The sequence below is a fragment of the Aotus nancymaae genome, unplaced genomic scaffold (genome assembly GCF_030222135.1).
Source record: "Aotus nancymaae isolate 86718 unplaced genomic scaffold, 86718_ANA_hifiasm-v0.15.2.pri h1tg000040l, whole genome shotgun sequence".
NCBI lineage: Eukaryota > Metazoa > Chordata > Mammalia > Primates > Aotidae > Aotus > Aotus nancymaae.
In genome coordinates, this window is record NW_026988454.1 from 316,607 (window position 1) to 604,964 (window position 288,358).

General features: G+C 44.7%; 2 protein-coding genes and 2 pseudogenes across 14 annotated transcripts; 1 reads left to right on the forward strand and 3 right to left on the reverse strand.

The window, feature by feature from the left end:
• Positions 1 to 13,909: 13,909 nt before the first annotated feature.
• Positions 13,910 to 77,127, reverse strand: KIF25 (kinesin family member 25). The gene is given in 21 exon segments (XM_064361252.1): positions 13,910 to 14,081; positions 15,693 to 15,846; positions 16,281 to 16,457; positions 17,475 to 17,555; positions 17,558 to 17,625; positions 26,750 to 26,896; positions 29,956 to 30,030; positions 38,604 to 38,664; positions 45,464 to 45,470; positions 54,058 to 54,094; positions 59,654 to 59,742; positions 61,877 to 61,992; positions 64,595 to 64,645; positions 64,648 to 64,732; positions 67,421 to 67,511; positions 67,513 to 67,526; positions 67,674 to 67,814; positions 67,957 to 68,205; positions 68,821 to 69,000; positions 74,749 to 74,945; positions 77,022 to 77,127. Coding segments are annotated over 21 exon segments (2,298 nt in total).
• Positions 62,094 to 62,696, forward strand: LOC110568247 (putative uncharacterized protein KIF25-AS1; annotated as a pseudogene).
• Positions 77,128 to 88,396: 11,269 nt separating the features above from the next.
• AFDN (afadin, adherens junction formation factor) lies at positions 88,397 to 231,919 on the reverse strand. Of its 13 annotated transcripts, none has more exons than XM_064360458.1 (34): positions 231,815 to 231,919; positions 197,845 to 198,040; positions 191,811 to 191,923; positions 189,924 to 190,087; positions 186,800 to 186,960; positions 181,235 to 181,392; positions 170,420 to 170,531; positions 168,632 to 168,799; positions 165,206 to 165,250; positions 162,140 to 162,234; positions 160,958 to 161,220; positions 157,028 to 157,097; positions 147,905 to 148,023; positions 144,007 to 144,068; positions 143,675 to 143,880; positions 140,816 to 140,961; positions 140,385 to 140,479; positions 139,699 to 139,964; positions 137,934 to 138,077; positions 136,235 to 136,433; positions 132,380 to 132,483; positions 130,876 to 130,962; positions 116,953 to 117,018; positions 116,672 to 116,745; positions 116,084 to 116,202; positions 113,274 to 113,468; positions 112,540 to 112,631; positions 112,011 to 112,196; positions 108,379 to 109,380; positions 106,054 to 106,086; positions 98,088 to 98,216; positions 94,826 to 94,922; positions 91,057 to 91,141; positions 88,397 to 90,504 (listed from the first exon to the last, which is right to left on the reverse strand). In XM_064360458.1, exons 1-34 carry the CDS (start codon positions 231,917 to 231,919, stop codon positions 90,351 to 90,353), a joined length of 5,310 nt encoding a protein of 1,769 aa, XP_064216528.1. In that variant the 3' UTR covers positions 88,397 to 90,350. The 13 variants fall into 13 exon arrangements, with proteins under 13 accessions (XP_064216528.1, XP_064216526.1, XP_064216527.1 ...); XM_064360456.1 differs by having other exon boundaries at positions 98,088 to 98,222; XM_064360457.1 differs by having other exon boundaries at positions 106,054 to 106,089.
• A 29,426-nt stretch (positions 231,920 to 261,345) lies between these two features.
• Positions 261,346 to 262,354, reverse strand: LOC135268407 (uncharacterized; annotated as a pseudogene).
• Positions 262,355 to 288,358: the final 26,004 nt, after the last annotated feature.

Here is a 288,358-nt window from a genome sequence, read left to right on the forward strand (position 1 = left end):
CGAGAGGTTGGCAGGTAGGGCTGGGGCCAGCGTATGCCAGGGGAGCCCGTCCGGGGCAGGCGGCAGTGCACATCGGCGCAGGGCGGGCGTTGGCAGGGAGGGCGGCTCTGTGGCCGCAAGCAGTGTGGCTGCTGTCTGCAGTGGTGGGAGCGGTAGGGGGCTGCAGGCTTCACCCCATGGCCTCTCCCTGCAGAGCCGGGAGATGAAAGCCGGGGTCAGTGAGGAGCAGCACAGCCGCAGCCTGGACGACACACGTCTGCGCCAGCTGGCCCTGCACCCAGAGCCCACCTCACTCAGCCACACCTTCCACTGCACCCTGGACCTCAGGCTGGCATCCCCCTGTGAGACCAGGGCCACTCTCCCCAGCAACAGGTCCAGGAACTGCCTGGCTCTGGACCTGCTCGGGGAGGCCCCGCCCCCACAGGAGTTTGTGGTGTAGGCACCATCCACCCAGCAGCACCGTCTACACCGCCAGCCTCAGGTGGCTCAGCCCCCACCCACCCACTGCCACATGGCCCTTGGCCCTTCCTGTCCACCGGATGCTGCCCCCACCTCCGCAGCCAGCACGCTCCACAGGCTCACCTTGGACAGGCGTGGAGCTGGCTCGGACATCAACCTGGGAGGTGACAGACAGTCCCACACCTCACGCCTGCCCGAGGTGCACCCGGGAGCTCCTTCCATTGGGATCTCCAGGGAGCAGGTTCAAGGTCTGGCAGGTTCAAAGCCATGGTGTTGACCTCAGCCCCTCACCTGTCCTACCCTGGGAGAGAAGGTGACAGCTGGGCCCCGACCCTGGAGAGAGAGCTCTGACGTTTATGCCAGCTCCCTGAGAGACAGTCCCAGTGGGCACCGGCTTCCAGGACTCCTGAGCAGAGTTCACAGTGGCCGTCGCTGTGCAGGACCCAGGCTCCTTCCAGACCTGGACCCTCCTGCAGTTCCCGCTTGCAAGTGCTGGGCCTGCCAGACGGAGGCCCCTCCTGAGATGCAAGCCCAGCACTGTCACCTCAGACCCAGCCCAGACCCTCACCCACCACGCATGTGACAATGACTGTGCTTTCCCTTCCAGGTAAGACCCCACTGCCCCCAGGCTGAAGCCAACTCTGCTGCCGCCTCAGCAGTGACGCCTCAGGTCCCGCTCTGCTCACAGGTGGCTTCCTTAGGTCACTGCCCTGGGCAGGGTGGGGCTGGTGCAGCCCAGATGGGGAAGGAGAGAGGCTTTGGTGACAGATGGGGAGTGGGGACTGGCTGTGAGTGGCACCTGCTCTGACCGGGGTGGGCTCCGTGGACCATGCAGCCTCAGTACCTCAGGCTTTGGAAGGCCTCCAGGGTGATGTCTCCCTCGGGCTCTGAAAGGCCTCTGGGCTGGGGTCTCCCCAGGGCTCCTCCTCCTCCTGCACAAGAGTCCAGCACACGTGCACAGCTGCTGTCCTCTGCATTTAGAGGAGTGGCACATGAGTCCCTGTTAGTCTCAGCCCAACACAGAGAACTGAGAGGCCACAGTGCCCTGAACACCACTGTCCCCTTCACTGTCAGTGTGTGATGAAGACCACGCCGCGCCACCCTTCAACTCACTGGAGACCAGGGTGAGCTTGAGCCCCGTGGCCTGCTGCAGGGCCATGGGCATGGTGGCCACCTCATTGACGGGTCCATCCAGGGGGGCGTCTCCTTTCTGTGAAAGGAACCGTGTGTGTGCCCCAGGCACGTGTAATAACCCTAATGGATGCCTCCTGTTTGAACCCGGGCCAGCCCGCCTGGGGGTCTGGTGAGACACCAGCTGTCACTCACTCAGGGCATCAGCCACCGAAGGCTGCTTTCTATAGGCAGCCAGGAGCCCCACTGCTGCGGAGGGCAAGACCGCCCACAAAGCCCGCGCAATGGGGAAGGGCACCGGGTGCTGGCTCAGGTGTGGGCGTGGGGGCGCTTCCCAGAGGCCCCTCTGGTTAGTACATGACTGACCTGCCCTGGTCCAGCGCAGGGACTATCTGCTTCCTTCCAAGAAACCAGGGCAAGAGCCCAGACCTGCGGACCATTAGGGAAGGTGCACACCAGTGTTGGGAGATGCAGCAGGTGGCATCCGCCATGAAGCAGGGATGAGCCAAGACCTACACACACACGTGCACACACACACACATGCACGCACATGCACACACCCGCACAGGCACAGGCACACATGCACACGCTCCCCACATCCAGGCATCCCCTTCTGGTCACCTTCGCCACACACCATAGACCCTAAGAGCAGCAAAAATCTGGCCAGCCCACCCCTAACTTGTGCAAGCGTCTCACTGCAGCCGGCCCAGCGCCCTGTGTCCCAGCAGAGGCGACGGAGCCCTGGCCCCTGGCTGACCGGAGAAGCCACTCGCGCCCCGCTGGGGATTCCTATTTCTGTCCTTCCTCTGGGCCTTGTGGACGGACACAGATAATTATGCCAGATGTCTGTTAACATCTGGCACGTGTAGAGGACAATTACAGGCCCGGCTGCCTGAGCCTTGTCCAAGAGGGGATGGCCGGGCAGGCCACACAAAGCCCACTCCGCCCACTGGCTCAGACACACCCAGCCAGGCCCGGGCAGGCTCCCCTGAGGCTTGGGTCTCAGCCATGCTCACTGCCCTCCCTACACCCACCTCCCCACACACACCTCCCCACATTCCCTTCCCCACAGCCGCTCCACACAGCCCCTCAACACAGCCCCTCCACACGCCCCCTCCACACAGCCCCTCCACACGCCCCCTCCACACGGCCCCCTCCACACGACCCCTCCACACGCCGCCTCCACACAGCCCCCTCCACACGGCCCCTCCACACGCCGCCTCCACACGGCCCCTCCACACGCCCCCTCCACACAGCCCCCTCCACACACAGGCCCCTCCACACGGCCCCCTCCACACGCCCCCTCCACACGGCCCCCTCCACACAGCCCCCTCCACACGGCCCCTCCACACGGCCCCTCCACACGGCCCCCTCCACACAGGCCCCCTCCACACGGCCCCTCCACACACAGGCCCCTCCACACGGCCCCCTCCACACGCCCCCTCCACACGGCCCCCTCCACACAGCCCCCTCCACACGGCCCCTCCACACGGCCCCTCCACACGGCCCCTCCACACAGGCCCCTCCACACGGCCCCTCCACACGGCCCCCTCCACACGGCCCCTCCACACACAGGCCCCTCCACACGGCCCCCTCCACACGCCCCCTCCACACGGCCCCCTCCACACGCCCCCTCCACACGGCCCCTCCACACGGCCCCTCCACACAGGCCCCTCCACACGGCCCCCTCCACACAGGCCCCTCCACACGGCCCCTCCACACGGCCCCCTCCACACGCCCCCTCCACACGGCCCCCTCCACACAGCCCCCTCCACACGGCCCCTCCACACGGCCCCTCCACACAGCCCCCTCCACACGGCCCCCTCCACACAGCCCCCTCCACACGGCCCCTCCACACGGCCCCTCCACACAGGCCCCTCCACACAGCCCCCTCCACATACAGCCCCTTCACATGGCCCCCTCCACACACAGCCCCCTCCACACAGCCCCTCCACACAGCCCCCTCCACATACAGCCCCTTCACATGGCCCCCTCCACACACAGCCCCCTCTACACGGCCCCTCCACACGCCCCCTCCACACGGCCCCTCCACACGCCCCCTCCACACAGCCCCCTCCACACACAGCCCCTCCACACGGCCCCCTCCACACGGCCCCTCCACACACAGGCCCCTCCACACGGCCCCCTCCACACGCCCCCTCCACACGGCCCCCTCCACACAGCCCCCTCCACACGGCCCCTCCACACGGCCCCTCCACATGGCCCCTCCACACGCCCCCTCCACATACAGCCCCCTCAACACAGCCCCTCCACACGCCCCCTCCACACGGCCCCTCCACACGGCCCCTCCACACGGCCCCTCCACACGCCCCCTCCACACAGCCCCCTCCACACACAGCCCCTCCACACGGCCCCCTCCACACGGCCCCTCCACACACAGGCCCCTCCACACGGCCCCCTCCACACGCCCCCTCCACACAGCCCCCTCCACACACAGCCCCCTCCACACACAGCCCCCTCCACACAGCCCCCTCCACACGCCCCCTCCACACAGCCCCAGCCCCTTCCACACAGCCCCCTCCACACACAGCCCCCTCCACACACAGCCCCCTCCACACAGCCCCCTCCACACGGCCCCTCCACACGGCCCCTCCACACACAGGCCCCTCCACACGCCCCCTCCACACGGCCCCCTCCACACAGCCCCAGCCCCTTCCACACAGCCCCCTCCACACGCCCCCTCCACACAGCCCCCTCCACACAGCCCCAGCCCCTTCCACACAGCCCCCTCCACACGCCCCCTCCACACAGCCCCCTCCACACAGCCCCCTCCACACAGCCCCAGCCCCTTCCACACAGCCCCCTCCACACACAGCCCCCTCCACACACAGCCCCCTCCACACACAGCCCCCTCCACACACAGCCCCCTCCACACGGCCCCTCCACACAGCCCCAGCCCCTTCCACACAGCCCCCTCCACACACAGCCCCCTCCACACACAGCCCCCTCCACACACAGCCCCCTCCACACAGCCCCCTCCACACACAGCCCCCTCCACACAGCCCCCTCCACACGCCCCCTCCACACAGCCCCCTCCACACAGCCCCCTCCACACAGCCCCAGCCCCTTCCACACAGCCCCCTCCACACACAGCCCCCTCCACACACAGCCCCCTCCACACAGCCCCCTCCACACACAGCCCCCTCCACACGCCCCCTCCACACAGCCCCCTCCACACAGCCCCAGCCCCTTCCACACAGCCCCCTCCACACACAGCCCCCTCCACACACAGCCCCCTCCACACACAGCCCCCTCCACACAGCCCCAGCCCCTTCCACACAGCCCCCTCCACACACAGCCCCCTCCACACACAGCCCCCTCCACACGGCCCCTCCACACAGCCCCCTCCACACACAGCCCCCTCCACACACAGCCCCCTCCACACGGCCCCCTCCACACGGCCCCTCCACACAGCCCCCTCCACATACAGCCCCTTCACATGGCCCCCTCCACACACAGCCCCCTCCACACGGCCCCTCCACACGGCCCCCTCCACACGCCCCCTCCACACGGCCCCCTCCACACAGCCCCCTCCACACGGCCCCTCCACACGGCCCCTCCACACGGCCCCTCCACATGGCCCCTCCACACAGCCCCCTCCACATACAGCCCCTTCACATGGCCCCCTCCACACACAGCCCCCTCCACACAGCCCCTCCACACAGCCCCAGCCCCCTCCACACAGCCCCAGCCCCCTCCACACACAGCCCCCTCCACACAGCCCCCTCCACATGGCCCCCTCCACACAGCCCCCTCCCCACAGCCCCTCCACACAGGCCCCTCCACACACAGCCCCTCCACACAGCCCCCTCCTGCGTCCCCCAACACCTGGAGGACAGGGTAGAGCTGGACACAGAAGGCCAGGCTGAGAGAGGCTCCTTCCCAGAGAGAAAGCAGCAGAGAGCAGGGCTTGGGGGGTCCAGGAGGCCCACCCTTCCTATTGTGCAGATTGAGTTCAGAGGTCTTTTAGGCCATACAGCTATTTTCCAGGAAAATGGACACTGACCAGTACTGACAGGGATGTTTTCTAAGAAGGAGGGTGGGGGACAGGGCTGGGGTGGCCTCAGATGGACAGAGGCTGTGTTGGGGGGGTGGTCTTGTGGCCCCCAGGTGGCATGAGGCAGGCAGGAGGGGGAGGGGCACAGGGCAAAGCCCCCAATCCCTGTCTCGCTCTGTCAGTGGGGAGGAAAAGAAACCCACCTGTCCCTGTCCCTGCAGATCCCCAAGGAGCAGGCCAAGGACCGCCAGCTATCACAGCCTCTCATGACCCCGGCCATGGGGGTCAGGTCAGAGGTCAAGCTGGCAGGTCCAGACTTGTGAGAACCGCCCAGAGGGCTTGCTCGGGCTGGGTTTCTTAGCCCCCACCGAGTCCGCTGGGACCTGGAACCTACATTTCCGCCACCTCCTCGCCAGCCGCCCCCGGGATCTAGGTCTGCGGGCGCAGCTCTCCCTGCTGGGTGGGGTGTGGGAGGCAGTTGATCCTGTTCCTGGGGGCAGTTGGTCTGGAGGGTGACAGGGTGGCCCTGGGCAGGTGGGGCTGGTTCCTCTGGCCTGTGTTGAAGCATGCACCCCTCTGGGCCCCGGCCATCAGCCCAGCCTCCCTGGTAGAAACGGAGAATTCTAGGCAGAGCTGGTCCTTCCTCCCGGAGAGCCTGCTCCAGCCACGGTGGCCCAGGACCTGAGAAGCTCTGCTCTTGGGCTGAACCCCAGGCAGGAGGAGGCCGAGGTCTCTGGGCTCCCATGGGCAAGGGGGCGCCCAGCCCAGCGCCAGCCCGTCGAGGCTGTGGACTCTGTGGTCCCAGGCAGGGGACATGTGCCAGAACCACCAGCAAGGCTGAGCTCTGGGACCCTGCCAATGAGCTCACAAAGTTCTGTCATCTTGTAAAACTCACAGAAGACTTAGCCATCTGTGTTTGGGACTGGCGGCCCCTTCCACTAGGGTCTTCATAACACTCCTTTCACCTCGAGGGTCCCTGAGGAGCTGGGGGTGTGTGGGGTCCCCCGTAGGGGAGGCTGAGCTGGACACGCACTTGGCTCCATCTGCTGGGAGCCGTTTCGGGGTTCCCAGTCACGGCGTCTCTGCCTGCAGGAGCAGCAGGGAGTTCTGGGACAGGATGGCCAAGGCCAGAGGTCACATGGCGAGGCAGACACGTCCTCCCAGCCTGGGAGGTGTGGGGACTGCAGCGGGAGGAAATGCTGCTCCTGCCGCCGGGCCCACGACCATCCTCAACACGGCGGGCTGTGACAGGGGGCGGCCTTGCAGGTGTCGGGGTTAGAAACAAGTCCGGGCAGCCCTGCAGGAGGAAGCGGGCATTCCACAAAGGCCGTGAAGAGGCCACCACGAAATGGGGAAATGCCGTGGGTCAATTGCTTATTCGTCACAGGCGCTTCACGAATAAAACACTGAATATTGTGTTGTGTTTTCCAGCTTTTTAAGCTTTGTGATGTGATGATTTTTAACGTTTCTGTGTTTATATTCATCTTCATTCTTTAGAATTTGTCATCTGATCTTTTTTTCCCTGAAAGAAGGCTCCCCATCACCATCTAACCATGGAAGTTTCAGGACCCAGTTCTGAGGCCGGGGGGAGAGGCCGGGGGGGAGAGGCCGGGGGGAGAGGCCAGGGGGAAGAGTGAGGGAGGGGCCGGGGGAGAGGCCAGGGGGAAGAGTGAGGGAGAGGCCAGGGGGAGAGGCCGGGGGAAAGAGTGAGGGAGAGGCCAGGGGAGAGGCTGGGGGGAAGAGTGAGGGAGAGGCCAGGGGGAGAGGCCGGGGGGAAGAGTGAGGGAGAGGCCGGGGGAGAGGCTGGGGGGAAGAGTGAGGGAGAGGCCAGGGGGAGAGGCTGGGGGGAAGAGTGAGAGAGAGGCCAGGGGGAGAGGCCGGGGGGAAGAGTGAGGGAGAGGCCAGGGGAGAGGCCGGGGGGAAGAGTGAGAGAGAGGCCGGGGGGAGAGGCTGGGGGGAGAGGCCGGGGGGAAGAGTGAGGGAGAGGCCGGGGGGAGAGGCTGGGGGCAAGAGCGAGGGAGAGGCCGGGGGGAAGAGTGAGGGAGAGGCCGGGGGGAGAGACTGGGGGGAAGAGTGAGGGAGAGGCCAGGGGGAGATGCCGGGGGAAGAGTGAGCGAGAGGCCAGGGGGAGAGGCCGGGGGGGAGAGTCCGGGGGGAAGAGTGAGGGAGAGGCCGGGTGGAGAGGCCGGGGGCAAGAGCGAGGGAGAGGCCGGGTGGAGAGGCTGGGGGGAAGAGTGAGGGAGAGGCCGGGGGGAGAGGCTGGGGGCAAGAGCGAGGGAGAGGCCGGGGGGAAGAGTGAGCGAGAGGCCGGGGGGAGAGGCTGGGGGGAGAGGCCGGGGGGGAAGAGTGAGGGAGAGGCCGGGGGGAGAGGCCGGGGGGAGAGGCTGGGTGGAGAGTGAGGGAGAGGCCGGGGGGAGAGGCTGGGTGGAGAGTGAGGGAGAGGCCGGGGGGAGAGGCTGGGTGGAGAGTGAGGGAGAGGCCGGGGGGAGAGTGAGGGAGAGTCCGGGGTAACTGCTCCCCCGCAGTGGGCAGTGCTGTCTCACTTTGGCTGTGCCAGCTGTCCACCAACGCTAAGCCAGAGTCCAGCTGCCTGTGATGGAGCTGAAGCCCTTGCGGAGGGCCAGCTGGCATCTGGCCACACCCACCTGCCTGCACAGTTCTGGCCCCCGCCCATCCCGGGTTCTTGGAGAAGAGGGTGGCTGGAACTCAGCGCGCCCAGCACTGCAGGGAAACAGCTGTAAAATGTCCCTGGGTTTTGGCCAAGCTCCAGCAAGCAGCGGGAAGGTCCAGGGAGCTATGAGACCCCCAGGGCATCGGTCACCGGGTCCTGCCCGCCTGGCCGACAGCTCTCCAGCCTCCCACAGCAACACCCCGGGGTCAAGATCCCACCGCCTCTGTCTCCACAAATGAGGTGTCTTCATGTTTGCTAACCAAGCACAGTCAGCGTGGATTACCAGTTCCCAGGCCCAGGGCCTTGGCCACGCGAGGCTGCCAGGTGCACACCGCGCTGAGGAGGCCGCGGCTGCCCTGGCCACACGTGGGCCCCGGCTTGCCCTCCCTGCGCTGCTCCTGCCTCCTCCCACCGCTGCTCTTTCCCGGAGTGTCAGGGCCGGGTTGTTCCCCAGGTGAGGTCTGCAGTAATGCGGATTCCGAGATGAGCCTGGTCCCGGACAGTCCTGAGGGAGTGTCCAGGGCCACAGGCCGCGCTGTGCAGATGCCCCCACCACGCCCGGGGGGCTGTTCCTGGTTACCGGGGAGCACGGGCAGCCTGCGGAGGAAAGGGCGCGCAGGAAAGCTCCGGGGCAGCCGCTGTCCCCAGCATATCCCGCCCCCTCCTACCTCATGCTGAGGATGGCCAGGGTGGGACCCTCGGGGCAGGAACTCCTGGCAAATACCAGCAGGCCCAGGGCTGGTGTCTGGGACAGTCCAGGACGCAGCGTGTGTCCCTCACAGGGTGATCATGGTACAGAACACATGGCCCCACACGGCCGGACACTTCAACACCCCCATTGCCACTGTTTCAGACGCCGCCCCTAAGGGAGGCCCCCAGGACCCCGAGATGGGGCCAGGTCCCCGTCGTTCCACTCTAAGAGGCGCCTGTGGCAGCTCCCTCACCCTGGGTGGCTGCGGCGCCTTCGCTCCCTCCCGTCTGGGCTGTGCTCCCCAGTGGTCTCCACATGCCACCTAAACCCCTGCTGAGTGTTTCTTCCCACAGATCACTGGCAAATGTCTTCAAAATCAGTGGCCTCTGACCCCTGCAAGCGGAGGAGGGCAGGGTGTTTCATTCTAGCCTTGCGGCGTCCTCCAGATGAACCACGTTTGGAGCTGCCCCAGCCCTGGGGCCCGGGCTCCTTCCCTTCCTCCTCTCCTCTCCTGAGCCTGCCCATGTCACAGGTTCTGTGGCCAAGGGGCCTGAGGGAGGTAAGGGGTGGGTGATATCCAGGTTCACGGTGCCCCTCCAGGCATGCCCCGTCCGGCTGTGAGTCCCACAGACATGTCAGCCCTGGGAACACAGACCTCAGAGTCAGGCGCTCACCCCATAAGGCGGCTCTCATGCACAAACAATCGTGCCCTAGGTCAGCGCCCAGGAGGCCTGGCTGTGCCATTTGCAGAAGCCACGAGTGTGTTCGGAGACACGTTTCTCTGTGGCACTGGGACTTCCCTCCAAAGGTCCACTTTTGTGGGAGAAGAAGCTGTACCATGACCGAGGGGCGGACGCCCCTTCCCACCCGCCCGCCGCGCTGCGTCGGTGAGCATGTCGGTAATCTCACTGCGGAGTGCGCCGCCTTACACAGCCCCAGCATCCTTGCCTTTCAGTGGGATGATCCTGAACACCTTCAAGGGCCCGAGCCAGGAGGAAGCAGCTCATCAATGTGAAGATACTCACCCCAGAGCAGAGCGGAACGTTGACAGAACGTCTGTGAGTTCTAGTCACTGACTAGTTTTGTCTTTTTTCTGTGTGTTTCCTGGGTCTTTCCCTCCCTTTCCCTTCTTAGGACCAGCGCCTCTGTACCACGGTAGTGGCCATCAAAATTGTTGGTGGTGGCCAGCGGTGGGGTGAGTGCCTGGAGCCCCACACCCTGGAGGCTGGACTGGTTTGCAGCCAGGTGTGTGGTCTGAAACCCTGGCACTCTGGATGTGGCTGAGTGGACCAGGCTGAAGACTGGACCCAGCCTTCCTTCTAGGAAATGTGGAGTTGGGAGTGAGCGGGGACAGAGCCTGGGAAGCGAGGGCTCAGCTGCACGCCCTGTGATGGTGTAGAGGGGCCCAGTCTGCAGCGTGGGGGCGTCAGGGTGGCATGTGGTGGGGTCCAGTGTCTGGGGCCAAGCACCCCTCCCGCCCACTGCCCCAACTCCGAGTCTGCACACATGCCCTGCCCTCGGCCCTGGCACCAGCAAGTTCCTGAGTCACTCGCACCTCTGCCATCTGACACGTCTTCACAGTTCGGGGCACGTCTCAGGGGCCCCACCGTGGGCCCTAGGCGGCATTAGGTGAAGCGTCCATCCATCCTCTACAAAGGCAGCTTGGTCACTGCAATGCCTGCCTCACTCAGAGAGGAACTTCATCAGATGCATGAAGAAGGCTTGGTGACTGTCACGCGGCTCAGCCAGGCTTCCCTTAGGTCACGGCATGGCAGCCTCTTGGGCCCCTCCAGGTAAGGAGGAGGAGGATCGCGGGGCCTGGCAGCGGTTCTCAGCGCCGCTGTTCGGTGTGGGCTCCTCGGAGAGGCTTCCATCTCACCAGGGCGGCCGTCTCACTTGTGCGCCGACATCTCTCTCCTGTTAAAGGAACTTCACGCCTTGTGAGCAGGTGAGGGGCTTCCTGAGCAGGGGGCGTCTGTCTGCTTAAGGGCCAACCCAAAACAGAAGGTTGATTTATTTTGGGTACTGAGGGAGCCTCTCAGAACTCGTGGGGTCTTTCAGTATATTTTTATTTTATTCATTTATTTATTTATTTGAGACTGAGTCTCACTCTATCACCCAGGCTGGAGTGCAGTGGCACAGTCTCGGCTCACTGCAACCTCCACCTTCCGAGTTCAAGCAATTCTCCTGCCTCAGCCTCCTGAGTAGCTGGGATAACCGGTGCCAGCACACCTGGCTAATGTTTGTATTTTCAGTAGAGACAGGGTTTCACCTTGTTGGCCAGGTTAGTCTTGAACTCCTGACCTCAAGTGATCCGCCTGCCTTGGCCTCCCAAAGTATTGGAATTACAGGTGTGAGCCACCGCGCCCGGCCTATTCCTACATTATATTATAGTTACATCGTTGTATTGATTTTTTTTTTTTTAAAAAGTGTGCTCTGTCTGGTAGATTATATAATCCATGTGTAATTTCACTTCAGGATAATCAAGGGATCCTTAAAAATTATTGTTAAGAAATGGAGGCGTTTGTGGGGTTCGGCGCAGGGCTGGGGCTGCTCACCTGTGGCCCCCACGCTCGCAGCCAGCCTGTGCTGAGGGCACTGTCAGTCAGCGGGAAACACACACCTATTCTGAAGACTTACTGTGACAAAGACTCTGCGATATCTCATCCGTGTCTTCATGTTGATTTCACATTGATTACACATTGAAATGATATTTTTGATATATGAGATTAAATCTGATCCATCTGCTGGTGAGTTTATCTGTCACCCACAGGTCTACAGATGTGTCATCTGCTTACTGAATGATCCATCATCTGCCATCTCGCTACCCAATTATATTAAAAGCCATGAGCTGAAGCTGGTGTCTCTGCTGTCAGCCCCGCTGTCTGCCTGAGCCCTTTCCTGGCCAGGCAATCTCTGTCCTCAGTGCATGACGCCCACACACCTGCCCTCCCGGCCGCCTGGTCCCCACCCTCAACAGGACAGAACGCTCCACCCTGAGAAAAGGAGTACAGGGAAAGGCCGTTAGCACACTGGGCTCTGAGCAGCCCCCACCTGTCCCCATGCCTTGCTCCGGGCTTCCAGGAAGGGACGGGGTTCCTGCCCTTTTGCCGCTAATGAGTCAGGCCACCGCAGCTCACGCTCCTCACCTGGGCCACACGTGGGCACGGGTCTGCTTGGTTTGTGATAACTACTAGAAAAGACATTTTCCCTCCCTCTCCCATCAGGAGGAGGGAGTCAAAAAACATTTTCCTGGCATTGAAACCATCTGTGCTACAAAAGCCACCAGCTGTGACTTCTCTCCAAAACCTGCTTCCCAGACTCCTTCTCAGGGCCAGAGTGATTGCTGATGGGAAGTGGAGTGTTATTCTCAGTCTGTGCCTGTGGCCCCCCCCATCCCTCCGCACATGCGTTCCTCCTGGGATCCTGCTCTTGTCCCCACCGGGTCCAACAGGGCACATCTGTCGCTGTGGGCCCAGTGGAGGTGGGGCGGCCCCAGCGGCCGTCCTTCCAGCAGAGGACGCGGTGGGCAGCTGCCTTCACCTCCATCCCCCTGTGAGGCGGAGAGGGGCTTCAACTTGCCAGCCCAGCCCCAAGGCAGGCAAGCCACAGGCCAGTCCCCATAGCTGTTCCATGTCTCCTTTATGGCTGAGATGCCTCCGGTCTCACCTGGCCTTGCAGAGGGGGAAGCTGGGCTTCAGAGGCCAAGCAAACCATCAGGAGACGCAGAACGGGGAGGTGGCAGAGCCACCAGGGAAACCAGAGTCCGCCTGGTCCCAGAGCCTGTGCTGGGAATCCTGGGGGCGTGCCTCGTTTGTGTTAAATGAGATGACAGGTGTGAGGCTGGCCCCGACGCCCCTCCCTCCCTGCCACTGTGGGGACAACCAAAACCTGGTGAAGAAAGAGGGAGCGGGGGCGGGAAAGGAAAGGTTCCAACTCCAGGAGGCACAGGCGGCAGCTCTGAGTGAGGCCGGCTGGCTCTGGGGCTGTACATGCCCAGCAGTGACTCCCCAGAGGTCACAGGCTGACCAGCGCCACCAGGAAGGAGGAGCCCCTCTGAGGCGCTCCCACCCCTGTCCTCCTGCCCACGTCATTTCTGCCACATCCCGCCTTTCCCAAGGCAGGGCCTTTGGGGCCCGGGGCGGCCTCTGGAAAGAGTCCAATGAGGACAGTGAGTGCCTGCCGTTACCCCTTGTGGCCGCGCCCCGCAAGGAGCTTCTCTGTGAACCTGCCCTGCCCGCCAGTCTCTATCTGTGAACCTGCCCCGCCCACCAGTCTCCCATCTGTGAACCTGCCCCGCCCGCCGGTCTCTATCTGTGAACCTGCCCCGCCCGCCGGTCTCTCATCTGTGAACCTGCCCTGCCCGCCAGTCTCTATCTGTGAACCTGCCCCGCCCGCCGGTCTCCCATCTGTGAAGCTGCCCCGCCCGCCGGTCTCTATCTGTGAACCTGCCCCGCCCGCTGGTCTCTCATCTGTGAACCTGCCCTGCCCGCCGGTCTCTATCTGTGAACCTGCCCCGCCTGCCGGTCTCCCATCTGTGAAGCTGCCCTGCCCGCCGGTCTCTATCTGTGAACTTGCCCCGCCCGCTGGTCTCTCATCTGTGAACCTGCCCTGCCCGCCAGTCTCTATCTGTGAACCTGCCCCGCCTGCCGGTCTCCCATCTGTGAACCTGCCCCGCCCTCCGGTCTCTATCTGTGAGCCTGCCCCGCCCGCCGGTCTCCCATCTGTGAACCTGCCCCGCCTGCTGGTCTCTCCCTATCTGTGAACCTGCCCCGCCTGCTGGTCTGGTGGGGGTCAGAGGTCCCAACCAGATTCATGAGGACGCTCTGCAATAAAACCAGGTGTGTGGAGTCCACATCAAAGTTCATTTCTGTGCACATATGCATTATAAAGCAATGACAAGAAACACATTTTTCAGGAGGAAAGCTCGTTGATGCGTTCAATCCGGCCACATCCTCCCCTCCGCCGGGGAGCTGGGCTGCCTCTTTCTGGCTGGGCCTCGCTGGACTCGCCGAGCACGGGTTCCGAAGCACAGCCCCTACAGCCCCTGCGCCAGGTGCCTCTGGCTGGGAGACACGCACAGAATCACCAGCAGCTTCGTGTCGCCTCCTTTAAACAAGAAGAACCGCACCCAAGCCGGAAAAAGGAGCGGCATCTTGAAGTGCCCAAATGCTATCGACCGGGGCCCGGGACGGGCGGCTGCAGAGAGTGGTCACCCGGGGCCCGAGCGGGAGAGTGGGCATGTCTAGCCAGCTCCTGGGACGCCGGGTCCGGGCGGGTCAGCAGCTGATCACGAGTACCCTTCACTTGCGGAAGCCGCAGGCCTTCTCCTCTCCCTCCCGTGTCCCGGGAATTACAGGGGTGAAAAGTCAGCCCTACAGTGAGTCTGACGGTCACCCTGCGGCACGCTCTCGGCCCCCCAGGGCTGCTCTTTCCAAACCTCCCTCGTGCCCATGCTGGCTGCTCACAGCCCACGACTCTGCGGCTCCCTTGGGCCCCACTGGCAGGAGTCGTGATCCCGGGGCTTGTCCTCCTGGGGAATTCTGTCTCTTCCTGTTTTCAGGACCAGTAGCGAGGGTTAAGCAGTACAGATGGAACCACAAACAACAGAGAAGGGAGAGCTAAGAGGGGCAGTGCAGACCCCAGAGGCCGGGGCCCAGGCTCCACGCGGGACCTGCTGCCCCACGGTGCTGCCTCTGAGCTCATGGGTGCGCTGCACACCCGGCCCAGGCCACCCCGTCTCTCTGTGGGGTCTGTGAGTTTTGGAATCCAGGAGTACCACGTGGTCTCTTAGAGGCAGAATCTAAACATGTGACCCCGTGAACAGCCCCGCTATTCACCATGTGGAGGAAGCCAGTTGGCCATGAGAGGGGAAACACCCCACAATGAGAGACAGGGAGAGTGCCTGGAACATTCCAGCCCCCTGAATCCCAAGCACTAGCAGTCCCTCCACCACCTCCCAGGGCGGCCCTTCCAGGAAAGAGGAGCCCCCACTGTGGTGGCCACATGCCCCTGCCACCCCTGCCATCCTGCCCTGGCCTTTCTCCGGGCAGGGTCTGCAGAGCCCAGGGCCGCCTCTGGGGGACTCTGCCTGGACCCTCAGCATCAGGAAGCCCGGCCCCAGCAGAGGCCACTCTGCAGCCGTGATGCTTCCTCGGGTGGGTCCTCCCTTTCAACCGGTCCAGAGTCTGAGTGGGGGAAGGGCACTAACTGAGCTCCCCCAAACCGCCAAGCCCAGATCTGGCCGCAGCTGGGTGTCTCCCCATAGGGGCCGCCTGCGCCCCACCCGGCATCGGCGCTTCATCTGCTGCATCCAGGCTCTGGCACCTGCCCCCAAAAGACCAGAGGAACTGGTGGCCTGAGCAGGTCCACCCGGCTGGACGACCCCAGGCCACATGTGCAGCAGAAGCCTAGGGATCCTCAGTCACCCTGGGGGACCCCCCTGGTGAAGAGAGATGCCAGAGCTGCCACCTTGAGACACTGACCCCCCACCAGGAGGCAAGTCACACACAGACCGAACAAGCGGGCAACCAGACCGAGGCGTGACGGCGCAGGACAATGGCCACCCGTGTCACGGGAGTGCCGGCCAGCCCCAGCGAGGGGAGGGGATGGGAGGAGCAGGGGGCATGGGTGGCCCTTGAGGACACGCAGGCTGGACGTGCGTGCACGTGTCCTGGGGTACGGGGTCCCCATCCTGGGGCATTTCGGGGAAAGCGTTATGGAGGCAGTCCTGAAGGAACTGGGTGGGTCTGCCGTTCCGGTATGGGATGTGGCCGCGGCGCTCCACAAAGGTCCCCAGGACGTCTGCCAGGGCTGCAAGATTGCAGTTGATGCACGCTGTCTCCCTCAGGGCCGCCCCGGTGGCCCCAGACACACCTGGAACAGGACAGGGACTACCACGCACCATCACCATTTGCACTAAGAAAGGACGCAGGAAAAGCAAAACCGGCTCCTTGGCAGGAGCGGCTTTCAGGCAGGTAGAGAGAGGGGAGGCCTGTGGACGGGATGGGACAGGTGCTAGAGCAAAGGTCCTTCAAGGCTCTGCTCACGGCTCAAAGCAAGCTCCTGCTGGAAACTCAAGTTTTCTCTTCCCAGAGGGCCAGTGTGAGGAACATGACTCCTGGGTTTCCGGGGTAAGAGAATCAAACCCTGAGAATGTAACGGGGATTTGGAACTCCTCTGTGGAGGGGGAAATGCCCCGCTCGCCCAGAGCTTCCCGGGCGGCCTGTGGCAGGTCCGGCTCCATCGGATCATGGGCTTCTGCAGTGCCTGTGTCCACCCCCTGGGAAACGCCTGCAGCCCCTGCTCACCGATGCACTTGCTGCCGGCCAAGTCCACAAGCTGCAGCCGGGCCTGCACCTGCTCCACGCACTCTTCGGGGTCTCCAGGAACCAGCTGTGCAGCCCTGAGAGAAGCGCTGCGGCTCCTTCCTGCCCGTCCTGCCTCTGTTTGTTCCCTGGGGAGGGTGGCACTGCAGGCTTGGTCTGCTGCAAGGGGAGTGACAAGAAGGGAAACCGTGGCACAAAGCCATGAAGCTCTGCTTTGCCTCTGTCAGGGCCCAGAAGCTTCTGAACTGCACCCTCCTGCCCACCCTCCCACCCAGCAAGAAGCAGGATCTCGTCCGGGTGTGGTGGCTCATGCCTATAGTCCCAGCACTTTGGGAGGCCAAGGCCGGTAGATCATTTGAGATCAGGAGTTCGAGACCAGCCTGGCCAACATGGTAAAACCGCCTCTCGGCTGTAATCCCAGCTACTTGGGAGACTGAGGCAGGAGAATCGCTTGAACCTGGAAAGTGGAAGTTGCAGTGAGCCAAGATGGCACCACTGCACCCCAGCCTGGGCAACAGAGCAAGACGCCATCTCAAAAAAAAGAAGCGGGATTTCAGCAGAGGGCAGGCGATAGCGGCTTCTCTGGGGGGCGATACGGCAGGTTGGAAAGCCGCTGTCTTCACTGTGGGAGGTTGAACTAACGCTTAATTGGCCCAAAGAAAATCGATAATGCTTCTTAGATAGACCTGGTAATTATGTTAATGAACTCCCACTCAGAAAATCTATGAGCCCTTTTAGAAAGAAATTCTACACTGTTTGATAATCTTCCACAAAAATCCTAGCAGAAGGACCTTCATTTTAATGCAAATGTCTTTGTAGTGTGTTATTCCGAAAGAAACTTCCTATTTTTAAGAAAGCAAAATAACATTTACTCACTGTGCCAAACAGGAAATACCGTTTTTTTAAAAGGGCATGAAATCCAGTCTTACACCCCCACCACCGGCAGCCACGCCTCCATGGTATCGGGGTGTTTTCGGTAGATTGTTGGTGCTCCCTAAACATCACGCGCCTGTGTCTTGCCAGCCCCCTGCAGATCCAAGGTCCTGTGCTCACCTGTGGCCTGCTCTGGGCACCTCCTGTCACCTCTCCTGTCACCTCTCCTTCCCTTGCTCGAGCAACCTTGGAGGCCACATCTTTCTATCACTTGCCACCGCCGAAGCACAGATGGTGACTTACCAGTGCTGTCAGAGCAGGTGACTGTGGTGAGAGTCATTGTAATTATCAGGTGAGACCGGGAAGAATCCACGTGCTCTAGGGTGGGTGCTTCGCCCTGAGCTGCAGACCTCCACGAACGAGCTCCATCAGTCTCGAGGCACTGCCAACCACCCTGCAGATGAGGCAAGTAGTGGAGAGCACGACGCGGGCGGGATAGCACGGCGCGGGCGGGAGAACACAGCGCGGGCGCCCCCCTGACCCAAGGTGACTTCTGATCCTCCTCGGCTCAGGGAAGCATCTCACATGAGCCACGCACGCCGATGGGGGCTAAAGCCCTCGGGCACAATAAAACATAGCAAACTTTTTCTTTTTGAGGCCTAACCAGCCTGTTACATCTCTAATTGCTTATCCTGAAATAATGGACTGTTTTGGAACAAAATCAGAGGTTGCTAACCTTTCCAACATCAACTATTCCTTCATTATAGCCTCCAGGAACAATGTTTTCAAAATATTTTGTGTATCAAATCTGATTTACAAAATAAAGGTTTAGCCCGTTTCCCCGTGGTAGGAGATGAGCTAAGCCTGCTGATCAGAGCTCCTTTTTTTTCCTTTTGTTAGACGGAGTCTTACTCTGTCGCCAGGCTGGAGTGCAGTGGCGCGATCTCAGCTCACTGCAACCTCAGCCTGCCAGGTTCAAGCGATTCTCCTGCCTCAGCCTCCCGAGTAGCTGGGACTACAGGTGCACACCACCACGCTCAGCTAATTTTTGTATTTTTGGTAGAGACCAGGTTTCACCAGGTTGGCCAGGATGGTCTCCATCTCTTGATCTCGTGATCTGCCCACCTCGGCCTCCCAAAGTGCTGGGATTACAGCCGTGAGCCACTGCGCCCGGCCAATCAGAGCTCTTAATCAGCAGGAGATAACATTTCCACCCCAGTCTGCCAGTCAAAGGCTCAAAGTTTGAGTGACTTTGTGTAACCGTATGAGCACTGCATGGATGATTTCCTTCAGCTCTGTGAAATATCCAGCATGGCCGGCAGGCCCTTCCCCTGCTGCCTCGGGCCCAGGATGGACAGCCTGTCCGGGCCCTCACTCGTGGGGAGTGCCCACTGGAGCAGACCCAGCACATGCGTGTGTATTTAAAAATAGGGAAGTTTGAGGAAAATAATAATACGGGGATCCTCACTTTTACAAGAGGATCCATTACCATATTCTAGAAAATACTGATATTTATAAATGCAAATGAGCTCCTCTCTCCTAGCCTGAGTGGTGTGGCAAGTTCTTTCACTGCCGCAAGCTGCTTCCTCATCTGTGAGATGGGATGACGCCCATCTGACCGGCTCTTATGAAGATTTTTTTAAACATACATTTGTTTGTGGCCGGGTGCAGTGGCTCATGCCTGTAATTCCAGCACTTTGGGAGGCCAAGGCGGGTGGATCACCTGAGGTCGGGAGTTCAAGACCAGCCTGACCATCATGGAGAAACCCTGTCTCTACTAAAAATACAAAATTAGTCAGGCGTGGTGGTGTATGCCTGTAATCCCAGCTACTCAGGAGGCTGAGGCAGGAGAATTGCTTGAACCCAGGAGGCGGAGGTGGTAGTGAGCCAAGATCTCACCATTGCACTCCAGCCGGGGCAGTAAGAGCAAAACTCTGTCTCAAAAAACAAACAAAAAAAACACAAACCGAAAAAGATACATTTGTTTGTTTAGTTTAATTTTGATTGTAAAAAATATTTTTTCTGTTTTGTTTTACTTTTATCTCTAACAGCTTTAAGATATTAATGACATATGAGAGGTAGGTTGTAGGGTGAATATGTGTCTTGGGAACAGTTATTTTATCAGAGTTATATTTAAACCAGCGCCTTTGCAGCCAGTACACTGAAGACCCACAGAGACTCAAGGCAAGGTGCAGAGACTTCCGGGCCTCTAGCACTTCCCAGTGATGGGGTTTGTTTATTTTAAAACGTTTTCCACTTCAGGGAAGCTTGAGTCCAGAGTTCTTCATTCCAACTCCACCTGAGACCCTCCCGCGAGACCCGTAAAACCGACTCGGGCTCTTTAAGAAGCAGCTGCACGTCTTATTCTGCTCCATGTTTTAAAGAACTACATGCTGACTGCAGGAATGTTTTTAAATAAAGATACTACACTTAGAGAGAGAGAGAAATCAAACCATAATCCCACAACAAGAAAAAGCTGAGCTCCGACCCCGGACTCCCTCCCTTCACTCTCTCCTCCCACGGGCTTTCTGGTTTGTGTCTTTGACAAAACTCCCCTCCCGACCTTGTCAGCAAGGAACAAACGCCTCTTTCCGTCTTCTGGAAGTGACCGCCTCTCTCCCACCTGCGCAGCAAAGGCAATCCGACAGTGAGCCCTGTGCTCTCCCTGTTCCTAAGGCTATTCTGAGAGTGCTATGTGGACCCAGGGAAAATCCGGAAGGGATGTTTCCCACCCAGGCGCTGCCAGGCTGAGCTTTTCATCCAGATCTAGAGGGGTTTTGTCTTCTAATGATAAACAGTAAAGAAAACATGAAGACTAAAATGAAAGAGAAAGTAAGTCAAACCCTCAGGTAAAAATCATGACTGGCAAAGCGTCAAGATTTGTATTACACAGGCTCAGCACTGGGGTTTGCTGAGAACATTCTAAGAAGAGCGTGTGCAACAGTGAAAAGTGAAGTTAGCTAAGCTAGAGATTTTACTTTACTTTTTATTTATTTATTTATTTTTGAGACGGAGTCTCGCTCTGTCACCCAGGCTGGAGGGCAGTGTGATCTCGGCTCACTGCAACCTCTGCCTCCCAGGTTCAACTGATTCTCCTGCCTCAGCCTCCTGAGTAGCTGGGATTACAGGCGTGTGCCACCATGCCTGGCTAATTCTTGTATTTTCAGTAGAGACAGGGTTTTGCCATGTTGACCAGGCTGGTCTCAAACTCCTGACCTCAGGTGATTCACCTGCCTAAGCCTCCTGAAGTTCTGAGATTACAGGTGTGAGCCACTGTGCCAGGCCTAAGCAGAGATTTTACGTTCCCCTCCTCTCCACACATTAGGCAAAACGCACCATATACCGGAAACTGAACCTCAGCACTTGGGCGTGTCCTTTAATGTGACAGTTTGTCTCTTTGAGTGTCACAAAACCTAAGTTACAAATTTCTCAGCTACGTAATACCAAGGAGTTAATTCAAAAGGTTCCCCACCAATAAGCACTGGGCTGCTGACTAGATTCTAGGGACAATGGCGAAAACCACAAGCTTCAGCCTTAGCCTTGAAGAAGCAAAGTGCTGAGCAGGCGAGGCACACGCACAGGACTCCGGGTTGTGTGAGAACCGCGTGATGGAAACGCACGGGGCTCCCCTGACCCTCCGGGGAGGGGAGTGGGGGCGGGGCCGTACATTGCCTCCATCCACTGCTCCTGCGCATTTCCTGCTGGGTCGTAATTACCACTCTAGACGACTCTTTAAGAGCACAAAGTTGGTCACATGCACTTTTGGATCCCAGTGCCTTTGCCGGTGCGTGGCAGGCGGAGAAACATCGCTCACTCCCGTGGATGAGGATGACAGTGGGCCCAGTCAGTCAGGGCGTGGTGTCACACCCAGGCGTAGACAGGAGGAGATGGGCGGGCAGAGCCAGGGAACCCAGGCAGTGGCACCGTATTTACTTTAAAACAACAGGAAATGCTTTCTCTGCTGACTTCAGCAACCTAAGGGCAGTCGTTTTCAGGGTAAAGGGTTCCTGACAGCACTGATGTCACTGTAGTTTTGTATAATTTTGGGCAGGGGGCCGTTTGCGCTTTGATTCACAAACACCCAAGCTCACCCCAGCCCCAGCCCAGCGCACGCCTCTCCGGGTCTCATGCGGGTCCACGTCTGCCCCGATTCTCGTTTCTGCAAACGATGAAAGTGAGGTTTCGGGAGGTAAGGGCCTTGCCCAGGGCCACTCACTTGGAAGAGCAGAGACTCAGACGGAGGAATTCCAGCGCTGCAAATCACTGTGCCGTGGCGGGAGGCACTCAGCACCACGACTCAGAAGAGCGAAACGGAAAAACCATTTTAGAAATGAGGCACTGAGACACTGGCCAGTAATGTCACTGGCCCGTTGGTAATGCTGATGAGCCGTTTCTGGAGAGGCCCAGCCGCCTGGCCGTCTTCCCGACGGATCTTGCCTAGCATTTGTAGGCAGCTAACACCCTTCCCCGTGCTCCCTCAGCGCAGTCCCCACCTCAGCAGCCCTCTGCTGTCCTGGATGTGCTTCCTGGTAAATGCCAGAGCCCCATGGAAATGCAGCCACAGGATGTAAGACGCCTGCTCTGATGGCTGTGCATCGTGCGTCTCTAAGCCCAGCTGAGGGTGAACCGACCTTAGAAGTACGCACGCAGCTCCCACTGGGAACGTGACGAAGCCAGCCTCCGGGACGCGCTGCCATGCCACATCTCCCCCGCCACCACCATGGTGTCCACGCTGTTACAGACGAGAAGAAACACGTGGGGGCGGGAGTTGGGGGGCATCTCTAAACTCCCACCATTCTCTCCTGCTTTCCACCTCAGTTCCCAGCGCTCTTTCCTGAGCCTTTGTTTCTGGGCCCTCAAGAGTTTACTTAGCAGAAGGAAGAATGACGCTTTGAACATTTAATGACATGCACCATCCATGCAAGCTGACTTTCTCCACTAATTTGGACAGCTGTCGCGTTGTCAGTGTGGATGCTAAGTTTAGGGGTGCACAGAGCAGGGTCTCCAACGTGTCGGGTGTGTGTGTGAGTGAGGGCGGCCGTGCAGGGCAGCCAGGGCCTCAGGGGAGGGGGATAGCCTCGTCCAGGGAGAGCCTTTTTCCAGGATTCCCTCCTCCATGCTCTGTTCTCCAGCGTCCCCCTTTCCAAACCAGACTGGGAAAGCCACCAGCAGCCGCAGCTTTGCCGTGTCTCGACAGGCTGACCCTCAGGCTCCCAGCTAATGGGGGCCATCACCCCCTAGTGAAGATCCTTTCCCTGGAGAAGGGCCCCGAGAAGAAATGGAAAGTGACATCCCCAGCAGCAACCTGGCACTGCCCAGCAAGTCTGTGACCCACGCCTGGAGCCACAGGGTCGTGAAATTGTGCAACTGAATCAAACCCATGACACAGTGCAGCACCCGAGACTGGACCTTGGCTGCCTAAGTTAACAGCCCTTGGCTGTGTGTCCACGGCGGGCTGTGTCCGTGGTGGTCTGTGTGTCTGTGGTGGGCTGTGTCTGTGGTGGGCTGTGTCCGCGGTGGGCTGTGTGTCCATGGTGGGCTGTGTGTCCACGGTGGGCTGTGTCCGTGGTGGGCTGTGTGTCCGTGGTGGGCTGTGTCCATGGAGGGCTGTGTGTCCATGGCAGGCTGTGTCTGTGGCAGGCTGTGAGTCCGTGGTGAGCTGTGTGTCCATGGTGGGCTGTGTGTCTGTAGTGGACTGTGTCCGTGGTGGGCTGTGTGTCTGTGGTGGGCTGTGTGTCTGTGGTGGTCTGTGTGTCTGTGGTGGGCTGTGTCCGCGGTGGTCTGTGTGTCTGCGGTGGGCTGTGTGTCCGCGGTGGGCTGTGTGTCCGCGGTGGGCTGTGTGTCTGTGGTGGGCTGTGTCCATGGTGGGCTGTGTGTCTGCAGTGGGCTGTGTGTCCATAGTGGGCTGTGTGTCTGTGGTGGGCTGTGTGTCTGTGGTGGGCTGTGTCCATGGTGGGCTGTGTGTCTGCGGTGGGCTGTGTCCATGGTGGGCTGTGTGTCCGTGGTGGGCTGTGTCTGTGGTGGGCTGTGTGTCTGCGGTGGGCTGTATCACTGTGGCAGATGTCTTGCTCCACCAGCCCCACGCCCTGTGGAATGCAGATGTGGCCACACGACACATGGGCAGGACTGATGCGTGGCATTCCCCAGCGGGATGCGTACACATGGGTATGTGTACCCTGCCCCAGAGAACGCATAGGCCTGCACTCCACATGGCCTTTTCACCGAAGGTCTGTTCCTATACACAGTCTCTCCCTCCGGGCCAGTGTCTCCTGGGCATGGGAGATAAGAACCGGAAACAGCGAGGTGCTGGCCAGCTTTGCTGTAGAAAGAGCGAAGAGAGGCAAATTCACACATACATTGGTTTCTGTGCACAAATACTTAAAGAGTATTGGTTTGAAGGGGCACTGAAATATTAGCTATAGCGGAAGCTCTCACATCTTGGTCTGGCCCTAGTTTTCAGATGTGAACGGGACATTTGAGGACACATAAGAGACAAGAATCGAATCTTGGAGGGTGTGGGCATGAAGGGCCAGCCGGCTCCACCGCCAGCGTGCTGCTCCGAGGGGCTGACCGCTTCGGGGACATACCACCGAGAAAGCCGCCACCCTGCAGTGCAGGATACACACACGCGTGAGTGTAAACATTCTGCCATGTCTCCACCAAAGGGCGAGAGGCCCCCACCCCCGGAGATGAGATCCCGAGGACATTCAGGCTTTCCCACGCCTGTGGACTGCTGAGACGACCTTTTGCTCTTTTTCCTCTAGGACTGATTTTGTTGGTGAAACCATGACACCAGCAGTGGGTCTCTTTTAGGAATGTGCTAACAGGTCTCGAGCCTCCTCACATGCCATGTTGGTTGGACCCTAAAGACAAGTGGATGCGTAGACTCTTGATGGGGGAGGGGAAAGGCAACCCGAGGACAGGAATTTTCACTCTGTGCTTCGCATTTCAGGACAGAAAACCTCCACCCCCAACATCCCGCACCATCCCGCACCATCCCGCACCATCCCCACCATCCCCACCATCCCCACCATCCCCCACCATCCCCCAACATCCCGCACCATCCCGCACCATCCCGCACCATCCCCACCATCCCCACCATCCCCCACCATCCCCACCATCCCCACCATCCCCACCATCCCCACCATCCCCACCATCCCCACCATCCCCCACCATCCCCACCATCCCCACCATCCCCACCATCCCCACCATCCCCACCATCCCCCACCATCCCCACCATCCCCACCATCCCCACCACCCCCCACCATCCCCACCATCCCCACCACCCCCCACCATCCCCACCATCCCCCACCATCCCCCACCATCCCCCACCATCCCCCACCATCCCCCACCATCCCGCACCATCCCCCAACATCCCGCACCATCCCGCACCATCCCGCACCATCCCCACCATCCCCACCATCCCCACCATCCCCACCACCCCCCACCATCCCCACCATCCCCCACCATCCCGCACCATCCCCCAACATCCCGCACCATCCCGCACCATCCCGCACCATCCCGCACCATCCCCACCATCCCCACCATCCCCACCATCCCCCAACATCCCCAACATCCCGCACCATCCCGCACCATCCCGCACCATCCCCACCATCCCCACCATCCCCACCATCCCCACCATCCCCACCACCCCCCACCATCCCCACCATCCCCCACCATCCCGCACCATCCCCCAACATCCCCACCATCCCCACCATCCCCACCACCCCCCACCATCCCCACCATCCCCCACCATCCCGCACCATCCCCCAACATCCCGCACCATCCCGCACCATCCCGCACCATCCCGCACCATCCCCACCATCCCCACCATCCCCCACCATCCCCACCATCCCCACCATCCCCACCATCCCCACCATCCCCCACCATCCCCACCATCCCCACCATCCCCACCATCCCGACCATCCCCACCATCCCCCACCATCCCCACCATCCCCACCATCCCCACCATCCCCACCACCCCCCACCATCCCCACCATCCCCACCATCCCCCACCATCCCCCACCATCCCCCACCATCCCGCACCATCCCGCACCATCCCCCAACATCCCGCACCATCCCGCACCATCCCCCACCATCCCCACCATCCCCCACCATCCCCACCATCCCCACCATCCCCACCATCCCCACCATCCCGCACCATCCCCACCATCCCCACCATCCCCACCATCCCCACCATCCCCCACCATCCCCACCATCCCCACCATCCCCCACCATCCCGCACCATCCCGCACCATCCCCACCATCCCCCACCATCCCCCACCATCCCCACCATCCCCACCATCCCCCACCATCCCCACCATCCCCCACCATCCCCCACCATCCCCCACCATCCCCCACCATCCCGCACCATCCCCCACCATCCCCCACCATCCCGCACCATCCCGCACCATCCCCACCATCCCCACCATCCCCCACCATCCCCACCATCCCCACCATCCCCACCATCCCCACCATCCCCACCATCCCCCACCATCCCCACCATCCCCACCATCCCCCACCATCCCCACCATCCCCACCATCCCCCACCATCCCCCACCATCCCCCACCATCCCCCACCATCCCGCACCATCCCCCAACATCCCGCACCATCCCGCACCATCCCGCACCATCCCCACCATCCCCACCATCCCCACCACCCCCCACCATCCCCACCATCCCCACCATCCCCACCATCCCCACCATCCCCCACCATCCCCACCATCCCCACCATCCCCACCATCCCCACCATCCCCCACCATCCCCACCATCCCCACCATCCCCACCATCCCCCACCATCCCCCACCATCCCCCACCATCCCCCACCATCCCGCACCATCCCCCAACATCCCGCACCATCCCGCACCATCCCGCACCATCCCCACCATCCCCACCATCCCCACCACCCCCCACCATCCCCCACCATCCCCCACCATCCCCCACCATCCCCCACCATCCCCCACCATCCCCCACCATCCCGCACCATCCCCCACCATCCCCCACCACCCCGCACCATCTCGGGATCTCTTTCAAGAAGTTGTGCCTTGGCCAGGCACAGTGGCTCATGCCTGCAATCCCAGCACTCTGGGAAGCCAAGGCGGGTGGATCACCTGATGTCAGGAGTTCGAGACTAGCCTGGTCAACATGGTGAAACCCCATCTCTACTAAAAATACAAAAATTAGCCAGGTGTGGTGGCATATGCCTATAATCCCAGCTACCCGGTAGGCTGAGGCAGGAGAATCGCTTGAACCCAGGAGGCGGAGGTTGCAGTGAGCAGAGATCGTGCCACTGCACTCCAGCCTGGGCGACAAAGAGAGACCTTGTCTCCAAAAAAATTGAAAAATAAAAAAAGTTTTGTCTTCATGATAGAATTTCAACATAATTTCATCACAGGAATTTGTAGCAATAATGCCCAGAAGTCTGGAAGTGCTTGGTAGTGTTGAATGTATCTGGGGAGATTATGGGGTTTGATCAGTTTCTTCAAATGGCAATAATTTTTCCCACGTGATAACCAAGGTGCCGCCCGCCTGGCTTCTGTGCCATAGTTCTCTGCCCCACTCATCACCATCAGTGGTACCAGAAGAGCTCCTCAGCCGCTCTGGGGATAATTCCTAAGTCCCTCTGTGGGAGGAGCAGCAGGACAGGGTTATCGTCCGAATGGGATCCCAGCATGTAGGTCTTCCCGCTGCCCGCCTGTCCATACGCCATAACGAAAACTTTGTACCTAAAATTCAGAGCAGATTCAGTCAGCAAGACACACCTGGGGCTGGTGCCAGGAAGATTCCAGGAAACATTTTTACTTGTATGAGAAATGCAGTAAGTTCATTTCCTATTCCCCTGTTGCTCCATTTCTTACAAATTAAGCTTTCATTGAACGACACCTATTTTTTGCATAACCCATTGGTGTTGCTATCCTGTTGTACAAGACTGGATTAAAGGGTGTTTGCACTGACACACGCAGCATGGGTCCATCCATCCCGATTTCTCCCGGGTGTTTTCACCTCCCCGTTCGACGGCTCAGCGTTCACATGGGGATTCTGACCTTAGCAAGGCCCACACCTACACCATAACTTTCTCTTTCTTTCTTTCTTTTTTTTTGAGATAGAGTCTCGCTCTGTCACCCAGGCTGGAGTGCAGTGGTGATCTCAGCTCAATGCAACCTCTGCCTCCCAGGTTCAAGTGATTCTCCTGCCTCAGCCTCCTAAGTAGCTGGGATCACAGGCGTGCACCACCACAACCAGTTAATTTTTGTATTTTTAGTAGAGACGGGGTTTCACTATGTTGGCCAGGCTGCTCTGGAACTCCTGACCTCAAGTGATCCACCTGCCTCAGCCACCCAAAGTGCTGGGATTCCAGGCATGGGCCACGGTACCTGGCTTCACTGTAACTTTCAGTGCAGCATCGGAGCTGCCCAATGCAAGTCCATCTCCCTAAAATCAGTTACTATATGGTGTGGTGGGTCCACCTGGCCTGATGCTAGGTGGGTTGGCGCCTCAGAGCAGGATGTCCAGCCCTGACCACCTGTCCAGCTCACTCGGGAAGATGAAGCAGGTCGTACACTCAGAAATTCTGACTTAACTGGTCAGCTGTGACTCCGACTTCAGCACATGCAGATCGACTGCGGACATGAAAACCTCCAAGTCCCTTCCCATAACAAAGCACAAAAATGGCTCATGCTTGCAATCCCAGCACTTCAGGAGGATAAAGTAGCAGGATCCCTTCAGCCCAGGAGTTTGAGACCAGCCTGGGCAACATAGTGGGACCCCCATCTCTATATTAAAAAAACATGTTACCATCTTAAATGTTACTATAGTTAACGATGTTAGTGCTCAGTTACATATGTTAAAGGAAATACTTTCAGAATACGAAAGAAAATATGTAAACTTTTATCTCATTTAACACACATTACATATAGTAAGTGAGATTACTAACACGCATTTAACGTGGTGTACCCACCACAAGTCAAACAAATAAAGGCTGTTGTTTTGATAAAATAGTTACAGGACAGTGTCCTGACTGACGTCTAAATCGCCCTAGAGCGGGGCAGGAAGCAGCAGAGGCCGGTCCTGCTGACCGTTTGGGTCGTAGCAGCAAGAGCCTGGAAGCCTCACGCTCCCGCAAAGCTGATCAGGCCTCTCCGTTACCAGCCCGGAGTGTTCCTTCCAGAATTAAAAACTCTCAAGGCATTCATAACAAAACCCCACTACATTTCCTGTCTCTTCCAGCTTCCCTGAGTTCATTTATGTGCCTTTCTTAGTGTGGAGATTATCCTTGACGACAACAGATAAATGGATTCTTCTAGGGGTCTTTCAAATCATTTAGGATGTAGAGGAAAAGGAAACTTCCCGAAGAAGGAGGCTGTAAACCAAAAATAAAATTCTCAGGCCCCCCGCCATCTGCATGGGCTTCCTTCTCGACCAGAGTACTCTAAAATTTAACTCAGAGTCCGGTCGGGGCCGTGATGGGAAGTGGGGCCCGGACAGGCCTCATCACACCTTCCGGCACTGACATCAACACCGGCCTGACGTCTGATACGAAACACTGACCGCCTGCTCTCACTAAGCCTGAAGGCTTCCTCTGCAAATGACTTTGTTCTCCACAATCCTTTGCCTTAACCAGAGGCCCCAAGCGATGCATTTCTTAAATGAATTTGACTGATGTCTCACGTTTCCCTAAAACGTGTAAAACCAAGCTGCACCAGACCACCTTGGGCACATGTTCTCAGGGCCTCCCGAGGGCTGTGTCACGGGCCATGGTCACTCACGTTTGGCTCAGAATAAATCTCTCCCAATATTTTACAGAGTCTGACTCTTTTCACCGACAAGACTCAGGACTTAAAATAACTCCATCTGTTTCGTGTTATCCTGGAAACGCAGCTCAGGCAGTGACCACTCTAACCACGATGTGTTTTTTATTTCAGGAATCTGCTTACTTAAAAGATGCCTACTTAAACCGAGACTACCCTATCATTTTCAAACACATTTTTTCAGATGGGTATAAAGTTCCAGCCTCTGGGGGAAGAGTGGAAGCAGCAGCGGTACCGTGATTGGAGGCGCGGCCCCGCCAGTGTGCACGCAGTCGGACTCAGCAGCTTCCTGAGCTGACCCCACTCATCGGATCACGTGCCTTTGGGGTGCACAGCACACTGTATAATTAGGGTGTCTAGTTCCTTGAGCGTGGCTGTGCAGAAGCCTTTGCTGGGCAAATTTCGAGTCAAGTCAGTCTTCATCAGGAACTTTATGGAGACTCCGCCACAAAACCGAGATCCTTCCAAAGGCCCAGGAGTAGGAAGTCTTGGCTTAAGGTGTCTCCATGAAGTAAAAAAAATCATCATCCCTGAATTACGACCCACTGCCTTTGACATCAGTAGTCGTGTACTGCAAGAACAGAAAGCAGATTCCCAAAGGGAAAAGTCCCTAGGTCTGACGTTAACATTCTTACAGATTTTACTAAAATTCTGAAACGTAAAAGAATCCCAGAGGGAATGGCAGCTGCTATGAGGCTGAAGCCCACATGCAACGTGACTAAGGTGGAGTCTGGAATCCCAGGTAGATATGTACTCAGTGAACAAGCATTCGCCAACTCATTCTCGCCCCTTTTCCTAGGGTGCGGAAATAGTCTCCCCGGATGCAGGCGGGCGTCCCGCTGGGTTACCGTGGGCGTGCTCTGCAGTCCTGTAAAACACTCAGACTCTAACGCTCCATTCTCACTCCACAGCACAATGAAGCGTATTTATATTTAAATGTGACTATGAAGACTGGCTTTAACAATATTTTAACTCACCCATCCAAGAGAGACGTGAGTAGGGGGCATACGTCTCCAAAGACCGAGCTCTGAGACGCTGCTGGACCAGAAACCCTGAGAGACCAAGTGAAAATGCTGCATTAATAGAAGCAGCAGAAAGCGACCCTACAGGCGGGCTCAGAAACCCGGGAACTCAGTGCCCTGTGTACCTCCCACCCCCCAACACCATCGAGATTCGTCAACAAAAGATTAACTTGTGTTATTTTTCAACATAACAGAGGTTAAGAAAGAGTAAAGATACTGCTTTCTGCTATAAAAATAAAATAAGCATAAACAAAGTGACAAGTGCTTGCAAGGGACGGAGGGAGGGGAAAGGGAACAGGGGAGGAGAGGGGAGAAGGGGGGGGAGGGAGGGAGGGAGGAAGGGAAGGGGGGAAGGGAACAGGGGAGGAGAGGGGAGAAGGGGAGGGAGGGAAGGAGGAAGGGAAGGGGGGAAAGGGAACAGGGGAGGAGAGGGGAGAAGGGGAGGGAGGGAGGGAGGAAGGGAAGGGGGGAAAGGGAACAGGGGAGGAGAGGGGAGAAGGGCAGGGAGGGAGGGAGGAAGGGAAGGGGGAAAGGGAACAGGGGAGGAGAGGGGAGAAGGGGAGGGAGGGAGGGAGGAAGGGAAGGGAGGGGAAGGGAACAGGGGAGGGAGGGAGGGGAGGAGGGGAGGGAAGGAGGGAGGGAAGGGAGGGGAAAGGGAACAGGGGAGGAGAGGGGAGAAGGGGAGGGAGGGAGGGAGGAAGGGAAGGGGGGAAAGGGAACAGGGGAGGAGAGGGGAGAAGGGGAGGGAGGGAGGGAGGAAGGGAAGGGAGGGGAAAGGGAACAGGGGAGGGAGGGAGGGGAGGAGGGGAGGGAAGGAGGGAGGGAAGGGAGGGGAAAGGGAACAGGGGAGGAGAGGGGAGAAGGGGAGGGAGGGAGGGAAGGGAGAGGAAAGGGAACAGGGGAGGAGAGGGGAGAAGGGAAGGGAGGGAGCGAGGGAGGATATAATTATCCCATAACTAAATTAGCTCTACTTGACAGGACCCAAAGATAACAAAGTGAAAATCACACTCAGCAGTATATGATAGATAACACTTGATTTTTATGTTCCAGCTCTTAAAAGTCTTGTTTTCCTCAGCTCCAGGTCAGTTCAGCAGAACTTGAGTGGATACCAGGGGACTAGATGTCTGCTCTGAAAACGGAACCTCATGTGGCTCTGGGTACAAATAACACGAAACAGGAAGTCACATCCGCAAAACGCAGCTTCCTGCCCAATCTGAACACAGACGGGAGTGCAGTGAGCGCGGACTCCCTGGCGGCTGCCAGCACTCCCGCTTGGTTGCACTTGGTCAAGCAGCTGTGATGTGAGCCTCCGTATCCTGAACTGCAGGTTTTGACTTAGCTGGAACCAAGTTTTTCCCTTCTTCATTTTCAAGTGTGTCCTGACGCTCAGTGGCTCCACGTCATCCCCAGCGGCAGGATTAATTTTACACGGAGGGAGTCCCTGATGAGATGTTGCCATATGCATGACGCAAAGGGAGACCAGTCCCGGCAGTGGGCGAAACCCCTTCTCAATGCGTGGGAAGATGCTCGGGGCCGAGATCTTTTTTAACTTTTAAATACAAATATAAAAAATACAAAATAACATTTTTTGTATTTTAATGTTGCCCAGGGTGGTCTCGAACTCCTGAGCTCAGGCAATCCACCCGTCTCTGCCTCCCAAAGTGCTAGGATTACAGGCATGAGGCACCGCCCCGGCCTCCTTTCCCCTTTTCTCTGCCTGGTCAACTCCTGGTCAGCTGAGCTGTGGAGCCCTGGGTCCAGGGCCTCCCCCGTCCCCGCCTCCCCCGTCCCCGCCTCCCCGTGTCCAGGGCCTCCCCCGTCCCCGCCTCCCCGTCCCCGCCTCCCCCGTCCCCGCCTCCCGCCCCGCTGCTGTGTTGGTGGCCTCCGTGCTCAGCGCAGCCTCCTCGGCACGGTCCCTACAGCTTTAGGTCTTGGTGGCAAAACTGCTGCCTTCGTCTCGCCTACATCCCTTGTGTCTAACAGGGTGCCTGGCACATAACAGGTGCTGAGAAAATCCTTGAACTTGAATGACTATAGAAATGTAACACAAATGTGTGGGTGAGGAACATCATACTGTAAATTCCTGTTCTGTGGGAACACAGCCAGGAGGCCGTCAGCTTCCTGATAAACGACTGTCCTCAGAACAATAACCATTACTTACTCTTTCTCTCCTTGCATTTCGAATCAATGGCATTACTCTTGGTTTTTCATTTTTTTAAATAATATTTTTATTTCACTTAGGAAATAACCTTCTTCTGACTCTGGGCCTATTAATATTTTTTTCCGAATAATAAGAATTAAACTTTTCCCTAATACAAATTTATTTTTAAAATAAGTTAAGGGCTGAAAGCGTTGGCATTTTTTTAATAGAAATAAAATATTTTGACATGTGTTAGTTCCATAAAAAGCTGTTATAAAAACGAACAGTGTACTGATTTCCTAAGAACCAGCTGCTCCGCCGTTTATAAAAACAAGATGATCCTGAATGCTAAACGATATCACCCCAGAATAAATTCTTGCGGAGACCTAAAGTCTCCCTTACTGCTATAGACACACAGCATGTGGCACAAACGCTTCCATTGTTCTGGAAGCACAATTTTGCCCTTTCCCTTCGACCCTGAGTGTCCTCGGCGTATTCATCTTGATTCGGAGCCTTCCGAGAAGACATGTGTCAACATCAACGATGCGGCTGTTCCACCTCCTTCCTCCCCAAAACAAGGTCACATGACCCGAGGGTGGTGTCCCTACCACAGCACCCTGGCCTGCACTGCTTCACTGGCTATGCAGCAGCCTGGTGTCATCCAAACACCAAGACCTTCTGCCCGAGGCCACCACTTACTAAAAGCATCTTTGAACTAGAGTTGAAGCTTCCCCCTCCGGCCCTCCTGGGACGGTCAAGGGCCTGGAAGTACTTGGAGACTGTCAAGGGCCACGTGACGGTGACATGTGTGACTAAATGCCACCCAGCTCAAGCCCTGGCAGCTCCGTGACTGTCCTGCCCACGGGAACTTCTCTGTCACTCGGCACTGAGCCATGCACTCCGTGGGACTCTGACTGCCTTGCAGGGGTGAACGATATTCACAGCCTGTGCATGAGCAGCGTGGGGAAAGGATCAGACTCTCAACTTTTCATTCCCAGTCCCACCCGACTTTATTCCTCCTCTGCAGCTTGGTGCTAAGCACCCAAAAGTGCTCATCAAATCCTTCAGCCCTTTTGTGCATTTGACTCTAAACATTCAGCCCAATCCTTTATCAGCAGGTCACATGCTTCCTCAAACTGGCTCTTTCAAGCACAGTCTAGGGTGTGTGACCGCAAAGTGCAAGGATTGGAGGTGGGGTCAGGAGGAAGGAAAAAGCTTTTCCCACAATGTATCCACCACTGATGCCAGCTGACGCGGTCTAGCCATCATCCAGCAAGCCACAGTTTTAAACGCGATTTAAATGATATCCTCATTTCTTGGGATTCAAGGTAAGACCTTGTCCCAGCCCTGCCGGGCTCCGGCTCTAGCTGCAAAGTCGACGGCGGAAGCAGATACTACAATGCGCCAAACCCTGTTCCAAGAGCTGAAGCAGGTGCAGGATATGAGAAGTCGTCCAACCAAGGGACGCAGGGAAACCGAGAAGAATTCGTCACGAAGGAGATGTTCCTGAGCGACACCTCCAGGTCCTTCGTCAGTGACACTCCCCACGTCTCAGATGAGTCTCCATCCTCTGTGGGGATGACTGTCCTACCTAAACCTCCAGAGCTCGAGGCCATGCTCAAGGCCTCTTCCCCAGAGGTACTTCCCTCATTAGCTCTGCTCCATTACAAACGTTCTTTCTCTCTCTTTCTTTCCCTTTTTCTTTCTTTCTTTTTCTCTCTTTCTCTCTTTCTTTTTTTTTCTGGAGACAGAGTCTCACTCTGTCATCCAGGCTGGAGTGCAGTGGCACATTCTCGGCTCAGTGCAACCTCCACCCCCCGAGTTCATGCAGTTCTTCTGCCTCAGCCTCCCAAGTAGCTGGGACTACAGGCGTGCACCACCATGCCCAGTTAATTTTTTTGTATTTTTAGTAGAGAGAAGGTTTTGCCATGTTGGTCAGGCTGGTCTTGAACTCCTGACCTCAGATGACCTGCCCACCGTGGCCTCCCAAAGTGCTGAGATTCCAGGCGGGAGCCGCCGCACCCGGCCCCCAACATTCCTTTCTTGTCCATCCTTGGCCAATTATGTCAGCTATTTTGATTGCTTTATCTTATCTGCCAATGTTGATATTACTTATCATTGCAAAGATCTCCCAAGCCCCCCATCCCAAGCCTAGTTCTCAACCACAGTATAAAACCCCTGGAAGGAATCAGGCCAATCCTCTTCCCGTCCTCACCTAGCCCAACACCAGATTACTCTGAAGCACAGTTTAAAAAAAAAAAAAAAAAAGATTTTTACTTAAATTATTCCCGTGCATAATAGAGTTACCAAGAGAAACCAAAATCTTTTTAAAAGATTTTGCCTGATAATTTTTCAGCTAAAGAATGACATTAATTCAAAGATTTAAAGTCCCAAGTGGTATTATAAAACAAAGTAAAACAAACAAAAAACTCAGAAACTGCAGAACGAAGCAGTGCAGTTTCACTTTGATTTGGAACACCAAAGTCAAAGAGAAAACTCTTAAATTCATCTAGAGAAAAAGCTGACAATGGTGAACTTTACCCATGCTCCAAGATCCTGAACAAAACTGTAAAGGCTAAGAAATCCCAGCACCATCGGTAATTTCCAGAATGGCTTACTGCAAAGAACCTCCCTTTGCTACCGGACTTAGATAAAATGCACAGATGCCTTAGATAGGACATCTCAGGTGAAAAGTGGAACAGTGGCTGCCAGCAGCTGAGGGAGGAGAAACGAACAGGTAGTGTTTAATGGGTATGGAGTTTCAGGATGGGATGGTAAAAAATGTTCTGAAGATGGATAGTGGTGATGGTGGAACCAGATCATACATTATCCCATTGAACTGTATACTTAAAAAAGCCTAAAATGGTAAACTTTTATGTCATGTATATTTTTTACAGTGAACTTTTATACAAAAAGCACATGAATTCGCTGGGCGCGGTGGCTCACGCCTGTAATCCCAGCACTTTGGGAGGCTGAGGTGGGTGGATCACGAGGTCAAGAGATCGAGACCATCCTGGTCAACATGGTGAAAGCCCATCTCTACTAAAAATACAAAAAATTAGCTGGGCATGGTGGCGCGTGCCTGTAATCTCAGCTACTCAGGAGGCTGAGGCAGGAGAATTGCCTGAACCCAAGAGGCGGAGGTTGCGGTGAGCCGAGATCGCACCATTGCACTCCAGCCTGGGTAACGAGCGAAAACTCTGTCTCAAAAAAAAAAAAAAAAAAAAAAAACACATGAATTGTATAAACAGAAGTAGGTTAGCACAGCGTGTAAACTCGCGGGTCATCTGAAGCAAAGAGAAAGGAGAAACGTTCACCACAATCTGCCTTTGCGGGAGCTTCTCTGAAGCAGCAGAAGCTGGGGAGGGAGGATCAGTTCTTGCTGCTGCTTCTGATGACTTTGGCTTTGGGACTCAGATGTTTTATAGAAAATAGGTTTCTCCAGCTCTTCCAGAAACATTCTCTCAACAGCATGGAAGGTAGACATCTCAGAATACTACCGTCTTGAGTTGAGAGGACAGCACCCACAATTAAAAGAGTAAAACTGTTAAAGTCAGCTGCCTGCATCCGTGTGGGTTTATTTCCAGACTCTCTGCCGTCCCATTCATGATGTGTCTGTTGGTTTGCCTCTATCACACTGGCTTAGCGATTTCATGTCTTTAAATCAGGAAGTAAGTCCTCCAACTCTGTCCTTTTCCCACGTGGTTTTGTTTATTATAGTTCCTTCAGCTTGTGTACACATTTTATCATCAGTTTTTCCATCTCCACAAAACACCCTGCTGTGATTTTGATTGCCATTGCACTGACCACCTTTCTTTCTTTACAAAACAGCTTTATTGAGATCTAGAACAGCATTCCTTTGATTAATGTTAGCATTCAGGTAAATATATTTTTTCTGTTGTTTTTCCATCTTTTAAATCCTTCCTCCTGACGTTTATTTTTGATTGAGGATTTTTTATAATTCCATTTATCTTGTTTTTAGCTTATTGTAGATACCTCTAGGCTTGTTATTGTTGCTTTTGGTGGTTATTTTAGGGTTTTCCACATGTAACTTATCAGAGGCTGCCTATGACCGGATTCTGTCGCCTAACATACAGAATAAAGACCCCACGAAGGTACACCGCACACCCACTCCCAGCCTTCGTGCTGCTGTTCACACACATCCTGTGTCTACATGTGTCATGAGCTTCACAGTATGTCGTTATTTTTCTTTAGTTAACTAGATTTGGAAGAGACTTTCTTTTAAATAAGAAAAGAGTACTTTGCATATGCCCACAGGTCCTGCGGTACAGATCTGGTCATACACTCCTCGTGGTGCGTCTCTGGCGATTAATCCTTTCAGCTTTCGCACCTCTGGAAACGTCTTTGTCTTTGAAAGACATTCTCACTGGCACAGAGCTCTGGATGAACTGTTTCCCTGTCCGTACTTTAGAGGTGCTGGTCCTCTGTCTTCCCATTTGCACTGCTCCGTGGAGAAACCTAACAATATTTCCATGTCTGACCCCGAGTCTTCGACGTGTCTTTACACGCTGTGATTTCAGGTCTGGTTTTAACAGCAATCTGACTAGGAGGTGCCTTGGTGTCAGTCCTGCCCCCGGTGTTTCTTATGCTCGGGATGTCTTGAGCTCTTTGGATCTATAGGCTTACGGTTTTTATCAGATTTTTTAAATCTGGGGACATGATTGCTTCAAACTGTTCTCTGAGCGCGCAGTCCCTTCACCTTTTGGGACCGCGATTCCCTCCGTATTCAGCTTTACTGGCGCCGTGACACTCTGATCACTTCCTTTTTAATTGTGGTAAAAAATACACACCGCGGAATTGATCATTTTCACCATTTCAAGTGAGCCATCCAGGGACCTCGGGTCCATCCCCACCATGGGCCGCGCCTGCGCAGCCGTCCCCGGAGCCCGCTGTCCGCTCGCCATGGAGCTTCCTGGGGTCTCGCGTTAGCCTTAGCCGTTTCCGCGCCGCGTCCGGGGTCTCGCGTGAGCCGTCTCCGCCGCGTCGCCGGTCACCCGGCTTTCTCCGCCATCCCAACCAGAACATTCGCATCTCCTCTGCGGTATTTTTTTTTCATCTCTAGAGGTTTTATTCGGGTCTTTTTTTAACTTTTCTTATCTCTTCTCGACGTGTTTGCATTTTCCTCTACGTCCCTGAACACACAGATTCATGATCACCGTTTTCGCCTCCCCACTAATTCTGTCATTTGTGTTACTTCTGGCTCGATTTCTGCTGCCGCAGTTTTCTCGTTAGAACTGATACTTTCCTGCTTCCTTGAGTCATGTCTGTAACTTCTGCTGTCAGACTTTGCTAGTCACTCCGACTTGGGCGAGCCATGTTTTGACGCCTAATCCCGGTCATTCTTCAGCTTTGCGATGGGATGCCAGCGGTTGCTTGGGAACAACCTGACCCCTGGAGCCTCGCGTTTCAGTTCTTCCGGGTGGCGCCGGGAAAGCAGCCTTTCCTCCACCCACGGCCTCGTGGATCCCGGGGTGTTTCTGCCCTGGCGGGAGCACTCGCAACCCCCAGACCTGTACAAACCCCGCAGACTTTCTCCCTCTGCTGGTTCTTTCCCGGCCTCGTCCTTCTTCCTGCTCCTGCGCTGGTCAGTGCTCAGCTGAGGCTTGAGGGGAACCCCCTGCCCATCTCCAGCTCTGACCCTGTCAGGCGACACAGGCTGCTGCCGGCGAGAGGAAGAGGCCGCAGGCACTGACGTCCCTCCGTGGAGCAAGAGGGCAGAGCCTGGGAGCTGGACCGCTCGCCCGCTCTTGGTAGCTGAGGGAGGATGGGCAGGGCCTTCCAGAGGCCACGCATGCCTCAGCCTTTCCAGGCTCTCCCGCCACCCTGGGAACACACCACGACCAGGTGCCGAGGAAGGCTTCTACCAAAAAGGCTTACAGTTAGTTGCTATCATCACAGTGAAATTACTGTCAACAAACTGGATATACAAGAAATGTTGATTTATGTAAAACAATGCACATATGGATCACAGATGTCCCTCAACTTATGATGGGGTTAGAACCTGAGAAACCCTCTGTAGGTTGAAAATATTGCACGTTGCAAATGCGTCTAATACACCTGACTTACCGAGCATCGCAGCTCAGCCTAGCCTGCCTTAAATATGCCCACAACACACACATTAGCTACAGGTGGGCAGAATCACCAAATGGAAAGCTCATTGTACACTGAAGTGTTGACTGTTTCACATAGTTTATTGAATACTGTATTGAAAGCAAAAAACAGAAGGGTTGTAATGGGTACGAAGGCACAGTGCCTACTGAATGTGTATCTCTTTCACACCTTCCTAAAGTTGAGAAATCTATGTCAGGAACAGTCTGTATTTACAATCACAATTAGTCACAATGATAGGACAAATTGGACATTTCATTACTCAAACCCCAAGGCAAAATTTGTATTTTTAATGTGGCAGTTTGCCTTATATGACATCTTGAAAAGCACTTACCTTTCGAAATGGTATGTCTTATTAATTGGAGGGTGACCAGGACGATCACATTTCACCAAAACTTTCCTGAAAGAAGTGAGTAAAATGATGTTTTAAGACTTCCTGGGCTGCATTAAACACACGCCCCACGGACCCAGCCATCCCGGCCACCCCAGCAACCCCAGCCGCCGCCTGTTTCTCTAAACAGCTCAGTTTGCCTGAAACCCATCCCCACCCTTTGTTTACATGCTGTGTTTGGCTGCTTTTTCCTTAAGGACAAAGTTGGATGATTGAGTTGGAGACCACGTGGCCTTCAGAGACGAGAATGTTAACTCTCTGGGCCCTTCCCGACCAGCTTTGCCAACCCCCATAAAGAGGAATAAACCACAGAGCTCCTCAATCTGCCACGGGCTGAGGGTTCAACACCCAAATCACTGCCTCTAAGGGCCCTTGATCGTGCGCGTGAGATGTAAGGTTTTCGTGTAGCTGAAGAAGTCACATCTCAGTCACCATCAGTTATAACTGGTGGAACTAAAACATCTGTTTGGGTTTTTTGTTTGTTTTTTTGACATGGAGCCTCGCTCTGTCGCCCAGGCTGGAGTGCAGTGGCGCGATCTCGGCTCACTGCAACCTCCACCTCCGGGTTTTAAGCAATTCTCCTGCCTCAGCCTCCCAAGTAGCTGGGATTACAGGCATGCGCCACAATGCCCAGCTAATTTTTTTGTATTTTTAGTACAGACAGGGTTTCACTATATTAGCCAGGCTGGTCTCAAACTCCTGGTCTTGTGATCCTCCTGCCTTGGCCTCCCAATGAGCTGAGATTACAGGTATGAGTCACTGTGCCTGGCTAAAACGTCTGTTTTAAAAACAAATTTTGATCTTGCTGGACTGTATTCTTCAATTATAGTGTGTGTAAGAGAAGCAAAGGCATTTTTCAGAAGAAATCTGAACTTAGTTTCACCCAAGCAAAGATGACCTAGCTTGGTTCCAGTTCTGAAGCAAAATGTGTACTCATGACAAAGCAGGGGTAATAAAAGAATTAAAACAATTCCAGTGGCGAACAACACACAGGCATTTGGTTTATTCCATAACAGTGTTTAGTGGATGACACCTGCACACCTTCTTTTTAGTTGTGTGTGTGTGTGTGTGTGTGTGTGTGTGTATCTGCAATAACAGGTCAAAGAAGTGGCCTATTTTGTAAAGACAAAAGCTGGAGATTCAACAGCTGTTTCTGGTTCTTGCTGCTGCTGTTTGTGGGCAGCTAGGTGAGCGCTGGGCGGGGCGATCGCGTGCGGCTGCGGGGTACTGGGGGGGCAGTCAGCGTTTGCGGGGGCACAGGGCGGGGCAGTCAGCGGCTGAGGGGGCACTGGGCGGGGCAGTCGGCGGCTGCGGGGGCACTGGGCGGGGCAGTCAGTGGCTGCGGAGGCACTGGGCGGGGCTGTCGGTGGCTGCGGGGGCACTGGGCGGGGCAGTCGCGGGGGGACTACGGGGCACTGGGCGGGGCGGTCGCGGGCGGCTGCGGGGGCACTGGGCGGGGCAGTCGCGGGGGGACTACGGGGCACTGGGCGGGGCGGTCGCGGGCGGCTGTGGGAGCATTATTGCATCTGGATTCTGTGAGGTCTCCGACGTGAAATGCTGATATGATCAGTGAACCTTTACCGTGTTGCCAAAGATGAAAGGCTGCAGGAAGCCCTGGCGTGCACCTGGATGGAGCAGTTCAGGAAGCAGTGACTGGACACCAGTCTCGGCCCCACGGTGCCGGGGGACAAAGCCTTGGCAGTGCCTCCGAGGCAGCCTTGGGTTGCTCACTGCTCCATGCCCGCTGCCAGAGTCCAGTCTAATGAAACAGCGCCCTGGCTTCCCCCAGCTGCCTCTGCCTCCAGTCCAGCACCCCTCCCACCTGTCCTTTATACCGTGGCTGTAGAAATCTTTCCCAAAAGCAAATTAGAAAAGAAGAAAGCAGATGAAGTCGCCGAAGCCAAAGAAAGAAAGTTAAGGGGTGGGGAGTGGGTGACGCAGAATGTCACCTGTTGCCGAGAGGTCGCTGGAGTCCTTATTTCAAATTCTTGATTGGATCTGGCAGACTGGGGGGCCACTTGTTACCATAGTTTGTATCCAGTTTCCTAGGATGACTCTTGAGAGAACGGGTGGGAATGCAGATGCGCCCGCGGTGGCTCTGGCAATGCCGGGAGGGGCCGCTGGTGGCCGTGGGGCCATCCATGGTCTCTGTCCAGCACAGCAGCGATTGCCAGGGTGTGGCAGCTGCGCGCGCCTGCGCTCCTACACAGCTTTATCATGGAAGAAGCTTATGTCTCCACTGAGTATTTGCTGGGCAGTTACCGTGTCCCAGAATCTGTTTGGGGACCTGCACGTTCTTCATGATAATGTGGCCTCCCCTATGCCAGAAGCAGCTCTTCAGTCCTTTCGCACTCAAGACACCAAAGCAAAAGCTCTGACATCCCCCAGGACCAGGCTCCCGACCTCGCCGCGAGAGCAGACCTCCCACTTCCCAATCCAGCCGCCGGCCGAGGCCCCGTGCTCCTTTCTCGTGGCATAGTTTCATTTTTCTGTTGTCCACTGAGGTACTGCTCCTTGATACTATGCCAGAATGTAATCCTAGTGCTCCCGTACGAACGCACGGGAATGCACACCCCAAAGCATTTCACTGCTGTTTTCAAATGTCCAAGTTTTAACCACAAAGAAAAGCACATGAAAAACACAAAGGGCCACGATGTCTGACCCGGAAGTTTAAGGGCCCCATACGAGAAACATGCTAAGCCGCAAAAACAAGCCTGAGTCCAAAAGGTCCCCGTCTGTTCAGAACTTCATTCCAGTGTGAGCTTCAAGTTTAAACGTCTGAAACTATTCCACAGTGCAGTTTAGTTTTTCCACACAGCTTAAATGCCTTCCTGCCTGTCCAAAAACCCTCCTCACTCATGCTGCTAACACCCCTGGATCTCACAGGAAGGATTCATTTCCCTCGGCTTTTTAATCAACTTCCTTTTATCCAAATTTCCAGGCTCTTGACAGCATCCTTCTTTTCAAGATGGGACTGCCCATCTGGAGCCATTTCCCTGAAGAGAGGCTGCACACACGCCTGCAGGGGGACGCCGTGGCACCTGCCTCAGGAATCGCAAGGTTCCCACGAAACAGCCTGTGAAAAGCACCTGGCTGAGAGTCTGCAGTCAGTACAGGCTGTTCTCTTTACATTTACCTGCTTTAGCATCTATTTTTAATTTATATCCAATTTCCTAGGATAACTTTAAAAGCATTTAGGGCATAACATTCTTTGTCATCAAATTTTAGAGCTAAAAGTGCTTTTAATTCACCCTCTCCATTTTAAAGAAAGAAATCTGAGATGAAGCGGGAAAAGCGTGAAACGAGAATCCTAAATTGAAAGGAGAATCTGAAGTTTTCACGCTGAATGTCATTCAAGAATCTCCGCTTCGACCTGTGACTGTGGCAAAGGGTGGTCCCGGGCTTGAGGGCTTGCAGGTGGGAGGAAAGTTAGCGGGATGGAAGTGCAGGGCCCATGCCATGAGGAGACGGCAGCCCGGGGCTCTCCCACAGCTCTGCCGCCCCCGCAGGCTGCTCCCTGGGCTCCTGGGGAATTATTCCTGCCTATAGGGAAGGCTGAACCCAGGAAACCGTTTCTAGCCTGCACCCTCCAATGGCACCTGCACATGGGCACAGGGCACTTCCTTTCTGAAGTATCCGTTAGCACTAACTTCTACTGCTTATTACTGAACTAACGAGGACTCACAGGACGAATGTCCATTTCCTTGTGTTGTAACAAAAAAAGGTGGAAGAATGTATTTGTTATTATCTTCGTGTGTCACTAATAAATGTTATCATGCCACCTGAGGCCTGCTATGATGTAACTTCACCGAGTCTCTGATTCCTTAATTTAGGTTAAATTAAGTACTCATGAAACAAGAAAACATGAGGAAGCTTTGCTATGAGAAAACTGGATTCCCAGGGACATTATGCAAAAGTGGATCATTTTCCAAACAAGACACAGAAGCAGTCCCCACTGTGCATGCCACACACGCGACAGACCCCGGCAAGAGCAAACGTGGCTTCGGAAAGCACAGGTGCCTTTTCTGGAAAGCGTGCATTCAGAAGCAGGTGATGACAGGTCGTTTCTGTCCAATCAGCTTCCAGGGTAAGAATAACTGATTGGTGAAAGAAGAAAATAAAATATAAGGAGTTGACGTAAACTGCTAGAAACCGAAGGACAGTTTCTTCCTTAAATCCTTGTACCCCCTAGGAAAAAAAATCCAAGTCTTTCTCTGACTATGAGTCTGTAAAAGCGACACAGATGTGGCATTATCACAATTTTAAATTCTTTACAATTGGTTCATATTGGCCAGGTGCGGTGGCTCACACCTGTAATCCCAGCACTTTGGGAGGCGGAGGTAGAGGTGGGCGGATCATCTGAGGTCGGGAGTTTGAGACCAGCCTAGCCAACCTGGTGAAACCCCGTCTCACTAAAAATACAAAATTAGCCAGGCATGATGGCACATGCCTGTGATCCCAGCTACTTGGGAGGCTGAGGCAGGAGAATTGCTTGAACCCAGGAGGCAGAGGTTATGGTGAGCTGAGATCGTGTCATTGCACTCCAGCCTGGGCAATAGAGTAAGACTTCGTCTCAAAAAAACAGAAAGCAAAAAACAAAAAACAATTGGTTCATATTTGTGGAACTGAACGTAGACCCTGAAAGAGCTCCTTTCAGACCCAGAATTTGAGGACTGGAAAGAACAGATCTTCAGCAGGCCTGGGGAAGTCCTGTGACCAAGGCCACACACACAGCCTACAGTTCAATTTCCCTCGTACCTCACCAGTCACAGCACAGGTCCCAGGCATGGATGAGACCAGCATCATGGAATGAGTTAGGAGTGCGCGTTTCATTAGTTTATTCACTCAGGTGACAGATACTATCGAGAAGGGACCCTGCCGGACCCTGCCTTGAGTCTGCGTGGTGAATGAGGAGACAGAAGTCCGGCCCTGCTGAGGCTTACAGTCTAGTGACTGGAACAAATCAGCCCACAGACAAGTACATTAAATACCATTAAGTACCTTGAGGGAAAATAGAGATGCGATAAGATTGCAAAAGGGCGTGGCTTAGTTTAGACTGTGACACCAAGAAGCCTTGTGGAGGAAGTGGGCTTCACCCTGAAAACTGAAAGGTGGGGGCAAATGAGGTGAGAGAGGCAGAGAGGAAGGGCAGCTGAGCAGAGGGAAGGGGGTCTGCAAAGTCTCCAAGGCAGGGACAAGGCCGCAGGACAGGATGGAGAGGCGGACAGAGGTCGGATGCCAGGAGGGGAGATGCGTTTCCTTAACCTCCTCTAGATGCCCTGAAGAATTCCAAGCCAGGAGGTGAGCTGCTGCAGTGCGGGATCACTCCTCACTGGCGACTGGATCAACAGTCCCATCCGGGAGGCCGGGAGCAGCCCCAGGAGGTGCGCGGGGCCTGGGCAGCGATGGGGAGGAAAATGGGGATACCTTAGACACACCCGAGAAAGATTTTTACTGCAGAATTGACAAGACGTGGTGAAGGATTAAACGAGGCCACACTTAACGGTGACCCAAGTTTCTGGCATGAAAAGGCAGGTGGATGGAGCTGCCTCTTGCTGAGCAGAGGAAGACAAGAGGAGCTGATCTAAAGAAGAAAACAAGAATTCAGCTTGTAGGTTCTAGGTGTGAGACATAAGCCACGCACACACGTCCAGTAGGTAGTGAGACACGGGAATTTGAAACTCTGAAAAGACACCGGAGTTGCTGATCTGCTTTTAGTCCACACAACAACTGCTCCTTACACCCACAGAGTGAGGGACTCTCCCAGAGGCAGAAACAAAGCACCCAGGAGGCACCGCACATCTGCACGCTCCCAGCACATCTGTGCGCTCTGTGCGAGCCGAGGCTGCTTGCTGTGGATATCAGCAGTCCTGCTGATGGTAGTTCAGGGCCCGGTGAACCTGAGTTAAAAAAGAACCAGTAATGAATTAAGGACCATGCAGTTTCACCATCAAAAATTTTGTCTTGGGTGTATCAAATCTATCAATCCTGCCAACTGCCACTACAAAAGCATACAAAATATGCTTTACATCGGCTGCAAATAGCTAAGTAAGTGTCATTTGACCCACAGGCTCTGCTGACTATATTCAGAAATTCGACTTAGTAACTGTCAAACTTAACAATAAGGGAGAATCACAGACCAACAAAGACAGTTCAACCCGAACTTGATACAGAGCCAGAAATGTGTTCTCTCATGTCGGATTATCAACTCAGTGGATATAAATTAAATAAAAAAATAAATAGCCTTTAAGACAGCCGCCAGGAACCAGAGCAGCAAGCCAGATTCTCCGAGATTGACTTTATTAATAGATGGAATCCGAAACGATTAAACGCTGAATTAGATTGCAAATGGAAATGAAATGCCGCGTTACCCATCCAATGTAAACTCAAACTCTCTTTAGACTTTGGAAATACAAACATAATGTGGGAGCCAAGAATCACAAGGTCACAAAACGGATCACTTGCTTTCTCAGCAGATTTGATGGCATGAAGCCCTTAACGAGCAGGCCTATCAAATTCAAACGCAGCATCTTGGATTATACTGATTAAAAAATATATATATATATATTTATATATATATATATATAATCCAAAATGCCCCAATAAAATTGTATTCTATTTTGACGGGTAAGATGGAAAACCTCAAATATCTGAATCTGAAGATGCAATGGAACTTTGGCAGGAACGGGAGAGGACTGCCCAGAGAATGAATAAAGGAACAGGGAATGGTAACAGCAAACGCAGCATGTTAATAATCCTAACAAGGCCTCCCCAGAGCGGCGGCCAGGCCTCAGCCTCGGGACGCGTTTCCTCACTGAAACACTCCTCCAGATTCACCAGGAGGCACACAGGCCATGGGCAGTGTAGAAAGGCAATTACTAGATAGGCCTCGGTGTGTTCACTTATAAAAGGAGAGGATTGATAAGGTCCTGTTAACTGCAAGTCCTGGTCTTGAAGATTTCATCTGTCTCCTTTTGTTTGACTCAGTAATACCGGTGCTTAAGGCATCAAGTGAGATAAAGAAAATATTTGCACGGTGGGAGTGAAGTAAGCAGGACACTGAGGAGACACAGCTGGTGCTCAGCTCCCTCTGCCCAAGAAAGGACCAAGGCAGTGACTACATAGCCAAGCTCTGACTGTGTGGAAGGAAGAGCTAAGATCTGGCCAGAGTGTGCACGCAGCATAGGAGCGGAGAGGCCCCTGTATTGATTGGAAGTCCAGGAGAGCTGAGTATACAGGCATCTGGCTGCTGCAGCCCCATCTCCCCTGCCTGGATCAGATCTGCCTGGAGTCAGGAGGGACTTCTCCTTGCAGGGAAAAGGGAAATGGCAGATCCCCATTGGGCCCTTGTCACCACAGAAATCACCCACAGTTCTTACAGCAGGGGAATCCTGCAGTCTTCACAAGCCCTGAGCCATTTGGGAGTGGCAGGGAATTCACACAGCTCCATCGCCCCAGATTAGGAGTATAGGTGTGCCGTGCTCACCCCCAGCCACCCTGTGAGCCAAGCTGTTGCAGCACCGTGCCATCTTGAGACCAGAGCCACCTCTGGAGCATGCCCTGCTCTGGGGTCAGAAGCCATGGCCGTCCTCTAGCCCTGGAGTTCCCTCCCCATGATGACAAGCCTAGACGGGTGGCTGAACGTCACAAGCCCAGCTGCATGGAGCCTTGGTCCAGGATCGGCTGTGACTCTGGCCTTGCACAGCAGGGAAACCAACCCTCATCACTGCCCCCACCAGCTAGAGGAGTAGCCTGGCAGTCCCACCCACAGCAACCCTGCCCTGGAGTTAGCCAAGCTGCTGCTCACCCTTCCCCAAGCAGGAGAGGCCCCTGAGCCTCCTAGTGGCTGATACACCTCCAGGCCAAAAGAGGAGCTGTGCACCTGTACTCAGGACCTGAGAAACAGCCCCACAGTACCCCTACCACCAACAGACATGCCCTTGACTGGCCCAACAGCTGTGTGTCCCCAGTAAGAGCCTGAGAAATAGCCCCTTGCACCATCATCAGTGGGCATATCCCCAAACCAGCCATGCAGCCTTGCACCTTTACCCCAGACTCAAGAAACAGCCACACAGGTCACCCCTGGCAGATATACCCCAGGCCAGCTGAGCAAACATGGGCCCTTGTCCCAGGCCTGAGAAGCAGCCCTGTGGGCCACCCCTGGCAAATAGCCCCCCAGGCCAGCCAAGCAGCCATGCAGCTGTGGCCCAGACACGGGAAACAGCCCCTTGAAGTGGCCCCAGCAGACACATCCCAGACCAGCTGAGCAGCCTTGCATCTGTGTCCTGGATCACAGAAACAACCTCATAGGTCACTCCTGGCAGACACACTCCCTGGCCACCTAAGCAACTGTGTGCCCACACTTCTGGCCAGAGGAACAGCCATGTGGCTCCAAGACCAATGAGCCAGACTCCATGTTGGGTGACCTACTGTGTGCCTATGTGTACCCCCAACTTGATTTATGGCCTGAGAGACTACCCTTGGAAAAGCCACATCACTATTGCCACAGACTCCCTCATTATAGGCCATTGAGAAACTAACAAACACCTCTAGTGTGGATTACAGCTAAAGGAACTGCATGGACATTACATTACTGTGTCCACCTAGAACCATGCACCCCAAGTCTTTCCTCCTGAAACCTACTCCATAAAACTGGAAGACACAATTTTTCCACCAGATGCATAGAAGTCAATGTCAGGGACATAGCAACCATGAAAAAGGAGGGAAATAATGTAACCTCCAAAGGGAAGTAATAATCCTCTAGCAACAGACCCCAATTATAAGGAAATATATGAAATGCCAGAAAAAGAGTTCAAAATAACAATCTTAAGGAAACTCGGTGAGATACAAGAAAATACAATTCAATGAACATAGGAAAACAATTCATAATTTGAATGAGAAATTCAATAAAGAGAATTATAAAAAATAAATCTTAGAGCTAAAGAATTCGATGAAATATATGATACAATAGAGAAATAAAAATTTTATTTCATTGAAATAAAAAATATAATAGAGAGCTTCAACAACAGACTAGACTAAATAGGAGGAAAACAATTCTGAACTTGAAGACAGGTCTTTCAAAATAGCACAGGCAGACAGAGGGAGAGAGAAAGAATAAAAAATAATGAAGAAAGGCCACAAGATTCATGCAACAGCATTAAGTGAATCAATATTTGTATTGTGGGCATTCCAGAAAGAGAAGAGAAAAGCTGAGGAAAATATGTTTAATAATAATATAGCATAAAACTTCCCAAGTCTTGTGAAAGAAATGGACATATAGGTCCAGGAAGCTCGAAGAACCCCCATGCAGGTCCTCTCCAAGGCACATTGTAGTCAAATTGTCAAAAGTCAAATAATTTTAAAAGCAGCAAAAGAAAAGCATTAAGTCACATATAAGTCCATTAAACCAACAGTAGATTTCTCAGCAGAGACTTTGCAGGCCAAGAAAGAGTGGGATAATATAGTAAAAGTACTGACTAAAAGAAAAAATAATTCAGCTAATAATATTATAACCAGCAAAGCTATCCTTCAGAAACAAAGGAAAATAAAATCTTTCACAGACAAGTAAAAACTAAAAGAATTCATTACCACAAAACCAGACTTACAAGAAATACTCCAAGATGTCTTACATCTGGAAGTGAAAAGACAACAACTACCATCATAAAAAAAAATACAAAACTATAAAACTCACTTGTATAGCCAATGCACAAAGAAAGCAAAAGGAATCAAACTCATTACAGAAAACCACCTAAATGCAAAAGATAACAATGAGAGGAAGTAAGAAACAAAGGATATATAAAACAATCAAAAAGCAGTCAATAAAATGACGAGAGTAAGTCCTCACTTATTAATAATAACCTTGAATGTAAACAAATTAAATTTCCCACTTAAAAGATACAGACTGGCTGAATAAAGACCAAGACCGAACTATATACCGTCTACAAGAAACTCACCTCACCTCACCTGTAAAAAGACACATAGACTGAAAGTGAAGGGATGGAAAAAAATATTCCAATCAAAAAGAAACCAAAAGCAATCAGGAGTAGCCTTCCTTATGTAAGACAAAACAGACTTCAAGTTAAAAGCTGTAAGAAGAGGATAAGAGGACATCATACAATAAGGGATCAATTCAGCAAGAGAATATAACAATTGTAAACATCTTTTCACTCTCTGTATAAAGCAAATATTATTAGATCTAAAGGGTAAGACAGTAATTACTGAGGACTTCAACAACCTACTCTCATCATTGGACAGATCGTCTAGACATAAAATCAATAAAGAAACATTGGATTTAAACTATTCCATAAGCCAAATGGACCTAGCAGACCCTTACAGAACATTTCACTCAATCAGCTACAGAATACGTTTGTTTTTCATCAGCACATGGAACATTCTTCAGGATTGACCACACATTAGAACACAAAACAAGTCTCAACAATTTTTTGTTTTTGTTTTTGTTTGTTTGTTTGTTTTTGGCGTTTTGTTTTGTTTTGAGATGGAGTTTTGCTCTAGTTGTCTAGGCTGAAGTACCATGGTGCAATCTCGGCTCACTGTAATGCCCACCTCTCAGGTTCAAGCAGTTCTCCTACCTCAGCCTCCCAAGTAGCTGGGATTACAGGCATGCACCACCATGCCTGGCTAATTTTTTGTATTTTTAGTAGAGACGTTCAGGCTGGTCTTGAACTCCCAATCTCAGGTGATCCACCCACCCCAGCTTCCCAAAGTGCTGTGATTGCAGGAGTGAGCCATGTGTCCAGCCTAACATTTTTTTTTTAATCAAAATCACATCTCATATATGACCATAACAGAATAAAAGTCCACATCAATAACAAGAGGAACATTTGAAAATATACAAATGCATCAAAATCACGCTACATACTCTTGAATGACCAAAGAATGAAAGAGGAAATTATGAAAATTTAAAATTCTTCAAAACAAATTAAAATAGAAACATATCATACCAAAACATATGGGACATGGCAAAAGCAGTATTAAGAGGTAAGTCTGTAGCAATAAATGCTTACATTAAAAACCTAGAAAGATTTAAAAGAAATGACATTATGATGCACCTCAAGGAACTATAAAAGAACAAATCAAACCCAAAATTAATAGAAGAAAATTAAGATCAACAATAATTCAGTAAAGTTGCAGAATATAAAATTAAGATGCAAAAATCAGTATTATTTATATGAACAATGAACTAAATAAAAAATAAATTTAAAACACACTCCCATTTATATACAATAGCTGCAAAATATTTAAAATACCTAGGAATAAATTTAACCAAGGAGGTGAAAACCCTCTAAAAGGGTAATTATAAAACGCTAACAAAAAACTGAAGGGGATGCAAACACATAGAAAAACACCACATGCTCAAGGATTGGAAGAATTAAAATTGTTAAAATGACAACACTACCCAAAGCAATCCAGAGATTCGATGCAATCCTTATCAAAACACCAATGACATTTTTCACAGAAATTGAAAAAAATCTAAAATTTGTATGGAACCACAAAAGATTCCAAATGGCCAAAGAAATGCTGAGAAGAAAGAACAAAGCTGGAGGAATCACACTACCTGCTCTCAAAATATACTACAAAGCTGTAGTGACCAAAATAGCATGGCACTGGCATAAAAACACATAGACAGAATAGAGAATCCAGAAATTAACCCACATATCTACAGCAAACTGATTTTTTTATGAAGATGCCGGGAACAGTCATTGAGGAAAGGATGGTCTCTTCAATAAATGGTACTAGAAAAAGTGGCTATCCATATACAGAAGAATGAAACTAGACCCTCGCTTCTTACACTATACAGAAATTAACTCAAAATGGGTCAACGGCCTAAATGTGAGACCCAAAGTGATTAAACAACTGGAAGAAAACCTGTAGGGGAAATGCTTCAGGAAAAGATTTTATGGGAATCTTTTTTGGCTTCAAGGAAGAAATTCCTTCATAAGGTAGGCCAAATCCATACAGTATTTGGACAGATGTAAACTAAAGAGAATGTTCCATCTCAGGCCATTTAAGGTAATCATATACATCTGTCTATAAAATCACCATGTTGTAGATGCTGAATGCATACAATTTTTGTCAGTTTTACCTAAATGAAGCTAAATAAATCAATCAATAGCTAATAATTTAATAATTTTAAAAGTTTTTTTTTTCCAGGGACATAGTAAGAGCAATTTTAAGATACAGCTTTAACATTTTTCTTGGCCTCTTTTAAAAATATAAAGCTATCAATCCATTAACTAAAAATACTTTTAAAAAAAGAGTTTCTAAAGTTTACAATACGTGACCATCATCAGACTGATGCAGGTGACCGCCCTTGTAGAAGAGCAAAGAGACATATGGTAATCAGCAGGACACAAAATCATCTTCCAAAAGCCCAGTGTGACCGACATGTCCTGAGGCTTTCATGTTAATTCAGAATTACCAATCTTAGTGAGGTGTTTAGCATTTCATATGCTTTTTAAATTCATTCTGCGATCACCGTAATAAGCTAAATGAAGGAGAAGCCCAGCATTTTTTAACTGTTCTCACTGGGGACTTTTTAACATACCCAGAAGTGGAGGAAACAGCATCGCGCGTCCTCAGGTGCAATCGTCCTGCACCGAAAGCGGTTCCCATTCAGCCAGTCTTTCTTGTTTTACAGATACTCCTGCACAACCACCTCCCGTTCCTCAGCAAACTTTACGTTCAAAACCAGAAAACTGATCATTTTGTCTGTAAGTACTATAGTCTGCATTTTTAAGTGATAAGAGCATTTTTAAAGCACAAATGGCCAGGTGTGGTGGCTGACATCTGTAATCCTAACTTTGGAGGCAAAGGCAGGAAAATCACGTGAGCCAGGAGTTCAGGACTAGCCTGGGCAACAGTGAGACTCCCCCACCATCTTCCCCTGTCTCTAAAAAGAAATTATAGAATACAATCACCATGTCATTCATCACACCTTATCAAATTAATGTCACATGGAGAGTGGCAGAATATGTCACCCTAAAATAAGCCACTTTGGCATGAGGATTATCTTTACTTAAAGGCTCAAGATGCAGGAGGCTCATGCAGAGTGCTCGGATTTCCCCAATTCCTCCCGCACTGAAGACAGGACCTGACCCTCCCTGTGAGAGCTCCCAAGCTGGGCCAGGGGCAGAGCGGGACCTGACCCTCTCCGTGAGAGCCCCCTCGCTGGGCCAGGGGCAGAGCGGGACCTGACCCTCCCCATGAGAGCCCCCTCGCTGGACCAGAGGCAATGCCCATTCTCATCAGTAGATGGGGTCTGTGATGGGTAATACTGAGGAGTGTCAACTTGATTGTCAGATTAAAACATACAAAGTATTGATCCTGGGTTTGTCTGTGAGGCTGTTGCCAAAGCAAATGAACATTAGAGTCAGTGGCTGGGAAAGGCAGGCCCACCCTTACTCGGGGTGGGCACCATGTAATCGGCTGACAGCTGAATATAGAGCCTGCAGGAGAATGTGAAGAGAGACAGGCCTTCTCCCATGCTGGAGGCTTCCGGCCCTTGAACATCGCACTCCAAGTCCTTCAGTTCTGGAACTTGGACTGGCTCTCCTTGCTCCTCAGCCTGCAGATGGCTATTATGAGACCTTGTGATTGTGTGAGTTAGTACCTAATAAACTCTCCTTTACACATACATGTCTATTTCACTAGTTCTGCACAGACACACCTGTTAACACAGCCCTTGCCTTCCCTCCAACTCCCATCTTGTTGGGTGGCTTGTCCACAGTGGCCTCTGCCCAGCCCCGCATGGCAGCGTGCAGGCTGTGCCACTCCTTGAGTCTCATTGCCTGGGAGGCTCTGTGTCAGGCAGACCTCACATAAGAGTCCACGCTCTTCCCATCAACCTGCCTGAGGCCAGTTTCATGCTCAGGCCCCGTCAGGGACCCTAGGAGGGCAGAGGAGAAGGTTCGACCCCCACACACTCAGGACACATTTGGACTTCCCCCAGTGTCCCAATAATGCCAGGCTCCAAACCAGGATGCGCGGGGGCTGACTCATGTCATTCTACTGTGTCCTCGTTCCGTTAGAACAAAGCCATCATTAGAGAAAGCGGGCAGTCTGCTCTGGGAAGCGTCCTCGTTCTGGATTTGGCAGATGGTTTTCTCTCCTGTAAAATGATCGTCCTCGAGAAGTGCCTCATCAGTCCCGCCCTGTCCCGCCCACCGCACCCATCGAGGGACACCACGTCTCTGCACCCCAACCTCAGGGAAGCCGAGAGTGTTTAGAGGGTTTGAGGCGGCTCCTGAACCCCCATCGTGAAGATCCCACCAACCCTCGACCAGCGTCCTCCGAGGAACCTGGACTCATTCTTTCATTAGGGTTTCAAATGATGGCTTTCCAATTTCATCATCTGCTGGGCTTATTGCCTAGAATCTCCTGTTCCCTCAAAAGCACGCACCTGCCCTGAGCATGTTTCCTCCAGGAAGGACCTCACAATTGTTTTTCTTTTTTCACCACTTTTTAGAATAATGAGTTGATGTTCTAGCACCCAAAACGGTAATGTGAGGTCTTTAAAAAAAATCATTATGAACTCGAGATTGTAAAGATAATGCTGTCTTTCAGTCTGCTCTCAGCCCTCCTCAGCCCCCTCGCTTCCTTCCTGCATGGAGGGAGCGCCTGCAACGTGCTCCACGTTCTGGGACAAGCCCACCATCCTGCGGCCTCCCTCGCTGTCCCAGATCCGCGAGTGCCCCAGGATCCTCTCACCCACTCCCTCTCCCAGCCCAGATGCGGGTTGTCTGCTGAGCGTTTCTCCAGAGTGAGCCTGGTACTCAGACCCCAGCCAGGGTGCTGGGTGGCTCCTTGTGACTCCTCAGCGTTCTCGTGGGTAAAACTAAGAAGCACGGAGGCTTTCAGGAGAAACGATCATGCCTGATTCCAGTTTAGAATCCCAAAGTTCATACTCGACATCACTGATTTTATATTTCTCTGTCTTTTCTTGGTGCTCTAAATTTTAGAACTTGTTCATATTCGCACTGATTGATCATTTGGGCTGGAAAACAAATGGAAGTGAAGTCACTCCCTCACATAGAACTACAGGTCAGGAGCTGACTTCCCACGAGGAAGCGTGTCAGATGCTTGATTGATTTCATGTTCCAAAGGAAATCAAGGGACAAAAACAATTCTTCTTAACTAAGAAAGCCTAAAGAGAACCTCTGAACCTGGGAGGCAGAAGCTGCAGTGAGTCGAGATCGCGCTACTGCACTCCAGCCAGGGTGACAGAGTGAGACTCCGTCACAAAAAAAAAAAAAAGCCTAAGATAAATTATGTTCTATTCAGTCTATGAGCTGCTCTCCGTAGGGATCTGTGTGGACTGTGGAGCCCACCTTGAAGGAAGCTGCACCCTGAACACAGTTTGCCAGAACGGCATACTCACGTCCTCAACAGCACGGGCCACTACTCCAGAGGTGGAGCTGAAGGAAGAAAACGACATTGAAAATACACATCACGAGATAAAAATATTTCTTCCAAGATGGTTGATCACTAGCAGCTGGGGCTTGTAGCTCCCAGAGAAAGCGCAGAGAACGAGAGGACGCCACACTTTCAGACGAATTTTTGTTGCTCACGGACCAAGAGCTTCCCAGCGGAGGAGCCCCACAGGTCGCCAGAGCGACTCTTGTAGCCAGCGCAGCGGTTTTGCTGGCACCTCAGCGCAGCAGTTCTTGGTGCAGAGTCCGGAGATTCCCGGACAGAAAAGCACCATCAATCTTAACACCACTGTTTTGGCCAGCGCAGTGGATTGCTCAGATTTTGGCGCTGGGAATCAACAAGTTGGACGTCAGCTCAGAGACCTAGTTAGAAAGTTGGTAATTACAAAGATGACAGAAGGATAAATATATAATGAAGGGAAGAAACCAGCCTAAAAAGGCAGAGAATACTCAAAATCAGAATGCCTCTCCCTCTACAGGGGATCGCAATTCCTCATCAGTAACGGAACAAGGCTTAATGGAGAACGAGTGTGTTCCAATAACAGAAGCAGGTTCAAAATGTGGGTGATAAGAAACTTCTGTGAATTAAAAGATCTTGTTCTAACCCAATGCAAAGAAACTAAGAACCAAAAAAAGGTTTGACGAAATGCTAATGAGAATGGACAATTTAAAGAGGAATATAAGTGAATTGATGGAGCTGAAAAGCACAACACGAGAACTTCGCGAAGTATGCACAAGCTTAAACAGTCGAATTGATCAAGCAGAAGAAAGGATATCAGAAGTCGAGGACCAGCTCAGTGAAATGAAACGAGAAGACAAGATTGGAGAAAAAAGGATAAAAAGGAATGAGCAAAGTCTCCAGGAAATATGGGACTATGTGAAAAGACCTAATTTACGTTTGATAGGTGTACCTGAATGTGACAAAGAGAATGAATCCAAGTTGGAAAATACTCTTCAGGATATCATTTAGGAAAACTTTCCCAACCTAGCAAGGCAGGGTAATATTCAACTCCAGGTAATACAGAGAACACCACAAAGATATTCTTCAAGAAGACCAACCCCAAGGCACATAATTGCCAGATTTATTAGGGTTGAAATGAAGGAGAAAATACTAAGGGCAGCCAGAGAGAAAGGTCAGGTTACCCATAAAGGGAAACCTATCAGACTTACAGCAGATCTCTCAGCAGAAACCCTACAAGCCAGAATAGAGTGGGAACCAATATTTAACATCCTTAAAGAAAAGAACTTTCAACCCAGAATTTCATATCCAGCCAAACTAAGCTTTATAAGTGAAGGAAAAATTAAATCTTTTGTGAACAAACAAGTACTTAGAGATTTCACCACCACCAGGCCTGCTTTACAAGAGCTTCTGAAAGAAGCACTATATATATAAAGGAACAACCAATATCAGCCTTTCCAAAAATATATCAAAAAGCAAAGAGCATCAACACAATGAAAAATTTACACTAACTAATGGGCAAAACAGCCAGCTAGCATCAAATGCCAGTATTAAACTTATATATATTCTAATTGGATAAAAAGCCAAAACCCATTGGTATGCTGCATCCAGACCCATCTCACATGCAACAATACACAAAGACTCAAAACAAAGAGAAGGGGGAAGATTTACCAACTAAACAGAGAGTAAAAATAAACAAATAAACAAAAAGCAGGAGATGCAATTCTCGCCTCTGATAAAGTAGACTTTAAAGCAACAAAGATCAAAAGAGGCAAAGGGGGACATTACATAATGGCAAAAGGATCAATGTAACAAGAAGAGCTAACGATTTTATAGATCAACGAGACAGAAAATTAACAAGGACATCCAGGACTTGAACTCAGACCCAGAACTTAATAAGTAAATTTAATAAACATTTATAGAACTCTCCACTTCAAATACACAAAACATACATTACCACCTCACACCTATTCCAAAAGTGACTACATAATTGGAAGTAAATCACTCCTCAGTAATCGCATGTGTTTAAATGAAATATTGGTTGGCTGCTTGTTTGTTATTTTCTTCCCTTATTCCTTCCTGTCTACATCATTAAGTATAATTATTGGTATAAAAGAGGTTTTCAATACCCATTTCTAAACTGCATTCTAGCCTGGGCAAGAAAGCAATACTCCCATTCTCTCTCTGTGTTTCTCTTCCTTTTTCTTCCTCTTCTTCATTCTTTTTTTTCTTTCTTTCAAAAAAAAAAAAGTTTGGGAAGGGAATACTTTGAAAAAAAGAAAATACACATCACGAGGAAAGGCTTTCTGAGCCTAACATTCCTAAAACACCCCTGCGTCTCTCCGCCGTCATCTCTGCCTGCGTCCTGCTCTCTCTAAAACCCCCCTGCGTCTCTCCGCCGTCATCTCTGTCTCCGCCCTGCTCTCTCTAAAACACCCCTGGGTCTCTCCGCCATCATCTCTGCCTGCGTCCTGCTCCCTCTAAAACACCCCTGCATCTCTCCGCCATCACCCCTGTCTCTGCCCTGGTCTCCCAGGACCCTGGCGTGGCTCCCCTTCCCAACCTCTTCCTGTGTGCATGGATCCACCCTTCCATCCTTTTCTAAAACTCCACTTGTCGTCTTTTTTGACCTTATCGTTTTTATGTTCTTCACTCTCTACTTTTTATTTCTTTTCGTGTATTCCCCACCCCTTTTATTTTCTCTGGAATTTTTTCCTCTGATACCCTGTTCTTTATTTCTCATTTTCATCCTCCCTGTCTGCCTTGCATGGAGAGTCAGCCACACTCAGCAATCCACGCTTAAAGATCTCCTTTACGTGCAGGTCAGAGCGGTGGTGATACGGAACGTGGGGCCCAAACCCCTGACCACAGAGGCCTAAGAAACCAGGCTGCGCAGCAGGAGGTGAGCGGTGAGCAACGAGCAAAGCTTCTCTGTATTCACAGCGGTCCCCGTCATCACCGCCTGAGTCCACCTCCTGTCAGACCAGCAGCAGCATTAGATTCTCAGAAGCACAAACCCTACTGTGAACGGCGGGGGCGAGGGATCCAGGTTGCCCGCTCCTCATGAGACTCTAATGCCTGATCATCTGTCACTGTCCCCCATCACCCCCAGATGGGACCCTCTCATTGCAGGAAAGCAAGCTCAGGGCTCCACCGAGTCTGCCTGGTGGTGAACTGTATTATTGTTCCGTTGTATATTACAGTGTGATCACAGTGGAAATAAAGGGCAAAATGAATGTCATGCAGTTGGACCATCCTGACACCGTCCCTGCCCTGGCCCGCCAGTCCACGGACACATTGTCTTCCGTGAACCTAGTGCCACAAAGGTTGGGGGCCACTGATCTAGAAGACAAGCTCGTCAAGTTCTACCCTTCAGGAAATCAAGCATCTGCAAACCACCGTCAGTCTAAAACAATGCAACAGGTTTCAAATCAAAAAGCCGGTGAACAGAAGCAAGTGTTCATGGGGCCTCTGAGGACCCCCCGAGAAGCCGAACAGCCCAGAGCAGCACCGTCCAATAGAGAGGGCCTCTGTGACTGTGGAAACCTTCCGGCTGCCCGCCTCTCTCACCTGTTGAGGCCACACACCCCAGTTGACGCTGGTGCAGCTGCAACCCCATTTCTGATGGCATCTCATTTGCATTCATTTGCATGTATTGGCCTGCTGTGGTGGGCAGCTCACAGGGAGGCTGGTGGTGTGACAAAAGCCGAAAGCCATCGGGAAGGGCCATGTCAAAGGCAAGTTCAGGAAAGCTGGTCACAGCTTGGGACCACTAACTACAGGCTGAGTATCCCTCAACCAAGCATCTGAAATCCCAAATGCTCCGAAATCCAAAACATTTTGAGCGTGGAGATGATACTCAGAGAAAACGCTCACTGGATTATCTTGCTGAATGGGCACATACAAAACACGAACATTTGAAAATACGAAAATATTCAAAATCAGAAACACTTCTCTGGCCCCACCTGCTTTGAATGAGGGCCACACGGCTTGTCTACACCACACTGACACACTCCACGGGCCCGATTTCCAGTCCCTCCACAGGTGACTCACGGCGGCCACAGTCAAGAAAGTGCAGAACGTACTAGAACCAGCACAATCAAGTCTGAAAGCTTCAAAAAGAAAAAGCTCAATGACTGTCAAAAGACCTGAATGGCTTGTTTCTCACTATGGGACTCGCCAAGTGCTGTCTCAAGACCTTCTCTAGCCAAGCGCTAACTGCGGGACACAAACGCAGGTGAGACTCAAAACAGCCTGAGCGAAGCTACAGTCAGGAGCGGGCGCCGAGTGACTCCCACGCACCGGTGGATGCGGCCAACCCCACAGCAGTGGGGAAGCTGGGAAGCACAGCGCCTTGGAGTGGCGGTAGTGACAGTGTGGTCAGCGATGGGAGTGGGGACGGCCAGGTGTGGTCAGGGATGGACGTGGGGAGGGCCAGGTGTGGTCAGCGATGGGAGTGGGGAGCGCTGGGTGTGGTCAGCAATAGGAGTGGGGGAGGCCGGGTGTGGTCAGTGATGGGAGTGGGGAGCGCTGGGTGTGGTCAGCGATGGACGTGCGGAGGGCCGGGTGTGGTCAGTGCTGGGAGTGGGGAGGGCCGGGTGTGGTCAGCGGTGGGAGTGGGGAGGGCCTGGTGTGGTCAGTGGTGGGAGTGGGGGGGGCCGGGTGTGGTCAGTGATGGACGTGGGGAGGGCCGGGTGTGGTCAGCGATGGGAGTGGGGAGGGCCGGGTGTGGTCAGTGATGGGAGTGTGGAGGGCCGGGTGTGGTCAGCGGTGGGAGTGGGGAGGGCCGGGTGTGGTCAGTGATGGATGTGGGGAGGGCCGGGTGTGGTCAGCGATGGGAGTGGGGAGGGCCGGGTGTGGTCAGTGATGGGAGTGGGGGGGCTGGGTGTGGTCAGCGATGGGAGTGTGGGGGGCCGGGTGTGGTCAGCGATGGGAGTGGTAGGGGCCGGGTGTGGTCAGCCATGGGAGTTGGGGGGCCGGGTGTGGTCAGCCATGGGAGTGGGGAGGGCCGGGTGTGGTCAGTCATGGGAGTGGGGATTTCCAGGGGGACTGTTTCATGGAGAAGGAGCAGTCATATTGAGTATTGTTTTCAAGTAAGCCTTTGACTAAATGAACTTCAGAAAGTTTGCACCATCAAAACTTTCTCTAAGTCAAAAGTGTCAGTTGAGTGAATCCTCACTGACTTCCTGCACAGCTGAGTGGGTGGTCTCTGGGGTAAATAAAGAAGGAGGCTCCCTTTTTGATGCAGTGACATAAAGGGAAAGGACCAGTCAAACCTGTCCCTTTTCAGTTGGACACTGCGGAGGCAAACTGCGACAAGATGGGCGCCCTCTGGGGTGCAGAGCCACTCCCAAGCACCACAGGCCTGCTGAGGCGGTTTGGCCATTTTCAGGCCGTGTTCCAGAGGGCCGCTAACTGTCCGCTGTGAGCAGACAGCACCATCCCTAAAAGGAGCTCCCACCCACAAGTCAAGAATGCCCTGCTGTGGGACCGGGGGTAGGACAGTAGATGGCATTTAAAACGGTGCCATCCTCTGCCTTCTCCCTGAGCACACAGACATACACACACCGTCCTACGCAAGTTACCTGCTCTGCAAAACTGGACCATCGGATAGTGAATCAAAAGGCAACAGAGGATGAATCTGGCAGTGAATTCTGAGATTTCCTTTCAGCTCCTACAATGATAAAGAGGTTTGCACTGAGACTGCACTGCAGAGCGTTCCCCACTGAGTATGTCCCGAGCACCAGCTCCTGAGAGGCGGCCGTGAGGTCTGCAGCGCCCGTCTCCACTCCAAAAGACCCCTGCAGTGTAGCAGACAGTTATTTTCTTTAGTTAGTTAGTTAGTTAATTATCGAGACAGAGTCTTGCTCTGTCACCCAGGCTGAAGTGCAGTGGCGCAATCTCAGCTTACTGCAACCTCTGCCTCCCTGGTTCAAATGAGTCTCCTGCTTCAACCTTCTGAGTAGCTGGGACTACAGGCATGTGCCACCACGCCCAGCTAATTTTGGTATTTTTGGTAGAGACAGGGTTTCACCATGTTGGCCAGGCTGGTCTTGAACTCCTGACCTCAGGTGATCCACCCACCTTGGCCTCCCAAAGTGTTGGGATTACAGGCGTGAGCCACTGCGCCCAGCTGTGAATAGTTATTTTAAACCTCTGGATTCATACTTAACAGACTTATTCACTTGGCAAAGGGCTATCACTTGGTAACAGGTACCAAAGGAAACCCCTTCAAATGGCATCCTGGGATCAACCTTTAGGCATTTTAGGGGGAATTTTGGAAATTTGGTACCTGTCATACTTCCTTGACTTAAGGCCTGAAAAAGGAATGAGAATCTCTTTTTTTTTTTTTTTTTTTGAGGCGGAGTCTTGCTCTGTCAGCAGGCTGGAGTGCAGTGGCGCAATATCGGCTCACTGCAACCTCCGCCTCCTGGGTTCAAGCGATTCTTCTGCCTCAGCCTCCCGAGTAGCTAGGACCACAGGCATGTGCCACCACGCCCGGCTATTTTTTGTATTTTTAGTAGAGACGGGGTTTCACCATGTTGGCCAGGATGGTCTCGATCTCTTGACCTCGTGATCCACCCGCCTCGGCCTCCCAAAGTGCTGGGATTACAGGCGTGAGCCACCGCGCCCGGCCCGAGAATCTCTTTGTTCTTAAAAACCCCACTGGCTTCCAGCGAGCAACCGTCTTCCCCGTACGTGCCCAGAAACTTGCAAAATCCGTTCTGAAATCTTGTCTCGGATTCACGGCAAGTTTATTCACCCTGTGGTGCTGAGCAGCTCCTTCTGCATTTTGAAGACCAAGTGAGTGTCGCAGGCCAACCATGTACCGCCTGGGTCTGGTCTCTGTGACCCACAGAAGCTGGGGTCAGCCTCTGCTTCCACGTTCCACGCACTGCAGACCCGTCTGATAGGTGGTACTGTCGTGAAGATTAAATAAGAAAATACACCACAGTGCTTTCGAAAGTACCTGGTACACAGGAAGCACTCAGTAAACGTTCTCTCATATCAATGTTTGGAGCACTGAACTATGAAAGCAGACGCTTAAAATGAGTATTATTCTTGGACACATCTAACAGCTGGAGGGAGAACTTCTCAGCACGGCCGAGAGAGAAGCTTGTCGGGCCTCGGGCAGGTGGAATTCGGGGAGACTGGACAGAGTACAGCCAACGAAACCAACCCTCTCCGGGCGGAGTTCACCCACTCAGCCATCCCCTTTGGCATCCCCGTGTTGTAAAATCGAACCCCGAGACATTATGTTACATTTCATGGGATCTCAGGTGTCATACCTTCGACGAAGAAGGCATGAGCGCCTTGAGGTCTTGTTAACAGGTGGGAGAGACGTGGCCGGAAGGTGCTGGTGACCGGGGGCAAAGCCATCTCCGCTGGCGCCTCCGGTTACTACAGAATCCCTGCTTTTCCTGCGAGGGTCCCCATCTCTGCAGATTCCCCCGCCCCCGCCCCCATTACCCACACAGCACCTTTCCCTGTGCCTCACGGCAGCCAGTCCCACTTCCTGCATCGCCACCAACATGGCCCAAGTCGCTGGCCAGTGACACCAAAGTCATCCCCCTGCTCCCCATCGTGGCCTCCTGACAGAGCAGCCAGAGTGACCCCCAAAAGCCTAAATCAGCCTGAGGCGCCCTCACCCCTCCTCCAGCTGCCATCGCCGCCTGGGTTAAGGGGACACTAGTCACAGCCGCCGTGGCTCTGCCCCTCTGCCCTCTGGCCAGGCTGCCCCGCTGTCCTTCCTGCCCAGCACCCTCCCGAGAGGGGCTTCTGCGTGTCCCTCGTGGGTCTCCCCCAACGCCCGCGCCCAGCAGCAGGCTGTTGTACAGGACCTTCCTCCTTTGCCTCTCCAGCTGGTGACGTGCGCCGACGTCCTGCAAGGCCCACTCCAGGTGCATCACCTTTGACTGGCACGCTGAAAGGACAAAGGGACAGAGGCGTTTTACTGGAGAGGACTTCCCTGGGGCCCAGCAGGTCAGGTTCCTTTCTCTAAGTATGGAAGACATTTTTAAAAGCATGGAGTCCGTCAGGGCCTGCTGCGTGCTGTGGCATGTGCTCCTGGCCACTTTGGACCCAGGGTCCACCATCCCCACCGTGACCAGAGACTCACATAGGAACCTGACCCCACAGTCACCCTGTCCACCATCAGCCTGTGAATGTGGCCCCATCATCTGTACAGCAGCCAAGGAGACCTGTTCCCCAGAGCACCTGCGGAGCCTTTGGTGAGGAGGAGCGGGGCGGGGAAGAGACGCTGGGCCCGGCTCTGCTGCCGTGGATTGTCACAGTGGTCTGCGCTGCCACACCTGCCTGTGTCCCACTGTGATGGCACTGCTGTGATGTGGCAGTGAGTGGACACTGTGTGGGGGCCGTGGCCAAGCTTGGACACCTCAATGCCCAGACTGGCCATTGCCATGGAGGCAGCGTGAGGGTGACATGGAGCTTGGTGTCGTGCTGTGGGGCATGCCTCGTGACTGTACAAGTCATGACAGCCAGGGGCCCCTCCATGTGTCACATGGCATTTAGCAAAAGGATGCGGCTGGCCCAGGGCTTTCTACCCCAGGCCAAGAACCTCCAGGGACAAGGCACCCTCAGCACAGATGCCGCTCTCATAAGGCCTGAAACCAAGCTGTCCTCACGGGAACCACACACACTCCCTTTCAGGAAGAAACACTGTGATCCGATCCAGAACGAATGCCGGTGTAAGACAGCGGGAAGCTCCCCACACCGAGACAGAGACCCTCCCAGGCACTCCACCATCTGAGCATTGACTGTGTCCGGCCCCAGCCCCAGCCTGTCCCCACCATCCCTCTCATCAGTGTGGCCAGAAGGAGCTGCCTGGGCACCTGAGGTCCCTGAGGCTCTTCTCTGGGGAGAATGGAACTGAACGGGAGAAGCCGTGCCCCCAGGCAAGCGAGGTAAGGAGGCCCCAAGTCCCTGAGCCAGACGTCTGGGCACGAATGAGCCACCTGGGACCCCTCTGTGTGGGAGGACCGCACCATGGCTCCTGCGGGTAGGGTCTCAGCAGGCCCTGCCTCCTCACGCCTCAGCATTCCCCACTCCCCGCAGGAGAGCCTTGGCTGTTCCCCGCCCCTCCCTTTGAGTTGCACGCTTTCAAAGCTTAGGTACCCTGCTTTTCACAAAATCACATTATCGCCCCTTTCCCTGGAGCACATGGCTTGTAAGAACACAGGCGTGGCCGGGCGTGGTGACTCATGCCTCTAATCCCAGTACTTTGGGAGGCTGAGGCGGGTGGATCACCTGAGGTCAGGAGTTCGAGACTAGTCTGGCCAAGGAGACCTGTTGAGATGGTGAAACCCCATCTCTACTAAAAATACAAAATTAGCCGGGTGTAGTGGCACATGCCCGTAATCCCAGTTACTCGGGAGGCTGGGGCAGGAGAATCACTTGAACCCGGGAGGCAGAGGTTGCAGTGAGCTGAGATTGTGCCACTGCACTCCAGCCTGGGTGACAGAGTAACTCTCTGTCCCCACCAAAAAATAAAAAACAAAAAAAACCACACAGGCGTGCACGTTACCACTCCTACAAACACAGCCTCGGGGGAGCTACTGAGCAGAGCACACCGAAGGGAACCAGGCGACTGCAGTTATTTCCGTGAACACCATGTGGCCTCACAGAAGATCAGGACAGGCTCCAGGCTTTCCATATACCTATTTCGGAATCACAGCAAGACGACACTTAACCACGTTCCTAACTACTATAATCTCTTTGCCCCGTGGACACACTGAACACTGGGCAGAAGCTGTGAGCATGAGGCGAACGTGGGGACAGCACTATCTGTTTTTTTTGTTTGTTTTTGAGGCCGAGTCTTGCTCTGTCACCCAGGCTGGACACAGTCGCATGCTATCACGTCCGGCTAATTTTTATGTTTTTAGTAGAGACAGGGTTTCCCCATGTTGGCCAGGCTGGTCTCGAACTCCTGGCCTCATGTGATCTGCCCGCCTCTGCCTCCAAAAGTGCTGGAATTACAGGCATGAGCCACTGGGCCTGGCCGGACAGTGCTATTTGGATGACGAGTTTAAAACTGCAGAACCAAAGTGACCTCTTCCACAGGCTTCAAGCATAGTAGTCGAAGATAATAAATAAATCCATTATAATGAAAGAGTGGCCAAAATGTGGTGGCATTCTTAGAAACGAGGAAAGAACAGAACTGAGATAAAAAGCCTCATGTCGTCATATTCTAGGTAACTGTGACACAGAAAGCCCAGCGTGGACACAGGTGCCCATTCAGCAGTGACCGTCAAGGCCAAGGAAGTGCCCTGCGGTGACCAAGAGAAAATGGAGCTCTCCGAGCGAGCGGGGCTGCGGTGTGAGCTGGGAGGGAGCGGGGTGCACAAACGTGGCTGAGTTACACAGCACTTACTCTCGCCTGTTGAATTCAGTGTCAGCTAAAAGGAAAAAGGAATGGAAACTTAAATTCTAGCCAGTCATCGTCTTAGAACTGCAGATGTTTTCCTTGAGCCTGGACTGGCCTGGCTTCGGCGAAAGGCCCCTCCTACCTCGCAGAGTCTCGCTGCTCGGTGGCGTTCTCTGCACAGCAGTCACTATTCAGAAACGCAGTCCTGAAACTCATCCTGATAATCTCTTAAGAGTGCCCGAGAAGAAGAACAAAACGCCTTGATATCTTGCTTAAGTTTCTATAAAATAAGAATATACACAATTAGTAAAATTAACCATATTATTAATCATCACAGTATAATTATATAATAATTAGTTCAATATGTCTCTACAGAACAGTAACACACTCACACAGTTACTGTCACCGGGCCCGGAGGTGTTGTGAGCTGCATGTATTTAAAGCAGAAGCTCTTCGGCCCAGGCGTGTCCACACCAGCTGGGAATGTCTTCCTGCTCCCCGTGCCTCGGCTCACTTACAGAAGTTCTCACTCAATATGACTCAGTACATCTGGGATTTGTACTGACTTTTTTTTTTTTTTTTTTTTGAGATGGAGTCTCACGCCCAGGCTGGAGTGCAGTGGCACCATCTCGGCTCACTGCAACCTCCACTTCCCAGGTTCAAGTGATTCTCCTGCCTCAGCATCCCGAATAACTGGAATTATAGGCATGTGCCACCATGCCCAGCTCATTTTTGTATTTTTAGTAGAGTCGGGGTTTCACCATATTGGCCAGGCTGCTCTCAAACTCCTGACCTTGCGACCCGTTCACCTTGGCCTCCCAAAGTGCTGGGCTTGCAGGCGTGAGCCACTGTGCCCGGCCGGGATTTATACTTTCAAATGCAGCACATGTGATGTTACGCCTTTAAAGTATTTAAGAAACAGAAAGTCAAGTATTTCAGCAATTTCCGTAGGAAGGGCCGCTCACCGGTCGGTGGGGCGAAGCTGGGCACGAGCAGCGTTTCTGTCTGCTGTTTACTTCCTCACGATGCTGGCTCAGGCTCAGAGCCCCTCATCACCGCCTGTGAAACGGGACCGCCCTCCTAATCTGCTATCCAGACCCGCCTTCTGGAAGCTCAATTATCACGAGCGCAAGGTGGAAAACATGAGGGCCGGTGAGAACAACTTAACATGTAAATGCACATATAAAATTCCAGGCACAAGAAATACGAACGCTTTCAGAGAACTCTGGGAGCAAAGCGACTGATGTCCTGCATGGAAAGTCCTCTTCTCCCCTGAAATTCTCTCAAGGATCTTCCGTGTGAAGATCTGACAGAACCGGGACACTGCTGCTTAATATTTAATATCAGACACTCTTTTTTTTTTTTTGAGACAGAGTTTCACTCTTGTTACCCAGGCTGGAGTACAATGGCGCGGTCTCAGCTCACTGCAACCTCCGCCTCCTGGGTTCAGGCAATTCTTCTGCCTCAGCCTCCTGAGTAGCTGGGATTACAGGCATGAGCCACCATGCCCGGCTAATTTTGTATTTTCAGTAGAGACGAGGTTTCTCCATGTTGCTCATATCAGACCCTCCCAAATCACAAGAGCGTAACCAAACTTAAACAGGTATTCTCTGTTTCTTCTCAGTCTCTCTTTTTCTATAAAATGGAGTAACTCATATGTTTGAAAAACATTTTAATAACAATAACATTTTAATATCAAAACAATAAACTATTTTATATGGAGTACAGATAAAGTTATGCAACTTATTCAACTATTAATTTTACTGAGTTGGAAGAGAATGAAAATTAATTTTATACAGATCTATTCTAAATACGCTAATGGAATTTACAGAGGGGATAGCTCTAATTCTGACTTACAAAGAGAAGAGATTAACCTTGTTTACAGATGCTTTTTGTGGGAGTAATTATGCTGGTCACATTGTTTAAAACAAAAGGTAAAACAATGTTCTCAACCACAAGTATAAAAACATCCTCCTACAATTTCATCCTGGAGAGCTGCCAAATATACCATATGGAATAACAATTTTCCTAACTTTCCTTTCTAGAAATTATTAGTAGTTTAACAGGAGCTGTTCACATTTGATGACATGCTGTACCAGATCTGCTTAATCTAACACATATAAACATTTTTCCTACCATTTAACATTAAAATTGAGAATTTTGATTAAAATAAGATTTTAGTTTCATAATTTGATTAATTAAAATGAGAATTTTGACTTAGAAAGTTGAACTGCTACCACAGCTATCTGAAACAATTCATTTCATGGCCAAAACGTATGTTTCCTTCTGATTTTTGCGCCTAATCCCAATCCTGTGTTCTGTTTCGTTTTTAGATTTAGTCTTCTGTTTAATATGTATTAGAAAGCAGAACTCCCAGAGTGAATACTATCTGCAATTGATTATGAAAATAGTAACGATTTTGGCCGAGCGCGGTGGCTCACACCTATAATCCCAGTACTTTGGGAGGCAGAGGTGGGCAGATCACCTGAGGTCAGGAGTTTGAGACCAGCCTCGCCAACATGGTGAAATCCCACCTCTATTAAAAATACAAAAAAATTAGCCTGGCATGGTGGTGGGAGCCTGTAATCCCAGCTACTCTGGAGGCTGAGGCAGGAGAATCACTTGAACCCATGAGGTGGAGGTTGCAGTGAGCCCAGATCGTGCCACTACACTCCAACCTGGGTGACAGAGTGAGACTTTGAATCAAAAAAAAAGAAGAAGAAAAAGAAAGAAAGAAAATAGTAAGGACTGTATACTCTTCAAAAGAAGAGCAGATTGGGAGTGTAATGGGAAGCTTGTGTCTAACACAGGAGGGGCTTTCCTTTTTCAGTGAGGGCTTCTTTTTCTTCCATAAGATTACATCTCTTTTGACAAGCATAATTCAAACCTTTTCACCGGAAATAAACATTCACTGCATAAATTAAAACTCTGGCTTCTGGTGAAGCTGTTTTTACCTGAATGGCGTGACCCACTGGCTCACGGCTGAGCGTGTGTTTCTCTGCAGCGGCTGCTGTTCGTTGCGCAGGGTGGAGATCCGCGCGGCCTCACTGCGACTTTGCAGTCTTTCCCTGGTGCTGTCGCATAGAAAAGAACCAAAGACAATTTAAAGTCTTAAAACCTTGAAGCTGAAGCAGTCCTCTTTCCTCTGAGGACAGAATCGCTGCTGATGGTCCCCGCGCACCTGCCGCGTGAGAGAAGACACCACCCAGTGTGGGGCTCACTGCGGCAGGGGACGCGGCCGCCACAACTCCAGGTGAGCCGGGGGCGTGCGGGGCATGGAGCCACAGGAGCCGGGGGGGCGGGGGGAGGCATCCCCAGGGCTGAGCCTGAGGGTCCCGGCAGGCGCAGGGAGGCAGAACGTCCTGGAAGAGGGGCTGCGGGTTTGGCCGGGCAATGCCCGCTGAGACTCAGCAATGCCCGTGGGTGAGCTTGGGGTGGCGCGCTGCCTGCGGTGCCCCCCGGGAGCCGAGCCAGGCCCGAGTCCTGGCACAGAGACGGCCAAACTCCATGCCTCAGGAGCGGGGGCACAGCGGGGAGCTGGGTCCAGTGGGGCAGGGAGCCTGCAAAGCGACTGAAAGTAACCATGGAGCAAAGATGGCTTCTGAGGAGGGCGCAATTGGGGAAAAATCGCTGCGTTTTCCGTGCGAGCTCCTCAAAGCGGGAAGGCGTTACAGAGAACTGCAGGAGGGAGGCTCCGAGGGCCCCGGAGGGTGAAGAGGCCGCCAAGAGCCCTGGGCCGGACTCGTGGGAGACCTGCGGGTGGGGCTGGGGAAGGTGTTCCCACCCTCCTCTGACTAAAGAAGAAGCTGCAGCAAAAGTGTCTGACACCCAAAGGCCCAGAGCCTACCGGGGAAGGAGGCGGCACCGTGGCCTGAGCTCAGAAGCACCATGCACGTGTTAGAAATCACCGCCTGTGCGTGCTAGAAACCGTGTCTAAAGCCGCCGGTGTTCAGCGGGAGTGGAACGGCAAGAATATCCATGGCGCCAGGATGGCCTGTGCTCAACGTGGGGCTGCCTGAGTTTTGGGGGATTTGGCTGTGGGCAACAGAACGATGCGGAGCAAGCCCTGCGTGTGGACAGGGAGGCAGAACTGTGCTGGGGATGCTGAGGGACGGATTTGCACGGAAATAAAGTGACCACCTGTTGGGCAAGGGACACGGGACTTATCTTTGTGAGGTTCAGGGGAAGCAGGAGCGTGAGTCATGGGCAGGAAACTGCACCTCTGGGAAGGTGAGAAGCCCCGTGGGCCGGCAGACCAGGAGGCCAGCGCGTCCGTGAGGTCTGAAGGTGCCTGGGTGGACCGTGCTCCACCTGCGTCCTGGCCCAGGAGCCCCCGCGGAGAAGCCATTTCATTGCAGGGCCCCTGACGCCAAGCATGTCACATGCCAAGGCCACGGTCTGTGTGGAGGGGGCATCCTGGCCTGCAGGAGGCGGCAGGCATGGCCACCGAGAGGAGGTCGGGCTTCCAGTGACCAGAACCACCGCCAGGGACTCGCAGTGCAGACGCCAGGGCACCACGGCTTTGTTTCCCACTCTGTGCCTAATGGCCTTAATGTTAAAAACGAGCCTTTAAAAATCTCATCCCAAGGATACTGGAAAACCCGCCGGACTCAGGCAGTGCCCCCATCAACAGCACGTGATAACAGCAGCAGGCTCTGGACCCGACCCAAATGGGAAGGCTGGCGTGCACTGAGGGTCAGCAGCCACACCAACAGCCACTCTTAACTGGCTGCTGGTGCCGCAGAGACTGTGATGTCTTGGAGAGCCACACATTCTCAGGGACCCTTAGTGTGGACCATACATGTTCCTCTGGAAAAGGCTTTGGTGGAATGTGAGGCGCTCGGGGCTCACCTCTGTGATCTCAGGCACACTCAGGCACTCGCAGGCAGGTGTCTAGGCCCCTCCTCCACGGAAGGACTTGTGTCCCTGGCCAATGATAGGGGCTGGAGTGTGATTGTGTAGCAGCGACGCCTCGGGTTCCCTGAGACCTTGCTGACCAACAGTCTTGACCCTTCTCACCAAGTCACGAAATGCTGTGAGGCCCTCAGGCTGGATGGGGATTGCTGCTTCCCACTGTTTTCATTACTGTAGAGTCACACCACGCCCTCCGAGAGAACTATGTGGAGCTGTCTTCATTACTGTAGAGTTACACCGTGCGCTCCCAGGGAACAGTGTGGGGCCGTCTTCATTACTGTAGGGTTACACCGCGCGCTCCCAGGGAACAGTGTGGGGCTGTCTTCATTACTGTAGGGTTACACCGCGCACTCCCAGGGAACCATGTGGAGCTGTCTTCATTACTGTAGAGTCACACCACGCCCTCCGAGAGAACTATGTGGAGCTGTCTTCATTACTGTAGAGTTACACCGTGCGCTCCCAGGGAACAGTGTGGGGCCGTCTTCATTACTGTAGGGTTACACCGCGTGCTCCCAGGGAACAGTGTGGGGCTGTCTTCATTACTGTAGGGTTACACCGTGCGCTCCCAGAGAACCATGTGGAGCTGTCTTCATTACTGTAGGGTTACACCGCGCGCTCCCAGGGAACAGTGTGGGGCTGTCTTCATTACTGTAGAGTCACACCACGCCCTCCGAGAGAACTATGTGGAGCTGTCTTCATTACTGTAGAGTTACACCGCGCACTCCCAGGGAACAGTGTGGGGCTGTCTTCGTTACCGTAGAGTTACACTGCGCGCTCCCAGAGAACGATGTGGAGCTGTCTTCATTAGTGTAGAGTTACACCGTGTGCTCCCAGGGAACAGTGTCGGGCTGTCTTCATTACTGTAGAGTTACACCGCGCCCTCCCAGGGAACAGTGTGGAGCTGTCTTCATTACTGTAGAGTTACACTGGGCCCTCCCAGAGAACCATGTGGAGCTGTCTTCATTACTGTAGAGTTACACAACGCCCTCCTAGAGAACCATGTGGGGCTGTCTTCATTACTGTAGAGTTACACCGCACGCTCCCAGGGAACAGTGTGGAGCTGTCTTCGTTACTGTAGAGTTACACCACGTGCTCCCAGAGAACCATGTGGAGCTGTCTTCATTACTGTGGAGTTACACCGCGCGCTCCCAGGGAACAGTGTGGGGCTGTCTTCATTACTGTAGAGTTACACCGCGCCCTCCCAGAGAACCATGTAGAGCTGTCTTCATTACTGTAGAGTTACACCGCGCCCTCCCAGATAACTATGTGGGGCTGTCTTCATTACTGTAGAGTTACACCGCGCCCTCCCAGAGAACCATGTGAGGCTGTCTTCATTACTGTAGAGTTACACCACGCGCTCCAAGGGAACAGTGTGGAGCTGTCTTCGTTACTGTAGAGTTACACCGCACGCTCCCAGAGAAACACGTGGAGCTGTCTTCATTACTGTAGAGTTACATCGCGCGCTCCCAGGGAACAGTGTGGGACTGTCTTCATTACTGTACAGTCACACCACGCCCTCCCACAGAACCATGTGGAGTTGTCTTCATTACTGTAGAGTTACACCGCGCCCTCCCAGAGAACCATGTGGGGCTGTCTTCATTACTGTAGAGTTACACCGTGCCCTCCCAGAGAACCATGTGGAGCTGTCTTCATTACTGTACAGTTACACTGCACCTTCCCAGAGAAGCATGTGGGGATGTCTTCATTACTGTAGAGTTACACCGCGCCCTCCCATAGAACCATGTGGGGCTGTCTTCATTACTGTAAGGTTACACCACGTGCTCCCAGGGAACAGTGTGTAGCTGTCTTCATTACTGTAGAGTTACACCACGCCCTCCCAGAGAACCATGTGGGGCTGTCTTCATTACTGTAGATTTACACCGCGCCCTCCCAGAGAACCATGTGGGCCTGTCTTCATTATTGTAGAGTTACGCCACGCGCTCCCAGGGAACAGTGTGGAGCTGTCTTCGTTACTGTAGAGTTACACCACGCGCTCCCAGAGAACCATGTGGAGCTGTCTTCATTACTGTAGAGTTACACTGCGTGCTCCCAGGGAACAGTGTGGGGCTGTCTTCATTACTGTAGAGTTACACCGCGCCTTCCCACAGAACCATGTGGAGCTGTCTTCATTACTGTAGAGTTACACCGCGCCCTCCCAGAGAACCATGTGGGGCTGTCTTCATTACTGTAGAGTTACACCGCGCCCTCCCAGAGCACCATGTGGGGCTGTCTTCATTACTGTAGAGTTACACCATGCCCTCCCAGAGAACCATGTGGGTCTGTCTTCATTACTGTAGAGTTACACCGCCCCCTCCCAGAGAACCATGTGGGGCTGTCTTCATTACTGTAGAATTACACCACGCGCTCCCAGGGAACAGTGTGGGGCTGTCTTCATTACTGTAGAGTTACACCACGCCCTCCCAGAGAACCATGTGGAGCTGTCTTCGTTACTGTAGAGTTACACCACGCGCTCCCAGAGAACCATGTGGAGCTGTCTTCATTACTGTAGAGTTACACCGCACCCTCCCAGAGAACCATGTGGGGCTGTCTTCATTACTGTAGAATTACACCACGCGCTCCCAGGGAACAGTGTGGGCTGTCTTCATTACTGTAGAGTTACACCACGCCCTCCCAGAGAACCATGTGGAGCTGTCTTCGTTACTGTAGAGTTACACCACGCGCTCCCAGAGAACCATGTGGAGCTGTCTTCATTACTGTAGAGTTACACCGCACCCTCCCAGAGAACCATGTGGGGCTGTCTTCATTACTGTAGAGTTACACCGTGCCCTCCCAAAGAACCATGTGGAGCTGTCTTCATTACTGTAGAGTTACACCGCGCCCTCCCAGAGAACCATGTGGGGATGTCTTCATTACTGTAGAGTTACACCATGCCCTCCCAGAGAACCATGTGGAGCTGTCTTCATTACTGTAGGGTTACACCACACGCTCCCAGGGGACAGTGTGGAGCTGTCTTCATTACTGTAGAGTTACACCGCGCCCTCCCAGAAAACAGTGTGGGGCTGTCTTCATTACTGTAGAGTTATACCGCGCCCTCCCAGAGAACATGTGGGGCTGTCTTCATTACTGTAGAGTTACACCACACGCTCCCAGGGAACAGTGTGGAGCTGTCTTCGTTACTGTAGAGTTACACCGCGCACTCCCAGAGAACCATGTGGAGCTGTCTTCATTACTGTAGAGTTACACCGCGCCCTCCCAGAGAACCATGTGGGGCTGTCTTCATTACTGTAGAGTTACACCGCGCCCTCCCAGAGTACCATGTGGGGCTGTGGTCATTACTGTAGAGTTACACCGCATGCTCCCAGAGAACCATGTGGGGCTGTCTTCAATACTGTAGGGTTACACCATACGCTCCCAGGGAACAGTGTGGAGCTGTCTTCATTATTGTAGAGTTACACCGCGTGCTCCCAGGGAACAGTGTGGAGCTGTCTTCATTACTGTAGAGTTACACTGGGCCCTCCCAGAGAACCATGTGGAGCTGTCTTCATTACTGTAGAGTTACACCGCATGCTCCCAGAGAACCATGTGGGGGTGTCTTCATTACTGTAGAGTTACACTGTGCCCTCCCAGAGAACCATGTGGGGCTGTCTTCATTACTGTAGAGTTACACCACACGCTCCCAGGGAACAGTGTGGGGCTGTCTTCATTACTGTAGAGTTACACCGCGCCCTCCCGGAGAACCATGTGGAGCTGTCTTCATTACTGTAGAGTTACACCGTGCGCTCCCAGAGAACCATGTGGAGCTGTCTTCATTACTGTAGAGTTACACCGCGCGCTCCCAAGGAACAGTGTGGGGCTGTCTTCATTACTGTAGAGTTACACCGCGCCCTTTCAGAGAACCATGTGGAGCTGTCTTCATTACTGTACAGTTACTCTGCGCCTTCCCAGAGAACCATGTGGGGCTGTCTTCATTACTGTAGAGTTACACCGTGCCCTCCCAGAGAACCATGTGGAGCTGTCTTCATTACCGTACAGTTACTCCGCGCCTTCCCAGAGAACCATGTGGGGATGTCTTCATTACTGTAGAGTTACACCGTGCCCTCCCAGAGAACCATGTGGGGCTGTCTTCATTACTGTAGAGTTACACCGGGCACTCCCAGGGAATGATGTGGAGCTGTCCTCGTTACTGTAGAGTTACACCGCGCGCTCCCAGGGAATGATGTGGAGCTGTCCTCATTACTGTAGAATTACACCACGCCCTCCCAGCGAACAGTGTGGAGCTGTTTTTCTTACCTTAGTTACACTGTGAACTCCCAGGGAACGATGTGGAGCTGTTTTCATTACTGTAGAATTACACCATGTAGAATTACACCAGGCACTCCCAGGGAACAACGTGGCCTGGAACCGGGTGGCTGGATGTGATGCTCAGCCCCTCAGCGTTTTGTCTTTGTGAAACTGGGAATGTTTTTAACCTCTCTGGGCCCCAGGGTTGCTGCCTGTGAGCCCTGGTCTTCAGTGCCGAGGAAGGGCATGATAACCATGCAAACCCGTGCCTCCATGCCCCAGGAAAGGTCGAGCTTAAACATGAACGCAGAATATATTCCCTTCACCTCAGAAGCAGTATGAATATCCCTTAATTAATTTGCAAATTTAGTGCCACTACATTTATTTTTTCCAATAAAACTTGACAGGGTTATTCAAGGACAGTCAAGAAGAGTTGAAACCCACTCGGCCCTGATGCTGCTAAGATTCCAAGAATTCTAAAGGGGTAATAATTTAAAGACATGAACACAGGGTTTCCTATTTCCACTGTTAGAAGTCCTGGGAAACTGGGGGCTTACACCAGAAACTTCTCGTCTCACAGTTCTGGAGGCGGAAGTCCAAGTCCAAGGTGCGGATCCGACCCCCTCAAAGACCCCGGGGAGGACCCCTCCTGCCTCCTCCTGGCTCTGCCTCTGCTTCCGATCCTTGGCCTGCAGTTGAATTGCCCAGGACACACGGCCACATCTGAAATGCTCCCTTCCTCTGTCCCTCCATGGCCTTCTCTCTGTGTTGAGGCTTCTCTGCCTCCTCCTCTATGGACACTTGTGATGGCATTTAGAGCCCACCAGGAGGACCCAGGACACTCTCCCATCTCAAGAATCTTCATTTAGCCACATCTGCAAACGTCCTTTTTCCCAGCCAGTTCACATCCTGATGAGGAGCTTCCAGGGACCCCATGTGGCAACAGCAAATGATAGAAAAGGATCACCTGAGTCCGTGCTCACCCACGGCGTTCTCCATGTGTGCTCCCCTCCTTTTTAATCCTAAGAACGTACCTAAGACTGAGCGGCGTCATCAACAGACGTTTTCTTTGGTGAGGTAGACAGATGGTAAGGGTAGCAGCTTTCAAGTGTTCTGGGATGATGGAATCACTCGAGTTACCAGAAGAGCAGCGTCCTGGAACGGGGTGTGGGAAGGGGTGAAAGCACCGGTGGGGGCCTTTGGGGTGATGGAGACGCCGGTCACCTGGCTTGTGCTGATGGTGGCTGCTGCAGTTTCAATGCACCACCTCCAAAATTCATGTGGAAACTTAATCCCCGATGTGGTGGCATTGAGAAGCCAGGCCTTTGGAGATGGACCTGTGCCAGACAACAGGATAAGAGCAGCTGGGTTTGGGGGACCATGCCACCTATGAGCAGAGCCAGGTGAGGCCCCAAACGCCCAGAAGTGTCTGTATTTATTAGATACAAGCAGGGGGAAGGGTCATGAGTGAGGTCATCATTTACAGGCTTAATGACAGGGCACACATAATCACGTGAGTCACAAGCAAGGGGGCCACCCCATTAGGTCACCTGGGCAGAGAAGTGGGCTGTGCGCAGTAGGGGGCCGTGCTGTTTGCATTAGTAGAGGGTCGTGTACAGAAAAGGGGTCCACCCCCATTAGGTCACTGAGGCAAGGAGGTGGGCTGTGTGCAACAGGTGTCGTGCAGAACACTTCTTACCTGGGGACTAGAGACTTCAAAATATTTCTAATAGAAGGATACTGTAAGCCAATGCAGTGGGAGCTGACAGACTTGTGCTCTTCTCTTAAGATATTTCTGGGAGGATGATTGGAGCTAGCACAGAAGTGAGAAAAGACTGACAGGGTGTACAGCCGCTGTGACTGGTCACACCAGAGGGGTTCTTCTCCCTTGGTTAATTCCAGGATCTCAGGTCCGAGGCCGACTTTCCACAGGAACTGGATGCAAGGCGCTACAACTGCTATATCAGGAGGAGAGGCTCCTGCTCCAAGCCTGCCATACAGAGTGTGCCCTTTCAGGCAGGGACATCACCGCCTGGGTCTTTGGTTCTCGTCCTGATCTGGCTGTTTTCCCATGTGCTGCTTCTGTTCTGTGACTGCTCTAGGCATTCCTCCTACTACAAACTACTATATGGTTATATGGAAGGATTATATAAGTCAGCACTAAATGTGTCAGTACAGCTCCGACTACAATACCTATATGATTATATAGAAAGATTATATAGAACTAAGTATGCTAGATATAAGTACTAAGTATGATTATATAAGCTAGATATATGGAAGCAGTAAGATATACTTCAGGCACTAATTGTTCTGACTATAAACTGTCTGACCTGCCCGGACCCTCATAACTTGGACCCCAAGGCGCGACCGAATTAGACCAGATGAAAGAGGAGTTCAGGCTTTATTGGAGAGTCTCCGGGCGGACTGGACTCGTAACGGGGGAAGAGTCAGCAGTCTCGCACCGGCTTTCTTTGTTTGGCAGTTTTTATAGGGGTAGAAGGATTGGGGGAGTGGGAGAGCTGATTTGGCAGGTGGCAATAGGTCAGGTTGGCTGTCAGGGGGCGGGGGGGATGTCTGCCAGGCGGGGAGCTTGTCGGGCCGGGAGTTACTGGAGAGCTGATGGGGCGGATGGTGATTGGTTCAGTTGGTTGCCCGGCCGGAAGACTGCTGGAATCGGGCCGAGCCAAAGTGGCAGACAGAGTGAGATAAGGGACCCTCCTTGCGAGGGAGGAGGGGTTTTCCTCATCTGGAAGTTAGGCACTTTCCATGTGGCTGGGGGGGGGGTGCCCAAAGGTCCTCCACCAGACATAAACTAATACGTGATTATATATAAAGGATTATATGAAGGAAACAGCTGAGTAATAACACTATAGACTAAGATATTCTTCAGGCACTAATCGTGCCCGGGGTTTGCACAGCTCGCCTTCCTCGGCGCCCATGTGGGGGGTTACCCACAACCAACAGAGCGCGTACTTTGGACGGAAATCCTGAGAATTCTATTCATCAGCCATCATTTTCACCCTCGGAGCAGAGCGCACACCAGACACACACACAGGCCCTCGCTGAGGAACTGCGGGCCTGGGCTGCACGGCCGTGCCTGGGTCAGTGACAGGCCTTACACCTGACAGTGGCCCCGTGAGATGGTCAGGCCTTATTTTTGCCGTAGCTGTTCTGTGTTGCAATACACAAATCTCACTGTTGCGTCACAGCCACCCGTGGAGTTCAGCACAGCCCCGCGCAGCACAGGTCCATGACCTGGGTACAGTGCCACACCCTGTGGCAGCAGCAGGACCATCCTAGCTGGTGGAAGTGCACCTGTGATCTCCACACAATGACACAGTCGCCCACAGACACCTTTCTCAGAACACACCCCAGCTGCGAAGCGACGTCTGCCTCTCCGGGAACTGACCGACCCATGTTGGGCCGCAGGACGGGAGAGAAGACCGTGTCTGACCCTGACAGGCCCCACTCCCTCCCACTGCCTGCGCTCACATCTACCGCCTCTCCAGCCTCCAGCATGGTCCCTGATCAGCAGTGGCAGCCACACCTGGGGCTTGGATCCTCCCACCCGCGTTAGAAGTGGGCTCAGAGAGGCTGGCTGGGAGGGCTGCGGGCTGTCACAGAAACACTGGAGCACAGAAGCAGCCAGTGCAAAGGCCCTGAGGTGGGAACGAGCATGGCGTGTTGAGGACAGGGTGAAGGAGGCTGAGGTTGGAAGGAGGCCAGGGCGTGGCCAGGGTGTCAGCCAGGTGGAAGCCCAGGTTTGATCCCACATAGACGGGAGGGTCCTGGAGGGTCTGACATAGTCACATATCACCTGCCAACAGTAAGCATGGAGAGAGCCAGCAACCAGAAAATTCCATGCAAAGGCAACCAACAGTGTCTTAGGAAGGGGGCCCGGGGCAGCCCCTCCTCCTGGGGGAGTCAGTCCTCTGCCGGGGACTCTCCTCCCCAACACCTGCTGACACGGCCACAACCAGCTGTGGTCATTTGAGGTCAGTCTTGCTTGTAACTCCAAAGTCTGGGACTGGTGATATGAGCGGAGGCCTTGGGAGTCATCTACACCCACAGTCCCCAACCTTTTTGCCACCAGGGACTGGCTTCGTGGAAGACGGTTTCTCCACAGGCTGGGGTAGGGTGGTTTTGGGATGACACTGTTCCACCTCAGGTCATCAGGCACTAGATTCTCATAAGGAGCGCGCAGCCTGGATCCCTCGCACGTGCAGTTCACAAGAGGGTTGGAGGTCCTCTGAGAATCGAATGTCGGTGCTGATCTGCCAGGAGGCGGAACTCAGGCGGGAATGCTCACTCGCCCCTGCTCACCTCCTGACCTCCTGCTGTGCGGCCCAGTTTCCTAATGGGCCACGGCCAGTATGGAGGCATGGAGGCTGGGGACCCCTGGTCTACACTATCCATTGCTGATGCAGTCAGTTTAACCTCTTTTTTTTTTTTTTTTTTTGAGACAGAGTCTCACACTGTTGCCCAGGCTGGAGGGCAATGGCGTGATCTCAGCTCACAGCAACCTCTGCCTCCTGGGTTCTGGTGATCCTCCTGCCTCAGCCTCCCAAGTAGCTGGGTTTACAGATGCCTGCCACCACACCCTGCCAATTTTTAAATATTTTTAGTAGAGATGAGGTTTCACTATGTTGGCCAGGCTGGTCTCAAACTCCTGACCTCATGATCCACCCACCTTGGCTTCCCAAAGTGCTGGAATTACAGGCATGAGCCACTGTGCCTGGCTCAGTCAGCTTAACCTATTAAAAAGAAGTCTCTGGAATATTTCCTTTCTAGTCCACTTAATTCCAAGATTGCGCCCTCTCTTCATGGACACCCGCAGCGGTGGATACCACCACTCTCTTCCCCTGCTTCGTCCTTCTGGAATTAACTGACAACGATTCCATAGCCTGACTGAGGTACAAGTCACATGCCCTACAATTCACTCACCTTCAGTGTACCGTGAGTAGTAAAACAATCACCATAGTTAGTTTCAGAATATTTTCGTCTTCCTCCAAAGAAACCCTTAGACATGACCCCTAACTTCTTCCTCCCCACCGTGCTCTGAAACCACTGATCTATTTCCTGGTTTTGTATTTGCCAATTCTGGACATTTCACGTCAATGGACTCAAACGACACCTGGTCCATCGTATCCGCCTTCCGCTCAGCAGGAGATTTTCAGGGCTCAACCGTGTGCAGCAGTGTCGGAATTTCATTCCTTTTTATCGCCAAATGACTTTCCATGTATGGACGTACACGTTTATTCATTCGTCAGTCGATGGACGTTCAGGTTTCCTGTTCCTCTTGGTTATCGTGAGCAGTGCTGCCAGGACATTCCCGTACACGCTTTCGTGGGAAACGCTTTCCCTTCTCTTGGGCGCATATACCTGGCATTTTGAGGAACTGTCACACAGTCCTCCAGAGCAGCGGCGAGGCAGGAGAACAGGGAATTAGGGTAACCAAGGGTTAAGGTGTAAGCAAAGGAGCAGCAGGTGCGGCCAGTTCCAGGCAGGACTGGGCAGCACCCGGGCCACAGCCGCCCTCCTGTGATAACACGTTAGCACTTCAGCCTCGGAGCGCACCACGGGGCCACAGCTCCGCTTCGGCCTCTGATTGGTCACAGGCCGCTAAAGGGCACCTAGGGGTGTTACCAAATTCTCTCTGCTTAAGAAAAACCCTAAAGAACCTTGCAGCTGGGGCTCCTGAGCCGCTCGGCCGAGCCGCTCCCACCCTGTGCAGCGCGGCATCACCGCAGGACATCTGCGCTTATCTGCGCGTTCGGTGCAGCTGTGCTTCTGGGGCTTGGTTTGTGTATTTTGTTTGATTCCTTGTCAACGCCCCAAGAACCTGGACAACTCAGTCAAGACGTCCACCCGGTGGCAGCGGCGTTCTTTTTATATTCTCAGCACGACTGCAGGAGGGTCCCAGCCTCTCCACCTCCCCTCCAACCCCTGTTACCCTCCTCTTTTTAATTATAGTCCTCTTTGTGGCTAAGCAGGGCTGTCGCACTGCGGTTTTATCTCTCCCTGGCGGCTAATCATGAGCATCATTTTCAGTGTAAAATCCTAGTAAGTCTTAACCTTGCACTTCTTTGGTTAAAGGTATTCCAAAATATTTGGATATTTTTGATGCTGTTGTAAGGGGATTGCTTTTTCTTTCTCTTTTTTTTTTGACACTATTGCACTCCTGCCACCCAGGCTGGAGTGCAATAGTGTGATCTTGGCTCACTGCAACCTCCACCTCCCAGGTGCAAGTAATTCTCCTGCCTCAGCCTCCCAAGTAGCTAGGATTACAGGCACCCACCACCACATCCAGCTAGTTTCTTTGCATTTTTAAGAGAGATGGGGTTTCGCCTTGATGGCTAGGTCGGTCTCAAACTCCTGACCTCACGTGATCCACCTGCCTTGTCCTCCCAAAGTGCTGAGATTACAGGCGTGAGCCACTGCGCTCAGCCTTTTTTTTTTTTGAGACGGAGTTTCACTCTTGTTACCCAGGCTGGAGTGCAATGGCGCAATCTCGGCTCACTGCAACCTCCGCCTCCTGGGTTCAGGCAATTCTCCTGCCTCAGCCTCCTGAGTAGCTGGGATTACAGGCACGCGCCACCATGCCCAGCTAATTTTTTGTATTAGTAGAGACGGGGTTTCACCATGTTGACCAGGATGGTCTCGATCTCTTGACCTCGTGATCCACCCGCCTCGGCCTCCCAAAGTGCTGGGATTACAGGCTTGAGCCACCGCGCCCGGCCTTTTTTTTTTTTTTTTAAATAGAGACAGGGTCTTGCTATGCTGGCCAGATTGGTCTTGAACTCTTGGCCTCAAGCAATCCTCCTACCTCAGCCTCCTGGAATGTTGGGATTACAGGTGGGAGCCACCATGCCTGGCAGAAATTGTTTTCTTAATTTCATTTTCAGTTTTTCATTCCTACAGTATAGAAATATATTTGCTTTTGTACCTTGATCTTATATTCTCCAACCTGCCAAATCTGTTTATTTGTTTATTTGCTGCAAATTAGTTTTCTTTTAGTGGATTCCTTTTTTTGTGTTTTTTGAGACAGAGTCTTGCTCTGTCATCCAGGCTGGAGTGTAATGGGGCCATCCATCTTGGCTCACTGCAACCTCCACCTCCTGGGTTCAAGCGATTCTCCCATTTCGGCCTCCCGAGTAGCTGCGGTTACAGGTGACCACCATCATGCCCAGCTAAGTTTTGTATTTTTGTAGAGATGGGGTTTCACCATGTTGGCCAGGCTAGTCTTGAACCACTGACCTCAAGTGATTCTCCCACCTTGGCCTCCTAAAGTGCTGGGATTACAGGCATGAGACACTGCACCTGGCCACTTTTTAGTGGACTTATCAGGATTTTCTGTCTACGTGATTATGTCATCTGTAAATGAGATCCTCTTCCTTCTTCCTCTCTGACATGCCGTTTTCTCTCGATTCTCCTATCACCCGACTAGTGCTTCCAGGACGGTGTCGACTAGAAGTGTTGGGAGTGGCTGTGCCCATTTGCTCCCGGTCTCTGGGGAGAGGCGTTGGGTCTTTCAGCATTGTGCCATTAGCGGTAGTTCCGTCACTGATGCCTTTTATCAGGGTGGGGAATTTCCCTTCCGTTCTTATTTGGTTGTTTTTATTATGAAGAGGTGTTAAATTGTGTCAAATGCTTCCTCTGGGTTTGTTAAGATAATCATAGCTGTTTTGTCCTTTTTATTGATAAGGTCTCTTAGATTAACCAGCTTTTGAAAGCTGAACCCACCTTGCATTCCTGGAGTCAGTCCCACTCTTACGGTGTATGATCCCCTTTATACGTTGCTGGATTCCGCTTACTCCTCTGTCCTTGAGGGTTTCTGCACCTTATTTAGAAGAGATACTGCTCTCTAGTTTTCTTTGCTCATGATATCTTTCTGTGGCTTTACAGAAATGTGGCCTCATGGCATGGGAAGTGTTCTGTCCTCTTCTGGATTTTGAAAAGTTTGTGACAGACTGGTGCTAATTCTTCTTTAAGTGTCGGGTAGAATTCAATGAAGCCATCTGGGCCTGAACTTTTCTTCGCGGAGGTTTCTGATTATTAATTCGATCTCTCTACTTACTACATTTCTATTCAGATTTTCTATTTCTTCTTGAATCCGTTTTGGTAGTTTGTGTTTTTATAGGAACTTGACCACTCATTTAATTTGTTGGCAGTGTTCACAGTATTTTCTTATGATCCTTTATATTTCTGTTAAGATAATATTCCCTTTTTTATTCTTTTTTAATAGAGATGGGGTCTCCCCGTGCTGCCCAGGCTGGCTCCTGACCTCCCACCTTGGCCTTCCATTTTTACTCTTGATATGGGCAATTTGAGACCATTTGTAGTCAGTCAACCCAAAGATTCATCAATTTTATGGATATTTTCAAAGAGCCAATTATTTGTGTCAATTTTCTCTGTAGTTTTTCTATTTCATTTACTTCTGCTCTAATCTTTTCTGTTTGTTTCCTTCTGTGTGAGTCTAGTTTGCTGTGCTTTGTCCAGTGTCTTAAGGTAGGAGAGTAGGTTGGTGATGTGAGATCTGTCTCCTTTTAAAATACAGGCTTTCACATCGATAAAGCTCCACCAAGCACTGCTTCAGCTTCATCACATACGTCTCTGTAATGTGGTATCTTCATGTTCATTTATGTCAAATTACTTCCTTATGTCCTTGTGATTTCTTCCTTAACACATTGACTATTTAATATCTTGTTTAATTTCCACATATTTGTGAGTTTCCCACATTCATTTTTGCCATCAATTTCAAATTTAACTCTATTCTGAACACACTCCAGGATAAGCATGCCAGGTCACAGAACAAGCCTGAATACATTTAAAGGATAGAAATCATGTGATTTGCCAGGCGTGGTGACTCACACCTGTAATCCCAACACTTTGGGAGGCCAAGGATTGTGGATCACGAGGTCAGGAGTTCAAGACCAGCCTGGTCAACATGGTGAAACCCTGACTCTACTGAAAATACAAAAATTAGCTGGACATGGTGGTGCGTGCTTGTAATCCAGCTACTAGAGAGGCTGAGGCAGGAGAATTGCTTGAACTGGGACCCAGGAGGCGGAGGTTGCAGTGAGCTAAGATTGAGCCATTGCACTCTAGCCCAGGCAACAGAGCGAAACTGTCTCAAAAAAAAAAAAAATCATATACGATTCCAGCTTGTTCTGTGACCCAGCACGCTTATCCTGGAGCGTGTTCAATGCACACTTGTAGGTAGCGTGTTCTCCACGTGTCTGTTGGGTCTGGTCAGTTTCTAGTGCTGTCCGAGTCTTCTGTTTACTTGTTGATCTTCTATCTAGTTGGTCTATCCATGATTGAAGGTGGAGTATTGAGGTCTGCAATCGTTGTTTTTGAATTGCCCATTTCTCTTCAGTTCTGCTGGGTTTTGTCTCAGTAGTTCAGGAGCCTTTCGTTAGGTGTATCCGTCCCTCCTTTGTTTCATATTATTACAGTTACACATCTTCTATGTATATATGTCACAAATACAACAGCACATTGTTATAATCATGACTTTACATGATTTCATGTTCACTAAAGAAGGTGAGGAAAGGAAGGAAAACACACATATATTGATATGCAAGTTCTGTTTCTCTTTTTATTCGCCATTTTTGTTTGTCTTCATTTGGTCCTGTGGATTCAAGTCGCTGGGGTCATTTCCTGACTCCAGTCATCACGTCCTTTGTGCTATGTTAGTCAAATACATTACATTTCTACATGTTACAGGGCCAACAATACAATTACACACACTCTGTCTTATACAACTGCTCTTTAAATCAGTTAAGAGACGGAAAATGAAGAAATATACATCTTTTATAATCACATAATTACCCTTACTGACGCGCCTTGTGGATCCAGCTTTCCTTGTGGTTCCACTCGCTTTCAGCCTGAGGAGTTTCCTGCCAGCAATAAATTCTCTCAGACTTATTTTTCCTAAGAGTGATTTTAGTTTGCATTAATTTTTGAAAGACAGTTTTGCTGGATTTAAGACTCTTGATTGACAGGTTTTTTTCCTTCAGCACTTTGAACGTGCCATTCCACGGCTATATGAGTCCGTTTTTATGCTGTTAATATAGACAAACCCAAGACTGGGCAAATTACTAAAGAAAGAGATTTATTGGACTTACAGTTCCACATAGCTGGGGAGGCGTCACAATCACGGCAGAAAGGGAAAGCTGCATCTCACATGGTGACAGACGAGAGAGAAGGAGCTAGTGCAGGGAAACGCCTCCTTTTAAAACAGTCAGATCTCGCAAGACTTACTGTCATGGGAATTCAAGACGAGATTTGAGTGGGAAAGCAGCCAGACCGTGTCAGCTGCCCTCTGACTTCCACCGTTGCTGATGACAGGTCAGCCGAGAGTCCTTCCGGGGCTCTCTCGTACGTGACAACTTGTGTACCCTTTCTGCTTTCAGGATTTTCCTGTTGGCTCCAAACCTTTGTGCTACGAGGTGTGTGAGTGTGGATCTCCTTGTATTTATCCTACTTTTGGAATTAATTGAGCTGCTTTGATGTCAAGATTCACATTTCTCAGCACATTTGGGACCTTGTCAGTAATTATTTCTTTGAATATTTTTCCGCCTCTTTAGCTCTCTTCTCTCCTTTGCCTTCATTGTGCATATGCTGGGGTGCCTAAAGGTTTCGCATCTTTCTCTGAGGTTCTATTCGTTTTTTTCAACCTATTTTTACCTCTGTTTTTAAGATTATATAATTTCCACCAAGCTATCTTAAAGTTTGCTGACTTTTCGGTTCAAATGTACTTATGAGCCCTGCCAGAGAATTTCTTTTTTATTTCAGTTATTTTCAGCTCCAGGATTATCATTAAAAAAATAATTTCTATCTCTTTGTTGATTTTTCTTATTTGATGAGACATTGTCACGGTTTCCCTCTCTTCTACGAGCACAGTGTTGTTTAGTTCTTTGAACGAATCTGTAATGGCTGCTTTGAGGTCTTTGTCCACTTAAAATCTAGGCCCTCCCGTGAATGAGAGTCAAATTGAAAAACAATCCAGGCCCTCATGAGGCAGTTTTTGTTTCCTGCATTTTTCCTACATCTACACTTTTTTGATTTTTTTGAAGTTTTAGATAATAGAGTATAAAAACTCTACCTACTGATGCCTCTCCTCTCTCTCCACAGCTTGGTTTTGTGGTTCTTTGCTTATTTGTGGAGTCACTTGGCTAGACAATTTCAGTGACGCTTACTGCCCCTGCAGGGTGAAGCCTCTGGGGCAGCTCCTTGGAGGACTCAGCCTTGGGCATGCACGCAGCCACCTGGTCGTGGTGGTTTTGGCGGAGATATTCGTGCACGCAGCCAACTGGTCGTCGTGGTTTTGGTGGAGATATTCGTGCACGCAGCCCAGCTAATTTTTGTATTTTTAGTGGAGACAGGGTTTCACTATGTTGGCCAGGATGGTCTCGATCTCTTGACCTCGTGATCCGCCCGCCTCAGCCTCCCAAAGTGCTGGGATTACAGGCGTGAGCCACCGCGCCCGGCCAAACTGGAGCAGTGATCATTTTTAAGGCCAGTCTTTGGGATTTGTTTTAGCTCCAGGATGGCTCCCCTAGTGGGGCTATGAGTTAGCTTGTTGATCATATGCTGAATTTTGTCTCTACCCTCAAATCCACATGTTGAGGCTCTAAGCCCCAGTCCATTAGAATATGATTCTAGTTGAAGACAGGGCCTTTGAAGAGGTGATTAAGTTAAAACAAGGCCACAGGGAGGGGCTGGGCCCTATTCCAAGGTGACTGGTGTCCTTACGGGAAGAGGAGATCTGGACATACACAGAGATCCCGGGGTGAAGAAAGACCACATGAGGACACAGTGAGAAGGTGGCCACCCACAAGCCACGGAGAGAGGCCTCAGAGGAAACGAAGGCTGCCCATGTCTTGAGCTCATTCAGCCGCCACAACTGAGAGAGAGAAATTTCTGTGGCTTAAGCCCCCAGTCTGTGGCACTTTGTTCTGGCAGCCCTCACAGGCTAATTCATGCCTCTTAATGCAGAGGAACAATTGTTTCAGAGCATGCCTTTCAGCCTGAACTTCTCGTTTCAAATAAAGCCAGTTCCTTAGGGAAGCACTTCAGAGCTGCCTTTTCTTCACGTGGTCTGCCCCCCGTGCTCTGGTCCCTGTAGTTTGACAGAGCTGTGTCCTGCAATGGAGCTGGCGAAGAGCAACTGATCCCAGCATTCTTAGCCCACTGTTGTTAGGCTACAGCCCCAGCCGATGAGTAGGGCTGGGTGGAGGAAGGGAGCTGTCCCTCATGCTTGCCAGGAATTCAGCCTCTTCAACTGGGTGCTGGGGTGGGAAACGCTGGCCTCTGTCCCTCCTGGTGAGATGCGGGGACCCCCGGGTGAGAGCTGAGGGGAGAGGGAGCCCTGTCTCCCTGGCCACACCCTCCAAGAGTGGGGCTTCTGTCAAGAAGAGTTGGGGTGGGGAAAGGAGGGAGCCACAGATGGTCATTATTCTTACGGAGTTTTAGCAGATTTTCTTAAATAAATATTTGTCATTTGATGTATGCCATGAGGACTGAGCTGATTTATTTTCATCTTGCCCAAATTCCTATCTAACAGGTCTGGGGAGTCATGCCCTACAAACCATCAATTTCCATCAGATGGGTTTTATATAACTCTATAATTCGTGACTTACTTTCCAAATCTGACTCTGGCCTCATGAGACAAGGCTTCCAAAAGTCAAAGTATTTACCCCCAAAGCACGTTTCTTTGCCATGGTTTGAACTGGTCCTGCAAAGCTATCCTCTGCTGGGGCACGTGTGCATCTGGAAAGTGTTAACATAGCTACGTCTCTTCCTGCCAGGTCCTCCCAGTCCTGAAGAGAGTAACTAAGAGTCTAGCACCTTTTAAAGATCTGTTTGTTTGTTCTGAGACGGAGTCTTGCTCTGTCTCCAGGCTGGAGTGCAGTGGCGCAATCTCGGCTCACTGCAACCTCCGCTTGCTGGGTTTAAGCGATTCTTCCACCTCAGCCTCCTGAGTAGCTGGGACCACAGGCGCGGGCCACCATGCCCGGCTAATTTTTGTATTTTTAGTAGAGACGGTGTTTCACCATGTTAGTCAGGATGGTCTCGATCTCTTGACCTTGTGATCTGCCCACCTCGGCCTCCCGAAGTGCTGGGATTACAGGCGTGAGCCATCACGCCCGGCCCTAAAGATCTGAATAGGAGACATTTGTCATCTGTTGTCTCTAAGGACAGCCACTATAAGATTCAAAAGAACCTTGTCTCCACCTTGTCTCACAGCTTGCCTGCCCCAGCTTCTCCTTCCGTCTGCAAGGCTTCTCAAGAGCATCATTTTCTCAGAACAGCCTACCATCTCCACAGGAACCTTATTAGACCTCCAGGTATCCCCTTTACATAATTAACAGTTACTATGTATCAGCGTACATGAAACATGTGTCTGCCTGCTGGAATGTTTCAGGACAGAGCTAAGTGCTGTGAGGCCAGTCCCGAGGCAGAGGCACCGGAGGCTCCCATCAACACTTGCTCAATTACACAAGGAACTGGCTTCGATTCCCAGTCTCAAGTCTAGATGTGTCTTTTGAGGGTATGTGATTTTGGGAATAAACTGGATGAAATACTGGAAATAAAAAAACTATCCCTTTTTGTACATCTTTTCCCTCCTGTAAGTCATTCAAATTAAATTTTGCTTAATGTTTACTAAATATAACTAAATCTTTGAAATCAGTTTTCCACGCAATAAAGGAGAGGAAATTGTGTCCAACGGTGTACACCAGAAAATCATCAAGCACTTGCTGGTCTGCGTTGACAGACCACGGCAGGGCACTGCCACCATTTCCATAACAGCAACAGAAACACGGGCCTGAGAAGAAACTGAATCTGTATTCATACTAAGTTTTTGTCACCTTAAACTTTACTTTTTAAGCATTGAAATACAGTAAAATTGAATACTATAGTTCCAATACATAAATATCTTGTTCTATCAGAAAGGTCTCCACAAGTTTCTGCGCTCTAAGACACTCCTTCCTTCCTCAAAGTCCTTATTTTTATAATACATGGACTACAGTCATCCTGCTGTGCAGCAAACAGCTCTCAAAACCTGTTCCTCCTTCTGAAACTCTGCATCCTTCAACCAACTGCCCATGCCTCTCTCCCGCCATGAAAGCCCTACCAATTCTCCATCCCTGCCCCGTCCCAGTCCTCCTGGTCACAGGTCATTGAAAGGTACACTGGCAACAGGCAGGGGCGGGAGGAACAAAGGTGCAGAGGCGGCACCGAGCCTGTCCAGACCGAAGGTCCCGCCCGCATGTGCCCGGGTCTCCTGCAGCTCCCAGGGCCTCATACATGACTTGCGGAGTTTTACAGTCGAACATACCCTTTTACATGAGGCTACCCCAAGTGAGTTCTTGCACTAAGACACATCTCACCAGGATGGCTCATGTACACCATTTACTTATTACTAGGGATATTTTAGGAATTTCAAAGAGGCCACAGAGAGACAGCATTGCTAAGAGAAATGGCTCAGATAGGCCTGGGCAGCTGGATGGCTCATGAGACTCACAGACCGCCACCTGTGAGCTGTGTGATGAGGCACAGAACACTTCCCCACAATGGCTGGGCGCAGTGGCTCACGCCTGTAATCCCAGCACTTTGGGAGGCCCAGGCGGGTGGATCACTTGAGGTCAGGAGTTCAAGACCAGCCTGACCAATATGGTGAAACTAGGTCTCTATAAAAAAAGAAAAAATTTAAAATATATTTAAAAAAAAAAAAAAAGAACACTTCCCCACAAATTAAAAACACTACCTGACACAGAAATCATATTCAGTAAGTGTTTAATGAAGAGTAGACAGATGGAAAGAGACAGGCGAGGAAGGCTGATGTTACAAATATAAACTTTGTCAGCACTTTCAAAACAATAGCAAATATACTTAAATACAAAGTTTATTAAAAATAGATTGCAACTGAAATACAGTAGAAATGGAAACTACAGCAGTTTGTTTTCTCCATAGTAATGCACAATTATGAAAAGCACTTTTACATATATTCACATTTGACCTAACTGCCCAAAGATGGCCAAATCCACTTGTTGATGGGTTTTACAACCACACATACAAATATCCCTGTATGTAGATATTTACATGTATTTGCATGTTGTCACGTGTATTTCTTTATATATTAACAGAAAAGTAATTCATCTGAATCTCTTTTAAGAAAGTGTGGATTTGGTCACCTAAGGCTGCCAGTGTTCTCAAGATATTTGGGAGGCGCCTGCTTTTCCTAGAACTTCTGCCACAAGCAAGCAGATCCCTCCGAAACACCCCGAACCATTTCACTCTCTTACTCAAACAAGGAAACGGTAAGAGCACACTTTCAAATAAGAACCCTGATAGACATAAAAAAAAATTTACACTCGCATTTTAATGACTTATCATACAACTCTTATTAAAAGTGATTTCTAAGGCAGTAAAAGCCCCTATGTTTCTCTTTGAAAGTGTGCATTTTTCCCTAACATATATATGTGTAAGAGAATATGGTACAGAAAAATCATCTGGACCCCACTGAGGGCTTTGTCAAATAGAAAATTTGCTTGTAATCACCAAGTAATTTATTATCTTAACACCAGACAACATAAAACACACTGAGGTCCGTCTCCCCAACATCAGCCACATGTCTATAGCTGAAGAAATGACAGTAGTAACTAATAATTCAACAAATTAAAATTAAATAACTCTATTATATAGTGTAAAAAAATAACTTGAACTTCCATATGAGTTATTCTTACAATATTTAAGTTACAGATGCCCTGTTGTTGAATCCCTTCCTTTTTCTGATGGCATACAGATGAAAAATCTATTTCTTCTTCAAATTTAAAATTCTGAGTGACAGCTGTGCTTGAGGGTCCCCACTCATCTCATTTCCCATTCTTCTGTCATTCCCAGTCACGTGAACATTGCTCAAAAGAGATTTTACAGATGCCTTGGAAGAGCTGAAGTATTAACTTTCTAATGTAACCGTCATCTTCAAATTCACCAGTGATTTATTAAGTCTAACAATAATCTGGTATTTACAAAAATAAAATCCCCTAAGCTTAAATCCTCAAAATTTTCTTCTTTCAGAATAAGAAATAATCAAATACTTAGAATTGATGAGGAGAGCTCAGATGTGTGAGGAATGAGATGGATGTGCATCCTCGCACATGAAGCTTTGGCCTAAACCGTTTCACGATGCAGACTAGGACGATGACCAGGGTCAGGGGACATGAGAGGAGCATGTCGTCACATGTTGTTTCTTGGGCAGAAGAGTGTGTGGTCACTACTAAACAGAGCCAACCAGAGTCTCAAGAGTTCAAGCTACTGTCTGCTTGACAGCAAAAGTGAAGTTTCTGGAAAAACAGAAACAGAACTTCTCTGTGCTCCTCGGTGGATGACGGAGGGAGGATGGGACAGAAGACACACCCATTCTCCCTCCTGCCCTTGGTGCTCTCCCCTTCGAACTCAAGACTCCAAAAAAGAAACCAACAAAAAACTTATCTTCATGTGAGTTAGATAATTAAGAAATTAGACAGTGTTTAAATTACATAAATGGCAACCTCATGATAAAGTAAAATAAAATTTCATGGAATGAAAACATTTCTAAATCCCAACAATTGTAGAAACAGAAATGATAAATCACTTAGAAATATAACCCCCTCCCCTTTCCTCTTAAATTCACACCTACACACCCACAGCTGAGAAGATTCTGGGTAAAGACAAGGTGTCCACCTCATTGTTTATTTTGTGTTCAGTTCATTCTCCAGTTCTGTTAATTTACGAGAAGCTTTCACTTTATTGGATACATCTTGACCTTGTGAAAAAAGACGCTGGCGTTCCTTGAATGTCAAGTTTTCAGGGGCCCCAGAACTTCCAGGGACATCTGCATCTTGGCTGCGTAAGAGGGCAACACAAAAGATTACTGGACAAACTACAAACAACCTGCCAACAATTACATACGTTTGCATAATGGGCGATTACAATTTTCAGACTCATTCTTTGTTAAGTTGTGATCACCTTTCCTGTCACTGCACTTACAGGGGCTGTATTTAAACCCATCTAGAAAAAAGGGGCAACATGTTCTCTTTACTAAAACATTCACTTTCCACAGTCATATTCAACTTTCGAAAAACCTGCAAGTTGGATTTTAGGAGGCAGGCAATTCTTACCAGTTAAACGAGAGTCACCTGAGGGGTACAGCTGAAAAATACAGCATTTTAAGGAATCTTACATGTACCTGAGAGGCATCTCTAAATATACCAAATTTAATAATAAGTGATAGAATGGTACTGATGGTTTTTCTGATTAGTTCAAATTCCATGTTTTAAGAACAGCTGGTGCAAAGAGCAAAGCCACGAACTCTGCTGATGTAACTGGAAGGTGCTGTGAAGAAGGAAAGGGTCATCAGGTACAGGTAAGGGCCTCACCTAGCACAACCGTCCATACCTTTTAGAGCGCTTCTCTCTTGCATCTCGATATGCCTCATGGGTGCCAACAGCTGCCCCAGTGGATCCTGGGTGAGAGTTTGGTCCTTTTCCGTGAAAGAAACAATACAAGTTAAAGTACTTGATTATTTCCAAGCTTTACTCATGATAAAGACGCAGTGCTCAGAGAATAAAAAATACCTTTACTGATTAAGTAGGATGGTAAAAACCCTTTATATTCTATCAAAGTTTCATCAATTTGAAATTCTTCTCTATTGGTGGCCTGAGTAATCCAATTACTACTCTCCAAAGGTGCTAAAAAGCTGACCTCATGCCCTTCATTATGAGAGAGGAATACTGCCCATGGCCCAGCTCTGCCTCTCAGCGGCAGAACAACTACGGGTGGTGCAACACCAACCAACTGGCAACATCTGCCCTGCTCCTACCCACCTCAGTGGCTTGTTGAGGATCAAAAGACATGATGCAGACAAGTGTTAAATGTATCCAAGTAATATCATAAGTGTATCCAAGTAACCATAAATGCCATATCGTTACAATCATAATGCAGTGAAGCAGTATTAATGTATTTCTATTAATTGTAGCATTAAACAAATTCACACTTGAAAAATCTGCTTACAGTGGAATACAGGCTGGAGTAATAAATGCTCAAACTATTCAGCAAACACTGACAGCAATGAGTACTGGATTAAACAGGCCACAATAGTTCAATATTTTCACATTAAAATTCTTTTTCAAACAACTTGCACAAAAATGTGTTTTTGTTTCTCTTCTTATATAAAAGGCCCTGCCGTGCAGAAGTCCTCTGAGGCACTGCGGACGGGCGAGGCTGCCTTTCGAAGGTGCTCTCTGCACTGCCCCTTTACTCCGGCTTCCCACCACCGCTGCGAGGACACCATCCTCAGCAAAGACTCAAAAGACTCAACAAAAACACAGCTCTATCTTACGACAATCTACAGTGGGCCTTCAGATAAACTGCTGCATAGAGACATTTTTTCCATTTTAATTCCAAATTTTTTATCTTGCCTTTTTAAAAAAACATTATGTTGTATCTTTTGAGCTTTCTTTTAAGAATGATACTGGCTTTTCCCACTGGTAAAATTAATTCTTCAAAGTTTTCAGAACTTTTAGACTTAGAGTATCAAATACCTTCAGCTGACTCTCTATGAATACTCGAAATCACGGATCATTTTCAAAGAGCTTTAGCGATGAATCTTTCATATGGTGTTATGTTCAAATCTGTTATTACTCATTCCAATTCACTCCCTAATGCTGTTCCTCTCACTGCCCAGTGGAAGAAGCCAAGTCCATCTGCAGAAGCATGCTTTACTGAGCGCTCCCGACAGAAGCAGAGCTGAGCAAGGAATGAGACATGCTAGCAAAATGAGGCGGCAAGGTCAGAAGGTGCCCCACACACGGTGCAGATGGCTCTGTACATTACGAAGAAGTCTTCAAAGAGGCGGAGCAAACGGATGTAGGCTATGACCTGGTCCTGTGCGGCACTTGACGTGTGAAGTACAATAAGGGTTAGTGGTAGGACTGAGAGCCAAGATGGTGAGCAGTGACACCTCACTGTAGTGCTTGGCTATCAAACCCCACGTTTCTGCCATGACACTTAGAAATATCTCTAAGTTCAGCTTACAATTCAATACAAGGAGACTGATGGCACTCTGCTTCAAAATTTTCTATTATTCCATAAATTTCTCTAAAAGGTGAATTATAGATATTTACAACCGATATTTCATAAAAAGATTTAATTCTGGCTTCTAAAGTGACTCCACCTAACTATTATTAAACCTTCAAAGCAGATCAAAGTTCTGATCTGGGGGAGGGAGGAAGACAGAATTCTGGCAAAACTCATCTGTTATTTGAGTGACAGTTACACCAAGATTTAGAATATTCTTCTTTCAGAATTGTCGAGTCCCATGCACTGTTTATGCAGAATGATGTAGGATTTGGAAGACTCTGATACACTCATTAAAAGTAACACTCCTGTATCTGAAGATGTTTAGTGCCAGAATTCCAGTTTCATTTAAGCTAAGATTAGTGTGAAATCTGAATCCTTATAAATTCAGTTATATTTTAAACATGCTGTCTCGAAAACACTTGACTACTGAATGTATGCCTGTGACAGCCTCTGGACACTGTCCCCTGCAAAACCGTCCCGTGACAGCCTCTAGACACTGTCCCCGCAGAGCTGTCCCATGACAGCCTCTAGACACTGTCCCTTGCAGAAGTGTCCTGTGACAGCCTCTAGACACGGTCCCCTGCAGAACTGTCCCGTGATATCCTCCAGACACTGTCCCCTGCAAAACCGTCCCGTGACAGCCTCTAGACACTGTCCCCGCAGAGCTGTCCCGTGACAGCCTCTAGACACTCTGCCCCGCAGAACTGTCCCGTGACAGCCTCTAGACACTCTCCCCCGCAGAAGTGTCCCGTGACAGTCTCTAGACACGGTCCCCGCAGAGCTGTCCCATGACAGCCTTTAGACACTCTGCCCCGCAGAACTGTCCCATGGCAGCCTCTAGACACTCTCCCCCGCAGAAGTGTCCCGTGACAGTCTCTAGACACGGTCCCCGCAGAGCTGTCCCGTGACAGCCTCTAGACACTGTAGCCGCAGAGCTGTCCTGCTCTACGGTCAGCTTTGGGGGTTTAGCTAATGGCAGCTGCATGCCTACTAAGGTCTGGCTGATGGTGTTACTTGGTGCTAAGAGTGCAGATAACAGGAAGGAGTGAAGCCAGTTAGATGAAAAAGGAATGAGAGGAATTTCACTATGACTGGGGTGTCTGCCCTGGCGTGAGGCAGCCTGCACTGAGGTCATAAAGCTAAGTTAACTGGCCTAGCAGATGCTCCAACCACACCAACCAAACCACCATCAGAGTGTATGATTTACTCCATAGGCTACTAAACCCAGAACAAAAAGTTCTGCCCACATTCAGTAAGGAACACTTAAAATGTGACTGTAACACTGTGTCTTTAGAGACACTACAGTATGTGAAAAGGCACCTATTCAAACAAATGTAAGACCATCTGCAGGGGCGGAAAGAGGAAGCCAAGACCAACAGTACTTCAGATTATTTGGGAACACGAGAAGGACTGATTGCCAGCTGATCAAAGAAACGGAGCTTTTTCAAGTGTAGAAGAAATCGAAGTACTAAGATATCTACTAAAAAGTATCAGCACAGATATGACAATCAGAGGCAGAGGAAGATCACCATGCTGAGACCAGTGATCATGTGACATCCAAATTTCAAAGCAAGTACGATCGTCTGGACCATACCACAGGGCGAGTGTGCAGAGAGATGCCAAGGTTCCAATCATTAAGACAGAGAGCTGATTGTCACTCTTTTACCTCTACCTTTGCAGTGGCTGGGATGGCAGAAGCTGGATTTTTTTGGAGGGGGCGGGGGCTGGTCTTTTTTGTGAGCAGTACTGTTGGCTTTGGCTAAGGGTGGCTGGAATGAGTTGGAGAGAAAGATGCCATCGGAGGCCGGGCGTGGCTGGCAGGGGGGCGGCCGTGGCTTAAGGGGGCCAGGAAGAAGGGCCCCATGAAAGCTTCTTGTGCTGGAGTACTTATCCTGACCTGCTAGGCTGCAGTCCTCCTCCTCCTCCTCATTGTACGCAACAAACTTGGCAGTGAACAGCGAGTCAGGGGAGAGGACCTGTGTTTTGAGGTAGGAGGCGTTTCGCTGAGGCGGGGGAGGAGGGGCGCCGGGCGTGGGGGACGGGGACGGGGGCTCGTAGTCCTGGGGAAGCGGAGGGCGGCACAGACCGGGCGCCTCGGGCTCCAGCAACCTGCGTGCCGCCTCGTCGTGCTGTCTGCGCCTCTCAGCTTCCAGGCGGCTGTAATACCCTTCTTCCTGTCGCCTCTGTGGGCGAGAATAGACAAGAGTGTAAAGGTCAGAGGTCAGAAGGCAACAGCTGACCCACTGGGCCTTCATGGGGAACAGTCCTCATCACCACACTGACGTCAAAGTTTAATAGTCACAATTACTATGACAAAAGCGGCAGGTCCATCCAGAGAGTCTTCTCCCTAGACTTACAAGTACGTTCATACTATTCTGGGTTATTGGACAGAAAACTGCTCAAAAGCACGGCATGGATGACCTCTCAGGCTCCTGCTTCCCAGTCACTGCTGCCTCTCCATTGTCCTCGTGGACTTAATTCTCCTCTGCTTCCCTTCCTCCGCGCTCCTGCTACTTCCTTCTCTCTCTCCTCTTCTGTTTCTGGGAGGATATTAACTTACCTGTTACTGCTGTGTTTAAAGGCAATGCAAAACTAAAAACAGGCTGTCACTGGCTTTCTATGGCCAGCACTTTCTGAAAGGCAACCTTGCACACCTTTTCACTGAGCCTTGTGAATGCAGAAGAGCAGTCCTTCCTGGACAAGGATGCGGTACAACCACCCTGTTTATTTCCAGTTATTAGGAAGGAAATCAACCGGAAACCGTAAATGGGGAAAAAAAAAAACCACTCATTTTCCCAAAGCAACAATCTTAAAAAATATGATTTCCACAGTTCTTAACTTATATTTCAAATCCTAATAAACTCCCTAACACACAGAAAATTAGAGAGCCAGGCATTAACAGCAACAGCAACAAGATATTCAAATATATTTTGACACATACTGTACATTTTTTTCTGACATACAGCTCAACAAGCTACAGTTGACAGTGTTAAGATTCTTTTAACATTAAAAAAAGTAACAGCACAGTTTTGTTAAAGGATTGACAAAAGTTTTAGAGCACAAGAAAAAAGTAAATCAGAAGGAGGTGAAAGACCAAACAGAATAAACTGCCTTGAGTAAATGTTTAATGCGGTGAAATGATCAATGAATTTTAAACTCATTCAACCAAAGAAAACTAATTTTAGAGACCTTGCTGGCATTCAGTTAAAAGTTGTTAGTCCCTATTTTCAATTTCATGCTCTATTTTCGCCCTACTCCCTCCAGAGCGCTACACACACACACAAACGCGCACACGCGCGTGCACACACACACACAGCGAACACGCAATGTCACTGCTTCACCTTTTGAGGGAGAAAACTCTTAAGAATAAATGCCAACCCCAATTACTGCTCTGAGCCCAATTTCTCATTGCATCTTCTCGCTCTATGTTTAGGAATCCAGAAGGAAAGACTCTTCTCTTCTTGTCTACACAAAGTAAGTGTTCCCTTGGAGGAATCAAACCAGAATGACTTCTTGTGGCTTTTAAATGCAAGCATCAAGAATCTTAGTATTAACATGAAGAACAGTTGCTTGGTAACATTTTAGGGGGAAATCAAAACATCCTCTTTTAGTTATACCAAGAGCAGATACAATTACAAGATGACTTTATTCTACCAAACAAATGCATGAATGGCACATTTTTCTAAACAAACCAAACCTATCAGTTTTGGACATTCTGATACAAAAATAGGTTATTCGCCTTCTTTTTACAGTGACCACTTAATTACAGAAGCAGTTACTAAATCAAGTGTATTTGACATAAGCATGAGTTACAAAACACGCTGGAAAAATTAAATAACCCGAGTTTCTCCACATAGGAAAAACGTGGCCTGGTCCTCTCTGCATGCTGACTGCACTGCCGTGACAACCCGACTGGCCCTGCTGAGGCCCAGCATGGCCAGGACTGGGCCCACCTATAGCGATGGGCACCATGCGGGGCCTGGGACAGTCGAGCTGGCACTGCCCTGGAAAAGCACAGCCCTCCAAGCAGCCAGGGAGGCTGTCATGGAACAGCAAAGCAACAGCAAACACCATCAACACTCAGACATCAAGCAGCTCAGCATTTTGGAAATCTGATTTCCTTAAAAGATCAAGTTTGACTTACCATTACACAAGTGAAAGACTCACAGGGAAACCTAATCCTGAAAGCTCAAACTCTTTGAGAGGATTTCAAATGCTGTTCAGACTCAACAGATAATATGATGATAAACTTGAAGGGCCAAGGTCTACAAAATGCAGAAATCACTAATTTGAATCCAGGTTTGTGTCCTTACATTACTCACTCTACTCCATTTAAATGAATCGCATCATATCTACCAAGCTTACTCTTAGACTGTTCTGTATCCTAACAGATCGTATCACTACAAAAAACTCCCTACAAGTTCTTTTCTGTGAACAGTACACTGTTCTATTAATATAGTTCACTAGACTATCAAAGAAGGAATTATTAATAAAAACTAAATTTTCCCCCATCAGAAGTTGTAACACTGAAAGCTTCTACCTTCATAGAAGGGAAGTAACAGACAGCTTTTCTCAAACCACACAGAGCAACACGCAGTCCCCTCGGGATGAGACAGGCCCCCACGGGGAGCTCAATGGCTATCGCCTCTTCATCCAGAGGGTGTCGGCCACACACACAGGACGAAGGGAGATCTGGAGAGCAACATCTCAAAGTCCCCATTTCTCAGAATGTCAAAATTCGCTGTCATTTTAAAATTCAATTAAAAGGAGTACTTGACTTAAAAACACACAAACACATGAAAATAAATAACTCAGACTATTTAGTGGATTACATACTAAATCTTCCTGTATCATGTTTTCTAAGCCATCTGCTCTCTTTACCATCAACCAGACGGGAGCGATTTGAGTAAACCATCTATTTGAAATGTTGTACAGCAGCCGACTGTCTTACTATGCTCCTACTGCTTCCCATGGTCCACATGCCATTTGAACAATCACTGAACAAATGTCACCTTCACAATGACAAGCTGGGCCATGTCCAGTAAAGATGATTGCCCGAGGAAACGAACCCTTTGTAAAGAGGCTCACCGCTACCCACACCCAAGAGTTCAGAAGTTTGAGGGAGACAAAACTCAGCAGATAAGAGGGATCTGGAGACAGTCCAGAAGAGAGGTAGGTGGGCCAGATGGGGTAAAGTTGCCGGTCCAATCACAAAAGCTGGGGAGCCAGGCCCTGCTCTGCCTTGTGTATCTTAAGACACACAGAACTTCCAGCCCGCTCTGCCCCGGCCAATCGATTACGTTCAGGCTAACTTGGTAAAATTCTAGCTGCCCTTAGAGGACCATAACCTTTTCTTCAGCGTCTCGTTTCGTTCGCTCCTCCTCCTGCCGATGGCGCTCTTCCTCTTGTCTTGCTCGGTCTTCCGCTTCGCGTTTACGCATCTCTTCTAACTGCTGCTGTCGCCTCCGCTCCTCGTCCTGCAACTAACAACAGACTGACATTAACTTTCCCTCTATAAGCTCGACCAGCACAAGACAGAAAATGCTCACATTAAGACAGGTAGACACACACATACACATACACACACACAGAAAGTTAAATACAAAGTACCAGTTTAAAATCACTGTTGGAAGATAAAACTTTATTTTTAGCTCTACGCTTTTAAAATAAACTACCTAAAAACTGTTTCCACAAATCCCAGAGTTATCATATACATTCACACATTCAACAAGCACGATTCCTTTACTGGAACAAATTTAGTTAACCTATTCATGTCAACTAATAGGCTCAGACAGACGGACCCCACTTGATGGACTGCAGAACACACTTACACAGCTTCTCCCCTCATCCCCTTTTTATTTAATTTCCACTATGAATGTCTTGTAGAAGACGGAGGCCCCAACTTGTCTCTCTGTCGGTGGAACCAGAGGCAGCCTATGTGACTCTAGTGGGTCAGGCAGTCGTCCATCTTTTCCAGTGACCAAGGCCTGCCACTCTCTCTCCTCTGCTCTTTGCCATCAGCTCCCTCCACATCCCACCCTGGACTTCAAGAATTCCCTCCCGACTCAGGAGTACCCTAAACTCTGCACCATAGACTCTGAGACTGAGACGGGAAGGAACCCTACTCAGCTCTCTTCTGTGTGGACCTAACGTTGACCTCTGAGTCAATACAATCCATTCCGTTTTCAGGTAACCACTCGTGAAGAAGTTCTTATGTTAACAATTTATTGACTGTTTTTCTCTTTTTGGTCATTCAAGTTCTGCCTTTTTGTAACAACACACAAAAAAACACCTTTCTTTCATATCACTCATATACTTGAGGATGTCTTCAAATACCCAAGTTTCTTCTTTTCGATTTTAGTTCCTTTATCCTTCTGCTCACATCTCTATGCACTACAGGTTGGAAATACCTCTTCTAAAGAAAAACCCTGGATTAACAACCAGTGCAGAACAGCAAGACTCCCGCTTTGTCTTGGATACACAGCTTTTCTGTTGTTCTAGTCTAAGATAATGGTGACTTTGAAAACTGTGCTCTCCATTTCCTTCTGATCTGGCATAGAACTGGGCCACAGGAACACCCACAGCTGTATTATCATACATCATGAATCAGTATTTCTAGGATCAAAATGAACTTAAAGCCATTGGTTTAATCTAGTTCAATCTCTAACCTCTGCAGGAATCCCCTACATAAAATTTCTATGTGTTTCAATTTCTACAGAATTACCAGTTTGTCTATAAATTGTAGCAGAAATATAAGAATGCTAACTTCTGGGATTTGAATTGTGTTCGTATGTATTTTTATTAAAATAAAAATCTAACAATTTCACTCTCCCTTGACTTCTGTGAAGAAAAAACTGTATCTGGTGAGAAAGAATAAATTAACCTGTGTTATTAGGCTTTTTCATGCCAATAAACAATAATAAAACCTCTTAGAAAAAAACAAAATTGCATTCTCAAAGAGACAAATAATTGAACTGTCTCTTTAGGACAAGCTATTCATACCGCAGAGGGATGTTAGGATGACTAGCTTTGAGGGTGTTTATGGCAGGGGAGGATGCCACTAAGAATCCAGAAGGAAGCTGTCAGGGACGCCTTGCCCCTGAGAACGCAGCCACAGCTCCCCATGGGCTTCCTGCCCAAGAGGCCACAGCAAAGGATGGAAACGCTCAGCAAGAATTTCAGGGGTCAGGAGAAGTGATGAGAAATAGTGCAGAAACAAAAATAGCAAAATAAAGCAAATGACAGTATTAAATATTCTTCAGAAAAGTAATTTAGGGTGGAATGTAAAATTGCATTAATATAACATGGGTCTTTTCCTTTCCAACAAAGCATAACTAATTTATGCTAATATTTTCTAGCCCTAATTAAAAATAAGTGCTGAGCAAGAAAGTGTTACACAATGATAGAGCCAACCAGTTCTTTTAAATAGAAGCATATTGTAAGAAATCAGAACAATGATCATTTTCATAATTCTAAGTACAGATGCTACCTTATGAATCTATACACAGGCACTTTCTTCTTAAAAACCTCGATTCTTCCAAATCTGGAAGGCAGTAAGCGAGGAGCTTCTCCTTGCATTCAGCTCATTAGTTACTATTCGTAAAGAAGGCAAATTAACCAGCACCAGTGTAATCAAGACAGTTTCTTTCCACTCTTTGGCTAATTCATCTATTTCCATTCCCAAAACATAAACTGTTTTGTTCTTTAAAGCTATGTTGCTTTACTCCCACTATTCACAAAGCATTAAATGAAAAAATGACAATCTCTTAATTTACTCAAAATAATAGCTTAAAACAATATATTGAATTGTATGGGTTACTTACATTCAGTAACAGTTAAAGGATGTTTGACCTTAAATTACAAACTTAATCACCCTGCAATCCAGTGCAAACTGCCTATTACATAAGCACTTTCATTAAAAGAACGAAAAGTTACATGCTACCAAAGTACCCTTGCAGGAAGTGATATTTGAGGGGAGAGCAGAATAGATTAAAAAAAATAACTATTACCTGATGAATCAAGACCATGCAGACCAAAAGTTATTCTAAATCAAGAACTATGCTGGGATTTCAGAGCCAGTATGCAGCAAGCTTGAACCAAGTTTCTGCTATATGGGTAGTCCACATTCCCCAAAACAGGTGTTTTCATATTTTCAGGATACACACACACACACACACACACACACACACACACACACACGTTCAGGTCTTTGTGTTTATAATTTTGTACCATGAAAATGAAACTTGTATCTGAACATAAAATAGGGTTATAATACCCTTTACTTGTTGACAAATCACTGAAAACATGACTCAAAGCATTTTTCTCTACAGATGTTTTCTGTGCATCCTCCCTCCCATTAAAAATGTCTACCCTAAAAAAATTTTAAGGACAAAAACATGAAGAAAACCCCTGATTATATCATTCATTACAAATTCAAGACTGAATCAGAAGGTTTTGGTGCTTCTGGCACCCTAACACCTGGGTTTTTAGACCAAGCAGAAGTCTCTGTCTTACGAGCCCGATTTCCTCAGGAAGAAAGCGAAGTCCTCTCTCACAGTGGCAGAGTGTCTTAAACAACACCAGAAAAACCATCCACTACAGAACGTGGTACTCTGAAAGTGCTAGCTCCGTTCCCGTAGCACAGCCCACACACTCCTTTAAGGTTGAAGTAAAACGAAATTAGTCTTCCTACTAATTCCTGCTTGAAATTTTTATAAGGCTTTTAATTCAGCCTCTTCTACACCTGGGATGCTCAAGAGGGGTATGGCCCGTTTCTACAGTTCCACGCAAAAAAACAGAGGAAAGCGGAATGGGGGAAGACCTAGCTTGGGTTCTGTGTAAGGAAAGCAGCAGGGCTGCGGAAATGTTTGAAGACATCTTCTCACTGCTACTGCCCCCAGGGCTGGAATTTCTCCTGTGAGCTCTCCTGTCTCATGTTCCCCGAGTCAGCAGATGACCCATTAAAGTGCGTTAACAAGACAAACCTGAGCCTAGCCACTGAGAGATTTGTCAAACCAGGTAAATTTCCAGACAATGGTTCCTGCCACTATTGTGTTATAAAAACAGGCATTTTTGTGTCCTAGAAAGAGCACGTAATATGAATTCAGAAAATTATGGTTAAAACCTTCACTCTCACTTGATCCATGTGATACAAGTATCCCTTATCCAAAAGGCTTGGAACTAGAAGTGTTTCAAATTTTGGATTTTTTGATTTTTGGACTATTTGCATATACATAAAGAGACATCCTGGGGACAGGACCCAAGTATAAATATGAATTTGATTTCTGTCTCATATACACTTTATACGTATAGCCTAAAGGTAATTTTGTACAGTATTTTAAACAGTTTTGGACATCAAACAAAACTCTGGCAGCAACCTGTCACTGAGGTCAGGTGTGGAATTTTCTACTTGTGGCATAATGCCGGTGCTCAGTGAGTTCTGGATCTGGGATTCTGGATTTTCAGATTAGGAATGTTTGACCCGTGCTGGCCAAGTCTCTCCCGTGCTGGGTGAAGAGACCCTGGCTCTCACCTGCTCTGTGTGACACTGGGCCAGTTTCTTCCATGCCAGCTTCAGCCCTTGTGCTCTGCCATAGAACACGTTCGTCATGAATAAATGAGAGGAATATATGCAGTATGGGCAATCTGGAGCAATGAAGGCATGAGCCACACACCTTGTCATCAGGGGGAAGGACTAGCTACTGCCTGAGGCGTCAGCCAGGCAAAGCTGCAGCCACAGTCAGCGCCCTCCATGGTCCTAACTGACGGGTTATTCAAGGTAGAGACAGGTTCCAAGGACAGGACAGAGTACTCTGCGGGAGAAAACAGATGTCCTGACGAATTCCAGGTGTCCTGGATTTGCCCATGGGATACAAAGGAAGAGCTCTAAAGACAGTGGGCTTTGTCATAACCTACTGCTAAAGGAGATCCCTCCAGCAAGTCAGACTTTAGATTGAACATGACTTACACACCATCTCAGTCATTAGGAGACGACCTAGTAACAGTTCTACTCTTGAGTTGCTGACAGCTCACCTTCGAGAGCTTGGGACCTTGGCCGGAATCCGATCCCACTCACTCTGCATTACTGACTGCCTACCACACGCCAGAACTCTTCTAGAAAACTTGGACAAAGGTCACTGTTCCCATGGAGGTGGTGCTACCCAGAGGAGACACATACCAAGAGTAATAATGTGTATAGCATGTCCACAGAGAAACAAGCAGAACACAATGAGGCCGGTGGGCCCCCCAATATGCAGTGGGGGCAGGTGGGCCCCTGAAAAGGTGGCATCTGAGAGTCACCTGCATGTGCCGAGAAAGCCAGCCATGGACACAGGCTGGGACCTTCCCAGTGGCCCAGCATGTGGAGGGTCACTAGAAGGCAGGCAGGCAGGCTGGAGGGCAGTGGGTGAGGGCGTGAAGAGGGATGAGACCCAGACAAACCAAACAGCACCTGCAGGCCCCGGGCAACCCTGGACTGCCTAAGGGAAGGGAGAGACTTATGAGGGTAGTGCAGATGTTCTCGTGGGATTGCTGTATGCTACGTCAAGGCTGGCCTGTGAAGGTACTCGGGGGCAGCACCAAGGGATCCAGCCAGTCTCTTGCAGGGACCCAGGCAGGAAAGGAGAGAGACTCTGGTGACAGGGGCGTAGAGGTTGGTCAGGTTGTGAGGAGGTCAAGCCAGGAGTTTCTGAACAGAGAAAAAAGGGGGTCATGGATGACTGTGAGGTTTTTTGTCTGAGCAACTCAAAGCATCAGCCGAAATGGGGAAAGCTGAAAGCAGAATGATCAGCAGTGCAGGGTGAGTTAAGGAAACAAAGATTTCACTTTGAGCATGCTGCATTCGAAAAGTCTTACTTGACTCCATGTGGAGATGTTACATGGGCAGGTGGGTATCTGAGTCTTTAGCGTGCAAGAAGTCTGGACTAGAAATTTAATGGGGACACTGCTGACATCAAAATGGTGCTGCCGTCTCAGATCGGAAGTAAGCACAGAGGATGGAGAAGGCTGGCCCTGGACTGAGAGGGGTGATGGGTCACAGAGAGACCAGAGGGAAGAGCAGAAACCAGTGCAGGCAGCTTCCCAACTTTATGAAACTCAGCTGCTTCCACACAGGAAAAGACCTGCCTCATTTACCTGATTACCTACCTGAAAATCCTGTGGTGTGTTTAAGAAAATGTCTTAAGAACCAATGGGTAGTGTCACTCACTACCAAATATATAGTCACACATTTGTCCTTATCCATATTAATATTAAGGAGAGGGCTAACAACAGAATAGGGTCTCTCAGGGTAACGTTAATTCTTACATAGCAAGAATTCTATAGTTTTTTTTTTCCTTTTTCTTTTTTTGAGCCAGAGTCTCACTCTAACCCCCAGGCTGGAGTGCAGTGGTACAATCTCGGCTCACTGCAACCTCCACCTCCCAGGTTCAAGCAAGCCTCATCCCTCAGCCTCCTGAGTGGCTGGGATTACAGGTGCCCGCCACCATACCCAGCTAATTTTTGTATTTTAGAGATGAGGTTTCGCCAGGCTGGTTGGCCAGGCTGGTCTTGAACTCCTGACCTCCCGTGATTCGCCTCCGTTGGCCTCCCAAAGTGCTGGGATTACAGGTATGAGCCACCATGCCCGGCAAGAATTCTATAAATAATGAGGTGCTGTTAATAATATTTACTCAGGAAATGGGCTAAGAAATGCTCAGAAACGTGGTTAAGATAAATATTAATGCTCAAAATAATTATCTTTTAAAGAAAGAAAAATTCTAAATTATTTCTATGAAACAAAAATCTTACTGCAAGCATTATTCTTAAGTATTACTGTTCACGTGTCATAGAATTCTTCACAGTGTAAGAAACTCTCTTTGGGCCTGCAGAGCTGGCTGGTATCTTCAGTGCCTCAGGTCAGTGCTCACCATGCCATGGATGCTGAGCAAGTATCTGCTGAATTAATATCTCACATTAAGGTGACTCTGATTAATATCTTCCAGCTACACCTATGTACACTGAAACACACAAAGGAGGAGGGAGAAAAATGTGTACTTTTAAATCTTTCATGTAAAAAAAAAAATGCAGAGCTCAGAAAATATGACTTCCAATCACCAAGGAGGGGAAGTGTTTTTAAGAAAGGGCTCACACCTGTAATCCCAGCACTTTGGGAAGTTGAGGTGGGTGGATCACGAGGTCAGGAGTTCAAGACCAGCTTGGCCAACATGGCGAAACCCCATCTCTACTGAAAATACAAAAATTAGCCTGGCGTGGTGGTGGCACATGCATGTAATCCCAGCTACTCAGAAGGCTGAGGCAGGAGAATCACTTGAACCCAAAAGGAGGATGTTATGGTGAGCAGAGATCACACCATTGCACTCCAGCATGAGTGACAGAGGAAGACTCCACCTCAAAAAAAAAGGAAGGCAGGAAGGAAGGTAGAGGGAGGGAGGGAGGGAGGAAGGAAGGAAAGGAAGGAAGGAAGGAAAGAAAGAAGGAAGGGTTCCTCTCTAAGGCAATATTGCCACTGTGCTCAACTGAGGGGAAAAAACAAAAAGGGACTATTATTTAGTGAAAAGACCATTCAAGTCAAACCTTGATTCATGGGTTTTAAATGTATTGTCTGACACTGACTTTTGTCTTTAAAAGTTGACTAGAATTTGTCTTCAAGTTTATGTAAAGATATCAGTCACAGTATAATTGTCTAACAGGTGATAAAGATACCATACTCAAGCATAATAGGCCCTAAATGACAGCTACATTTCCCCAATGTGACAATAAACACTGAATTTACAATAGACCATGACCTGAAGTCGTTTTCAGCAAACTGATAAACTGGCATGGCTGATAAACTGAATTAAAATCCATGTTATATTAGTAAAGAAAACATAGAATACATGTCACTGGAAGTCTCTTACTCCACCAATAGTTGTATCTTAACTGGCAAATAATGTCAATACCCTTTGTAACAACTGAATATTTAAAATCTATGCCTAATGTGAAAAGAATAAAATAGATTACTCATTGCAAAATTTATTTCACTTGTTCATGTATTTATGACTACGTAAGAACACACGGAATCAATTCATGACTGAAACCGAGGAAGGGTCAAAACCATAAACAAACAGTAACATTTAAAATTAACGAAGAAAAGCAAAGGGTGACTAAATCTAGGAACATTCAAAGGCATGCTTCTAAAGTGTCAGGAACCCCATCTCCTGATGGAGGACACCCCTACGGAGAACTGATCTACTAAAAACATCAAACAGCCACCACTGAAAGAAAAGAAAATCAAGACAGGAAAAAAGTACCAAAGGGAAAGAAACAAGAACATACCAAATCTAGAACAGAGATTGCTGGCATAGCAGTCTGCTGCAGGTAACAGAGAAAGAAAAAAAAAAAAAGAAAGATGAAGTGTGGAAAAAAAAGTTAGGTTTAGACCTGTAATCTGCCATCGGCATATTCTGTCACTGTCATGCGTCATCTGTGTTTCGACAACTTGATGAGAAAGGTAAAGAACTACAGACTAACTTCTAGTATTCAGAAATAGAAAAACACCCACATGGTATTAAATGAGTTTCATCGTTAGGATACATAGAAAATAAAAAAACAGCAAAATTTCCCTTAGCTTTCTTATTTGGAGACCAAGATACTAATTGTAATAGAACTACTAAGCAAAATACAAAACTTTTTTTACTAAATTATCATAAGAAACTTTCCAAATATCCTAATTCATACTAAAAGACTTAGAAATATTCAATGTTTTAACCATTTGGAAAAACTGAAAGACTCAAATAAAAGCTTAGTCCTCACAGAAAAGAATAATTACAGAGATACGACAAGGCATTTGCTATTTTTTCACCATTGTCAGGATACAATAGTGAATAGTGCTGATGCTGTTGATTTATCTGCTATACACAACAGCTGTATATTCAGAATTGAAAATGCAGTGAAGGAAAGGCATCCTTTCGGCTTTTGGGGTGCGGGCAACACAAGGTCGAGCAGGTCCTTAGGTTCCTGATGAATCCATCTTAGTGTACCCATGAGTGACACTGGCCAGGGCAGAGGAACACACACCTGGTGCCGGTAGGCCCAGCACCTCCCAGACAGCTCTGATGGGGAGGGACGATCACTCCAAGAATCCTCAACAGGGAACATAGTACTTTTTAAAGTACTGTATTTTTGAAGCTATTTTAAAGTAAACTAGCTATTAATGTAGTGGTTGCTTTTGCAAATAAAACAGTGCTCACAGTAAACACAGCTAGCTACTCATCGGGAAGTTTACTACTGATGACTTGACAAACACTAATAACAACAGTAGTAAAACAATGTAGTAATTCACACTTTGGCCTCATTTAAGAAACTTATGTGTCTAAGGGGACTCAAGCTGAGTTTTGGGGAAAGTTTTACATATATACACATTTTGGCTGAGATATGTACCTATTAAGAAGTGTGTGAGAGAGAGACATTTCAGAAAAAATTCACAGAGCAAAGTGAAAAAGAATTAACACCGCTGGGCTCTAAGGACTCACAGATTATTATCTAAGTCAAATTTCACTGTGAGGTAAAAAGATCAAAATGTCTGACTTTATAGCTCCCGGTAGAGCTTTACTATAAACAGCATAAAAAATAGTTGAAATTAGAAACAGAATCCAGAAGATAAAAAGAACATGGCTCTGGCCATCTTTTCTCAGAATATTGGATTGTGTTTAAAAAATAAAAAAAAAATCACTAAAACTCATGAACACAATATAGTCAACAGCATTCTCTGTAAATTAATATTAATAAATGCCCAAATTAATAACAATGACCCTTAACAGTTCTTTTTATAAAGAAAGTCTTGTCTTTATCTAAAATTTTTGCATAATAATTTATTGCTAAATGAATTTAAATTTTACTTTTGTTGTTTTGTTTAAAACAAAAATCATTTTTATAATACGGAGAAATAAGAATAAAATCAGCTCTCAATATCTTTATGCTACAGTTGGAATATAACTGTTTATTACCTCAATAAATGCCTGCTTCTTCAACAGTACAACTACTGTGAAGATTCTATTTTTGGTAATGACTGTAAATGTAATGATCTGAACAGTTTCATTTGTTAACCACCACAAAGTGCTGACAATCAAGACCAGGGGCCAGCCAATGATCTGCCCTATGTTTCTGTAAATAAAGTTTTATTCGCACATAGACACGCCCATGTGTTTATGTGTGACTGTGGCTGCTTTTGCACTACAATAGCAGAGCTGGGTGCTGCCAGAGTCCACATGGCCTGCAAAGCCTAAAGTATCAATCTGGCCCAGGAAGAAAAATTTTGCCAACCCCGGATCAAGATTATTACTGGTCATTAACAAATACTTGTTTTCTCAACTGAAGTGTTAAGGAGAAAGATAATTATGAGTTTGCTAATGAAAACAATCAAGTTCCATCTGAATTGTAATTAATACTTGTCAAAGCATGTCTCAAAAAATTTAGCTTTATAGACCTGACTCATTTCTCTATGACATCAGCCAAAAGTAATACATACAATAAAATATTATAAACCTAGGGGCGCTTTTAATCCTTATCAAGATCAGGGCCTAGCTACCCCCATAAGAAAGCCGAAGAAGCTAAGAAAATAGGGCCCACAGATAGGCAGAGCCAAAGCACTCCCCCCTTTACCCTCGCTCTTCGTTCAGCCTCCAGGCGCTGCATGATCAGCATGGTGTCCACATCATCATCCTCCTCCTCCTCGTCGTCTTCGTCCTTCTGCTTCGACTCCTGGAGTCGCTTCTGGAACTGCCACTCCAGCATGAGCTTGCGCAGCCGGTCGCTCTCCTCGGCGCTGCGGTCCGGTTTGCTCTGGAGCTCCTGGATCTCCTTGCTCAGCATGTCCACGATGTGCATCTGCTGCTGCTTCTCCAGCTTCTCCTTAGCATCGCGCTTCCACGGGTCAGGGGACAGACTGTCCCCTGAGGAAAGCTCCTCTTTGCTGACTGTGATGTACTGCAGGTCCCTGCGCTCGATGGTGCGGGGCTGCTGCTGAGGCTGCAGCTCCCGGATGACGGTTTCTTGGGGCCTCTGGAGGGTGGAAGGCTTTTCGGGCTTCATCTGTTGTGCGGTCAGGGGAGAAAACGGAGCAGGGTTTAGGGACTGAGTGCGCATCTGGCCCAGCTTCCTCTCCTGCTCTCTCCGCTTCCTCTCCCGCTCCTCTTCCAGGCGGGCCTTCTCCTTCTCATACCAGCGCTGATGCTCTTCTCTCTTCTTCCGTTCTGCAGCAGCCACCTGCGCAGACGGCAGTCCAATCTGGTTGGCAGAAGGAGGTGGTGGGAGAGGCAGATCCATGGACATTCCATCGAAATCACCGGCATAGTGGACGGGAGGTGGCGGGGGTGGCGGAGGCAGGTCTGTTCGGAGGGGCTGGGAGACGGCCACAGGGGTGGCCGGTACGGCTGCTGGTGTTTTCCAACGGCCAGGGCCGCTTTTGGTCAGCGTGGACGCAGGGGTGACCGGCTTAGAGGAATGGTTCAGGTGCTCCTGGCTAGATGTACTGGAGTCCAGTGAGGAGCTCTGATTTACCCACATATCACTATCGGACTTGCGGTCTAGAGCTGCCTCTATTCGATGCCGCTCAAGCTGGTAAGCTTTATCTTCTCGAAGTTCTTCTTGGGAACGTGTAACACGCTGGAAAAAGAAAAAGAACTATATTTTGGCCATTTATAGAAATTACGAAATATCCACAAACATTGTATCTTCAGACAGAAGAAAAACTGTTGAGTGTACAGAAAGAGACTGAGACTGCCCTATATGGTTCATTGGCTAATGTGGAGTAACACTGAATGCACCTGTAAAAAGAACAAAAAGCGGCCGAGCATGGTAGCTCACACCTATAATGCCAGCACTTTGGAAGGCTGAGGTGGGTGGATTGCTTGAGCCCAGGAGTTTGAGACCAGCCTGGGCAACACAGTCTCTGTCTCAATGGGGGAAAAAAAGGCAAAGCTGTCCTTTCTCTTTGCATAGAGGCCCTTCAGTGCCAGTGGCCATCCTCACCCTCCTGCAGTGCCCTGCACCATCTCTAGTGCAGGGCCAGACATGCAACTTGGACTTCAAAGCAATGTGATTGGTCAAAATATGTAAAAATCAACAATGGGAACTTCTCTATTATGAGTAATTACTAAATCTTAACCATTTAACCATCTGTGACTTTCTAAATTTTACAAGCTGAGGCCTGGCTTCCTGAGCTCTTTGACAGAGCTGTGCACAGTAAGGCAAGGACAATTCCTACACATCTGAGACACAAAGCTCTACAATGTATTGGTATAAATTTGTTGAATACAAAGGTGTGTGTGTGTGAGACAGAGAGGAATGACCCTGGGGGGCGGGGAGGGAGAGGGGCAGAGAGAGAGAGAGAGAGAGAGACTGAAATGAGTACACTTTTCCCAAAGGGCTAGTCTGAAGGCTGAGAAACGGCACATCTGAAAGGAGTCTATTCAGATAAACATGATCACTATGAGGTCTGCATCAAACACCTTTTTTTCTGCCCTGTTAATGAGTAGAAATTAAAGATGTAAACTGGGAAAACAAATTGTTTCCTTTTTCTCAAAAAGTAAACCAACAAGAAAGATGTAGTATCGCTTCAAAAAGCAGTAGTCTCAAAGAAAAATGGAACATTTACTCCTAACATTTTGCTAGAGCTTTACTTAGTACACAGAAACAGTCTCATTACTGGGGTACGAAATCCATGGACCACATAAAAACAGAGACTGCCTACCACCACTCCCTGCTGCTGGAAGGGCTGACCTGAGTCACTCTTCTGCTCCTTTAAGACTTCACACTGGCCCTGGCTGCTGGCTTGAACTCTCCACCTCCCTGCTTAAATCCCATCATAATTCTTCAGTCATTCAACACTTTGGCCTCAGTTTCTCAACTTTCTCCTGTAGGTATTGTTTATCCATGTTGTGAGGTAGAAACAGGTAACAGCTGTATACTATGAATGTGAAGACTTAATGGCATCCCACAAAACAGGAAATAATGTGTGTAAAGATGGGATTCCATGTGTGCACTACAAATTGGGTTGTCTTGAACATGGGAAGCAGATTCTTCTAAGTTCTAACAAAAGATACTAGAAAAACCAGGGCACAAAATTACTCTATTTTTAAAGAGAAATTTGGGGGAAGACACCTTCTCTCAAAGAACTCCAGCTTTTGGTGATAGAGGACATCCAAAACTCCCAAGACTGGGCCTAGGCGATCAGGCCCACCTAGGAAAACAGGAGGAATGACCAGCAGACCAGACAAAAGGATAAGAAATCTCCTGATGGCCAACATTTGTGGCCTGAAGAGCGCTTTCTGCCCTCAGAAAACAGGCTCCTCCTCACCTGTATCACAGCGTCCAGCTCCTCAGTGCAATCCTCTCTCCATTTTACCCATTTTTCAAGGCTCAGCTCAAATCCCATCTCAACTCTGAATTTAGTCTTTGCCAACCACTCTAAGAATGTGGATCTTCAGAATTTCCGCAGCATTTGTGATCCAGAGCACTTATTTGTTACAGATCCTAGACTGTTCCTTTAAGCATACCTTTAATTTCTTCTCCCAATCTTTCACCATGCAAATAGTTACCTTTCTAAAAAGAAAACCACATTTGATAACGTTCCCCAGCTTAACTACTCAGCATGGCATCTCCTCTCTACTAACGTGGACAAAATCCAAATTCCTGAGCTGTCATGTCAAGCCCTTCTGTCTGGCCCTGCCTACCTTTGCTGCCCTACATCCTGCTGTTCCCTTCCCTCTACCCAGGGTTCCTGCTGAACTACTGCACATCTCTGTGCCTTTCCCTCCTCCTGGAAGGCCCTTCTGTGCACGCAGCTGTGCCCAGGTTCTCGTCCAAGGCTGAGAAGCTCTGTCCCCCACTGGGACTTCTTCTCCTGCAGCACTGACCATGCTGTCTGATGTGTCTGTCTCATTTCCCTGCCACACCATGAGCTCCCACAGACAAGGACAGCTCCGGGTAGAAAGAGTGCAAAATGTAACACCTGAGCTCTAATTTCTCACTTCTACATCAGTGAACTTTGTCTTAAAAATTATAAGGTCTTATATTACTAACATTTTGTTAATCAAACATCAGAGAACAAAGAATCCTTTTTCTTATTAAGTATTTGATTCTATCCCCCTTTTTCCTCAAACTTAACCACAAAACCATTAAAGAAAAAAATAAAAGGTCGACACTGCTGTTCTATAGAAAATGTCAATTGTGTCTTAGAACTGTTTTCACTCCTTGAGAGGTGAGAAAAGTATGTGGAATCTTTGATTTCTAACCTGAATTGCAATACTGGAATGATTACTATCTGTGTGCATATGTGGCTTTTCTTCATAATTTGGCCACTGGTTCTGAGGAGGAGCCATCCGATCCTGGGATTTGGAAGCTGGGAAGGTAAAATACTCTCTGGTGTACGTCTGAGTGGGGATGGGGTAGGCTTCAGGTCTAGGCGGAGGACTCTGCTCCTGTAAAATGTGAAGAACAAACAAAAGTGAGCTTTTTACAACCATACAGACTAACCTGATTTTCAACGATCTGTTTTAAAATTTGAAAAACAGTAAATATGTTAAGTACTGCATTAAAAAGTGTTTGATCCATACTGAGAATAACAACATTTCATTTTGCCCAGACTTAATTTAAAACTGGTTTACCCAATATATTAAAAATCAAAACATAAAACACTGCAGATTTAGAAATTATGATCAATGCTAACTCAGAGTAAAAACTGTACTAGATAACTGAGCTGATCCAAGGGAAACCTAAGTATGGAAGTGCAGTAAAAGCCTTTTGCCCATCAATCAATCAGACCTCGGTGCAGAGGTTTCCAGTAGAGACAGATGTTATCTTCGCTGCTGTTCCAGAGGCATATGCACCTTTCCCTCCAGGACTAGGAGGCTGATCTGTTCAAGTTGAGGGGGGGGGAAAGAAACTTAATATTACATAAACAAACTACATATAACATAAAATCTCCCTAAAGGCCTCATTCATTTTCATATTGCTAGTGAGGTGTCTCGCATAGAGACAAAAAAAAAAAAAAACAAGGCAGATGAGAAATCAGGTCTTGTCATATCCACATCTATCTGTAAATCATCAGAGCCCAGAGCTACAAAAGAAACCTCTGTAACTCTGCGTACCAGGCCAGGGACTGGTAAACATTTTTGGTAACAGGCCAGAAAGTAAATACTTCAGGCTTTGTGAGCCTTTGTCTCCTGCTGCATATCCTTCTATTATTTCTTCTGCTCTTTGTTAACAACCCTTTAAAAACGTAAAAAATATTTTAGTTCCTGTTGGTAATTTGCCAACCCCAAACAGAGATGTTATTAATGTATTTGCTGACCGCATTAACTGAATCTAAAGTGTTTCCATCTTAGTTTTTGTTAGAGAAATGTTACTTATGATATCCCTTATGAAAACCATATCCTAGTTAGCCAATGCTTGCAGAGAATAATTTTAATTTAATAATTAACAAACCACACACTGCCTCCTCTCGCTTCAGACTGTGACTGTGAGTGTACTTAGGAGCAAGAAAGTGTCACTCTTACTTGCTACGTTGGGGCTGGAACGGTGATCAGCTCTATTTTTCATCAGTCTATCATCACCAGGCAATTTCTTTGGTTCACTATATTCTGCCCAAGGCAGCTGAGGACTCTCAGGAGACCCATTTTGAGCTGAATTATTATAGAGCTCAAAGCCTTCACTCTTTGGTCGGGGTTTACCTGAGCCACGACGATCTGAAACTGGAATCAAAGCATATTCAGTATCTCTTAAGATTTTATTTTCAACACCCTGATTATCATTAAAATTCCGTAAGAATGGTTCTTAGCATAAGAAGTAAGGTGATTTTCCCTATAAAGGTCAGTTCTTTCTACAGAATCATAAAACAGCTCTTAAATAGATACTGAGAATAAAGAAAATATTTCTACTTAATTGGTAATGATGAGAAGATGAACACTTTCAAAGCTTATTTTCTCGTTTCACTGTTTTAAGTAACAAATCAAAACACTTTTAAAGTACATTTTTTAAAAAAGTTAAAGATAAACATGCTTCCCTGACTTCTTAGAAAAACATCTGAGCTCTTAAGCACCCCATGTGGTTGTCCTGAGCAGTCGTCACGTGGCGTGAGCCTTCTGCCCCTGGCTGGCGCTGTCAGTTCTCCTCCCTTTTGCTTGCTTACCCTGGTTTATCATCTACTGTTCACAGCTTCCCTCTGTGATTTCTAACTCGTATTCTAGTTTGGTTCTTTTAAATGACGGTAAACTAAGAAATGAGACAACCAAGATGTTAAGTTCTATGTAGAACACATGCTGAGCAAGGGCGACAACACCACACTAGGTTTCGTTGAGATGCCCCTTGTGTGCTGTGTGTCTGCTTCAGTAAGCAGCAGGCCAGGTTTTCTGACAGCTTGGTTTTAGCTGTGATTTGTTATGTAAGGTACCAGCTTGAGGTTTTGAGCTGTGAAGTTTCTAGAATCCTACCTTATGGAGGAGAAGGCCATAAAGGCCATATTAAGAAGCCTATGTATACATTTAACAAGGTGCATTAAGACTGATCTGGAAGGCATATAACGATTTAAGAGAGAATATGTGTCTGAACTAATTATTTTAAAAACCCCAAACTTATACTGATTTTATTCTGAGATTCTTCTTGATGTAGCTATAAAACCACAGTTCCCAAAAATAAGTTATTTAAATAACTAAGATTTTTAAGTGAATTACTGTCATGCACCAAATAAGCCCATTTTGGTCAATGAACCACATCCGTGACAGTGGTCTCCTAAGATTACAACAGAGCTGAAAAATCTCTATGTCCTAATGATGTCTTAGCCAGTGTAAAGCTGTAGTACGACGCATTCCTCATGTCTGTGGTCACGCCAGACTGCCCTGCTAGCTGTATACAAGTACAGCTCGTACAGTTATACACGGTATATAATACTTGATAATGTAATAATGTAATAGGTTACGATTTATCTATTTTACTATACAACACTTTTTATTGTCATTTTAGAGTGTACTCTTTTTACTTATAGAAAAGTTAATGGTGAAGCAGCCACAGGCAGGTCTGTCAGGAGGCCTTCCAGAAAAAGGCATTGTTATCACAGGAGGTGATGGCTCCATGGCATGTCACTGCCCTGAAGACCTTCCTGTGGGACCAGATGTGGAGGTGGAAGACAGTGTCACTGACGATCCTGACCCTGTGCAGGCCTAAGCTAATGTGTGTGCTTATGTATGAGATTTTAACCAAAAAGATAAATTTAAGAAAAACAGAAAATCACTTGTAGAGTAAGGATATAAAGAAAATATTTCTGTACAGCTGTACAACATGTTTGTGTTTTAAGCTAAGTGTTACTACAAAAGAGTCAGAAGTGTTTTTAAAATTTAAAATTTTACATAGTAAAAAAGTTACAGCAAGTTGTTAATTTATTATTAAAGAAATCTTTTTTTTTTCTTAAATTTGAAGTGTGTAGTGTTTATAAAGTCTACAGTAGTTATGGTCATGTCCTGGGCATTCACATTCACTCACCACTCACCTGCGGACTCCCCCGGGGCAACTTCCAGTCCTACAAGCCCCACGCAGGGTAAGTGGCCTTTTACAGGTGTAGCTCTGTTACTCTTTTACTCTGTTTTTTTTTTTACTGTAGTTTTTCTATGTTTAGATATGTTACCGCTGAATCATAGTTGCCTGCAGTATTCAGTACAGTGACATGCTGTACAGGTCTGCAGCCTAGGAGCAACAGCCTACACCATCTAGGCTTGTGTGAGTACAGTGTGAGGTGCACACAGTGATGAGATAAACTAAGAATGAGTTTGTCAGAATGGATCCCCCCTTGCCAGGCGATGCATGACTGTGTACCTAATGTGATCATCATGCCCTATCTCAGCATACGCAGGACTAAAGGAACTACTCAGATACAAATAAATGCATATTTCTTCAGTGAAGAACTGAATGTACTCTTTCAACACTTGAAATACTGAGTTTGCCTATCAAAACTGAAAACTGTTTATTCATTCTCTAGTTTTTTCCCAGTTCATCCTTAACGTGTCACATTCACTCTGAGCACCCACCATGTGCTGGGCCTATGAAAGCTCACCAGCAGTCAACCAGCCCTGTGAGGGTAAAGCTGAATGGCTCCTGATGACAGGGAGGGGACATGGTGACTCACAGTGTGGGCTGCAAAGTCAGACGGCCCACATGGGAATCCCGGGCACTGAGCTTAAGCGCTCTCATCCTCAATTTCCTTAAAAGCGGGGCAACAGTAACACCAGTACCTCCTCCAGGGGGTTTTGTGACTATGTAAAGAGGCCATGACTGTAAAACACAGGGTCGTGGCCACTGTTTCCCTACTGGTCCTTACTTCTCTGCATCATGGGGGATGGCTGATTGAGGAGGGTGGCCAGACCGTGGTAGATGGCACCCTGCTTTGCTACTTCCAGTGTCACCACAGAGCTTGTTCTTGTCATGAGTTCTGCTGCCCTAGGAGAAGAAGATTACACATGTAAGAAAAACGAAATACAGTGCCTGCTCTGTCATAAGTAACTGTGATCACAGCAACTGAAAATCATGTTCCACAGCCTCATCTATTATTTTGGGTAATGGTTCTGACTTTCAGACCGCTTACTCACTACCCATTTTCTTCCTCTGAAAACTGACTGTGAACATAGGCAAACACATCTCCTGTTATCATATTAAGAACAGTAGATAATATTCAGAAATTTAAAAAAGTGTCAAGAGTATGTTTCTTTCAAGTTTCAAAGAAACTGTAATAGAATAAAGTATATATTTATAATTTGGTAACAACTGAAATGTCACGTACACTAACAAAGGTAAAGAGTAATATGAGCATAACGTTTTAGCACAGTTTTCATCTTCCAATTTCAAAACTTAATGCAAAAGTCACCTAAAAATGCTAATACTAAGCTTCAAACAAATAAATCTATGATACCTTTCCTGAGAGAGCCCAACCAGACTTCGTCCATCCACGCTGAGGAGCTGATCACCTGCAGCTAGACGTCCATCCTAGGCACATCCACAAGTGTGTGCATGATTGGGGGTGGACAGCAAAGGGAGAAGGGAGGAAGAAAAGGTAATGATGAGTACATATCCTATTTGTTCTTCCAACGAACACTGTATAGTGTTACATAACTAAAAGTAGCAGCAGAATCTCTCACATAATTTGCTGAATGTGACACACTGAAAGTGTACTTCCTTCAAAATGATACTGACCACATCCGCAGCACCTCCTTTCACAACCGACTTCACGTAGATTCCTAGTTTATCTTGACCAGCACCCTATGCAAAAACAAGGCGAACATACTGCATTGAAAATACACTGTAAGAAACATATGATGCAGGAAAATAAAACAAAAATAAAGCCACCCATCATGTACACAGATAACTGCAACAAAGCCCTGCTTCTCATTTTTACATGAAAAATCAGTTATTCATGCATCAGCTAATGATGAGACTAAAATAGAGACTTGGAATCCTGAGGTTAATTTAAGAATCGTTCTGAACAGCTACAAGTGTAAGTGAACTAAAAGCTACTGCATGATATATACTATTAATCATTTTAATACAAAAAGCAACTTAGTACAGTATGTTTACATTTCACCGTTTACCTGTATCCTCCCTTATACCCTTGTTCTGTTCATACATATAGTTTAAGATTTTAAATGATAAAAAAATTTCTTGTGGCAAACAATAAGAGAAACTTAGAGAAAATAATACAGAAAATAATCTGTATTATAACTCATGTACTGTAACAGTAAATAAATATTAAAGCAACAAAATCCAATTCACATAGAAGTGATGTATTATGAAAGAATAATAAACTTCTGTTAGATAAATTTAAGTACTATATACAATTATTTTCAGAATCACCAATATTCTACTTGGATATCACAACTATACTAACACTAAGCCTAACCCTAAAACAATCAGCATTTTGGACAATTTATTGCAAATTTCAAAGAAAACAATCCTACGCATGAAGTCTTATATTATGGATAGTATTGTACAACTGAGCATAATTCCTTAGGTCACAACAATTGAAGGTAAATACAAATCCATTTCAACCGTTACAAGGCATTGCATGCTAAGAGTAAAAATACGGTACAGAAAGGTGCAAAGCTGTGATTCAACAAATGACTTAACGAAAATAGATTTTCTATAACACCCTAGAACTGTGTAATTTTCCCTTGGAAACCACTCACATTTATCTCATTCAGTTAACAAGTTAAGTTTATAGAAGACAGCCTGACTGGCCAGCACTGCTGATCCTGACTCCCTTCCTCCCCTCAAGGAAAAACAAAACAAAATACCTGTGAGCAGGTCAAATTTTGTAACCATAAAACCTCCCATTACATACCTCATTTTTAAAACAGTATAATATTTCTTAATTTAACAAAGCAACTCCATTTTGGAAAGCAGTATACTTCAAATTTCATGTGGTTACATTATCTGGGAACTAAGTTTATAAAAGTTCTATAGAACGCAAAATCAAGTATTCTCCTTTGCAGCTTTGATCTGAATTTTCCATCTGTTCACTTTAACTATGCTCTGTGTCTGTCCATGCATCTCTCCCGTGGATGCCTTCCACTCTAACCCCTACACCCTGTCTGTGTTTGTCCACGCATCTCGCCTGTGGATGCCTTCCACCCTCACCCTGACATCCCTCTGTGTCGGTCCACACATCTCCCCCATGGATGGCTTCCACTCTCACCTCAATACACGTCTCTGGCCCAGTCCCAGATACCTCACGGCCCACTTGCTACCTCCCTTCAGAAATCATTCAGCACAGTCCACGCACCACAACAGCCAAATGCAACCTGTGGTCCTTGAATGGATCCTTTTGCCATAAAAAAGCATTACTGGGATAGCTGGCAAAGACTGAGCTTTTTGTAAATTTAAAATTTCAATATAAAAGCTAAAATATACAGCAGGCACTCAATAAACAGCAACTTTCTAAATTTTAACAAATCACTTAGCAAAAGAATAAAAAACACGCTTTTTGCCTCACTACATCTATGGCAATACTGGGTTTCCTTGAATCAAGGGAACCACGACACACTATGGAAAAATACTTCTAAGACACAGCACCCGCCCCACCACCCCTAGCTGTTAAATCAGGTAATCGCTCACACGTAAGATAATTAACTGAATTTATTTACACATTTAATAATTTTAAGTGATTCATGAATAACTGTTTAATTCTATGCCTCAGCTGTTTAAATGACAATCTCATTCACTGAACAAATATCCACCAAGTGCCTGTACTGTCCTAAGCTCCATGTACACATCAATGAACACAACAGACAAAAACCCTTGCCATCATGGAGCTGCTGCTATTCTTCAGCGGTTTATTTGTAGTCATCCAGTACTAATTCTTGTTGGAGTGCTGAAAGTCTCTTTTTTTTTTCCTGAAAATGCTGCATGCCTATTCCCTTTTTAGTCAGGTTTTTAAAAAGTTCTACAGAGCTAGTTATTTTTTCCTCTGCTTTCTACCTGACAGAAAAGCAATGCGTATTGAATATGAGAATGCCAACTGTCAGTGAGAATGGGCACTTGGCAACATTTTCGCATGGCATTATCTTCCAGTTAATATAACCCTGACCTTGTAATGTAAAGAATAAAAATTATCCCTTTAATAAGATAGCCAATTATTACCATCTCTGACAAGAAAAATGTTTAGCAGTAATATTAGCAATATATTATTTTTAGTAACACTATTATAAACAAGGAAATGCCAAATATATATTTTAAAACGATAAATCAAGCCTCCTCCTTCCATTTCTGGTATTCTTTGTACAATCACAATTTTAAAGACCAAAAAACTGGCACATACTTAAGACAATCTGCACTAACAAAACTCTTTTTAAAATCATAAAAGAGAACGATGAGAAAGTGAGGGAGGGATCATCTTGCTTCAACTGCACACGTGTTTAAAATCATAAAAGAGAACGATGAGAAAGTGAGGGCGGGACTGTCTTGCTTCACCTGCAGGCGTGGCTGCCGTTGCCTGTCAGTCAGCTCTCCCGCCACTCTCAGTTTTCATTTTCACAAGAGGTCTTTGTTCCAGCTTCACAATGAACCTCAGTCTCGTGGCACTGTCACCTCATTTTCAGCTCCTTCACTCAGAGCAGTCATCACATTCCTGAGGACAAGCACTAGGCTCTTTTCCTTCCTAGCACCCTAAACAAGCAGACAGCTAACGTGCACACTGAAGATGTGGACTCCATGTGAACGACACATGGCATTTAAAGAACCCAAAATCCTACACCATTTTATGACAGGTGATTTATGATACTATAAGCAATGTGAAATTTAATGCCTAAATTTAAGTATTGAAGCAAAATTGATCATGTACTACTGATATCTGAATGAACTATCTTTAAATAGGTCGAAGCTTGCATTATAAATTTCAGAAAAATTCTGGCAAAATGAGGACGCTCTCCTTTTAACTGATTTTCTGGTCTCCCTACATCCACTTATGTTTCCTGAAGCACAGCTCAGATAACACTATCCTGAGCAGACTTTTCTAACCGCCAGCTGCTGTAAAAATCCACAGCAGCTTCCTGCACAAGGTATTCACGGCTCCATGAACCAAAGTTCAAGCTTAAACCTCGCTCATCATTCTCCACTCGATCAGCCCTCATCTCCTCCCACTCTCGTGTTCTTGACTTAGGTGATGTTCTCTCTACAGCAACTGTCTTTCTGATGCAGGGGACATGCCAAATCCTCTCCATCATTCATCTCCGAAGCTCACCTGCCAGCCCACTCACCTTCCCAGTGCCAGGGAAGATATCATCTCTTCTTCACTAATGTTCTCATCACATTGGATTTTCTTTGTTCTTTTTAAGCAGTGAATCACTGTGTCCTGCATTACAGCTACCTCTGCAAATGGCTCCTTCCTCCAACTCCACTAGAAGCTTCTTGAGTATAAGAAGCTCTATCCCTTCCAGAACAGCTTCTCAGTTAGGTTGACTTATAGTTTACTAACACTGATCAGTAAGAAATTTGGTCAATTTCCTGTTTAGTAAGTTAAGAAGCAACTGATATGCCCATTGTATATGGGTTAGCAATAAAACTTTGTGAAATTACTAGTTTAGAAAGATAGACAGAAAAGCACTTCAGGCTATGGCACCCAATGTGCCCTTTTAGGAAGGGATCTCAAATCCATGATTGTCGGAAAAGGCACAAGAGTAAGACAGATTCTATTTTTCTTATATATTCAGAAATTATCTGAATTCTAAGTTAGAATCACTTCTTTTAATTCCAAGTAAACTGAATTTTTAAGTATATCTGTTTGTCACAAAAAAGAGGTTTTCATTTAAGGAAATAAGCATTCATGATAGAGCTAGGCATGGTGGCAGTCATCGCAACACTTTGGGAGGCTGTGGCAGGAGGACTGCTTGAGGGCAGGAGTTCAAGACCGACCTGGGCAACACAGTGAGACGCTGTCTCTACAAAAAAAGTGTAAACAGCATTCATGATTATTAGAGACCTGAATTCAAAACATCCATTAAAATCTAAAAGGTCTATTCAAGGTTGGTCATAAAAACTGAATTTAATTAAAAGTCAAGACAATGCATCAAGAAATATACTTTGAAAATACTCTTAGAGACAGGAAGACAAAATGATGTGCAAGTAAAGAATATAGATCTGGATAATTTAAGAGGTATCCACATTCTGGTTGGCATTTGGACCTCTACTTCATGGACTGCTTCGGCTTCACAGACATTTCTGCAGACACAATCCCCGTCCACGGACCCTGCACCTTCTGCACACACTCCTTTCCCTCAGACCTGCTGGCCCTGTTCGCATGCCCTTCCCTTCTACCACCTCTGTTTATCTGGATCCTACTTAAACTTCAGGTGCAGCTCACAGTCATAAACTGGTCGTAAAAATCGTTAACTACAACTACTGTATGGAGAAATTACAGTTCTACTGGTAATTATTTTAGAAAAACAAAATTATAGCTACCAGAGATGAAATAGCTCTTAAGAAATGTCTGACTATGTATATCACATCAATATGGGCAATTCCCTTCAACCTGAATCACCTCAATCTCTGTCCAACTACAAGGTGTCCGCTCATTCAAGGTGTCTCAATCTGGCCATGGCAGTACAGGCCTGGAATGTACACCCTGACCGGAGGAAGGGCAGAGTAAAGCAGCTCTGCTGCATCCCTAACTGCCTCTGCTGCCGGTCAGACGCCTCAGCAAACTGTCATCTATCAAGCCATAACAATTCCCTAACATTATGGAGCTCTCACTACCCACCCCACTTCATTTGAATACATAAGAATTGTACTGCCTATGGTAAAAAACAAAAAAACACTTTGGGAGGCCGAGCGGGTGGATCACGAGGTCAAGAGATCGAGAACATCCTGGTCAACATGGTGAAACTCCATCTCTACTAAAAATACAAAAATAAAATTAGCTGGACATGGTGGCACGTGCCTGTAATCCCAGCTACTCAGGAGGCTGAGGCAGGAGAATTGCCTGAACCCAGGAGGCAGAGGTTGCGGTGAGCCGAGATCGCGCCATTGCACTCCAGCCTGGGTAACAAGGGAGAAATTCCCTCTCAAAAAAAAAAAAAAAGAAAAAAAGAAAAAAACAAAACAAAACAAAACAAAAAGCTATGAAATAGAATTTGTTAATTTCAGAAATACTCAACCACTTAATTTAGGTCTTATTTTTAAACAATAGTGCACAATCTAATGTAGTTTATTAAGGCTGAACTCAAAATTTATTAAGATAATTAGTGTCTATTTTATATTTAGATGCACACACAATTAAATTCATTTTATGGTAATTCTATTTCTTTTCTGTGAGAACACAATAGTACAGATAAATCCACAAAGGGTAAATAGTTTTAAGAATTACTTGCTTAAAGGTACCTAATATGGTATTTGAAAAGATATTATTGCATTTTAGTCCATTTATTATTTATAAAACTAAAAGAATAATCATATTCAGGATTACTCATTCCTCATTTAACAAATCAATTCTATTAAAGAAAAGTTGGGGCAGAGGTCTTCTGAAAAGCAGTTACAGATTTGAAAGGCACCAGGAATTAAAAATTTCAGTAAGTACAATTTTAGAGTTTAATTAACCAAATTAAAATACCAGAGGCAAATTTTTAAATCAACTTTTCCCCCTCTGGAGGCCCCGAGAACATTTGCGGTGCAGCATCTAAACCTCTATGTTCAGCATTTGCGCCCCTCAACATGATTTCAGCATATTAGAGGATACCCAATCTGGAGTACAAGCTGGCAGAAGATTTAGATTTTGTCCTTAAAAAAAAAAAAGGCAAAAAGGAAAACACAAAGATCACTGCCTGTTTGATCTGAACATTTTAATCTTAAAATGCATCTTGAAACTGCCTTTCTTTCTATTAAAAAGGAAAGAGGGGAGATGGGACTAATGAGGGAGAGGAGAGAGAAGAAAGAGAGGACAAAAACAGGATGAAGCAAAGTTGTATCTGAAATTTACCTACAGAGTTACGAGAGAGAATGGCAAGAAATAAAAAGTTACCAAAAATTATAATGAAACACAGAAACAACTCAGCTGCTATACATTCAGCTTTCCCTAGAACTGAGAAAGAAGCACGCACCTATAAGTTGCTTTGTGCAATCGATGAGAAATGGCAACAAGGAAAAGACTGCTCCCCAAATGTCTTCTCTAATTCTCTGACTACACCTCTTCAGGAGAGGTTTTGTAGAAGTGTAGGTAGTCTCCCCACACGCACAGCGAGGCTCGGTCAGGAGGAGCCTAGGCTTCCAACATTCCAGCAGCAAACCCTGAGTGCGTGTGGGAGTACAACGTGATAAACAGCATAAAGACATAATTAAAACACAATCAAAAAAAAAAAAAAGGAGCAGGAGGAAGAAAGATATGCTGGCGAAATCGTCATGAATCCAAACCTATTGTTCTCAGGTAAAAAAACCTAGCCTGGGTTCTCTGGCTAGAGATTTTAGAACAATACAGGGCTGGAATGACCTCAGAGCCCAGAAACATTTCACAGTCATCAGGCATGTTTCAGCCGACACTCTGCCCACTTGCTGCTTTCCTCAGGGCTTTTCAATTGCTTTATTTCTAGTCAGACAAGTAAATCCAGGCTAGGGTTTTAGAAACATTCTAAAGATCTCTCTTGTTGGGTAGGAACTACCTTAATTTTGAAATAATCAGTTCTAAAATTCACTTTTTATATAAATTCTACATCCAGCAACCTTGAAAGTCGGTGGTGAGCTATCCCTAACAGGTCTGGTGCTGCGGGCAAGGCTACAGTTCCAGCTCTGGTTTTTGTTTATGCTTTGTATGAAATACAAACCCAACAACACCACATCTATTTCTTCCCTCTTCATAAAATGAAGAAGAGAATGAAGGTGGTCCTGCAGATGGGATGCAGGAGGCTCATGAACCCCAGAAGACCACACGCCACATTTGTAGGGAGTGTGAATGTCACCAGGGCAGAGCGCACAATTCTCCTTGGCCTAGTAAAGTGGTGTGTGACTCGCAGATTTTTAGGCATACGAGACCACTGGAGGTGACCCTGAGAATCCTGACAAAGCTCCCGAGAGTCCTGGCCCGCACAGGGGATGGATGGGTGGGTCTGGATAGCTTAAGCTTCCACTGAGAGAGAAGGGGCAAGCCCAGGGCGGTGTGAACCTCTGGGCTACCCCACAGCCAAGATCCTACATCCAGGTAACTCTACAAATATCATTATTTTCTATGATGGCTCTTTAGGGGATTAACATTTTATGTTCCTATTATGTTATTTTAATGCTGTATCTGAATTCAGCATTTAAGCCAATCCAAGAAATCGGTACTTAGTCCAATACTATAAACTAGGTAAAAACAGTATTCTTTTATATAACTTACTATTTTGCTTTTGGCACAAAAATATATTGTTTCCAAATACATAAGAAGCCATGAGGGGTACTGTGTCACTTCATACAACTTAATGGAAAGATGTTTCTGGCATCTCCATGGAAGAAATTGTAAGCACAATAGGAACTTTGCAACTGACTTTAAAAAGGAAGCCAGAATTTCCTGACTTCATTTGTTTGACTAGCTCTTTTCCACGTGGTCATAATCAGATAATTAAAGAAGGTCTCAAAGTCTTCAAAGTTCATGCAAGAAATTACAGTTCATGAGAGAACCTTACTCTCTAAACAGTGAGAAGATATGTTAATAAACACTGTCTTTACCCTCTCATTTTTAGGGCATAGGAACCTCCATGTTTTAAGCTATGATTTTAAGATCTTAAAACTTTACATCAGTATATAGTCTAAAAGCATAAACTTGAAGTTAGGCATTAATTAACCATTTATTTTTAAATAAAATAGTAAAATATCCTAAGTACTTTTAAAAGTGTCATTTTTATGGTCACTTTTAGAGAAAAAAACAGGTTTTAGAGAAAGGGTCCAGTTAGCCACCTGACGGGGCCAAAAGTAAGTTACACCATGGATATTCTGATACGTGTCCTCAGCGAGCTACACAGTGGCAGTCATCACATTTAAAGCAATCTTCACCATATTATACTCAGCAGGATAAAATATCATGGCTTTTTTCTTAAATAAGAAGCATATAGAAGCCTTATGTTTTTATGAAGCTTAAGAATTTGCAGCACAAAACAGAAAGCAAAAAAAATCTGAGTGTGTAATTACAAGCTACATTAAATGGTTGTTGCTTCATGAGCAAGTTAATTATTGACAGGTTTAAACAAGTTATACTAAAAGAAAAAGCATTCTTTCAAGATCACAGCATGCATAAGAACGCCGACAACAGCAGCCTGAACAAACTCACCACTGACTGCGTTCTTCCAACAACAGAGAACCACATTTTCATTTCTGGGACCACAACAACTTCTGGAACTGAAAAAACAACTGTCTACTTCTCTCAGTTTTCAACAGCATCCAACACAGCTGGTTTTTCAAGACCAGGATCACCACATTCTGCACTGGATGCGATGACCCGGTATGGTATTTATCAACACGACCTAGAACTAACGCAATATTCAGGCTCTTACGTAACCAGTCCACTATGATTACCATTCATTTTGTACTTTTAAACTTTAAAAGCAGTTAGAAAAACAAAAAGGAAGGAATTGTTTGTAATTTAAAAATCCAAATTAAACAGGAAGCATCATGTTGTCCCACAGATGAGCAAGAAGTAGCTTGCTGAATGTCCCCAAAAGCAATGTTTTAAAAAGTAAACTGCATATCCACACCACTTCCAAATCATCTGGATTTCATAAAATTTAACCACCATGTGGAAGGCGAGTCAGGGAACTTAACACCAAAACATGGTTCAGGGTTACAGCAGCTAAGCCATACACCAATTTAGAAATGGAAAAAAGAATGGGCCAAATACAAAAGCCACGCAGCTTACAGAAAACAACAAAAGCAACCAAATTACTGGGGATAACGTTTAACTACACAAGTCTATAGGCTCTTCTGTATAAAAAAATATATAAATATACCACACACTCATGATACTAACAAGAATACAAGTTGCAGGTGATTATCTAGTACCGGCTCAACATGCAAAAGCTGAGGTAACTGTAACTATCACTGCGATATTAAAGGCAAGGAAACTAAGGCTTTGAGAGGGGGTGCGATGTGCTCAGAGCTCCAAGGCTGCCAGTGGCAGGAGCAGAATCTGCATGGCAGCAGCGTGACTGCAGAGCCCAGACACAAACGGAATCCTACGTGACGCCACCACACCAACAGGCTCAGGGTAGGGCTAGCGGTGAAATCCCCCTGTATACTGCCCTATCCTTCACTCAGAATACACCCCTGAAATCTCAAAAATAAGTCCACTCTACTATAATAATTTATGCAGACCCACATACCTATCAACTATATAGTGTAATGTCAGCAGTGTCTATGTGTTAGATGACTTTCCAAGTACCAGAAATTACAAGTAAACTGGAAAAGGATGGATATATTTAGTAATCAGGTATGCCAGGGAACTGCTAGATTCATGTCTCTCTTTTCAAGAAAAGACGTTAATAGACACTTCATTTCTGAAAATGGTACACTGTCCAGTCAATAGGCCATTTCCTTTAAGTTATTTCCTTCAGAGCATCTATATGCTGACATTCAAATTTTATCTCTAGCTCTAACCTTCTGAGTTTCACTACCAACTATCTACTAGATAATATACATTCACTCAGCTCAACAGGCATCCGCATCTCCAGTATGACACATTCAAAGCTAAACTCTCAATGCCCACTGCCACCACACTTGCCCCTCTGCAGTTTCCCTGTCTTGGTAAATCACATCTCCATATGCCCAGTTGCCCAAGACAAAATCAGGATTCATTTGGATACTTCCCTCTTTCATCCACTACTGACAACTCACGAACCAATCCAAAAACTGCCACTCAACAAATATGTATCAGTACCTACTATGACCAGAAACTGTCAACCCTTGAACAGTCAGTAAGAGAAGATGCCTGCCTTCATGGTCTGTTCTAGAACGCCTTTGTCCTCTGCATCATCTCCACTGCCTCATCCCTACAGTAAGCTTCCACAACCTCTCAGGTGGAAACTAGTATAACTTACTATTAGTCTCCGGCTGTACTTCTGAGTGTCTCTGATCCATGTTCCAGAGTTGTAAAAATAAACTTTAAACACTGCATTCTAATCATAGTATGCCTCACTGAAATCTCAAGGGTCCTTATTTCACCTATAATAAAATCCTCAGCTGTCTAGGTGCACCATCACAAAGCCTTTCTTTATTCTACCATATAACTCCTCACAAAGTTTTCTGTCTGGTCCCTCAAGTGGTCAAGGGGCATGTGCTGATAAAGTGGCTAAGATCACAGACATCTTGGCAACAGGAAAAAACTCAGGTGTGACTTTCAATCCGGTTTGTTGTCCTAATTGCGCCCTGTCACCCTGACAAGAACAGAGGTTAACATTCAGAGACAGACAATCAGAGGCCAGAGGCCGCCCAGGAAAGGGTGAGCAAGTGCCGAGTGAACCCAGAGCTCCTCTCCTTCTCTCTTGCTATAAGGTAATGTAGTTCCTTTATACATCAGGAAATCATACGAGAGAATCAAAAATTCTGAAAGACTGAATGCTGAGCTAAATCAGACTTGAATCTATATTATTTTTAATTGGAAGACGTGGAAACTGATAATGGAAGCCCCCTACTTCCACCTCCACACTCTTAAAACCTCAGATAAGAAGAGCATTTAAAATAAGGTTACAGGATAAACATAACAGAAAATATGGAGGTTAAATTTTGTCCACAGATTTGAGAATGGTAGAGTAATTTTTAATTCTGATTTTTTCCTGAAAATGGGCATTGATTCAGTTGGTAAGCAGAGAGAAAACATAGTTCTATGGCTGATACTTCCCCTTTCACATCTCCAAATGTTTTAGTCCTGGTCCCTTAAATTCTAACAAGCTTGGAAATACGGTCTGTGAGCAGGACCCTTACCAGGAGTAAGCAGAAATTCTGGATGGTGAGGTGGGCTGAGGCACCCTGGACCACCCTCTGCCTGCACAGGTGAACCCCACAGGCCTTGGTCTCTGAGAGGCAGCCTGCTATGCCCCACACAGCACCTTCAACCCATATACTAAAGCGTTCAGGTTCCTCTGATGAACTCCTAAGCAGACGCTCACCTTCAGTCCCAGGTTCTACTAATCTATACTGCACACCAGATCCAGAGAAAGCCTTCTAAATGTCAGTTTCATCATGCTCCTCTTTTATTCTAAATCCTGCATTTATCTGTGGTGCCTATAACATCAAGTACAGACTCCTTAACCCTGTCAATCAAGAGTTTTAAAACTAGTTAGGCACTCTGCCCGCCTTATTCCACTCTCCCTAGTAGTTGCACAGGTCTCACTTTATCCAAATGAGGTGTACACAAGACTTGCCGCTTCCAGTCTCGCTTGCGCTCTCACTCCCACCCACGATATATCTCCTTTATTCCTTCATTCCAATTAGGTTTGTTCCAAGGACCAGCTGAAATTCCACTTCTCCCATGATGACCTCAACGACTGCTACAATACTCACTAATCTTCGTAACTTCTCCGAAATACACAAAGGTTAAGCTTTATGGTACCTGCATTAGATCTTGATCACATACTGTTTTGTAGGCATTTTGTGTTATGACTAAGATTATGGATAACAAATTTTCCTCATAGCTAATTCAGTGAGAGTTTTGCTAATGCAGTTGGTAATTTGTTATCTTAAATAAATTAACTTCCATGATTAAACATGTGTAAGAGCAAATCAAATATCCATTTGGTAAAAAAAAAAATTCTTATTTGCTGTCTTTCAACAAGTATTTTTTGCCTACTATATGCCAGGGACTGTGTTTGGGAGTGGGAACGACTACACTAAAGATGCTACAGAGTCAGTCTGAGAGGGAAAAGATACCAGACTCCTCATCATCTAATTCCAGTTCTGAAAGTACCCTGATTACCCTGATTTATGGGACAGAGATGAGCAGAGAGCTGCCAGGAAGTCCTTGTAAAGTAGGACACAAAAGCTTTGTTTGCACTTTGGGAGGCCAAGGTGGGAGGATTGCTTGAGGCCAGGAGTTTAACTGAGATCAGCCTGGGCAGCATACTGAGACCCTGTCTCTAAAAAAAGCTTTTAAATTAGCCAGGTGAAGTAATATGCTCCTGTAGTCCTAGCTACCTGGGAGGCTGAGGCAGGAGGATCACTTGAGCCCAGGAGTTCAAAGCTGTGATCGTGCTACTGCCTGCACTCCAGCCTGGGTGACAGAGCAAGACCCAACCTCTTTACAAAATTAAAACATAAAAATAAAAAAAGGCCTTGCAGTATGACGGGACAGGAGATGCAAATGTGCCCAGCCAGGCAAAGCCTGTGTACTTGTCAGACCACTTATTAGCTCACTATTCAGCCTTCAGTTCAGAGCCAGGACCTCAACATTTTTTCTCATACTTCTAGTTTTGTTCACTGAGAAGCTGACCTTATGGCCTGCCCCTATACCCTCATTTCAAATTGGACCCTTTACAAATTAGAGGGGCTGAGGAAGAAAAACCTTTATTGTAACCTTTTAAAAATCACAGGTCTCTAGGCAATGGGAATGTCAAGGTTTCAAATGACAGTCCATTTATTTTCAAATTAACATAAAGGATAATATAAATCTGGTATAAAGAAAAAGAAACTACAATTTTTGACTATTAGCAATTAAAACATTTCTCAAGGCACATTAACTGTGTAATTCAGAAGGCACTTCTATCATACTGTTATATAACATTTTCAAGCTTTTCATATACTCCTAGAGATAGAAACAAAAATAAAAATTGTAGTTGCCAAAGTGTTATTTTTAAGCAAAATATTAGCAAAGCTGACTGAAACCTTAGTTATTGAATATTAGCTAAAAACGTGTTTCATTGAAAATATATAGCTATGATTCAAAGCTAAAATTCATTCTAAGCAAACATAACTGTGATTCACATGGTGTAAGAGGCTCATGAGTAACGCCAAGAGTCACAATACTCATTTCTTTAACTGAAAGAAAAGATCTGTGTAGTTTTAAATATCCTGCCAAAACTAGCGGGTAACGGGATTCGAACCCCAAGAATTCTGGGAGGGTAGTGCAGCAGTCAACATCTATCAGAACCACAGAAGGCCTAGGTTAAGAATGCCATTTCCTAAGCTCCAGGGCAGACCTACTGGAAGGGAACAACTGGAGATGAGAACCAGAAATCTCCTTGTGTAGCAAGGTCCCTAGGGGTTCTTATGTGCACTAGGGTCTGAGAAAGGTATCTACTGGCCCAACATGATGAGGTGATGGACCTGGGCCCCACTTCCACTATGCAGTTTTCTACTGTACCAATGCTTTCTCTCCCTACTGTGCGAATCAAGTTTTGACTATGCCTTTAAATTGTTTCCTTCTGAGCACCATCTGCTCAATCTCGAGGTATCACTCTAGCTACATTCTCAGAGTAGGAGATCATCCCCCAACTAATTGGGCCCAGTGAGCACACTGGCTTCATTCATGTAACAGCATTCCTCACCCACACAGAAGCAGAACTGAACAGGCACGTTATTCACAGGTGGGAAAGTCCTCCCACACGGTCCAGTCTGACAACTACTGACTCCATGTTTACAGAACGGAGAGAACAGCTCTCACATGACTAATTGGCCTACCTTTGCTGCAACAATGCTGAGGCCCATTCCATTTTGCTTTTTTAGGGTCACAGTGATTATTTCAGGTTCTTTCCTCAGAGGCTGAGCCTAAAGGATGAAAACAAATGGAAGTGCTTCTGTATGGTTAGATAACTCATGATCTAATCAATCATGTTCACTGGAGCAAATGGGGAAAGAAAAAGGGTGGGAAGATAAGCAGTAAAAAAAAAATTTCAATTAATATAGATATTCCTCAGGTATTAATCTGGTAAACTAAATATTCTTGACTCAAGTCTTAAAGATGAATCTAGTCATAAATGCTATTTAAATGGGAACTGAAAAACTTAGTTTATAAAACAAAATTAACCCCCCATTACTATCCTCCATTACTATCAGGTGGAAAGCCTGATCATAAGGACAAAATTCAATTTTTACCTTATTACCTTTCAAAATAAATTACCAGTCTTTTTGTATGTGTTTCCAAAGAAGAAATTTAAACTTATTTTACACTATCTATGGGGAGGACTGCAAAAATTGGTTATAACAAAGATGACCTAACATCTAGGTCTCTTGGGAGGCAGAGGAAGGCAAATCATTTGAGGTCAGGGGTTCAAGACCAGACTGATCAACGTGGTGAAACCCCGCCTCTACTAAAAATTCTAAAAAATTAGCCGGGCATGGTGGCGGGCACCTGTAATCCCAGCCACTGGGAGGCTGAGGCAGGAGAAATGCTTGAACCAAGGAGACAGAGGCTGCAGTGAGCCAAGATTGAGCCACTGCACGCCAGCCTGAGCAAATAAGCAAGACTCTGTCTTCAAAAACAAACAAACAAAACAGTATTAGGGGTAAGTTCACTTTGTCAGTAGTTCAGTGTGATCATCCATTTGGTATAAAAGATGATCATCAATTAATTCAATTTCTGGAGATGGCCATGATATAATGCTCAAAACCTAAAGTATGCTGGGAAGCCAAATTAATTACTTTGAATATACAAAAAAAAAAAAAAAAAATCCTGTTTGCGTTTAAAACTGTCTATATGAAGCAAAGCAGAATTCTCCTTAACATGTATGAAGCTGGGAAATTTTGGAATTTACCACTCTTTCACAAAAAGATACAAAATATTACTAAATAGCTTGATATATATTTAAGACAAGGCAGAACTGACTATAAAAGAATGAAATATTTTTGTCAAAGAATTTTTTTAAGAAAATATTTTAAGGTTATCATATTAATATATTTTAAAAATAGGTATTAACATTAAGACTGGCATAACCATGGGTATAAGTGTTCTTTATTTTAAAAAGCACTATTGCTCATAGACAAATCTGTAATAGACACGACCTGGGAGGAAAAAATATATATATAAAAATTATGGTTTTTAAAGTTTTGAATAATATTGGTATTTAATGGTGATTTTAAAACTCTGCTATCACATCAGTCTTCAGTATAAGAAAGAAACGAATCTGTATAGAATCTTCAAGTCCTAAGGATCCATTTCACTTCATGGTACCCTCAAAATTCTTACCAGCTCTGTGTTCTCACGCAGAAGGTGACTTTCATAATCTGCACCTTCAAAATATATTGTCCAAGTACCCGGTGAACGTGTGTGAGGAATTAACCTGCAAAATCCTAAGGAGGAAATGAGAAATCTTGTAAAAATAAGGGAAGCAAGATTAATTACCGATTGCTTAATATCCAACATACAGTATTGATTATTCTTACTCTACACCTTTATTCCCTCTGCAAACTGAATTACCAGACATTTAAAATTATCCATTTGTTTTGGTCCCAGAGTATTTCAGCATTAAGCAGTAAAGTAAAATTGGCCTCCCCTTCTTCTGTGTTCCAAAAGAACTTTTTTCTTACTTCTATAAGAAATTATCAAATCGCCTTGTCCTTACTTCCTTGGAGAACTGTTTACTCCACTTCACTAAGCGATCCTTAATAACATTCAGAATATCTACTTAGCAAAGGGAAAGAAAAGAGGAAAGGAGCCAGAAACAACACGAGCATGGGGTGTCTGCCAGCACATTAGACTCTGGGTTCAACTACTTACATTCAAGCTATCGGGTAACTTGTACAACAATTCTAGGACTCCTCATCATTACTGTTTGTCCAAATTTCCTTTTAAGTTCATACTAATTTAAATTTCTTACAAATACATTTCAGAATCATTTCATAATGTTTTTAAGAGTATCTCTGATATTTTCATCAGGGACAAATGACATGCTTTGTCAAAGTAAGCCTTTCATTCAAAGGATGTCATTCTTCATTTAGTCAAATCCTGTTTTGTTTCTCAGCAATGTTTTTGACTAAGTCCTATCACATAGGCCCTAAACAATCCTTAGTAAATTTTCTCTACTGCCATCTTCTTCCCACTATTAGCAGTTAATATCCATCAAGAATGTCCTGTGTGACAGACTGTGCAGCTTTTCACCACAGTCTCAAGTGGTCTAATAGCTTGGACTGGAGAGGAGTTTTCCCTGGCAGTAGCCGACAGTCTCATCCACTCCAGTGCTTCAACAAGGAGAAAATTCTGACTTATCTGTGGACAATTATGAGTTTATTTAAGGTAGGCAAAAAAAAGAGATGTCAAAAACATATTCCGTTAAAATAAGTATACAAAGTAATTTTACTTAAGTTTCACTTTCTCATTTTTTAAATCACTATTTCAATTCAGGTTCTTGAAAATATAACCTATAACTTGCTTCTCTTTCTCATGTTTGAGGGAATCACTAAGTTATCAGGATTTTGAAATCTGAACAACTATAAATTATTTTCTTATTTTTTTCAAGGGCCGCATTTCCATAACAAGCTCTGGACCATACAACAAACAGAGGTTTTGCTTTATTAGCTTAAGGAATGTACTTCACTCAGACCAGGCATACGTCCTGGCTGGTGGTACAGTCTTGTCTCACAGAACCGTATTGTATGAAGACAACAAAGGAATGTATACTGAGGGCACAAAGTAATTCTTTAATCAGCTTGTAAAGAATTGAGTGTGAAACATTAAAAACACTGATGTCACAAAAGAAAACACTCGATTCTTCGTAAGACTTCTAAAGGTATCTATGTACTAAGCTACATGTACAATCATCTAACACATATGAAATAATGTGGTAATGCCAAGATCATGGAAATATCACATATGTCCTAAAATTACCTGTTTAGGAATTACGAGGAAGTCACGAAGAATACTCTATCATTAAGTTAAGAGCTATTTCCAACTTGGCAAGGATCTGCCCTACGGCACGTGTGATAAAACTGGCATTTGCTTGTAAAACTACAAACTATACACATTTGCAAAATGCTAGTAGTCACCTTGAATGCTTACTTGCAAGGTATTAATTGTAAAAACAACTAGTTACTGAGCACTGAACACACAGCAGGCCCATGTAAGGTGCTGAGGATCACAGAAAGTGCACGCTCTCAGGGCCCACCCTCACTCCACGTGGAGGACAGATAGCAGCACACGTTTCAAACACAATGTGACCAGTGCAAAAATAGAAGCAAGTATCTAAGAATCAGTCCTGGGGGAGGCATGTTAGGTGTTAAGATGACACTGAGGTTTTCCAGATAAATGGACGCCTGATTAGAATTAAGAAAATAAATTAGTAAGTTCAACAGCAGGAGTACTGACAAAGGTAACAGTACAGATATAATACACAGTTCAATGTTAATAACATATATAGTGTGCATATTTCAAGGTAGAGAAGTAAGGCTGGAAGACGATGTCAAGCTCAACAGTTTAAATTAACCCCACATGTGATAGGGGAAGAGTTCCTGGCAGGAGACAGCCATCCACAAACCATGGTTTTAAGATACCACGGCAATATTTGAGAAGATCATCTGAGGACTAGGGCCTTAGGAACATGTGCCCGAGGGAAGCCTTTGGGAAGGAACGCTGGCTATGGTTTCTGATTCGCTGAGATGCAGCATACCTGGAAGGATACCTCAAAGCAGCCCTGTGGTGGTCGAGTGCTTGCTGCTTGGAAGCTGTGCTGCTGCCTCTGGGTCCACCGCTGTGCGGCATGAGGCTTTTCCCAGGGAGTGGCAGAGCACGAACTAATGCTCTGTGGCTAGTTCAGGTCCACTCCATTTCTCAGGGCACTGCCAACCTAGCCCTCCTCCTTCCTCAACCTCATCACAGGTGCATCTGTACCAAGACTGAAGGCTCTCCCTGCCTACTCCTGCTCCTACCCCTTTTCCTTCACACACACTTTGCTGAAAGACCTCACCCCAGCCTCATCTCACCTTGGCCTCTCTCTCTGCTTCTCTGAGGACGGCACTGGGCCTTGAGCACCTTTTGGAAACACACGTCATTAAAGAAGCAGCCTTTGTAAAATGATTTTTTTTTTAACTATCAGAAACTTTGAAGAGATCTTTAAAGGTATAAAAACGTATTTATTTTGGGGAGTGAAACATTCACTGAAGTTAAAAACCACACTCATCAGATTTACATACCTATGGGCATAAAACCTTTATTGTTACTACTTTTGTTTGTTTAAACAAACCCCTACACTTTGGGTCTAGCTTTCTACTCATCTGAGCTGTTTTCTACTTTATGAAAAAGTGGCAGAGTGAAACTAAAATTTGGTCTAATATAAAACCTCATACATCAGCAATAACTGTGGTGTTTTCAATCAGTATAGATCACAAGAAAATGTAGTAAAGGTGACATAATAAAATCCGGGAAATCAGTTGTACTCAAACCTTTCAGGGCCATAAGCCCTTCACATAGAAAGCACATGACATGCTGGAGTCTGGGTCCTGCCAGCACACAGGCACTGGTGGCCACAGCAGCAGCAACGGCAGCACTCATACCCAATGGCTCTGTGCTAGAGCTCTGCATGCTCACACGAACCCATTCAGTCCTCCCAACAATCTCTTAGCCAGTTACTATCAACATGCCCATTTCACAGAAAAAAAAACTGAGGCCAAGGTCGCCTGACAATGGCAGCACAGCCTACAGGTGACAGAGGTGGGTTTAGAATGCAGGCAGTCTGCTTCCAAAGCTTGTGTTGCTCAACTGCTATGCTGGTACCAACAAAGTTTAAAATTTAGTGCTAATGATTCCACTTACTATGCTCATAAAATACTAAGAAGGAAGAAACAATAAAAGGTCCCTTGTTATCAGCCCAGGCAGAAAATGTAACCATGACACCAAGTGGGCGGAGCAGATGCTCACCACAGGGTCACCCAACATCCCCAAGGGTTCTCTGTCTCAACACTTCTGATCTTCCATCACCAAGAAAATTTCTCCAGACAGCATGAGGGTGCACTCCCACACAAGAGGACTACTCTATGAGGTGGACAATGAAGAAAATGCTCGCTTTAAACTGGGGCGTAGCTCAGACTCAGGCATGCAGACTATATTTACCTCTCTGGCATAGGGGGTCTAAAAATTCTTGTAAACCATTTGGAATGTTTCTGACAACATCACAAGAATAACCATCTTCTGGCAAAAGAAAAGGCAGCTGCAGGTCAGGATCCTCCTCCAACTGCACCTCCCTTCCATCGCTGCGGGCCAGCTCATCAGCAGTGTTTTCAGCCACAGCCACTACATTTTCTATAAGATCCTGTTTGGAAAACAAACACTAAATTAAAAAGAGATGCTCGCTGCCTGGTGCATGTGACCAACAACCAGTCAAAGCCTGTGTGATTGGTGCAGCACGGCTTATCTCACACACACACATACACAGACAGATGCAGGGTTCCGGAGGGAGTGCAGACCCCACTGGTATACTCATCATCAACTTTCTCAAGCCAGCAAACTCACGGGCAGGGTGCACACATTTTACAAATGAACCGAGATTCTACTTATTAATTTTCAGTAACTTGTGGCTTTAAATAAAAAGAAACTGTTCAATCACAAGAAGTTAATTTTTCTAGTCATTTTTTTCCTTGTACAATTCTTTAATTTTCTGTTGTTAATAACTATATTTGTATAGAATGTTTAATGATATAGAGAAAAGCCCACACAGTGTTAAATATAAAAAACCAGGATAAAATATCTACATAGTATTTTTGCCAATTTGGAAATATATTAATATATAGAGGTTATTTCTGAACTACGAGTTCATGGGTGGTTTTTATTCAAAAACTTTTGATGTATTACCCACACAGAGGAAAGCTTGCAAATCCTAACTGTACAGATCAATAAAATGAACACACCAGCTCAACCACCACATTCACTTCCGTTCAAGAAAGAGAACGTCGTCACTTGAGTAGCCACCCCATTCCCTAGCATTGTCCCCTCCTTTTTCTTCAAAAAGAAGGAAATGGTTTTCGGGCTTCTATCACCAGAAAGTACTTTTGACTGTTCCTAAAGTGTACACAGATGGAAGCATCTTGTACATACTTTGCATGGGGCTGCTTTCTTTTCACATTATGTCATACTGTTCATCCCAGTTGTTTTAATTGGGATTCATTCTTTCTCACTACAATGTAGTATTTATGTGACTATGACATGATTTATGTATATCTTGTACTTCTGATATGGTGATTCCAGTTTTTGGCTGTTTTGTGCATGTCTTGTTGGCATAAACTCAATACTGGTCAACCCATCCATCCACTTACATAAATGACTCATATGTAAGTCTACAGCATTTCTTTTTACAAACAGCTAACAGTGGTAGACACTGCTTCTCACCCTCTGTTCCTCCTATTGAGATGCAGGCATGCCAAAACTCCATTCTGGATGAGATGGGAGATTTTGCCATGGCAAGCCTCTCTCAGCCAGGCTGTAAGGAGGTGGCCTGTGGCAGAGGCAGCCGCCCTCTAGCACTCAGTTGCTGCAAGACACGCTGGAGCGCGGCAGTCCTGGGCAGCCACCTCGCCTGCTCTCCAGTCCTCCTGGTGATTCCCCAAGAACCGGACTTCCTGAATAAAATCCCTTTCTGCTTAGGAGTGTAGTTTCTGTTTTTCACTGAACTCTTAACTCAGACATGAAAATGATCTTGTAAGATGAGAATAAATAAGTCAACTAATTAAATAAGATTTCCTTTTGTTTTTTTCATCCAAGTTGCCCTGTGCAGACACGTTTTTCACTGTGTGGCAATGTGTCACCATCCACTTACTGTTGGGATAAAAGGCTCATCAGGTGCACAGTGATAGTTCTGTAATAAGGCTTGAAGTTGTAGTGAATTTAACTTAAAGCAGGTGCTGTTTATATTTGGAATGTCATCAGGTGCATACTTATCCATGGTAAGCAAAGTCGTTGCCTACGTAAAAGAATAAAGGACAAAAATATCCCAATTTTAAAGTTATTTCATAAATACTATCCTCTATGTAATATTCACAAAACTATAACTTGCTAATTTAATTTTGAAATGCAGGATGATTTCAGGAAACAGACTTCCATTTACATAACTATATACATTAAATTTAACTAAAAGCATTATCTTGCAAAGGGCATCTTTTTAGATCCCTCTTAATTTTATTATGACATGTATGTATAATTAGATTATGTTCGTAAAGCATTTTAAAAACTGTCTTCAAAAGCTAAACATTTACATGATCATTGAGATGACCTATTACTGGTGTTTGAACAGTTTCATTGCCCTGACTTTTCAAAACCAGCTGACTAGCCTCTATACTAAAATCTCTCTTTAAAATAAGTTATCAAGAAAAAAAATTATATATAATACTGAAAAAAAAAGTCCTAGGTTTTTAAGCTGCAGATGACTCATTTCATTAATTACAAAACATCACCTCCTAGTTTTTCCTAAGAAATTTCCTCAGAGCTGGTTAAGCCACTGGGATATGATTTGCTTTGTATTCTTAAGGGTTAATTATCATCCATTTTAAAGCATTCTGAAATACATCTTACTGATCTCAACATAAAAAACCCTTTAAGGATATTTACAGTCAACTAGTTACCACTTATGAGTTGAACTGTGTTCCCCTAAAAATTATATTGCAGGGCTAACCCCCGATAACTCAGAATGTTATCTTTTTTGGCGCTAGTATCTTTACAGGGAATAATCAAGTTAAAACAAGATTAGTTGATCCAATGTCTGGTGTTCTTATAAAATGCAGTTTTTTGGACAAAGATAGGCAAACAAGGAAAATGCCATAGGACAAAGGCAGAGACTGGGATGATGCATCTACAGGCCAAAGAACGCCAATGGCGTGCAAACCACCAGACGCTGGGGTGGGGGAAGGCCTGGAACAGATCCTTTCCCCAGAGCCCCCAGAAGGAACCAACACAACTGACACCTTGATTTCAACTTCTGGCCTCCAGGGATATGGAGCAACTGTTAAGCTACTCAGTTTCTGACACAGGTTCAGTATCCCTTACCCAAAATGCTTGGGACCAGAAGTGTTTCAGATATGGGTGTTTTTCCAATTTTGGAATATTTACATATATGAGACATCTTAGGGAATGGGACCCAAGGCTAAATATAAAATTTGTTTCATATATACCTTAGACACACAGACTGAAGGTAATTTCACACAATATTTTAAATAACTTTGTGTATGAAACAAAGTTTGTGTACATTAAATTATCCAGAAAACAAATCATGTGAACAATCTGGTTGTTTGATATCATTTCTAACTCTCAATTTTTATGTACCTATAAGAAATCATTTTCTTCGATTTATTCAGGCAAAAGTACTTAAGAGTAAAAATTATGTCATTCAATTAATACAGGGAAGAAATAATCTATACTTTGTTATGGCTGCCCAGGTACTAACACAGCACTACTTCATTATCTGTACACATGAAACACCCCAAAAAGAGGGTACTGAAGTTTTGCTGCATCGAAGCTCTTGCCCATCATAGAGATCAGATACCTTTAGCATAAAGCACAGGAGCCAGGGAGTGGCAACCAGCACTCACCTGCACAATCCTGCTCAGATGACAGTCCGCAGCCAGCTCCAGCCCCTGCTTCTCAGCCCATGCTTCAATATGGCCCAGCTGCTGACGGATGATTGCGCCCCAGTAATGTGAGCACAGCCCTGAATCTGGGTCAGTCACCAATCTATTGAACAGCCACATATTGATAAAGTGGAAGAGCTGAGAGAAGAGCTGAATGGTCAGGGCTGCATTGACTCTGCAGCGTCGTAGCAAGGACATGGCTCCTGTGAGCGTGTGCAGCACGTCATCTGCCCAGACAGGATGAGAGGACAAGAGGACCAAAATGTCATCCAGGAAGAATGACAGTGTGCAATAAATTTAGATAACAGTACCTATGGTATTAAGTGCCGTTTAATCACTTTAAAAATACTAACTTCATTCCAGAAGAACAGTGGTATGATCTTAAACTACCTATAATTATTAACTAATTACACATAACATCATAACTACGCCTCAAGCAACTTTTAAAAGAGTATGGCCAGCATGACACACCAAAATGAGAACGATTTGTAAACAAAACAAATAGTTAAAATTTATTAAAGACTGCTAAACCCAAAAGGACATCCCATTTATTTTAAAAATACCTCCCTTTACCTATACTAAGCATTAAAATGATGTGAAATGTGAAGGAAGAGAGGGATAGAGGGAGAGCCAAAAAACATACTAACCTATTTTTGGTCTTTGCAGACTGTTCTCTTCAGGGTCATCTAGAAAGGCTGGCATGTAATTATTAAGTTCTGATTGAAGACAGTGAACCAAGTATCTGAAAATACATAAACAATTTAAGTAATCTAAGCATGACAGACAGCTATTGTCAGACATGTTATCATATGTGAAACAATCTGGGACTCTTAAAAAACATTTTACATTAAAAAAATATGAGTTTTACTCTTAGGAATCTTGAAACATAGCTCACTGAATTCAGTATAATAAATATATAACTAAATGTAGTTAATACATTTTGCAAAAAATGTATGCTTCTTGATATTCATCTTCAATCAAGGTAAATAGATCTTAAAATTAGTTTGGAAACCTGAGTAAGAAAACAATGACTTATTTATCTATAGAATAGTGCCATCTTCAAAAATGTGTTCCTTACTTAAATGCCATTTGAACCAAATGTGCTAAAACATCTTGGGCATCCAATGTGATTCGACTAAGGTCTCGGTCTTGCTTAATGAAATTGAGAAGTTCAGATGCATTTGCCATCCAGAAGGCAAGTGCCCCTGCAATATTCTTCTGTTTCTGTAGACAGAACACATTTCCATAAGCAACAGAGAATAAACAAAAATCATAAAAATATAAAGGAATGCTCTTGAAAAGCTGCTGAAGATAGACCAGTACCTTCCCATTTCACCAAGGTATTTACCACAGATACCAGATACTTGCAAAATAATTTGGGTGCATACATAGCAATGGGAAGTAAATAACCACTGCAACTACTTCTTAGGATTCATGTACATAGATATATGGATTCAGTTAGCTACAATTTATAGATGGAATCAGCGGAGAAATGGAGATATCAAATAATGTAACACCAAATTGTAGACCGTGCATTATCTGGTAATCTGTGCCGTACACATACATGTATCCATGGTTACCCACAGCCACCCTGATACTTGTAGTCACTGGCTTGGACACCATGCAACTCAGTATCAAGTACTGATCTATCACATCCTCTCCCGACCACATGTGCAGGCCAGGCAACCTCAGATGAGATCCAAAGAATAGGAACCAAGGATAAATAATAAAGAGAAGAAACAGAACTTTTGTCATTTCATATCCACACTGAAGTGCATTAAGCAGAAATTATGAAATGCCGATAAAGGTTGCACAGTCAAAAAGGGTTTTAGTACTGCATGTCTCAGTTGCTGAATGAGTGTTATGAGCTGTTCAGTCCAGCTGTTGTATTACTGTATTTGACATGGGAGCAGCATGAGAAACTTGGCTAAGCAACACAGCTAGGATCAGCTCCCAGCAGATGTCCTACCTGGTCAACCTGGTCTACTTCCTGGAGAAAAACAGACGAGGGGAAATCAAGCAGAACGAGAGAAAGAAACTTGTAAACAATCATGATAGTATAAAAAAATCAAAACACTAATATGAAGGTACGACATGAAGGTACGACATTTAGTTATGTTATTCTCAAAATAACATTTTCATTTATGGTTCTGAAGCACCTTTAGAAGTATACGACCTAAAGGATTCGTTTTATGTTTTACCACTGGCACAATCACAAACTGAATTTTTAGAGTTTATCAATAAAAATGATGTTACAATAAACACACACAAGCACACTGATCTCTTAAGATTTCCAATGGAAGGACTTGTGAACATCTTTCAATGATATGGTGTGCTTACTACTTACTTAAAGGTACCTAATAAGGTTAAAGTCCATTCCCCTAGGTTAATTAATAGGAACGGAAGAGACAGGCGAGACCAAGAAACAATCAAAATAAAAGCTGACAAAACTGAGAATTTCAAAGTGTATAAAGAACTTGCATTATAACTATAGTAAAGGGAGTAAATTCTTTGTTTTTTGAAAATGGAATTTAAATTACTCACTACCATAGTTCTTTTCCACAACTTTAAGATTTCTCAAATTGTATACTAAACCTAAATCTGAAGTTTAAAAGACTTGTTTGAGAATGGCAATTTCACCGACTAGTTCATATCAATAAGCAAAAGGCTATCATGGGTAGTTTTATGACAGGTGTCCCACAATCTGAAACAGGCTTTATAAGTCCAAACACGACAGAAGACAGACAATGGCTTTGAATGACAACTGAAAAGGAAATCCATGTTTGATTATAAAATAATGATATGAGAGTAACAAAATGGTATCCAAATAAAATGACTTTGTTTTTTACCTATTTTCTAGCTTGGGTAAAAGAAGCATAACCCCATCAAACTCATGCTAATCACTCAAATATAAAAGAAACATTTCTTGAAAAATTCTGGCCTTTGCAAACAATTCTGAGGGAACTAAAAGATAATCTTAGCTTCCCTCAAATGATCCTGCCAGGAGAAAAGCAACCAACCCATCTATGTTACTTAACATTATATAACTAGAGTTCTATTAAGCTGAATAACAACACTGACAAGTGACTTAGGAAAACTGAAAAAATCTGTCTCTTGAAGAACTTTAAAGATTAAATCTTCAAATTATCTACAAACATGAAAAACTGCTATGAAAACTTTATCAATTGTAGATCGGGACAGAAAGTACATAAAAAGGCCAAACCATTCTATCAACAAAATATCCTTATCTTCTGAAATCTTGAAAACAGATTTGTGATGGAATTTCATTTTAAGTGAGAAGTATTTTATGATGTCTATTACATGTATACATGTGCTATCAAAAAGCCCAGACAATTACTACCAACGTCTAGGCTCATTATAAAGGAGCAAGTGCCTTTTAATAACCATTTCTAAAACATCTAAGAAGGTGTTACCAGGGGATAGAGGAAAAGAGAAAGAGCAGGAGCTACTGAAGGGGTGTCACTGTGAGGTGATGGAGATGCTTTGGGACCGACAGAGGTGGTGGCTGCACAGCATTGTGAATGCACTAGCTGCTACTCAATTGTTCAGTTCAAAATGGCTGATACTCTACCAATTTCATCTCAACAAATTATTTACAGAAAAATTCTACAAAAGCCTGCAATAGTCTCAACACTTTCTCACAACTATTACTGCAAACTGAAGGGCATTTCTCATAATTATTATGTTAGCACACACAGTTACCTTCACCTATGAAGTTTACAGGGAAAATAAAATAGAAAAAAGCTTTCATTTCTAAGGTATACATTTTCCCATATTTATATAACTTCTATTTTAGAAAAAAATCTTTAGAGTCAAACATGGAACCAAATCAGAAGCCTTAAAGAAACTGAGTTCACAGGTTTAACAATTACAACCATGATCACCGGATGAGCATGGCTTGCCAGCTGGAACGTACCTGGATGACACCTTCCATCATGCTCACCATCTTGTTGACGACTGCAATGACTTTGTGCGTGCGCTCTGTAGGGCTGATGTCAGGTCTGTACTGGTTGGACAATACATACCGGCATGCCATATATAATACATATGTAGGGGACAACTTAAAGTGGACTGTAGAGCTATTAGTATAGTTTATAATCGCAGATAAGAATGAATCTTCAGCTGTGGAAAGATTTCAAAAATGAAGAAAACAGGAAAAAAAAACACCACAAAAATGAATGTGAAAATCAGATGGAGTAAAATGGATCAAGAAATAATTCACTACCAATGAAATCTGAAATTACTTACAACTTTCCCTGAATTCAATGCTTGCAGGCAGTATCAGTTCAGGCCCAGAAGCATCCTGCGTTCTAAAGGAAGAAAGCTAACATCACTTAAAGTAAGGTCACAGGGCATCACTGACAACCTGTGTTGATTTCTACAACTATTTTTTAAATCTATATACTGATCTTTTAAATGGAAAACAATAAAATACCTCATTTTCAGATGTAGCCTAATCATATGACATATTGGAAGTGATATATCATGACTCCTCTAAGAAGGTTAGTTTCTTGAAGTATATGCTTCCGCCATGAGAACAGATCTGACGCGATTCTGGATTATTAATGAACACTGCATGTCTAGTACAGGGATCAGGCTGTCTTGCATCTGCTACAGCTATGGCTCAGGTAACAGTGAAAAGAAAGTATTAAGTGACACAAAGAAAAACTAACCATGCCGAGCTTGAAACTGAGTTCTTATACTGAAAGAGAAAAGCTTCCTAAGACTTGGACTTTGTCTTTCTCTACTGACACAGGGTTAGACAAGCTGACCACTGTAAGTCTCCTTCAGCCATTAGGATCATCATTTCCCAATGCTTACAGTGACGCATGCCTTATAAAAAGATGTTCTACTCACTTACATTTCTTCTTATGGTCACATAAATTTCAGGTCCCTTCCATCATTTAGTCTAGATGCTACACAAATAAGGAACTGTCAAAAATTATAAATATGAAGAAACTATAATTTGGAACATTTATAAAAACTAGCATTGTGCTAATGTTTATTTATTTCCAGGTATTCAGATCAAATTAATTCAAAACTTAGGTTCATTTCTATCTCTATATAAATATTCTTCAAACAGTGTGTATCACCCATTGGCAGGGCATAAGTATGAAGGCTATTTTGTGAATCTCTTCTTTCAGTTGAATATATACATTTGTTTATGTGTGCGCATATGTGTGTGTTCACCACAGCACAATGTAAGATATAATCTTGTGTTGTAACTTCAGTTAAAAAGCATTATGAAAGCCATCGCTAGGTACAGACTCTTTAAAATGTACAAGACAATAAGTTACAAATCCAGTTTAGATTTCCTTATCTTTGTAGATTTATACTTTTCTCAATGAATAATGCTCAGCTTAAATATCCTTTCACTTAGACATGTGACTAGAACTTCAAGTAATTTACTTATTATTCTAAGTTTGCTACTCGCTATATTTTATATACAATACTTACCAAAAACCAACTAAACACATAGTAAAGTGATTAGCTTCCTTAACATTTCACAGTATCTTTATCATTTTATTTCAACTTTAACAGATTATCAGGAAGAATTCTCAAAAATGTCTTTGAAAAAATAAGAAAACTTAAATTGACAGTAAAAGTCAGGGAACGTGTGTTTTGCCTTTCTGCAAACTTAACTAAAATTTAAATTGTGGGGAATATAATGACTTACACTGTGATGAACATCTCTACTGGGTTAAATATTGACTTAACCTGAGACCAATACTTATTCAAATAAATCTTATTTGGCGAAACAGAAAGTCAACACAGCTCTCATATTTGAATCAGAAATACTCATTAGTGACTTAAACAACAGTCATTTCAGCAGCAATGTGTGTCTGTTCACCTTAGACAACTGGTAATGAACTGCCAGAATTAAGTATTTGGAATTGCTGGTCCGCTCATTAAATAAGTTAAAACACAGGTAATAAAAAACTTTCCTTCAAAAATAAAAAAAAAAGAGTAACTTATGACGATTACAGGTTTATAAGAATTTACAGACTGATTAACTATTTTTTTCAACAGCAAACTCATCTCTTCCCTCCATCGTCATCTTCTCCATGCACCAAAATACGAATAAAGAGAAATGAATATAATAGTGATACAAAATAATATAATAAAAATATAATCAAATATTTTGCTAACAATAAATATAATCCCCAATATTCTTTTTATCAACTTATATGCTTCAGAGTTGATTATTTAGTTTATGATCTAATGATTTAACTCAATAATTCAGAAAAAATGCTGCTATAAACAATGTAATTTAAATGTTAAATTATTTCAGCACATCTCCCTTACATTACCATTTTATAGACATCTACAATCGCAGTTAGGCAGTCATATATCTCATAAAGTGAGTCTGAATAAACTTTACCAATTATATTTTAAGAAATCTGGTAAAAAATGAATTTAAATTGTCATTGAAAAAAGAAAAAAAAAACAGTGACAATTAAAAGTCATTCCCTCCATTTAAAAGGGTTTTTTTCTTCACTAAAATTAGTATTTTAAACACGTTTAAATTTTTTCATGACTACATCAGTTAAATTAAGTAGTGCTTATTACAATTGCCTATGTGAAAAACCAAGAATGGGGCAGAAAGGCTCATCTGTTTCCATCACTGTCGTAACAGCAACAAAGTAACGTATTTTATAATTAAAGTCTTTAGTAACTCTGCAAACTAATCTTACCTTGTAAAAAATTTAAATTGTGTGTTATGGTAAAACATAATTTCTAACATACAATTAACCATGATACGACTATTTTGACACTACATTTATTTGACACTAATTTTGAAAATACTAAAAGCATTATCCTAATCCACTCCCTCATGTGAGTTCATTTACTCCTTCAAATATTTATGAGCTAGGAACTATGATTCATACTTCTCTGTCACACCTTATAAATATACAGAGGCATTCCTTACAATGCCAATTTACCATTCTGAACATCCTATTCCATCATGCACCACCCAAAACAAGTACAAACACAGAAAGTAAACTATTTATTATCACATGTAATAAAATTCACATAGCCAACAAAAATCTTGCATTAGAACCAAGTAAATATAAACATAAAGTTAAACCCTGGGATTCCCTTATGAGTCCACATATTTAATAACTGGTGATGAGTGATATTAAAATCCTGCAATATCCAGTGCCCTCTGCTGGAAGTTGGGAGATTGAAGAACTGTACATTCATCACCTGTGACTGAACTGATAGATGACCCTGGGGAAGTCATCTGCCTCATCTAACTACCTCACTGACTGGATCTTTGAAGGAAACAGAATGGCCTCTTCAAAAATCCATCTGAAAAGCCCCAAAAGAAGAATGCTGTCAGTTTCACTGCTGATAATGAGAACGCCATAAAAGTTATGCAGTATTTCCCTATTTCTGTCTGAGTTCATGTAGAGCTCTGGAGGAGAGCTGCTCAGCACTAAATCATGCTGCAGTTTCTACTAGTCAGTATCTGTTATTTACCGGTCACATTTAAGACTAAGACATGACTCTGCAACATTTAAGTAATTCTAGAGGTCACAAGGAAATAAGATTCTGACTAAGGTAACAAATATTAAAAATCATAAAACAAGGAAATAACAAAAGACGGTTCTCTGCCCAGAATAATCAGGCAGGAACAATGTAAGAAGAAAAAAAAAAATTCATCCTCCATCTATCCCCACAGGGAGACACAGGCACATCAGAGCACAAGACATAATACGGCACCTACAATTCTTAAAATCTGTTTCAAAATCATTTTGACCTTGTATATTTTTAAACACATGAAGATTTCTTCTAGAAATAGGTGAAATGACTATATTTTTTCCTAAATATAAAAATCATCCTATAAAAACTTCCTTTCTCTAGGTTTTTACAAAGTAGCAAATTTTAAATGGCAACATTTTAATTCAGTGTGCCTCCTATTTCAATCTGATAGCACTGTGGCATATAAGCAAGGAATATAATTATTGGTAAAGTATTTCTTTCAATGCAGTAACACAGAAAGGAAATGCCCTTAAAATATAGTATTGCTAACATTCTAAAAATGTCAGCTGAACCTTTATCAATTCAATAATCATTATCCTAACCCTTCTTTAGGAATATTTTCATTACTTTCACAATTTAAAAATGACGTATTTCCTACCTGCTTTCTTGCCTGCGATAATCTGGTTGCTGCTCTACTCTGATCATTGGCTTCACCATCCCCCGCTCGGCTGTGCTGGAGGCAGATGACACTCTGTCGCTGTCCAGCCTAGTGGTGCTCTATGTGGAGAGAAAGCATCATGCCTTTAGAACACCACAGACCAACCAAGCTTGACACTCAGTGTTGCAAGCAGATCTGATACAGGGCTGCCAAGTACGGTGAGCAAGAACGCAGACCAGGAAATAACAGAGCAATGCTGGGGACACTATGTCCACGGGGATGTGCCCAAAGCACACTGGTATTAAAGCATAGTAAGACACAAAGCCACTCTCATTCTCAAAGACTTAGGAGTTGGCAGTAAAATACAGGCTTGCAAAAGTGGTACATAGACTACACAATGATTTCTCCAAAAGTACATTAATAGTAATTTGATTCCAACAAGTTCTTTTAAAATCAGGATAAGAGATAAGAAAACAGGTATAATAAGAAGAGGCAGAGTCTTTTGGAGTTTATCATTTTTCAGAATAGATTCAGAAATCCTACTCATTATAGCTCAGTATCTAAGGAATTCAGTACCTAAACTGGCTTCTTTCTTGTCCTTCATCAACACCCAGGAAAACATGTATTATATGGTAACCCAATACAGCATATTTAAATACTTCTAGAAAGTATACAATTCTAGCCATTTGTATGGAATTTGTAGGCAGATAAAAGGATGAGTTACCTACATTAAGAAAATCATCAAAGAATAAAAAAATTTTATATAATGAAATTCACTGTAGAAAAAAGTTTCGTTTTACATGTTTACTATAGAAATTGAGCACAAGTAGTAAATAAAAAGTCATGTTTCTCTTACCACTTAGTGATTACTACTGTATGATACATACCCTTCCAGTCTTTCATGCTTTCCATAAATGGGATTATACAATCTACTTGGTAAAAAACCACTTTTTCAGATGTTATAAATATCTTACAATATCACTTGTTTTTATATTACAGACTTGTAATGGCCATTTAACATTCTGTTGTCTATTCATCATACTTCATTAAACCAATGCTTTATTACATCATTTAAAATGTTCATCAGTAGAGAGTGACAAGACAACTGTGCCTGTAAATATGGATATATTCACACAATGAATCCTTCCATAAGATTTATAGAAACAAAATTGCTGGTCAACGGATGGCAATACCACTTAAATACTATTAACAAACTCTTGTGACTAGTCATAGGGCAATGGATAAAGAAATTATGATATGGTTATATGCTTACATACCACAAAACGGTTTTCATTTATTTTTAATTACTAAAAAATGCTCACAAAGTAACAGCTGAAGAAAGCATGAAAGGTGTGTGTGGAGACAAATATATCTAATTGTGTTAAAATGTATACATGAACATATAGGCACACTAGAGTTGAGAAAAGGACCCTTCACGATGTTACTACCAAAGGTCAACCATAAATTGTGGATGAAGGTTTTTCATTTTTACTTTTTTCCTCTATTTACTAAGTTTTCTCTGTGGACTTCACATTTTTTAAAGAAACTAAATTTTTTTTACAAAAATTGGTCTCTTCAGCTCATTCAATTATTCATGAGATGGTTCCCAAGAGTCTTCTACACAGTAAGCATTTTTAAAGAAAAGTGCAATAAAAACACAGGAATGACATATGAAACAAAGCCCAACTTGCAGAGCTCACATTCTCTGAACAGCCAACAAACAGAGCATGTATCAGATGGTAATAAAGACTGCATGAATCTCTTAAATAAGGTGCTGTGACAGTGACAGGATGCTCAGGGATGACCTCTCCAGGAAAGTGGCTTTAAGCTGAGGTCTGAGACAAGAAGGGGCCAGCGTGTGAAAATCAAGGACAAGAAAACACACACTAGCACAAGAAAGGCCTTCCAATGGGAAAGAGGCAGGTGCAGGCACAGAACGGAAGCTCTGTGTGGCCTGAGTGAACAGCAGAGACACACACAGAGGAAAGCAGGCTCCGGGAATAAGGGGCTGAGCAAGTCAGGGTGGAGACTGATATATGGGTGAAGAAGCCACCCCAGGCTTCGAAAGCAGGGTAGTAACTAGAATCTAATTTACATTTTTAAATGTGAACAGAATGACGAGCTGAGTAGAATGGAAGAGGCTGCTCTTGGACCGTGTGATCCTCCCCTTGATGGCTACAGCCCAAGCCAGAGAGGCAGAGCAATCCCTGCACGCAGACCAAGAGAACGAAAGGACCAACTGGGAGTGGGGAAGAGGTTTCTGTTGGAGCAATGCCGCAGATGGAAGTACCGCCTTCAACGCCGCTGATGGAAGTACCACCTTCAACGCTGCAGATGGTGTACCGTCCTCAACACTGTAGGTGGTAGTACCGTCTTCAATGCTGCAGGTGGAAGTATAGTCTTAAGCACTGCAGATGGTGTACCATCCTCAACGCTGTAGGTGGTAGTACCACCTTCAATGCTGCAGGTGGAAGTATCGTCTTCAGCACTGCAGATGGTGTACCGTCTTCAATGCTGTAGGTGGTAGTACTGTCTTCAATGCTGCAGATGGAAGTATCGTCTTCAGCACTGCAGATGGTGTACCGTCTTCAGTGCTGTAGGTGGTAGTACCGCCTTCAATGCTGCAGGTGGAAGTATCGTCTTCAGCACTGCAGATGGTGTACCGTCCTCAACGCTGTAGGTGGTAGTACCGTCTTCAATGCTGCAGATGGAAGTATCGTCTTCAGCACTGCAGATGGTGTACCGTCTTCAATGCTGTAGGTGGTAGTACCGACTTCAATGCTGCAGATGGAAGTATCTTCTTCAGCGCTGCAGATGGTGTACCGTCTTCAACGCTGTAGGTGGTAGTACCACCTTCAATGCTGCAGATGGAAGTATCGTCTTCAGCGCTGCAGATGGTGTACCGTCTTCAACGCTGTAGGTGGTAGTACTGTCTTCAATGCTGCAGGTGGAAGTATCGTCTTCAGCACTGCAGATGGTGTACCGTCTTCAATGCTGTAGGTGGTAGTACTGTCTTCAATGCTGCAGATGGAAGTATCGTCTTCAGCGCTGCAGATGGTGTACCGTCTTCAACGCTGTAGGTGGTAGTACTGTCTTCAATGCTGCAGGTGGAAGTATCGCCTTCAGCGCTGCAGATGGTGTACTGTCCTCAACGCTGTAGGTGGTAGTACCGTCTTCAATGCTGCAGATGGAAGTATCGTCTTCAGCACTGCAGATGGTGTACCGTCTTCAATGCTGTAGGTGGTAGTACCGACTTCAATGCTGCAGATGGAAGTATCTTCTTCAGCGCTGCAGATGGTGTACCGTCTTCAACGCTGTAGGTGGTAGTACCACCTTCAATGCTGCAGATGGAAGTATCGTCTTCAGCGCTGCAGATGGTGTACCGTCTTCAACGCTGTAGGTGGTAGTACTGTCTTCAATGCTGCAGATGGAAGTATCGTCTTCAGCACTGCAGATGGTGTACCGTCCTCAACGCTGTAGGTGGTAGTACCGTCTTCAATGCTGCAGATGGAAGTATCGTCTTCAGCACTGCAGATGGTGTACCGTCCTCAACGCTGTAGGTGGTAGTAGCGTCTTCAATGCTGCAGATGGAAGTATCGTCTTCAGCACTGCAGATGGTGTACCGTCTTCAATGCTGTAGGTGGTAGTACCGCCTTCAATGCTGCAGGTGGAAGTATCGTCTTCAGCACTGCAGACGGTGTACCGTCCTCAACGCTGTAGGTGGTAGTACCGTCTTCAATGCTGCAGATGGAAGTATCGTCTTCAGCACTGCAGATGGTGTACCGTCCTCAACGCTGTAGGTGGTAGTACCGTCTTCAATGCTGCAGATGGAAGTATCGTCTTCAGCACTGCAGATGGTGTACCGTCTTCAATGCTGTAGGTGGTAGTACCGACTTCAATGCTGCAGATGGAAGTATCTTCTTCAGCGCTGCAGATGGTGTACCGTCTTCAACGCTGTAGGTGGTAGTACCGTCTTCAATGCTGCAGATGGAAGTATCGTCTTCAGCACTGCAGATGGTGTACCGTCCTCAACGCTGTAGGTGGTAGTACTGTCTTCAATGCTGCAGATGGAAGTATCGTCTTCAGCACTGCAGTTGGTGTACCGTCTTCAATGCTGTAGGTGGTAGTACCGACTTCAATGCTGCAGATGGAAGTATCTTCTTCAGCGCTGCAGATGGTGTACCGTCTTCAATGCTGTAGGTGGTAGTACCGCCTTCAATGCTGCAGGTGGAAGTATCGTCTTCAGCACTGCAGACGGTGTACCGTCCTCAACGCTGTAGGTGGTAGTACCGCCTTCAATGCTGCAGGTGGAAGTATCGTCTTCAGCACTGCCGATCGTGTACCATCCTCAACGCTGTAGGTGGTAGTACCGTCTTCAATGCTGCAGATGGAAGTATCGTCTTCAGCACTGCAGATGGTGTACCGTCTTCAATGCTGTAGGTGGTAGTACCGACTTCAATGCTGCAGATGGAAGTATCTTCTTCAGCGCTGCAGATGGTGTACCGTCTTCAACGCTGTAGGTGGTAGTACTGTCTTCAATGCTGCAGATGGAAGTATCGTCTTCAGCACTGCAGATGGTGTACCGTCTTCAATGCTGTAGGTGGTAGTACCGCCTTCAATGCTGCAGGTGGAAGTATCGTCTTCAGCACTGCAGACGGTGTACCGTCCTCAACGCTGTAGGTGGTAGTACCGTCTTCAATGCTGCAGATGGAAGTATCGTCTTCAGCACTGCAGATGGTGTACCATCTTCAATGCTGTAGGTGGTAGTACCGTCTTCAATGCTGCAGGTGGAAGTATCGTCTTCAGCACTGCAGATGGTGTACTGTCTTCAATGCTGTAGGTGGTAGTACCGTCTTCAATGCTGCAGATGGAAGTATCGTCTTCAGCACTGCAGATGGTGTACCGTCTTCGATGCTGTAGGTGGTAGTACCGACTTCAATGCTGCAGATGGAAGTATCTTCTTCAGCGCTGCAGATGGTGTACCGTCTTCAACGCTGTAGGTGGTAGTACCACCTTCAGTGCTGCAGATGGAAGTATCGTCTTCAGCGCTGCAGATGGTGTACCGTCTTCAACGCTGTAGGTGGTAGTACTGTCTTCAATGCTGCAGGTGGAAGTATCGTCTTCAGCACTGCAGATGGTGTACCATCCTCAACGCTGTAGGTGGTAGTACCACCTTCAATGCTGCAGGTGGAAGTATCGTCTTCAGTACTGCAGATGGTGTACCGTCTTCAACGCTGTAGGTGGTAGTACTGTCTTCAATGCTGCAGATGGAAGTATCATCTTCAGCACTGCAGATGGTGTACCGTCTTCAATGCTGTAGGTGGTAGTACCGCCTTCAATGCTGCAGGTGGAAGTATCATCTTCAGCACTGCAGATGGTGTACCGTCCTCAACGCTGTAGGTGGTAGTACCGTCTTCAATGCTGCAGATGGAAGTATCGTCTTCAGCACTGCAGATGGTGTACCGTCCTCAATGCTGTAGGTGGTAGTACTGTCTTCAGTGCTGCAGATGGAAGTATCGTCTTCAGCACTGCAGATGGTGTACCGTCCTCAACGCTGTAGGTGGTAGTACTGTCTTCAATGCTGCAGGTGGAAGTATCGTCTTCAGCACTGCAGATGGTGTACCGTCTTCAATGCTGTAGGTGGTAGTACCACCTTCAATGCTGCAGGTGGAAGTATCGTCTTCAGCACTGCAGATGGTGTACCATCCTCAACGCTGTAGGTGGTAGTACCACCTTCAATGCTGCAGGTGGAAGTATCGTCTTCAGCACTGCAGATGGTGTACCGTCTTCAATGCTGTAGGTGGTAGTACCACCTTCAATGCTGCAGGTGGAAGTATCGTCTTCAGCACTGCAGATGGTGTACCATCCTCAACGCTGTAGGTGGTAGTACCACCTTCAATGCTGCAGGTGGAAGTATAGTCTTCAGCGCTGCAGATGGTGTACCGTCTTCAACGCTGTAGGTGGTAGTACCGTCTTCAATGATGCAGATGGAAGTATCATCTTCAGCGCTGCAGATGGTGTACCGTCTTCAACGCTGTACGTGGTAGTACCGTCTTCAATGCTGCAGGTGGAAGTATAGTCTTCAGCACTGCAGATGGTGTACCGTCTTCAACGCTGTACGTGGTAGTACCGTCTTCAATGCTGCAGGTGGAAGTATCGTCTTCAGCGCTGCAGATGATGTACCGTCTTCAACGCTGTAGGTGGTAGTACTGCCTTCAATGCTGCAGATGGAAGTATCGTCTTCAGCGCTGCAGATGGTGTACCGTCTTCAACGCTGTAGATGGTAGTACCGCCTTCAATGCTGCAGGTGGAAGTATCGTCTTCAGCACTGCAGATGGTGTACCGTCTTCAACGCTGTACGTGGTAGTACCGTCTTCAATGCTGCAGATGGAAGTATCGTCTTCAGCACTGCAGATGGTGTACCGTCTTCAACGCTGTAGGTGGTAGTACTGCCTTCAATGGTGCAGATGGAAGTATCGTCTTCAGCGCTGCAGATGGTGTACCGTCCTCAACGCTGTAGGTGGTAGTACCGCCTTCAATGCTGCAGGTGGAAGTATCGTCTTCAGCACTGCAGACGGTGTACCGTCCTCAACGCTGTAGGTGGTAGTACCGTCTTCAATGCTGCAGATGGAAGTATCGTCTTCAGCGCTGCAGATGGTGTACCGTCTTCAACGCTGTAGGTGGTAGTGCCGTCTTCAATGCTGCAGGTGATAGTACCGCCTTCAACGGCACAGGTGGTAGTACTGTCTTCAACGCCGCAGATGGTATACCGTCTTCAACGCTGCAGATGGTAGTAACTGCCTTCAATGCTGTAGATGATAGTACCATCTTCAATGCTGCAGATGGTAGTACTGTCTTCAATGCTGCAGATGGTAACATCATCTTCTAAGATGAGGAAGGATCAGGTAAAGTTTGTTGACAGAGAAAATCTAGTCTTGTTTCAACTAGGCTTATTTTGAAATATGCATAGGATATGCAAATGAATGTCAAATAAGCCTTTAGAGATATGAGTCAGGGTTGGGTGTGGTGGCTCACACCTGTAACCCTAGCACTTTGGCAGAACCGCCCTCAACGCTGCAGACGGTAGTACTTTGGGAGGCTGAGGCAGGCGGTCTGCCTGAGCTCAGGAATTCAAGACCAGCCTGGACAACATGACAAAACCCCATCTCTACTAAAAACACAAAAATTAGCCAAGAATGGTGGTGAATGCCTGTAATCCCTGCTACTCAGGAGGCGGAGGCAGGAGAATCACTTGAACCTGGGAGGCACTGGCTGCAGTGAGCCAAGATTGTGCCACTGCACTCCAGCCTGAGCGACAAAGCAGACCCTGTCTAATATAAAAAAAAAAAAAGAGAGAGATATGAGTCTGGAGAGGAGAAAACCAAAGGGTTCACCTCATGTTCACGAGGGAACAATTAACATTAGATGGTATTTAAACTTAAGCAACAGGGTAAGCTCACCTAGGAAAGATGTATGAACAGAACAGATGGTACAGAAGAGGAAGAGATATCAACAAATCAAAGCAAGGAGAAACCACTACTACGTGGGGGAAAAAATCAGGAGGGTGATACCCTAGAAGCCAAAAGAAGAAAGTGTATCAAGTACATGGTAGTGGCCTCGCTAAAAACTCCTTCAATAAGTAACACAGGACAAATGAGTGCTGGATTTGGGAACTGGGAGTTCATCAGTTCCCCTGACAGACAGGCCCTGTGGAGGGAAGGGTGAAAATGAACAGGAATAGAGGAAAGAACAAGGAGTTCGGAAGTAGAGGCAGCAACCACAGATGAGTTTTTTTTTTTCCCCCCAAGAAACTGTGTAACAAACAGGAGTAGAAAAATGGGGTCAAAACTGGAGGGGTATAGAGTTTTCTAAGACGAGACTGTAACATGTTTTGATGCTGATGAGAACACTCCAGGACCATAGGCATTTGTTGTATCATGGCCTTCATTGAATCACACCTTGGGTAGTCCCTTCCTCCTGAATCTAGACTGGACCTGTATTTGATTTAACCAATAAAAAGTGGAGGAAACGACATTCAAGAAGGCCTGGAAGCTCCGTGGTTCTTGTGAGGCACGACTAGATGACAACTCCTGGCTGCCCTGATGGGGCAAAAGGTCCCCTGGAGAAGACGTGAGACGGCACAGACAGAGAGGGTCAGTGGGCCCTGCGTTCCAGCCACTGGCCATCAACTGATCTCCTAGACAAAGTCAGTCATACCAGTCATCAGTCACCACCAGCAAACAAGCTGCCCAGGTAAGCTCAAACCAGACTGCACAATGGTAAATAAATAAAACGGCTGCTGTTTAGCCACTAAGATTTGGAGTGGTTGTTATCCAGCAATAGAGAATGAAAATGAAAAAAGAAATGAACTAATTACTTAAGAGATAAGGGATAATTATGGAAGTGAAGTATCTGAGAAGGTTAACTGATGAATAGCATCTAGAACCTACACTGAGGGGTTAATAAGAGCAGGAGTGTATTAAGGACATTCTCACTGAGCAGGGCTAACTACACAGAAGCCTAGAAAACATGGAGGCTCTGCTTCAAAGAGAAAGCACAACATCCTGGCCCTAGAGAAAAGGATGGTCTGCTAACTTTCTTTTCTGTATCACTAACAGACAACACAGCAGATTAGGACAATCCACATTTAGGGACCACTGTGAAATCTGTTCTTACAAAGATGTTTTATAAGTACACATATGACCAGTTTACTGTAGTCCCCCTTATCCACAGTTTCACTTTCTACAGTTTCAGTTACCCGAGGTACGCTGCAGTCTGGAAGCAGGTGAGGACAATACAATAAGATATTTTGAGAGAGAAGACAGAGACCAAATTAACATACCTTTTATTAGAGGACATTGTTATAATATACATTGTTCCATTTATCTTTATTGTTGTTAATGCCTTAGTGTGCTTATTTTATAAATTAAACTTTATCACAGGTATATAAATACAGAAAAAAAACACAGTATTCATAGGCCTCTGTATTACCCATGGTTTCAGGCATCCGCTGGAGGTCTTGGAATGCAACCCCTAGCAGTGAGGGGAGACAACTATATTCATCCATGGTGTCCTATAAAGTGAAGCAAGCACAGTCCTATCAGGTAATACATAATTACCTACCTTGCTTGTCGGTAATGCTGTCCCACTATGAATATCTCCTCCTAAATCAAAAGTTGTCTCCTGAACAATTCTGATGGGATAAAAGAAGAAACACACTTGACTTAATAACACAAATGACAAGGCATAGTCTCTTCTTAATAAGCAAGGAAGAACTAAAATGCTCAATGTTCAAAGATTTTTAAGAAATTGCTCTATTTTCAGCACATGAACTTACAGAATTAAAAAACCACTTATGAGCTTTCTTTACTGGTATATACTCACTATTACCAGGATCTTCTTTTTTTTTTTTGAGAAGAAGTCTCAATCTGTTGCTCAGGCTGGAGTGCAGTGGCACAATCTTGGCTCACTGCAACCTCCGCCTCCTGAGTTCAAGTGATTCTCCTGCTTCAGTCTCCTAAATAGCTGGGATTACAGGCAAGCGCCACCATGCCCTGCTAATTTTTGTATTTTTATAGAAAGGGGGTTTCACCATGTTGACCAGACTGGTCTCAAACTCCTGACCTCAGGTGATCAGCCCACCTTGGCCTCCCAAAGTGCTGGGATTACAGGCGTGAGCCACTGCGCTTGGCCTGATTGTATATATGTATTTTAAACTATATAAGAAACTGAACATAAAAAAGCAGGTTATTTCATCACACAAGTCTATCCAGGCAGCAAATGGCATATAAATGAAGTGTACAAGGCTGAGGTGCCCGAGGCCCTATTTATGGACACAGTGAAGGTGACGCATGAGGAATGGGGTGAGCTGCTCTCCTATTTGAAAGTCAATCTGATTATTTTTGTAAAGCATATAATTATCACTACTTAGGCTACAAATTAAAAAGTGGGAAATTTCTGATAATGTTAGTAAGCAAATCAAGAATTATCCTAGTTTAAACAGATAATTCGAATATCTCAAAATATCAAAACTTCTAAACATGTCACTTTGAAAAATTAACTCATAAGCAAAATCTCACTTTAAAGATTGAAAAGTCTAAAACGCTGGGACACACTACATTCTTCAGCACAAATGAAGGGTGAATACAACTCACTGGTCCCAGCTCACTGGACAGTGCCCTCCCCACCTCCGCAAGAAAAGCCCTAAAAACACCTGAAAACCAACAAGGATGAATTAATATTTAAATACCCTGGATTTCTGCAAAAGATAACTTAAAAAGAATAAAATGTCTTATTATAATACTTGGAAAATATTAATATATGGTCTAATATCAAAGCAGCATGGTAATGTGAAACTTTTATTTAAGCTCAACCAAAAGAAAGAACAAGGAAGTAATATAAAAGTTGAAAACAATTTTTCATATTAGAAAAGCAGGTACAAATTTCTATCTCACCACTAAGAAAATAAAACCATCTTGTAGTGCAAAATAATACCATGCTTTAAAATAGCGACTTTTGAAAGAGTAAAAGCTTTTACTACAGGCTAAGTAATTGTCAACCTTCTGTACACAACTTTCTGCAATATATCACTAATTTTCTGAAATTAAATACTCATAATCTATTGCCGAGATAGTCACAACAACATGGAAACGCTCTGCTGGCTCCCAGTAGTTTGAGTGGGAGACTGAGTCCAGCTATCGGCTCTGACAATAGAAATAATGATGGCAGCCCCACTTCTCTGCCACCTACCAAAGCTGCACATAGCAGTGTCCACCCCAACTTCCTCTTGTGGGTAGTATGCGAGTAGAAACAAAGCCTTCTTGATTCCACTTACGATTATCATCCTAGAACAACAATGCAAATTCCACCATGCAAAATTCTTTAACTTTTCCCTCCAAAACTACCTCTTTCAAGCTTTAACATGGCTCATTTGTATTGTATTCTGGATATGTGCATGAGACCAAAATAACTTTATACACGACTTTGAAATTATCAAACTATGACCTCTGACTGCAACAATCACATGTCACTCCTCTCAGCACTCATAGAACAGTAACACATGCCCTGGGTGCTTGATAATTGTAAACTAGATGAAGAAACCAATTAATGAGTCAGTGTATCACCGGAAGGCCCTAAAATTCCCAAACTATCAATATCAAACTTTGCTACTCGCTTGTAACCATCAGTAGGATTTGAAGATACGCTATGAAATCTTCATTGGAGGTTATGTGCGTTATCTAGCCAGAATCTTTCACAATCATTTGACATTAGAGCTAAATTAATATCCTAAAAAAAAAAAAAAAAAAAGGAGTCCTTTCTAATTTTATGGATGGTATATTCAACCACCACTAGATTTGCCAGAAAAAACAAACAATAATAGTAACAAAATTTCACAGCACATTCTCCTCATTGAAATCTAAGCCATGCTCTTCGAGGATCTCTGCTTTTGGCCAGAAATATGACAAGAAGAGACATCTGCAGGCTTCCAAAGCAGGATCCATGTGGCAAAAATACAGTAGGAAATTGTCTCACACATTTAAAAACATTACAAGCAAAACTGAAGGGCAGACCAGGTGTGGGACACAGGTTGCTCCTAGAGTTGTGTTTCTACACAGAACAGAGACAGATAGTAACACCAAGAATAACACTCATCACAATAAATATGTTAAAACTCAGGAATAAAGGGCATCTGTAAATAAGAGGCAGTAACTGTAGGTACTACTGAAAGACAACATGTAACACACAGCAGAAGAAAACTGTTTCAGACAATAAACAATCTCTTTGGACAAACCTCAGTGAGCCTAAAAATAAACAGGGAGTCAAGATATACCAGATCAAAATGTCTGATGCTGAGGGGAAGAAACAGGGCTGAAGAAAAGTTGATGATTGAAATGAACATTTAAGCACAAAGTCATGACTCTCTACTGAAGCAAAGAACCCATGTAAAGCTATGATAAGGGACAGGAATTGGGGACACGGCAGATCAATGAAAAACATCACCTTCAGAAACAGTTAAAAGTTGTGAAGAATGGAAGGATGGGTTTAAATACACATTAGTTTAAAGAGGAAAGTGTCAGAAAGAAATGGGTTTTCTTGGGAAGCAGAGAATAAAAGCACATACTGGTCTCCTTGGACATAACAGGTATGGTCATTGGCTGACACTTGGAGCGCAAGGTGAGGTGAACAGCTGGAGATGGATCTTAAATAGCTGTGAACTTTAATAAATAAATAAATATATGTGATAATCCACCACGCGTTCATCTTGAAGAAAGACATTAAGTCTAAACAGTCACACGTGGCCCCAAGCGTCAGGTCTAGGTGGCTAATCAAAGGAAGGCCACAGAACAAAACAAGGGAAAGGCAAAGCAGCGAAGGCCATGAGGTTTATGCTTCTGCTCTTCAGGAAGAAAGCTCATGCCGTAGGGGACTTTTCAGTTGTTTTAAGCAGCATGACTGAAAAATAGATAATGAATTGGCTTAACAGTATGTTTTAAAAATTACAGCCTAAGGAGAAGCCATATTCCCTCCCTACAAATACATTTTACTAGATAGTCATTATCTAATATCTGGTCTGTTTTCCTTTACTAGGCCCACAATGCACGTCTTTAGAAAAGCACTAGGTGGAGCTAAAACATTCTGAATTCCTGAAGAGATCTTCCTGTGTTTCATTATCAGCCGTGGAAAAGAATACTGCAAAACATTTTATCATCTCACCTACACTGAGTAATTACATAGAACACCACGTTTTTTTCACAAAAGAAAAAGTATTGTTTTAGTATATTGGCTAAAAAAAACCCCCCAAAAAAAGACAAAAATTAAAATATAAACAATTTAAAACCAGTGAGAACTTCCAATTTTAAGACAAAGTCAAGACCTTTCTTCTTTCCTCTAAAGCCAACCCAAGTTAACAATAGGAACCAAAATCACAAACTTCGCTTTGATTTTTTTTTAAAAAATTGAAACAAAAAATAAAAAGCCAAGTTATCTATGAATAATCTGAACTGCTTTAAGCATAATCAAAACATTTTAAATCCTTAAGGCCAATCTACTTACCCAGGTTTATGTCTCGGGCCTTTAACCATCAGGCCTCCATCCACAGATCTTTTTGCAAGAGCATGATCCTGACTGGGGTCCACAAACTTAAATACATGGGACGCCCCAAACTGCACTTTCATGCCACTCTGCAGCATGGTGGTTTCCGAGATGCGCTGGCCTTCCACATAGGTTTCTGCGTCTATACTTCTGGGCGTCACAGTGACCACTCCGTCCATGTTGGTGAGGTCACAGTGATGGGGCTGAATTCCTGGGCCAAATAACTGTCAACAGAAGGAAATCAAAGAAACTCCCTTCATGAAGGTCATAGTGCTTAACCACAGAATTTGAGAACTGTGCGTACCTCTTTCATGATAAAGATAACCTAAGGAGCTCTGGATTTTTAGTGCCTTTTAAAGTGAATTTCCCTCAATAGTATAAAAAAAATTAAACTATCAAAGAAAATGTCAAAACAATCAGATATTTTTAGCATCCAGTGACTTAAGGCATACTGTAACTTGGCATTAGAAAGCATACAGTCATCTTAACAACTATTTGTTGGATGGTTAATGGACAAACTTATGCAACCATTATGATTAAAGATTCCTATCTATTTTATTATTTACTGCTGCGCTAAGAAAGAAGAAATGGCAGAATTGAAAATGACATTAACAATCTGAACCCATCATCTTACAACTGAGAAATAAGAAGTACAGAGCAAGAGTAATTTGCCTGAATCCAACTTCAAAGAAGTGACAAATCCTGACTTCACTTATTCAAAGAATGTGTTAAGCTCTGTTTTAAGTATTTGAGAACCATATTAAGCTAAATTTAATTAGAATTTACCAAATGCCTACTGCTGTGTGTCAGACCCAGCAATAAGCCCTTCTGCATAGCTTATCTCCTGTAATTCTGAAACAGACCTATAAAATTATCATCACCATCTTTTAGAGACAAGGAAGCTGTTTCAGAGCAATGTCATCACCAGCCCAAATTTTTACAGGTGGAGCTTGAACATAAACTCACATTCTGCTGTTTTCACACTAAAGCAGAGAAAAGTGACCTAGATTAGATAAATTATTTATATTTAAATACAAAGTCTGTATTTCTAATTCCTTCTTTCATTACCATGTGGCAGGTTCTGTCCAATACATTATGCCTCCCGAAATGTCAGAGTCGCAGCAGGAAGCTCAGACTACATACCTGGATAGAGCTGTCATCCAACTTTTCTGTCCCAACTTCAGTAACACTTAATTGAAGGCGGTAAAGCTTTGGCTTATCTCTGGAGTCAGAACCATCTGTGAGAAGGAAGAGAGCTCTATTTGCAAAGTCTAATGTTCTTGTCATGTTATTTCAAACAAACAAAAAGTTATCTCAGGCACTACAGGTCTCACTTCTCAGGATTTCTTTTCAAAGAATTCTTCAAACTTATATAACAATTTAACAAACTGAATACAGAAAACTCAAAATAAGAAATAAACATAGCAGTTTCTGATAATACAAAGAGCTAGCACTAAGCATTAATTCCAACACATTCTAACTACGTTAAAAAAAAAAAAGTCTTCTCTACCACACTGTCCTGGATTTTTGTTCATGATTCTGAGGAACAACCGTGTCAACAAAATGAAGCTCATCAAAGACACACAGGCCTTCCCTTCAGACCAGATCTTTCCTGTAGTATTCTTGCTGCCCTTAGGGCACACAACACAATACAGGTTGAGAGCACAGCTAAATCACTGATGGAGGTTTTTAAATGTACAATTCTCATAGCTCCCCACAGACCTCCTGGGTCAAAATCCTTGGGGATGACGCCTAAGCATGGATCCTCTGAAAAATCTTCCCAAGTAATTCTGCTGTCCATTATTGATTAAGAATTACTGTTAAAAGTGGTTAGTTCCCTGGAATGGAACTGGCGTAAAAGGAAGACTGGGTTTTTTGGCTTTTTTTTATCATTTTACACCTTTATGAACTATTGGAATGTTTAATTTCTATGACCTTCCATGACAGGGAAAGGGTGAGGTGGAGGAGGAAGCTGCTCTGCCAAAGCCCTCTAGTCCCAGTACACCTACAAATGTTTTCTCGTTCTTCACCCACTAGATCCCAGGCCAGGACGATGTCATGTCATTACCTTAGCTAATTATGAGGTCTTCTGATTTCAGAATTGACATATGAGAAATGTGCCTTCCAGAGCCATGAATGATGATGTGACTGCAGAGCTCAGCACCTGCACCACAGCCATGGCAGTCAGTCTAGTGTGGCAAGCACACCCATCAAAGCTCAGGAGAAGGCCGAGCCAGTGAGAGTCTCCCTGATCTGTTTATGACTGCCTTCTAACTTTCAAAACTGCTGATTCCATTCCGTTAAAATCTCTAGTCACTGCGATTAGCAATGTAAGCTTTGAGAGCTTCACAGGTAAAACAGTTTGGATGGTATGAGTGTACACAGAGTATGAGACTGCTAAAATCTCTCAGCAGTGGTGCTGCTAAACTCTCACAGACAAAAGACACTACAAAAATGCAACTTCTGTTAGAATTGATGTGAATTTTAGGGTATACAAAGTTACATTCTAATGACAAAATTTCCTAGTTCTGAAATATTTCAGAAATCTGTGACACTGAGTGAAGGTAAGAGGAGACTGAAGTACTTGAGAGACATCAATGCCTAATACCCATTAAAAAAAACCCATTCATCGTCTATGCTGCTTTACATCGTGTTGAAATATTTATTTTCAACTCCAACTGTTCTAATAAAGTCCTGATCTGAACAAGACATCAAAATCATCTGGGGCTTTTCCTGAACACCAGTTGTTCCCTTCCAGATCTGCTGAGTCCAAATCCGCCAGTAATGTTTACTATTTTGTGTTTTAAACACCAAAGGCAGTTCCGATGACTCCCCCGGGTAAGGAATGTGTCCCTCTTATCTACTCCCAGAGCACCCCATCTCTGTTATATTAATTGTACCACTAACTGTACTGTATGAGGATTTCCATCTATGTATCTCCCTCATCTCTGAGCTCCCTGGTGGCTAGGTTTAAAAAAAAAAACATCTCTTTAACCTGGCACTGATCATTCCACATATGGTTCAATGTGGAATGATCAGTGCCATCAATAAAGACTTAACGTGTCAGCAGTGAATAATTATTTGAAAATAAAGAAAACAGAATGCAATATAATCACAGAGAAATTACACAAATAAATTATAAAGAAGGCAAAAGGAGTAAATAGGTAATCATGTGAAACAAAAACATTTCAATGCAAAGTTAAAAATAGAACATGAACAATGTGTGTTTAGAGATGAAAGAAAAATTCACATTCATCTTCTTCTGAATTCTGAATGCTTCTGAAAGGTCTCTTTTGGAATAAAGAGCTATCATATGCCTTTCTACATCAACAGATTTCGAAACAGAAAGAGAAAGGGGGAGATACAAGTTGCTTTCTCAAGTCTCTCCCTTCTCACCTCACAACGGTAACAGAACTCTGTCAACAGAAAGATTAGAAATAAACCTCCTTCCAGGTTCTCTCTTCTTACTACTTCACAGTACTAATAGAAAACCATAGTTAAAGCTATCACAGATTTTGAAGAACCTGCATGGTGGCCACAGGATTTACTGGAGAATAGGTGTCTGGTTTGAGCTGGGGAGGAAAGGGAGAGTGTAACAGCCCATTCCCTCTCTTCATCAGGACAGTTACCCCACAGGGAGTAACACAGAACACTGTCGCCAAAACCAAAAATCCCAAATTTTCTCCCCTTCCTCAACAAATATTCTACAAACAGCCGATTTCTGCCCAAAGTGCCTGAGTCTCTTTCCTCCCCATAGATGACAATAAATCTGGAGCATCCTAAAGAGTAGAGACAAATCTAAGCAATCCCACTACAGACAGTAACAGCACTGCTGTCAAAAAGTTTTCTTATTTTACAGATGAAGGGAAGCAGACTGGCCGAGCACCGCCCAGGCAGAGCTTTGAAGCGGCACTCTGTCGTTCCTCCCCAGCATCCCTCCACAGCCAATGCTGCTTTTCCCTTCGGTTCCTTCCCAGGGTGAACCTGGGAAAATAAAGCAGCAAAGTAAGCTTCTAGTAAATGAAACGAGCTCTGGGTATCGAAAACTTACTAGGTACACATAAAATGGTAGTACATTAAATGTCTTAAAATAGGTTATTTACATCAACAGAAAAACTGATACATAAGATATTTGATCATCAACACTATTTTGCCCATGAGGTTCTGTTAGTGCTCTAGTTACAAAAGTAGTAGTAAGCATAGCATTACCTTCATAAGTGTGATAGTTGTAGTAGGCAAAGTGATTCCTTCTCCCTGGGGTTAAGAAACATGCCAGGACCCAGGTGAAGGCAGCATCAGCAGAACAGAGATCATGCAGAACACGCGGAAGAGGGAAGGAGGAGAAGAGACGTAGAGGGTGAACTTCAGTGAGACATGTTTCAAAGGAAGAAAAGGTACACTTCACCTATCAGCTTTTGTGAGGACAAGATTATACTAGTGCCCCAGTCAGTGTTTTAGAAACCAATGTAGACTGTTAAGGGAAACAGCAGGACAACAGGTGAGTCACCAAGCAGCAGGACAACAACAGTGAGTTAATCATACAGAGGCTACCACCCCACTGGGCTGATTTCTTCTGTTTAACGAACACGTTCAAATTCAAAGAAAAGAACGAAATCACATATTTGCTCCCCATTTCTCTAAAAGACAATGTTTAGCTCACGGCCACATCTCAAAAACCTCTCCTCCATGCCCAGCAGGACCTCAGCAGTGAGGATGTTCCTGGCTGACAATGTGCTGGGAAACCTCCTCCCCACAGCCAGCAGGACCTCAGCAGTGAGGATGTGCCTGGCTGACAATGTGCTGGGAAAACTCCTCTCCACAGCCAGCAGGACCTCAGCAGTGAGGGTGTGTTCGGCTGACAGTGTGCTGGAAATACAGTACTTATCCACTGACTATAAATCATTACGTATGAATATTATTTTCTCATAAATGGAAAATAGATCACTTTCATTCAGCATGCTAACTGTGAGCAATGAATAATAATAAAAACCTAAAAAGACATTAGGACTCAATCAAAGAGCATGGCTTTGGTGCAGGGAAGATCCTGGCCTTGCACTCAGGCCTGCCACCAACCTCCTAGGTCACCCTTAAAATAGTGGCACCAGACCTGAACTTCACACACTTGTGGAACAACAAGTACAGCTATCCCAAGGGCAGCCCGCAGGGCCCAGGAGAGAAGGGACTAGAGGCAGAGTCACGGGGGTCACATGGCACTGTGATTCCCTCTGGCTGTGTGAATTACCTGAAGGCAGGAATGAACTTATGCCTTCTGTATCCATTGCTTTGCCTAAAGTAGAAGGGTCAGTGAATGCTGACTAAAGGCAGCAGCGTGTCAACAGGAAGGCAGTGTATTAATAACCATGTAATATATGCTGCTGTCAATATTTGGCCAAAAGTAGTACAAAACTATGATCTACTCCATATCTACAAAAAAATTCTATATATTTGATTACCTGAGAGACTCTTAAGTATGAAATAAGCAGTCAAAATAACAATTCTCACTAGAATATAAATTCCCAAGGAGAAGGGGTTTAATCTGTTTTGGTACTCTACCTCCAAGGCCCAGAACACGGTATGACACACAACAAGTATTCAATAAATATTCATCAAATGTGTAAGTGAATGAATGAATGCTCATCTTGTCTGCTGTCTACCAAAATAAACTGTCCATTACTCATCTGAAAGTTATTCTGTCGGCTGCTATTTATCAATTTCTCTAAGGGCTTAACACTCTCAAATCCTCAAAAATTTGGATTTGGAAAAAATCATTAGTTTCTAGAATTTAATATAAAATTTTAAAGGGCAGCCCAATACCCAAAAAAGAGCCTAAAAAATTTAAAGTTCAAAAACTAATGGCTGTCTCACAACTGCCATTCATTCCCTCAGATAACCAAACACCAATGCTCTCACACACATAGACACACAACAATACTGGGATGTGTTTCCAAACTACAGTTGTTGTAGTGGCCCGAGCATAGAAAGTCAACACCAAGACAAAAGGATGCCAAATTGCAGGGTCTTTATTGCCGGCGGCCACGGAGGACTCTCGTCTCTCCATGGCACAGAAAGGAGGGTGTCAAGACCTTTTATACCCGTTAAACCACCTCGGGAGTGAGAGTGAGGGGCAGGGGTGGGGGGTGAGGGGCTTCAGACATTCTGAGGGCTAGTGGATTCTGTAAATCACCTCCTGGGTGGAGATGAGGGTGAGGGGCTCCAGGGGCTCCGGACTCTCCGAGGGCCAGGGGACTTTTTGACATTCTGATTGTTACTTAAGTGGTTCACAAAAGTCAAGATTAGCATTTGCTTACACATTGTCTGCGTAGGGTGGAAATTACAGTCCTTAATTACTTATTCACATTTGGGTTATAGAGAGCAGTTTCAACAGAAAGCCGAGGTATGGTTGAAGTATGCAGTTTTATGGGGCTTTTACCATGTCACATAGTGAGATAATAAAACTTCAAATGAAACTTTCCACCAGAGAACTGAGGTCAGCAACAGCAATATATTCCTCACAAATAGCTACTCAATTAATTTTTATACATAATTAGGTATAGAGCTACTACCTAAAGCCACACTGCCACTAACTGTGGCATCAAAATGATACCATCACTTTCTGTATTGATATAACTTACTGTACCATGAGACTGCTGGACAACAAATATCATATCTAATCATTAGTTAATTACAATAACCTAACTGCAAGAAACTAAACAAACCTTGTAAATAAAAATAAAAGCTAAAAAATCAGAAAAAAATATAATTCATGCTCATAGAGCCATGTATCATACACATAACTGGTTCAATTTTCTGCTAATTTTTTCTGTGATTACTAACTGGGCTTTCATTAAATGCAGCTTGGGATGGGGTGCAATACTCTGATCTTCATAGTATTGTATAATACAGGTCATATAATAGCATTTTATAACTAAATAAGAAATGAAGTAATGCTAGCTTAGTGATAAAGGTCATGTACAGCATACCTATGTGCAAATACACACTCTACCTAGGGATGTGTGTGTAAAACATTGCCTTAATAATGACCAGGTATTTCTCTACCCAATGGCTAAACTGACCCAACAGCTTTAGGGTATGAGAGTTCTACAAACAAAACACTTAGAGGACTCATGAGAAAATAAACGTAGTCTGTTACTTTAAGATCAAACAAATAGCCTTCCTCTTACTAAGATGGGTTTCTTAGATATAAGATTTAAAATATTCTTTTTAGACATTGTCCGTGCATCAGAAACAACAGACAGACACACACACACACCCCTTTATGAAATCTGCCCTAGAAGGGGTAAATATCAATTTGTCATTTTTAGTAGATTAATATTTTATGAAAGTTATCTTGGAAAAAAAATTTTAAGGGATTAAAATAATTTAAAACTGTCTATACATGATTTTAATTTTGTTTCTTAATACTCATTTTTGCCCATGTGAACCATTTTTATGTAAACATATACATATTTTATAATTTTAAGCTTTTTAAAAAATGTTATGATAGTTACCTTTTTTAAAAAAAAAAAATGTGAAGTCAGCCAACAGAAGACTACTTGAAGATGCATTAGAAAGTGCAAAGATTTAAACCTAAAAATGTACATTTATAATATCTGCTGGTGTGACCAGCTTTCTCACCTGGGCTCAACTCTACTAAATAGGGCAGCTTCTCCGGGGGAAGGGTGGAGCCATAGCCAGACCCTTCGGCTCTCTCCTTTCCTTTGGGTGGCTTCCCTTCCAAGTGTTTCTTCGTTTTCTTTGGGATGTGGTCTGGTGGCCTCCTCTTCAACTGAAAGACTAAAATCCCTACAACAGCAGCATTGGAAATCATCAGCCAGACTCAGGTTGGTCAGGATCACCAGCTGACTGGCAGTCAACTGTGCAAAGCTTTCTCAAGAAGATGCAGGTAATTTAGAAACATCTGCCAAGGAATCACTGATTAAAGCTTACCCAATTTATACTTTTACTCAATAGAGGAAATATTAGCCTCTTGGTGTGTTTGAAAAGCTCCAGCAAACAATTTCCAAAAATTATTCTAAATTAACAGCTACCTCAGACATCACAAGCTTGAAAAACAATACATGAGTTTAAGAATAAATGCTTACATTAGTAAACAACTCTATGATCAATAAATACATTCATGCATATATAAAAAACACATTCACACACAAATACACATATAAAAATGTACTTTTGGCAGGGCACTGTGGCTCACGTCTGTAAACCCAGCACTTTGGGAGGCTGAGGCAGGCGGATCACAAGATCAGGAGATTGAGACCATCTTGGCTAACAAGGTGAAACCCCGTCTCCGCTAAAAATAGAAACAATTTGCCGGGCATGATGGCACGCCCCTGTAGTCCCAAGCTACTCAGGATGCTGAGGCAGGAGAATTGCTTGAACCTGGGAGGCAGAGGTTGCAGTGAGCCGAGATCGTGTCACTGCACTCCAGCCTGGGCAACAGGGCAACTCGGTCTCAAAAAAAATAAAAGTACTTTTAGGGTGATGGGTACACCAAAATCTCAGAAATCACCACTAAAAACCTTATTCACATAACCAAACATCACCTGTTCCCCAAAAATCTACTGAAATAAAAGAACCATTCTATTACTACTAACAAAATATATGTATATTTTTAGTTGATCTGATTCTTATTAAATTCAACTTAAAGAATTTAAGCAATTTGCCTTTAATAAAATTTTAACTTTATACTATTTTTTAAAAGTACTAAACAAGTGTTTTAAGGAGGCTAGAAATTTGCTTGCTGGGAAGGATTTTTTTCAGTGTTTCAAAACTACATTCCATATTGACATGATTAATTGGCAATACATTTTTATGTCATTATTAATGCAAGGCCCTCTACGGAGTTAACAGTTAACTTATGATGTGAATTTGAAAGAAAACCGTATTTTCTCAAAAACACAGCTTTAAACTTTGCTTTAAAATAATTAGGGAAAATTGTTTTGGTAGTGCAAAGTGTGAATTCATTATTTGAACTGACTAAATCACTGGACAATCTACAGGGTAACAAGAGGTCATTTTCTCCATCATAACAAATTTGTCCAAACACCACACAATTAATCTGGTCAGCATGAAGTGTGTTTTCTACTACTATACATAACAATAGTCTTTCACTTCTTGATGTAGTGCTAATACTCTAGTTTCTTAATGAGATGTGTTATTTACCTGCGATATTACCATTTGTTCAAGGTCTACCTACACATGAAACTCAGATAAGCTGAGTGTGGTCTTAGGGACAAAGGCAACACTCAGGAATCATCAAGCAAGTCAATGAAGGAGGCAGAAAGCTTTAGAGCAAAAAGCCATCCTAAATATTTATGTACACATCTCCAACATCATGTGTTAAGTTGAGCAACCGGGGTACCCTGTAGGAATCTGATGTAAGTAGTCTTTTAATAAGGTTACTACCTTTGTCACTTGGCCATTCCCTGAAGATTTGTAAAGGACACTCATCATCATCAAGAATAATTTCTTTAGCACCTTTTTCATCAGAATGCTGGGCTCCAGGAGGAAGCATAACCTAAAAAAATAAAAAAATAATTAACTGTGAACATGCCTAAGAAACTAAGTTAGCAAGTACTTAGAAGAATACATTTATTGCTTTTGAATGAATAAAATGTTACTGTAGAACTGAAATGATTAAGCATAGAAACAAGTCTTACTCATCATCAAAATAATCAATAAAAGTGAAACGAAACAGTCTATAATAAAAAGCTAAGCCAGCTAATTTGGCTGCTTTTAATCCCCTGGCCCCTAAAAAGAGCTAGATTGAATTTTTTTTTTACAACCTTTTATATGGAAAGGTCGTAATGGTTAACTTCTGCGTAATTTCTTCATTATTGCAAATTTCAATCTCTCTGGTCCTTAACCCATCTTTTCACATTCAAACAAGTTTTATAAAGTGGGTTCATATAATTTGAGATCTCTTTGGATAACTACCACACAACAAGCCAGAACAGTTTTCCTTTTCTTGTAAATAACCTTTAAGATTAAATTTTAATCAGACCATTTAGAAATATTACAGGGCTAGTCACTGATTCAACAAATTTTTTTAGGCATCTCTTTCAATATACTGTATTCACTGAACTCTTAAAAATTCATAATGCTGTATTACTTTTTTATTATGTTTTTAGTATAGCCAAACAATTTTTTGAATCATCTAAGAAAGCCCCAAAAACACTGAAGGAGGCGAGTGGGAGATGATGGTTGTCCAATACTCTTCCAGCCTCTGGGTTTGTGCTCCATCTTCACTCTAATGCACTGCTAAGAAGCGACACAGGATTAGAGAGAGTAAGAAAAGAAGGCCAAGTCACTGGCATATAAACATTACTTCCAACCTGTAATTAATGTAATGATGTTATCTTAATACACCTCACCACCCAAATGAATCCTCATGCTCACATACCAAAGGAGTTAGACTCTTCTATAGAACCTGGTAATTTCTATCTACACTGCTTCAATTACCTTCAAAAGACAAATCAATTATAACACATCTTATTATAAATTATTCAGTCTTTCTTCATAGTGTTTCATAAATCCAGTATCTTGGCTTAGAACACATACTGCTTCAGGATCTGACCTTCACGCATCTCTTTAGCCTCAATCTTTATCAAACATTTAGAGCCAAGTCACATGGAAGCGGAATCCTCAGACTCGGCGACATATATCATGCTTCCATGATGCCTCTTGCCCCAACTTTCATGTCTAATAACATCCAGTCATCCTTCAGCTTAAGTATAATTTTCATTCTAATAGAAAAGCTTCTTGTTTTCTATTTCTTAGTCTTTCCATCTCCCTTTATAATAAGCTTTAAAGGCAGCTTCTTCTTATCCCAGGATAATATCTAACAATTAGGAGAAAATTTATTGAATAATTAAATAGATACAATAATGAATAAAGAGTATGAAAACAGCTATAATTTATAAAATGGCAAGCTAAGAAGATAAAGAATTTCTAAATCAAGGCAAAACAATAATCAACTCCTGGTTTGTACTGCCTAATCTTGCAAAAGAAAACTGGTTAGAAAATAATAGAACAGACAACCAAAACTAGAGGAAACACTCAATAGAAATTATCAAATGACCTCATAAGAGGCTGTCAATAAAATTTCAAGACAGGCTTTCACAACTTTAAAACCCCAATTAATGGTGCTCTTTCACTTTCTCATTTTTAACAGCAAAAATCAGCCAAAAATTACTGAAAGGATAAAGATGCTTAAAAGTTTATCATATGCAATTTTATAGAATGGTTTATTATTAAATAGACTTATATACACTTATCAACATAAACATTCCCTTGGCAAATACTAGAGCAACACCAGGTATCAGATGCAACACTAGGCATTCTTTATTTTCTTTTTGAGATGCAGTCTCACTCTGTTGCCCAGGCTGGAGTGCTGTGGCGCGATCTCAGCTCACTGCAACCTCTGCCTCCTGGGTTCAAGCGATTCTCCTGCCTCAGCCTCCCAAGTAGCTGGGATTACAGGCACCCGCCACCACACCCAGCTAATTTTTGTATTTTTAGTACAGACAGGGTTTCAAGTTCCTGCCCTGTGTTCACACCACCAACAGCTGAGGGGACACAGCTCAGAGAACATCAAGCCTCTGTTCAGTAGTATGGACCCTATGTACACTGCTGTTTCACTAACAGTATTCTGACTTACAGAACTTTGTACAGCAGTTACTAATCAAATTTAAGTATAAGGAACACTTATAAAATCCATCATATCCATGGACTTAATTATTCTATAGGTAAATTATGTCTCTTATATATATGTAACTATGCTTGCTACATAGTTCTTCTGAACAGGTAAGTGATTATCTTACAAGGTCCTGGATCATAACGGAGCTCTCTTTTACTTCATGTAACTGTCAGGGCAATACACCACAACATCCTCTAGGTCAACTGTTTTTCCTTCAGAGAGAATGCACGATTACCTTGACTATACAACCTTCCAACCTTACCCCATCAACGCCCCACAAAGTATGGCAGAATCCTAGTCCATGACACGTTTATGCATGAACTCTCATTTAGAAGTATAAATTTTTAAATTTCACTTCTGAGATGACCTTTATTTCTTCAATTTTAATCAACACTATTTCTTACTACTTCCTACTAAATAAAGGCCAAATAAAAAGGTGCATCAAATTACCAATTACCCATGCTCATCTATCTTCTCCCATCCCCATGATGAAATGAGCTTTGCCATATTTCTTTCTGATTCTGAATAACACAAGTTCACCGTAAAAAATTCAAAAACAGAAAAAGCACAAGGAAGAAAAAAAAATACTGTGAGATAACTATATTTTATGACTGTATTTTCAATAATTACTTTTATGCATTTATTTTATAATGAGATTCCTATCTTAATCATGTAATACATTTTAAAAGTCTTTTCCTCCCTTACAACTTGGTTTGTAAGCGATTAGTATCTTTTCCATGCATTTACCTTTCTATTTGCTCATGTAAACACACACAGCACTGTGTTATTTGGTTTTGTTTATGGTGACTGCTTTTACAAAGACAGGGTATTTGTAAATGTACAGGCACACTTTGTTGCTTTATTGTGCCTCACAGATACTGCTCTTTTAAGAAAAAACAAATACAAGTTGAAAGTTTGTGGCAAGCCTGCATTGAGCACACCTACTGGTGCCATTTTTCCAACAGCCTGGCTCACTTTGTGTCTGTGTATACTGTATTAATTCTCACAATACTTCAATCTTTTTCTTCTTATTATTATTATAGCTGTCAAGGTGATCTGTGATCTCTGATGTTACTCTTCTAACGTTCTGGGGTGTCATGAACTGTATCCATATAAGATGGCAAGCTTAACTGATAAATGTGTGTGTTCTGAATGTTCTACTCCCCATCCCTCTGGTTCTCCTGGGGCCTCCCTAGTCTATGAGACATAATAATAGTCAAATTAGGCCAATGAATACCCTACAATGACCTCTAAGTAAAAGGAAAAGCTGCACGTCTCTCACTTTAAATCAAAAGCTAAAAATTGATTAAATATAGCAAGGTGGGCATGACGAAAGCCAACACAAGCAGAAAGCTAGACCCCTTGGTGCCAGTCAAGTTATGAAAGCAAAGGAAAACTTTTTTTTTTAAGAAGAAAAAAAAAAAAGGAAGAGAGAGAGAGAAAGAAAAAAAGAATGAAGAAGAGGAAGAAAAACGAAGAGAAAGAGGGAGAGAGAATGGGAGTATTGCTTTATTGCCCAGGCTAGAATGCAGTCTAAAAATGGGAATTGAAAACCTCTTTTATGCCAATAATTGTGCTTAACAATGGAGACAGGAGAATAAGGGAAGAAAATAACAAACAAGCAGCCAACCAATATTTCATTTAAACCCATGAAATGCTATGCAATTATTGAGGAGTGATTTACTTCCAATTATGTAGTCACTTTTGGAATAGGTGTGATATGGTACTGATAAGAATGTGTATTTTGTGTATTTGAAGTGGAGAGTTCTATAAATGTTTATTAAGTTTACTTGTTCCGGGTCTGAGTTCAAGTCCTGGATGTCCTTGTTAATTTTCTATCTTGTTGATCAGTCGTGTATATTTAGGATCGTTAGCTCTTCTTGTTGCATTGATCCTTTTACCATTATGTAATATCCTTCTTTGCCTCTTTTTGCTCTTTGTTGCTTTAAAGTCTATTTTATCAGAGGTGAGAATTGCAACTCCTGCTTTTTATTTATTTATTTATCTTTGCTCTCCGTTTGGTGGGTAAATCTTCCTCCGTCCCTTTGTTTTGAGTCTTTGTGTTATCGTTGCATGTGAGATGGGTCTGGATACAGCATACCGATGGGTTTTGGCTTTTTATCCACTTAATAATATATGTGAGTTTAATACTGCCATTTGATGCTAGCTGGCTGTTTTGCCCATTAGTTGATGTAAGTTCTTCATTATGTTAATGCTGTTTACTTTTGGATATATTTTTGGAAAGGCTGATACTGGTTGTTCCTTTATATGTGTAGTGCTTCTTTCAGAAGCTCTTGTAAAGCAGGCCTGGTGATGGTGAAATCTCTAAGTACTTGCTTGTTCACAAAAGATTTTATTTTTCCTTCACTTGTGAAGCTTAGTTTGGCTGGATATAAAATTCTGGGTTGAAAGTTCTTTAAGGATGTTGAATATTGGCCCCCACTCTTTTCTGGCTTGTAGGATTTCTGCTGAGAGATCTGCTGTAAGTCTGATAGGCTTCCCTTTGTGGGTAACCTGACCTTTCTCTCTGGCTGCTCTTAGTATTTTCTCCTTCATTTCAACCCTAATGAATCTGACAATTATGTGCCTTGGGGTTGATCTTCCTGAGGAATATCTTTGTGGTGTTCTCTGTATTACCTGGAGTTGAATATTGTCCTGCCTTACTAGGTTGGGAAAGTTTTCCTGAATAATCTCCTGAAGAGTATTTTCCAACTTGGATTCATTCTCTTCGTCACATTCAGGTACACCTATCAAATGTAGATTAGGTCTTTTCACATAGTCCTATATTTCTTGGAGACTTTGCTCATTCCTTTTTATCCTTTTTTCTCTAATCTTGACTTCTTGTTTTATTTCATTAAGTTGGTCTTCGACCTCTGATATCCTTTCTTCTGCTTGATCAATTCGACTGTTAAAACTTGTGCATACTTCGCGAAGTTCTCGTGTTGTGTTTTTCAGCTCCATTAATTCACTTATATTCCTCTCTAAATTGTCTATTCTCATTAGGATTTCGTCAAACCTTTTTTCAAAGTTCTTAGTTTCTTTGCATTGGGTTAGAACAAGTTCTTTTAATTCACAGAAGTTTCTTACCATCCACCTTCTGAAACCTACTTCTGTTAATGGAACGCACTTGTTCTCCATCAGGCCTTGTTCTGTTGCTGATGAGGAACTGTGATCCCTTGTAGAGGGAGAGGCATTCTGATTTTGGGTATTCTCAGCCTTTTTACGCTGGTTTCTTCCCATCTTTGTAAATTTATCCACCTGTCGTCTTTGTGATTACCGACTTTCAAATTAGGTCTCTGCGTGGAAGTCCAACTTGTTGATTCCCAGCACCGAAATCCGAGCAATCCACTGCACCGGCCAAAACAGCGGCGTTAAGATTGATGGTGTTTTTCTGCCCAGGAATCTCCGGTCTAGCTCCCCTCTTGAGTCCGTCCTTCAATCAGCTGAACAGGCGACTCTGTCTTCCCGGAGCTCCAAACAACATTGGCCAAAAGGGGACTCAGTCCCGCTCACTCTGCACCAAGAATCGCTGCTCCGAGGCACCGGCAAAACCACCACGCCGGCCACAAGAGTCGCGCTGGCGACCCGTGGGGCTCCTCCGCTGAGAATCCCCTGGTCCATGAGCAACAAAAATTCGTCTGAAAGTGTGGCGTCCTCTCGTTCTCTGCACTTTCACTGAGAGCTACAATCCCGAGCTGCTAGTGATCACCCATCTTGAATCTCTCTCCCAGGAAAACTTCTTAAAGGAAATTAAAAGTGCTACTCCAATGAACACATGAATGGTAAGAAAGAACCAGCCTTACTGCCGATATGGAGAAAGTGTGAATGGTTTGGATAAATGACCAAATCAGCCACAACATTCTAGCCAATTCTACTCTAGAGTAAGGCCCTAACTCTCTTCAATTCTATGAAGGCTGAGAGAGGTGAGAAGGATGCAGAAGAAAAGTCTGAAGCTAGCAGAGGCTGATTTGTGAGGTTTAGGAAATGAAGTCACCTCCATAAAATAAAAGGGCAAGGTGAAACCGCTTATGCAGAAGCTGCAGCAAGTTCTCCAGAAGATCTAGCTATGATCATTGATGAATGTCTCTACACTAAACAACAGATTTTCAATGAAGATGAAAAAGCCTTCTACTAGAAGAAGAAGCCATCTAGGACTCTCTAGCTAGAGAGAAGACACTGGCTGGCTTCAAAGCTTCAAAGAACAGGCTGATTCTTTTGTTAGGGGCAAATGCAGCTGGTGACTTTAAGTTGAAACCAATGCTCACTTACCTTTCTGAAAATTCTGGAACTTTTAAGAATTATACAGATCAACTCTGCCTGTGCTCTATAGATGAACAACAAATCCTAGATGTCAACACATGTATTTGCAGCATGGCTTACTGAGTATTTTGAGCCCACTGTTGGGACCTACTACTCAGAGAAAAAAAAAAGCCTTGCAAAATATTACTGCTTGCTGACCAGGCATCTAGTAACCCAGGAGCTCTGGTGGAGATGTACAAGGAGATTAACATTGTTTTCATGCTTACAAAAGCAACACCCACTCTGCAGCCCATGGATCAAGGAGTGACTGACTTTCAAGTCTTATTATTTAAGCAATCCATTTCGTGAGGCTATAGCTGCCATAGAGAGTGCTTCCTCTGATAAATGTGGGGTGAAAACCTGGAAAGTATTCACTGTTCTAGATGCCATTACAACATTAACGATTCATGGGATAAGGAGAAGTATCAACACTGACAGGAGTTTGGAAGAAGTTGATTCAAACCCTATAGATGATTTGGAGGTGTTCAAGACTTCAGTGAAGGAAGTAATTGAAGATGAGGTGAAAACAGGAAGAGAGCTGAGATTATAAATGGAGCCTGAAGATGTGACTGAATTGCTGCAATCTCACAATAAAACTTGAACAAGGAGCTGCCTTTTATGAATAAGCAAAGAGAGTAGTTTCTTATAGAATCAACTCCTGGTGAAGATGACGTGAACACTGTTGAAATGACAAAAAAGGATTTCAAATATTACACAAACTTAGTTGATAAAGCAGTGGCAGGGGTTGGGAGGACTGACTTCAATTTTGAAAGAAACTTTACTATACATAAAAAGCTATCAAACAGTATTGTATGCTACAGAGAACTGTTTTGTGAAAGGAGAGTCAATTAATGTAGCAAACTTCGTTTGTTGTATTTTAAGAAGTCGCCACAGCCACCTCAACTTTCAGCAACCACCACCCTGGTCAATCAGTGGCCATCAACATCCAGGCAAGACCCTGCACCAGCAAAAAGACTACAACTCACTGAAGGCTCAGATGATCATTAGAATTTTTTAAGCAATAGAGTATTTTTAAATTAAGGTAGGTACCTTTTTTCTTAAACACGATGCTACTGCACACTTAATACTTAATAGACTACAGTATAGCAGAAGCATAACTTTCATATGCATTGAGAAACCAAAAAATTTGTGTGACTCACTTTACTGTGATGCTAGATTAACTGTGGCAGTCTGGCACCAAGCCTGCAATGTCTCTGAAGTGTGCCTGCACGTATCTCCAGGTAAACTGGTGGAGACCTAATTGATGCTGTAGAGCAACATGTCACTTAGTGGTATAAGCACTTCTTAGTGCTGGGCACGTCCACTTCTTTTTTATTGCTACACACAGAATACTACAAAAAATACATGCTCATAGAAATATCTTCAGGAATTTGCTGGCTACTTGTTTATTTTACATGTCACAACTCGTATTTACCACCATACTTCTACTACACAAAATGTCCTCATTGCTATTACCCTCAGTCTTGGACACTCCAATCTGAAGTGTGTGCTGTTCAGGACTACTGCACAGGAATCTTCTGGACTTTCCTTCCTCATCATCCTTGGAATTCCCCTCTCATGACAGATTCTATTATTAAATCCTCCCTCTCCCTCTTTCCTGGCCTACTCCATCATTCTGCTAGACAATGTCCTCCAGCACTTTTGAAACAGGGCAAATGGGAGGTAAATTTTTGTCTTTTATCTTTTGAAATGTCTTTATTCCATCTACCTAACACACTTGGTTGACAGTCTGGATTGGAAATCATTTCACTCTGCATTTGAAAGTACATAGCATGCCAGATTCCATAGTTACTGTTGAGAAGACTAGCACAAGCCTTATTCCCTAAACCTTTATAGGCAACTTGAATCTTTTTGAGTCATTATTACTTTTAACACAAAACTATTCTGCAGTTTCAAAATAATAAATTTGGTTTGGGTCTTTTTCAAAGTAATTGTACCATTATTCAGTGGGCCATTTCAACCTCTAAACTAAACTCCTTTAGTTCTGAGAAGGATTCTAGCAGTACTTCCTTGATAACTTCTGTCTTTCCATTTAGTTTGGTTTTTTTTTTTTTTTTTTTTTTTTGAGACAAAGTCTTGCTCCATCGCCCAGGCTAGAGTGCAATGGCAAGATCTCGGCTCACGCAATCTCCGCCTCCTAGATTCAAGCAATTTTCCTGCCTCAACCTCTCAAGTAGCTGGGATTACAAGCGTGCAACACCGTGCCCAGTTATTTCTTTTTTTTTTGTATTTTTAGTAGAGACGGGATTTCGAAATGTTGGCCAGCCTGGTCTCAAACCCCTGACCTCAGGTGACCCACCTGCCTCGGCCTCCCAAAGTGCTGGGATTATAGGAGTGAGCCACCATGCCCAGCCTCCTTTGGTTTCCTCTGGCTGATCCCCCTTTAGTATACGTTAGACATTCTAACAATCTAAATATCTTACCTTGTCTGTTTTACTTCTTTTTCTCTTTGATCTGTTTTTGGGTAGATTCCCTTATTTTCCACCTGTCTTATTAACATTTTCTCCCCGTATCCCTTACTTGTTTTTAAATTTCTAAGAGCTCTTTCTCTGTTTCTTTTTATGGCATTCTGTTCTTATTTCATGGATGCACTGTTTTCCTTATCTCTGTGAGTCTTGGTGTTGTAAAACTTCCATCTGATATCTCCAGTTTCTCCCTTTTACCTCCAGTTTTCTTAATGCTTGTGTTGACCTGTCCCCATTTTAAAGGTATCTTTTTCAAATGTCTGTTGAACCTTGGCTATCTACATTTGATAGCAAGTCTCATGAAAGCTGGATGTAAAGTCTATCTATGTGGGCAAGGGTTACTGTTGCTAAGTCTCAGAGTGAGGTTATTAGACCAGAACTTCCAAAGGTCCACTTATATACAGATCTTTCTTTTGACAAGTGCCTTCTGAGAGGGATCCATAAATCTTCTAGCCATCAGTAATTCTGGGTATGGTCTTTCACTTCATCCTCTGTTTTCAGTGAAGACCCTTGTCACTTGTGCTACTCCTGTTACCTCCACCTCGAAGGCCTCCGTTCAGTACCCACCCACCTCCCATCAGTTTTACTCTAGCCTTCAGCAGTTAAGGGAAGGGAAGAGAATCTGGTGGAGTGTGCTTCTTCTTATAGAAACTTTCAGCCCAACTTTCAACACTGCCTTGGAAAATACTAAAGCCTCTAATTCCTGAGTCTTCCTGAGGCTGGGATACACCTGCCTGCTTTGTCTGGATGTCCTCCTAGCAAGATTTCTCTGGTCTGGCAAGTTAGAGACCTCTCATTTACATCTGCAAAATTTCACAGACTATTCTAATCTCTTGTCATCTCTTCTCTCATTCTCTTTGTTCTTGTGCATTTAAACAAATTTTTATTCCCTTATTGTCATTTTAATGTGAGAGAAACATGTTTTCCCACCTACTATCAGCTAAAAATTGGGCTATATTCCTAAATTACGAATCTACTAGTTTTTCCAACTCAATATAACTTCTTAGCTTCTCAGCAAAAAGATAAAAGTTATAAAACTCAAGTCCTTTTATTTAATTCTGTCTGTAGCTAACAAGGAGGTATAAGACCTCTACACTGAATACCACAAAACACTGCTGAAAGAAATAAAAGCATCAAGTAAATAAAGAGATATGCTCTGCTCACAAATTGGAAGAGTAAATATTGTTAGCATGAGAAGCCTCTCAAAATTCATCTACAGAGGCAATGCAAACCCAATCACAATCACAGAAGGTTCTGGGTAGACACTGACAAGCTGGTGCTAAAAATTTATATAGAAACACAAATAACCTAGAATAAACAAAACAATTTTTTAAAATAATAAACAAAATTGGCACATACTTTACATAATTTTAAGACTTATTATAAATCTACAGTAATCAAGGCAGCTTGCTATTGGTAAAAAGACAGACATTTATATCAGTGGAACAGAACAGAGACCAGAATTAGAACCACATATATATGTGGGTCAACTGATTTGGGGGCAATTTTTATTTTCTTCAATTTGCCTTTTAATATTTTTCTTATTTTATAAAAGAAACATATACTACCTTTGCAATGGAAGGGAGACTACTTTTTTAAAATATACATTTAACACATGATTTGTAATTTATCAGATTCTAAATGATGTGGTAGGGTGAAAATCTAGGTTTAATTTGATTTAAAGAGTATCTTCCATTTAAATGCAAAGTAGAAAGACCTAGTGATAAAGTTCCTTACCCGGGCTATGCAGTAATCCTTAGGGTTTTCTTTTTCCAGACCATACTTCTCTAAAGCTTCTGCCACAGCAAAGTCTGCAGGATCTGTAGTAGACAGCAGGATTGTCTTGTAGGGAATATTTGGTTTTAAACTATCTGCATAAATTCTCAATGTTCCACCTGAAAAAACATTTTGACATCTTTGAGTACAACTTACTTTATGCAAATAACAGAGATAGCTAACATTTATAATCACTTGAGAAAAAGATACCTGTATCCTAGGCATAATGAGTGCAAAAACAATTAGGTAACACATATTAGCAGTAACTGGTTGATCTAGTGACACGAAACCATGAACAATCCAGTACGACAAAGACCATATCGTCTTCTCTCTTCAAGCCAAAGGAACTTTTTTATCAATGAACTGATTTCCACAACAGTAAGGAAAGAAAAGGAAAGAGCTCCAGGATTTCTCTAAGGCACTCTTTATTCAATTGCTTTCCCATTTTCTTATCTATATATCGTTATATACCTATTTCTCCCATTTTCCTACTTCCTGATCATCAATCTGAAACAAACTAAAAACCCAGATAAAGTTAAATATTAACACACTAAATAAATCCATTTTTTAAAAGTGAAGTAGGAACCAGGAGATCTCAGGTGCTCGAGACCAAAGATTTTTCATGAGAGATATGCCAACAGAGCAGAGTTCTATTCTTACTTCCAGGCACTACAAACTACAATGTCCTTTATATTAGTGGTGGAGAAAAGAGAACCAACTACAGCAGAGCAATTTGGATATCCTGATATTTTCTCTTGTGTTTCTTTGTAAAGAATATGTGTGTGTGTGTGTGTGTGATAATATTGTCACTTTTAGTGTCATAAACTGCTTTCTACCTATGGTCCAAGATTAACACACCCTGAAATCTGAAGTCTAGATGAAAGGATGCTGAGGGAAGAAATTAAGGTAAGCTCTACATTCCCATTATGACAGTGTGACCCTAGGTACTCACTCTAGCTTCTTTAACTCCATTTTCTCAGCTGTAATTCAGAAGAGCTAGATCAGAAAATCTGTGGGTTTCTTGAGGCAAGTTCTAGATTTCCATGACTCCATTACTTTTTAATTCTAATGCAGTTATTTCAGCTACTGAGTATTTCTCATACTCTCTTTTTCAACAAGTCTGGCATGAATTGCATTTGGATCACTTAGCTCATAGTAACATAAAGTTGGTCTTTTAAGAAACCAACTAGTCCACACTCATATTAGAATATGGACCTGCTAAGCCAGGCCAGGGGAATCACAGGTTGCAGAACATGTTTAGCATGTACACACTCACACTGCTCAGGGGCCCCACTGTTCCAATGCAGAGGAACAGCAATAAGCAGGTTAGATGACGTTCCTGCCTCCAACAGCGTACATTCTGTGGTTGGGAGTAGGATGCAGAGGAAGGAGACTAACAAGAAAACAAGTAAGTACCTTTAAAATAGTGACACACACTGTGAAAAATATAAAGTTGTGAGAAAGAACGTGACCGAGAGCATCTTAAACTTGGGTGACTGGCCAAGACTTCTCTGAAGAATAAACACTCGAACTCAGATCTGATTAATCAGACATAAGTGACCATGTGAAATCGAAAGGAAGGGCTTTGTCTGAGCAGGGGACCAGCAACTGCTAAGGCCCACGGGTGGAGTAAGTCTGGCTGGATTCACTGGCCAATACCGACAGAGTGAGGGAAAAGGGGGAGATGAGGTCAGAAACCAGCTGAGACCAGATTATGCAGGAATTCCCTGATCATGATCATGAGTTTGAATTATTCTAGTTAAAGTGAAAGCCACTCAAAGGGTTTAAGTTCTGTGTGTGAGTGTCTGCGTGTGTGCACGTGCAAGAGTACACATGTGTGATTGTTTGTCTGCATGCATACATCTAAGGAGGTGGGCAAAATGTCACTTCTGCTTTCCAAAGAGGATCCTGGCTTTTGGGTGAAGATAGGGACATCAGCAACAGGAGTGGGGCTCATATAAACTGTGTGTTTTCCACGACACCAAAATGCCCACTCATTTAATTACACTCCATATCCCAACATGAGCCTCAAGTAATTACAGGAAAAACGTTAAGTACAATAGGATGAGTACTGCAGTAACATCTACATGTTTCACATGTTATACCAACAAGGAGCTTCTATTTTGAAAGCTGAAGAGTGGAATTTGTATCCTTATCTAGATGTCCACCAAAAAAATGCAAATGATCAGACACCTAACTTTTCTAAAAAACAAACACACACACACACACACACACACACACACACACACACCCCTGTTAAATGCCTAGATGAGTATTCGTGATCCCAAAGCTACAGACAAACAGACCACAGGGCAGGAAAGACTACCTGGTCGGAAAAAACTTAAGGACAAAGTTTATCAGAAAGTCACTTGAAGAAATCAGTATGGTTCCTACAGATAATCTAGTTTTCAGTGGCACTTCCAAAGGACACATCAAAATGAGACAGCTATAAAATTCATATTCAAATGGTCAAATGAATTTAGCTACTGAATGAAACTACTTATATTAAACGTTTGACTATTTTAGAACTAATATCTAAAACTATGATTTGGTTTGAGTATAATGCATTAAGGCATTCTGACACAAATTTACTAAGGAAGGAGAAAGAGAAGAAAAGCTAAGGTTTTTAAGTTCCTATTACAGACTAAAATCTATTAGTATGAACATATGTTTCAGTTCCAAGACTAAGATATAGGTTAGTGCCCCGTTTTGAAGATGAAGAGACTGTGGCTCTTGGTTTGTACACAGCGGTTCCAACTGCATCCTGACCCCAGGTCCATGTTCTTTTGCACAGTACCCTGCTACTCCCAAGACTGCGCACTAAAACACCCAAGAAGAGGAACAATCGACTACAAATTCTCTTATAATTTTGTTAATTTATCAGTGAGGAAAAACCATAACAGTAAATGGTGGTAGAATATTTGTGCCACAAATGAATCAACTGAGATATATAGGACATTTTGGGGTCAACTACATTTTAAAGCCATCATGAAGCAAATATAATTGAGTGTCAAAAATACAAAGTTCAGGGGCAAAGCTTGTTATGAACTCTGATGGCTGATCAGCTGTGAGGTGAGTTTAACAGAAACAAATGAAAGAGGACATGTAGGTTCTGTCATCAGAACTTGAGAAACTAATCCTTGGGGTAAAAGAGAAAAATAACAGACACAGTTGTCACTCTCAGACACGTGGTTTTCACAGGTGCCCTTGTCTCCAGCCCACACTAAAGAATCAACCTGATAGTTAAGCTGATAGCTGCAGCAGGCTGTAAGGATAGTGTTTCAGAGCAAGTTATTTGTTAAAAATAACAAGTAAAAACCTTAGACTTCATTAATACTTTTGGCTTCCTTAGTATTAACCATAAAGGGCCATTTTTTGCTATCAATATTTCGTTCTTAGGAGTTCCCTCAGAGTCTACATATAGAAAAATGCCCCTTCTACCCCTAATCACCTCTTTAACAGACAAGCTGTACTCTGATGTTCTTCTGTTTCTCCTCCTAATTCTTTATGGTTTTCCCTGTTTTCTTTGCTGACTCCTCTTAACGATGGCTTTCCCTGAAGTTTCTGTATCACCTATACACTGTCTCCCAACAACACTGACCACTCCCAAACTCTAATCGTCATGTGACACTGCTGCACAGTGCTCTGGAGTCACTCAAACTAGCTTAAAATATATCCCATATCCCACCAGCACTTCATGTGACACACATAAACAAAACCTACCTTCCACTCCCAAACGTTCTTTCATTCTACAGTCCATCAACATCTTTCCAATTAAAAGCAGAGGTGCCATCCAGAATGCCTCCCCTCCTCAGTAAAATCCAGTCTACTGCCGGTTCCTGATAATTCTACCTCTTAACTGTTTCTTCAGACCTTTCTCTCCTTACGTCCTGCTGTCAATGACAGAGCTCAGAGGCCCCTTATTCCTTATATGGGCAAAGCAATACTTCAAATGGGCATGCCTTCTTCTAATCAGAATTCCCTCAAATCCATCTCCCACTCTGTTTCCACAGTAATCTCTCCAGATATATAGCTTAGGCTACAATGAAAGCTTTCTAAACCCCTAGCTTAAAACTCTTCAGCAGCTTATTAACAAAGCATATCAAATGTTTCCATCAAAATACCCTCAACGGCAGAGCAAAATACATGGGGAAATCTGGGGACATAAGCTAAGAGACCTACAAAAACTTCCTATTTTATCGTAAAAAATAGATCTAAATGCTACATTCTAACCAGATTAAAGACATACTTCATTTTTAAAATATTTTTTAAAGTTACATATAAAAATTGATACTCTAAGCTAGCTATCTTTACCATGACTCACTACCTCTAGCCCATACTTGAATATTCCTTAAGAAGGAACCATAGAATGGATTCGGAAATTCATTTCAGTAATAATGTCAAACTCCTTCCTACAGCATACAAAGTGCCTTCAGGTCTGGTATGTGGCTAGCACATGTAGTCACTTCTTAGCATTCCTCTTGTCTTTGAAAAAAATTTTTACTACTCTTCTTCTTTATATTTTCTTTCAAACTCCTTATTTTCTTTTGTCTTTTTTTTGGTGCATATATTTAGAAATTATTTCAAATTCTTGGCAGAACAAGACAATATACATAAACAAAGAATCATTTGGGTCTCAACTGTAATCTATTAGAATATTTATGGAACCAAGAAGTCCTATACTCTCCGAGATTTTTTTTAAATCACCGGCACTACAAGTCCTGTGAAATATGTAATTAGGACTCAGTTATAGGGTGCTAAGGGTCAAAATGAGCGGGAATGCTAGGGTGGGCCAACGTTCCCCCGACACAGTAGCTGTCTGGACACTACACTGAAATATGCTCAGAAGATAGAGTCCTGAGCAGTGTCTGTGATGGGCGCAGAAGCAAGTGAACATGCATTTAATGTATTACGTCTGATTTAGATCCCATCCCAAATAAAAGAATTACCTGAGGTAATCAGGAAAATTTAAACAATGATTAGTTGTTTGATAGTATTAAGGAATTACTATCAATCATTTTATATATGATAATAATACTACGCTTATATTTTATTTTGTTTTTTAAGGAATCTCTACCCTTCAGAAAAATATACCAAAATATTTATAGTTGAAAGAACAAGAAGTTTGGGATTTGCTTCACAATAATAGTTTGAGAACGGAGGCAATGTATTTTGGGGTACAGAAGAAACATGAGTTGTTAATTATCAAACCTAAGTGATAGGTACATGGGAGTTTTATTTTATCTTTCTCTCTTTTTTGTATATACTTGAAATTTTCCAGATTGTTTTTTTCTTTTTAAAGAGCTGTACTGGGGAAAAGTATGAAACTAAACGTATCCCTATGTGAACAGAACTCATGTACATAGGGCAGGCTGATTTTGTACCAGACATATGTGGTACACATTTGTTTTCAAAAGGTTACATCACCCATTGCTTTAGTTAAAGCAGGCCTCATGCACATATAGAGTGTAATTAAATAATGCTCTTTACAACGGGTAGAACAGAGAAAAACTATAAAGTGTGTACCCGAATCTGGCCGCCCATCTGAGCTCCGAAATTCCTGCATTCTCTTTTCCAACTTCTGCTGCCTCCGCCGTTTCATGACCACCTCAGGATTAGAAATTGTTCGTGTGAAGCTAGTTTCAGGCATGTCTTTGTAAACCTCAGCAGCCAGTCGAGAATTTTCACTGCAAGAAAAAAAAACACCAACAATATTTTAAACTTTTTTTCTTACTGGAAATAGACACATTGCAATCATACAAAAATCAAAAGGGCAGATGGTATTTGGCTACATCTGTACCCTAACAGGTCTGTTACGTACTATTTACCACATACTAATTACTATATGATAAAGAATCTAGTTTCTCTGAATACAAACGAATATACTGAACTAAGCAGAAATCTATCATTAAAAGTTTACATTAATAGTGAGTTTATTCATGAATAATGCTGAAAGAAAAGTATATTGATTATACATTTCAGTAACTTCCACCAATGTTATCCTAAAACAGACCAATATTATACCAAGACCTTCCAACCACAAGAAAGAAACATAGGACTTAATATACTTTAATTTCACAAAATCTGTCTTAAAATTACAGCAAATTTAGGCCGGGCACAGTGGCTCACTCCTGTAATCCTAGCACTTTGGGAGGCCGAGGCAGGCGGATCACCTGAGATCAGGAGTTCAAGACCAGCTTGACCAACATGGATAAACCCCATCTCTACTAAAAATACAAAATTAGCCAGGCATGGTGGCACATGCCTGCAATCCCAGCTACCCAGGAGGCTGAGCAGGAGAATCGCTTGAACCTGGGAGGGGGAGGTTGCGGTGAGCTGAGATTGTGCCATTGCACTCCAGCCTGGGCAAGAAGAGTGAAACTCTGTCTCAAAAAAAAAAAAAAAAATTATATAGCAAATTTTGAAAAGCCCAAATTAACTGAATGGAATGATCTTTTTTTTTTAACACCTGAAAGATTTAAAAACATAAACTTTTTTGAAGTTAAATTTTTTAAAGGAAATTACTCCAACAGTTTCTGTAAAGGAGTCAAATGTACAGAATGATAAGCTGAAAACAATATTAGGTAATTGATATACTTGACTAAATTTTGGTAAATATACTTTAAAGATATAATTTTTAATCATAAAAAATAATCTAATTAAAAATAGTCAAGCTTTTAATCAAGTTGAACAACTTAACTCATCTTAAGCTAAATAATTTATCACCCCATAAATAGGATGATAAATAAAGCAGGTCATCAAGTATAAGCTTTTGGCTTGTTTTGGTTTAAGACAGGGTCTCACTCTGTAGCCCAGGCTGGAGCACAGTAGCACAATCACTGCTCACTGCAGCCTCAATCTCCCAGGCTCAAGCAATCCTCCTACCTCAGCCTCCTGAGTAGCTGAGACTACAGGCATGAACCTAGCATAAGTTTTAAACTCTCCTTTTCTTTGATATTTTTCATGTATGAGCAATGTATCTTTGTACATTTTTTTCTCTTGCATAACTGCATTTGACAGAGGCTTATCATGTAATACTAGACTCAGGTGATTACATAGGCATCACTGCCTCCTAGATTCATCTTAAACCTTCTTTGATGCAACACAAAACAGGTTCAAATTCCACTCTAAAGTATACCTTCTTTATTGACAAATAATATCCTTAACACATACAGATCACTTAGAATCAATTTCAAAATGGGAAAAAGCTTTGGACAGGTCACTCCAACAAAACAATATAAATGGTTAACAAACGTGGAAAGATGCTGTCTTATTAATGATAAAAACAAATTCAATTTATAGAAGATATTACATACTACAGAGATAATTATATACTGTTCTGTGACACCCAAGAGTTGCAGATGTAAGGAAAAGAGAAGTCTCCTGGTCTCCTGGGTTGCACGATGGTACGGGGCAGTCTGCTGATAGGTTCAGAACACGAGAGTATCTGAACCCCATCACCCAACCATTCTTCTAGAATGCACCGAGAAAATAATCAGATGACTTCCCTAAGTAGCAGAACAAGGATATTCACTGGAACATTTATTTAAAAACAAAACAAAGAACCACTATAAACAATCTATATGTACACTAAAAATGAACTAGTTACATATATTATAGAACAACTATGTAACAGAATAGTGTATCATCATTTTTAAATGTTTTTGTGAAATATAAATATCTTAGTGGGAAAAATATCAAGTGAAAATCCAGTTGAAGAGACTGTGGTTACATTTCTGTTTAAAGCTTCTCCAGACAAGCATATGAAACAGAAAAATTTATAGAGAAAAAAACTAGATTATGATTTTCTTTGGGTTCATGTGACGACAGGTGAATTATTTCCTTTTTTTGGCAAATCTATATATTCTGACTTTCTAAAACGAATGCACACTACCTCATTTATGGAAAAGTAATGAATAGAATACCATGTAGTCAATACCAAGGCAACAGCAAGCTGCCTAAGAATAGGCACATGGCCGCCAAATGTACTAACTAAACAACCAAAAACTGCTGAGGGTGAAAACAGGAACTAGAAACTCCATATTAAGGGGAAAATCTAGTTTCTCCTAATGTCTCCTTCTGTTATGGTGAGAATGCAATGATTTCCCTCATTCCCTCAGCTCTATGTCAGACCCTAAAATACCTAAACGGGTAACCATCTACAATGGGACTGGTGTGAAAAAACAAGAAATGGGAGGTGGGAATGGAGGGAACTAGATGGTGATCTGAAGCTTAAAAGGGAAAGTCTGCTTTTCACCTTGTCAGCCTCTGACAAGGCATTAAGTATATCTGAGGTACAGAAGAGACAACTGCTGCCTCCTGGCCAAAACCACAGAAACGAGGGAAGAACCCAGCTGAAGATGAAGAAGATAAATAATAATGTTAACCAGAGTTTTCTTATTTAAGATTAGCAAGACTGTGGGTGCACAGATTCTTCCCAAGCATAGCGGGACAGGCACTGCCAACAATGAACCCTACTTAAGTAAGACATTCTGTCCTCCCTCCACACAGAAGAACTGGGAGTATACCCAAATACATTTCCCGACTGATACTCATCCTTTTCATAATTCATTTGAAAATTTAACAATTTTGGTGCAATAAAAACATCTGGTTTGGAGCACAAAGAGAAATACTTCCAAAATTGACTTACACGTCCTCGCCTTGGAAAGGCCTATCATCTTTATCAGATGCCTGTCGCAATGCCTCTTTTTCTCTCTTCTTTTTTTCCTTCTTTTCTTTCTTTGAGAGAGTTCTCTTGAAGTTCTGGATAACTCCTTCCTTTTCCTGCTTTTCAGGTCCATTACTTTGAGCCTTCTGATAAAAGTAACATTATTACCATACTGACCACTACACAGAATCACATAAAATTGCCTACGGCTTAGCTAACTTCATCTCACATGCTGTGGAACATGTGAGCAAAGCTACTGAAACAAAGGAAGGTCTAGAGAATGGGAATGTTCTTTCTTGATTCAGCTGACAGTTACATGGGTGTATTTATGAAAATCAATTGAACTGTACACTCAAGATATGTGCATTTCACTGAATCTATATTTTACTTCATTTTAAAACTAACAAGCAAGCAAGCTAAGAAACAAAAATCCAAGTCAGGAAGAAAACTGGGGTAGAAATCATGAAATCTGATTTTCAGTAAATAAAACTCTAAGTAATTTACATAAAATACCTTGAATAAAAGAAACTTAATAAAATTATAAAAATAAAGAGTTAATAATAGATAAATAAATCATCTATAGTAGTTTTTCTTTAACTTTAAGGGAAATGTTAACAGTAGCCATAATATATTGGCTTTCATGAAACAACTGTAAGTATCATGTTTGTGAAAAAATATCTAACTTCGTTTACAGATCTGATTTATTTGCTTGCTTCTTCTTAATTTGGATTTTAACCTCAAACAACGGCCTGCTAGCAGATGACAGAGATACATTATTTTTATGAATAACTTAATAAGAAAGTAACTTAAGAAAAATAAGTTAAAGAATGGCTATTGTAATGAGAAGGAAAATTGCCTTCCGCTTTATAAGTTGAGGGAGAAAAGAATGTGAACATTGCCATTTGATTCATAGACAGATACTCATAGCATTGCACTGGTCTTGGGAGTTCCAATACATGTCAATGAGTGTTTGTGGTGCATAGCAAAATATACAGACTGAAATAACATCAGCTGAAATTGTGGAGCAGAAATGAAATAAAATATGCATAGCAAAACAATGGACATGCATTCTTAATATTTTTTGTATTTGTTGTAGCTATAAGCACATCACTAAGCACAGTAACAAGGTCAACAATATATTTTGTACATATCCATGACTCTGCAAAATGGAACAATGACATCACACAAAATGAAAACTTTCTGCTGCTAAAACTGATTAACAACAGTTTTTTCCCAATCTGTTGGGGGTGTGAGGGAGGGAATTAAATGGAAAAATTTTTGTAAGATATTCTTAACCTTTGCATTTGCTATCACTTGCCCATAATGAATTCCTGTGTAAGATGCTACTTGATTTAGCACAAAATAAGAACAGCAGCACAAAATTCCAAATATCCTACCACCTAGAAAGCTTTAGAATCATCCTATTCCATCATTCAAGAATGTTTACTAATTCCTAACCCTGCACATATTATGAAAAGGTTTTAAATGAGCCAAAGTTGCATCTAAAAGTTTACACATAAAGAGAAATAAAAGCTTTATTTTTCCTTTTGATCCTTATTAGAACAATTCTGATTTTATATTTTTGACAAAAAAAGCTGAGGCTGATCACCTGATCATTAAATCTCGCAGTTAGTTTACATAATTACTCTTTGAAAAGGTAAGCAACAATATCTGGAATTATCAGTTGAGATAAAGGATAAAGTAGGGAGAAAAAGGCTTCTTTTAAATTATTTTCTGGGAGGAGGATAAAACAGTTTAAAAAGAGAAGCAAAAAAGAGAAGGAACTCCTGTAACAAAACATTAGTCTCCTGTTTATCAGCCAGACCTGGCCCTGGACCAAGACTGGCATAAAATACTGAGGGTTCCTACCTTAGGAGGAATGGCATCATTCTCATTCTTAAGCACAAATCTGCCTTCCCGATCATCTTTGTTCCAATTCAATTGTACAACTAGAGGTTTCTCATCTATATCCAATCTTCTTTCTTCTTCAAAACATGAAACGAAAAAAAGAATAAGCTATGGTTATTTCATAGTACTAGCTAATACAGCATTCTGATACACATTTAATTTTATAAAGTACCTATTTGCAGACTGAAATGTATTGTTCGAAATGTAAAATCATTGGTTTTAATTAATTAAATATTTTGTTGCTACTATATGTTTATTACCACATATCCAGTGCCAGACAATAAACAGGGGCAATAACATCATTTAGATCTAACTGGGAAAATAAGAGAAATATACATGAAATAAGAAAAAAAGTATACATGGTTTTGTTATAAGCTTATTTCTATAAACCAAATTATCTCCTATGCAACTGGAAAATAAGGCTATAATGTTAATACCACATAGAAGTGCCACTGATTGTTCTCACCACATTAATGTTATACCCTATGCAAGTGATGGCAGCAGCCCCCACCAGTCTTGGAAGTGATGACTGCACTATTCTTCCTTCCTCTGCCCATCTGATCATTGTCTCCAAAATTTGCCCATTTCAACACTTACCTCTCCCCTTCCACCTTAAAGTTACCATGACTATTTCTTATGTACAGTACTGTTTGGTATATTACTTCTTTCATTAGCAAGCATCCCAGGCACACTTATCACACCTATCAGGAACATGGTACTCCACAGAGGGTCTCGTGAAAGCATCATAATCTCAACCTGACCATCTCACAGAGGCCTACAGCCACTGGAAGCTGTGGAAAGAAGGCAGCAGTGAAGGCTGGGCTTGCTCCTACTGGCCAAGACACCCATCCCAGGGTGGAGAGGACTAAGGAAGCAGGAGGTAGCAACAGATCTGAGGCTGCAAGCCCCACACACAAGTCAACCTACATTCCACAGGAATCCTCCTTGTCACTCCAAGAAATCCATTCACTCTGCTCAAACCTTCAACTTTTCTTTGAGCCACTGTTACAAATTTAAACAGGTAGTAAGTGACCTAGCCTAATCTTTCTTTATCTTAAAGTCCCTACCTTTTAGTGTACAATCTGGCAGAATGTGAGCTTTTTTAGAAATGCCTATTTCAGAAACATCTGTTACAGAATTGCTAGGTAACCTGAATATCAGTAACACAAGAGCCAGCACTTTCAGGGTTGAGTAAGAAAAATAAAATTCACCATAAAATAAAATCACTGACTCCCTATCCAAATATTGCTCCCTGCGGTCCAGCCCTGCCCACTACCCAGCACCCCATTAGTCACATCACCCCATGGTCAGAATCCACGTGCCAGTACCCTGTCACACAAACTGCAAACTGGAATTCTACACCTTGCAGAAAGGGTCAAGACTGCACGATGCTGGCTGGGAGTACCAGCACTTTGGGAAGCCAAGGTGGGTGGATCAATTGAACTCAAGAGTTTGAAACCAGCCTGGACAACATGGCGAGACCTCATCTCCACGAAAAAAAATAAAATAAAATAAAAACAAAAGAAAGAAGGAGGAGGAGGAGGAGAAGAAGAAGGAGGAAGAAGAGGAAGAGAACAAGGAAGAAGAAGAAGAAGGATGAAGAGGAAGGAGGGAGGAAAGGGAAGAGAGGAGGGGGAGGGGGAGGAGGAGAAGGAGGAGGAGGAGGAGAAAGAAGAAGAAGGATGAAGAGGAGGAAGGAGGGAGGGGGGAGGAGGAGGAGGAGGAGAAAGAAGAAGAAGGATGAAGAGAAGGAGGAAGGGGGGAGGAGAGGGGAGGAGGGGGGAAGAAGGAGGAGAGGGAGGATGAGGGGGAAGAGAAAGGAGGGAGGAGGAAGAGGAGGGGAAGGAGGGAAGAGGGGGAGGAGGGGGAAGAGGAGGGGGAGGAGGAAGGACGGAAAGGAGGGGTAAGAGGAGGGGGAGGAGGAAGGAGGGAGGACGGAGAGGAGGGGGAGGAGGAGGGAGAGGAGGAAGGAGGGAGGATGAAGAGGAAAAGGAGGGGGGAGGAGGAGGAGGAGGAGGAGGAATGGGGGAGGGAGAGGAGGGGAGAAGGGGAAGGAGGGGCAGGGGGAGGGGGAGGAGGTGAAATAGAAATAATAATAATTAGCCAGATGTGGTGGTGTGTGCTTGCAGGGCTGAGGTGGGAGAATCACCTGAGTCCAGGAGGTTGAGGTTGCAGTGAGCTTTCGTGGTACCTCTGTACTCTACCCTGGATGACAAAATGAGACCCTGTCCTGGTGGAAAAAAAAGATTGCCACAATGATGATGAAAGTGATATTAAAAACTGCATCAAGCACAAACTTAGCCAGTGATAAATGAGGATCAGACAGACCAATTAATAACTAAAGAGACAACTGATAAGGATGAGAACACAGACTCCTTACAAGAGAAAGATCTGATTTTCCAAGGACTGGAAGAGGTTCCAAGAAATACTGGTTCAAGTCCTGAACCCAAAGCGCTCTTCATAATCATATCACAGAAAGTCAGGAAAAACAGCCCAAGACTAAGTCTTTGTTTTGTCAATTAGTCCATATTTGAAGCAATAAGTGATAAATATGAGATAGACTTTATTTTTCAAACAAAGGTCTTCAAACGTTGCCATCATTTACTATAAAATCTGATTCTAGATGAGGGTCTCACTATGCCATCCAGGCTGGTCTCAAACTCCTGATTTTAAGTAGCCCTCTGAACTCAGCCTCTTGAGTATCTGGGACTATAGGTACATGCTACCAAGTCCAGCTTTGATCCTAGTTTTAAATGTGTTTATTTTAAGAGGCCTTTTACAGATTCTAAGTATCTTTAGATAACAGTACTCTGTTGTATTATTAACAATGTATTACAATAAAAACACTAGGTGAGGCAGTACAAAGGATCACTTTGGTTAGATTATTCAAGGAAAAGATGCCCAGAGACTATATGACCAGGTCAGGCCTAGAAAGAAAGAAAGAAAGAATTCTTTCTTTCTTTCTAGGCCTGACCTGGTCATATAGTCTCTGGGCAACTTTCAACAAGAAGCTGTTCCAGAAACTGTCAGAAAGATAGGCAGGAACAGCATGGTGAGGGCACAAGGTGTCTTACTACAGTCTCATGCAGGGAAAGAGAACTATTAATTTGAAAAAGCACTTTCAATGCTATGCCAAAAGTTTAAATTTTAAATGAGCAGTTTACCACTACCACCCTCCATAAAAATGACACCATAATGCTGACAATGATGATGATATTGACAGTACTACTGCTAAGAGTATTGACAAAGATTATCCAGGTAGTTATATACAGGATATGCTAAAATGAGGCTGTTAAAAACAGGGGGCTGTGAGATTGGCTAAAGAATTATTGTGTAATGGAAATAACAGTAATGCTAGTTATCAAAATACAGAAATAAAAATTTTAGATAATTATTTTATCAACTGAAAATATAAGAAAAGAAAACCAGGGTAACAAATCAGGGATAGAGCAGTAAGTCTGAATTCCCTCCATAAACCAAAATTACCCAATTTTTCTTGTTGCAAAATTTATACTAGGTGAAAATCCTTCTGAGTGCAACTTTTAGAGAACTAACATTAATGATTATGTATAAATCATAAAAGTAAAGCAAGAAGGAGGCTGAGCTATTCTAAAGCGCGTGTGAGTAAGCACTGAAGGTAAAGAAGGCACTGGGTCCTATTTTATCTTTAAGCATTTAAGATCTCTTCTGCCTTAGTGGTTTCATACACGTTTTTAAAGTGGCATGATCCTTTTTTATGTTTCCTACTGAATTCACACAAAGACTTGTAGTATATAAAAAGGATAAATGTGGGGCTTCCCTGGTGGCTGAAGCAGGTTTGGGGCTGGGGCTTTAGCCCACTAGGGCTGCGGTATGCAAATGTGCTGAGAGGATCCCAGGGCACAGAGAAGCATTTAAATGTTCAAGAGAAACAAGCTGCATCTGCTAGACACCAAAAGAACTGGTTCCAGTGGCTCCTGGACCACAGCAGACTGCACAGCGTCTCTTCTGCCAACGTCACACACATACATACAAAGCTGGGTTTCTGTAATACTGTAAGAAACAGGCAGCATGGACTGAAAACTAACGAGGACAAGAAGTGAAGGCTCCTGGGGTCTGAGGGAGCTCGGAAAGGCCCAAGAGGCACAAATGTCTCACCAGGGAGCAGCTGGGATTAAGAATGAAATGAAAGCTTTAGTTTTCCTATCATTTTATGTGTACTATTTTTTCAAGCATCTACCAAATTGCTCACCATTAAATATTTACTGACCTATCTGAATCTAACTACTTAATGAAACAGACTGTTACACATTTCCTTTCACTTAGTGGTACCATTATTAAACTATTACTGAGACACTAAGGGTTCTGTAACCCAAAAAAGACTGAACACCTGCATGCTAGGGCTTTACTCACATCTGAGGCACTAGTGAAAAACCAGCACTTTAAGCCTAAAGGTGTGGAAGGGTACCTGAGGGAGTGGGGAAGACACTGTTTCCTTCTTTTTTAACCATCTTTTTGTTTTCACCCCTTTTTTTCTTTAAAAAAAAATCAAAATCATCCAATTTTTAAATTTCAAATTCCTATCTTACATATCATTCAAAGACTTCACACTTGTTAGTATTCAACTAACCAAACAGCAGAGACTGAAAAGAAAAAAGGTGGAAGTGAGAGAGATTTTATTCTTCTTTATAACCTATTTACAAGGATTCTAAGGTAAAGGAAAAAATCAGCTTCAGAAAAATCATCCAAAATTGAGAACACCTTGTATTGTCAATTTTAGTTTTGGTATTAATGATGAAGGTAATATCCTCATAACCTTAAAAATAAAAAAAAAAGTAAACCAACAATAACAACAAAAATGGTCTGACTTACAACTACTGAGGAAAAAAGGATTTAGTCACACCTGAAAATCCCACACATTACAAACACTTTAGTCTACTTTTATATGCACAAAGCAAGCAGTATTTTTTAAGTTAAAAAACATTCAAAAAAGATCTGTGGATAGAACTTAAAAGAGGTACTCAAATTAGGTTTGTGATATACATAAATCCTTTATTTGCTGCACCAATTGTAATTTGTATTTTATTTAAACAGGTTACTCAACATTTCTAAAGCACCAACGAAAATTTTTTTCAATTCCTACATTTCTTTTTATTAATTTTTTTAGAGATAAGGTCTCTCTCTGTCACCCCAGGTGAAGTGCAGTGGCATGATCATAGCTCACTGCAGCCTCAAACTCCTGAGCTCAAGTGATCCTCCTGCCTCAGCCTACCAAGTAGCTGGGACTCGGTATCATGCCCAGCTAACTTATTTTTAAAATTTTTTTGTGGAGATGGGTCTAGCTATGTTGCCTCAAACAATCCTCCCATCTTGGCCTCACTAAGTGCTAGCATTACAGGCATAAGCCATGGCACTCACCCAAATTTCCATATTTCTTAATCAGTCCAACTTTAGTTGTAATTTGATATAGCTATATACGATATTTTCAGAAATTTCTAATGTTAACACAAGCAGAAATTACAAAATACATAAGGTTTCCCTAAGATACCCTAAATTATTCCCAAAGAATAATGAAAATGTATTGTTTCAGAAGGCAAAAATATTACAGCAGGATTGATGACTCATACCCATATAATATTTAACTGTTACAATTATAATATTATAATCTATACATAAGCCACATAAAACATTCTCAAAAAGCAGGTTGCATACCATACAATGTATGTGACACCTAGATATGCTGGATAAATGTAACGCTACTTTGGAGAAATAGGCATATGCAAAATTAATATATTCATTCTAACTTCCAACAGATGTATGTACCAGGAATTTATGAGAACAATTCTCAGACATAAAACAGTTTTCTCAGCCTGCCAACTTACTCTCCTACCCCTCAAAAAGAAAAGAAAGAGGGAGATGAGCAGTAAACCTGTGACAAGACCACAATGCCCCTGGGCAAGCCGTCTCTTCACAGATCAGGTCATGCCTCTACCAAACCCCACCTGTATACACTGACCTCCGCTGACGTGCACTTCATAGAGTGAATACTTGGGAGAGGACAGCATTCGCATATCAGGTCGAAATTTCTCTGCGAGCGTTTCGATTACATCTTGAGTGGTGGCAGTACTAGAGACCCGAATACATTTTGTTGCAAAGTTTCCAGCAGCTTTATCTTGAAAATAAAATCTCATCACTCCATGGAACTCCAAATCCTAAAAGAAAACAAAATGGTGCATTTTTGGAAAACAACACTCTGAAGAGATTAACTGTTTGTAATAATAAATGAGAAAGGCTGTTCATCACTTTTTAAAAAATGCTTCTTCATCATAAACATCTGAGACTAACTTAGAGAGATAGGTTTTTAGTCTTCAAGTTTCATTTCTGACTTTGAATAAGTTACTTACAATTTCTCTTTGCCTCACCTGTCTCATGTATGAAATAATGGCTGTCAGAAGATGATGTTATCAACAGCTAACATCTACTGAGTCCTCGGCAAGTGTTAGGCACACATGACATGCAGTATGTATAAGCTTGCAGCTCAACAGATACTATTATTTAACCCTATTTTAAGATCTGGTCGTCCAGATTCATAGAGTTGAGTTCAGTGCTCGAGCTGGTATGTGGCAGATCCAGAGTTAAAACCCAGATCCACTGGACTACAAAGTCCATGCCTGTACTGCCCCAAAGGTCCCTTTCCAGCTCCAAGAGTCGAAAGCCTAAATGAACAAACTCTTCTTAAAAAGCAAGAGGAAAATGTTAGTCCCAACCATTAATGTGAATAAATGAAAACTCTTAATTTTTGAATATGTTGGTACAAAATTGTGCATTTTGCTGCTATATTCAATGGCAAAAACTGCAATTACTTTTGCACTAACCTAATAATTGTAATTTTCTATATGAACTACCTGCCTATAATCAATGAATGCATTTTAGATTGGTCTCAAAATCTTACTTCTAGAGAAAAAGCATATTGGAATTCCAGCCAAAGGTATCCCCACCATAGGTATCATCTACTGCAATGAGGGCTGATGCTCACAACTGTGGCATGTCCTTTCCCAGTATTTCCTTGCACACAGAAAACGCCCAACTCCCAACACAAATTCCAAAGACTATTTCTAACTCCTAGGTCACTTTTACTATCTCAAGCAAGATTAAAGCCTCAGTTGTTCAACTAAAGTCATCCTTGGTTCTTCTTTCTCTCACCTTCCACATCTAATCCATCAAAATACATCCAGAATCCAACCAAAGTCCTGTTAAACTACGTCAGAACACATCATTCCTTGGCTTTACATTTTGCAATGGCTTTCAGTCTCTCAAAAGTCAAACCATTACTGCAGTCCTCAAAGCCCATCACACAGAACGAAGCCTTTTTTTACGTTTCCCCAGTCCACCAGCCTCTTTTTGACTAAAAAGTATCAACTAACAAATATTTGTTTGAAGAAAAATAGGAGAAATGGAATACAGGTTGAGAATCCCTTATTCAAAATGCTTAGGACCAGAACTATTTTGGATTTTGAGTATTTTCAGATTTTGGAATATTTGCATGATATACTTCAGCATCTCTGATCTGAGAATTGAAATCTGAAATGCTGCAATAGGCATTTCCTTTGAGTGTCATGTTGGCACTCAAAACGTTTCAGACTTTGGAGCATGTCATATTTCAGGTTTTCGAGTTAGAGACACTTAACCTGTATTAGAATGGGGTTAACAACTATATAAATTTATGAAAATCAAAACAAAAAAATAAGAGAGTAAGGCACATTTCCAGTCCTGGAACTTTACTGTGCTTGCTCAGAGTGTCTTGCTACCCACTATACCAGAAAACACAAAATAAATGAGCATGTATGTTCAAAAATGACACTGACCCACAGATTCTGGAGTAAAGGAGGGCCGTAGTTTTGGGTGCGACACCTGAAAAAGCTTAAAAGAGTTAACAAAATGGGAGCTACATGAGTAGGAGTCCTACTCGTCTCAGAAATTCTATCAACAGCCTCTTAGTCTGGTCTGAGTCAAGTAACAAAGCAAAGCTTTCAAACGTCTCCATCTCTATGTTAGTCTGGCAACCCTAAAACCTTTGTAACTAAAAATGCATGTGAAACACGCTCCTAAACTATAAACCTTTGAGTCTTAATTAACATTAATGACAGCTCAGGCTCACCACCTCTATGCCAGGTAGTGTGCTGACCATACCTATGCACTGTCTCCCCAGCTTTGCTTCACCTGCGTTCTCCCTACATCTGCTGGTTCTACCTCTCATTCAAGTATCTTCCACAACCCCCTTCCATGGGCTTCTAAATCAGCACTTTAGAAAACAAAAATTACTATACAAATTTAGTTATATAAATTTAAGATTGTATCATGAGAGCCATATTTTTATCCCAGGATTCCAATACTTTCACACTACCACCCTGAAAACCATCTTTATACTAAACCTAACAGTCTCAAAAACAATGACTGGCAAAACTAACCCCAGGCTTCTCGAAAAGCTCATGCTTATACAAGAAGTTAAACCAAAAAAGGAATTAATCTGCGTAGTACTCAATCATTTTGCTAACAAAATAGTTTTATATTAGTTGTGATTGTAATAAAATGGGATAGATGTACCAAAGGATGACAAGAAATATAAAACTATCAGTTTCCCTGAGAATTGTCAATAAATAATTCCAAATTACCAGATATTAAAGAACCAAAAGAAAAACAGAAGCATCGTCTGTGGCTGGCAAGGGTGTGAGGGAATGCCCATTAACATCAGCAACACAAATCAACTGATAAATTCATTCTGAATCCAGAATGAACTGATAAAGACAAACGGGGAAAAGAGGAGAACCCACTTCGTCACCCTCATAAAAATTCCTTACATATAAATCACTGCCCTTAATTGTAAAAAAGGAAACTGCAAACATAAAATCTTTATTACCAATGTGGCCCAGCTACTTTCCTTACAGAAAATGTTAAGAGATAAAAGAGAGAGAGAAAAAAAAGAAAGCCAAGGAGTAAGGAGATACTGGTGTCTTGATCAAGCAGTAGCATTCCTGTCTATAGAGAAGTAAGAGTATTCCTGGAAACAACGTTCCAGGTTCTACAAAGCCTAAACAAAGCCTAGGAAAACGTTTGACTTTATTTGCAGTACATAAATGTTAATAAATATTAATTTAGTTTGACATCACACAAGAATGTATTAATATCTGTTACCAGAATATTCCCTTAATAAATAGATTAACATTCTGCTCAATTATTCTGCCAATCACGTTTGGCTGGTGTGAGTAAGTCCACAGAATCTTAACAAAACTAGTAAAATGGATAAAATCAAGTTCCTAAACCTGAAAATTGGATATGAGGGAAGGGGAGGGGTGAAGAGGGGCAGGGAGGGGAAGGGAGAGGAGCAGAGGTCCAAAGAAGTGATGTACGCTGGCCACCATCACACAGCTTGCACGGCAGCAGGGCTGAGGTGCAGCCAGCATTAACTGGCCCCAGACCTGGACCTATATCATCATGCTCTGCTGGGAGTTTGACACTAATTATTTTTCTCTGATCATACAACAGGTACAAGAAATGTTCCAGAAGAAACGAATAAATGGCTAAGTAAGAAATCGTTAGTGACTTGAGACCATCACCTACCTAGACAGGCCTGGCACTCAAATACAAGAATTTTTACTGCTCACAAGGGACTCCAAGGCAGCTCACGCCCCACACAGTGCCTCATCAACCTCCTCTACCATGTCTAGACACCTGTATGCCCTACAGTGCAGTGAAAACATCTAGGCGGTTGCAGCAGGACATGAACAAGTTCACATTTCAACATTGCAGACACATCCTTGAGTGAATTATTTAAAGTCTATGTGAACTCAAACCTCTACACTTATAAATTGAAAACAACAAGCTTGTTTTGAGGATTAAACAAAATATATAAAGCAACTCATGCTACCTGACACACAGGGAAGTGCTCAACAATCAGAAGTTTTGTTTATAGTCTCTCCCACTAGGATACAGCTCTTCTGAGACAAGGAAACCTCTTTTATTCATTATTCTAGGTCCTCCCTCAGAATCCAGTACAATGCTCTGCATTAACAATAAAATCAAATTTGAGTCAAGATGCCCAATAACAAGATCCAATTCTGCTAGTTGTGGTTGTCTATTCTCAATTGATGAGAACTCTGGAAAGCAAAACTTAAATTTGTAATAAACTGCCATAAAGTCTCAAGGGCAGAATTAATGCTCTAATATGTTGCAGCCAAGCTAGTTATAATTTTACAAAGAAGGATTTCTTAAAAAAGAAAAAAAAGCACAGCTATAGGTTCTCAATACCTAAATGAAGAGCCTACTTGCAAGCAGTATGTTTTCAGAAAGAAGTTTCTGTTTAGAATAGGTAAGATGGTAACTGCCTATGATCACTTTATCAGTATAGTCAGCATACAATGGTCATCTCAGTATGTCTCAATAATTTAGTTCAAAGGGAAGGAAAAATACAATAATCACGTTTCCTTTTCTTAATGGTTATTTCTCCTTCCAGGAAAACAAATTTCTTTGGTAAATATTTACCTTGATATAAACTTTTCCCTGAGAAATATTATCACCAATGATTACTGAAACAGAAAAACTGATTGAGGTCAACTCCAAAACAAAATTCTTTTTATGCTTATTAAAAGAATATGATAATCCAAAACAACAAAGAAAGAAAGAGAAAGAGAAAGGAAAAGAAAGAAAGAAAGAAAGAAAGAAAGAAAGAAAGAAAGAAAGAAAGAAAGAAAGAAAGAAAAAAGAAAAGAAAAGAGAAAAAGAAAAGAAAAGAAAAGAAAGGAAGGAAGGAAGGAAAGAGAGAGAGAGGGGGGCAGGCAGGCAGGTAGGCAAGCAAGCTACACTGTAAAATTACTAAAGAGTCAATACAAGAAATAAAGATGGAGATTTTCTTTTAACTATCAGTATTTCATTAATAAAATTGACAATCAACTGGCTTTATTCTCCTAGCCAGCAGAAATTCTCCAGGGCAACCCTAAACCTCCTTTTGATAAAGCTAATCAGAATCATTCATTCTAAAACTGAAATAGGTCAACCATGCACAATTTACTTTTCTTCTATCTTTAGCCCTTACATGAAACCCATGTCCTAGCCTGTAGCAAAACAATGCTAACTTCAAACAGATCACCAATTCCTACTCCCCATAGAGGAAACTGATGGATTCTCCACTTTATTACACACACACAACGAATTTATTTCTTATGATGGTGTCTACAAAATATATCCAAAGGTTAAAAAAAATACCATTATGTCTTCATCACACACCAGTTATTAGCGCACAAAACAATCAATCTGGTGGCAATAGCCATTTGACCTACTTAACATTAAGGTGTTAACAGGATTTTGAAATCTTTTCTATGAACACTGTTTTTAAATACTAGTACTTCAAGAACACTATTTGAAATGAAATGCATTTCATTACCTAAAACTTTTACAAGACAAATAGTACTCCTGGAAACGTTTGAAAAAGAAAAAAGTAAAAAAAAAAAAAGAACAGTCATAAAATGTCTTCACCAGGCTAACATTCTTTCCACTGTATTCATTCCCAAGAAACCTTCTTTCTTGCCCTTTCCTCCCACTCTTCATTCCTATAAAGCTCCTAGAAAAATCCAGTTTTCTATTAGCACTAATTATGTTACCTTAGAATTTTCTGATCTTTCCAATCACAAAAGAATTTTCTAAAAAAAATTTAATGAATTTGCTTTGTCTTTAACCTCAGTTTCCTCATCTATAAAACAAGAATAGTAGCAGTATGGACTTCCACAGCGCACTATTATTCTGTGGCTGGGAATGTACACTGACATACAAGCAACTGAGAGTAACTTAGCAAACACAATCTGATTCTAGAAAAAGAGTCTATACCTTCACATGTGCATTGGTCTTCAAAATCAAATGACTTCATTAAATTTTTGTCTAAAAATAAAGGCATAAGCTTAACACATAGCAACGTTCCACTGTGTAATGTGAACCAACCACTGTACTGGAAGTATATCTTAATGCTTATTTACCAAATCTGAGAAAGACCAAGTTCACTGAAAGTGGGAAAAGGTCATCTTCTAAGCAAAGAACAAAACATTTCTATACTTTAAAAAAACAACAAAACAGAGAGAAAGCACACAATTGCACAGATCTCCCTTTTTATGAACTCTAACAAAAATCCATCCAGTACCCAAACACCTAAACGTTATAAATAAAACAAAATTCTCTGCCAGAAAACACAGCCTGCTGTGAAAACCAACAAGCCAACATACTTTTAAAATTGTCCCAGTTATAACTGCCAACATTATCTACTTAACAATCATCTGCTCACAGCAGCTACACATTTGTAAGCCATAACCCTGCCAACTTTCAAATCAAGTTAAATCAGTGCTTTGCTGCTAGACTTCACTGGAATTAGAAATCTACCCAAACTCTTAGTCAGCATTAAAGAAAGGGGATCAAAATGTGAAGGTTTTCCCTACAGTACTCTTTAAATTTTTAAACTATTTTTTAATAACTACCCACACAGACACACACTGAGAATTTGAAAGATGATCAATTAAAAAACATTTTAAACCCACATGACAAAAGAGCAATTATCACATCTGTGATTAGGATGTTTACAATTCAATCATACTCTTTAAATACATTTGTACACATGTACATAACAAAGAACCCTAAAGCCAACTATCTAATCTAGAGGTATAACTGATTTTGCCACATACTGTTTGGACATCTAGTGAAGGCTATGGCTAGTCAAAGGACTACATTAAAACACAACTGAAATATTTGTAAAACCTATGATGTAGTAATATAAGTGCTTCTTTATTAACATATTACGAAGATCTAGAGTGGGTTCAAGTTCATACAACTTGGATTTCGAAATAATATGAGTATAAATTCACCAGTGAAGAAAATGTTATATTATCATCTGAGGTTAATAAAAACGTATTTATTCAAAATACAGATGTAATCCTCTTCTCATCCAAGTTCAAAGACTCCATGAATCATACTCACAGACTTCAACTTAAGAACCCCCTGAAAAAAATCCAGTGACAGGGAACCCACTATCCAGCCAAGCAATACATTCTTTCTTGGTACAGATAATTAGCTAGAAAGTCCTGCCTTTTATTTAAAGCAAAATCTTTCTCACACATTTTGACCAACTGGGCCTAGTTTTACTCACTGGTACCATTTAGACCTATATTCAAACCATGACTTCTCATTTTTCAAAAATGAATGGTCATGAAAATCCATGAAATGGATTAGGGCATAAGATTTCTATCAGGTACAATGCACTCAGGGGTAAGAAAACAGGGAAAATACTGTCTCACAAAATTTTAAATTCAGTTATTCCTATGTACATCCTGGGCGGCAAGGTAAAATACAATTATTTTCTTACCATGGGTCACAGTTAAACCCATTTAGATTGAGAAAGGGGTTTCTCAACCTCAGCACTACTAACATTCGGGGCTGAATCATTGTTTCTTATGGGGGCTCTCCTGTGCATTCCAAGAATTGCGAGTGTCCTGGCCTCTATGCAGAAGGTGCCAGTAGCATCACACCCTCTGATGCAATAACCAAAAATGTCTCCAGACAGTTTTATATGGCCCCTGGGGGAACAAAATTGTTCCAGGTGAAAACCATGGATTTAGAACAAGTCTGGAACATCTTCAGAATGACATTCTAATTCTAGTTCCTTCAACTGTTCTTCTGTGACATAATTTCAAATCCACACCCTGTATAATCACTTCTCCTCTCAACACCTTCATGTTCCAACCTCCTAGCCTAAAATAATTTTCAGACTTGATCACAGAATGCCAGATGTGGTCTGACCAGCAGCAAGTACACTAATTCTACATACGATACCTGTAATTAATGCAGCTGAAGATTAAACCAGCTCTTTAGTGACCACATAATATTGTTGATTCACAAGAGTTTCCAGTAGAATTAAAATACCCAAGTCGTTTTCAAGTTAGTTTACCAAATAACAATTATCCAACTTGGCAATAATCTGTTAAACAACAGTCTTTGAGTACAACTAATGAACTGGTTTCTAATTAATCTAATTATTTTAGATCCAGTCCTTAAACACAATAACCTGGTGAAAGACATTTTTGAAGACCTTGATACAGTCCAGATACATTATGACTAATGCACTTCCCTGATCTACACACCTGGTAACCCTCTCTCACGCTCTCTAATATCAATTATCCCCACCCCCATCCTATCTCTTGCTCCTCTTTCTCTCTCACAGGAAATGACAACACTGTATTTAGTAAGCCCTGTTGGTTCCTACAAATGGAACTACACAGCTTTTAAGCCTCAAGACAGTTTCCTCTTCCATGTTACCATAATCATAGCAAACATTTCCATGAATAGCTACGTTCAGTTTTTTACAGTGAGTAGAAATAACTAGGTTAACATTGCTTTTAAACTTTTTACTGTGTAATAAACATCTTTCTTACAAAGTAACACTTTGAAAATTATACATTAAAATATATAAATATATGCCACCATATGTGAAAACAAAACCATGCACAATTTTACAAATATGTATAAAAGCTAATAAATAGTCCCTTGTATGGACCCAACTTCTCTTAAACATAAAACAGGCTTAATAAATATATTTGGTTAAACTACTACTTGATATATGACATTGAAACAGTCCATTTTGACAAACTAGCTAAAAGTTTCTGTTTTAGTCTTGTTTGTTATTAGGCCTCAGTTATCTCTTCTATAAAAATGGAGATAATAATACCAACTTCTCCATGTCACAGTGAAGAATTAAATGAGACAGTATGCACAAAGGATCTAGCACACTATAGTAGATACTACATATTTAATCAGTATTGTTACTTTTTTCACTGGATACATGGCCATCCAGTGACCTATAGTTCTTTCTACAAAAGTTAATTACCCAATTTCTAGCTAAATACTATAGTAAATTAGAGTAAGACTTAATTGCCAATTTAATAGTACCTAAGAGTGTGTGCACATGAAAAATTATACTTGACTTTTCTAGTTCAAAGCCTTCCAACCATAATGTGTATAGTAGTTCCCCATTACCTGTAGGGAATATGTTCCAAGACCCCCACTGGATGTCTGCTATGGCAACAAGTACAAAGCTCTATATATACTATGTTTTTTCCCTATACATACATAGCTATAATAAAGTTTAATTTGTAAATTAGGAACAGTAACAGATTAACAACAACAATAATAAATTAGAACAGTTAAAACAGTATGTCAACATCACTCCTCTTGCATTTTGTGGCCCCTAAGTAAAATAAGCGTTACTTGAATATGAGAACTGTGACAGCACGACAGTCATTCCTATAAATGAGACGGCTATAAGTGACTAACAGGCAGGCAGCATATACAGCATGGAGATGATGGACAAAGGGATGATTCACATAGCGGGTGGAACACAGCTAGACAGCAAGAGATTTCATCACACTATTTAAACTGTCACGCAATTCAAAACTTATCAGTTGTTTATTTTTGGATTTTCCATTTAGTATGTTCTGACCACAGTTGATCCTGGCTAACTGTAACCTTGGAAAGTGAACCAGTGGACAGGTGGGACTACTGTACTATGAGTTATCATTTCTCTCAGAAAAGTAATGATGCATCACAAGTGAGCACAATTTGCTTAAAGCAGAAGTTGACCCTAAAAGTGTTGTATTATCCACTACAATCCTGAGAAGTCCCCAGACAGGGGCTTAAATAAAATAGTACATGCCCTTGTCTAAATATTCAGGTCACTATTTGGTGTAGCTAAGTGGCCACTGGAGTCTAAAATCCCTAATGTCATTCCAGCTCTGAGAAAAATCAACTACAATTGTTAAAGGTATAAGCTATATTCCTTCTGTCTAGAATAAAGCAGGCTCTTCTAGTACTCTCAAAGTCAATGAATGCCAGCTAAGGTGGAAATCCTCATTTTAAATTAAATAAGAAAGCTAACTGGACCTGACTGAACTGCAAGAATAAGTTCAATTCACAAAGATTTAACTTTTAGTCACTAATCCAAGAGTGGGTTCTGGGAACTCACTTGCTTTTTTCACTAAGCAATATGGCCAGATTTATTACTTCATTTTGTAGGTCAAACTTATCTTTTGATACATAATTTTCAAAACTTTTTTTAAGAAAGAAGACATTTGCCAACATTATTATTTGGTATTCCTGGAGGCAGGAGACAACTTGGCTCATTTCAACAAGTAGTTCATCTGTCCAATTAACTAGATCAGTACGGTCAAGGACATGGAAAACAATTTATCACACTTGTATTCATTTTCATGACAGTTTTAAAAAAATTAATCGATGACTTCCATGTCACTTCAAACACTTAAGTAAACTAGAATAACTACCTTGAAAACTGTGTCAACTAAATTCAATTTCAACATAAAATTATAGTTATCAAGGACATGAACACAAATGTGAAGTCAAATTATACTGAATATTATTAAACAGTTTGTTTTTCAAAATAGGATTTATCTTGTAATATTACAAAATCTTAGCTTATTCTGAAAAAAAAAATCAAGTTACACATTTAATTTGTAAATTTTAGAAACAAGTAACTAAAAATACAGAGGTTTTTGTTGCATTTTTCTTTTTTTCCTGGAACCAAACAAGCTAATTTTAAAGATTTTATTTCCTATGAGGAAAATAAGAAATCCAAGGCAATCCAGGAAAAGAATTATAAATATGAAAGGTCAGCCTACTAGATGTTTAAAAAAATTATAAAATCTCTAAAATACCACCTTGACATAAATGAAAGAAAAAGTCTAGACCTTTAGGTGGGTCTCAAATCAGTGTGGAAAAGATGAACTTCTTCATAAATGTGTTGGAACAAACAGACAGCAAAGAGAAAACTGGATCCATACAGCACGCTGTACATTAAGATAAATTTCAAATGGTCAAGGGATACAAAAAAGAAACAACATGAAAAAATGGATAAATTCCGTGAAAACTTAGAAGTAAGGAAAAGCTTCCGAACCATGACTTGAAATCCAAAATCAATTAAAGAAATGTCAGTAAGTTTGACTATATAAAACTTTGACATTACAAAAAATTCAGAAAGCACACAACAGGTAAAGTACCAAGACAACACACTGGAGAAAAAAAAAAATTCCAACTTGTATCACAGAAAAAAAATAATCTCTTTAATAGATACAGAGTTTCTAAAATTTGTGAAGAACCAATAACCAAGAGAAAAATGGGCACCCAAAAAAACCTTCAGGCAGTATACAAAGTGATGAATCTGCCCTTAAATATACAAAAAGATGAACAACCTCAGTCACAATAAAACAACTTTAAAATAGACAATATTAATAGTAAGATACCATTTTTCAACACCAAACTGGCAAAATGTCTAAGGTTTGAAAAGTCTTTTTGTGGGGCTGAAGGAAAAACAAAAAGTATATACCCAAGGTGCAGAATGTGGCAACATTTGGTAAAATTAGACATGCATGTACATTTTGAAACCACAATTCTACTTCTGTGGACCTATATGAAAGATACACTAGCAAAAAATGTGAAATGCCTAAAGCAAAAGGCTATTCACTGTGGCAATGTTTATAAAAGCAAATGTCTGAAAATGATCCAGCAGTGGGGAAGTGGTTGAACAAATTCTCAAGTGGAATAAAACAATGCCATTAAGAGTTATCATGAAACTCTTTACACCCTGATATGGCATGATGCATAAGATATATAGTTAAGTGAAAAAAGCACAAAGCACAACAGCGTGTGTCACAAGCATCTACTATATGAAAAGGCAGGAAACAAACACAACATGTACTCGGTTATATCTTCAAAAAGAAGCCTTCTTTGCATGGACAAACCAAAATATAATCAAGATGGAAGCAAATCTTTTCTAAATGTACTTTATTACACAGTTTCAACTCTAGAACCATGTAACTATTTAACAAAAGAGGCAATCACTGAAAACATAAAACAAACTGAAATGAATGAGTCTTAACTCTGTATCAAGCTGGTCATATTAGCATACAGAAAAAAGTTTTTTTTTTGGAGCAATTTTAGAAAACAGCTTTTGACTTTAAATTGCCAGAGACTATTCTATAGACAAATATCTGCAAAGAATTTTGCAAATTTTTTTTAAATTCCCATTCAGAAATCATGTTGTTCGTAATATTGGCAATATGTTGTTAATACTAACTATATGATACAATAAAGCCAACAAGTAGTTGTGTTTATATACAGACAAAGTTTTCAATGTAAGAGAAAAGATATACAAAAATAAATAAATAACGTGAAAGCCATATAAAGCCAATCTGAACTGGAAACATCAATACAAACACACAGATTTTTCTCCCTACAAAATACAAATATCTCCTTGTTTTTCCCACTGAAAAGGCCCAGAAGCAAACAACAATCTATAAAAATGAACATCTCTAGCACCTAGACTATAGTCTCTTAAATACCACTAAAAGAAACCACAGCTACTTGGAGAAATGGCTTAATCCAGGTCAGAAAACATACAAGATGAATTTGAGACATCTTATTATGCTGGAAAACAAGGAAGATCCCAAAGACTAACTCAGGTCTAAAGAACCCTCTAGCCAACAAAAAACTGCAGCTGGACAAATTTGGACAATCTGACTGGACAGTCATTATTCCTGAATTCCAGCAGGAATAATGACTGCAAGTGACTGAAATACAGAATACATAAAAATCCACCAATTCATTATACCAAAGAAAAGTGAGAATGCCACAAAAACAAAATCAGTATCAGCACTGAAGGTAACCAGAGCAACCAACTCCTTACTCTGGAAAATAAGCAATACAAGAGGTCAGAATTTATGTCTACATATCTTTTAAGAATTCCAGCCAATAAATGTAAAGAGAAATGATGGAATTAGAAAAATGCCATTTTGAAGCCACTAACTGATTTAGACAAAGATCTTGGAAACAGTGATAAGGAACTTGACAGTAGAGGGGCTGTCACAACTTGACCTTCTAATGTGATTCAATATAAAACATACAGCACTGCTTATAAAGCCTTGTCAAATAGCTGGACCTGAATCCACTCAAGCCTTTAAAGCTAGAGAAACAAGTCAAACCACCACCACCCTGAAAAAGACAAAGGCAAGTCTAGAATAGAGATGTTCTTCAGAAAAAGAAGCCCAACATTTTCAAAGTCTATGGGATGTAAACACCCTAGATTAAAAGAGATGTAGGAGAAGTAAATATAATGTGTGGCCCTTGTTTGGATCTCAATTCAAATAAATTGACTGCAAAACGACATTCTTTTTTTTTTTGAAAAATTTTTTTTTTATTAAAGACAGGGTTTCACCACGTTGGTCAGGCTGGTCTTGAACTCCCGACCTCAGGTGATCCACCCACCTTGGCCTCCAAAGTGCTTGGATTACAGGTGTGAGCCACCACACCCAGCCCAAAACCATATTCTTGAGGGATATAGGGAAATATCAGTATAGACCAAATAACAGATAATAACAAGGAATTATGGGTACTTTTGTTAATGAGATTAATGCATTATGGTTAAATTTTTTTTAGATGCACAGTGAAGCAGGGAAGAAATAACATGACAGGTTTTAGGATTTGCTTTAAAAAAAAAATGTGCACCTAAAAATAAGAAAATGAATTAAGAAACACAAATTGAAAATTGTGAAGTCTAGGGAATGAGTTTCATTTGCGTTTGAAAATTTTCATCCTAAAAAAAGTTTAATACGAAAATAAATCAGTTATAATTACAAACTATTGTTAAGTGCAAAATAAAATAAACCTATTTTTAAAAAGATGCTCTACAAAAACTCAAGAACTTTGATTCTATAAATGGATAATGGATTATTTATTTAACATCAGAAGTCAAACAGCTTCTTACACTGAACAAGCAGCAAGTGTGTCATACAAAAAGAAAGTGAGGCAGAGCCTTGGAAACAGCCAGACATTGGTTAAAATTCCAGTTTATTTTACTTTCACTTAATACCTACATGGCTCTGTGCAAGACACTTGAGTTCTCTCAAGTTCCCTGTCTAGAAAGTGGAGGGGCTACTATTTCATAGGGTTTTGTGGTTACTAAGTGATCCACACTATATAAAGGAACCTGCCACAAATAAGGGATTTGATAAATGCTACTTCCTGTCTGCAAATTCTCAAGTGTTTACACTTACACAAGAACTAGTTTAAAAGGTTGTGTGTGCACAGAGGCAAACACTACACACACTGAGACCTACTGGAGGGTGGAAGGTAGAAGGAGAAAGAAGATCAGAAAAATATACCTAATGGATACTAGGCTTAATACCTGGATGGTAAAATAACTGGTACAACAAACCCCTATGACATATATTTACCTATGTAACAAACCTACACACCCTCCACACATACCCCTGAACTAAAATAAAAGTTAAAAAAAGGTGTGTGTTTGTGTATATGTGTGTGTATAAAAAATCCTATCTCTGGCAAAACTAAATACAAAAGCAAAAAATAATAGAGTATATATTAAAGATCTGCATTATGCAAAAAATGAAAACAAACTTTGTAGAAAAAACAGAATGGCACTATATACATTTGAAATTCTATTGTTGAAATTAGCTGGGCGTGGTGGGGGGGCACCTGTAATCCCAGTTACTCAGGAGGCTGAGGCAGAAGAATCACTCGAATGCAGGAGGCAGAGGTTGCAATGAACTGAGATTACGCCACTGCACTCCAGCTGTGGGAGACAGAGTAAGACTTTCTCTCTCTCTCTCTCTCTCTCTCTCTCTCACACACAGACACACACACACACACACACACACACCTATTGTTGAAATACAATTTCTGAGAGTTGAAATCATTTCCAATTATGTAACTGATCTACCCAAATCAACCTATATATAAAATTACACAATGTCTTGGTGTTTACAGAAAATAGCCATGTTCCTAAATTCAGCCTCAAAACTGTAATAATGAAAGAAAACCCAAGAAAACATTTTATAATCTTCATCTTGAACTTGCAACTAAGATTATTCTTTAAGTATGTGAAATAATAAGGCTCTAAATTTGAACGATGAAGATAATGTACCATACAAATTATATATACAAACATTGGTAGACCTTCATTTACTTGCATTTACAGTGAGTTTCACACCAAAGTAAACACTCGAACTATGGCAAGTGATTCAAAGAAACTTCCTACAATCAAAGTGCTTCCATCTACCTTTTTACAGTACACTAAAAACTGAATTCACAGCACTTGACCTACTCCAATTAAATAAAAAATCTTAAAGCAACTTACCCAAACTTAAAATATCTTCAAAGTACTGCATTAGGAAACAAACACAAGTACATTTTAAAACACAGGCAGTTTCTTCAAGCCACCACTATCTTAAGACCATTCACATTTCACAAAAAAACATATACAAGAGATAGGGTTGGGACAGACGTGGAAAGAACAAATGAGAAACAAAATAATTTTGAGGTAGAGTGAGTAACACGACTATTACTGCGCCTCATAGCTGGAATTTTACAAACTAAAACAGTATGTTGTTCTGGTTCAAGTACTTGACATTTTCTCCCTGGTATCATAAGCAATCTTGAACTGCATATTTGGTGCCAACCGGTACCTCCTGCCTACCCTTCCAGTTTCACTCTTTGCATTACCCAATGACTACAGCACATTGGAATGTCACTTAGTACCAGGCATGAGAAAAACAAAAAGGTAAGCTGTGTAAAATAGCCTAGGGACTTCTGAAAGGAGGTCAAGCTGTTTAGGAGAGGATTCTTACCAATAGTAACTTAAAAAAAAGGAACGCAGAATCTCTACAGGCAAAAGTGAAACTGATGAAACTAGCTCAATTAAGTTTTCTTAATTCTCTTTGTAAAAGAGAATTATGGTGAAAAGGACCAATTAATGAAGCAGATTCTCATTTAATGTTATGGGAACATTCTGTTCACTAGAATAATATTCTTAACTCTTGTTTTTGAGAATCTTCTATGCTGTTAAATAAATATCCTAGGCTAACACAAGACACATGTAGACTTCTGAAAAGTACATTCTGGAATAAATTCTTTAGGTAAGTAACAATACCAATAGACATAAACTCAAAGACAGGGATACAAAGTATGATGAGAATATGGTAAGATGTGTAAAATTCCATGAAACCACAACCTCAAAATCAGTGATTCTGTTTTTATAAAGTTACACTGTTCATGAAATCTCATACAAGAGTACTTTTGAAGAAAATATTATAATTTCTAGCTACGATTGCATACAAAATAAGAAATAGCAACAAACAAGAATGCAGAGTCAACCTAGAACATACAATACTAAACTCAGACATGTTGCTGGAAATCTCTCCTCCCTAACAAATTACATTAAATGATGTAAGGAATAAACATACAAAATTAAGGGAAGAAAAAAACACACAAATAGCAATGATGACAATGTACTACAAATACCAAGAGCAGCAATGCCTGCCTTATGCTAGACATTGTGCCAAGTACTTTCTATGCATTATTAACTTCAATTTTCACAACAACCCCATAAAGTAGGTATTATTACTGTCAAGTAACTTGACCATGTCCACAGTGCTAATACCAGTGGGCCAGAATTCATACTCTGGCAATTTTGAAACAAGTCATACTTTTAACAATTATGTGGCACTACCTTTCTTCCTGCTGTATAAAAGTAAGGGTGGAACAAACTCAGGTTCCAGCAATACAGCAGACTAAACAATCGGTAACCACTACACTATACAATAAAGAGTACAAAATGAACATTCTGTTCAATATACAGCTGAGTCTATAAACTAGAGAAATCTAATTAAAGGGAAGTAAAGGCTAGATAAACATAAGAAAACATGCTCGCTCACTGAAATCAGGGTAACAAATTGAAATTAGTATTTCAAATACTTTAGCATATCAAAAAATCTGAAAATACTGAGGAGGCTGAAAACTGAAGTATGAAATATAAACTGGTATAACCATTTCAATGATCAATTTTGCAGGACCTAATAAATTTAAATCTAAAAATTCCACTTCTAGATATTAATCCTACACATGTTTCATCAGAACAGAAGGAAAGAAATAGGAACACGGGTGTTCATGAAATCTACATTTGCAACAGTAGAGAAGTATATACAATGTATTAATCTCTGGATAGGGATGAAGATAGACTACAATTTATCTGGACAATAGAATGCTGCAAAGCAGTTAAATAAACTCTACTAATGTGAAGTTTCATGTCAGTAGTTTTCTTGGGGGAGGAAGAAAGGGAGAAGAAAAACCCTTTTGCTATGTCTGTAGCTCTTAATTGCTTAAACTTTTTGGATGCTATTTAACTAAAAGAAATGTAAATAACAGTAATACATCTTTTGCTGATGTGAGAGTCAAATAAAATAAGAGACTGGCTGTAACGGTTGAATCACTGTTAGGCATGCAACACGTTGTCAAAGAAATGTGACCATAATAGTTAGGAATAAACTCAAGCCAAGGTATTCAAAAAGCTTGCCATTTAGGGAGGAGCTCTTGTTTCACCAAGGTCCCACTCCCACAATTTCACATAGGGTAAATCAAGAAAGACTTCTGGGATACTGGAGCAAAGCCTAATTGTAGGGAAAGAACATATCAAGCCCAGGGAACAAGTGCTAAGAGCCCAGGCAGAATCCTGGTTGGCAGAACTGACAAACAGCAAGGAGACCCCTTGTGGCTAGAGCAGAATGAGAAAGCGAAAAAACGGTATTAGACTTAGGGGAAAGGTCATCACACTAGGGTTTGTAGGCCAAGGTACATTTTCAGTGATTAAAAAAAAATAGGGGAGTCTGAACAGAACCATTACATTATTTAACTTAAGGTTTAGAAGTGTTTATCTGTGTAGGAAACAGACTCTAAGTAGGCAAAGGCAGACAATGGAAATAAATCAGTCAAGACTAAGTAAGATGTTACTGAACAGCCCAGGTGGGAGATGAAGTTAGCTTGGATTAGTTCAGCAGTAAGATGCAGAGATGTTGAGAAGTAGTTAAATTATAAAAATATTTTGAAAGTAGAGCTAACAGAATCTGCTGCTAAGATTAGATATGATCATGGTCTGACAGAAAGAAAGGAATCCAGGAGAATGCCAGGCTGTGGACATGAGTAACTGGTAAAGTGAGCTGCTGTTCACTGAGACTTAGGAGAGGGCTGAAGGAGAAGCAGAGGAGAGCGTGGTGGTGGGAAACCCGAGTTCAGTTTTGGACAGGCTCTCTTTGTGATACCCAGGGTGCACCTAAGTAGAGATACCCAGTGAGGGACTGGCTATACAGTGCTGAAGTTCAGAACCATGGCCAAGCTTGGAGACGTAAATTTGGGATATATGAGCACTTAAAACCACAAGAATGAAAGATTTCACCTAGGGAATAAGTGGAGAAAAGAAGAGGTATTAGTATCAAACCCTGAGGTCAGGGCAACAGGCCAGTTCTGAAGACCAAGTGAAGGAAGAATCTGATGAAAGATGTCATCAACTGCTGCTGCACCAGAAGATAAAAACATGACTGGATTTGGCAGCATCAAAGTCATTGGTAACTTTGAGGACGGTGGTTTTTGTGAATTTAAGGGTTGTCCCCCTTCAAGTAAAAAGCAAATGAAAAGAGTTCTAAAATTTAACTTTCATCTTTAAAATTAAACAACTTAAACTGACAGAGTATAGACATACTATTTTCTTATTGTATAGTTGACAGGTTTGTATCAATCAAATAACTAAACTGGCAAAGCAATAATATATTATTGAATGTCTTAATGCAGATCCAGTTAAATTATGTTAGACAATATTTGATTTCTACTAACTCAGAGCTTTGTGACTTTTCTAATAGATTAACTCCCCTCAGAATGCCATTTACTAGACATCCCATACTCCACTCTTCCCCCAAATCACATAGAAGATTTTCTAAGATACACAGAAAACAAAACACTTGGGTTTTTTTAAAAATACTAAACATCTTTTTTCATTCTTTCAATTATTTTCTTTACTGTGATGTTTGTGGAAATAAACTGAAAAAAAGGCAATTGGCAAATATACATCAAAACAAATAAAAAGTGAATGAGAACTTTTAAGCAACCAGACAAGCTTAACTATTTACAACTATCAATAAGGCTAATTTCTACAAAGCTCGTGACTTAAGTTTGAACTTTTAAAGGTTCATGCACTGGTTTTGGGGAGTTTTGTTTGTCTATGTTCATTTATCCCAAAACAAGAAAAATACACCCATATCGTTCATTTTGAGAATCCTCTCAATGGCACGAAAGTAAAATTAATTTAGCATTTTTGTAGTCACATTAAAAATTAGGGACTTAAAACATCCAAACTAGTCAACATTAAGATCTCATAACAACAAGATCTCATTAACAAACCTATATCTAAGGCTTCTTCTGATACCATGCAGTCTAGTGATAGAGTTTTAGAGTTTAATAGATTTGGGCATCATTTAAGAAAAAACAAGACTACCCAAGCTCTGATAAACTGGTACTCACTAAATGTAAAAAGAATGGGGTCCAAGCTATCAGCTGTAACTGAAACTAAGTGATATGGTTTGGCTGTGAGCTCCACTGAAATCTCATCTGGAATTGTCATCCCCAAATGTGAAGGGAAGGAACTGATAGGATCACCCGTGCTGTTCTTATGAGAGTGAGTGGAGCTCTGAATGGTTTTATAAGCATCTGGCATTTCCCCTGCTTGCACTCACTTCTCTCCTGCCACCTTGTGAACAAGGTGCCTGCTTCTCCTTCGCCTTCCACCATGACTGAAAGTTTCCTGAGGTTTCCCCAGCCATATGGAACTGTGAGTCAATTAAACTTTCCTTTATAAATTACCCAGTCTTGGGTATTTCTTTATAGCAGTGTAAAAATGGACTAATACACTAAGATATTTCGGGTTTTAAAAAATTAAGTGCTCATTCAGTCTTTTTAGTTAAATTTCAAGTCCCCTAAAAATAAGAAAACAAAGCAATAAGAAATATTCATTTAGGCCAGGCACGGTGGCTCCTGTAATCTCAGCACTTTGGGAGGTTCAGAAGGGCGAATCACCTGAGGTCAGGAGTTCAAAACCAGCCTGACCAACATGGAGAAACCCCATCTCTACTAAAAATACAAAAAAAAAAAAATGAGCAGGGTGTTGTGGCATCTGCCTGTAATCCCAGCTACTAGGGAGACTGAGGCAGGAGAATCACTTGAACCCGGGAGGCGGAGGTTGCAGTGAGCCGAGATGCACCACTGCACTCCTGTCTGGGCAACAAAAGCAAATCTCTATCTCAAAAAAAAAAAAGAGAAATATTCATTCAATAGCAAATGTATCATAAAATAGAAGACCAAAATGACTGACTAGGAAAAACTAGTTATAAACACAGTAAAACGTCAATGTGTTTATTTTGAAAAAATTTTCCATAAAAATTGACAAGAATAAATTTCTTGACAGAAAAACAGGCACTTCGCATAGAAAGAAAATAATAAGAAACATTCATGAAAGATGCCACATGAAAGATACCCAGCTTGTGCACAGGCTCATGCCTTGATCTCAGGATTGTGGCCCCATAGTTAATTGCAGGGCTTTTTTAAATTGACAGAATGAGTAGAACATCAAGAATCCAGGAATACAATACAGACTGTCCTGAGAGATGAGCAAAATGGAGTCAACTAAGGGAGATAAGGAAAGAATCGCTCCAGAAAGAGGCTAGTATCACTACCAAGAAAAAAAAAGCTGGGGGGGGTGGGGGGGTGGGGTGGTAAAGCCTTTCTTTTATGGTCCCACAGTGGGTAACTGGTTTTGGTAATCAAGAAATCAAGGCTATCAAGAAAAGCAATTCTAGTAGTGTTTTCAGGCTAGAAGCAAGAAAGGCAAGGGTTAGATGAGTCAGGAGCAGAGGAGCAAAGAGAGAATTCTTTCAGGAAGTTGCAGTAGAAATGCTTGTTGAATGAATGATGAGACAAAACAGGGAGACAACTTACAAAACTAGCAAAGTTTTTTTTTTTTAAATTAAAAAACAAAACTGGAGTGCCTTTTTAACAGAACAAAAAAGCCCAAAGGTGAGTGAATGGAAGGTAGGAAGAAAGGACAGAGAGGAAGGTAAGAGAGGAAGGAACAAAAGGGCAGCTGCAAAGTCCTAGAGGAATGAGATCTCAAAAGAAGAAAGGCATTGGTGAGAATTTAGAGGGCTCTTGAAGTAATAGATATAGTTATAAAAATGTTTCCAGTAGTATTTAAAAAAAAAGAAAATTGGTAACATAAACTGAAACCCTCTAACTGATACATTACAGACATCACAGATGATCAAAGAATGGAATCTTGACACAATGCTGGGAAAGGGGGAATTTAAGAGGATACTGAAAAAACTTTAAACCAAGATCATGGAGGAGAAAGTTTAGGAGGTGACACTTTCTAAACTTTCCTCTCCTGATCTGACATCAATGTACAGTATTTTTTTTTTCCTGTATTCGACTTCTATGCCTGTTCCCTTCCAGTATACTTAGCCAGCTCCCTTCCCCAGCCCTTGAGATATTTTGTTCTCAGGCTTTTTGTCCTAGATTCTTGTCTCTCTTCACACAACTTTTTCCTTGTAGTCTCCTCTATGCCTTGGCTACCTGCTACCTACCACAATTACACTGAATCCCCTGGCCCCCTTCCTCTTAACTGCCTATGTAGGATGCCTCTGAGAAATCCACAAGCACCTCAAATTTGGTATATCTCAAAGAGAACTTTTTATTTCCCTACTCAAATCTAATCTATCACTGACATTTTTTATTCTGGTTAATGGCATCATCACCTACCCAAGATAGCCACGCAAAAAACTGGGCTTTCCTTTCTCTCAAGCAATCTCCTCATCAGTTTTCAAATTCTAATTTACCTCCTTCAGTTTCATTTTCTTCTTCCTTGTTACCTTAGTTCAAGCCCTTACCTCATAGAGACAAGCGCAGTATGCCCTGAAGTCCCCTGCCTCTAATTATGTCTGCTCTTCAATCCAGACTCAGCTGCCAGGGAGGTCCACCTGAACTGCAAACCTCCTCATGTTCTCTCAACTTGAATGTTCTTAACTTGGCTTACAAGGCCCATAAGAACTGGCCATGATTTATACCTCTGGTTTCATAACTGACAACTGGCTCCTCAGTCCCAAACCAACTAGTATATTCACCTGCATGTACACACAGACACACATACAGTACTCTTCTCAGTCACAACAAGATGCTATGAAAACACATGGCCCCAGGATCTCAGCAGCTTACAACAAAGCTGTATTTGTTTCTCATGATAACATATCATTCTGTGAGTAGCTGGGGCTGTTCTGGTACTATGGTTCAACAATGTGCCCCAGCACGGGACACACTGATTCACGGATGACAGAAAAAGGCAATGACAGATCCATCCATGAAATAGACTTCAAGCTTCTGCTCAGAAACAGTATCTGTCACTGGCCAAAGAAAGTCACATGGTCGAACCTGATGCCAAAAGGGCAAAGGCCATACAATCCTCTTACAAAGAGGAGAGTGAATAATACACTCTCCTCCTTGTAAGGAATAGTACAATCTGCAAGCCACAAAATGGGCCTGCATATTCACACATGTCTGTGCACAGATTATACCAGTTTGAGTATTTTTAAATAAGGTCTCAAGCTTTGCCCCTTTGCCCAGGTACTTCCTGCAAATTCTTCAGGATTCAGAATAAACATCATTTCCTAAAATGAACTTAGTTTAGCTTCCCTGACTTGACAATTCCTGGAAAGGTCCACCACCCATGAGCTACCTACAGGTCTCCCTCTGCAGAGCACTGTCTTCCACCACACGGACACTCTGCCACAGCTGCAGTGCTCCTCTTGCTTAGCTCTACACCACAGTGCTAGCACAGTGTGTACACACAGTGGGTACAAAGAGGGTATGTACCTGCTGCAGAATGCCGGGTCCCTCTTCCCCACAGAATATTCCTTCTCATCTAAAGACTCCAGTCTGTAAACATGTACCTGATGCCCACCACCCAAACAGAGCATTTACCATACTATTGCCATTTTGTCCCCAATTTATCACCCATTCTAGAATGGGAGTTTTTTGAGAAAAAGACCATGTGTCAATTAAGTGTCCAATGCTCAGCAAAACTCACATATAGTGGGCGACCTGAGTGAATGTGGAAATGGAGACAGAAAGGAACACATGTACTGAGTGGGAGGGCCAGGAGTCAACCTCATGCCCCAGATCTTGGTGCCAGTTACCGTTCCTCTTCTTAAGGCACAGCAAGCTCACTGGGTAACTGTTCACGTCCTTCCTTGAGATCACAGATTACTTCATTCCTTCATCTCTGTATGCCCAGTCACCGACAAAGTCTGACTCGTAACAGGCTCTCAATATATACTAGTCTGAATGAATAAGCACAATATCCTCAGATTAACCCCTACAATTGGAGAAAAATGTTTAAATGTCCCTAATTTTAATAGGGCTAAGCCATTATTTTTCTTTTTTTAAAAAGTAAACAACAGAAACAATTTCTCACGCTTCTCGGCCCATGAAATAGGCACATAACTATTTACAAAATTGCTGCTGTTAATAGGCATCGGCTCATGAAAGCAATAATTCCCATTACATTTAATGTAAAATTTGAAGTGTTTCTGAGAAATCAAGCTGGTGATTAATCATATCCATTTGTAATTACATACTAAAGAGAAAATGTCTCAAATGCCATTACACTACTAAAATGTTAACATTACTAATTCATCAGAAACGACTGTTCAGAAGCTACACAAATTATAAACAAGTAGTACTTCATGGTCGTATGCCACTTGCTTAAAAAAAAAAAGGTAAGTTTTTGAAGTTAAATTATATTTGATGCAAGAATATTAGCCAAAAGAATCTAAAGGCAAATGCTACATTAAACTGATACAAATAAGGAAAATATGATGGGCATAAACTTGAAGGTACCTGCATCTAAGCATCCTACAGCACTAGCAGAGTGAGGAGTCTTAGTTTCTTCTCATCACAAAAGTAGGTATCCTAACATGTGGTTCTTAAAATCAAATATTCAGAGAGAGCCCATGACTCATGAAAGAAAAATATTCTTAACTTCCTACCTAGAAACTTCCTCCGGGGCTACTCACCAAGCTTTACTGTTTCTTACAAAGGCTCATGACCAGAGAAGACAGGCTGTAGGATGTAACAAGGTACAACAGGCCACTGTGTCTGAGATTCCCCCTTTTCATTTAGAAATGCAAGTATCTGTTCAATAGATGTTGAGGAACTGTTAGTAATAAAGAATTATCTCTAGAAGACTGTTAAAACTCAAATGTTATCGGCGGAAAATTGCTAGTGAATGTGTAAATAAAACTTTGCGACAAAAAATTAACTGAGCAATGGCAGTGGAGAACCAGAGTCTCTGCAAGAGTCACAGAATAAACAAGAGTCTTGTTTGCTGTTTAATTGTAAGCACAGACCAGGAAAGGGCTAGGGCAACATCCAGAGTAAAGTCAGGCAGGGCAGCACCAAGAGGAAGCCCGGGAAGAGGACGGGGACTACACGAGACGTCATGGGCAGGCACAAGGATCTCTACAAACTCAGCATCACAGCCAATGCTGTCACCAAGGCATCGGAACCCTGGGTAGGTCTTGCCTTCCTTTCTTTCCTAAAGGCAAACAAAAATAATCAGTGAAGCTGTCAAGACTTCTTCACTGAACTCCTCACTCATATTCCAACTTTTGGTTGCTATATAAGATACAAGGCTTGTATATAGTTAGAAAATAAAATACAGCATGTGTCACCACCTTGGCTACAAAACACAGAATCTACTATCACAATGATAAAATTATAATAGGGCTTTAAAAAAAGTCAAGATGAAAATCAATACATCATGTATTTATGTATGATATACATATATATGCACATAAGTACATGATCCAAATAAAACAGAAGAGATGTTCCATTACATTATGCCTGTGGTTCTTCCTAAAAATTATGTTCTAAATTTTCTACTTATTATTTTCCTATAAAACTTCTAAACACTAGTTTCATTGCAGTGATCTTAAATTTTTTGATTTTGCAAACATAGTCGTTAAGAGAAGGTACCAGAGTCAGAGGATCTGAGTTCCAATCACTGCTCTGTGGTTTAATTAGTTTCGCATACCCTTGAGCAAGTTATTTAATCTCCCAGTGCCTTGGATTCTTCATCTAGAAATGGGAACAGCAAAAGAACCCACCTCACAGGACTGCTCTGAGAATGTAAAAAGATAACATACACAAAGCATGTACATTAATGTTAGGTATATCACATGCATTCACTACATGATGTATTATAGTTACTATCAGAATAACTTAGGTGACTTTAAAAATTAGATTCCTGACAGATGCTGGTTAAGAAACACGATTCAGTACTAAAGATGCAAACAACTAATAATCAGATACAGCTAAACATATACATAAACTTTTTTTCCAAATAAAATAAAGTCATGTTAAAAAAAAATGCCCATTTTTAAGTATTCGAGGTCCTAAATATTAAATGCAGTAAAAACACTGTCCATGGTACTCCTGGCAGACTTCTCCTGAATAAGCAAAAGCTTAGCTGATTTACAAAAGAATCATTACAAATTTATCTATTCACCAGCTAGGATTTTTTATCTGTATTATATTGTCCTAATAAATTAAAACAATGTTTACTAGTAAGCATGTTTCACTAAATGGTTAAAAATTGTGTGCCATCAAAATAGTTAATGCTATCTATAATAATTAAATTGGTTACTCAAAAACTCAAAAAGCATTTGCACTCAGCTATAAATTTACAACACAATATATTTTTTGTAAAACAATGTGCCCCTAAGTAGAAATAAATTAATCTTAAGTGATGCTAATCTTAAATATAAATGCAGTACTCTGATATTTTATTTTTACCATACTTATTTTTTAAATATATCCACATACTATTTTAAAGTATTAAAAATCCGTATGTGCATGATGGGTCTTAAACATAAATACTATCTGTCTGTGTGTGTGTGTGTCTGCTTCTCAGGAATAAGCTAAGGGAAAATACAACTAAACATAGTAGGAAAAAAAGAAATCCTTACACAGCTGATGGTTGTCATAACTCAAAGAGTTTTTTTTGGGAGAGGGAGACTGAAAGGGCAGACAAGTGCCAGAAGGCCTAAGCCACATTACACAACAGAATAACTCCACATTTGCTGAATACATGAGACATCACTGTTCCCTGAATTACAAGATCTATAAGTAGAATTTGAACATGTCTCATAAGTAGGTGTGGCTTAGGTCACATCCCGAGTGAATTCAAGTAATAAAACTTAATGGTCATCATTCTAGCTAATAGCTTGTGGCCAGTATTCTCAAGTAACAAAAATGTAAATGTGTACTTTTATCACTGATAAATAAAAATTAAAAGGAGGCATTTATAAATACAGAAAATATATAATTCATAAAATAAATTAATATATGTTGAAATATATCCTTCCATAATAATGAGCCCTATGTTCACATTTTAAATATAACATCTGTTTATATTATAGCTTTACTTGAAAAACACCATAATACCTACCTTAGAATACACATATTTCTTAAATCAGCCAAAACCAAAATTTTTAAAACTCATCACTAAATATTCTAGGGCAGCAGCTCATAAACCGCAGCCCATGAACCTCCGAGGTTCCCTAAGACCCTTTCAGGTCATCCGTGATGTCAAAACTATTTTCTTAATAATACTTGGTCAGTATTAGCCTTTCTCATTTTGTTGAAATTTACATGAATAGTCAAAAACAATGATGAGTATAGCTGATGGCACCTTAGCACCCTATCAAGGCAGCAGTATCAAAATGCACTATGTACGAAATGTATTTTTTACTGCTATGCAAACTTTTTTAAAAAGCCAGTTTCACTTAGTCTTTGATGCAACAGAAAAAATGACTGATTTCCTTGAAAATTGAGTACATGTTTGTTTGTTCAATCATGTACCAAAATGGGAAGCATACATACAGTCCTTCTACTTCTGCATACCACAGCTTGATGACTGTCTCAAGAAAAAGTACCTGAGCAACTGTTTAAGTTGTGAATTGAATTCACCGCTTTCATGGAATACCATTGTTTTACTTGAAAGAACTATGGTTATTTAAGCTTGGGTATCTGACAGACATTTTGTCAAAAATGAATAAAGCAAGCTTATCTCTTCAAGTGCTGCCTATGACAGTGATGTCAATAATAAAATTTGAGCTTTGAAATGAAATTTTTTTGAAAACTTGTATCCACTCCTGCAAGTTTGAGAGCTTCCCTATACTTACAATTTTTCTTATGAGACCAGTGGTGATATTAACAAGTTAACATTTTGATATTGTTTAAGAAAATCTGTCAACGTTTAGTAGATTTGCGTATTTTCCTAACAATCAACACATGAGGGAAGAAAATCATGCGTGAGTAAATGACCCATTCAAAGTGCAAAGCAGACAAATGGATTTTTTTTCTTTTGAGACAGGGTCTCACTCTGTCACCCAGGCCGCAGTGCAGTGGCCCCATCATAGCTCACTGCAGCCTCAACCTCCTGGGCTCAAGCAATCGTCCTGCCTCGGCCTCCCAAAAAGCTGGGACAACAGGTATGTGCCACCCTGCCTATTTTTTTTTTTTTTTTAATTTTGGTAGAGACAGGATCTCACGGTGTTGTCTGGACTGGTCTCAAACTTTTGGGCTCAAGCAATACTCCTGCCTTGGCCTCCCAAAGTGCTGGGATTACAGGGATGAGCCACTGTGCAGAATATGAAAAGTATTTAAAATAATCTTCCAAAAGAGAATAGCAGAAATGAAAATAAAGTAAGCTGAAACTAGAATCCTTGACACAACTGATTTTACTACCAATACCTCTTAAAAATAATCATTCCATGGGTGGGCGGGAGAGCTGTTTTCATGGCGCAATGCACTGTGACTTGTTATTCAAGTTGTATGTCCACTGTTTCATCTATCATGTTTGATACCCTTGCAAAAAACAAAACAAAACGAAATAAAAATCATTCCAATTAATGGCATTCACAGTAACCTGGATGGGACTGAAGACTATTATTCCAAGTGAAGTAACTCAGGAGTAGAAAACCAAACATCACATGTTCTCACTCGTAAGTGCGAGGTAAACTATGAGGATGCAAAGGCATGAGAGTAACATGATGAACTTTGGGGAACTGGGGGAAAGGGTGGCATAGGGGTGAGGGATAAAAGATTACAAACTGGGTTCTGTGTATACTGCTCAGGTGATGGGTGCACCAAAATCTCACAAATCACCAGTAAAGAACTTTCTCATGCAACCGCATACCATCTGTTCCCCAAAAACCTATGGAAATAAAAAATTAAAAATCATTGCAAGTTTTTGTTAATAAATAAGTAATGTAAAAAGTGTAACGTAATTGTAACCTGATAACTTATTTAAAAGCTCATGTAAAGTCATATTACTGAAAAACAAATGCTCTTTACAACCTATTATAATTATAGCATACTCTGCAAGCATCCAGGAGTCTGGAGCACTCAGAAGTTTATTCGGATAACAGTATCAATATCTATTTAAAATAATGTATTTGAAAGGTATCTTTCAAATTATCCTTTACTTTTGGAAACATACACACTGGGAAAGTATCTTCCTACCTACATCTGAACTACCTCTCTACATGCTTCTTTTCACTTTATTAAGTACATTCACTTTCTAAATCAAATTCTAATACGGTTTTGGTCAATCACATACATCAAAATGATTCATGAATTTTATGTTTTTATGGTTGCTATAATAAAATCTCAACCAGATGACTTGAGCTAGGCAAAGATCTTCCTTGCCACCTCTCAGCCTGCTTTAGCCCAGTTACACACGATGAGAAATGTGAAAAGCCTTCTACTCATGAATAAAGATGGTACAATTTTGAGAATACGCACAAACCTGCTATGAACTCATACATATGGAGACACCAACTGGAAGTCCACCAGTAGATTTTCAGGCCCTACCAGCGCATCAGTTAGCCGACCCTGACATGCCCAGAATTGGTTAAAGGGTCTGTGGGATTTGGCACACTGCTTAGTATCCAACTTACAAGTATAAGTGTAGGTCAGACAGACACATTTGATCCTTGTCTTAAGTATTTACAAGGTGAATGGGTATATCCTACATACAATCAGCCAAGAAACTAACAGAAATAGCAAACAACAATGGCAATCAAGACTCTAACCTGAAAATAATTTTCAACTGAGCTCAGTCTCATATGTTCAATAACTGCTACCTGGATATATATTTATAATAAACAGGTTTATATCAAAATAATTGCTATACCATTTATTAATATATTCTGTCTGACATTACACCAAAATTCAAGGCTGGTAAAACTGTTTATAAACAAATTATTCTATGCCACCAGATTAACCAACACCTAGAAACAATGCTTTATACACTACAATTGCTCAATTAAATCCTTAATGACAACCATAAACATTTCTTAAGCTTCCCACCAATCTGGTATCTATCCTGATCATCTATGATCCATATTTTAAGAATTTAGATCCACTTCTACTGCTGTTTTGCCACTATTAATTTAATCACAATCAGAGTTTGATAGTGCTATAAAAGTCTATAGTTATAACATTTGTTTTCCATTAGGTCTACAAATTATGTAAAGTAGAATTATTTTCATTGGCAGAAGGATAGCAAATTGAAACTAGCCTAGATGTAGTTTCAACTTAAGATGAGTCAACACTGTTAGACAAGAGCTGTCCCTCAGACTCACAAGAACACACTGAACCAAACACAAAACTTAGCCAGTTATAAAGGAAATAAATATTTTAAAAGGTCATAACCACCACTGATATTCAAATTATCAAAAATAAAAAATAGACATGCCTATAAATACTAAAAATATATCATTGGCAATTGACTATTTCATTAAACATTAGTCACCAGAAAGAGATCTTCAGCGGTACCAATGTTTAAAAATACAACTACTGACAGCCAGGCACAGTGGCTCATGCCTGTAATCCCAACACTTTGGGAGGCCAGGCAGATTACTTGAGGCCCAAGTTCGGGACCAGCCTGGCCAACATGGCAAAACTCCATCTCTACTAAAAATACAACAATCAGCCAGATGTTGTCGCACATGCCTGTTAACCCCAGCTATTCAGGAGGCTGAGGCACAAGAATCACCTGATCCCGGAAGGTGGAGGTTGCAGTGAGCCGACATCACGCCACTGCACTCCAGCCTGGGACAGTAAGACTCCAACTCAAAAAAAAAAAAAAAAAAGTTTCAAATATAGTTTAGTTGTATGATAAAGCATAGTCACAAACCAAATATTAGTCTGGAATACAGATGTAGCTATAAGTTATGCAATTATTACCACTTCACCTGATGACTTCCTACTATACCTCTGCTGACAAAGTTATTTCTTACATACATCTCCAGAAGATATGAATCACCATATTACTTCTTGGTTAATCAGAGTATTAAAATGTAATATATTCACCTATAATGAAACATATGTAGGTGTTCACATAAATTCTGGGTTATGTTTACCATCAGGGCAAGAAGAAGGCAATAAATTCAATAAAAAATAAATGACTTTAAGAAGCATCTCATGAAGCTAGTCAATTACCTAGCATAATTTTTGCATTTAAGTGTAACCTTCTTGCAAAACTAAGAATAAGACATGAAAACATAAATATTCACCAGCCTAATAAACTCTTCACTAAATTTTTCAAAAGCATATATCCCATATTTCATCATGAATAAAGGTATATACAATGAAGGCCATATTAAACATTCTTTCCACATGTTTATTGAGCCAATATCATGCAATATACACAACAATTATTCAAGAAAATCCTAAACTCTTGCCTTCGTGTAATGAGAGGGAGACAGACATACCAATGGCAATGACAGGTCATGTTAAGTTAAAACCAACAGAAGCCAGAGTGGTGACCCATGCCTGTAATCCCAGCACTTTTGAGGCAGGCGGATCACCTAAGGTCAAGAGTTCGAGATCAGCCTGGTCAACAAGGTGAAACCCCATTTCTTAAAAACAACAACAACAACAACAGGGAGACCTTTGGATAACCAGAGACGCCCTCTTCTGAGGAGGTGACAGAAAGATTAAAAGGACTCTGATGTCATAATTAGGAATCCCTAAAAGAAAACAAGCCATAACATTAAAAATAAGCAAAGGAGGGACTATACATACTTTAAAGAGTTTCTGTGATCTACAGCTTTTCACAGTAATCAAGACATTAAGTTAGCTTAGCATCAATCTGCTGGTTATAAAATAACATTAGGTTTAGATCAACTCTTATTTTATGAATTCCAAATGAATCTAGGATCCAAGTGACAAAGAGGCTGAAAAATACTCCAGTGATAGTCTGCTTATTCTTCGGAAGCCCTTCTTTTACACACAAACGTGAATATGAAGGAAAAAGCAAACTTAGCCAGGATGTTAAAACATACTCTAATTTTCTTTAAAAAAGAATGTAATCCAAAGAACCAAGTTTATCATCTTCCTAAACACAGAAACCACAAAATTATCAGTGGTTATCAAAGCTGCCTGAAACCACCAATCACAGATGATTAATGAAGTCATAAAATCTGAAAATAGATACTTATCATTCTACAAAAAAAAACCAAACAAAAGAAAACCCACAACTATATTCTCAGACACATAAATTACCCAAGTAAATAAATACAAGGCTTAAATCTTATTTCTACAAATCAACTTCTGCAGTGAATTTGTTCAACATTTACTGAACATCTGATAAGGACCAGCACAATGCTTCTGTTCTTGCAGAAAACTAAAAAACTGGATTTGTGATGGCCAAATAAAGTAAAAATAATCATTAGATGGTTAAAAGAAAAAAAAAATTCACATGAGCTTAGAAAAAGCAAATTGAAACTGTTGCCTTGAAATATTGGCTTAGAGAATTACTCGTTAAGTTTACCTACATCATAATGAAAGATACAATATGTTAAATGTAAAGCTTAACTAGGACCAGAATAAATGCAATAGTACAGGAAAGTTCCTCAGAAAGCAAAACAGAAAGTGCCAGCCACTATATAGTGAAAAAGCTTAAAAAAAAATTATTAAAACAAGAATTCATTATGAAAGGCTTCTAATACAATTCTGAAGAATAATTTCTAAAAATAAAAATGTTCAGATATAAGTAGGAAAAAAATAGTTAATGAAATAATTTAAGTCCTTCAATTCTTGCTTTGCTTCAACATATTACACAACAAACTTTCACCTATAGTGTAACTGAAAAAAACCTTTCCAAATGACAGACCAATTTAAATAACTAGTCATATCACTAAGAAGAAGTTTCAATTGAATGCTTAAAATAGAACTTATTCAAATCAATGAACTATGTTTCTGATTTGAGTTTTTTAAAATGCTAACTCAATTCAAGATACCAAAAAGCTGAATTATCTTTATAAAACTGAAAAAAGACTCCTTTTCACCAGACTTGAGAAATATCTCAAAAAAAAAAAAAAAATTCATTCAAACAAACAAAAAACAACTATGTACCAAGGAAATGTTTTATGGTCAATTTTTTTTATCTTGTGATAAAAAGAAAAATGAACTCATTATTCCGAAAGAAAACATAATCCTGAAACTAAATTATCATGTCAGTTTTCTAAAGACATACTAAATAGTCTACGAACAAACATTAAGTACACAGTACTAACTTGCTTACTAGAACCTAACTCATAAAATCATTACAGAACATGAATGAATCAGGAGTAACTTAACATAATATGTATGCTCAAATTGGCAACCCGAGCCTCATGACGTGTATCAGCATCAACTAAGGATTAAGACAAATGGCTAGCTACCCATGTCAAGTGTAGTCACAGGTACAGATGAAGACAGAAGAAATGGAATCCTTCCCATGACTGGCAAAAATCAAGAAATCAGAGAAACAACAGTCAAATGATCTCAAAAATACAAAATGGAATTTAATGATAAAAGGATTAAATTTCATAAAAATGTTCAAATTTGCCAAACATGTTTTGTTCCCTAGGAGCTGGTATTTCAGCAAGTATTAAACATAGACGCTATTAAAATGATTTCCTAAACGGGCACAAATCCCGAGCGAAGTGTTTTTTATGCTGTTCAAGCCCGTGCCGCAGCCGAAAGAACCGAGCGCGGAGACGACCCTCGCGGAGCGATTTAGGCGGTTGCTCCCCGCCCCTTCCCCTCCCTCCGCCGGCTGCAGAACCCTTCCCAGCGGACTGGGACGCACACATTGTTTTAAAAGCTGCTCGGAACCCTCTCAGCAGCTTTGTTATAAACAACCCCCATTGTTACCAGGCCAGGAGCGAGCGTGATTTCCTCCTCCTGTCGGGGAGCCAGCCTCGGGCCGGCGCCTCCCTCCGGGCAGAGGCCGCCGCAGGGCTGCCCGGGGCCCTTCCCCGCCGCCCGAAGGTGGAGGCGGCGCGCCTGGCCCCGGGAGAGCCCGGCTCCGGGCCTGGGTGCCGGGGAGCCCGCCCCTCCACAAGTTTGCGAGGCTGACTTTTCCCTCCGCCGCGGCCGGCAGCCTCCAGGCGAAGGAACCGAAGCACCGTGCACGTCACAGGCTCCATCCCGGCCACGCCGCCCGCCGCCGTGAGCCGGAACCGGGCTGCAGGTGGAGGGCGCCGGCCCCGCTCCCCGCCGCGCCCCCCGCGCCCCCCGCGCCGCCGGGCATCAGGCCGGGACCGCGCCGCGCTCGCGGGGGTGAGGGCGGCGGCCAGGTGAGCCTCCAGGTGAGCGGCCCGCGAGGGGAACAGGTGACTGCCGCGCCCCGCCAGCCCCCGCTCGGCCCGCGCGACCCCGGGACACACCGCGGCAGGGGGACAGGGAATGAGGGGGCCGGGCTGGGGGCCGCGGTCCGCCTGGGGAGGGGGGAGGGGGGAGGGAGGAGGGGAGAGGACGGGGAGGGGGGGAGCGGGCGGAGGGGGGAGGGGGCGGAGGGCGGGTCCGCGGCGGCGGGGGAGGGGGAGGGGGAGGGGCGGGGTGCAGCGGGCGGGGGTCGCGCAGGCCCCGCGCCCCGCGGCGCTCACCTCGGTCGGTTGGCTGATCTCGAACAGGTCCAGCCGGTTGGCGTTCCAGTGGTGGATGATGTCTGCCAGCTTCCGCCGCTCCTCGTCACGGCCGCCCGCCGACATGGTCCCGGCCGCGCCTCCTCAGCCGCGCGGGGCCGGGGCCGGAGGACCGGCCGAGGACGACAGGTCCACGGAGGCCTGGCGCCCCTGGCCGCCCCCGCCGGCCGCCTCTGCCTGCGCGGCCGCCTCCGCCTCCGAGCCCGCGCCGCGTCCTCCGCCTCGGCCTCCGCCTGCGGCTCAGCCCGCGCCGCGCCGCCTCAGCCCCGCCGGCCGGTGTGCGCCCGGCGCCCGCAACCGCCCGCGCCCCGCCCGCCGCCGTGCGCGCCCCCGCCCGCCGTGCGCGCCGCCGCCTGCGCGCCGCCGCCGCACCTCCGAGCCGCTCCGCTAGGTGCTGCTGCCGCGGCCGCCGGGGAGGGAGGCGCCGGGGGGCGGGTCCCGCGCGGGGCCGGGCTCTGTCCCGAAGCGCGGTGCTGGGTTCGGTCCTGACCGGCGGTGCTGGGTCCTGACGGGTGGTGCGGGGTTCTGTCCCGACGAGCCGCGCTAGGTTCGGCTCGGACGCGCGCTGCTGGATCTAAATGGGCGGTGCTGGGTCCGATGGGCGGTGCTGGGTTCGGTCCGACGAGCGGCGCTGGATCCCAATGGTCGGCGCCGTCCGATGGGCGATGCTAGGTTCAGTTCGGATGAGCGGCGCTGGGCCCGATGGGCGGTGCTAGGTTCGGTTCGGACGGGCGGTGCCGGGTCCGATGGGCGGTGCTAGGTTCGGTTCGGACGGGCGGTGCCGGGTCCGATGGGCGGTGCTAGGTTCGGTTCTGACGGGCGGTGCCAGGTCCGATGGGCGGTGTCGGGCCCGATGGGCGGTGCTAGGTTCGGTTCTGACGGGCGGTGCCGGGTCCGATGGGCGGTGCTAGGTTCGGTTCGGACGGGCGGTGCCGGGTCCAATGGGCGGTGCCGGGTCCGATGGGCGGTGCTAGGTTCCGTTCGGACGGATGGCGCCGGGTCCGATGGGCGGTGCTGGGTTCGGTTCTGACGGGCGGCGCTGGGTCCGATGGGCGGTGCTAGGTTCGGTTCGGACGGATGGCGCCGGGTCCGATGGGCGGTGCTGAGTTCGGTTCTGACGGGCAGCGCCGGGTCCGATGGGCGGCAATGGGTCCGGACGATCCGTGCTGGGTCTGGACCGGCCGTGCCGGGTTCGGTTCGAACGGGCGGCGCTGGGTGTAGACGGGCGGCGCTGAGCCCGGCAGGACAGGTGGGCGTGGCGACCCAGGTACGGGGCTCAGGGCGGCTGCGGTCCCCACTCCTGCCCCGCGGCCGCCCCCGAGGGCTCCGTGCTCCCGCTCCTCCCGCCGCCCGCGCCTTGCCCCGGGGCTGCTGCGCGTTTTTCCTCCAGGGGGACTCCTCTCCGCTGGGATCGCTTCCAAGCCGACCTTTTCAAGCTGTTTCTTCGTTGGACTAAACGTTATTAGGCTGTGTGTACATTTCAGGGTCCTGTTTTCTGAACCGTGCAGGCGTCTTCGAGGCCCCCGCCCCGCCGCTCCCGGGGCTTGCGGGGCGTGTTCCTCCCGCAGAGCAAGGCTGGAGGGCCCACTCCCTTTGTCTGTCTCCTTAGAAAATGCCTCTTCTCTCAGATGCATTGTTATCTGCAAATCCTTGACGGGCGTGGAGAACGGACGACAGGGTTAGAACGTCCAGGGGAAGCTTTGATGCGCCCGCGTTAGCACTGAGAGGTGCCACGTGAGCGTCATCTTAAATCCTGTACGTGTCCCCGTGGACGTGGAACTCTGAGATTAATTTCAGTAGCTAGCTTTGTGAATTGTAGGGATTCTTCTTCATTGCACTTTTTTAACTGCCCCTCACCGCCTTTTTGGCAGCGGGACACATCCCAACAGTCTCCCCCATGCAGTCAGTCAGGTGACGCTGCGTTCTTACCTTATCTATGATGTGTCCTAACAAAAAGCGTTCATCTTTGAAACACTAAGGCAAGTAATGAGAAGAGTGAACTTTATTTGACAAAGCCTTTTTATTTTGGTCATTGCTTTTTTTTCCCAGTGTGGAAATAATTTTACTCTCCACCAATTGGATTTCCTCTTTTGCAGGCAATTAGAAAATTCTGTCATCCCCACTGGGTTCTGTCTTTTCTGCAGCACTCTTCCAGTCCAGCTACATAAGGAGGCTTCTCAGCAGAGGAGCCTGGGGTGTGGAACGCGTGCCATGGGGGCATGAATTCTTCAACAGATCTCTAGTCTCCTTTATTAAAATTAAAGTGTGGTGACTTGCAGAAAAGCGTCTGTGTCTAAATGACATCTTTATGTTCTAGCACTCGGTTTTTTTATGCCTTTGAGTTCCTGTGCTTCCCGATAGACTCGAGTTTTTACCATGTGAGATCCTCGTGCCCGCCCAGCGGACTCTCACTGGGTGCCTTCCACACGTGCTTTACAGATCCCTGGCACCAGGTTAAGTGAGCTCCAGCTTCAGGAGCGCCATGCCTCAGGATGCTCTTACCAAGAATGACTTGCCCCTTGGAGAATTAGTTTGCAAAGCTGGCGGTTAGATTGCTGTTATCCAAAGCAAGTGTGTTGTTGCATCGTTAAAGAGAAAATTCAGCTTTCCTGGAAAGCAGTTATGGGCTCTCTGCAGTGTTATTTTTGTAATAAAAAACGAATGGCATATGTGAAACACCTACTGCGTGATGCAGGACAGTCACATAGAAGGCTGTAAATCAAGGTGAATTATTCTTGTTTTTCTGACTGTCATTAAAAGCCCCCATTTGTGTTAGGTATGAGTGGTGTGTCAGTATCTAAACTACAGTTCGTTGTAGGTCCCAACCAACATCCATTTATTAACAAATGTTTAAGAGCAGCTAGAAACTAACAGAATACCTATGATTCTTAAGTCATGAACATTCCCGTAACTGGTATATGTATAGGCCATGAAGATTTCCAGGCTGACAAATTATTTCACTGCCATTGCTCAAGACTCCAGGATGATATTCTGAGCTGCATGTTAATTTTGATACCACATAGAAAATAAAAAATAGACATGCTACCATGTTCTGTTCATTGTACCACTGGATTCTGGTACATCTAAAAATCGTGCTTAAATTATATCCAAGAAATGATGTATAAAAATAAAATCATGGGCTTTTCTGTTGTTCCGTTTTATACATGGCGAGACTGAAATGCACAATGAAGGACTGGGCTGAAGCTAAACAGCTGTGCTGGGCTGGGGTGAGAAGGAAGACCTTTTTAATCTATAAGTCCATTTTGAAAATTTAAGTTTCTACTATATCATTTTAGATATCCTTTAAAAATAAATTATTTTTAGTTGCATTATTCAAAAAGTTACAGCTATTTCAATCAGCACTGATATATTAATATTTCTAAGCATCTCCTGTCTAAAACCAAAATCTACGTAAAACCTAAAAGTACCAGGTAGTTAGAGACAACAGAACAAGATACTGTCTTAAAAAAAGGAAGTATCACGTAATAGGAATAAATATGACGACAAAATAATAATACTTTTAAATTCCTGATTAAACTTTGAACTTACTTTAAAATTTTTTTCAAAATACTATGAAAACCAGGTTCTGAGACCAGCCATATGTAAAAAACCTTTTCCTGCCTCAGTTTTCACAGGCTTTGGAAAATAAGAAGTACCAGGAAAAAGATGAATACGTCTAAGAAAAACAAGTGATACCAATATATCAACTATGTTTAGGTATATTTAGTACCCAATAGGTCATTTAATTTTCTAACCACCAATAAATTCATTATTTTATTGAATAAAATTTTGAAAAATGTCAATATTATTGTATAAATCATCTTACAAGTCCTTTTAGTAGATATATCAATTTAGAGGATGGTCTTTAGCAAAAAAGTAAAGTAAAAGGATTTAATAAAGGTCCAAATAGCAGCCATTCGAGGGCAGGCAGCCTTCCACAGTAGCCCAGGCATGTGAAAGTTCATCTAATTATTTGATCTAGAAAGTTAAATAACCAAATTCTCCTTTGCTTAACCCATGACTAGAGTTGCTGATTTCGTCTTCTAAACAAATAAGCAAAAAAGATATATTCTAGAGGATTAATTTTTCCTGAGTACGGTATGTGCTACTTTACTGGAAAATGAAGAAATGTTTCTTTCAACACTGCTTCCTTCATTACATCCCCATGTCCCTAATATTTAGTCATATTTTTGGTTAGAACTTCCAGGGAGTTTTTACAGAGAAATGAGTGCTATAAACAGCCCTTAAAACAGGAATTTAATCTTACTTATTTGTAAAAAATATATACTCTTACCAACCCAGAAATACATTTGTGGTTAAATTGTTCTCTAGCATTTTATAAACTAAGATGATACTGGGAGGAAAAAGCTAAATCTTAAATACATAAACCACATATTTACACTGTGATGTGGATCTGTGTCTCAATGCCAAATCTCATGTCAGATGGGTTGGAAGTGGGGCCTGGTGGGAGGTGATAGGATCAGATCACGGGGGTGGATTTCCCCTTTGGGTGCTGTTCTGGTGATGGAGGTCTCACTCAATCTGGTTGTTTAAAAGTGTGCAGCACCTCCCTCCCCCCGCTTCCTCCTGTTCCACCTCATAAGACATGCCTGCCTCCCCTTAGCCTTCTATTACGATTCCAAGTTTCCTGAGGCCTCCCAAGCCATGCTTCCTGTACTGCGGAACGATGAGCCGATTAAACTTTTCTTTGTAAATTACCCAGTCTCAGGCATTTTTTTATAGCAATTTGAGAATAGAATGGACTAATACACACTGAATGCAAAGAAATGAAATGTGCGTGCAGTGTGTGTGTGTGTGTGTGTGAAGTATTGGAAAGGGATTATGCCGTAAACATGGGTCATTTACCTTTTACTGTGTTGGAGAATTGCTTTGCATTATCTTCTTTTTATTCAGTACATGTTACAGACTAAGTTAAAATGTGATTGTATATATCCTGAAAATAATTCAGGAATGTCAGGCTGTAAGTAGACTGGTGAAAGGGTGTCTCCCCTGCCTGCCCCCTTGTCCTCCTTTCCGCATTCCGTCCGTCCTCAGCCCTGCACGGTGTCGCTGCACGCTGCTTTGGAAGTGCTCTCTCTTCCAGAATTTCTAGGTCCAATGCCTTGTTTTGTCAGTTTCGGTTTCCCACTTGGAAAACTGATCAACCAAACACACTGGTTCTTCTCTTGTCGTCGTCCCCCGTATTTTCCTGATCCCTTACATGTGGCACTTTCATTTTAGGGGCTACCTTGAATTTGGTTGTGGCTTGAAATTCTGAATGCTCCTTTTCCCTCACGAGTTCTGTTCCCCTTGGTGCTCGGCACCCATCTTACTGATGTTTGAGTCCGTGTCGCACTTCTAGCAGACAGCACAGTGCTGTGTACCTAGTGGATATTTAATAAACACTCACTGGCTAGACTGAAGATGGCTGTGTGTGGTGGGGGACGGGTACCCAGCACACAGCTTCTACAGCTAGTCTAGTCTAAGCATCTGAGACTAGACTTTACTCAGGCGGGTGATCTTTACAAGGGTACAGAGTCCACAGCCTGGAGGCTGTGGAGGTTTTCCATCAAGCCTTTTACCTTTTTTTTGGTAATAAAAGGTACAGTTCTAAACAATGGCTCTAGAAGAAGAAAGAAGTGTGTTGCCTCATTCCTACTGAGCAACTTTAATATGAATCTATGATCTCGCTGGCATTAATAGAACAAAAGCCAGAACCAGGTAGGAGGCATTTTGGAAACCAGGTGCTAAGGTGAACTAAATGTAATAAACCTTATTCCCTCCCCAATTTCCACAGGTTCCATAATGTACAAAGTACTAGGGAAAAGAGGAGGAACTTAGTACATCTAAGAAGAACAAATGGGACAAATGTATCAACTATTTTTTATATCTTATGCCCTTTTCTGCTAGAAGATTATGCATATGTATAACATATAAGCTGATAATTAGAATATATAAATTTTGCTAGGAAACTAATATTTTGAAATGCAAACTCCCATTAAATTTTATTTTAACAAATAAAAACAGGTACCAAATGAAGGGGAGTGTACTATTGAAATGCTATTTACCAGCAGTAAAAATAATAGAAACAAAGAAAGTGTTGAGAAATGTGTTGTTCATGGCAAACCCCAAAGTGGAACATCCAAGGACTTTTAAGAAAAATCTCTTCTTTATCCACTGGTATCTCTGGAAATAAAAAATCCCGAATGACAGGGTTCTGCCTGCTATTGAAAATATAGTGCAACTTAGACATTTTTAAAAGTGCTTTTGACATTTGCAGTAGTTCTGTGAGACATGAGAAACTTGGCCTAAGGACTTCTGCTAAGACGGTTTTATGAACATGTGCCCCGGAGCACCCTTGCCACACACACATACCTGCTCTAAATACATGCCAGTGGTAGATGAAAAATGAGGGAAAACGTAGAGTTGTGGGAGACTTGAAACGGCGTGGGCGTGGCTGAGGGGCAGTGTGGGGTGGAAATGCGTGGTGGTGAGAGGGAAAGCCCTGCTGGACTCTGGAACCCAAAGAAGGCAGACCCTGCAAGGAGCGGGGCTCTTGTTGGGTGGCGGGAACTGCGGTGCTCACAGGAGAAGAGAAAGCTACTGCCACCTGCAGCTGCCGGGACGACTGCCATGAAGCCGTGCGTCTCTGAGAAGACAAAACATACATGTGACCTCCTGCCAGGGAACTGCTGTGCCAGCGAGTGACTGCATCTGATACCTTCAACGAGAACATGGCTGGTTCCTGGATGAGGGCCCCACGTGGAGTAGGTGCCTTTGTTAAGCAGAGAGAGGTGAGCAAAGAGACACTGAGAAAGATAGACAGTAGAGAGAGAATCTCCCCATTTAGATGAGCTGGTGAAGAGCAAATTCCCATGAACGTGAACACAGCACGTGCTAAGGGGCCACTGAATCAGCAACCATTCTGAGAAGAACTTTAAAATAAACATGTTTGGGAACCTTGAAGAAATGTATGCAGGAATAACACGCATCAAAAGAAATAAGTTATGAAGAAGAACTGGCAGAAATACTGACACAGAAACAGAAGTCCACATACTGCATATTCTCCTAAGGGGAGCCCCACACTCTCCCCCTCTACATGGACATAGGGCTGGGAACAGTGCACAGTGGGGACCGTGGGAGGGAGAAAGGGCCAGAGAAAGAAGAACCACCTACTGGGAACTGGCTTCATTCTTTGGGTGATGGGTTTGATCAAGGCCCAAACCTCAACACTACACAATAAATCCGAGTAACACACCTGCATATGTACCCCTGACTCTAAAAAAGAGGGTCGGGGGGCCAGGCACGGTGCCTCACACCTGTAATCCTAGCACTTTGGGAGGCCAAGATGGGAGGATCACTTGAGGTCAGGAGTTTGAGACCAGCCTGACCAACATAGAGAAACCCCATTGCTGTTAAAAATACAAAATTAGCAGCATATGGTGGTGCATGTCTGTAATTCCAGCTACTCGGGAGGCTGAGGCAGGAGAATCGCTTGAACCGGGGAGGCGGAAGTTACAGTGAGCCGAGATTACGCCATTGCACTCCAGCCTGGGCAACAAAAGCGAAACTCCATCTCAAAAAGAAAAAAACACAAAATTATCTGGGTGTGGTGGCAGGTGGTGTAATCCCAGCTACCTCAAGGAGGCAGATGCCGGAGACTCAATGGAACCCAGGAGGCAGAGGTTCAATGCGCTGAAATCGTGCCACTGCATTCCAGCCTAGGCAACAGAGCGAGACTGTCTAAAAAAAAAAAAAAAAAAAAAGCCCAATAGAAAGCAGAAAAGAAGAAAAAAGCTGAGAAATGCATCTGGAAAGTAGTAAAATGAGTGAAAAGAAAAAAAGATTTTTAAAAGCAAGTGGCCATCAGGAGCAAGAGCTGTAGGCTGAGGGAGTTCATCTCATCTCTTCAGAATTCCAGAGGGTTAGAGGGAATGGGAGGGCCATGATTAAAGAGATCATCGTTGGAAAATTTTCCAGAATGTAAGAAGCACAAGAGTCTTTAAAAGTGCTTTCAAATATCCAGCAGGATGCATGGGAGTCAGTTTGCACCCGAATACATCATAGAGCAACTCTCAGGTAAAGCTCGAAAAGGAAATGCTGAAAGTCACCTGAGAAAGAGAAGGAGAAAACTACCCGAGAGAGAAGTTCCCGTAAAAGAAGGAAAGAGAGTGGACACCAGAGGGGAGCTGAAAACATGTCTCTGAGTTTGAGACAAACCACAGATGAGAAATCTGAGGCCCAGAAGAGTCCCCGGCTCATGACTCACTCACCCTTGTCTATAGTCCAATGCCCTATTTTGGTAAAACTATTTCCTGATTTTGGCACCACTGCAGAGAAAGGCAAACAGGTGAGTGACCTCGAACAATACAGCTAGAATGTAGGTGGTGCAGATGTGACAACGTACAGGGAACGTCTGTATTTAAACTTATGTGGTTGGATTAGATCGATGATTCCAATTGGTGATCAGAATTTCCTGGGGAGCTTTTCCTAGCAACATGTTTGTTCTAGAAATGTGCAGTGATACGAATAGGAAAGGAGGCCAGTGAGTCCCCGTCTCTGCTCCCCGCTCGCTACCTGGCTTCAGTGGTCACAACCTGTTTCATTTATCCTCTTCCCTCTCCCTTCGCGCCTAGATTATTTCAACAAAAATCATACTTTACATAATTTCAGTGTTGCAGATGTATCTTCAGAAGACACTCTTTAAAAATGTTTTCCTAATATCATTTCATACTTTGCAAAATGACAATAATTCCTTAAAATCATCAAATATCAAGACACTGTTCAAGTTTCAGAAAACTTTTTAAGCATACACATCCCTTCTACTCAGTGGCAGACACAGAGAATCAGAATCTCAGGGCGAGTCTAACAATCTTTTATTTCAGTCTCACTGAGTGACTCTGATGTTCTGTGGGGTTCGAGAATCACTGGCTTAGATGACCTTGTAGGTTTGAACTTGAGACTCTCCCAGTGTCACACACCTCCTCTCTCCTAGGGGGAACTGTGTCTGCCAATCCCTGACTAGCACGGAGACCTCTATGTGCGGAGAGGTTGTGAGGTTGTCGTGGGAAAGCAGCCTTGGGTTAAGCGCCGCAGCTCCCAACCTTGAGCTCTGTCTCTGACGCTAATTTTAGGACAATGAAGGTTGCATACAGATCTGAGACTCAGTCTTCTCATGTGAAAAATAAACATGATTGTGCCACAGACCTTCACTGCCCACCTTACAGAGCTGTTAGAAGGATAAAATTAAGTAAGGCACATGAATGTGCTCGCCAAGTATGCATTGACATAGAAATGTTTTCATTCTTTATTTGAACATTGGCACTGCGGGGGTTAAAAATGTACATGAGAGAAAAGGAAGTCTAGAAAAGTTTTTTTTTTTAATAGACCTTCATGTCAGGGAAACAATCCGGAAGCGTTTACCCTTCTGGGAAAAAAAAATCATTCGATTTTAACATTTTATGGATATTTTTAATTATTAAAGCGCACTATATTAGAGCTTTCCTATGTTCACAATATTGCAGTGAACTTCTAAAGCCTTTGGAGGCTTTCAAAGCCATACAGTGTCATAATAAACACCTTGCTGGGGTTTTGGGACGCTATGTAGTATTATAGTTTTCATTGCAGTAAGTCATCTGTGATGAATTCGGTAGATTATATGTTGCGAGTGTTTCAGCTACATATTCTATAGGTAGAGAAGACGGCGCCTGCCTCTCCCCTCCCCGTCGTGACCTGCTTCCCCACTGTGGCTGCTTTGCCTCCCCTAGTTCACCTGTGGCTTTGCTGGCATTCCTCTGTGTGCCCTCTCCAGACCACCGTCTGCTGCAGGCGCCAACCCAGGCCCCCTCTGATCATCCGCTGCTGGGGGCGCGCCTGGTTCAGGGCTGACCTCTTTGATCTCAGTGCTTTCCCTGACTCTGCCTGTCTTCATTTTCAGTGTCGCGTCGGTCTCCAGATCCTGGCAGTTCCCTCTCATACAATATCCTCTCCTGGGCGTCCTCTGTGGCATTCTCTCCAATTACAAATCATTCCAGTCTTTCCCAAAACAGAAATTGTTAACCGTAAAAGAAATCCCGAAGCCAACTCAGCCCCTTACTTTTATTAGCTTAATTTCCTATTACTCCCATGTAAATTCCTGGCAAATCACTCCTCTCGACATCTTTTTTCTTGAGATGAAATCTTGCTCTGTCATCCAGGCTGGCGTGAAGTGGCACGATCTCAGCTCACTGCAACCTCCGCCTGCAGGGTTCAAGTGATTCTCATGCCTTAGCCTCCCGAGTAGCTGGGATTACAGGCACGAGCCACCACACCCTGATAATTTTTTGTATTTTTAGTAGAGATGGGATTTCCCTATGTTGGCCAGGATGGTCTTGATTTCCTGACCTTGTGATCCTCCCACCTTGACCTCCCAAAGTACTGGGGTTGCAGGTGTGAGCCCCGTGCCTGGCCTTCCTCTCACCATCTTACAAGCACACCTCTGCCTCCCCGCCTTGTCTTCTGGGCTAGTACTCTTCCCTCCACCCAGAGGACCCGTCTCATATCCGCGGGCTGAGATCCTGACCATCTCTGTTAGACACTCGTTTGAGTTTTCCTCTCCTGAGCACATAGAATTTCACCTTCCACCCTGTGAAGACAGGCGTGGACACGTGACTAGTTTTGGTTAATGAGGTGGTGCAGGAGCCAGGGTGTCACCTCCACGTGGAAGTGTGCAGGAGCCAGGAGTGACTGTCCAGCCCTGTCTTCCCTTGCCTCCGTGCCTGTGAAAAAGCCAGTGTGGGTGTGGGGAAACTGGAAAGCCCAGCAGAAGGTCTCAGCCACCGCCCACAGGACAGCTGCCTGGGAGGGGCACGGGGTCCCACAGAGGGATTCGGCTTTAGCACGTTACAAGAAACAAGTTTTGGTGTTAAGCCACTGAAACTTCAGGGTTGCTTACTGCAGCAGGAAAACCTATCTGTTCAAATATCCTCGACTCAAGGCCCAGATCAAACCCCTCTCTACCTCTGCCAGGAGGGCACCTGCTCAAACCCCTCTCTCCTCCTCCAGGGGGGCACCCTTCTGCTAACCCCCCAAGCCATGTGTCACTCCTCTGCTTTGCAATCATACCTCGGTGCGATGAAACATCCATTGGGCCAGAGCCACACAGACCTGAATTTGAATGTCAGACTGCCATCGGCTATGTAATGGCCAAGTATCTGACACTCAATTTTTTAATCTAAATAATTGATGTGATGCCTCATAGAATTGCCAAGGAACACTGAACTGCGACACTGAAATAATACATCCGTAGTGCTCACTAAGTGTTAAAACCTTTCATATTGTTAGATTTTTCTCGGTGTATAAAACTTATGAAACTTAAAGCCATTTCAAAGAATAACATTTTATTTTTCTGGAGTTCCAGGATTGCACAGACAAATTTTTCTGCCTAATATTTTTACCAAAGTCCAATGTCTTTAAAGTAAGACACAGATGTATATTTATTTTTGAGACGGTTAATGAGGCAAAACATAACTGTGTACATAGTTTGATTAAATTGTTGCATAGTAACATTCTTGTCTTTTTTTAAAAAAAATTTAAATTGAATGTTTACAAGAAAAATCATTTAAAAAACAACAATTATAAGAAAAGTTGAAATAGGCTGGGCATGGTGGCTCATGCCTGTAGTCCTAGCACTTGGGAGGTGGACGTGGGCGGATCACAAGGTCAAGAGATCAAGAACATCCTGGCCAACATGGTGAAACCCCGTCTCTACTAAAAAGTACAAAAATTAGCTGGGTGTGGTGGCGCTTAACTGTAGTCCCAGCTACTCAGAAGGCTGAGGCAGGAGAATTGCTTGAACTCAGGAGGCAGAGTTTGCAGTGAGCCGAGATCGTGCCACTGCACTCCAGCCTGGTGCCTGGCAACAGAGCAAGACTTTGTCTCAAAAAAAAAAAAAGAAAGAAAGAAAAGAAAAGAATAAGAAAATGGAAAGTTATTCAAATATATATCCAATTATGTTTGACCTGCATATCTAATGATTTTGAAATAAACGACAATTTTTTATTTCAAGGCTTTTTATTTGTATTGTTTAACAGAGATTTACTGCCATATCAAGAAATTAATAAATATACATTCATTATATATTAACTCACATTTTAGACTAGAAGAAACCAATTTATTGTTTAGCTACTAAATTCTTTCTTCCTTTCTTTTCTTTCTTTCGTTATTCATTTATTTATTTATTTATTTATTTCGAGATAGAGTCTCCCTCTGTTGCCCAGGCTGGAGTGCAGTGACACCATCTTGAGTCACTACAACCTCCGCCTCCTGGGTTCAAGCAATTCTCCAGTCTCAGCCTCCCGAGTAGCTAGGATTACAGGCACAGTGCCAGCACGCTCAGCTAATTTTTTGTATTTTTAGTAGAGAATGGGTTTAGCCACGTTGGCCATGCTGATCTCGAACTCCTGACCTCCAGTGATCCACCTGTCTCGGCCTCCCAGAGTTCTGGAATTACAAGCATAGCCAACGCGCCTGGCCAGTTACTAAATTATTTAAATAATTATATATCAATACGTATTGGAATCATGGCTTTCTCATTAGGCTAAAGTAAACCCACAGTGTGGTGAGCAATGTGTTATTAACAACAGTGTTAGGTTCTAGGGAGTTTCAGTAATTTGTGGTTGTAATATTCCTATAAGAAATTTAATATATCATTAGCATCTTTAAAACCATTAATCTCAGAAGATAATTATGAGGGAATTGTATATGATTCTAGGCTTAGATTTGGATGGAGACTCTAGAAATGAACCCTTCCGGCTCAATAGCACAATTATTTTTTCACAGTTATTTTTAACTTCTAATTTTGCATACATATATTATTTCCCATTAAATAAAGACAAGAGTACAGTCTAAACTTCAATGTCTAAGTATAGTGAACTGGCAATAGAGTAAAAAATATAATTTTAAAATGAGCTATATCCAAGGGTATATATTACAAAATATCCAAAATATGCATATTCAATTATGAGTAAGAGAAGTGTTTTAGCTAAAACCTATTTATTTAAACACAGCAAATTCATGAAGAGATGCTTGTTCAAAGGTTAATGTCAAAACATTAGTTGTTTTAGTTTAATTGTTTGATTTATTTATTGTAAGGCAGGTTGAGTATTCATTATCCAAAATGCTTGGGATCAGAAATGTTTCAAATTTCAGATTTTGGAACATTTGCCGTATGTATTTACCAGTTCATCATCCCTAATCCAAAACCCCAAAATCCAAAATACTCCGATGAGCACCTCCTTTGCAGGTCATGTCAGACTCAGAGAGTTTCAGATGTGAGTGCATTTTGGATTTTTAGATTGAGAATACTCAACCTGTATAAAAGAGAGAGAAAGCAGGGTGAATTCCATCATTAAAAACATTCTAAATACATGTCATTTTCAACACACAAACTAGATCTTCTCAAGCAGCTCCTGTTTCTGGAGTCTCTTAGACTAGGAATTAATATGTGGAAAATCCTTCAGATTCTAGGCCAGGGTGTACCAGACACATCCCTCTTGCCTCTTGTTTTTGTAGGGCTCACGAACCTCATGAACTAACTATCTTCTTTACATTTGTAAATGGTTGAAAAAAAATCAGAATGAGAGGTACATGGCAAAATGTTGATTTTGAAGCCTAGATATAAGATCTCAGTTTATAACAAACAGATACTAAGTTACAGACGTAAAAGAGGAGGAAAGCATCCAGTGCTTATCAGTGAAGACTTTCTTAAGCGAGACTGGCTTTGCCAAAACCAAAATGGACGTCAGAGTTCTCGGCTTTTCTTGGAAGGCAATGGTAATTAATAATGTTAACCCAGGAGAAAGTGTTTCAGTCCGAAATGATTCTCAAGAATTTCTACTGGCAAACCAGGTAAAGGTTAGGGTTAGGACGAGGGTTACGGTTATGCATTTGCAGGTATGTATTTTTAATGATAACTCAGAAAGATCCAGCAACTGTTGACTACATGAAATTCCCCTGAAGTCATTTAGAGGTTTCCTAGGGAGCTGGGTAAAAGGATTAATCCTTAATTACATTGCCTGAGGAAACAGCTCTAGGGAAAAAGCTGAATCATTATTTTTTAGTTTACAGTTGTATTTTTTTTAGATGGACATAGATGATAATTACGAATTCACCTCTGTATATTCTTGGGGAGAGCACAGCGATGGATTAATAGTCACCCTCCACTGATGCAGGCAGAAGAGGGCTGAGAACAGGGCAGGCATGTGGCCACGCAAAAGCAGGAACGCAGGCTCACCGGGGCGTGCTGTCTTCCGGGGAAAAGGGCAGTACGATGGCACTGGGAGTCTCGGTGAAAAACTCCGTCTCTCGAGTCACATTGCTCCCATCTGGACCAGGACTCGGTATCTTGTACAAGTTGTCACCCTGAGATTCCCTTCAGCATCCTTGTGGGAAGTTTCTGTCAACATGACTCCTGTTTTCTATCTTCTGTTTCCTCTGTTCCTTCCTTTGCAAGAAGCCGGGCCAACCATCGCAGTTGATAATATGTTCTCCTCTGAACGCTGCGGCACTTTCTCCCTCACTCATTTTCCTCTTGATAATGATTAAGTTATTCTGATAATCTAATTGATTCCTGTTCTTCTGTATTGAGCACATACAGGAAAGTGCATGCCCCATAATTATACAGCTTGATGAACACTTGTGAACACACCCAGGTTTCAACACAACAGCAGAATATGACTAACACCCCAGTGCCCCATTCGTGTCTCTTCCCAATCATCGCCTTCATTCCCTGCTCAAGTGAAACGCTATCCTGACGTCACAGACTAATTTGTCTCGTTTTTAAAGTTTATAAAAACAGAATAATAGACTATATATGGTTGTGGCTATGTTTGGCTTCTTTTCCTCAGAATTGTGTGTGACTGTGTATGTATGAAAGATTCATCCGTTTGGTTGTATGAGGCGCAGCTGCTTTGTGTAAATTGCTGTTTAGTGTCCTATTGTATGGCTACTGTGCTGTGCACTGTTAGTGAACATTCGGATTGCCTCCAACGTTTCACTGTCCGTGAGAGTGCTGCCGTGAATCGTTTCCTGTGTGTCTTTACGTGCAGCATGAGTGCACATGTTGGTTGGGCATGTGCCTGTGACTGGAATTGCTGAGGCATCGGGTATACACATACACAACTTGGTAAATACTGTCAAATTCCCAAAGAGGTTGAACCAATCTGCATTTTCTTGAGTGGCATAGTGGGGTATCAGTGGGTATGTCAGCCTTTAGCCATCCTGGTGGATGTGTGTTGAAATTCTATTGCTTTGATTCACATTTTCCTCATTTCTAATGAAAATGACCATCCTCTCACGTATTTGTTGACCATTTGGGTCTCCTCTTTTGTGACATCTTGGTGTCTCTTGCCTGCTTTTCTTTTGGGTTGTCTGTCTTTTCTTAATTGATTTGTAGGGACTACTCATATATACTGGCCATAGACTTTTTGTCTTTGATATAACCACTTGACCACTCAGCCTCTTCACTCTCACAGTGTTATCTTTTATTCTTTAATTTAAAAACAGTTTCTAATTTTAATATAGTCTAATTTATCAGTCTTTCTCTTTATGGTTAGTGCTCAAAAGAGCATTATTCCTATTCAATTTTCTCCATCCCCAAATAATAAAAGCTTTTCTCTTATATAATTTTCTTAAAGTCTCGTTGTTTGACCCTTCACATTAAAATAAACAGCATACCTGAAATTCACTTTTGCATATAACTCTTCAGGGAAGGGTCATATATATTTTTTCATGTCAATATCCAAATTATTCAAGCAGCATCTACTGAAAAAGAAAATCTCTACTACTTTGCAGTGCTATTACTTTTGCCAGAAATGAAATAGCCGTATGTGTGTGTCTGTATGAACCAATTATTCTATTTTTTCAGTCTATTTGTTTATCATTGCAAAAAGAACTGCCTTAACTACTGAAGTTTTATAATGAATTTTGATATTGGGAAGACTCAGTCCTCCTGCCTCGTTCTTTTCAGTAAAGGTTTCTTGGCTCTTCGTGGCCCTTTGTGTGGCCACATAAATTTTAGAATTATTTTGTTAATTACCACAGGAAATCCTGCTGAGGCTTTTATCAAGATGGCATGAGATTTATAGACCAATTCAGGGAAAATGAATATATTTACAATAATGACATTTCTAATCCATGAACATGGTATATCCCCCCACTTAATTAGATTATCTTGAATTTTTCTCAAAAATGTTGTATAGTTTTCTCTGCATGACTCTTGTGCATCTTTTTAAAGAAGATTTAGTGTTAAATATTTGATATTTTATACTTTTGTAAGTGAATCTGTTTTAACATTTTATTTTCCAACTGTGCTAATACATAGGCATATAATTGATTTTTTAAAATATTCACCTGTATCTAACAACTCTGCTAAACTAACTTTTTAATTCTAATAATTTATGTATTGAAATATTATCTACAAATAGTGGTAGTTTTATTATCTCTTAGCCAGTCTATATACCTTTATTTCACTGGCTAGAACTACAGTTTAATGCTGAATAAATGTGGTGATAAGAAATATTCTTGTTTATTTCCTAACCTTGGATGGAAATGTTTCAACATTTCACTATTACATGTGTTTTTAAAATACTTTTTACTATAATAATGATGTGTCATTCTATTTCTAGCTTTTAAAAATGTACTTTCTATCATGATAATGAAGTACCACTCTATTCCTAGCTTGCTAAGAGTTTTTTAACATAAATAAATTTAAATTTTTTTAAAAGCTTTTTCTTTATCAATTGTACGATTATTTACTTTTCCTCTCTTTTATAGTGTTGACACCACTTCTAAGAATAAGCCCCAAATTGTGTGATGCATTATCCTTTTTGTACATTGCTATATTTAATTTCCTAATATTTTATTTATAAAGTTCACATACATATGTACAAGGAAAATTGACCTTTTTTTTATTGTAATGTCCTTGTTAGGTTTGATGCTTAAATTGTACTGATTTTATTAAAATTGCTGGAAAGTGCCCCCCCCCTTTTTATTCTCTAACTTTCCCCACGCTCCCTTAAACATTTAGTTGGGCTGGGAGTTTTGTTTTGTGGGGGGATAGGTGGGGTCAGAGTAGGAGAGCTTTAAGTACAGATTATTCCTTGAGTATTTATAGAAATTTTCAAATCTCTTTTCTTCTTGTGTCAGTATTGATAAGTTTCATTTTTCTAACTATGTTCAATTCATCTAACATTTCAAATTTAAATATATGGTCTTTTGTAATTGGTTTCTTTCACTTAGTATAATGTTTTCAAGGTTCATCTATGTTGTAGCACCACTTTGTTTTATTGCTGTTGTTGTTTTGTTTATTTTTTTGAGATGGAGTTTCACTCTTTTTGCCCGGACTGGAGTGCAATGGTGCTATCTTGGCTCACTGCAACCTCCGCCTCCCGAGTTCAAGCAATTCTCCTGCCTCAGCCACCTGAGTAGCAAGGATTACAGGTGGGTGCCACCATGCCTGGCTAATTTTTGTATTTTTTAGTAGAGATGGGAGTTTCACCATGTTGGCCAGGCTGGTCTCGAACTCCTGACTGCAAGTGATCCTCCTGCTTTGGCCTCCCAAAGTTCTGGGAGTACAAGTGTGAGCCATTGCACCTGGCCCAACTTTGTGATGAAAGTATTTCAATTCTATTGTACAGGATAGGACAGTGTTAGACTTTGTTATCCCTACTCAATATGTTTAATAAGGTACTAATATTTATAATAAATTTTCTAGATGTAAATATTTTCATCTTCATTCATTTCGCTGAAAGAAAAAAAATCAAGCTGCAGGATTATGTAAGTTGTACAATTAATATTTCTGAAAGATATCCTATTCAATAGAAAATTTTTCCTAAATTATTAAACATAATTTCAAAAATAATATAAAGTATTTTTGTGGGATGAACATCAAATTGAACAGCTTTAGTTACAAATGGAGCATAATGTATCTTGCATTTCTATACAAATTAATAATACAAAATTCCGCAGCCAATCTTAGAAGCTTTAATTTGGAAATATTTATGGCTGAGTTTTTTTAGCTATCAGGATTTTACTTCAGCCTTGAAGAATATATGTGCAAAACATATATCCAGGGAAGGAGGGGAAGTGGGAATTACAGTCAATCATGAGGCATTATCGTGTTTTCACAGGTGCATGCGTATGTTAAAAGTCAACAAATCGTACCCTTTAAATATGTGCAGTTTATTATACGTTAACTATATCTCGATGAAGCTGGAGAACAAGCTTTTACCCAACATCCAAATCAATCCTGCTCTATAGCCACGCAGACACCTGCGCAGAGTGGTTCCCACTGTGGTTTTCACTTCTTGAGGTGCTTAGATTTAGGCAAAAATGCGGCTACTTTTTTCTTTCTGATCCTTTTTTTAGACATTTAATTTTGGCAATTTGGTTCCCCTCCGTTTTATTAAAAAAATGGACACATATGGTATAAATATTTTAGCACTAAATAGATAATCATTGAGAATAAAAATCATACATTTCAATTGTGCAAAATTGTTTTCTATGTCTAGAAATAAACTATAATCTTTGAAGTTTAAACACAATTTTAAAAAGCATTTTCTAGTGAATTTCTGCAGAAATGCATACATAACAATGACATAAAACCCAATTTATTTCTTAATTAGATTACCATCTTATCAAAATGTATGAATATGATATTATTGGCTTTATAAGAAAAAAAACCGCAGTGCGCCCAAATGCAAGCGCCACACAGCATGGCACCGAAGGTGGCCTGGTTTGAACAGGTGATGAGTCGGGACAGAGGTGGCCCTGCTCTGCCCCGCATTCCGAGGCGGGGCAAGCACACCGAGGCTGTGCCTCCAAGGGCAATGGCTCTGCTTTCGCTTCCCATATCTCTGTTCTGCATGTGAAAACTGCAGACTGCTGGACTGCGCGACCAGGTGGAAATGCTGATGCTAGATTGCAGGCCTGCTTAAAGCGCTGGCGGTCATAGTTTGTCGTTGAAACTCTAAATAGTCAAGGTGCCAGTGTGGTAAATTCAGGAGTTTGTGGTCATAATGCCTTTTATTTATTTATTATTATTTTTTGAGACGGGGTTTTACCATGTTGGCCAGGCTGGTCTCAAACTCCTAACCTCAAGTGATCCGCCCAAGCTGGAGTGAAGTGGTGTGATCTCGGCTCACTGCAACCTCTGCTTCCCGGATTCAAGCGATTCTTATGCCTCAGCCTCCAGAGTAACTGGGGTTACAGGCAGGTGCCACCACACCCAGATAATTTTTATATTTTTGATAGAGACAGGGTTTCACCATGTTGGCCAGGCTGGTTTCGAACTACTGACCTCAAGTGATCCGCTCACCTCAGCCTCCCAAAGTGCTGGGATGACAGGCGTCAGCCACTGTGCCTGGCCCATAATGCCTTTTCTGTATTGATTAATCAGACTCTAATGTGGAGGACTACTATTTGGCTGTGAGATGCAGAGGGAGAGTTCTGGAGTCAACCTCACCCAGATTTGAATTCTGATTCTTGAATTGAATAAGCTTTGTGACTTGAGCAGGCTGGTTACCTCTTCAAGCGCTTCCTTTATGAATCTGTAATAAGTGGAATGACATTGCCTGCCATTGGGAGCTAATTCTCCAGGCATTGCCTGCTTGCCACTCAACTTGTGTGCAAAGCCCTTTGTGACACTATCTTGCGAGATAGAGATAATGTCTCCCTCTGGGCCGAAGGTCAGGTTTGCTTGCAGCCCATCATAAAACAACGGAATTTCCCAAGCTTGGACTTTGTCAGCTGTGACACACATTCACCAGACGTGCAGGATCCAACTGGAACATTCCACCTCACCCCACGTGACTTGGAGAGCAAGGGGAGCGGAGGCACACATCCGACTCCTACCACCTGCTGTGCGGGATGATCAAGCTACTTGTCCTGGGCTCAGGGGGCTCAGGTCTGCTGCTGGCACGTGCAGAACCACTGCAGGCTCACCTGCTGGCTTGCAAGTAGGGTGAAACCCCAGAGCCTTCAGAGCCCTGACACCCATCTTTCAGAGTTATTGAGAGAATAGATGAGGTACTGCATCGCCTGCCAACCACCTTGGCAAATAGTAGTCTCTCGAAAATACACTTTTCTTTTCCTTTTTAACACTAAGAATTTGGGGAAGGGGATATAAATATTTGTCAACACATCACTAGCATTTTTTCAGTTTCAGATGGTACTCGGTAATTATAAACAAATACCAGTCTGATTATATCTACACAACAAACAACCGGATGAAAGGTTAATGCGTTTCCAGCATTTTTCTCTTAGTTCAAGTCAGCTATTCAGATACTTCCAGACAATCAACTAAAACTTTCACTTTCAGGTAGGCAGCCTGAATATCTGGCATCAGTGCATACTTAAAGTGTTATCATCCTCTGCCAGGCGTGCAGTACAGCGAGTGTTTATAAGAAAAAAGACTAAAGAATGCTCCATGCTTGCTCAATGATTCTAACGGACTATGTTTTCTTATTGTAGTTTATGGGGAACAAGAGAGTAGACTCTGCATAGAGACTGACAAGAAAAATGAAAAACCAATTGCACTGAGAGAGAAAACCTGGCTCTTCAGGCTAGCCGTGTTAGAGAACTCTGACATCGTACTAACGATGCACCGTTTTCAGTAGCCAGTTCTGCGTGGAGATTCAGTAGCACTGGAGTAGTTTCTTCTGTTTCTAGTTCCTGTTGGAAGAAAGAGCAGAATCCTCCTAACCTTCACCTCCTCCTCCTCGCCCGCTGGGCATCTGCCAATATGAAATATCGATCACACACAGTGACTTTGCCACCATGCAAGAGTTTACTGTGTTTAAAAACTCCTACCAGAGCTTCTTGCAAAAATTTCACAGGGAGATCAAAATAGCACTTCTTGGTCAAAACATTTTATTTTAACTTCTGTTTAAGGAAAGAATCCAAGCCACCACATTCTCTCGACGTTTACTTTCTCTGAAAAATGAAATGTTTTCGGAGTCTTCGATTTTCAAGCTCTGCTCCCAGAAGATAGGTTCTTGCATGTCACCTTCAGTTTATTGGACAAAAAGAGGATTCGAGTTTCCTTTTGGCCTGTGACAAATTTTCCCATCTAAACCGCTTGTCCCTAGCCTTCCTGCACTGATGATGCCTGTGTTTCATTGTTGGGGAATAGACAGTAAAAACCCCAAACTGCAGCCTGTTCTGTGTGCTCCAGGTGCCTGGTGGTCGGGTGCGCTGTCTTGGCCACTTGTTCCCAAACCGGACCTGGTGGCAGCAGGTGACTGAGTCAGGCGTCTGTCCTGACTGCTGTGCGAGTGTTGCTCACCTCCTAAGACTTCAGGTTCCTGCGAGCTTTGGGGACAGCGAGTCCTGTGACTGCGGCTTCTTGAAGTTTGACGGGGGCTGGTGGCCTTGTTGTTTTCTGATCCCTGTGGCCATTTCTTCACCTGTGGAATGGAGATGTCAACACGGCTCCTGGTGATGTTGTGTGAGGCCCGGCTGTGCCTGGCACCGCGGCCGCTTCTCCGCCCGCCTCTTGCCCTGGTGATGCTGTGTGAGGCCCGGCTGTGCCTGGCACCGCGGCCGCTTCTCCGCCCGCCTCTTGCCCTGGTGATGCTGTGTGAGGTCCGGCTGTGCCTGGCACCGCGGCCGCTTCTCCACCCGCCTCTTGCCACACTGCCTTTCTCGCCTCACACAAGGCTCTGCTGCAGCAGGTGACGGGGTGCGGGTTGCAAAGGATGTTTCTAAGACAGTCTCCTGCTCTCCTTTGACTACTTTTCTTTCTGGCCCCAAGCTGGACTGCAGGTGAGCCAGAGAGGATCAGCCCGTTACGCCCACAGGAGTGTGGTACTGGGCCCTCCTGCATGGGTCGGGCGAGGACACCTCAGGGCTGCCACGTGTGGGACTTAGAGGATGGGTGCCACAGGTGTGGATGTCACAGAGCCACACACTGAGGTCTGGTGGCCCACAGGCGGGCCCTTCCTGGAGAAGCTGCCACCCTCGGCACAACCTCACGGAGCCCACATCCTCATGCTGCCTGTGATGGAGACAGTGACCATGGCCAGTGAAGGGGCTGCATGGACACTGTGCACAGCAAGAGGCTGTGAGGAGAGTCAGGGGCTGAGGACAAGCCGGGCCTGCATCTGCCGCCCCACAAAGCCCAGCAAGAAGTGACTGGTTCTGGGTTCTAGAAGAAAAAGAGGAAAGCAAACGGTCAGGACAAAGCTCTGAAGATTCTTGCTGTCATCCTAAAGGAACACAGGTCAGCATCACAAGCTGTGCCCCTCGGGAACTGGGGGCTTTGTGTTTGGGGGTCCTCTGTTTCACCTTTTTGGCTCCTTCTCTTCCCCAGCACAATGCTTACCCGAGAGGACCCCATAATGACGCAGGTGGCAGTGGGTCCAGGAGCCTGCATTCCTGCCCCGAAGCCCAGCCTCTCTCACTGGGCCGGCTCTTCCCCTAAGGTAGAGGTGGCCAGTGGGCAGCCCGAAGGCTATAGAAATGCTTTATCTGCCTGGTCTGTGTTGCCGGCCAAGTCTTTTATGATTATTTTGAATCGGTTGCTTGCATCTAAAATCTGGGAAACCTGGCCACCCTGGGTCAGCATTTTCTCTTGGGAACAGCCTGTGGGGGCTGACCTGTCGAGGAGCATGTGCCCCCCACCCCAGCACCCCAGTCACCCCAATGTGAGGGGATGTGGATTGCTGGGAGACTGGAGACAGGATTTCACCGGGGCCTAGAGAAGGTGGCAACCGTGGAGAAAGGGGGATGGCCAAGTGCAGTTTCTCAGCCAACAGGGCTTGGGACTGGCTGCTCCGCTCTCTGGCTTTGCCAAGGCCAAGAGCCCGCCTCTCCTCCGATTCGGAAGCATGAGCCGGGCCAGAGCCTGACGGCCGGGTGAAGGAGCATGGGGTCTCTCTTCCTGCTTGCTGCCTGGCTTTCTGGGTCTGGCTATGACTTTGTTCTTCTCTGGCCTGGGTGACCCTCAGGCAGGTGGCTCCAGGTCTCAGAGCCACTGGTCCCTCCCCTGCACCTCCAGACCCACAGGCTGCCGGCCCCTCAGTCCCTGTTACTGCTCACTCTGACTGCTCCTGAGGCCTCTTCCTCTTCCCCGGTAAACAACTCTCACGGTATTATTGAGGTTTAATTCATGTAGATGCAGTTCACTGGTTTACACCGTGCCATTCATTGGTGTCTGGCACATTCACAGAGTTGTGCAACCATCACCAGATCCATTCTAGAATATTCTCCAGCATCACCCCTGAATGAACCCATATCCCTTAGTGGCCACCCCGCATGTCCTCCAACCCTCTACCCCAGGCAGTCACCAGTCTGCTTTCTGTCTCTAGACTGCCTATCTGGACCTGTCCTATGAAGGAATTACAACGTTTCGCCTTCTCTTTTGTGCTCCCTCAGCCCCGCCCACACTCATGTAAACAGTCCCTTCATAAAACTCTTTTCAGTTAAACCCTCTAAGTGGCCCACTGGCCGGGCCAGGACCCTGGCTGGTTCACACTTGTGTGCTAATAGGATGTGAAGAATAAGAGGGCAGAGAAGAGGAGGAGGCAAGACCTTATGGGGCCCCAGCCTTGGCCACTAGGTCATGGGTAATGTCATTAACAGACGAGAAAGACAGAATTAGAGCGTTTTTGAGGGTGAGGAGACAGTGGGTGCTGCTGGGAAATGGCAGGTTCAGTTTGCTTGCAGGGGTTTTGGGGAGCATGTCTACCAGGCAGGTGGATACATGAAAGCACAGTTCAGGGACCCAGGCAGAGCCATTAAGCTCTTGCTACCACCGCCAAAGAGGCTGAGCCCCGGACAGAGAGACTCCGCAGGTGCCGATTGCTTCTCAGTGCCCCTTGAACAATGTGAAAACATCACTCAATGTGAACTTAACACTCAATGTGAAGACGTCAGCACCCCAGGGGAGCATCCCCATCCACCTCCCTCATCCGCCATGGGCCCAGCGGCTAATGTCTTCAGAAACATTTCCAGTGCCCTTCCCTTTCCCAGGTACTTCAGCCTTTTCAGGCCTGTCACCCCACTGCGTTCTTCATAACAGAGGGCGGGCTCTGGCCTGACCGCCAGGAGAATCGTATTTGTAAAGGGAGAAGTAAAGATGACAAATTAGATGGACAAAACCATAACCTTCCAACAGATGTCTTAGTCCATTTTATGCTGATATGGCAGAATTCCACAGATAATTCATAATGAACAGAAATTTATTTCTCACAGTTCTGGAGGCTGAGATGTCCAATATCAAGGTGCCAGCATCTGGCAAGGGCCCTTGTGCTGTGACACCCTCTGGTGGGTAGTGGAGGGTGGAAATGCAGGGCAGGAGGATGGGGGCTGAACCCATTCCCTTATTGGGAGCCCACTCCCCAGGTGTAATGATGACCGTAATCCATTTATGAAGCAGAGCCCTCATGACCTAATCACCTCTCAGAAGTCCCACCTCTTAGCGTTGTTGCACTGGGGATTAAGCTGTCAAAACACGAACTTCAGTGGACACATCCAAACTACGGCGCCAGGATAGGCCCTTGTACATTAGTGATGCTTCCCAGTCAGTATGGAGTTGGAAGAAGATTGCAGATCAATCTTTGGGAAAATCCCAATACTTAGGAGCAGGCAGAAGAAGAGAAGGCCATAAAAGAGTGTGGCAAAGAATCTGTCCATAAGAGGTCTAGGAAGAAATCCAGAAAGGATCATTTTCGTGGAATTGACAGAAAAGCAGTTTCAAGATGGGGGTAGTCACTTGTACCAAACGTGGAGGAAAGGTCAAAGACCTTGAGATGGGACTTGTATGCACCGGATTTACCAGCTAGGAAGCTGTGTGAATACCTTCAGCAAGGGCAGTTTCTCCACTGGAGTGCTGTTTGGTACATTTTGTTTCTTTCCTGGTGGGGCTGGGGAGTGAAATTTCAGCTTTTTAAAGTGTGAATAAAAAGTGAGGAAAGAGTGAAGTGTTTATGGGGAAGCTCGTTGGTAGAGGAAGCAGACGGAAGGCAGCAGGACTGAAGACTGCAGCTGATGGAAACATATGTGTTGATGGTGGTGGGGAGGGTCAGAGGAGAGGGAAAGGGCAGGACAGGGACAAGGACAAGCGTTTGGGGGTCAGGAAAATGCTGAGCCTTGGATGTCTCTAACATCCGCAACAAGTCATTGCTCTTTTGATATTTTCTCTAACCTCTTTATCTTTATTATTTTCTCTGTTCTGAAAGGTTTTTTTTTCTTTTTCTGATTACGTAGCCAACCCATTTCTTATCCCAAGATTTGATGGAAAATACAGCAAGAAGTGTGAAGAATAAGAGGAAGAAGGAGGAGGAGAAGAAGAAAAACTATACGAAGAAATATGAACGTTAAAGTATTAAAGCCTGGGAACATTTAATACAGGTTCAAAAATACTTCTATAATACAAAGAACCCAATGATATAATTGCTCCAAAATTTACTTTCTTAACACTCACTCCGAATCACACACACACATTAAATTGCTATTTGTTGAAGAATGTAAAAAAACGAAGTTTCATATATTACAGGCCATCTAAAATGGTTTAAAAGTTTTAAAGGAGTCAATTTCCATTATTTAGAAAGAGAAATTACATGAAGCAGTTTAGTCTCCAATAATGACAACCAATAAAGTGTGAGGATATGGTTAGGATTATGAAATATTTGCTGGAGGTGTGGCATTGGACACTTGTAGGATGCAACTGGCTGTGTGTGTGTGTGGCTGGAGCTGGTGGCATCAGAGCCAGCATGTTCTGTGTGGCTACAGCCTCGGTGCCCAGGAGTTTCTATCTGGCTTCACAGCTGGAACCCTGTGATTTCCAAAGCTATCCCACACTCTTCTTTTTTCAAGTTTTTCTTTTTTTAGGAAATGAATTAGAATGGCCTATAGTTTTCCCCTGTGAACCCAGGTGAATGAATTCTGGCAACCCAGGTTGATAAGAGTTCTTGTCAACTTAAATAACTTTAAACTTGGTTTGGTTTATTGCTAAATAATTTAACTGTTCTTAGGGCAAATGCACCCAATATTAACAGAGTTTTTTTAGTTTTAGTTTTTGTTTTTTGAGACAGAGTCTCTGTCTCACCCAGGCTGGAATGCAGCAGTGAGATATAGGCTCACTGCAACCTCTGCCTCCCGGGTTCAAGTGATTCCCCTGCCTCAGCCTGCTGAGTAGCTGGGATTACAGGCATGCACTATCACACCCAGCTAATTTTTGTATTTTTAGTAGAGATGGGGGTTTCACACTGTTGTCCAGGCTGGTCTCGAACTCCTGACCTCAAGTGATCCACCCATCTTGGCCTCCCAAAGTGCTGGAATTATAGGCATGAGCCCCGGCGCCCAGTTGATCTTAACAGTTTTGCCTTTTAATTTTCCTCTGTGGACTAGTAGGTGCAAGGAAAGATAACTACAGCTCAGAGCCCTGCCCTGACACTAGACGTGAGGCACTCGCAGTGCGGAGGGTGAGACGAGGCGTCCTGTCTCCTCTAAGGAGTCTTTTGCCGCACGCTTCATTCTGGCACGGCTTTCCTCTCTTTGATTTTTCTCCTATTGTTTCTGCTATGTGTGCTTCCTGGTCTCACGTCTAAATTGTAAAGGATGGTGACCACACCTCCCTCCCTCCTTCCTCACGGCCTCTCACGTGGGGCCAAGCGCGCTGTGGGCAGCTGATACTCAGAGCCATGGGTTGGTTGATCTGGTAGAATATGGCCCTGGAAAAACAGGAAGGCTGGTCTATTTCAGCCGCTATATACTGTTTCCATGACATCAGCACACTGCTTATTTCCTCAGTTTCACCAGTCACTGAACAACAGAGGATTCCCAAATGAAGCAGAGGAAGGGGCCCAGCGAGGTCAGTCTGGGGCCGACTCAGTGGCAACCGTGTAGCCAGAGTCGGGCCACGCCAGGCTCTGAGGGCGCGCTGGGTCATCCTGCACTGGCTGGAGGCTCCTGGCTGGCTCATCGCTGTGGAAACTATACAAGCTCTCATCTGTCTGCTGCATTGGGCTGTCGGGAGGGAGCCAGATGGTGTCAGGGAGTGTTGACCCACGGGGGAGAGACGCCAGGCGGCGGTGCACTGCCCCCTCCCCGGGCTGATCCCCCTTCACTGTGTGCCTGGAGCAGTGCCTGCTCCTGCGGATGGTGAAGATGGCCTCGCGCCAGTCCCAGGAGGACGTTCTGGGAGAGTGAAGGTCATCATTAGAATCTGAATCACCAGGAAATAGAGCAGAACTTGATGTGGCACATTCCAAAGATGAAAAAAAAAAAAGCCTCGTTATTAATTTGAGTCGTTCTCATAAACAAATTCACACGCTGACCCTTTGGGCAAAGGAAAGGCAAAGATTAAATAGGTGTAGCCCAGCAGGATACACGCTCAGAGCTTGACTCAGCTCGACCCCACAGAAAGCGACTTTTGGGACCGTGATGATCAGTTCTGGGTTCTGCTTCACTCCGATGATAAACATGGAATTTTAAAGATCAATCTTGAATATTTTACCTAATCTCAGAAATCTTTCCCTCTTCATTCATTAATATGATTATTTTGTTTCTTAGTCAATGCCACCTTCTTCTGTAACTTTCCACCAAGGGAGGGAAAAGCCCCAGTATTTAGCGCTCTGAATTTTCCAAAGCATCTTCATGCTTCTCTTGTCTCGAATTTCACCGGCAGGGACTTTTGCTATTTCCATGTTATAAATGGGTCACCCAGGCACCAGGAACTTGAACAACTAGCCCATGCCCGCAAAGCTCCCACCTGGAGTTGGGAACTGGAGCCAGATCACAGGGACCCAAAACTGAGGCCATGCGGCGGAGACTACGGACACAACGGTGGGGATGTGTGTCCCTCCACGCGGCCTCTGCTTTATCGGGCTGAAAATACTTTCTGGCCTGTCCTCTAGGAACCTCTTAGCATCTTTTTACCACGTTTAATATCACAGAGCTATAAGACTTAGAAGACCTCAGGGGCCGTAATAGTCAACGCCAGCCTGCTGTTAGGCTGCCAAATTAGTGAGAACAATTTATGTAATTCCACTAAAAAAACCAGCCAACCATTTAGTACCTTCCTAAAAGCAGAGTTTTTCTTGAACATGGTGCTCAATGACCTGCGTGACCGAAACCACCAGATATTTTGACATGGGAAAAAGCACATTGTCTAATAGAAATACAGTGAGAGTCACACATGTGATTTAAAATTTTATAGAGCCACATTGAAAAAGTAAAAGACACACTCTCTTTGCATGCAACACAGCACAGGGACCCTCTACAGAACACGTTCTACTGTTTCCCTTTAATACTCAGGACACGTGCAGTAACTTGGTAAGTACCTGCTTAGAGGAGAGTTGTCTTTCTGGAGTCACACCCTCGGGACACCAGCTCCTAGACGTTTGGCCACATTGCTGACCTACACTCAGATGCTCTGGCTTATCTGGACACTCAGGGCCTTTACTCCGGCTTCTGCCAGAGTCCTCGGAAATCCGCACTTCACTGCACTGGGAGGTGTCCAGGGCTCACTCTGAAGCTGCACAGCTCACCACGTCAGTGCGCTTTCCTGGGCGGCAGCGTCCTAGGCCTTGGGAGGGCCATGGGAACGATACTGAAGAAACCACAACTCGGAAGCGACGCTCCGTGCTGAGCACTGCACTGGGAAGTGCACCTAAGCGGCCAGCAGTGGACGACGACCACACGTGAACAGGAATGTTCTAGAAGAGAATGCTCATATGAAGGCCGAGGCCTGAGCCAGAACCTGAACCTGGAAGCCGCCCTGACATGCCGCAGCCCCTCACCTTGGGGCAACTTCTGCCGCCACGTCGTAGGGTGGGGAAGATGCGCTGGTGCCGCGGGTTGGGAGCGCCCGGCACGTGCGCTGCGGCCAGTGAGCATCAGATGCTCAGTCCCATCTGCACTTCTCACGCCCCTTCACTTTCCCATCCTCCCTCCCTCCTCTCACCTGCATGGGAACAGTGATTGTGACACTTGGTTTTCTTAACTCAAGAGGTGCAAGTGATTTATTTTTTAAAATCCCTCGAAAGAACGTTTTCTTAAATTGAAAGTAATGATCAAATAAAGCTAGGTCAGAGACGATGGAACTGCCCCTGCTGCTTCCTGTGGTCAGCTCCACTCCCCTCCCTGCCCACACCCACCTGCCTACTCAGTGTGCTGTGGGGCAGGCAGCAGGGAGGGCCAGGAGGAAAAGGCGGGAAACAGCGGAAAGGGAGGTTGGCCTCCCACTCTTTCTGTGGTGCCCTCCCACCTCACTTACAAAAATCACCACCAACATTTGAGAACCACGCACTGAAAGCAAAGCTCAGGTGGCCTTTGAGGAGTCCCCGGGAGCTGCCACCCATCATCGCCCTTGAGCCCGTCCATGCAGCGGGGCCGAGGCAGCCGGAGGTGAGCATGTGTGGCAGTGAGGCCGGATGGAGCCCCCGGCAACGGGGCGGAGGGGCCTGCTGCTCTCCCACCTGCGGCCTAGCTGCTCCCTGCCCTGTTTAGAATCACTGGGAGCAGAAAGAAACGGTGGAGCAGCGGCCCTCAGTGCCTGGATACCCGGAAGTGCAATGCATCCTCTCCTTGTGCTGCAGGAGGCTAGAGCCAGCCAGGGGAGGCAACTGCCCCCTTTGCCTGGCAGTGTCCAGACCGTGTCCAGACAGGGTGTGGCTGGATCTGAGAAGAGGCCGGCACCGGCCAGACTGGGAGCAGCTCGGTCCTGCCTGGCAGACACATCCACGGCCGGCTGGCCAGGAGCGCAGGACAATTGCACAGGCTCCGCCTGCTCCACCACGTTGGGCCCATTCGCAAGGGGCCTGGGCACTGCCTGCCTGGCCAGCTCTGCAGTGTGGAGGCGTGCTGGCGGCCAGTGACAGGCTGGGCTCCCAGGGCTGCCGCCTTTGCTCTGGGAAGACCACAGATGCTGCCTCTCCTCCCTCGGAGGAAGGGAGATGTGACCCACCTGCCTCGTGCGGCTCCTGCAGAGTGGATCTCTGACCACTCGGCCAGCTGAGAGGTGTCCCAGGTCTCACTCCGAATCCCTGGCTTACCTTTGTTCTCTTTTCTTCTTTTGATCTCAAACAGGCCACGGTTCCTGACGCTCTCAGGAAAGGATTTCACATCGATCATTTGCAGCTTCTTGGAGCTGAATTCTGCACAGATCTGCATGGACAAGGGCAGGCAGGCCTGGTGGTTTGGAGGAGCAGAGTGAGGTGGCAAAGGGGTGCAGGAAGCTTATTTGAGGGGGACCAGAGGAGCAGGAACAGGAAAGCCAGCTAAGCTGCAACCTCAGTTCCCGGTAAGGACAGCAGCGCCAGAGGCGGCCACACCCAGACGTCTCCAGAGTTCATGTTGGTCCAAAGGAGAAAGGCCAGGTGGAGATCCACCTGCCCCGTCCCTACTGGCCGAGGGTTGTGGAGCCATCAGCTCCCCTCGTTTGGGGGTCTGTCGCGACCTGGGCGCGAGCCTCCTCGGCCTGGGAAGAGCGGACACTGCGGGAGAGCGCTGCTGTCTCATTAGCCGTCGATTCACGGGGAGCAGTCTCCAGTAGAACAATTCCAGAAAAAACCAGAGCCGCCACCAGGCCTGAGTGTTTCATTGCTGACCTGGGGAAGGTACCAGAAGCTTTCAGCAGCAGCTATCCAAATAACTGCCGATTTAACACATGGACCCACAAATGGCGGCCCTGGGGCTTTGTCCCGTTGTTTTTCTTCTTTCTTCTCTTTCATTTCCTTCCTCTCTTCCCCCTCATAAACCCACATGTTCATAAACATTCGCACACCCTAGCCGCACCACCAACAGCTTCTCCATGGAGTGAGATCTCTGCCTTGTCAAAACGATAAAGGTAAATCATAAAGCCAGGGTCATCTCTGTCTCTCATCTATCTCTATGTGTCGTCTATCTATCTCTCTACTAACCAATTATCTATCATAAGGCCGGTCGCCCAGCTGGGCGCTCGGACACGCCCACCCACCCCCAGCTCGGACACGCCCACCTACCCCCCCCCAGCTCGGACACGCCCACCCACCCCCCCCCCCGCTCGGACACGCCCACCCACCCCCCCCGCTCGGACACGCCCACCTACCCCCCCAGCTCGGACACGCCCACCCACCCCCAGCTCGGACACGCCCACCTACCCCTCCCAGCTCGGACACGCCCACCTACCCCCGCTCGGACACGCCCACCTACCCCTCCCAGCTCGGACACGCCCACCTACCCCCAGCTCGGACACGCCCACCTACCCCCCTACCCACGCATAGACACTACGTCACCACTCCACACCTGGCACCAAGCTCTGCACTCAGCACCTAGCTCGCCGTTAAAGAACCCCTCCAAAATTTAAAAGAAGCCCCGCCAGGACCTGCCCAACAGCATTTTATGCCGTCCAGGCCCCACTCCCCCTGGGAGGCCCGCTCACTGGAAATCCCGCCTACCTGCCAATCGCAGCTGGTCCCGTCCACGTCCGGCTTCCCCGCAGCCAATCGGAACGCCTCCACTCCCTATAAAACCCCACGTCTGAGAGGAGTCCGGGGACTTCTGTGGCCCCTCCTGTCGGACCGCAGAACCTGGCCCAGAAGCTGATCAAATTTCTTCATTTCAATAACTGGCCTCCGTTGCCTCTCATTTAAACCTTACTTCTATCTCTTTTAATCTGTTATCTATTTACCTACTGCATCTACTGTCTAAGGTCATTCTCATCATCAACCATCTATCTATCTCTATTAATCTATTATCTATTTATCTATCTGTCACCATCCATCATGTCACTGGCATTAGCTCTGGGACTCCTCAAGCCTGTGTGTGATGATGAGCAATTGCCCAGCTGTTTGATGCTATGATTCTAGTGAATCTGTATAGGGCAGTAAACATTTGGATGGGCACATGAATAAACACTATTGATTTGCTAAGTGTTATAGGCGGTACAATATATGACGGCCCTGAAGAACCTTGTCCATGTGAAACTGGGCCGTCCCACCCTCCCCTGGGCAGGGCTGTTATGAGACCACTCTCTGCACAGACCGCCTCCCAGTGCGGCAGGAGCCAGGGCCAGTCCCACGTGGGGGCACGTTCTCCAGGTTGCATGTGAGGCCTCTGCGCCCGCAGGAGGGCTCTGAGGAGGCGGTGTGCTCGGACATCTGCAGCGGCTGCGGTGACAGAGGGCTCAGCACAGTCATCTTCCACTGTGCGCAGGAAGAAATGTGCCGAGCGCTGAGCTAAAGAGGAATACAGAGGGGTTTCCCCACCACGGGGTGCCTGCGTCGCTGTCACCTATTCATTAACAGATGTTTATGAGCAGTGACTGTAATTCAGATGTTGTGCGCACGATGGTGGCAAAACAAACAGGGGAAGAAAGTCCGTCGCCTCTCCCTTCCTGGAGCTTCCACATTGGTGAGGGGGATGAAAGTAAAATGAAAAGAAAATATAAAATTACATATTTCACTATGTGCAATGAGAAGACATACAGTGTGCGGGTGACAGAGAATGGCAGGGAATGGCCACTTAGTGTCATCAAGCAAGGATTGCAGAAGAATGCACCAACTTGGGGCTTGTGAGGATTGAAGACAGCTTTGAAAGCACTGAAGTGAATGAATTAATGCGGGCGTAGGGGACCGGACAGCTAGAGGGGCCTCAGAATCGCGCTCTGCTACGCGAGCAGGAGAAATCTACTGGAAGCATGATCATGACCACCAGGGTCTGGTTGGATCTTCTGGAATTTGGACAGAACCCTCAACGCTTTTCCTTTGAAATTCTAAGACGTGGAATGTGAGGAGGACTTTGAGTAGGTTCTTATCAAACATTATTTCAGGTACCATCATAAAAGAAAGGAACCTGCGGCCTCCATTGAGGCAATGAAGCATCAGCATTTCCGAGGCTATTTGTGCCCTTGCTTGCACTAAAACCTGCTCCATTGACAGGTGGTAGGTAGAATCATTGCAAGGCTGGGCTCACAGACACTGGTGTTACCAGGCGTAGATTATCAACACCCATGCCCAGAGGCCCCGGAGAACTATGACTGAGGATGAATTAAAGGAAATTACACCAACAGGGCAACATGCCTGACATATTTCCAGAAATAGAAACAAAAGGGACTGCACAGCTAAGCCAGACCACAAAACCATCCTGTAGAAGCAGATCAGTCTGAAACCACTGCGGAAATAGAATTTGTACACCACGCTTAAAAGAAGATATTCTTAAGGACTGTATTTCAATGGAAAACTTTATAAGCTAGGGAGATTTTTAAAAAATAAGAACTCTTTGATTGTCTTTCTTTCAGCACAATTGCTTTAAAATCGTCCAGCTGGTTAGAAAAATGTCAGCATTCTCCTCACGTGAAACATTTATCCACATGGCCGCTGACATGTTTCAGCGTCACTATTTGACATCGGATCAATCTCATCTTCTCCTGCATCAGCAGCCCATGTTCAGGGCTGTGGACCAGAGGCTGCTGCACCTGGCTTTTGCCATACAGGCTGACCATTCCTAATTCAAAAACATGGAATCCAAAATGCCCTAAAATCTAAAACGTTTAGAGAACTAACCTGATACCACAGGTGAAAAAGTTCACACCTGACCTCATGTATTAGTTTGTTTTCATGCTGCTGATAAAAACATACCCAAAACTGGGAAGAAAAAAATGTCGAATTGGACTCACAGCTCCACATGGCTGAGGACGCCTCATAATCATGGCGGAAGGTGAAAGGCACTTCTTCCATGGTGGCAGCAAGAGAAAAATGAGGAAGAAGCAGAAGCAGAAACCCCTGATAAACCCATCAGATGTCATGAGACTCATTCACTATCACAAGAATAGCACAGAAAAGACTGGCCCCCGTGATTCAGTTACTTCCCCCTGGGTCCCTCCCACCACACATGGGAATTCTGGGAGATAAAAGTCAAGTTGAGATTTGGGTGGGGACACAGGCAAACCGTATCACCTCATGCAACAGGTTGCAGTCACAATGTAATCAAAATTTTGTTACATTTATAAACTATTAAAAATATTGTGGAAAATTACCACAGGCTATGTGTATATAAATGTCTCATTATGTATATGCAAATATTCCAAAATCCGAAAAAATGAAACACTCAAAACGCTTCTGGTGTCAGGCATTTCGAATAAGGGAGACTCCACCTGTACCAGCTCCGTGTCCCAAGGCTTTTGCCAAATTTCTACAGCCTGGTGCTAAGATATCATTTGGGTTTAAAGCTCTGCTTGTGTTGCTGATTCTCAAAGGGTAAAAGGAAGAGTAATCATTGATGGTGTCCCACAGCCGAGCCCAGCAGCCTGTCAGCCACAGGGAGGCTGAGAGAGAGTACGGGTGGGTCCAGGCACCGCCGCCCCTTCACTACCAAGCGTGCACTCATCCCAAGAGCTGTCACCCAGCACCTGCCATGAACTAATCAGGAGGGAATAAGAGGACCATGGCTCTGTCCTCAGGGAACTTGAGGATGAATGACATTTACAACTAGGATGTAAGGCAAAATATATCTGTATAAAGTGCAGAAACAGGCACATCTTTGCCTCCAGAAGGCAGCGCGCCAGAGCGGGGTCCTGGGAATGGCCCGGGGAGGCTTCAGGGCTGCTGTGTGTTCAGGTTCTTCATCCTGCTCTGATGATGAGGCTGAGCGCAGCTGTGAAAATTCATCAAGCTGATGCTTTAAGTGTACTTTCTGTATGTTCTATTTCCATAAAAAGGGAAAAGTGAAAAAAATTAATGAGAAAGAGGGCTCGAGTTACAAAATCAGAAGTTTCATCAGCCAGTCTGCCCCTCTGCAGCCTCCTTCTCCATCTGGGGCCTCTGCCAGAGTGGGAAGCGCAGGAAGGCGTTGGACTCCACGTGCCTTGCGGCTCTCAGAAACTCCGCCTTTCACAACACGATCAGATGCTAATGCAAATTCATGACGTAATTTTATATTGCTAAGACGATGACCCAGGCACAATAAACTCTTGCTTAATCCACGCTTGTTCTGGCAGCCTCATTTACCAAGGCACCAGGTGACACGGGTGCTGCTGGCCGCTCCCTGCACACGCTGCCCAGGCTGAGCCTGCGTCCCCGGCTGTCCCCAGACCCCACTCGCTGTTGGCTGTGCTGTGGCCGCCCCACCATCTGCTTGGGACCCTGGTGCTCAGGGCCAGGCTATTTCAACTTCTGTATCACTGTGACATATTTTCCTTCAGCCTTTTGCAAACAAACATTCCAAGAAGGAACTAAGATCATGCAGTGTTCCCAGCACTGGTTAATGTTAGACTAACACCTGCCCCTTGGTACGTGACTGAGCTGTGTTGTGGGGATAACTGCCCTCCCTAACATCCCTGAGGATGGAGCCATGTCCTTTCTATTCAGTTCCTGGCCGGTGCTGGATGACAGCTCAGGGGATGAGTGCCACACAGGCTATACTCAATGGGCTGATGAAGGGGCGGCTGTGCCAGGACCCACCTGTCCACCCCACCCTCTCCCCGTGCCATGCAGGTGTGGCTGACGGGCTGATGAAGGGGTGGCCATGCTGGGACCCACCTGTCCTCCCCTCCCTCTCCCGGTGCTATGCAGGTGTCGACAGGCTGATGGGCACTGCTGTGGGACCCCATCATCCCCCCGCCCACATGACTCTGCTCTCCCAGCTCGGCTGCTCACTTCAGACGTCCCTTTTGGAAGGAGTTTGCAGATAGAGCAAGCAACGTATAGTGTGCCAGGTAAGTGCACATTGACAATGACCATGGATTGTTTCTGGCATAATCTAATACACGGTAGTGGAGTAGAGTCATGTGTAGTGTCATCTAAGTCTAGTATAAGAGATGATTTGTGGTTGACTGACGTTCAGGTGGACGCAGGAGCCCTGTATTTGCCCGCTGCATGCTAGCTGGCACACTCCGCTGGGTCAATGTGTACGTGTCTTAAGGGAAGGGCAGCTTTTCATTGCTTGACTCCTTGAAATTCTTTTAAGGGAGAAGGGACTGAAAAAACCTCTTCAGTCCCTCAAGTGAAATGTCTCACCCACTGCAAAGGAGATAACTCGGCAGGTGGGTGGAATGGATGGAAACCCTTGAAAAATGCCAAGACAGCGAGCTCTCTGGCAGGAACTCTTATAAGGACAGCAATCCCATTGGCTCAGGGACTCACCCTTATGACCCCATCCAACCTTAATTACCTCTTATAGGCCCTTGCTCCAAAATAGTCATGGTGAGGGGTAGGGCTTCACCTGTGAATTTGCAGGGTGGGAGTGCACAATTCAGTCCATAGCAACTGTAGTGTAGAAACTTCTCAAATACTTCTGAAATTTTTTGAAAGCTCTCTCACAAGTCCTATACTACATACTCCCTGACTTCAGAGGCTTACTATCTAGATGGAAAAACAAAAGTACTTTGGGAGGCCAAGGCGGGTGGATCACGAGGTCAGGAGATCGAGACCATCCTGGTCAACATGGTGAAACCCCGTCTCTACTAAAAATACAAAAAATTAGCTGGGCATGGTGGCACGTGCCTGTAATCCCAGCTACTCAGGAGGCTGAGGCAGGAGAATTGCCTGAACCCAGGAGGCGGAGGTTGCGGTGAGCCAAGATCGCGCCATTGCACTCCAGCCTGGGTAACAAGAGCGAAACTCCGTCTCAAAAAAAAAAAAAAAAAAGAAAGGAAGAGAAAAAGGAAGGAAGGAAGAAAGAGAAAGAAGAAAGAAAAGAAAGAAAGAAAAAGAAAGAAGGAAAGATGAATGAACAGACCGACAAAGGAGCTACCCTGAAAGTCTTCAGCATCCAAACTCAGAACTATGTTTTATTGTTAGGACATTTGAAAGTTTGGGCTTATCAGTCTGGAACACAAGCGTATAAATCATGTTATCTAATTCATTTTATTCTTATTCAGTTATATCTTCATTCTATTTATTGAATTTTTAAAAAGTAATGTTGTATTTCTCCTAATATATTTGGTAATTCAGATTTTAAGGAATTAGCTGAGGCTTACTTGTATAATTCTAAATTAATGAGATTTGATTATAATTTGCTTTAATTATGCATCAAAGTAGATAATGAGGGAAACAGAGAGATCTCTAAATCAAGACATTTTTACAATCATGGCAATTGTCTCGTTGAACCGTCTTATGTTGTAGATGTGGAGACAGTATACAAAGGGTTAAGTGATGTGCTGAAAATCCATTCATTTGTGCATAAATATTTATTAAGTGCCTCGTGGGTGCCAAGCATTATGCTGTATGCTAATAAAACTAAGCCTGGCTCAAAAAGCCAGGCCTCGGATTCTAGAATAAATCCAAGGTTCTTTCTTCTGTTTGTCCCCTAAGGCTCTTTGTTTAACGTCTTACACATTAGAGCAGGCTCTGCAGCAGTTACCAGCACATTCTGAAAGAGAATCCGAAACGCACTGTCTCCGCCCTGCCCTGGGATGCACGTTGACGGTCTCTGTCTTTGTGCGTGGCTGTGAGAAGGCTCTCTGGCTCAAACTGAGGACAATTGGCCTGGCTTCAGCCAGGGCACCCCAGCACACTGGGTACCCAAATAGTCAGACTTGAATGCATGGCATCCCCCAGCCGCCCCCACAGGTGATCCTCAGCAGCCTACAGAGACTGATTCCGGATAGCGAAAGAATCTTCGGCCGCAAAGTCGTCAGAACAGCGGCCTCCAGGCTGGGGTTACACCCCCCACCAGTATGGAACATAGGCTTTCTTCAAATGTGTAAATTATAAGAAATGAAATCATGAAAAGATTACAATGCTAAATAAACAGGCTTTAAGGAGCTCCCTCTCTGCTCTTGCATGTGGTAGTGGTGGGAGGGTGGCATCTGAGCCCCGAGTTGTCGACTGGGCGACCTCAGCCTGACACCTGCCTTTGAGCCCGTATCCTCAGCAGGTGGCTGGAAGAGGAATTGACGGGGACTGGGACAAAGGTCCTCACAGGTGTCTTCTTAGTTTATATTCATTTCCTCATTCCAAGAGTGCTATTTTAGGGTGTTTAAAAGTGAAATGGTTCTAATAAGATAAAATTACATTTCCATGTAGAGAGAAACAAACTTAATAGAATTTTGTTAAATGGCACCTTTGTTACATGTTGAGCAAACACCCGTTGATGGCCACAGTGCGGCGAGTACTCCGGTAGGGAGTGCCAGGTAAGTGGAGACAGATTCTGCGTTCAAAGATGTCCCAATCTAGAAAAGGAAGTGGATCATCTATGCAAATTGTAATCATGGGTGGAAAACAGCACATGTTTGCAGACAAATATAAGTAAAGCATCCTAATAGTTCATAGGAAAAGTCAGACAAATACCAAATTACCAACAAATTTCGTGGTTTTTTTGTTTTCTTTTGCAGACACAGGTTTATCTTAACACCGGGAAGTTCACATTCCTACTAAAACCCAACAGGGAAGAGGGAGCGGACGTGCGTGGAGGAGGCCCGCCGTCGAAGCTGGCCTTGGCGCTGGGATGATGGTGGGAGGGCGGTGAGGAAGGGCGCAGGCCTCAGGCACGTGGCACAGAGGAGGAAGTTCACGGGACAGCAGGCACTGCTTAGCCATAGCAGAAATGTTATTGATGACAAAACACACTTCTACCCAAGTTCAAGCGACCCGCTATGGCCACAGAGCTTGATCCAGAGGCGCACAGATAAGTACTTTGAACGCTGGCTGGTGGTGACTGGAACAACGTCAAGAATGTGCTCCTTTGTGCATTAAACATATGCGATGAGAGCTGAGCACGTGTAAAATCTCAGTAACTTTGGGGTTTGTGAGTTTTGTAGCTCACAGTGTCAGTGGTAGGCATCCCAGTCACACGCTGCCTCGGCACCAGCTGTGGACTGTGCTTTGCAAGAGATCGGTGACCTTGCGCTCTGAGACCGCGGGCTCAATGCAGAGGCTGAACAGACCATGCGGTGTCAATGCGGACGGGAGGGAGAAAGCAGAAAGTAGGAAGAGGGAAAGAAGGAGCACAAAGGAGTTACCCCGGGCGGGAGTGAGCATTAGTCCCTACAGAGCAATTCGTTCTCCAACCACATCGGAAATGATGACTTGGATCCCAGCAGCAAGGGAACGCATGCTATTTTTAACTGATTTTAACTCGATTGATTATAATCTCTTAGGAGTTCCTCATGAACACGGCTCGTGAATGTTGTTAGCAAGCATGTTTGACTTCCACCACTCTAGGAAGTGAGCTCTGTCCACGTTTTCAAGGTATAATGTGATCTGTAATACAATACCCTGGTTTTATCTTCATTAATTAGAAGTAGGAAAAGGAGAATGTATGAATTCATTAACTGCCTTTTCCTGTTCAAAAAAAAAAAGCTTTTTCAGCAAAACATAGTCCTTAAGTTAAAAAAAGTCAGTGTTTATTATCTGACAGATACGTTTAAATTAGTTAAGAAGACATTACATTTTCATAAACATCGAATGAACATTACGCGAACATTGAATTTCACTTTCTGTTGTCTCTTGGGAAATTTTTGTCAATTTGAAAATGATGAAAAGCATCAATAAAAGATGCAAGCAATTGTGTAATCTCAATGTGCTGCCAGAGTGGTTCTGTATGAGAAAAGCTATCAGAGGAAAATCTGATTTAAGAAACGAGACCCAGGCCAGGAGCGGTGGCTCATGCCTGTAATCCCAGCATTTTGGGAGTTTGAGGTGGGAGGATTACTTTAAGACAGAAGTTTGAGACCAACCTAGGCAACATAGCAAGACCTCATCGCTATAAAAATAAAAAGGAAAGAAAGAAGTGGAAGCTGAAATAAAGAAAAACAATACTAGCAGCATATCTTATGCCAGATTAAAGACTTTATTTTGTATTTTTAAAAATCGCCCTCTTTTTTCAAATGATAAATGTACTAATATAGGGCAAAACACAATGACTGTTCTATGGATTTTGTTTCAATATTTCGTATGCAGTAGAACTGGGATAATACAGCATACTGTGGTTCTCGGTAGGGGGATATATCTAAAATATCGGTGAGCAGAACTTTTAATAAATACAAATCCACAGGGAATTCTAACACACTTTCCTGAGGAAATCATTATTATTTGCAATGCTTTCATTCTGCTTTTTCTCTTAACAATGGCCTAAACATTTTTCAAGGTCAATAAATATTTTTCAAAATCACATTTGTATTAATGACTCTATAGTTTTCTATCAAATGTGGAATAAATTCAATTTATTTTTCGCTTTCATTCCTGAATATTTAAGGTCATTGGTTCATGGTTATGAATAATGTTACAACAAATATTCCTGTGTCCCAAATTCCGCTCATTCTGGATTATTTCCTTAGATTTGCAGATACAGAATAATTAGGTTAAAGTTTTTGAAATCTTTAAGCATCCTGGTGAATACTGAGCTGTGTCAATATTTAGAAAAGTTGCATAAATTTACATTTCCTCCACCCATGTTTGAGAGCATCTGATTTGTCAGACCTCACCAAAAATAGGCTTTTATCAAAACATAATAAAAAAAATAAATTCAACTTTTCCAATGATAAAACTGGTCTCTCATTTTTTTGATACATGCTTCTTTGAATTCTAGAAAGATTGAATATTATGAATATGTTTGCGGTTATATCTTTTAGATTGATATAAATGTTATATATTGACATATTTTTAATGAGTTGGCAATTAATGCCCTGGCTTCATTTTTTTCTCATGGGAGTTATCTTTTTTACTTACTGATTGTTAAAATAATCAAATATGCTGGAAAACAAATGTTTTGTTTTTCATGCATAGTGCAAGTATTTTATTTGGACTTTTCACTTGTTTGTAATTTTGTTAATTGAAGTTTGGCGTCTCGAAGTTTTACACTTTTAGGTTTAAAAGTTGTCACTGTTTTCCTTACTGTTTCGGTTTCTGCTTTTGTATTATTTGTAAAAAAAAATAGACCTTCTTCATCAAAAGGTCATATAAATATTCACTGGCTTTTTCATGTCTGATTTCTTGTAGACTAAACACGTATAATCTCCTCATCATTGCTAGTGGACTTATGTTCTTTCTGAGATATTCTTGGAGTGATTGATGTGCTTCAGGTGGTCACACTGGACAGAATAGGCTTTTTGGGGGAACAGCACAGGACTTACTTTGACTCCCGTTCATGCTGAGTGCCTGGTGCAGGCATATTGAAAGCTAAGTCTATGCAAACACTTTGAAAATGGTAACGTTTTTCAAAGGATTCAGTTATGAGCAAGGCCTTAGGTGAGTGGGAAGATTGGAAAGCATTTTAGGTGGGCTGTAAATTTTGAGGAGTAGATTCAGAGCAGCATATGTTATGTCAGAGAGTCATTTTAACTGTTGACTGAAACTCTTGGAGCTAAGAAGTAATCATGAAGTATCTCTGCACTTACAAATTGGCATTCAGTAGAAGATGAAAACTTGCTTAGATATTGATAAAACCTTCTTTATCAGAAACTTCCAGTAGAACAGCTGTCCATTCCTTCCATTTTTTTTTTATTGAAACAGGTGTCAGTAATATTCCAAATGGTTAAAGTGATTGCTAAAGGTGACGTTAAGTGCAGCAACACAGGCAAAAAATTCGGTTAAAATTATCCTTTGTTATTAAGGAGGACAGATCCATCCATCCTTCCTTCCTTCCTTTCTTCCTTCCTTCTTCTTCCTTCCTTCCTTCTTCTTCCTTCCTTCCTTCTTTCTTCTTCTTCCTTCCTTTTCTTCCTTCCTTCTTTCCTTCTTTCCTTCCTTCCTTCCTTCCATCCATCCTTCCTTCCTTCCTTCTTCTTCCTTCCTTTCTTTCCTTCCTTCTTCTTCCTTCCTTCTTCCTTCCTTCCTTCTTCTATCCTTCCTTCTTTCCTTCTTCTTTCCTTCCTTCTTCCTTCCTTCCTTCTTCTATCCTTCCTTCCTTCCTTCTTCCTTCCTTCCTTCTTCTATCCTTCCTTCCTTCCTTCTTCTTTCCTTCCTTCCTTTCTTCCTTCCTTCCTTCTTTCCTTCCTTCCTTTCTTCCTTCCTCCTTCTTCCTGCCTTCCTTCCTTCTCCTTCCTTCTTTCCTTCCTTCTTCCTTCATTCCTTCCTTCCTTCTTCTTCCTTCCTTCCTTCCTTTCTCCTTCCTTCCTTCCTTCCTTCCTTCCTTCCTTCCTTCCTTCCTTCCTTCTTCTTCCTTCCTCTCTCTCAGCTTAACTTACTTGGATTGTTTGTCCTTCAGGTTCCAGACCAACTCTGGAGCTTTGCTGGGGACACTGAGTGGCAGTCTCTTCTGGAGGCTGGAAGCTGTGAGCCACAGTCACCTGTCCAGGAACTGGGAAACCAGCTGCCGGTGTCTGAGCACATTACCTACTTGACAATGACATTACAATGAATATTTTTGAACATTCAAAGATGAAACATTAAAAATGTGATTAGAATAATTTCAGAAGTTCTTAAGTTAGTGGCTGGTAGAAGACCCAGCTTTAGAGACCAAAATGCAGGCCAACCTTCTTTCTGTGCCGCGGACTAGACACAAGGAAGGAAGCCCCAGGTGACGGCACAAACGTTCGCAGGTCACAGAGCCCTACTGTGGAAACGGAGAGCAGTTATGTAGAGAGAAAGCTGCATTTTCCCTCCTCCGGTCCGCTGAGCCTTCAGTGAGACCAGGGTTTCCTGAGAAAGAAGATATTCTGTCTCCACATGGCCTTTGGACTCCAGACTGAAATCTCCACTGTCACCTCCATCTCCAGGCAGCTGACCTGCCCTGTGGACTCCGGGCTTGCCAGTTCCTCAAATCACACGAGCCCCGATTCCTGAAACTCTCTCTCTCTATGTACATATCTCCTATTGGCTGTGCTTCTCTGGAGAATCCTGACTCATACAAAACTGAATCACAAAAATGAAAAGGAAGATTTATTTGTATACTCAGGAAAGTTGTGGAAGCTGTTTTAGAGGACAGATCACAGAAGTAGCAGAACAGTGCTTTGTGGCTCCCAGTGAGATCCATCAACCATCAGTACGGGCTTTGCCTGGGAGGTTGTTTAAGATGCAGATTGTCAGGTCCAGCCTGCGGGTTTTCACATGAAGATGTGAGGAGCCATTCAGCCCGGTGGCTGGAAGTGCAGATGCTGGAGTCAGACCCCCTCATGTCAGCTCCTTCTGCTCCATGGCTGTTTAACCTTGGCCCAGTTACTTGCCATCTCTGACGCTCAGGGTTCTCAGCTATACAGTAAAGGATGTATCTTATTGTGAGGATCAACTTCCACTGGATAATGTATGAATCTAGCTCTGCTTCAGACACCTGTGCAGCAGTCACCTGTTTTTAGAATATTCTAGGGCTAGGGAGGGCTGAGGCGGGGAGCTGCTGCCCTAGGCACGCTCTTCCATGGCGAGGATTTGCCGACATGATCAATGGCACGAAGACAGACCCAAGCCTGCGGAGCTCAGTGATTCATTCATCCAGCCACTTACGCACTCGCCGAGCTCTTGATTGAAGGCCCTACTATGTGAAGTTGTGGAGTCACTGGCTCCGTGATTCCCAGAGCTTGTACATACACCTGGCCAAATAGCCCAGCGCAAACACGTTATCTGGATGGGCCCATTCACTTTCCTGGAAGAAGGAGAAAACGTCGGAAGTGATTTAATCTCGTGAGGTTTGATTCTTCTCAAATAGTGATGAGTAAGATCCCTGATCTTTTAACCAGAGTGCGGTGGAGGCACCGACTGGGTTCAGCTGTCCTCGGGTGGAGATACAGGGTTCTTTTACCACCTCCCGGGCTGCAGCGAGAAGTCCCTAACGTTCATCTGTGGGTGTAGAAGAGAAAGAGGCTTTTGAAAGAGCATAACCGTTCCCATCGCAGCCGTCCAGACCGGCTCTGAGAGCTGCGCCTTCTGCCTTCTGAATGCTCACCCTCGGGAGTAGTGGTGGCTATTTGGGGCAGTGAACGCAGGCAATTTTCTTTACCTGTGGAGATGTAAAGAAGGACAGATTGAGGTGGGCGTGAGCCTGCACGTGGAAAGGCAGGTGACTCATCAGCTTCCCGGGAAAACGTGATGTGTGCAAGCGATTAAGGTGCATTTGCAGCAGCTGGTGGAGAAGGCAGCCAGAATCTGCAGCCCGCGTTCATTTCCCAGCACGAGGGGCCTTTACGGGCGCCTCTAAACACCCGCAGCCATTCGTTTCATTCTAGAAAACAAACGGGGACATGCATTTCCCTGAAAAGGTAACTGGCAACTTTTAGTTTCCGATTCGTCCTTTGCCCACATGTGGCGCAGCGATGGCGAGTGTGGGAGTGGACAGGCGGAGGGTGTGGCTTCTGCACCTGGTGGCGCGTCCCCGTGGGAACAGCCTGGGCCTTGCTCTCCCTGTGAGTGCCCAGGCAAAGCTGGAGTCATTCTGTTGGGAGTGCAGGTGCAGGATGGGCTTTGAGAATCATTCAGGCCTTCTTCCTTTGTGCGTATGCTTTTAAAATTATTAATTTATTTTTGAGACAGGGTCTCGCTCTATAGCCCAAGCTGGAGTGCAGTAGCACAGTCAGGACTCACTGTAGCCTCAATCTCCTGGGCTCAAGCGATCCTCCCACCTCAGCCTCCTGAGTAGCTGGGACCACGGCATGCGCCACCACACCCGGCTAATTTTTAATATATTTTTTGAGAGATGGGGGTCTCACTGTGTTGTCCAGGCTCAAGCTTCTGGGCTGGCCTCTGCCTCCCAAAGTGCTGGGGTTCCAGGTGTCAGCCACAACACCACGACTTCCTCTGTGTTTTGACCTCTCAACTAGCTCTTTTTACATTTTTCAGTTCAGGGACTTGGGTCTAATTGTATTGATTAGTAATTACCAGGATTGTGAATTCACATCTTGATTGATAATGAACTGCATAGGAGTTTTATGATTGGGTGGTTTTGTGTTTCTGCTAAGATTCATGTTCTACCATGACAAGCGGATGGGTGCTAGTGGACGGAGAACCCAGAGCTGAGGGCTTTCTGCCAGCCCCTGCCACTCAGCTAGTCACAAACAGTCCCTGAGGGCCACCACGGGCTAGGCCTGGTCAGCCTGGGCAGCACCCAGTGTATCATGGCACCAACACATGCCTCCTGCCTTAGGAAAGCAGCTTGCTGGAGACAGAGACAGACCACTGGGGCCACAGGCAGCCCTGAAAGTGTGTAGGACAGCCCCTAGACCGGTCTTTGAAGGTCAGGGAGGGCTCCGAGAGACAGTGGTGGTGAAGCCGTGAGGTCACGCTCTGGTGTAGGCAGGCAGATGACACATGCTGGGTGGATGGGCCGTGTGAGCTGTGGGGGCAGCAGAAGATGAGCAGCGGGTGGTGGGTATGGAGGTTCCTAGCCCAGGACCGCAGGGAGAATGAAGGAGGCTGTGAGTGAGGAGAGGCGTGAGGATCTCAGAGAAGCCACAGCAGAAGGCCCGACACCGGTGCAGACAGGTAGCTGGCCTTTTGCTACTAAAACTGTGACCATAGTTATATTTTGAATTGTCCTTTCCACTGCATCTGCTGTGGCCTGAACGCGTCGCTGAGATTCACAGGTGGAGACGTGGTCCCCAGTGTGGCGGTGCTGAGAGCGGACCCTGCAGGAGGTTTGCTCCTTATTAGAAAGGGGCTTGAGGGCGACTCTGTTCTTCCTCACCTCCTGCCTCATGAGGACACAGAGAAGATGCTGTCCGAGGGGAGCCGCCCTGACCAGACCCAGAACCTGCTGGTGCCTTGATCTTGCACTCTCGCCTCCGGAACGTGGGAAATCAGTGTCTGTTCTTCAGAAACGACCCAAGCTCAGGTCTTTTGTTATAATCACAGGAACGGACTAAGACCTATTAATCACTGCACTGCATTAAATCAATGCATCTGCCAGACAGCGATTCATATTTCCATTCACCCAGCGTTTGGAGGGAGGCCCAAGTCAACCCGCAGCTCTTTGTGGGTCCCTTGCTACGGGCTCCAGCGCAATTCCAAGCTCCCCGGGACCAGGCGCTGCCAAGACCCACGCCAGCCTTTGCAGTCACACCGCAACCTGGCTGTGAAGGAGATGAAAGTGTACATTTGAAAAATCGGGGCATTTTTATCTTTGTAAGATAGCACCTTCAGCGTCGTCGAGGAGACAGACTGAGTCTTGGGAAACCATTAGGCGGAAACGCACTAAACCCGGTGCCCAAGCCCAGGGCTCGGGAGGATGCTGCGGTCCTTCCAGAGGAGGCCCGTCCCCGGGGTCACGAAGACAAGGACGCAGGTCCACCCCGCCAGCCGCGTTTGGAGCCACCTGCTCCAAGGAGCTGTCTCAGCACATGTCAGCCTCAGACATATTTTCTTTCTTCCACAGCAACTATTGTCTTGTGGCTTCTTTGGTATTAGTCATTTGCAGCCTGACATTAATAATAATTCCTTGTACTGCTTCTGTCGTTTGTGCCGATTTAATTCGTTACAATCTCTTTTAAGCCAGGCACCCACCTCAAATCTAGTCTACGTCCTGCACATCGGGGCTTTTCGCCATGGCTCCAGGAGCTGGAAGAGAGCGAGGCCCCGGGCTTTGGGGGAGGTTGTGCACGGTGGCAGTGAGGACCCATGGGCTTCTTAGGAAGGGTGGGCCAGGTTGCAACTGTGTCATCCTGTACAAACTGCTAGACTGTTCCAGGCTGCTTTCCAGTGTGTGAAATGGGAACAAGAGCACTGAACTTGCCTGTTGTGTGTGGGTGAGTGTGTGTGTGTGAGTGTGGAGATTGGGTGAGTGTGTGTGAGTGTGGAGATTGGGTGAGTGTGTGGGTGAGTGTGTGGGTGAGTGTGGGTGTGTAGGTGAGTGCGTGGGTGAGTGTGTGTATGGGTGAGTGTGTGGGTGATTGTGGAGAATGGGTGTGTGTGGGTGAGTGTGTGGGTGAGTGTGTGAGTGTGGAGATTGGGTGTGTGGGTGAGTGTGTGTGAGTGTGTGGGTGAGTGTGGAGATTGGGTGTGTGGGTGAGTGTGTGGGTGAGTGTGGTGAGTGTGGAGATTGGGTGAGTGTGTGGGTGAGTGTGGGTATGTGGATGTGTGTGGGTGTGTGTAGGTGAGTGGAGATTGGATGAGTGTGTGTGAGTGTGTGTGAGTGGATGAGTATGGCGATTGGGTGTGTGTGTGTGTGGAGATTGGGTGAGTGTGGGTGTGTGGGTGAGTGTGGAGATTGGGTGAGTGTGGGTGAGTATGACGATTGGGTGTGTGTGAGTGTGTGTGGAGATTGGGTGAGTGTGGGTGAGTGTGTGGGTGAGTGTGGAGATTGGGTGAGTGTGGGTGTGTGGGTGTGTGGGTGAGTGCATGGGTGATTGTGGAGACTGGGTGTGTGTGGGTGAGTGTGGGTGAGTGGTGAGTGTGGAGATTGGGTGTGTGCGCGTGAGTGTGTGGGTGAGTGTGGATGAGCGTGGTGAGTGTGGAGATTGGGTGGGTGTGTGTGGGTGAGTGTGGAGACTGGGTGAGTGTGTGAGTGTGGAGATTGGGTGTGTGGGTGAGTGTGTGTGAGTGTGTGGGTGAGTGTGGATGAGCGTGGTGAGTGTGGAGATTGGGTGGGTGTGTGGGTGAGTGTGGTGAGTGTGTGGGTGAGTGTGTGGGTATGTGGGTGTGTGTGGGTGAGTGTGTCGGTGAGTGTGGAGAGTGGGTTAGTGTGTGGAGTGTGTGGGTGAGTGTGGGTAAGTGTGTGGGTGAGTGTGTCAGTGAGTGTGGAGAGGTAAAAGGCACAGCAGAGCTCTGGACGCAGCATTCTCACAATACACAGTGGACATCGCTATGGCTTGGCTTTGGTGGCTGGAGCCACGGCCTGGAGGGAAGGAGAAAGGCGTGGAAGAGGCTCAGAGGCAACCAAGCTCACATGGGAGCCAAGATCACAGGGAAATCTCCAGAACAAGACGAACAAGCCAGTGACCTGGCATGGCCAGTAATTACCAGCCCGAGTGCATTCCTGAGCAGAGGAGGGCTGGCCAAGCTGTGTCTGGGGAGGTGCGTCTGGCCGTGGCTTTGGGAAGCAGAAAAGGCTGGAGCAGGCAGGTGTGGGTGACAGTGGGTGGGCATGGAAAGTGGGGGCAGTCAGGGACCTGCACCCAGGAGGGCGGGGCTGCAGGATCCCAGGGCACTGGAGGTGCACTGGGGCTCTTATCTGATTGCAGGGACAAGGCTAGGGACAGTGACAGAGAGGGCGGGAACGTTTCCAAAAGTGAGACTGTAATGACTACGTGGATGATCTAACTAGGGCAGCCGAGCACGGATTTGTCGGAGACACGTCTGTCTCTTCATCAACGGATAAAGACAGTGCAAGGCGGCGTTGGAAACCCTCATTAATATTTGCACCATGCTCCGAGGGTCGTAGACGAGAGAACCTTTGGAAAAGGTCGTGGTCCTGAGTGCGTTGTAAGCACGGCCTCATCTTCAGAAGTGGCTAGCTGTGAGGCCGGGAGTTCAGTCTGCTGTTGTTTTTGACAGAACTGGGGACAGCACATGACTCCTGCGTGGCCAAGTTGATGCGAGCGTGCTTCTCCACCAAAATGAGCCAGTGAAACAAAACTCACACCTCTCCAGTCATTCATTTTATTTGTGCTGCATTTCTCAATGAAAGCCAGTTTAGACAAGCTCACTGGTACGTTTTGTTTGCTTGTTCCTGGCTGGTAAATCCAGGTTTTATTGATCAGGTGACGAAGGAAGATTATAGGGAAAGAGCTTCCCTTGAAGGAAGAGGAATTTAGGTTGGCAGAGATGAGGTGAGGCCTGGCAAGCCGTGGATGGGGCCGTGGATGGGGCCGTGGGTGGAGGCGCATCCGATGTTTCAATGGCTGAGGCCGATCTCTCTGGGATTATCTCACTAACATTTCCGACTGCAAGCTGATTTCTTCCAGATCTGTGAAACCAACATCAAAATGGAAGCAACTGCAGGGGTAGGCAGGAGACAGTGTCCAAGTCGGTGGTGTAGTTAACTCGCGTTGATTTTGGGGTAGACACTTTGAAGTTCTGGAGCCTGAGCTGCATTTTCCCCACGCTTCCGCTTCCCTCCCGGGCACTCTCTGTGCTCCTGGGTGAGCCGCCAGGCTGCCCTTCGCTCTCCAGCCATGGGGTGAGTGGCAGCCACGTCCACACTCGGCTCAGTGGCTCTTTCCTCCTCCTTTCCTCCTTGGGCCAAGGGTCTTGGAACTCAGGGCTGGCGGAGCCTCAGAGCCTGCGCTTTCTCCAGAGAGGAAGTGGGGCTCAGGAATCTGCTCTGAAGGTCGTGGTCGCTTGGAGGAGTCAGGACAGTCGTCCTCATGGTCTGCTGAGTCCTGGCAGGGGGACAGTGTTGCTCTGGAAGTCGCATAGCAGTGAGTGCAGGCCTGAGGTGGGGACTGAGCACCGATCTCAGCCTTGAAACACCCGCGTAGGCCAATAAAACCTCCCTGCTCCCCACCCTGACTTCAACAAATCCCTCCACTTCCAGCAACTCTCCCGCCTCAGAAAGAATCCCAGCCAGCTTAGGAAGCCCCACCGTCTGTAGCTCTCTAAAAAGGCCTTTCTTCTCCACTGTAAGCAAAGCCTTCATGCTGTTTAGGGCCGAGCTGGGAACTCAATAATTGAGAAGAGAAATATGTATGGCTCAGATACCACACGTTTAAATATTTAGACGGCTGAGAGGGATAGCAAGAAATCCCTCTTCTGTGTGATAATCGTTGTGCTCATCATCCTATGGCGAGATTAGTCAGCAAATGATACCGTTAATGATAGCAACTTCACTCTGTATTCTCCTTCGAGCTGCCTTCTATTTGGATGCTGGGAAATTGGCCATGTGGAAACATCAGAAGAAAGAAGAGAATCAGAATATTTAACTGATTAACTTATTTGAGACAGGATCTTGCTCTGTTTCCCAGGCTGGAGTGCATTGGCGTGATCACGGTTGACTGCAGCTTTGACCTTCTGAGCTCAAGTCATCCTCCCACTCCAGCCTCCAAGTAGTTGGGATTACAGGTGCACACCACCACACCTGGCTAATTTTTGTATTTTAGTAGAGATGGGGTTTTACCATGTTGGTCTGGCTGGTTCTCAGACTCCTGACCTCAGGTGATCTGTCCACTTTGCCTCCCAAAGTGCTGGGATTATAGGCATGAACCACCGTGCCCGGCCCCAAACATGATCATCTAATGCTATAATGACTAAGCCCTGAAACACATGGACAGTTACGGCATATCCTTATAGAGGATGCCAACGGTTGATGGGCCGGAAGGGGCGTAACAGAGATAGAGTCTCTCAGGGCACAGCAGGGCAAATACACCAACACCTCAGGACACCTGGTGTAGGCACAGCTTGGGGCGGAGGCCTGGCGATGGTGGCCGAGGGACAGTGTCTGGGAGCCGCTCCTTGCCCTTCTATTAGCTCAAGACATCGTCTGCAGGAGGCAGGCACGCAGGTTTCCAGGTCAGCAGAAGCCTTCTGTGTGACACTCCAATGGGGATGGGTGTCATGATTATTTGTCCAAACTCATAGAATGCACGGCACTAAGGGGGGCTCTCCTGTGAACTGTCGGCTTTGGGTGACAATGATGTGTCACTGTAGGTTCACTGATTGGGGACGTGGGTTGTGAGGGAGGCTGTGCGTGCTGAGGTGCAGAGAGTAGATGGGAAATCTCTGTGCCTTCTGCTCAGTTTTGCTGTGAACCTAAAATCACTCTAAAAAACAAAGTTTCTTAAAAAGAAGTACAGACACATTCTCCAACCCAATGTACCTTGAAAATGTGCCTCGGGGACAAACCAGGTAGAAAGGCCACACACTGTCCTCTTGCATGTACATCAAAGTCCAGAACATGCAAATCCAGAGAGAGGAAGTGAGGCAGTGGCTGCCAGGGGCTGGAGGTGGACAGGGACTGCTCAGGGGAATGTGGCTTCTCCTGGGGACTGGGAATGTTCCGCAGTCGGGTGCTGCTGATGGTGGCACAATCCTGTGGATGTACTATGCACCCTGAATTATACCCTTTAAATGGGTAAATTTAGGATATGTCAATTATATCACAATAAAGTTGGTTAGAAAAGTCATGTGCATGCGGCTCACGCCTGCAATCCCAGCACTTTGGGAGGCTGAGATGGGTGGATCACGAGGTCAAGAGATTGAGACCATCCTGGCCAACATGGTGAAATCCCGTCTCTTCTAAAAACACAAAAATTAGCTGGGCATGGTGTCACATGCCTATAGTCCCAGCTACTCAGGAGGCTGAGGCAGGAGAATCTCTTGAATCCAGGAGGCAGAGGTTTCAGTGAGCTGAGATGGTGCCACTGCACTTCAGCCTGGTGACAGAGCGAGACTCTGTCTCAAAAAAAAAAAGTGTGAATAAAGAAACTGAAAAAATGTTTAGAAGTTGCTCTTATAATCTTTTATACCACCTACTCTGTGGCCAAAAATAATCAGGCATTTCAGACATACATAGTTGTTTTTTTTTTTTTGAAACAGAGTTTTACTCTTGTCACCAGGCTGGAGTGCAATGGCACGATCTCAGCTCACTGCAACCTCTGCCCGCCAGTTTCCAGTGATTCTCCTGCCTCAGCCTCCCAAGCTGGGACTACATGTGTGTGCCACCATGCCTGGCTACTTTTGTGGTTTTTTTTTTTCACTAGAGACGGTGTTTCACCATGTTGGCCAGGCTTGTCTCGAACTCCCGACCTCAGGTGATCTGCCTGCCTCAACCTCCCAAAGTGCTGAGATTACAGACGTGAGCCACCACATCCAGCCTATAAATAGTCATTAGAGCTTCAAAAACAGAATGACGTTAGTATAGCTGGATTATTGCAATCCAGAATTATTTATTTATTGCTGGGGTTCTTGCTCTGTTGCCCAGGCTGGAGTGCAGTGGCACAATCATAGCTCACTGTATCCTCAAACTCCTCAACTCAAGCGTTCCTCCTGCCTCAGCCTCCTGAGGAACTAGAACTATGGGCATGCACCACCATGCCTTTTTTGTAGAGGCGAGGTTTCCCTGTGTTTCCCAGGCTAGTCTTGAAATCCTTTCCTCAAGTGATCCTACTGCTTGAGCCTCCCAAAGTGCTGGGATTACAGGCATGAACCACTGCATCCGACCGTAATCTAGATTTTTGACTCTTCTATTTGAAATCATGCATCTATTGAAATATGAAAACAATTTTTAAAGAAACTTACAAGTCAAGGTGGTACATTTCAATCATTAACAGCCACACGTCATCTCTTTCACATAGGAATATTGTAAGAATTTATCTGAGAGACAAAATTCAGAACCTTGAAGATAGTCTAATGGTTTTGTTGATTTTGTGAATGTCATGAAATTAAATGTCAATCATTCTTTTTAGTGTTGGAGAAAAATGGTTTCCATGAGAAATCTTTTTACATAAAACGCATCAGGCATGTACAAACAGTGTCAGTGTAATTGTATGAAGAAAATATGTCATTTCTGCCAAATTTTTATAAAGTTTCAACATGTTTTAATTTAGATTGTGTAATTTTGATTGTCTAGTCAATTTAGGCTAATTTATAGTCCGAAATGACTATTCAATTATATCCGAATGCTGCAATAAAATACGTAAGTCAATCACTGTATCTTTTCCCAATGCGGTTTATATTTGTATTATAGATCAAGTAAACAGCAGAGAGAATTAAATACTATGTCTGAAGAGCTAGAATAGAAATAATAAAAACTGGATAACTGAGACTGTGAAGTGTACCCTGTGCAGGCTGGAGCTCATTAGAGCGTTTGAAAAGTGTACCAAGATTCATGTAGTCCCTCCGATAAAAGCTGTGTCATGGGAGTGGTGAAACATCTGAAGGCTGGCTTTAATAAACACTGTTTATGCTTTTTTAGCATGACAAGAAAACCTTATTTCAGTTATTAAAGCAAAGGTGAAAAAGGTTTTCACACGCATATTCCTCTGGGTGACTCCTACCCTGACTTAAAAATTCCAAGGACCCAAACTTCCGCTTTCCCACAGAACTCCTGGTTCCCTTCCCTGGTGTAGTTCTTTTGCAAAAGCATTTATCAGCTTTAAATCGTCTGTTGTGATTTTTTTGGTTATGTTTGCTGTTTGCTTCCTTTTCTCTTCACTGGAAGCCCACGAAGGGCACAGATTTTTGTTGCTCTTAGTGGTTTTGGTCGTTGGCGTGCCTAGCGTGGTGCCTCCTACCTGGTACATGGTCAATATAGACATGTTTCTTGAATGAATGAACGTATAAAATAAATAAACGAAACAGTGAAGGAAAAGTAGAAAGTGTTCCAGTAAAATAAAACAAGATAAAATTTGAAACAAAAACACAAAGTAGCTATTCTAAGAGAAAAAACTATCGGTCTGTGTAAGTTCTTGGAAAATGCGTTTATGGTTTGATGAAAAAGTTAAAAAATGAAATGTTAAGATTTTTAAGTAGTTTGAATTCTGAACCTAGGTCAGAGGACATTTGTGAATCTCTGTGGATAAAGAAAATTTAGCCAACTTGTTAAATATAGTGGGCTAATAACCAATTTCCCTAACAATCTATTAGTAAAGACCTTATGCATAGGTTAATGTAAGATGGTGTTAGGAGGGCTGGATATTTACGTGTAATTCATGGTAGTGCAGCAAAGGCTGGCACGGGTCTTTGCACCATGAGTAATGGCAATAAAGTCAGAATAAGCTCTTTATGGAGACTTAGGTGACTTTATGGAGACTTTAAAATTGTGTCACAGGAGGGGTAAATATTTGAAAATTCACTTTAATAAACACTAAAGTGTTAAAATACATGAAAATCACCTAATGACCATGTAATGGATAAGAAAATTGTTGGGAGAATTTTTGAGGACTCTCCATGTCTAATCACAGCTAACTCAGAGCCATCTTCAGGAAGAGCTGTGCCAAGTGAAACGTATGCCAACAATTTTGGGATGTTTGTTGATGATTTGGAAGCTCTTAGAATGATCTGATAAAAAGATGTGTGCTGTGATTCCTGTAGCCTGGTAAATGGCTATCTAGGCATGCATGTTTATGTAATAATGATATAGTTTAAAAAAAGGGGATCTATTTTACAATTTTTTAAGGCTATATTGGTCTGTATATTTGTTTTACTGTGCGCTTGTTAATTATTTTGACTCTTGCTCATGGCGCTGAGTGCTGAAATTGGCTGGGACCAGGCTATCCAGTTTATAAAGATGCGGAAGGCAGGTCTTTGCCATTCCTGAGCTCTTCACATCTTAATGGACAAAGTCCATGCCAGAGAGGTGTGGGGCATTAAGGACGGAGCCCACAAATGGCACCTGAATTGTGAGGAGACAGACGCCATCCTGGTCTGGGACGGTCAAGGCCCAGAGGTGCAGGTGATACATGAGCACTGGTGTGGTCTCAGGGCTTGGGAATTAGAGGGAGGAGTGGGCCTGTCCAGATGGAGGGAAGTGGGGCCGGCAGGCTGACCCCCTGAGCAAGGGCCTGGAGCAGGGGTGCAGGAAGCACTCCCAGGCTGGGGCGGCTGCTCCGAAGCAGCAACTGGAGTTATGAGGTTGGAAAGACAGGAAAGAGCCAACGCTTGGAAAGCTTCAAACACAGCTCGGGACTTTGGCTGGTGGGGTGGGAGACACGGGAATTCGTATTGGTAGTCTTCAGGCCTGGGTGTGTCGAGCTGGGCACGGGAGGTGATGTGGGTGCAGGAAAGAGGCAGTAAGGCCTGAGGCTCCCCAGAGGCACAGGAACGAGATGCAGTGAGGAGGAGGCGAACAGGGCACTGCAAGGAATAGACACCAAGGTCAAGAATAAAGGAGGTGGAAGGAGCCGCAGCACCCACGCAGGCACCGGGATGAGGACAGAGGAGCCACGGCACCCACGCAGGCACCGGGATGTGGACAGAGGAGCCACGGCACCCACGCAGGCACTGGGACGTGGACAGAGGAGCCACGGCACTCACGCAGGCACCGGGATGTGGACAGAGGAGCCACGGCACCCACGCAGGCACCGGGACGTGGACAGAGGAGCCACGGCACCCACGCAGGCACCGGGATGTGGACAGAGGAGCCACGGCACCCACGCAGGCACCGGGATGTGAACAGAGGAGCCACGGCACCCATGCAGGCACCGGGATGTGGAAGGAGCCACCGCACCCATGCAGGCACCGGGATGTGGAAGGAGCCACAGCACCCATGCAGGCACCGGGACGAGGACAGAGGAGCCACAGCACCCGTGCAGGCACCGGGACGAGGACAGAGGGGCCACAGCACCCGTGCAGGCACTGGGACGAGGACAGAGGAGCCGGGCCAGGTCCCAGGCTGCTGGGAAACATAGAGACGGGTGTGGACGGAGTCAGCCTGGAGGTGAGAGCGGAAGTTTGGAAAACAACAGAGGGAGATTCTATTAGAAGCCACCCTTTCACCATCAGGGAACATAAAACTGCCGGCTAAGGTCTGGCCAATTGTGAAGGGGACACGTAGGGTAAGGAAGATTGTCCATCCCTCCGTCAGGGCCCCGTAGGTGGGGGAGTGACGGCAGGTGACATACCCTTAGGTGTCGGACTTTTGCGGTGATCCCACCACGAAGCTCACTTCTCACCTCGGGATCGGAGTCCAGGCATGAAGGGTGGGAGCTGCCCACCCTCTCCCTCCGCTGTCTCGCTTGCTGTGACAACGTCCGTCTTTGGGGGAAGGCACCCTGAGTCGTGGTTCCTAGCCCGTGGGGTGGGAGCATGGTGGCCTCATCTACTTGAAGGACCTCCTTTGGACAATCCTGCCTGTGGGATGCACTCGCTATGGGAATTCCGAGCTCTGCGCGGCCCTCAGCAGGAGGGCTGGAGGTCCTGGCCACTCGCAGGGGAATGATGCTCCAGGCCGGCCTCACCCCTGGCGTTTGTGATGAAGCCCCACCTCCCTTCTCCTTCTCTGCGTCTGGCTTTGTTGCCCGTGCGTTTCACATCCGCGTGGTGAAGGGTGACAGGAGACCCTCTCACTGTGCAGGGATCTCTGCTGTGCGCATCGGGTGGAAAATCTGAGACTCTTCCAGGGTAAAATGTTTCGCTGCAATGGAGGAACGTCCGCCTCCAGCCAGCTTCGGAGCAGACGGGCTCCTACACCACCACCTGCGTGGTAAAAACGAGCCGAGTTTCGCATTTCTCTAGTCCACATTTGGCCATTCCTGCTATCTGTTCAGCTCCTGGTCCCTGAGCAAAGCTAAAGAAAATCCTGGCCCAGGGTGCTGCTTATCCCAGAGGAGGACTGAGTACCAGCAGATACGGTCGCTCAAAAATAAGCCCATTTCACAGAAGATGGCAGCAGCAGCATCGCCCTCAGGATTCTTTCCTGCACAGCCACACGCTAATTACAGAGTCAACATTTAGCCTGAGGAAGAAAAGAAAGGAAGCTGGAAACATAATATGTGCATTTTTAGATCATTTTAATCAAACAGAGCGGGAGGTCGGGAGGCTGGACTCGGAGTTCTGTAGCGTCCCGAGAAGGCGAATGTGGATTTTGTGAACCCACTGTGAGTGGGACAAGGATGAGTTCCCCCTACGATGACCGCAGTCAGCTGTCACAGCCCTGCACAGCTTATTGAATATTTCCAAACGGGGCCCTCAGTCACTCTCTGAAGGGGAGTCTGGGGAGCAGTGAGGGGCCAACGAAGGGGCTCTGCTTGGACTTTCCTGCACTCCGTCGCGCAGGACCAGAGTGAGTGTCCAGATCAGAGGTGCGGCC

Bases quoted from the DNA above. Each gene is read 5' to 3' on its own strand.
- AFDN (XM_064360452.1), bottom strand. From the start codon at position 231,919: ATGTCGGCGGGCGGCCGTGACGAGGAGCGGCGGAAGCTGGCAGACATC. The intron at 162,235-165,205 runs GTAATGCTATGC...TCCTTCTCACAG, and splicing joins CAACTATCACACTTATGAAG to ATGGTTCTGACTCCAGAGAT. The intron at 90,505-91,056 runs GTATGGACGGTT...CCTCTTACGCAG, and splicing joins AGAGAGAAGCGCTCTAAAAG to CCAAGATGCAGATGTCCCTG.